Raw genomic sequence first — 285,617 nt, forward strand, 5'->3', positions numbered from 1 at the left:
TGTTGGGCGAATGACGTTCCGGGCAGAAGGGGTCACTGGCAGCTCTGCAGCCCAGCAGCGTCAGACCTGCTGGGTGACTTGGACAAGCTGCTTGTCTTCTTCGGACTTCAGATGCCTCAACTGCACAACGAGGCCTAAATAAGGGACTCGACAATCTAGAAGATTCTTCTTACGTTCAAAGAGCCCATGATCCTAAGCTCCTTAGGCTCCCCCAATTCTACCTGCAAGCTTGTCCTATGGCTTGGCGAGCTGGCCCTCCAGAGGAGCGTTAGATCTTGGGCTCACCAAGGGACCACTTAGGAAGGAGGATGGAGTCTAAGCTGGGGCCACTGGGGCAGGGACGGAAAGGGCAAGGGGACAGTTTTGCGGAACGCGGGCCTCTTGGAAGTGGTTCCATTGGCTTGGATTCATTTCAGACACTCAAACCAGGGTCCCCTGGGCCTTGTTTCTGTTCTTTCTATGCACTAAGGGGCCCCTCCCGGTCTTTCTTGCTTGGTGGCGGGCGCGGTGGCCTCTCTCCTCCTGGGCTGGCAAAGTCTAGCCCCGCCACTTCGTTTTCTTGCTCCCCAAGCAGTATTTCCTTAGGATTCTTGGGCTCCATGAATCTGGGGAGGCCTGACCCGACCATTTCTTCCTCCCCTTCACCAGGAAGCTCTTCTCCCCACCTCCCCTCGGACCCCAAATTGCACAGCCCCCCTCCTCCTCCTGTTTCTCAAGGACACAGGCGTTGGGGAGCCAAGGCCCCCTCCTTCCATCCCTTCCCTCCTCGTCTCCAAGCCCCAGAAGGGGCTGCCTGATGCTTAGCTATTTTTATCCCAGGAGCTTTCTCAAGGAGAAAGCAGCGTGGTCCTCGAGCCAAAGCACGCGGCTGTGTCCCTATGGAAAACCTCCCCTCATGGGGAAAGAATCCAGGGGATTTTTTTGGGTCCTGGCTGGAAGCCTCTGATTTTTGTTTGTCCCTTGCTCATTTATCAAGGTTTCAGTTTGTTGGTGTGTTGTTTTCTTACAGGAATAAAGGCAACACCACATCGTGAATCAGGTCTGGATATCGACCCTTGTGCAACTGTGATCAGCCTGGGGTTTGGGATTTTCAAAAAAGTGCTTATCTCATTTGTGTCAATAGCAGAATGGAAATAGTGTGGTGTAATGGAAAACCGGCTGGCCTAGAGGCGGGGGTGTGGGTGTAGGGGCAGAACTAATATGTATTGAACACCCACTAGCTCCAGACTCCATTCGTTATACTTACAGGGTCTCTAGGAAAAAGGGATAATTAGTGTCCAAGTTTGGGGAAACTGTGACTCAGAGAGGTTAGGTAACTGGCTCAAGGTCTTCCTGGAACACATGAAAGAGCAGGGATTCACACCCAGGATTTGGGAAGCACCTGACCATTCAGCTTCCCTCCACCTGGATTTAAGTCTCAGCCCTGCCACGTGGTAGCTGTGTGACTTGAGGCAAGTGGCTTCACCTCTCTGGGCCTCATGTCTTCACTTGTAAAGTTAGGGTTGTAATACTGGCTTTATGGGCATTGGAGAGGGTGCAGTGAGATGCTGTGTGTAAAGGGCTTGGGCAGAGACGAGAATAAATGCTACCTTGTCACCCCAGCCCTCCTCCCTGTCGCCATCATTCCTTCTGTGGAAGCTCCCGGGTCACGTCAGTTCCTGAAGAGCCAGGTGTCTGTCTGCCTCCCCGAGGCACGTCTGTGGCGGTTCCTGCACCTTGTTTTCCTTATCCTTGGAGTTTCCCTCTTCTGTGGCCTTAGAGCTTCTGAGGTCTGGAGGGTGGCGATCTTTGAAGATGCCTTTTCCTCCTGAGAGGAAAAGCGTCTGGACAGAAACAAAAGGAGGCATCGGGACGAGTTCCCATGCATTCGAATCTCAACTTTCCAACATGTTAATTTATGTCCTCCGAGAAGCAGACACCAAAATGGGATTCGAAACGCAATGAATTAATTGGAGGAAACACCTGTGAAGGATAAACGGGAGGGAACAGGAGCGGCTGGGAGAGCCTTGAGGCTGTGGTCCTGGTAGAGAAGAAAGAAGGAAGGGGGCCCGAGGCAGGAAGAGTCTTAGATCGCAACACGGTTCCCAAAAAAGCTCAGCCCCGTGATGGGGAGTCCTGGAGCTAAAGTAGGCTGAGGGGGGAAGTCCGCACCTCCTAGGAGCAGGCCTGTGCCAGTCCCCCTGCCACGGCCCATCACAGGCTGGGCGCGGCCTGCGGGGAACAGGAAGCCTGCCTCAGTGAGGGTGCGACGGTGGGCCCTCAGCGGGAGATCCACGTGGCTCGCTTTTACCACATTTGCTCACTCAGTAGGCAGACTTGGGAAACGCACTCATGCTCTCCGAGGCTCAGATTCACCATCTGTAAAATGCGGATGATAATAATAGCTTAAAACATCACTGATTTATTCTCTCTCACAAGTCTGTGGTCAGTGGGGCTCAGTCGGGGGGCCGGAATGTGCAAGATGGCATCTCACCCTCCAGGTGCTCCCTCCACAAGGCTCGTCATCACTCCACAGCCCGGCCTGAACTTCTGTGCAGCATGGCGGCTGGCTTCAAAGGGCAAAGCGGTCCAAGAGGACAAGCCCCAGGGGCCAAGCACTTGTCAAGCCTCTGTTTGCATCATGTGGGCTAATGTCCCACTGGCTGACTCGTGACACGTGGCCAAGCCCAGAGTCGGCACGGTGGGGGAGGGGGCACTACACAAGGGCATTCATTGTGGTCACCAGTGTTACAGGCTGCCACAGGGCTACGGGGGTGGGGGTGGGGTGTGTGTGTGACAGGATGAGGTTGCTAAGCGCTCAGCACAGCGTCTGGTCTGCCTCTATATATGCGCCCAGGACACAGTGACTGACAGGATGAAACCTCCCTCTGAAAGGCTCTGGGGTGAAGGTGTCCGCTCTGGCTCTGAGGAGAACTTAGCAGAGTGGGCTGATGGGAGAGGGGACACCTGGGTCTTGTCCCTGCCCAAGGATTCCTAGGAAGAAGGGAAGTGCTGGAGCCCAACTTTGTAGATTCTGGGTTTGGGGGAAGACGCAGGTCAACAGAAGCCCAGTAGGTCAGAGCAGGCCTCCCGGGGGACGAGGAGAAGACTTCCTGCCAAGAAGATTCCCAGTGGGAAGGAACTCACAACTGTGGAGTAACTGGGAGAAAATGTCCTGTGGAAACTCTCAACCCATCATCTCTAGGTCTCCCGGGGGAGAGTGAGAGGAGTCAGCTCCTTCCAGAACATTCCGTATAATGACTTCAGTCTTGGGAGACTGGCGGGCGCACAGTAGGCCTCAATAAACATGGACTGAAAGAATGAAAGTTGAGATGATCGGGGGAGGAATGGTGTGGTGGACGGCTGGGCAGAATTTGGCAGGGAGAGGCTCAGATTTATATTCATTATTTCACAAAATGCTATCCATCCCTCTTCCCTCACCTCTCTTCACAGATGAGGAATTGCTGCCCAGAGATGCTTAATAACTTACTCACAGCCACACAGTTTCTAAGTGGCTGAGCTGGGATTCGAACTTGTGACTTGACACCCAGACTTTGACAACCACTCCATATAGGTCACACCGCACCGCACCATACCTCACTCAGAGAAAGGGACATTTCAGGGGATCACAGCAAACAACAAGGTCCAGACAACAAGCGGATGAGTTCAGAGCCTGCCAAGGCCAGACAGCACCTTCCCCCCGGGGAGCAAGGCCACCCAGTCACCCCATGGTTGCCATTTCCTGCCTGCTCTCCCCCAGCACCCCCAGGGCCGAGGACACTCAGTCTCCCTCCCAGGACCAGGGCTCCTGAAGGGGGCCCCTTGGCTTTGAAGTGTGGGTGACAGGAGTAGATAGTGTCCATGGATAATGTAACAAAACCCCTTTCTTTGTGCCCTGAGCAGTATCCTGGGTCTTGGGCAGAGGGAGAGGGGGGTGGCTGGAACAAACTCCTCTTTGACAGCTGAAGCAGAAAGACGCTGGGGAAAAGCAAACAGAAAGAGCCCAGAAAAGACTGACTTAACTGAGCCAGAGCTCTGGTAAGGAGAACAGCTTATTCATATTTGAAGAGGTATTGAATGCTGGCAGCATACTAAGTACTGGAAGGAAGGGAGATGCTGCCATCGAAATAGATCAAGGCAAAGTAATGAGATGGAGAAGCCAGAGGAAAAGGCATTGGCAGGAGGGGTAGCGGGGGCAGGAGGCTGGGGAGGGAACGAATGGGGGGGTGAAGGGGGCAGTGGGCCGTAATCGTGCTTTCCCTCACAGACTGACTTTGTTGGCCTTAGAATATGATTCATCTTTGGGGGATTCTGCTGAAAGCCTGGTCCTTATCATTCCTATGACACCAAATGTACTTGCAGAGAAAATTCGGAGTGGGATGAGAGGTCCCCTGGGGCCCATCCACAGCCCCTCTAAGACAGTGTTGTTGTTTTTCTCGGCCACGGCACACCTGCGGGGTCTCAGTTCCCAGACCAGGGATCGAACCCACACCCTCTTCGGTGGAAGCGTGGAGTCTTAACCACTGGACCACCAGGGAAGTCCCAGACAGTGGGTTCTTTTTTTTTTTTTTTTTCGATATACCAAAATGAAATTAAGAAAACAATTCCACTCGCAATAGCATCCAAAAGAATAAAATACATAAGAACAAAGTCAACAAAAGAAATGCAAAATGTATCTCTGAAAGCTATAAAACATTGCTGAAGTAAACTAAAGATCTCAATAAGTGGAAAAACATCATGTATTCATGGGTAGACAACGGGCTCTTAACGAGTGGCATTCATCCCCATGGTCCACCCCAGAGTCTCTGGGTCAGCGAGGCAGAGGTGGAACTTGGCACTGGTTTGGGGAAAAGCTTCCCAGGGGACTCCGACGTGGACCCTGGTTGAGAATATTGTCCTGAGGCTCCATGAATCCCAGATGAAGACCTCAGGCTTTCAGGGAGCAAAAGTGTTCTACTCTAGCATTGAGAACAAGTGAATCCAAGCCAGGAGTGGACCTCACACAGCCCCAGGTGTCCTGACTGGTTTGGGAACCTCCAGTCAGCCCCACAAGGCAGTTAGTCACTCAGATACGAGCTCAAGAAGATCTGTACTGTCTTCCCATGTGCTCAGAATAAAAGCCTAAATCCTTATCAAGGTTCACAAAACCTTGTGAGATCCTTTCCTCAAAGTCAGCAAATACAAGTTCTCACCTCAGGGCCTCTGCACTTGCTGTTCCCTTTGCCTGGAGCTATTCCCCCAGAGATCCACGTGGACTCTCTTTCAGTTCCTGAGGGTCTTTGCCTAACTACCCTGTCCAAATAGCATTCCTTCTTGCTCTTAATCCCCTGCCCAACTTGCATTTTCTTTATAGCACTTATCCAACTCTGTTGGTTTATATACGTTGTTCATTTCCTGTCACCTGTTTTAGAAGGTAAATTACAAAAGGTCTGCCCCTTTTTGTTGCCTTTTGTGACACCAGTGCCTAGAACAGTGTCTAGCGCATGGCAGCGGCTCATTAAGTGTTTGTTGAATGAATGAATAGTGATAATTCTTTCCTCTCTGTTATTCCACAGGACACAGATGTCATTTTCGAATTCGGTTAAAAACTCCCTGGAAACATAGAGCTGCTTTTTAGAGCTGTTCTCCCATGTAATCAGCAAATAAGTAAACAAAAAGCAGCTCCTTGACACCTACTGTATGCTCAGCCCCCATAGGCTAAAGGGAGGTACAAGCAGAGTTAGTCTCTCTTCAAGGTCTTTACAATCCAGTTGGGGATGAGTGCTCGGGTCATAGAATGCCTAAGCAGACAACTGCTCAGAACCTTGAAGGATAGTCGTTGGAGCTCTGAGGGGCTGGAGTGGTCGGAGAGGCTTTCTGGAGGAGGGAACACCTGCAGTGCCCTTTGAAGAATAGCGCCTGCTGGGTAACTGGTTGGAAGAAGAATGTTCCCCAGAGGGCAACCAAGTGGCAACCTTCTTCAGGTCCTGATGGAGGAAGATGGGCTGAACGGGTCACAGCCACCATATCCTGACATTATGGCATTCCTGCTCCTCAGGCTGTCCACCCCAGGTCACCTCATACAACCTGGAGACCAGGCCAGACCTAATGGAATCGTTAGGGTACTATTGCTGTGGCCCAGGAATCCAGGAAGAGAACACATGAGATTCAGACACACCTGGAGTCAGGCCAATGCAAGCAGCGTGAACTTGCACAAGGCTGAGGAAAACTTGCTGGGCCTCAGTTTCCCCATCTATAAAATGGAACCAAGGGCACTTTCCTCATTGGATTGTTGGGAGGCCCAGTATGTGAAACTCTGGATCCATGTCCTCAAAGAGAGCCCATCACTATGGACTCTCAGGTTCTGGCCACAAGTGTGCATGGGCCAGGGTTTTCTCAGGTCACCTCCTCTCTGGGCCTCAGTTTCACTGCTGTCTATCTCTGAGATGGGTCAGGGAACCCTTTGCAGTTTCCTCCCCTCTTGTCTCCACCTCTGTGCTTGCCAGGCTCCTCTTTCCCAAGTGAATTTGCCTGTGGCCGGGTGGCTATTTAAAAGTCCAGGGAACTGGACTTTTAAATCAAGGGAGCAAGGGTGATACAAACCAGGGTGGGAGTGAGGGAGGGCAGGTGCTGAGGGCAGCTGGGTCCGCATCCTTGGGGGAGGAACTAGGTTTTTTCCCCACCAGGAAAGAGGACTCAAGGGCCTTCTAGATGGGGCCAAGCCAGACACTGGACTTGGAATCTTGCTTTGCTTTAGCCCGAAAGCGCTGGGGAGGAGTGGGGAGTGGAGCGAGGGAACAACAGCGTTCAGCACATTTGGATTCTAATCCTATCCCTGAGGTTTTCTAGTTGTGCGACATTGGCGAAGGCACCCAGCCTCTCTGAGCCTGGGGTCCTATCTGAAAAACAGATCCTAGGAGACCCTAAGAGCGTAGGGGTCGTGCTGAGTTAGGTTGGGATTGTATTGCCGGGCTCGTCCGGGCCCCCGCAGTCGGCGCGAGCTCGGTCCCAGCCTTCCGTGCGCGCGCGCCACGCGGCCGGGGCGCTGGCTGCTCTCGGAGGGGGTCGGGGCCTTCGCCCACCTTTCCTCCTGTCCGCGCTTTCTCTGCGTCTGCAGAGGCCCCTGCCCTGAGTTTTCCGCGCCAGGAAGGAAAATAAGGGTTTAGCGACCCCTCTTGGCGAATGCATGTTACAGCTGTTGTGGTCGCAGGCGTCCCACAGGCAGTGGTGGGAAACGCGGGAGGTTGGGGGAAATGAGGGTTTTCCCTCTGGGCAGGTCTTCATTCCACCGTCAGCAGTCACCTGGTGACTGCAGTGACTGGTTCCTTCATTCCCGTCCTCAGTCACTCATCAAATAGCTACTAATAGTCGTCAACACTAACCGAGAACCACCTCTGTGCCTTGGAACCTAAGAAACTACTGCCCAGAATGGACTCAGACCTTAGATAATTGCATTATGGTATCCATTCGTTCGTTCATTCGTTCGTTCCTTCCTTCATTAATTCACCCACTCGCTCATTCATTCATAAATGTGGTTGAACTCCCCTATGGGCCAAGCACCGTTCTTTACATTTGAGAAACAGTAAACAAACAAGCAAAGACCCTTGCTCTCATGAGCTTTATGTTTTAGAAGGGGGCACTGAAAATAGGGCACATAATAAACAAGTATCGAGTACATTTGAAGCAGAAAAGTGCTATAAAACATGTAAAGTGGGGCTTCCCTGGTGGCGCAGTGGTTGAGAGTCCGCCTGCCGATGCAGGGGACGCGGGTTCGTGCCCCGGTCCGGGAAGATCCCACATGCCGCGGAGCGGCTGGGCCCGTGAGCCATGGCCGCTGAGCCTGCGCGTCCGGAGCCTGTGCTCTGCAACGGGAGAGGCCACGACAGTGAGAGGTCCGCGTAGTGCAAAAAAAAAAAAACCATGAAAAGTGGAATGGGGGGCACTGCAGTGTGGCAGGGGTGGAAGCAGGTTGCAGAAGGAGGTAAGTGGTCATAATAGGCCTCCGAGAGAAGGTGCTATTTATGCAAAGAGTCGTAGGAGATGAGGAAGTGAGCCGAGCAGGTATCTGGGGGCAGAGCAGTCCAGGCATTGGAACCCAGCTAGAGCAAAGGCTTTGAGGCACTGCTGTGCTTTATACTGTAGGCATGAGCAAAGAGCCTGGGGATATGGGTTGGGGCCCCTAAACCTGCCTAAGGAGTCAGGGAGGAAGTTTCCTTGGAGGAGGTGACATGCAGGCACAGACCTGAAGGAGAAGCAGGAGTCTGCCAAGTGGGTAGGTTTGTGAAAGTGCTCTCTGAGTGGAGGCAACGGCACATGCAAAGGCCTGGAGGAATGAGAGGTGATGGTGTGCTGGGAACGATATAGGAGGTTCAGTGTTTTGGGGGTGTTGGTGGTGGGGGAAGAGATGTGCAAAGAATGAGACTAGGCAGAAACTTGTGATTGATTATTCTAGAGGTCTGGTATGCCACATGAAAGAATTTGGATTCAGAGGTTGCAAATTGATGGCTGAGGGCTGAAATCAACTGGTAAAACCATTTTGCTTGGCAGTGCTTGCCTTTTTTTTTTTTTTTTTAACTTGAAGGTATAGAGGAGGGATATGCAGGCTTCTGTTAGCCAACAGTCTCCCCAGTCCTCCCCTTTGCCTTAAGCCAGCTTTGCACATTTGTTACCATTGTGTCCTTGAAGGTATTTGGGTTTATAACCCCTGTAAGATGAAGGGGAGCCACTGAAGGATCTTGAGCAAAGATCAGACTTTTCCATTGGAAAATGTATTCTGGGACTCCTTGAAATCGGGGAATTTTTCCTTCATTTTGATAGTCTCACGGTCTAACACAGTACTTGGTACATGATAGGTGCCCAGTGAATTGTTTTCTTGAGTGGGGAATGAACAAGTAAATGAGAGAGGAGATGGGTCGTCAGTGCAGGACAGGCTGTGGAATATGTGAGGTCCCAACGCTCTCGGTAAAGTGCCTGCCCACTGCTCATGCGTCCTCTCAGTGTGGAGTCCACGAGGACAGCATCTCTCCAAGAGGAATCCAGAATCACCTGCCATGTTTGTTTTAAAATGCAGACTCCTGAGCCCAATTATAGACCTACTGGATCAAAATCCCTTAGTGGAGCCCAGGCACCTGCATTTTAAACAAGCACCCACTGAAGTTGGAGGACAGTCACAAGACAGGGTATTCTTGAACCACAAGCTGCTTTTGGCCTTGCTTCTGTTTGTTGACCCTCAGGGAAGGCAGACCAGGAAGCTCATTCACCTAAGCCATTCCCATCACCCTTTGTGAGGTAGTTTTCATGACCTCCCCCTTTAACAAAGAGAAACTGAAGACCCCGAAAGGCTGAGTGGGTTTGCCAAGGACACACAGTCAGGTAGGGCTAGGGGGATTGGGATCAGCCCTCCTGGCAATCACTCCAGTGCCTTCTCATCAAGCTGCCCTTCCTGCCTGAGGTTAACCCACTGCAGCCTGCTCTCAACTGTGACCTCCCCAGAAATGGGAAAGGTTAGTAGCTCATTTGTGCTTTAATTGAGGTTCCCTTGCTCCAGTGGTTCTCAGACATTGCTAAGTATCCGAATCACCTGGTGGTCTCAAGATACTACTCAGGCCCAGGCCCTCGCCCACTTCCAAGAGCCTCCTGCCCTTTATGAGCCCTCCAGGTGATGCCAAGACCTTCAAAGTTTGAGAACCACGGCTCCAAACTGTGGTTCTCCCAGGTGTGGGCATTGCTGAGCCTCTCTCTGTAATGGTGCAAAGAAGAGTCCATTTTATTCTGAATTTTTTAATCTCCATACTGTTTTCCATAATGGCTGCACTAAGTTACATTCCACTTCTGGGTATTTATCTAAAGAATACCAAGACACTAATTTGAAAAGATACATGCACCCTTATGTTCATCACAGGATTATTTACAATAGTCAAGATATGGAAACAACCTAAGTCCCATCCAGTGGATGAATGGATAAAGAAGATCTGGTATATGTATACTATGGGATACTACTCGGCCATAAAAAAATGAAATCTTGCCATTTGTGATAACATGGATGGACCTTGAGGGTATTATGCAAAGTGAGATAAGTCAGATGGAGAAAGACAAATACCGTATGATTTCACTCATAGGTGGAATATAAAAAAAAAACGAAAATAAATGAACAAACCAAACTAAACAAACACAGAGAACAGAGTAATGGTTATTAGAGGGGAAGGGTGGAGGTGGGGTATGAGTAAAGGGGATCAACGGTGTGATGACAGACGGAAACTAAACTTTTGGTGGTGAGCACGCCGTAGTGCATGCAGACGTTGAAATGTAATGTTGTACCCGTGAAACATATAATGTTATAAACCAATGTTACCTCAGTTAAAAGTAAAGCAATAAATTACAGAAATTTTTTTTAAAAAGAAAGGCCATTTTAGGTAATTGAGAGCAGCTGGGGGAGATCCCCTTGGAAAGGGCAAGGTGGATCTTGTTGCCCTTGAAATCATCTGTGCTTAAAAGCAGAGCATGCAGGCCCAAAGCAGTAAGCAAGCCTAGTGAGAGGAGGAGGTGGTGGAGAGGTCTCTGAGCCCCAGAGATCACGAACAATTTCATCAGACATAAGGATTTTATTTGTTTTTGTTTTTGTTTTTTGCAGTACGCGGGCCTCTCACTGCTGTGGCCTCTCCCGCTAGCGGAGCACAGGCTCCGGACGCGCAGGCTCAGTGGCCATGGCTCACGGGCCCAGCCGCTCTGCGGCGTGCGGGATCCTCCCGGACCGGGGCACGAACCCGTGTCCCCTGCATCGGCAGGCAGACTCTCAACCACTGCGCCACCAGGGAAGCCCAGACATAAGGATTTTAGACCAGAGAAGAAATGAGTAAAAACAGGGACAGAGGTAAATGCAGGGTGGCTCGGTCGGGAGCCGCGGCTGTGGAGTGAGAGGGGGCTTTAGGCCAAACATTGCCGGACTTTACCTGGGCCCCTGGATCCCCCGTGGGGTGGGGCAACGATGGACTTAGGGGGCCTGTGGATCCCTGAAAGTGAAAGCCAAGCTTTGAGGGGATATGCACCCTTCCAGCAAAAGCCTCAGGGAGGGATAGTTAAGAGGGCAGTGGGGCCTGGGGTTCAAGCCTCCCTTTCCCATCCTATTTGTGGGAGCTTGTGTGATTCACCTCCTGCTTTTGAGCCTCTGTTTTCTCATCTGTAAAGTAAGGCTAATGGTGGTACCCTCCTAATAGAGTCACTCTGAGGATTAAATCACGTGGTGCATACAAAGAATCCAGACCAGAGCCCGGCTCGAGGCAGTACCCAATCAGTGTAAGTTGTTGTTGATAATGTTGCGGTTTCAGAGGGTCTGTGCCCCCCAGAATAGCTTACACTGTTCATACTCATTCTGGGTATGTAGGGGGGCTGCATTAAATTCAACAGACTATTATTAATTATGTCCTCATTCACCCCATCTGAAAGTTGGGGATAACACCTCTAGGATTAAAGGAAAATGAAGCCGCATGTGGTTGGGGGTTCCAGGCAGTGCTAGGCTCACTCATTAAGTGAGTGCCCCCGGTTGAAAGTGCTGGTCTAGTGTTCACTACCAAAGTCTGGTCAGCATATATATGCAACATGGGTGTAGCTGCATCAAAAGATCTTCATCAAAAGATGAATTGGGGCCCTAGCCTATAACTATACTCAATTCTCTTGTAGAACGTCTGTTAATTCTTTTGCGTCTTCCAGGTAGACAGTAGGAATCTGTAGATAGCAATAATCCAAATTCCCTATTTTTAACTCTAATTTCTTTCCTTGCTTAATACTTTTGGCTGAGACCTCTGGTACAATGTTAGATATTTCAGTGATCATGGGCAGCCTTATCTCTCATTCATGAATTCAAACCCTTCAGTTTCTAGATTGAGTAGGAGGCTGGCTTTGTGGCTGAGAGGTGTCTTAGTTAAAGAGGTAGCCATTCATGGCATCGAGTTGTCTAACTCAAGAATGGGTATCTAATTCTGTCAGATGTCTCCATAGCATCTATAGACCAAGTGACTTTTATCCCCTTAGGACCTATTCATGAAAAGTTACTATAAATCATAGAATTGAACTGTCCTTCCATTCTCAGTATGACCCCACGTGGTGGTAAGGTTATTTTGTTATGCTGATGGATTCTGCTTGTTAGGTGCTATTTGTCTTTTAAGTATTAATAACCTAATCATAGGTGAGATTTGTCCATAGTTCTTCATATAAACATCATCAAATCTCTGTTTATTTGATTATGAAATGTGGATGCTTTTCCTTTCTTCTAGAACAGTTTAATAGCACTGGAATAATATTCTCCTTTAAGTACATGGTAGAATTTCCTTATGAGACCCTCTGGGCCAGATACTTTTTTTTTTTTTTTTCCCGGTACGCGGGCCTCTCACTGTTGCGGCCTCTTCCGTTGCGGAGCACAGACTCCGGACGCGCAGGCTCAGGGGCCATGGCTCACGGGCCCAGCCGCTCCGTGGCATGTGGAATATTCCCGGACCGGGGCACGAACCCGCGTTCCCTGCATCGCCAGGCGGACCCTCAACCACTGCGCCACCAGGGAAGCCCTGGGCCAGATACTTTTTAAGGGAGCTAGCTCTTTGATAACTTCTATGGAAACTGATTTGTTTAAATTTTATTTCTTATCTGGAATTAGGAATAATAAGCTATAATACATTTTAAACGGAATTATCCATTTCTTCCGGACTTAGGCATATCCATTAGAATAGTTCAAAGTACTCTTTAGTTCATCTTATTTCCATGCATGTGCTTTCTCCTATTTTTCTTGACTAAGTTAGCTTCTGCTTGCATTCTCTCTCTCTCTCTCAAGAACTGTCTTTTCATTTTTTTCTACTGTAAATTAATTATGCAAATATCCCTCTATACTTGGGGCCTGTTCCCATACTGGTCTTTGCACTTGAAGGGCTAGCATTGGAAATAAACTCATTTAGCTATTTATAGTCTAATAGAGCCTTAAATTAGCTACAGCTGCATTTTAAAAACCTACTTAAATATAGTAAAATTCATAAGTGTACACTTTGAGCTTTGACAAATGGCTATAGCCGTGTAACCATCACCCTATCAAGATATAGGTCATGTCATCTCCCCAGAAAGTTCCCTGCACCCCATTACAGTCAGTTTCCCAACCTCCTGTCCAGGGAGCCACTGTTCTGATTTCTATCACTACCGATTACTTTTGCCTGTTCTATGAGTAGAACTGTACCGCATGTACCTTGTCTGCTCTCTATCACTCAGTTGGTTTTCGCTTTTAAAGGCAAACCTACTTGCTCTGATTAGTAGTGTCCTCTGCAGTAGATCCAGCCCCTCTAGGGGGAGAAATTGGTGCTACCTATTGAAATGTTGATCTTGTGATGGCTACAAGATTCTAGGTTGGGAGTTATTACCTTTCAGTATATTGCAAATAGCATTTCACTATCTTCAGGTGTCTGCTGTTGCTAACATCAGCTTTTGATCTGCTATTCCTTTTAAGATAACTTTTTCTTTTTTTCCTTGGCTGCTTTCGAAGTGTTTGTCTTGTTTTTTTGTAGCTTCACCGTGATATATATATATATAGGTATAGATTTATTTATCCTAATTTGCACTTGTTGGGCTTCTTGAAGCCATGCTTTGGTGTCTGGTTATTTCGCACTGATAAAACATCTTATTCAAATTGCTTCTCTTCTGCCCCATTTTCTCTTCCTTTGGGACTCCAAGCGAATGTGTATATGTGTATGTATATTTTAGATTTTATATCTTTTGTCTTTCTTTTGTGTCTTCATGCCACACTCTAGAAAGTTTCTTCAGCCTCTTTTTCCAGGTCACTAATTTTCTCTTTAGTGGTATCTAATATGCCATTAAACCCTTCCACTGAGGTTTAAAATTTTTGATCATTGTAGTTTAACAACAGGAGATCTAGAATCTCCTGTTTTCTTTAAATCTGTCATTTAAGTAACTTCTAATTTTTGTCAACTTTCAGGCTTGGGTTTTATCTCCTTGAACAGAAAAGCAATTATTTTACAATCTACTCCTAGTACCTCAAGTCCAGTTGGTCTTTGTTGTCTGTGCTGGTTTTAGCTCATGCTGTTTATTCATGTGTCTGGATTTTCTGTGTGCTGGACGCCATATTTGAAGAATTATCCTTTTTGAGAAATCTAAAACCTAAGGTATACTGCTTCCAGAGTATTTGTTTGCTTCTGCCCAGGGACTTTGAGTCACCAACAGTACAGGATGACAATATTGTTAGATGAAGTTAATCCAACGTCAAAACTCGAGACTTCTGGGGCATCATGTGATGTGAAGTCAGGCTGTAGTCTGTGTAGGTGCTGGTTTTCTGCCAGTTCACTCTTTTTCTAGGAGTTCTGGGCTGAAGTCAGAGGGCTTAGGTTTAAATCCTGGTTCTACTATGGGACACTAGAAGTTCCTTGTCTTCACTGAGCTCCAATTTTACCTCCAACTGAGGTAAGTACCTTCTCATCTTACATGAGTAACTGATGCCCAGGGGAGATAATTCTTCCAACATCCTACAGTTGTTGAGTTGCAACTACAGAATAGAATCTGGGCTTCTCCAGGCTGCTTTTACCTGAGTTTTCAGTTTTGCAACTTGTGTTTAGGCATCTGTATCCCCAAACACCTTGCTTCCCATGCACATAAAGAAGACTCGACAATCTTTATCATAATTACTACATTGAAAAGGAAGAATCTTAATTAGGTTAGAGTACTGAGTCTCCAGGGGAGGCTGGTGCATAGCAAGGGGAAGGAAGGCCAAAGGGCAAGATAGAGCTAGAAGGGCTTGTAGGGCACTAAAAAAAGAGACAGAAGTATCCTGGTATAAATGGTATGCCCAGGTACTGGCATCCCAAATGAACAGGAGACAAGCTTGTTCCTAGTTCACTTCCCATGTTCTTCCCCCATTCCCAGTTTCTACTGTTTAAGATCTTTCAGCTCTTATCAGAGGGCACCAGCTGGGCTGGTTCTGAGATGCTGCTTCTATAGAAGGGCCCTGAGTGTGGTTTGGGAGGTAGATGGTTTAAGGATGAGAAATACTGAAACCAAGGATGTAGCCAGACAACTTAGGGCTGAGATTTAAGGACATTATGGCCTTTGTGGAACAACATCATTGCAATAGACTTTTTCTGTGGAAAAGACAAGTTTTAGCAGAGGTCCATCTTCTAGGTTTTCCCCCGGCCTTGCAACATACTCAGTTCCTTATCAGAAAAAACATTTACCAGGAAAATACACTTTTTGCAGTTCCTTGCCTTGGCCTCATTTTCTGCTCCACAAGCCCGCCTGGAGAGGTTCTCATTCCACCTTCTTTAAACAGCCTCCCTCCTCCAATGGCTTGTTGGGCCACCTGGCCTCCAGCTTCCCTGCCCCATCCTGATCCCTGTTTCCTGTGAACCTGGAGTCCCTGGCTGAGGGCTGGGTGGATGGGACAGAGTAGTGGGACCTTGGTAACAGCAAGGACTTCCAGGATAAGAAGTCCAAGAGACTCCCTAATCCAGCTTGACCTGGAATAACTTAAATCCTGGGCCCATGTGCTGCTCTATGGAGCTGTCACATCTTTGATTTCATTATTAAGGTAAAACAGAACAAACACACTCCATATGTGACAGCCCAGGCCTGGGAGAAAGCAGAAGTGCCCTGGTGACAGCTTCTTGCCCATAGAAGGGAGGTCATCTCCACCATCTTGGCCCTTCCCACAGGCACTGATCAAGACCAATAAGGATGATGGGTACCACCTTTTGGAAGGCAAAAACAAAGGAACCTACTCACCTCCAGAGTTGAGAGCCCCGTTGAAATGACCCTCTTACTTCTAGGGGATGGAGCTTGGGCCAGAGCAAAGCTTTTGCTTGTGAAACAAAGGGTGAGTCTGGGAATAAGAGCTCATATTTGTTCAATTTCTTTCTAAGTATGTTTCTAAAAGTGGTAAGTAAAGTTCTTTGTATCACTGTTGATGAAATGTTGACATCCTAAGTCAAAACTTGGTACCCCTTTGTCCTATGGCTTCATCTGGCTGTTGCTCTGTCTTCCATAGCTTAAAGTCTTCAGTCGTGGTTCATCTCTTTACTGACTCGGCCACATCCTTGTGGTTGTGCCTCTCCCGATAGTTACTTATGTGCCAAGCACTGTGCTAAGGATATGATGACGAAGTCTGACCTGTGCAGATACTGAACAAGTAACACAATTAAGTGTCATTACATAGAAGTATAGGTTGCGATGGGAACATCGCAGGCAGACCAAGGATGGTTTGGAGAGGTTGGGCAGAGTGTCCAGTACTTTGAAGTGCTGGTGCCACAAACCTGTAAAAGAAGTAACAAGGTTTTGTATATGTGGGGGGAATGTAAGGGATGTAATATAGAAAAAGAACTTAGAAGATGGCATTTGATGGGAGATGTGTAAGTCTAGATTCTTAGAAAAAAGAGGTCTCAGTGACTGGGGATATGAGGATTGTCTTATAATGAAGTAGAGGCAGCTGTCAGCCTCAAATTTTCTTACCTCATGCCTTCTTAACATCTGATTTTTTTTTTTTTTACTCTTTGAGGCTTTATAAAGGTGTTTCTCAAGTCTTATCCAGCATTTTGACTTCTTTTCAGACAGAAGGTTGTTCTGAATAGTTAGAGGTTCGGAAAGTATAGTCCTAGGAACTTCGTTAGAACTGCAAATTCTTAGGCCCCACCCCAGACCTCCTGAAACAAAGTACAGTGATGAGGACTAGCCATTTGTGTCCTCACAAACCTTCTAAGTGATTCTGGTGGACTTTAAAGTTCGAGAACCATGTATGTCGACCATGGTTACTGGTGATGGAAGTCCAAGGCAGCTGTCACTGTGAGCAGGTTGAAGGCATTTAGAGGAAGTAACACAAAGTAGGAGCTTTGAACATCTGGTACGGCCAACTTGGGAAAAATGGCAAAAAGAAGGGCTGACGTTCTAGAACAAGAGCTGGAAAATGTTTTCTGTAACAGGCCAGATAGTAAATATATTAGTCCTTGTGAGCCATGTGGTCTGTGTCACAACTATTCAACTCTGCCATTAAAGTACAAAAGCAGCTATAGATAATATATAAACAAGCAAACACAACTGTGTTCCAATAAAACTTTATTTACAAAAACAAATGGAAGGCTGGTTTGGCCCTTGGGCAGTAGTTTACTTACCCCTATTCCAGCAGAATGACTTATTCAGCGTTTTGGTTTGGTGTTTTCGTTTTTAGCAGCAGAATCCCTTTTCTTACTTAGAACTCTACAGAACAGGAATTGCTCTGGTTGAAGAATCCACAGCCTACCTGTTCAGTTTCCCCTCTTTCTCTAAGTGGGCCCTAAGGCTCTTCCCCAGAACATATGTTAATGACAGCGCTCCAATATCTGGGGTTGGGGCCACTTAGGCATTGTCCTTGAATGAGCAGGTAACTCTTCCTGAATTCATCTGGGCCTACAACCAAGGTGTGGAGGTAGGAGGAACTAGTGACCAGCCTGAGATCAGGCCCAGACCTTTGCTGCAGCGCATGGACTCTCTTTCTCTGCAGGTTCCAGCCAGCCTGCTGAGGCCAATAGGAATAGCCAGAGTATGAGTGGCCCATCAGACATGCCCTCCATGCCCTATGGCCAGATGAGGGACCAGGCCCTCGGAAACCGTAGCATCCACACCCAGCTGATGCAGATGGTGCTGTCCTTGCGGCAGACGGTGGAGGATAACATCACGCAGCTGATGACCAGGCACCAGCAGCAGGACCTGGCGCTGGAGAAGCAGAGGCACAATCAGGCCGTCAGGGACCAGGAGGCCTTCCTGGGTCACTTAATGTTCCAGATGCTCCACTACCTGCAGTCTGGGGCCACAGGTGACCGGAGCTTCCAACCGCCTGACGCTTCCATGGACTCTAGGGTCGATGTTGGAGGTGGGCAGCAGGCCCAATCATCCAGGCAGATTTGCCAGATGTTTTACCAACGGAGTGATTTTGAAGATACACTTATCAGCTATGACCTGTCCAACCGTGGGATTGACATCTCTGCCTTATACCACTCCAGCTTCCAGGACTACACCTACCAAGGAAACAAATACCACAAGGACGAGAACACCCTGGTGAGGATGGGGGGACATACTCTAGGGGCCCCATCACTAGGATTTACTGAGTCCCGTGTCACGTACTGTGCACTCTCACTGACTCTTCCAGCCCCATGAAGTAGGCACTCTTTTCTTCTATAGGTAAGGGGATGGGCACGGAAGTAAGGTGATGTGGCCAAGAAAGTTGACAAGCTGGGTCTGGTTTCCCCTCCTGTCCCAGCTCTTACCCACTAGGAGTCACTCTGGTTACTGTGGTAAGTGAACCTACCCTCAGGGAACTCAGTCTGGTGATGGATATCGTCGGCCATTGGGGAAATGAATGTGAATAATGTTTGCAAGAGCGCTAAGGGGATGCCTGCTTTGGGTGGTCAGGGAGGATGTTTTAAAGGTTGAATAAGCCAGCCATGTGGTGGGAGTCAGGGTGGGGGTCCTCCAGGCAAGAGGAACAGCATGTGTGAAAGCTTTAAGGTGGGAAGGACTTGGAGTGATTGGACAAGGAGACCCATGTGGCTTGAGAAGGGACAGTGAGTGCTGTGACAGAGGTATGGCTGGGATTAGGCCATTGTGAGATGTTAGGATATTATCCTAATGGTGGTGGGAGCAGGAAGAGGCTCCCAGCAAGGGAGGTTCACAGCAGCTCTCCAGCCAGAGGGCGGAGGACCACACGAGCCACACCTTCCCTTCTATTCCCATCTAAGTGACGTGTGGTTGGTGGCTGTCTGCTTTTCTGGGGGCCAAGAGAGTCAGGTATCCCCACTGGCCTCTGAGGGGTCATACCTCTTCCAGTAACTTGAAGGGTCCATCCATGGAAGTGGAAATAGCAGAGATGGATACACGCAGGGCCTGTGCTGGCTAAGGATCCAGGCTCTGGAGCCAGTCAGGTGGAATTCTGCCCATCACCAAGGTCACATGGCTAGTAGTTTATTCAACATTTCTGGGCTTCACGCTCTTTAAGTCGAGATCAGAATAGAGCTTTATTCTAGGAGTTGTGAGAATGAAGGCAATTCACAGGAAGCACTTAGTCTAGTGTCTAGAACATAGGAGCTCAATGAATGATAGCTGGTACATAATACCACTATTATTATCTATTGGGCTGGCCAAAAAGCTCATTTGGTTTTAAGTAAAAATAAAAGACATCTTTCATTTTCACCAAGAACTTTATTGAACAACATATTCATTAACCAAACAAACTTTTTGGCCAACCCAATAAATGGCTCAAAAGAGGGAAACTTGCTAGCTGTGAGATCTTTAGGGTTTGTAGAATTTTATCTAATATTAAAGTTGTCAAACATGGATTGCATTGCCTCATGGAGCAGGGAGACCCCCATCTGGGCTCGTCCAGCATAAGTACTTGTGACCTGGTTAAAGGCGTCCATGTAGGGCAGGGCAAGAGGACTGACCTTAGATTCCTTCCATCTCCAGGGCTACATCAACCTTGGTACCAGTGAGAGAAGATCTGTATTGATCTGCTGGCTGAAAGGGTAAGCCATGTTCCAGCGTGTGCTGGGACCCACCTTCAGGCCCAGGCCCCCTAGAATGTTCTTTGGCATGTTGTAGATACAGGAATAAGATTTAGAAGTTTGGGGAAGGGAGTGGGGAAATAGCTTCTAGAATAGCGCATCCAACCTCCTGGTTGGGCTGTGTTGGGAGGTGTTCTCTGGATGGATATATGATGGGTAAGCTGCTAAGGGAGGCTCTGGATCAAATGTAGGGTTGGGGAAGTTCTCAGACACTTCCCAGTGGATAGCTATTTGTATAATCTTTGACAAGAAGATTGAAGCCTCCGTTCACCAGGGAACATGAAGCATATATGCCCATTTCCTTCTGGGAGGCCCTGTGTTGCAGGGCAAACACCCATATACGTCCTAGGAGCAGGCTGAAACTTCTTGGGCATCCCTGGTCTAGCTGGGCTCATGCTCTATTTGTCAACAGTTGACTCGGACTGACATGCTGTACATTGATGAAGACCTACTGCAGTATCCTGATTGGAGAGGGCAACCATTGTAAGTAGCCCCTTACAGAGCTGGGGTCTTCTGGTCCACAGGCACCTGTCCTCATCCAGGGAAGGACTCAAGGTGCCAGATTCTCTGCTGGGTGCCTACCTATTTTGGGGGACAATGACTTCTAGAAAATGCCTAGCCCAGAATATCATAGGAGGCAGGCTGGTATCATAGAGATAGCACTGCCCTACAATTCAAAAGGCCCAAGTTCTTGTCCAAACTCTTACAGTTAATATCTGTGTCGCCTGGGGAGTTGAGAGCCTCAGTCCCCTGTTAACCCTGTAAGGACCCTGAGGTTGGATGCTTTGCTTTTTCAAAAAGACCCAAGTCTAGACTATGGGGAAAGCCCACGGGCAGGCCTGGGAAGCACAGGTCTCTCTGGGTCTGTCCACCGCCTGCGGAAAGAAGCGGCCCGGTTCCTGACCTCCGACTGCAAGGCACGTGCCCACCTTGACCCAGAAAATGTGAGTCTCTTTCCAGCCTTCCTGCCACCCTGGGGGAAGACCATATTCTTGGGGGCCTCTCTGCCTTTCCAGCACAGCCCCTCAGAGCCGGGGCAGAGTGAAGGCCAATGGGTCCTAGCTGAGGAGACTCCTCATGTCTGTCCTCCCAGGGGGAGGGAGACGGGGGAACTATCCCTCTTACGTGAGGATTGGTTTTCGACTTCTGCCTTCTGTGTAGCTTCTTCAGGTGGTTGTTCTAAATGGCTGCTCCTCTGTCTTTTCCGCACTAGCCATGGTTCTGTGTGACCCAGGTGGTAAGTCAGTGGGCTCTGCGTTCCCTCAGGGAAATAGCAGCATGTGGGCATGAGTGCATGGGCACTGGGCCTTGGGGGAGAAGAGCAGCTTGACTGAAGGCCTTTCCCCTAAAGTACTGGGGTGCTTCCTGCACTGGTTAGAACGTCTTCCTACTATTTGTGCTGGAGTGAGGGATTTGGGTTCCCATTTAATATGGACATGTGACAGTCCTCAAGGAGGTCTGCCCCAGGGATGGTGACAACAGGAGCCAACTCATTACAGTATTAGTTGGACTTTTGGTCTCAGCTCCAATCCAGACAGCCCTAGTAAACTAGACAATATAGATGCTTTATCTCCTCAAAAAACAAACAAAAACACCAAAATCAAAAACTGAGTTCTAGACCAAATAAAGCTTGAGAGATTTGTTCTCAGTCTTCTTCTCAACTATGCCTCTTAACAATCTGAAACAAGAATCTCAGATTTCTTGATGAACCTACTGTATGGGAGACTCGTTACCAAGACGACCATTTCACTTAAAGGAGTGGGTCCTTGATTAGCCCATCAATGAGGCTGAATGGACGGGAAGAAAAGAACACATGAGATCACCAGGGTCACATGACCTGAGCCATGTAGAGAGATGAGAGCCCTCCCTGTGCGTGGACCTCAGCGTCCAGTGTTGGTCCGGAGCTGACAAGACTTGCTGATGGCCTGTGTTCTACCTGCTAGCAAGCCTGGCTTGAGTCCCTGGATTCCAAGTCACTTAGAGCAGTATTCTTCCCTTTCTCCTCTAGTGTACCTGCAAAGAAGAGACTTGAGTTTTGTTTCTCCAAATAATGTTTAGAAGAGTGGGTTACTTTTATAGAGGCTGTGCCCCAAAGCATTCATCCCTAAGTAGGAGGGATTACCCAACTAACCTTCTCTGAGTGTAGTGTTGCTGCTGGTCTGAGGGTCCTGGCACGTTCTGACTGGGAGACCCTGGACTAACAGCTCTGTCTCTCTGCTTCCAGAGGCCTTTCTGGTCCCCATCCCCTCCTATGGTGGCTTTATCTTTAGTACCCACCTGTATGCGAAAGTTGAACTGGTTCCTGTCCACCTGGAGAGCCAGGTCAGTGTGGGGCCCCTTCCCCTGCTCAGCCCACCCAGGCAATGGAATGATCTTGGGGCATTTCCAAGGTGTAGGGGGTTCTTGCTTTTCTCCCATATAAGTTATGGGAGAAGGATGGAGAAATCGGGCAAAGAGGGCATGTGGGACTAGTGCCCTGGGTATGAAGGTAAAGGATTGTTCACGGTTTATAGGGGTGAGGAATCAAGGCTTGGAAGCTTCCAAACAGGTGGTTCTCAGGCCGTGTTTGTCTTCCAGGTCACTGAGGCGAGCGCCTATCCATTCCAGCTCACTGTGGACAAGCTGGAGCAAGCCCTGCTCGGGGCTAAGATTGAGGTCAGGAGAGAACAAGGTCTTCAGGGTGGGCACTGCCACCCCAGAAAGGGACTGAGTATGGACACTCTGGTATAACTTGTTCACCGAGACGCTGTGGACACCTTCTTCAAAAGAGATAGTGTCCCAGGGCACGTCCCCCGAGGAGCCCTGGCTATGGCGGCCCCCAGAGCTCCTTCCTGATCCCCTCTGTGGGCAAAAATATGATAGTTGCTCCTCCGAGAGCCCACTGAGGTCTTGATTAGGTGCTCGATACTCGGTGCCCTAACCTGATCTTTGGCTGGACTTGATGTAGATGTGAAGGACTTGTGTTCACTTGGTTACGTTTGGTTCTTTTTAGGGGAAAAAGGTCAGAGGCCTTGTGCTAAGCAACCATCCGAATCCTCTGGGAGACATCTACTCCCGAGACTCAGTGATGGAATATCAGGAATTTGCCAAGAAGTATGAGTTCCACCCCCTCGAGACTAGATGAAGTCCATAAGAAGGGTTCTAATCACTCATAGTCAAGGAGTCAGAACCAGAAATAATAGACCCTAAATATTCTTACTGCGTGGTATACTTTGTGAAGTTACGGACAACTAACTGAAATTGAAATGAAGGAAAATGCACCCACCCGCTCACTACTTCAAACTGTGCCATCTCCTTTCTAGCCTTTGTCCATGTGCACGTACCTACGTAACAGTCATCATATAGCATGTTAACATGTTATCTCTGAAGTCCGGAAATAGCCCTCTTAGGGTAGATAATCTTCTTCTATCTAGAAGAAACCCTTATTCAAACTTCGTAACGTATCCAGACCAATTAATGGCAGAGCAAGGGACAAGAGGAAGAATGCTGGGGGAGGTCTACATTCCAGCTCTAGCATCTGCTAGCTGAGGGAATTAACTTTCTGTCTCAGAAACTTACTTTCTTTCTGTGAAATAGAGGTAACAGTACTGCTTCAAAGGGCTGTTGGGAGAATAAATGAGAAGAAGCACATGAGCACTTAGCCTGCTTTATAAACCTATTTGATTCAGATCTTGGGTGGCAGCTCCTGACTGTACCAGAAGAGACCTCTCTGGGATGCCCAGTCCCTTCCCACTAGTCTCTGCTTGATGGTTGAAGCGTGAGGTCGAATGTTCTCATGCATGTCTTTTGGGTTCTCTTCCTTCCTAGTACCCCCAAGTCAGGGTGAAAGGTCCTCTCTGGTGAAGGAGAGACCCTCTTCTACGTTGCCACACCTCCTGGAAGGGTTGGATGGGCTTCTGGGGCAGTAGGAGTGTCTGATCTGTGTCTAGAGAGGACCATCAAACGAAGCGAGCTAACAATTGGGGAGAACCTGGATATCGTCCTCCCTCTTTCACCCAACCTACAGGTACAACGTACATGTGATTATAGATGAGTTTTACACGCTGTCTGTGTTTGATGAAGCCATCCCATTCCATAGTGTTCTGAGCCTGGAGAGGTGAGTTGGTCTTGGCTAGAATTGGGAATGAGAACCATGAAGTGCCTACTTTGCAGGGTGAGTCCATGGGCCATCAGCTTAATTGGCTGCATGCCAGGAACTGAGCTCAGAGCCACTGGGAGTGTGAAAGTGAGCAAAGCATCATCTTTCCTCCCAAGTGTCTTCTCTAAATGCCATTTTGTACATGAGATAACTTGAGGGAAAGGTAGCATATGCGTTGTCAAAAGTGAAGTTGAAGCCCTCCAGAAGGTCAGGGTAGGAACTTCTTGAGAAGTAGGGCACGGGGAAAGAATAGACATAGAGCAGAACTTTCTTGAGGGTAGTATTCGGCCCTAGGATAGGATGAAGCAGGCAAAGCAAGAGAAGAGCGTGCCTGGAGGAAGGAAGAGCTTCGCCAAATGCGGGGCAGTAAGAAATAGGTGAACACGTTTTAGAAATAGGGGGTGGCCCACTTGTGTAGGAGCCAACTGAAGGTGGCTTCGGACCAGCTGGGGGAAGACCACGAGCCAGGCTGCGGGCCCTGGACTTCCTTCAGTGGGCACTTGAGAGCTGTCCCATCTGGTTCCACGAGGATACCTTTTGTTGACTTCCTGGCTTAACTGGGGCAGCTGTTTCTTGACTTTGGGTCCCATAGGCCCTTCTGTCTAGGAAGGCCCTCAATGCCACTTTCACCTTCCCTTCATAGACCTCAAGTCTTCATCCTTCAAATATTTCTCCATAATCTTGACTGTACTCTCTCCTCTCCAGTTTGCCTGACCCCAACAAGACCCATGTGATCTGGGGCACCAGTAAGGTGAGTCCCAGCTGCCTGTCCTTGGGTAGGGAAGGAAGTCGATCCAGGAGCAGAAGGCAGACCAACTGGGTATTTCCTTCCCTACTTCTCTTCCTCTAGGATTTTGGCATCTCTGGCTTCCGCTTTGGCACTCTGTACACCCGCAACAGGGAGGTGGCCTCTGCCGTGAGCTCCTTTGGCTACCTCCACAGCATCTCTGGTGTCATCCAGTACAAGCTGTGTCAGCTGCTCCAGGACAGAGGTACTGAGCCATGTTCAGGGCCAGACCTCGTGGCCACGGGGAATTCCTGGGTCTGCTTGGGCCTCTGACATGCCTTCAACACAGTGAGACCCTGTTCACTGTCTTGGGTTTAACAGTGGCAGGACAGGAAGTTTACAGGAGGGCAGGCTGTAGCTCATATGATGCAGCCGGGTGTAGACAGACGATGGAGGTGCTGGTCTAAAACACTGGCCATCCGGTAGCTCGTGCTCTGCTTGGAAAGGGGATCATCAATTGTACTCTAGGACTTAAAGGTGGGAACTTCAGAAATGAGTCTTTGTGTGAAGGTCAATTTTCCCTCCCCCAAAGCTGGCTTGCTTCAGGCAAAGATTACAAAGGAACACCCTGATTCCTCGAATATGATTTAACTTTATCTTCCAGTGTGGCCAAAGGAGAGCTGCCATTTGGGCAAGTTGGTGTGGCTACATCTATGGCACCTGAATTCACCTTCCCCTTGGATCTTAAGTGAATGCTGGCTTCAGAGGGAATTTCCCCCCTTTTATGCCATGGTATAAGGGCTCCTTTTTAAAATTCCCTGTAACAGAGCAGATGCCAGGCCTGAGGATTTAAATTAAAAGCGGAGATATAATGAAACAAACTAATGTAATCAGATGATCTGGTTTAGAAAACAATGTGCTTTCAGCTTTGGGTGGAGAAAGGGGTAGGTAGGAGAAATCCAGCTGGATGCCGCCCTGCATGGTGCCAGGCCCTCTAATAGTTTGGTAGAAACCAGATTCCTAGCTCCTTGAACGCTGGTTCTCAGTCTTGGACGCACATGGGAATTACCTGGGAAGTGTAAATACTGATGTGTAGGCTGTATCCGTGAAGATTTTGATTTCGATGTCTGGGGGTATAACCTGGGCCACCAGGCCTTTTTTTAAAAGCTTCCCAAGTGGTTCTAAAGTGCTCCAATGCTAAGGATAGTTGGGCTAAGATCATCCCCAAGCACGACAACGAGGTTCTTCAACGTCCATTTGTTAGGGTCTAAGGCAGGAAGTAAGGGAGCTATGAGTACCTGCTACTTGCCCAGGTGACAACAGAAGCATCAACCCCGTTTAGAGGACACCTCAACTTCTTGCCTCAAGGGTGTAAACTCAAACAGAACTTTCCTACACAATTATTGAGAAGCCCAATGTCTCCGCCTACCTAGTGGAAATGGGTGCGTTGGGTATAAGTCAGCTCAAATATAATACAGTCAGGCTTGGATAGAATCAGCAGGCATGGAGCCCAGGTAGGGAGCATTTTGTCAGGAAGCCTCTGGCAGATCTTAGCCCTGAGATGTGTGACAGCCCTTTTGCTCCACCCATCCGGAATGGGTTGACAATGTGTACCTGCCCATTTATCGCTTCCGGCTGCAGGAGGATCAACTTAAAACAGGTGAGTTCTGGGAATGAAGACAGGTGTCAAAGGGCAGATCTACCTGATGGCTTTTGAGCTCAGCTTTGTCCCTCTGTCCTCCCCAGTACCTGGACCCATGCACATTTGAGGAAGAGCTGCTCCTGCATTGCCGCTTCCTGGACAAGAAGCTGATTTGTCCCGTGGCAAGACCTTCATGTGTAAGGAGCCTGGCTGGTTCTGCCTCATCTTTGCAGCTAGGCCCCTCCTGCTAAGAAGCGGTGAGTGGGGCTGACCTCCCAAGCCTGGCATCCTTCAAAGATGCCCCAGCCACTCCTGTATGATGCAATAGCGGAGTCGTCCTTTTTTTTGCCTTTAGTAGCCTATAGCTCCAGCCCTTCTAGGCCCTCTGTCTCCACTTTCATACCTTTAAGCTCCTCTGTAAACAGGAACTGACAGGCACTTGAGGTATATTATACCTTTTGGGTGTCTGGTCTGTGTCTGCCATTGAGCAGGTCATTGGGACTGTAAGCTCTCAAGAAATGGAGCTCTGCCCATGTGGGACTTGCTGGCTACTAGGTGAGATAGACAGGGAGATGACCTAGAAGTCCCTGTGTGCTATACCCTGGAGTTTAGATTCTCCTCTGAAGGTTATGGAAACATGACATTCATTTTATCTATTGTATCTCGACACATGCAGGTCACTGTTCTACCTGCTGGGAACATAGCAATGAATAAGAGAACATTTATGTTACACAAATATCTTTCTAGCTAATGTGGAAAATAGACTGAGTGAAGGGCCACTAGAGGCAGAGAGAAAATGATGAGGCCAAGGCCATCAGCTAGGTGACAAGATTTGATCTGAGTCATGAAGGTAACTGGCAGGCAGGGGCTGTGATGATGAAGCCAAAAAGAGCCATGGGGGATGTGGCAGGTCAACTTGGAAATCTATCCCAAAGAGGGGAAGGCTCAAGTTCAGCATCCCTGAACGAGAGGCTCTGTGGTGGCCTACTAGGACCCGGCTATATCTGGGGACTACATGAAACCCACTAAGTATTTTTCTCTGTCCCCATTTGGACCCTCTAGCCATTCAGCAGTTCCACCAGGTGCTAGTGGAGCAGGGGCAAGATTGGGGAGTGAAGCAACTGGAGGTTGCAAAGAAGGAGGAAGTGTCTACCTCCCAGCCAGCGGCTCCAGCCAGTCTCACTCTCAGGAAGTCCTGACGTCAGCCTCGGATCTGGAAGGCTGGTATACTGACCTGGAGCTGTGACCTGGGCTTCTCCAGGCATGAGCTCGTTTGACCCCACCATCAGCCCCCCTAAGCTGAGCATCTGTCATTTCTGGAAGCTTTACATCTTTTTAGTCTTCTAGCCAGTGTGTGTGTGCAAAATGCTTTTATGGCGATTCCGGTGGGAAAGCCTAGAGAGGAATAAAGGGAGCTCTCTGGATCCCTATTTAGATGGGTTTACTTTTATATTTGATATCAAATAACTTCCATATTCTTGTAAATTCCAGGCCTGTTTTGTTTCTTACTCACATGCTTCATATCACCTTTTGAGAGCTAGATGATTTTTAAATTTTTGATTACACCTAATTAAAATTTAATTAAAAATTAAATTTAGGACTTCCTTTGTGGGGCAGTGGTTAAGAATCCGCCTGCCAATGCAGGGGACACGGGTTCAAGCCCTGGTCTGGGAATATCCCACATGCCGCGGAGCAACTAAGCCCGTGCACCACAACTACTGAGCCTGCGCTCTAGAGCCCAGGAGCCACAACTACTGAGCCCATGTGCCACAACTACTGAAGCCCACGTGCCTACAGCCCATGCTCTGCAACAAGAGAAGCCACCGCACTGAGAAGCCCGTGCACTGCAACGAAGACCCAACGCAGCCAAAAATAAATAATTTATTTTTATTTATTTATTTATTTATTTTTATTTATTTATTTTTTTTTGCAGTGTGGGCCTCTCACTGTTGTGGCCTCTCCCGTTGCGGAGCACAGGCTCCGGACGCGCAGGCTCAGCGGCCATGGCTCACGGGCCCAGCCGCTCCGCGGCATGTGGGATCCTCCCAGACCGGGGCACGAACCCGCGTCCCCTGCATCGGCAGGCGGACTCTCAACCACTGCGCCACCAGGGAAGCCCCAATAATTTATTTTTAAAAATTAAATTTAGTTTTTAAATTCTAAAGCAGGTTATATGTGAAGAACACTTCTGGGGCAGATCAGAAAGGAAGGGAAACCGTGATGCCTAATTGGCGGAGCATTTTCTAGGTGTTGGGTGCAATGTCCCACAGGATCCTTTCACAATCACGCCCACCTTATACACAAGTGGCTAAGTGGCAGGATGGGGGCATAACTCCAAGTATGAGTTCTTTCCATTCTTGCCTTTTCGAAAGGCTTGTAAAGTGAATCTCTGGTGATAAGCCTGAGGTCTTCCATTTCCATCTCTAGTGTTTCCAGCTGTTCAAATCATACCTCCTGTGCATTTCTCTGCAAAGCCGTTGTACATCTGAGCTTCAGTCTGAGCACCAATGCTGTGAAATAGGCAGAGTGGGGACTACCACCATTTTACAGATGATGGAAGAGCTGTTAGCACCCACCAATGGCTTTGGTCAGTCACTTGGGTTTGCAAGACAGGCAGAAACATGAGAGACCTGGGGAGAACCACCTCCTGACAGTATCTTGAGACCTTGCTAAATTCACTTATTAGTCCTAGTTGTTTTGGAGGGGGATTTCATTGAATGTTCAATGTACACAATCATGTTGCCTGCGAATAAAGATGATTTTCCTTCTTTCCTTTCAATATTTATGTCTCTCATTTTTCTGTTCTAATTGCATGGCCTAGAACCTCAAGTATAAAATTGAATAAAAGAAGTAAGAGAGGATATTCTTGCCTTGTTCTCAATCTTAGCAGGACTGAGTTCTGTCTCTCATTCTTAAGTACTGCACGTATTTTTCATACTGCCTTTACCAGATAGAAGAATTTCCTTCAATTCCTAGTTTGCTGAGAGATCTACCATGAATGAGTGTTCAGTTTTTGTCAGTTTTTTTTTTTTTTTTGCAGTACGCGGGCCTCTCACTGTTGTGGCCCCTCCCGTTGCGGAGCACAGGCTCCGGACGCGCAAGCTCAGCGGCCATGGCTCACAGGCCCAGCTACTCCGCAGCATGTGGGATCTTCCCGGACCGGGGCACGAACCCGCGTCCCCTGCATCGGTAGGTGGACTCCCAACCACTGCGCCACCAGGGAAGCCGAAACATCATATTCTTAATCTTACCATTTTATCCAGTCTGATGATCTTTTAACTGGTCTTTGGTCATTAATTTAATGTAATCATTGATATGGCTGTACTTAAGTCAATTATCTTGCTATTTGTCTTCTATTTGTGCCGTATGCTCTTTGTTCATTTTTTCCTTCCCGTATGCCTTTTGAATTAATCACGCATTATTTGGTATCCCATCTATTCTTAATTATACCTTTTGACTTTTTTTAAAAAAGTGTTTGCTCTAGAGATTACAATATATATCCATTGCCCTCAGTGAGAAGTTCACAGTCCTTAACAGGGTTTATTAAGATTCATGACCTGATCCCTGATCGTATCTCCAACCTTTCTCCTGAACCCTGCAAGCTCCGGGGGTCGGTATTAGGCTTGTCAAAGGCTTTCTTCTGCTTCCAACACCCCACACTCCAGCTAGCTAACTAGGACTCAAGCATCACTTCCTAAGTGTTTAGGGTGAATGAATGTGTGTGTAAGGCTTCCTGTATGGGGCCAATGCATGTGTGTGTGTGTCAGGGAAGGGGGCAGCGGTGTTAAATCTCCCTGCCGCATGCTTCCCAGGCACCCAGTAATCTTTCTTATTAGTTAGCACATTTGTATGTCTGCCTTCCCAGTCAACCATGCAGGCCCGCTGTTTGTTTTGCCATCACTGTATCCCAGTACTTTGCAGAGATCTTGCATGACACAGGCATTCAATAAGACTACTTACCTGAATTAAACAGAATGATATGACTTAAATGGAGAGAACTGGCTTATTTTACATAGAGGAACAAAAAGTCTTGAGAGCTGCTCAAGGTCACAATGTTAGTGGCAAGGCCAAAGCGAAGACAAGAAGTGGAGTGATCCGGAGACAGCCAAGTCTTCCCAGCCAGATCTGTACTGATGGATCCTGCTCATTGCTTTTCATGGAGAAAAGGAAACTTTTCCTACTCAAAGGCTCGGCGCGGGCCTGGGACCTTGGTGGTCTAACTCATTGCCAAAGTGCAGGGTCCCAGGCAGAGTTCACCAGGTGTTCTGTAGAACGAAAAGAGGAGAAATTACAAACTCAGGTCAGAAGCTTTCATAGGGGAAGGATGTTTTCAGGATGCCCTTAATCGAATTAATGTAAGTCCGGAAAGCCTTTTCCATGGGCCGCAACCAGGCATACATTTGTCCAGTAACCTCGGTGACTCTGCCTGTAAATGGGGACACTAAGGCCGGGAGGCAGAGGGAGGGGCCCCCATGTGCCAGGGGCGGGGAGACCGGGGCGGGAAGGCCGCCAGGGCGCTGAGGCCGCAGAGAGCGGAGGTGGCAGCGGGCAGCCCGTCCCTTCCAGGCGGAGCTCTGGCCCTGGGCCCCCTCCCCTTCCGCGGCTTCCCCTCCCCGCCCCACGGTGCTGCAGCGTGTGCGCTCCCTGCGCTCAGGCCACACCCGGGCGTCCTGCGGCCTCGGGCGCGAGTTGACGAACTGTTCCCGAACCTTCTGGGAAGCCCGACCCGGCGTGGACGGTCCCGAGTGCGAGTGCCTGGGCCCGGGTGCCCTGCGCACAGCGGCGGAGAGCGAGTCCGGGCGAGGATTCGGACACAGACTGCGCGTGCCTGAGTGCCGGCGGCGGCTCCTCCAGCTCCGCAAGTAGGTGCAATCCACGCTTTGCAGAACAGGGGGCCCGCGGGGTCTCCCTTGCCCGGGCTCGAGGCCTCGCTGCAGAAGTCCCGGCCCTTCCGTCTCGAAGCCCTCGGCCAGACTTAGACTTCCTCCTCCCGGAGACCGGGAGCCGGCGCCCGCGAGGTGCCCGCCGCTCTGCAGGGGCCTTGCGCTCTGCCTTCCGCCCTGTCCTCCCTCTCGTGGATTTCCGAGGCCCCGCCGCACGGGTTTCGGGCTCTGGACTCGCCGCCGCCCCGCTGGACGCCCCGAGCCCGCCCTTCGCTCCCGCACGGCGCGCGCGGAGCCGGGGCCCGGCCGGCGCCCACCTCCACCCCGCCTCAGCCCCTCTGACCTGCCGAGGGCCCAGGCATAGGATGAGGGGGGGCGAGGTGAGGCTGGGGAGAGCCCAGTCAGTTGGGGGAGACCCCAGAAAAGACTTAGTGGAGCAAAATTTAACCGAGGAGCCCCCTGGGTTTCTGGGCCGCTGGTTGGTCCCCCATCATTTGGTGTTTGGGGCTTGTGCATCAGGACTGGGGAAAGAGGCGAGGAGTTATAATAACATATTTTACTGAAGTTTGTCCATGAGCCAGGATTTGTTCTAAGGCATTTACACTAACATATTTATGTCCTCACTGCTACCCTATGCGGTAGTTACGGCTACACCCACTGTGCCCACGAGGACGCTGGCTTAGAAAGTGGAGGAGTTCACATCTGAACGCAGGATGAGACCAGCCCCTCCCAGCGGCCACGCCTCCCCCACTTCGGGAGGGAGCGGGGGTGGGGCCTTGGGCTCTGCTCAGGGTCGTGCACTTGCACTTGTGGGAACCCCACTTGCTTCTTCTCAGGCCCCACCCATCATCGCCTCGAAACAACCAGATAATCTCATTTTATCCTTTACTTCTATTCGCAACAGTCACCACAAGACCTCTGGACTCCAGGCTCTTTCTACTTTAAGTCAGAGAATTTTAACTTGGCTTTTTGAAACTGACGTCGGCAAGAATGGAAAAAGAAGCTGGTGACTCTTTAGGCTGCAGAATGCAAAACTTCCACAAAAGTAAAACAAGCTGAAGCAGCCGTTTATTAAAGTTGTAGAAAAGTAGCAAGTACAGCCCCTGTCTGTAGATCCTTAGCAGAGTCGATGCCTTGAAGTGATTGCGCACATGGTTACAACTAGTAAGGGACACAGGAAGTGATGAGTATATAAACTTGAAGGAAGGGGCAGATAGAGAAGGGGGAGGGCCCCGTGACTCCCAGTTCATTTTTGTTGCTTGGTGCTAGGAAAGCCCTTGATCAGATCAGGCACTGAGTGCTTTTGTCTTTCTGCAGATGTTCATACTCCCTCAGAAGGACTCCGGGACACCTACCACCTCTCCGGGTTCAGTCTCCACACAGGGCCTGCACAGTAACCATGGGGATGGTCTGGAAAGAGAAGGCTCCGGAAAACCAGACCAGAAGCCGCTGAAGCTCTATGGAGTGGGTGATCCCACTGCCATGTTCTCCTCCGACAGCCCCTACCTGTCCTCTAGAGGAAGCATCATTAAATGGTTCTGGGATTCAGCAGAGGAGGGCTACAGGACCTACCACATGGATGAGTACGATGAGGATGAGAACCCCAGTGTGAGTGAAGGCCCCCTTCCCACTGGGACACAAGAGAGCACGGGGGGTGGGGGGGCGGTTACCCCACTTTGACCAACAGGGCAGCACACAGCTTGCTATTGTCATGTTGGAGTTATGCCCCTTTGACTCCCTAGGGGGTGTCTTATGTTGCTCAGAGAGGCCCCTGTATATTACCTGAATCAGAAGATGGCCCATTTATAATTAAGGGAACCTCGATTTGTGAAGGAGGAATTCAAGAACCATGGAGTGTGCTCTTATATGGATTCTGATCCACAGCCCATCAACTATCCAATTTTAGATCTGGGACAGAACTAGGTTTCAGGTTGCAACTGTTTCACTTTTGGGTTGTGTATTCTTGAGCTAGTTACTTAATGTCTTTGAACCTCAGTTCATCTCTATAATGGGATAGTAATACCTCCTCTATAGAACTGTCACAGTTAAATGAGATCAGGTACGTAAGTTACTAGCACGGTGCTTCCACATAGAGCATTCAATAAATGGTAGTTGCTATTATTATTAATGTTACCTGCCCCAATTATTATAACTTATTACCAGTAATACCTTCAGAGGGTAGAGAGCTGTCACGAATAACCCTTTAATAATCTTTATTTGTTGAGCATGTACCAGGTGCTGGCACTGTTCTATATACCAGGGTTACAGCCGTGAACAAAAATAAAGTTCCTGCCCTCATGGAGTTTATAGTCTAGTATGGGAGACAGACATATATATATATAATATGTTGGGATAAGTCTTGTAGGGAAAAATAAAGCAGGGTAATAGGATAGAGACTGGTGGGGTGGGCTGGGGATATTACTATTTTATGTGAGGTGGTCATAGAAGGTCACTTTAATATGGTGACATTGAAGCAGAGACCTGAAAAAAGTGAGGGATTGTATTAGTTATCTCTTGCTGTGTAACAAAGGACTTCAGGTCTTAGCAGCTTAAAACAAACAGCTCACAGATTCTGGAATTCAGGAATCCGGGTGGTGCTTCAGGCTAAAGATCTCCTGGGAAGTTGCAGTGAAGCTGGGGCTGTAGTCTCATTTGAAAGTTTGGTGGGGTGGGGAGATGATCCACTTCCAAGCTCACTCACATGGTTGTTGGCAGGCCTTGGTTCCTCACCACGTGGTCTTCTCCATGGAGCTGACAGGGCCTCTTCTTGCGGTACAATGACCCTTGTTCCTGTTCCTGCCAGAGCACCAGTTTACTGTGTACATTCTTTCATCCTGTAAACTGAGGCTCTTGAGAGATACAGCGGTGTCTCGGGCATGTATCCAGCCTTCAGGGACTTCCCATCTAGTGGGTGAGATAAAGCCTATACATCAGTCCCTGTGACCTGGGACAGAAACTGACTAGTGCCGTAAAGGGGGACAGATAAAGTGCTTTGGGATCCAGAAGAAGAAAAGATCCCTTGCAGGTGGAATTTTGAGGAAGGCTTCCTGGAGGAGATGGCATTTGCACAGAGCTTTAGAAATGGGAATATAGGATCAGGGAGCCATGTGGAGGGCATGGCTTGAGCAAAGGCCAGGAGGGGTGGTGGGAAAGGCGAGATTGCAGAGAGCTTCGCTTTGCTGCCTTGGTGCGCCCCCCCGGGGCCTTCTGATGGCACACTCTGCTGTGCTCACATGGCTCTGTACCTCTCACCTCCAGGGCATCATTAACTTGGGCACCAGTGAGAACAAACTCTGCTTTGACCTGCTGTCCAGGCGGGTAAGTCCCGGTGCACCTCTGGGTGGCATCCCCAGCTGCAAGGGGCTGTCTTCTCTGGGATTCCTTGGAACACTTCCCCCAGAAAGCCTGCTGCTTGCTTCAGCGGCCTTGGGGACCACTTTCCCTCCATCTTGGGAGAGTCACCTCCCCACTGTGATCCTCCTTCTTCACTTCTTCTGGCTCTTTCCCTCCTCAGTTCCTCCTGCTGGCTGGGTCCCTGCTCTCAGGGGGAGATACTCGGTGTTGTGTGGTCAGTATTTAACAACTGGCCCTGGGAGAAAGGGGCCCCTGATCGGTAGCTTTTCTGATTCCCATAGTGTAAATGCCCCCACTGTGGCCGATATCAGGCTATTGCCGTGACATCACTGCATGCAGAGCTGGGAAGAGAGGTGCAGGGGCACCATCACGTGGTAGTCCCACCATGCAGACACGTGGACGGAAAGAACCTCCAGAGCACAGATGAGAGCAAAGTGGAGCAACATAGACAGGAGCAATATTGTTTGAGCACTTTTTACCTTTATTTTTATTGTAACTGACTTACATAATTTATATGTATAGTTTATATAATGTAAGTTTTGAAAATGGTACAGTTTGCAAAATTCCTGAAATCAGATTTCTTTCATTTATTTTTTTAAATTGAAGTATAATTGCTGTACAGTATTATACAAGTTACAGGTATACAGTAGAGTGATTCACAATTTTTAAAGGTTATACTCCATTTATAGTTACTATCAAATATTGGCTATATTCCCCGTGTTGTACAGTCTATCCTTGTAGCTTATTTTATACCCAGTAGTTTGGACCTCCTAATCCCCTACCCTTATATTGCCCCTCCCCCTTCCCTCTGCCTGCCAACTCACAGATAGAGAAAATAATCAGATTTCTTGAGCTGGTGCGAGCCATCTCTAGTAAACTGCTGGAACTATCTGATGAATGTGTCTCTCGAGGCCTAAGAGTTAGAGTTTGGAACTGTGGAGAGAGTGATACTTAACCCAAAGGAACATATTTCCAAAGGGAAACATCTAAGCTGCAAGGGGAGAGGGGTGTAGGGAGTGGGCTTGAAAAGCCTGTTCTACCCAAAGCCAGCTCCCCACTCTAAGGCAGCTCAGTGCCATCCAGTAGAAATAAACTGTGAGCCACGTATATAATTAAAAGTTTCCTATTAAATAAGTACAAAGAAACTGGTAAAATTCATTTGCATCATGTATTTTATTTAGCCCATTGTATCTAAAATATGGCTATTTCAACATGTAATCAATATAAAAAATTATTAATGAGATAGTTTACATACTTCTTTCATATAAGTCTTCAGAATCCAGTATCTCAATTCAGGAGAGTCACACATAAGAGCCACATGTGGCCAGAGGCCTCTGTATCGGTCAGTGCAGTGCTCAAGGACGAAGGAGAAATGGAAGAGGCTGGGGTTATAGACACGTGGCTCATTCCCTCTCTTCCTTTTGGTCCTGCCGCCCAAGGCTTCTGCCTTTCCTCGACTTTGTGGGTGTGATGCCCTGGGAGTCACTAACCCAGCACCCAGGCAGGGTGGGGATGGTCTGGAAATGGCCGCATTTTCCAAAGTGTAAGGTTGAGCTGAGCCTGCGGGAAGACAGTGGCCTGAGTCCCTCCATGACTTAGAGCCAAGACCGAGGTAGGGCACCTAGTTCTGGGACCTCTTCTGTCACCCCGTTGGAGGAACTGAGGTGTGCGGTCTCCTATCGCTGCCTCTGCAAATCCGCCCCTCTGGTTTTGTTGGGCGGCGGTGTTGTCTAAAGAGCACTGGACTAGGAGTCAAAAATTCTGGTTTGTCTTAGCTTCACCACTTGCCGGTGCTGTGATGTTGGCTGAGCCCCCTGACTTTTTTTTTTTTTTTGGTCGTGCCGGGCGGATCATAGTTCCCTGACAAGGGATTGAACCTGGGCCCGCTGCAGTGGAAGCGCACAGTCTTAACCACTGGACCGCCGGGGAAGTCCCACACCTGACATTTTTAAGCCTCAGTTTCCTCATCTGCAAAATGGGCTTGAGAATGCTGTCCCTCAGCTGCCCCTGTGTCGGTTTCTCTGATAAGCAGACCAAGCCCTTGGCTTTAGAAGCCCTGGTGCTGCGTGGATGCAGGTGGCAGGGCTGGCCCTCACTATGAGTGTGTGCGTTCCTCAGCCCTGCTCTCCCCTGTCTGTCCCCAGCTGAGTCAGAGCGACATGTGGCGGGTGGAGCCGTCCCTGCTGCAGTACCCTGACTGGAGGGGACATCTGTTGTAAGTAGCACCTGTAGGCCAGTGGTTCTCAACCCCAGGGCGGTTTCCTTCCCCAGGAGACATGTGGCAATGTCTGGAGACATTTTTGGTTGTCGTAACTGGGAGGGGGTTTGCTCCTGGCTTTTCTTGGGTAGAGGCAAGGGAAGCTGCTAAACCTCCTACAGTGCCCAGGACAGGCCCCTCCACAGGAAAGAATGATCCGGCCCGAAACATCAATAGTGGCGGGTTGAGAAAGCCTGCCCTAGGCTGAGGGCCTAGTCCTGGAGAGCTGGCAGTCATGGGGTCTCCTGGAGTATCTGCAGGGAACTAGTGCCTCCTGCCCATCGCACCCCCACTCAGCGGCTCCCTGGCTTGGTTTCTCTTGAGTCTGAGGAGTGGAGAGGGCCTTCAGGCCAGGAGCCTTGTCTCCAATTTCTCAGTAGCTTTAGAGGAGCCAGAATCAGCTTAGGAGGAGATGGTTGGGGCCTTCTGCTGGTAAGATGGGAAATAGTAAGTAAAACTAATAAGAGTTTATATTTATTGAGCACTTGCTAGGGCCCAGATGCTGTCCTAAGGATTTAGTGCTGGAGCTGGACTTGATTCCAAGAGTAATTCCAAGCATATGCTCTTATAATAATTAGGATGGTGGCCCTAGAGTCTGACCACTGGGCTTGAGTGTGGACTCTGCCACTAACCAGCACGTAACCTAACTCCTTCAAGCCTCAGTTTTTTTGTCTGTAAAATGGGGATAATAATAATAGTAGTTGTGTCAGAGGGGTTTTATGAAGAGTAAATGAGGAATATTCTCTAAATAATACCTGCATAAGGTAAATGCTTATAAATATTAGCAATAAGTATGATAATATAATAATTATGTTATCCTTCATTATATTATATATTTTACTATATTAATGTGCTATTATTACTATTACCATTAGCTAGATCTGTATGGAGAGTGTTACTTTTTGATATTCCTGCAGTCTGCTGCTTAGGTGGGGTCAGGTGTCCTAGAAGTATTGGAATGGAAGTTTCGACGCATGCGGGTAGTGTTGGGACCGAGGAGGGAGGTGGGTACCAAGGAGTGGAGACAAATACTGATCGTATTCCCATTGTGGGAAGCAGAGAAGGGTAATGGCAGCTGCCTGAAGATTCACCAGAGGAGCTTTGGGATGGACTTGGGGTCGGAGCCCCTCTGATGAGCACTGCCCATCTGTCTGTCTGATCTCCAGCCTCCGGGAGGAAGTGGCCAGGTTCCTGTCTTTCTACTGCAGGAGCCCCGCACCCCTTAAACCAGAGAATGTGAGTAGCCCCCTCCCCTGCTCCTTCCTGATCTTCTGCCCCCTCCCCAACTTTTGGCTGGCCAGGGGTAAGTAGGGTCACTTAGTTTTGATTTGGAATTAGGAAGACCCCCTCCCTTCTTGCCCCTCATCCTAGATATTCAGAGTTTGGGTATAATTTCTGCCCCGCTTTGTTCTGTGGCCCCTCTTTGCCGCCACACCTTCGGGCAGGACTCTGAGTGACCAGCTCCCTCTTCCTTGCTCAGTTGATCTAGAACAGGGTCCCCACGAATAGGCCACACAAATGGACTTGGCTGTTAGTCAGGAGGGGCCTGCGGGTATGACCTGGCCCTCCCTCTGTGACCTGGCCCTCCCTCTGTGCCCTCCTGGGTTAGAGGCTGCAGGCCCTTGCACCCTCCTGGGACAGATTCATCTTTGTCCCATGGATGTGTCACCCTCAGGTCGTGGTTCTGAATGGCTGTGCCTCTCTCTTCTCCGCTCTGGCCACAGTACTGTGTGAGGTGGGGGGTAAGTAGACTACAGCCCATTCAGTACCAGGGGCTGCCCTGTGCCTGCAGTGTCCCTAGCTGCCTGTCCTCGAGGCCTGCATCAGGGTGCTTTTGCCATAATAGACTGTTAGACCACAGGGGGCTTAACTAAGGGGCCTGACAAGACGCCAGGGGTTGGCAGTTCCAGGGGAAGTCAAGGTGATGCCAGGGTTCTGGGCCATTTCTCTGTGACGACCTCACGTGACAGCATGTCCTAAAGCAGGAAGAGAGGGAGACTGTGCTGTGCCTGTCCCTTTTTCCTGGGAGGGAGGAAATGGGGCTACTCTTTCCTGGAAGAGTCCCCGCAGGGCTCCCCTTGCATCCTTCTGGCCAGGACGGACTCACAAACCCATTCCCAAAGCAGTCCCTGGCGAAGGGGAAGAGAACCCTGGTTGGCTTAAACCAAACTTGCTTCATCCCCCAGGGCTGGGGGAAGGTGCACCTTCCTTGGACTTATTGCTGGTCATAGCTGAAAAGTCTGGTGCTCTCTTAGCAAGGAAGAAAATTGGAATGGCTGTTGAGTATCTAGCCAGCAGTGCTTGCTGCAAGAGCCATGGCCAAATCAAGGACATACTGACCATAGTCATGGTCAGGGGCTGTTGGTTGCCAGGAACAGAGACCCACTCATATTAGCTTAATTAATAATCATAATTTAGTAACATTTATTGACCCCATACTACGTTTCAGGCGCTGGCCTAAGGCTAGGCATAGTCTGTCATTTAATCCTCACTCTAACCCCGATGAGGTAGGTTCTGTGCTTATTCCCATTTAACAGATGAGGAGATTAAGGCCCAAGGGTTAAGTTACTTGTTAAAATAACACAGAGAGATGTAATAACCAAGTTTTGAACCCTGAAAGGAAGATTCATCACAAGGATGTAATAGGCAATTTCCTACCCGTTCTAGAACCATCAAGAGTAGAATTAGCGTCACACTCTCTGTCTCTCACTGGCGTGTGCAGTCCCCCTCCCCCGCTTCTTATGCAGGCCTCTCTCTGGACCTTGCTCAGCTCTGTTTGGCCCAGGTTGTTGGCTCAGCTCTGACTCCACAGGACCCTCGCATTCAAGTGCATGTTCTCGTCTCACAAGGATCTGTGCTGCTTGGAGCAAAGTCCTGAGACAGAGAGAACGTGATGGGTGTCTGGCCAGCCAGTGCATTGGCTCCTGGGGTCATTTGTCTACCTCTGGCCCAATCCCTGCGGCCGGGGGAGGGAACATGTAGGGCAAAGTCTGCCCCTTCCAGAGATGCAAGGCGGGGGTGGGGTTGTGCTGAAGGGAAAGCTGGGAAGGGAGCAGCTTGACTGATGCACCTCCTTCAGAGCTGGAGGAGCACCTTTACCTCTGCCTTAGAGCGGACCTTGGGCGTCATCTCATCAACCCCTGTGTCCACAGCGGGAGTCTTCTGCATGACACCCCCTCCCCACCGAGCGGTGTCAGCCTTTGGCTTCAGTGCCCCCAGCGGGGGAGCATTCACTCCTCCAGAAGCGGCACATTCTGTCTCTGGGCAGTTCTGTGTCTTGTCAGGTTTTCCCATTTGTCACACCCAGATCATCACCCTGCAGCTTCGACTCCTGTTCCAAGTCTGTGCTTGCAGTAACCCAGCATGTCGTGTGCTTCCGAGGGATCTAAGCTTCAGTTTCCTCATCGGTAAAGTGAGGATAATAACAGAGTGATTGTGAGGATCAAACGAGATTAAAAAAATAAATATTTAGCACAGATCCCCATACATATTAAGTGCCCGATAAATGGCAGCTACTAATTATTAGAAAAGGGACTCAGTGGATCCCAGCTTTAGAAAGGGTTTTGGGAATTGAGAGAGGGAGCGTGTTCCCCAGATGTTCCCCAAGCACACTGAAGGCTTGGAGAGGCGTGGGGTCAGTGGACGGGGGTCTGGGTGTTCCGGCCAGAGGGTGACGGGCCCTGGCCCACTCCTGCCCCCAGAGGCTTTCCTGATCCCTGCCCCTTACTACGGAGCCATCACGCAGCATGTGTATCTCTATGGCAACGTCCGACTGGCCTATGTCTATCTGGACAGTGAGGTAAGAGTTCCTGGGACCCCAGGTTGGACCTGGGCCTTCCTGTAGGCCGAGATGTTCCTCTGTCTGAATTTGAGGGTAGAAATGAGAGGAAGTCCATGCCAAGGCCTCTGGGGTTATGGCTGAAAGGAGGGTGGAGCCTTCTGTTGGCCATGGCTGCCCTTGCCTAGGTGCCCTGGGGACACCCGATCTTCCACTTCTGAGATCCCTGGGGTCGATGCAAAAGCCAAGGGCAGCCCAGGGAGACCACACCGGAATGGTGGGGTGAGAACGGGGCAGAGCAGACCTCAACATGGAAGCCCACGGACCCCAATCAGTGGACCTCAGGGAGCTCTTCCCCAATCCTAGGAGCCGTGAGGGTGTCCCTGATGTGATGGGGTGGGTGGCAGTGAGAGAGGAGTGACCCCCCTGTGTTTTTCTGAGATTGTTCTAAGAGGAGGCTGGAGATGACAGGGGTAGGAGAGGCGCCAGCGTCCAGGTCTGGAGGGGGGGGTCACTGAATTTGGCTGGTGGCCCCAGAGTCCAGGTCTGGGGGGAGGGTCACTGAATTTGGCTGGTGGCCCCAGAGTCCAGGTCTGGGGGGTAGGGTCACTGAATTTGGCTGCTGGCCCCAGTGTCCAGGTCTGGGGAAGAGGGTCCCTGAATTTGGCTGCTGGCTTTTGTGGATCTTCTTCCAGGTCACTGGGCTGGAGACACGCCCCTTCCAGCTCACAGTGGAGAAGCTCGAGATGGCGCTGGAAGGAGCTAATTCTGAGGTCTGGGGATCAAATTAAACCCAAGGCTGGAAGGCAGGGGGGCCTGAGCAGGGCATGGACCCCCTTCCTGTGGCTGATCTCCTGGGAGTAGTGGTGGCACTCTGTGATGGGTACGGGGTGTAGGGTGGTAGCATGGAACCGTTCTGGGGGTCAAGCGGGAGCCTGCCCATGGAGGGCTTCCTGCTAGAGAAAGACTCTGAGACTCTCAGTGTACAGAGAATCAACTAGAGAGCTTGATTAAAAATACTACCCGCCCCCCCGGGCTTCCCTGGTGGTGCAGTGGTTGCGTGTCCGCCTGCCCATGCAGGGGACACGGGTTTGTGCCCCGGTCCGGGAAGATCCCACATGCCGCGGAGCGGCTGGGCCCATGAGCCATGGCTGCTGAGCCTGCGCGTCCGAAGCCTTGCTCCGCAACGGGAGGGGCCACAACAGTGAGAGGCCCGCGTACCGCAAAAAAAAAAAAAACAACTACCCCTCACTTCTCCCGATTCTGACTCAGCAGGCCAAGCATGGAGCTTAGAAGTCTGGTTCAGCAGTCTCTCTGGTGATTTGGGGAGGTGGTCCCCCTCACTCTGAGGGGATCTGAGGCCTCCCGAAGAAAGGCATAGACCAGCAGCCCTCCAGTGGTTCCTGTCCAGTCCACTTTTCAGAAATCTGTCAAGCTGTTGTTTTTTTTTTAACCTTGGTCATAAGATCCATATATGCCCACTGTGGGAATTTTAAAAGCACAAACCACCACCCATAATTCTACCAACAAAGGCAACTTCTACTGGCGTTTGGGCATATTTCTCTCTGAGCTTTGTTCTCTGCATTTGTTCTCTTTTATAGCTGATATGATGCTGCAGATATAATTCTTTGCCCTTATTCGTTTCGTGTTGGGTGGTGAACACGTTTCCCTGGGATCCGGCCCAGTGGGACCGTGTGGCCTTGGGGAGGAGCTGAGGGTCTCCTGTCCCACTGATGGTTTCAGGGTGTGAAGGTCAAAGGCCTCATCCTCATCAACCCCCAGAACCCTCTGGGTGATGTCTATTCCCCAGGAGAGCTGCAGGAGTACCTGAAGTTTGCCAAGAGGTGAGGCACCCCACGCTCACCCCGTAAAGCGTGTGACGGATCAGGGTTCCGATGTGAGCTTTGTTGCAGGTCCTGTTACCCCCTTTACCCCACTGTGGGTTTCTACCTGCTTTGGCCCTTCCTGGCAGTGGAGTCAGGGGGTAGGGCTTGGTGGGATGCTACTTCTCTCTTCCTTTTTATAACAGCAGCTGCCGTTATTGCCCGCTCTAGGGGCCAGGCCCCCCGCTAAGCACCCTACATGCTCCAGCTCCTATAATCCTCCCAACGACCCTATTAGGTACAGATACTGTCATTATCCCATTGACTGAGGCTTAGAGTCAGGGGTGGAGCCAGCCGTGAATCTGGGTCCGCCTGTACTTAACTGTGGCTGGAGGTGCCCGAGGGCTCCGCCTCCCCCGTCCCCCCACATTGCTTCAGAATCCCCACTGTCATCTGCCTTGTGTGTGCGCGGCTTCTTGTTTGTTTGAAAGAAATAGACAAAAGAAGGGTGTTCCTGGAAAAAACAAGTTTGGTAACCCTGGGCTAGACCGCGGTCCTTCTGGATTTCTGATTCACTGCCATCCCACCCTGGGGGATGCATTTGGCCTACCAGCCAAGCTCTCTCCTCCCCACGACCTGCCCTCCAGGCATGAGCTGCATGTGATGGTGGATGAGGTCTACATGCTGTCCGTGTTTGAGGAGTCGGTTGGGTACCACAGTGTCCTGAGCCTGGAAAGGTGAGCTGACTCTGCCAGTCCCGCGCCCCTCCGCCCACCCAGGACAGTTCCTCTTCCTCCCAGCTAGTCCTACTGTCCTCAGGTCCCCTAATGAGAAGAAGGGAGGCTGGGCCAATCAGTGGTTTTCAGATTGTTCTGTGGTGGTTCTGAAAGCTCCAAGGAGTGGTCTTAGGATTCCTTGAGGGAAGGCTGGGAGGGTGGGAAATGGGCCTCCTCTGCTGTTTCCCTCATCTCCAGAGTGGCTCCATTTTCATTCATTCACTCATTCATTCAGCAGATACTTCTGGGGCCCCCTGCATGTGCCAAGCCCTTCCAGCTATCGGAGCTTTTTCATTAGATTTAGTTTGAGTCAAGAATGTGTGGCCAGAACGCCTTTGGAAACAGTTGGATCGGATCATCTGTAAGATCTGCACATCTGGCGTTTAGGGATTCTGACAGTTCCTGATACTCGCTGAGATCTTTCAGCCCTGCTGAGTCCTTTTGTTACCGGAAGGGGGACCCCTTCCAGGGCCCGAGAGTGGGCTCTTGTCTAACACTCCGAAATGAATTGTCTGAGGAGACACACGTACTGACAAAGCAAGAGACTTTATTGGGAAGGGGCACCTGGGTGGAGAGCAGGAGGGTAAGGGAACCCTGGGGGACTGCTCTGCCACGTGGCTCGTAGTCTCAGGTTTTAAGGCAATGGGGTTAGCTTTCCAGGTTGTCTCTGGTCCATCATCTTGCTTGTGCCCATACTTGGTCCAATTCAAGGCCCTTCCTGGCGGTATGCGCGTCTCTCAGTCAAGATGGTTTCCCGTGCGAGGGTTTCTGGGAGGTTGGAAGAACATATTATGGGCCGGCGTTTCCTCCCTCCCTTTGGCCCCTTCTAAAGTCTTCGGGCTGGCGGTAGCTTGTCAGCTCCATATTCCTTAGCAGGACCTCTTGTTGTGAGATAAGTCGTGCAAGTGGTGATTATCCTGCCTGGCCAGGGTGGGTGGTTTCAGTCAGTGGTTCCCAAACACTTTCCTTTGCTCTGCTCAGCCAGTCCTCGCAAAGCTCTGCCAGGTGGATGGCACGTAGGTTGTTCCTCCCCTTTGCTTATGGATTAGGAGAGTGAGACTCAGAGAAATAGGGATTTGTCACTTCCTGTGGGCCAGACACTATGCTGTGCTGGAGATACGTCAGTGAACAAGAAAGATATAGACCCTTCTTATGTGGAACTTGTCTTTCTAGCTGGAAAAAAAAACCATCAAAAAAACCCCCCAACACTTTTAGCAACTAGATACACAGCTAATCATTTGATTATTGAAAAGCAGACGTCTGGAGAGCCAACAGAGGATCTGCTTGGGGTACCCAATTGGCCTGGTCTACTGGGAGGGGGTCAGAGAAGGTCCGCTTGAGGAAGTGATGCTTGAACTATGCTCTACATCAGGGGCTGGCAAATATTTTGGATCAGATGGCAAATATGTTAAGCTTTACAGGTCATATGGTCACTCACTCAGCTCTGCCATTGTAGCATAAAATCAGCCATGGGGGCTTCCCTGGTGGCGCAGTGGTTGAGAGTCCGCCTGCCGATGCAGGGGACACGGGTTCGTGCCCCGGTCCGGGAAGATCCCACATGCCGCGGAGCGGCTGTGCCCGTGAGCCATGGCCGCTGAGCCGGCGCGTCCGGAGCCTGTTGCTCCGCAACGGGAGAGGCCACAACAGTGAGAGGCCCGCGTACCGCAAAAAAAAAAAAAAAAAAAAAAATCAGCCATGGGCAGTACACAGGTGGGAGAGCATGGGTGTGCCCCCTTAGAGGTTCGTTTACAAGAACAGGCAGCAGGCTGTAGCTGGCTGACCCCTGCTCTAAAGGATGTGTAGGAATTGGTGATTCAAGAGATGAAACCAGACTCATCTGTCTCCTCATTTGTGCAACCAAACATGTGAACTCCGACGGGTCTGCGTTGCCTCTGTTCCCACCCTGTGCTCTCCGCAGGCTGCCTGACCCCCAGAGGACCCACGTGATGTGGGCGACCAGCAAGGTGGGTTCCTGGCTGGCCTTGGGGGTGTCAGGGGGAGGTGAGAGGTGGGTGGAACCAGCTTCCTCTGGGAGGGATGGCTACCTCCCACAGTGCCTTTCTCCTTCAGGACTTCGGGATGTCCGGGCTCCGCTTTGGCACGCTGTACACAGAAAACCAGGACGTGGCCACTGCGGTATCCTCCCTCTGCCGCTATCACGGCCTCAGTGGCTTGGTCCAGTATCAGATGGCACAGCTGCTCCGGGACCGTGGTGACTGCCTGGGCCTGGCCACCTGAGGATGGGGGAGGGTTGTAGTTAGACTGGGGCTGGCCAGGGGTCATGGGTGCTTCTCCCATGAGATGAATTTAGGGTGGTGTTTGAGAGTGCCAGCTCTGAGCCCAAACTACGTTCATATCCTACTCGGTCACGTCCCGGCTATGTGGTCTATTCCTTCACCTCCCTGAGCCTCATTTTCCTCTTCTGCAAAACAGGAATCATAACGGTACCTGTCTTGTAGGGTTGGTGTAATTTGTCATTCAATTAGAATAGCACCGGGCATACAATAGGCACTTAATATGAACTCATTATTATTAGCTGTGAGCACTTGAAAAAGAGCAGAAGCTACTAAAGGAAGATTGTTATAACGGAAGTGTCTCTTTCTGTGCAGGTCTATTCTGTTCCTGGGTTCAGATAGTGAGTTTAGATAGCAAAGGTTACCCGTACTTGCCACCATTCATTGAGTCCCGCAAGATGCTCTCAATCTCATTTGTCCCTCCCCAGAATCCTAGGAAGCAGGTGTTTCTGCATATTTCCCCATTATTTTATAGATGAAGAAAATCAGGACCGGGTACTACACACCTGCTATAATAGCTAAATTTTAAAAGATCGCGATAGTATCATGTGTTCCTGAGGATGTGGAGCAGCTGGAACTCTCACACTGCCAGTGGGAATGTTAAGATGGAACAGCCACTTTGGAAAACAACTGAGCAGTTGCTTATAAACTTCAACACACACTTACCAAATGGCCCAGAAATCCTACTCCTAGATATTTGCCCTTATGGTCACACAAAAACCTCTCCATGAATGTTTATAGCTGCTTTACTCATAATCACCCCAAACTGGAAACAACCCAAATGTCCTTCCACAAATGAATGGAGAAACAGACTGTGGTTCACCCACACACTGCAATAGAAGCCATGAGGACACAGACCCATCTCAGAGGCATTGTGTCGAGTGAAGGAAACCAGTCTCAAAAGATTACGCTACTGTATGATTCTCCTTACGTGACGTTCTGGCAAAGGCAAAACTACAGTGATGGAGAACAGACCAGCGATTGCAGGGAAGGGGGTGTTGTGACTTCAAACAGATAGCACAAGGGTGTTCTTCGGGGTGAGGGGACCATTCAGTATCCTGCCTGTCATGGGGGCTACACAAATCTATGCATGTGTTAAAATTCATCGAACTGGACGCTGAAAACAAAGGTCAGTTAAAACAATGGGGCTCAAGGAGGTGACGTTGCCCAAGGCCTCACGCCTAGTCAGTGTTGTGATCTGAGCTTCCACCCGGGTGACTCAGAAGTGTCACTATGTAAGTGGGTACACCTCTGGGGAGGGTCTGAGTCCTGAGGGACTTTGTGTCTGGGCTCCTGAGAACGTCACGCAGGCCCTGGAGCCCTCAGGGCCAAGGATCTGGATTTAAGGTGCTTTTCGCTGAATATTCCCATTGCCCCCAACCAGCTACAGGAGGGGCTCACCCAGCTTCGGCAGCTCATGGCCTTTTTCTTTTCAGCATTTAGACTCTCAGGCCAGAGCGGAGGGTTGATGGTGAGGTTTATCTTCTGGCTTCTCTTTCACCCAAACAGACTGGATCAACCAAGTGTACCTGCCGGAAAACCACGCCCGGCTCAAGGCTGCTCACACCTATGTCTCGGGAGAGCTCCGGGCCCTGGGGATCCCCTTTGTGAGCCGTGGGGCCGGCTTCTTCATCTGGGTCGACTTGAGGAAGGTAATGCAGGTGGAAATGCAGGTGGTGGGGGCAGTGTTAAAGCTCCCTCCAGCAGGCAAGGGCAGGGGCTCTCATTCTGCATCCTGAGCGCCTTTCACCCTCCCAGTACCTGCCCGCGGCCACCTTTGATGAGGAGATGCTGCTCTGGCGCCGCTTTTTGGATAACAAGGTGCTGCTGTCCCTTGGCCAAGCCTTCGAGTGCAAAGAGCCTGGCTGGTTCCGCTTGGTTTTCTCTGACAAGACCCACCGGCTTCGCCTGGGTAAGCGGTCCACCTCCTAACTGCGTCCTTCATTCTGCCCTCCCTCTTCTGGCCTCACCTGTGGCCCCAGCAGCCAGAGCTTGCTTGTCCCCACCCACCCAGCATCCGTGCTGACCCTCACTTCTCCTTCTTACATCCCAGGGATGCAGAGGGTCCGGAGGGTGCTTGAGGGCAAATCCCAGGTGGCAGAAGACGCCCCTTCCTGCTAGACCTAGGAGCCGAGGGGTCCGCACAGGTGAGCTGGTCGCTGTCTTGTGGCCACAGGGCCTGGCAGCCCCTGTGAAGACTGATGGTGGATGAGCCATTTGGCAGGCAGATACCCTTCTTGGCCTTGCCCTTGAAGAAGAACTGCTCCTTGCTCTCCCGGTGGCAGCGAGACACGCCTTAAGTCGTGGTCCATTCCCCTCCCTGGCTATTAAACAAAACCGGGAAAAAAACTAGAAGCCTCTGCTGTGAGTCATTTACGGAACAGGGGGAGTCGTGACTGCTCCTCCCCACAGCCCTCAGCCCCCCAGGACATGAAAACAAACTACCTGTACCCGCTTTTGTTGCTGCCTGCATTCTTCTGTCTTTGTTGCCAGGGAAACAAGTCAAAGGAGCAACACACGTTAAGAGAGAGAGCGTTTGCCCCCAAAAGAAAAAAGAGTGATGATTTCTACAAGGAGAAAGGAATTAATTCTGTATGTTCAGATTACCCTCCCTGCACATAGGATGTGTGGGCCTACAGCACACCTGGGATCTGGGACATGGGACCAGCCCCCGCGTGGGCCGAGGTGAACGGGTCCCCGGTGGGAGTCAGGAGGGGCGACTCTATCTCCAGGATACTCTTCTTCCTGGGAAGGAGCTGCCTTTACTGCTGGTCTTGAACCAGAGCGACCTAGCCGCGACTGTGCTGGGAGATGATGGGGCCCTGAACGGAGGCTGCAATGGGGACAAGCTCTGACCCAGGCTGGCCTTTCCACCTTAAGCATCAAAGGGCCGCTCACCCCTTCCCCAGGGGTGCTTTAGTTCAGAGCTCCAAGGAGCTTTCTGAACCAGCCTTAAAGCTGTGGGCTGAGGACCCTTCTCAGGTGCCGACACTCCTGTTTGGAAAAGCTATCTTCCTCTGTTCTTCTGTTTAGAGCATGTTGGTGAAATCAGCGTTTACTTTCTATAAACCATGCTCTATGGCTTAGGATTTGTCTTCCTCTTTCTGCCTTTCATTCATTCCTCCTTCCTCCCTGTCTTTTCTTGAATACCTTGTACGTGCCGGACACTGTGCTAGGTAATTTACATGCATCGTTTCTAACTCTAACCACTGTGGGAAGCTGGCAATATTAGCCCTCATTTTAGAGATGAGGAAACTGAGTCTCAAACAGATGAAATGATGTTTCTGAAGTTACATAGCTAAAAAGTGTCAGGGCCAGGATTCAAGTTCAGGTTGGCTTGGTTCACAATCTTTCCACTCCGCCAAACCACAGTCCCGAAGGATTCTTTGACTTTTCCAGTCCTGAGAACCAGGCTTCATGCTGTCATTGTTTCACCTTTCATTATTTTTCAACATCATTGGCTAAGTAGCACTCGTTTCTACTCCCACTTCCAGGATACGTTGATGCCAGGATTTGCTGTACTGGGATGCCTGCCGCTTTTCAGGAGGTCAGAACAGAATGGCCACGTTGACGGCCCTACACGTCCTCTCCAGAGACCTCTGTTGTGACGCTGCCACTGTTGTTGAGGGTCCCCTGTGAAGGACCCACGTGATGAATTCCATTTAGAATTTTCAGAAGGATGACTCCTAGCTCTCCCTTAGAGGGCATCCAAGCAGGTTTCCTAGCAGAGGCTGACTAAACTAGGAATCTGGATCTGAACTGAGCTCATTGGTTTGAGTAGAGCTGGCTTGTGCTCTGCTGAATGGCTGTGTTCCATATGTCTCCCTTTCTGGAGCATGGACTGGACATATCCTACACCCACCTCTGATCTTCTCTGCTCACCTTTTTGCTCTGCCAGTTACTACAGCCATCAGATTTTGTGTTCTCTCCTTCTCTTTTCCTCTGTGTGGCTTCATTTTCAGACATGCTCCATTCAGATGGTGGCAAGATGGCTTCCAGGCAGCTCCAGGTTACATGGTCCTTGTAGCAGACACCTACAGGGTATTAGCAGGATAGACACCCTTTCTTCCTCAGCATTCATTTCTCTCCTGCCATAGGAGGCCAGCAGGCCTTACCTCAATCATCTGCCCATCCAGGGGAACCCAGGTTCTATTCATCTGTCCACTCTGCCATCCTTAGTGGGTTGGCTTTTCCCCTTCAAGCTTATTTCCTCATTGTCTCAATATGGCTACAGAAGCTCCAAACATCACCTCCTCACCAACCACTTCCAGACACAGAAAAGAGAGTATGTTTTTCTGTTGCCTCCTTTTCATTTTATTTCATTCATTTAAAAAATATTTGTTTAAGCCTCAGATTTGTAGTAGTTCTTTGTATGTCTGGAAATGAGTATTTATTTTGCCAGATACTCTTCATTTATTAACATTCACTTTATCATTTTCTTTATTCTCCTCCTGAACATGGAAATGACCTTAGAACACTTAACTCTCACTCCTTTATTTTCATCTCCTGCCATATTGTTGACTAGTATTTTAGTTAATGCCTCTTTGTTGTAGTTGTTTTTTTCTTCCTCTGGAAACTGTGCTTTGAAAAGTCATGACAACCCCAGTTTGGTCGAAGACCTGGTCAAATAGAACCTCCAGTTCTGATGTGAATATTTCTAACAACAGTTCTAAGGCTTCAAGACTCTCAACAGGATGTTTAATGTTTGACACCATGTTTTCTCAGACTCCATCACCCTAAGTCAAAATTTAGGGCATTGTTTTCCCATAAAGAGTCTGAAAAAGAGTTCAAAAGAAACTGAGAATAGTAGTTGCCTATGGGGTAGGGAAACTGGGAGGATGGGAAACAAGGACAGGAGTGAGAATTTTTACTCTTTCTTTCACTTTTTTGGTTCTCCTGGGTTTGTTTTAATGCTTTTTGTTTTTAAAACCACATGAAAGCTGTATACAGTAAAAAAAGAAATAAACTTAAAAATTCTATTTAGGAAAAAAAAAAAAATTCTATTTAGGGAAAGTACCTAGGAGAGTTACAGATACCATCTAGGTCTAGTACTGGTCTCAGATGTCTTTTGAGCTTCTGCTAAAACACTGCATTCAATTAATTTTTAAAAACTGAAGTAAAGTTTACCTACAGTGAATTGGGCAGATCTTAACTGTAAGATTCAATGTCCTTGACATATATATATACATCTGTGTAACTAATATCCTATCCCCGTCATGATGTGGAACTGTTCTATTCCTGCAGAAAGTTCCTTCAAGCTCTTATGTAACTCTCCCAATCTCCTACAGGCAGCCACCACTCTGATTTCTAGCTCCATGCATAAAGTTTCCCAAAGGAATCATATAGCTGTTCACTTTTGTGTCTGGGTTATTTTGCTCAGCTTCATGTTTTAGGGTTCATTTACATTTACATTTACAATCAGTACTACATTCTTTTCTATGTAGTAATATCCCCTTTTCACTCCTAATAGTGGTAACTTTTGCTCTCTCTACTTTTGTTTTTGTCATGAACAGTCTTGTATTGGTTTTATCAATTTTACTAGTTTTTCACAATGAACTATTACTTTTGTTAATTCTATTGTATGTTTGTTTTCTAATTTGTTAATTTCTTTTCTTTAGGTGTTTATATGAGTACATGGGACCTATAATTTTTGTATAAAGGGAGAATCATTATTTTTTGCTCCTTTCTTCTGCCATTACTTTTCCCCCCTCACCTGCCAAAGCTACTGTTATTCCCTAATTTAAAGAAAAAGTACAAAATATGTGCATCTTATTGTACATAAATTTTATCTCATAAGAAAAAAGGAACTGCAAAGTATTGATCTCCAGTTAATGATATGCATTCAATAAAATATTCAGATGTAACTGCTGATATCTGCAACTTATTTTGAAATGTAGCAAAAAAAATGATGGATCAGCAAATGGATAGACAGACATGTGAAAATACTGTAAAATATTAATTGCATAATATAGACAGTAGATATATGGGTATTTGCTGCAAAATTCTTTCCATTATTTTTTTTCTTTTTACCTTTCACCCCCTTCACCCATTTCTTCCACCTCTGGCAACTACCATTCTCTTCTCTGTGTCTATAAGCCAGGTTTTTTGTGTGTTTGTTTTGTTTTTTAGATTCCACATATAAGAAAGATCATATGGTATTTGTATTTCTCTTATTTCACTTAGCAGAATGCCCTCGAGCTCCACCCATGTTGTCACAAATGGCAGGATTCCCTTCTTTTCATGGCTGAATAATATTCCATTCATCTGTCTATAGATACTTAGGTTGTTTCCATATCTTGACTAGTGTGAATAATGCCGCAGTGAACATGGGGGTGATGGCTAGTTTTTGATCTCCAAATTTGTTGTTTTTATTTTTATAGTTTTATACAGCCAGTATTTGTTTTTTTTTTTTTTTTGCGGTACGTGGGCCTCTCACTGTTGTGGCCTCTCCCGCTGCGGAGCAACAGGCTCCGGACGCGCAGGCTCAGCGGCCATGGCCCACGGGCCCAGCCGCTCCGCGGCATGCGGGATCCTCCCACACCGGGGCACGAACCCGCGTCCCCTGCATCGGCAGGCGGACTCCCAACCACTGCGCCACCAGGGAAGCCCCAGTATTTGTTTTGATTTACCTATGAGTTTATCCATTTCATTACTTCTTTACTTCATCTCAGTACTTTCTTCTGGTTTTAATATTCTTTTTCCTGAAATACATCTCTTAAGAAATTCTGTTAGGGTTTACTGATGGTAAATTCTTTCTATCAGTGTTTGTCTGAAAATGTGCTTCTTTCGTATTCTTGAAGGATGGTTCCCCTAGGTATACAATTGAAATTGACTGCTAGCTTCTTTTGGCACTTTTACCAGTATCTTATGACTTCTGTTTTTTGTTTTTGTTGAGAAGCCCACTGTTAGTCTTATTGTCCATCCATTACAGGTGAACATCTCTGTCCAACAATGGAAGATTCTTAGCGACTGTATCCTTGGAAACTGCTTCTACTGCATTTTCTCTGTTCCCTGTTTCTGGATACATCCTGGGTTTTCCTCCTTTATTCTCCCTCTCTTTCAACCTCCCTGTCCTATATTCCATCTCCTTGTTTTTGCTTGAATCTGCATTCTGGGTAATTTATTCAGATCTATATCTCAGTGTATTAATTGTATCTAATCTGTGGTTTAACTTAGGCATTGAATTTTTAATCTCAATTTTTATATTTAGTACTTTTTCAGTCTCTTCTGTCTTTGGGGAAAAACCCCATCTTGTTTCTTTCTAATATTTACAGTTCCATCTTGTAAGTCTTGGAGCACCATAAACTTTCTTATTTTATATCTATTTCTCATTATCCGGTTATCTGTAGTTTCTGCAGGTTAAATTTCTGCTGTTTGTAGTTTCTGCTGACTGGTTTATTCTTCATGCGCTTTGTAATTCCAGATTGTGAGTTTATGTTTGTCAGAATCCTGGGCAGCTTGCCTTGAGGGCATGACCCTCCAGAGGGGATTTATGTTTCCTTTGCTTCAAGTTACTCTTTAGGTGGGGAACTTCCTGGACCATGCTGGCAGTATCCATTCAAATCCCACCTTGTTGTGAAGCTTGAAATTAAAGCTTCTCAGCAGAGACTCTTCTTTTCCCATTCTCTGGACAAGACAGACAAGTTTTTTTTTTGGTTTGTTACTGATGTTGAGCAAGTTTTTCCAGTCGTCCATCTCAATAGCCTAGCTTTACATGGTTTTCTCCACATCTTCCCATCTTGTATGCCCAAACTGTACCTTCAACACTCAATTTTCTCACTTCACCTTCATTTTTGGCTCCTTGTATATTTTCTTTACTTCTTTTGTGAGCTCAGTATCCATTTGAGAGAGTGTTCATTATATTTGCTCTGGTGTTGATAGGTGTTTTCTGGTCCACCCAGGCTGCCTGCCAGTGTTGTATAAGCTGACCCAATGTGAAATACCACAGAACAATTCTTTCACGGAGTCTTTTTTCTTGGGGAATGTACCTTTCTCCATACTTACAGACTGCTATCGTGTAAAGGAAGTGGTAAAGCTGGCATTCATCTCCACACTAGCAATTGCTCTTCATTGTAAACTCTCTTTCAAAAAAGTGGCTGATGGGGCTTCCCTGGTGGCGCAGTGGTTGAGAGTCTGTCTGCTGATGCAGGGGACACGGGTTCGTGCCCCAGTCCGGGAGGATCCCACGTGCCGCGGAGTGGCTGGGCCCATGAACCATGGCCGCTGAGCCTGCGCGTCCGGAGCCTGTGCTCCGCAAGGGGAGAGGCCACAACAGTGAGAGGCCCGCGTACCGCAAAACAAACAAACAAACAAAAAAACAAAAAGTGGCTGATGATGCCACTTTCCTTGAAAACCACACGCTTTTTAACGCTCACTTGCACTTCTCCTGGCCACTGGATATGCGGGACTCTGCATGGCCTTTGCTTTCTCCTGTACCTTCAGAGCAAGTGATGAAATGTCTTTCTACAGTCTCTCTTCTAACCACCGACCACAAGTACTCTTCTACCTTCTGAGACTTCAGGTCCTGGCCCACAGTTTTCTTTCTCATTCTTCTCTGCAGTCGCTCTCAGCTGCTTTAGCATCACGTAACTTCTAATATCACAGCTTCTATACTTCTCACCTCCAATTCCTTGCATGGTTTCTACCCCTAGAAATGTAGCCCCACCATTTGAACCATGCTGGTTTAAAAGACACTTGCTCTTTCTGACTGCTTCTCCTTCTTTCTCACATCTGTGCCTTTGCTCATGCTTTTTTTTCTCTGAGGGAATGCCCTCTTCGTCCTCTATTTGTCAAAATCCTAACTGTCCTCCAGGACCAGCAAAAGTGTCAACTCTTGTGTGAGGTCTTCCTACATCTTTCCAGTTGGATGTGATCGCTTTCTCTCTTGAACCCTGTAGCACAGTGGTCCCCAACCTTTTTGGCACCAGGGACCAGTTTTGTGGAAGACAGTTTTTCTACCGACTGGTGGCAACCAGTACCAGCCCGGGGGTTGGGGACCCCTGCTGTAGCATTTTGTGTACATTTTCCTATGCCACTCTCCATCCTCTGCTTTGGTGAATCTTACTTGTGCATTTGTTTTCTTTCTATTGAGCTCCTCCCAGCGTCTGGGCACCCTTTATTCATTCAAAAACTACTCATTGAGCACTTCCTATGTGCCAGGCACTATGCATGTTTAGGGTTATAAAAAGTGAATAAGATAGGCAGGTTCTTCAAAGGCTATGCCTAACACGGGTCTTTAACACAGAAAGTCCTCATTTAATGAAAAAATAATTCATTTAAAATGTTTACAGAGAAAGACAAAGAAGAAAGTGAAAATGCTTTCCACTTATCCGTTTCTCAAATGTGGTGTATGTGTGCTAAAATTTCTTATCATTTTTTTTTTGGGGGGGGGTGTGGATTTGAAGAGCAGAGCAAATGCTCTCTTAGATGTGGGGAAGCAGAATGTGTTTTCCTGTCTCCAGAATATTCTCATCCCAATCTCTCTGGATCTTTGTTAAGCAGGCATTAACTCACAAGAATATTCTTGGAATCACTGTTGCTGCTGGAAGCCCCAGTGGGTCTCTAGACTCAGAATCATCCCTATGAATATTTAAGTTCTAAGTGACAACTTCCACCAGATGGTGCTGAGGTACAGCTGAGACCAGATGGATTTGGATTCTGCAGCCGTTGTCTGTAAACTGCATAGGCTCAGTGGGGTCATTTCATTAACTTCTCAATAATATCACTGTGCATTTTGATTGAATTTTTTAGACTCCACTTACTGTCTTATGACAGGGGTTTTGCTGTGCATGTAGGAGGCTAGATCATGTAAATAATACAGAAACAAAATGAAAATGAAAGTTTTTCTCCCCCATTTCTACCTCCACAATTAATCCCTCTAAAACTGTTTATTGCTTCTTGAATTATTTCCAGAAAAAATGTTATATATAAGTGCCTGAATCTAAGCATCTACATATATATTTTGTCTTGTTTCTGCATACATATATATGTATATTTTATTACATAAAAAGGATCATACTCGTCTACTGTTTTAAACCATGTTTTCATATTAACATGTCTTTGAGATTTTTCAATACCAACATACATATTCATTCTCTCATTATTACATTCTAATAATTTATTTTGATTAATATCAAATTTTCCATAGTTTATTTTGGTTGTGTCCGGGTTTTCGCTATTATTAGAAACAGTACTGTAATGAATACTTTTGATAAACGTCGTTGAGAGTATCCATAGGGTAAACTCCATACAGAGGGATTGTTGGGGAAAGTCACCTGCATTTTACGTTTAATGGATAACTGCCAAATTCCCTTTCACGAATGTTGCACGCACATGAATACCGATTATACTAAAACGTTTACATTTTTGTCAGTTTTATAAACAGTTTTGTAAGTTAAGCATGGGGCTTAACTTTAATTAATTTCTTTAATTAATTTCTTTAATTACGAACGAGGCTGCGTGTCTATGGATTTCACTGTGGAGCCTGAGTTTCGCCCGCCTACCTGGAAGAAACCCTAAGCGGTGCCTTGACTCCTCCTGTCCAGCAGGGGGCGCGGGCAGGGGCCGCTCGCGCATGCGCAGTGAGCTGGGTGTCAGGCCGCCGAGCCCAGCCGGCCCAGTGCTCCCCGGTAGCTACCGCAGACCCGGCGCAGGCGGTGGCGACCAGCAGCTTCGAGCGATCCCACCCACGCGGCTGTGGCCAGTGCCCCGCGGCATGAGCCGGTGACCGAGCGCGGGCCCGAGCAGGAGGCAACCGTGGCCGAGGTAAGCGCGGCGCGGAAGGGCCGGGCGGGCCCCCGGTGAGGGCTCGGGCCTCCCCGGGCCGCGGCGGAGTCGGGGCCGTATCGCCGGGGAAGCGCGGACCGCGGGGGAGGTCCGAGGGCTGCAAGAGGCCGGCGCCACTCCCGGTGAATTCCCGCTTTGGGTGCGCTTTGATTTCCTCCCCGCCTTCTCCTTCGTCACCCGACCCGCCTAGCACTTTGGTTTCCCACCTGTTTCCTTGCCCACTTCTATTCCCCGTCCGCACCTTTCCTTTTTCCCGGGATCCTGTGGCTTCCTTTTCCGAAGGCCCCACCCTCTGCCGTGACCTCTCTCTGCTGCTAGCTCCTTCCCGCGAGCCACAGGGATCTGCTTTCTCCCGCTGGGATTTTTCAGCTCTGGGTTCTGCCTTGGCCAGTGGCGTCCCGTGCGGTACCAGATGCCCTGGGCAGGACCGGATGCTCTGGTGAAGAGGGTGGCCAGCGGTGTCCGGGCTCTAGGCATCTACTTGAAGCTCAGAGGCACTTGGAGTTTTACTTACTGGCGGCGGGAACCAGATCTATGTATACAGTTTTGAGGTTAAAATTACTTGGTGTAACTTATTGGGAAGTGCTAATCTAGAAGGGTCCTTGATTTATCTGTCTGAAGATGTCTTGAAATAGAAATACGTCCATTTAAATTCTTCTTCTAAGTCAATTGAGTGCCCTGAGGACTTAAACGGGACTTAGTTTGTAAATTTCAGAGCTCAAAGGCTATTTACAGTAATAAAATACATGACTCAATTTCTATCACTCCTCACTGCCGCTGACTTCAGCCATCTGGTTGCAAATGCTGGTGTAAATGGATAGATTTGCGTCTGTCAAATTATGCTGGTTAATTGAGGACTGAAAAAGGTGTATCTAATTCAGGCTTTTAAGGGTAATTAGGGGAGGCAGCTTCACATGGGGGTTAGAGAGTGCAGGCTCTGGAGCCAGGCTGCCATTCTCCAGATCCTAGCATTGGCATTTTCTAGTTGTGTGACATTGGGCAAATTGCTTCGCCTTCCTTGTTACTTTCCCTGTCTGTAAAATGGGGGTAATCATAGATTGTCACAGGGCACTGTTAGGAAGATTAGGTTAACGCAGAGTGCTTAAAACAGATCCTGGCATGTAGTGGGTCTGCAGTAAAGTTTAGTTATTGTCAGTAGTTCCTTAGTTATATGCGTTGTGTTAATTATAGTATAATTCGCACAAAGGGGCACAGGTTTTTGTTTTTTAAATTTGGAATCATCTTTAGGGGTGGTTCGCTATAACATAACTTTAATTGTAAAGGATCCTATCAGGTAAGGCAGTGAATTGCAGATTTTCCTGCTTCGGTTAATATTTGGTTCCTTTGTTTTCAGGAACAGGTGAGTTAAGTTCCAGGGTAGCAGCGGCCCCAAGAGTTCATCTGTGAGGGCTTCTGTAAAAAGGTTAAGAAGATGAGAGTTTGGGACTGAAAACCTTGGACTAAGTGGATTGGACAGCCTGAAGCACTAAGGAAAGGTTATTCAGGCAAGATTTAGGAATAACTAATTCCAGGAACAGAAAATGCATCTCATCTTGACAGTAGAGTGAGGGTGAAAGATTTTTCCAGTGATTCAGTGCCTGACATCTAGCCGGATGATTCCAGTGTTTTGCAGGGACAGATTTGATGTGCTTTGAGGAGGCTAAAGTTTGTAGGGCTTGTTGTGAAATTCTTATTTTGACCCAGGTTGTGGTATTATATGGAAAAACATTCATTAATAGAAGATTCCTTTTGGTTTGTCCTCTTGGGGAAGCTCAGTGTTGGGGAGAAGAGGGTGGTCAAGGGTAGGTACAGAAGATTCCATCTGTGAAATTACCTGTCTATTTCCGCCCCCCCCCCTTGGAAACTCTAATTCAAGAAAGAAACTGATCAGAGTTCATCACCATATAATAACTCAAAACTTGGGCCTTGAACAGTGTGTATGCTGACGGAACTGGGAAGTATAGAGACACTCCTTCATTCAACAAACATTTATGTTTACATGGAATGTGTTCTAGACATGATATTAGATGCTGGGAATACTGAGCAGAGATGAAAAACTGATTACAAGAAAATGACGACCAGTAGAAGAGAGACTTGCAATTACATAACCAATTACTACAATCTGGCAAGTGCTGTAATGAAGCCTGTAAAAGGTACAAGGATGTTCACCGAGAGTTCTCAGTCTCTAAAGCTCGACTTAGTTGGGGGCTGGTTTCTTTTTCACTTAGGGCTTTTCCCCTCATTTCTTTTTTTATTAAGAGTTTTTATTCCGCCTCAAGTGCTCGCCATCTCTCTCAGCTGTTCGGCACAGACTTGTGGACGCTCACTTAGCCACTGTAGGCAAACCTCAGAAATGTGAGTTTATATCCCTGGGAACAGCCCTCAGGTGGGGGGTGGGGGTGGGGGAGGCGCGGGATGGATAGGCTTCGGTGGATAAATGTCCTTGGAAAGCGACAGTTCTCAGGTGCGTTTTTCGGAGGGACCCTAGAAGGGTTGAGCCCCATCTGCCCAGCTCAGTATGGCAGCCAGCACGGTAATGTACCCTCATGGCTTTCCGTTCTTCAGCTCCTCTCCTTACTCCCTCCCTCTGGCTTTCTGGATTCGTCTTCTGCAAGCTACTTGCACCCAAGCCATTTTTAGTTTGGCAGAACATAAACTAAGGCGGTTGGTACTGGAAGTGGCTCTAGAAAGCAGGTCCTGAGAATAGCGTTGTGAGACTGGACTCGCTCACCCTCAGGTGGCAACCAGGACCCCTTTGCTGGGGGTAGGTGAGGCGTTGATAACCCCTGGTGCCCTCTAGCGTCACTGAGTAGTCAGGCTGACCAGTGGAGGGTTGGGATGAGGTTCGGGTAGAAAGGAAAGCATTGGCTGGCACAGGAACTCTAGCGCTCGAGCAGTGTGTGGACCGTGGTCATGATGACGCTGGTGGAATTGGTTGGCTCTTGTTATCCCCTTAGAGGCCTTAGGTGCGATCAGGCTCAGATCAGCCAGATGTCAACTCGGGACGCGTTGTGAAAGATAGAACTCCATGGCAGCGTTTCCTGCAGCTGGAAGGCAGACCGTGTTGAAAATCAGGCCCAGAATTTAATCGTACTTATGGCTGAACTGCAAAGGAAGCTGAGTGCACGGCCTTGACAGGCTGCTTCTGCTGAAGTCAGGGCCATGATAGGGAAGAAGTGGGACCGTGAGTCTTAGGATGGAGATTTTGGGTGGAGGCGCTGAGGACTGAACTCCCAGATTTCCTAGATCCTCTGGGCCAGCAGAAGTCTCTCTCTCCATTGCTGAGAAGAAGCACTCCTCACCTGACACTATGCAGAGCCTTCCCTGGAGGTGGACACTTTGCAAGGTAGTGCTTCTCCTCGTCAACATTGCCCGTCCCCTGCCCTCAGATCTCAGCACTGCCTAAGTGGGGAAGTACAGCCCCTGCTGCTGGGGTGATAGCTGTTGTCCTGGAAGAGCTGCAGGACCTGGCTCGTGTGGACCAGCAGGAACTGGAGGGACACACGGGAATGAATCTTGAGGGTGTCAGACCAAAAGTGGGGTAGCGGTGGACTGTGAAGCCAAGTGGGAGTGACTCTTGGGAGGATTCTCTCCTGATTCAGGAAGAGACAAGCTGGTCCTGATGTGCTGCTGGGCAGGCTCCTGGAACCTTGGATATGACTGTCATAGCATTGGTTCTCAACTGAGGGCCAGTTTGCCTCTCCAGGGGGTATTTGGCAATGTCTGGATGTATTTTTAGTTGTCACAACTAGGGGTTGCTTCTGGCTTCTCTTGATTAGAGACCAGGGATGCTACTAAACGTTCTGCATTGTACAGAACAGCTCCCCACAGAAAAGAATCGTTTGGCCCAAAATGTCACTGGTTCTGAGCTTGAGAAACCCTAGTCTGGAGTAAATGAGGTAAAGGTGCCAGAGCTGTGTTGGCAGAATATTAAGGTGGGGGTCAGAAGGTTCAGGGAGGTGGAGATTTGAAATAGATTTATTACTTGAGGCCAGAGGTGCATTTCCTGCCCATGTTCCCAGGAGGGCGTTCTCCCTTCCCTCTGGTAATGTGGAACTGCAGGGAGGGGACCAGCACGTTTGAGAAGCTCAGCATTGATTCTCCTCCATAGGCCAGGATTGACCTTATGAGATTTGACCATGGAGCTGGGTTCCCAAGTATCAATGAGGATGATAGGATTCTGAAGGGGCAGAAGCCAGGTGGTGGCACTAACCATCAGAGGCAAGGCAGACACAATATCCATAACAGGCGGTGAGGCTTGACTCGAAACCAGTGTGTCTGGACCCACTGTGATGCTAAGAGAGCCTGGCATTCCTATAGAGGGTATAGATGGGCAGCCAACTAGGGTATTGTTTCACGGTATAACCAGAAAAAAACAAAATTAACAGGTGACAAGTAGAAGGCTGAGGCCAGCTGCTGCAGTGGAAGGATCACTATCCCCAGTTTTCGGATGTGAGCCAGCTCTCAGACCCGTGTCCCGTGGATTGAGGGGGAGGCTGGATCTCTTTGAAGAAGAACTTTGCAATATCCCTGAAAGTATAGACAGATGTTTCCCGAGTCCTTCCTCAAGGGAACTGTAGGTCTTTATCAGACTTGTGGTACATCAAGGAAAGGAGAATATCCAGACCTTCTGAGGGCTGTTAAGTACAGGGTCAGAGCTGATAATAATACCAGGCAACCTGCAAGCAATGGTGGATAGGAGTTTGCAGATAAATGACCTGGCCTCTCCTCCTTCTGAGGGACATGGTGTAGTTTGCATGGTTCTTCAGAGGGTTCCTAAAGAGCCCCTGTTACCCAGCTTAATAACACACTCCTACTGGCTTTCCCTGGTTCCCTGTCTCTCTTCTTGCTCTGTTCTCTAGCTCCCAAGTAAAACTGCCTGCACCCCCATCCTCATCTCTGGTTCTTTTTGGGGGGTTAATTATGGGGGGACTCAAACTGTGACAGGTACGAAGCAAAATGTGATGCCTAGGACTCTAACATAGTGGGTGTCAGCCTCTCTTCTTTCCAGCCCTCCTGATGCCCCCTTGGGACTGTGGAGCCAGGTCATGCTCCTACTCTTGGAGTTCCTGTGGCTCCAGGTCACCACCAGCATTTGGTGGTGTTTGATGCTGACATTCTGCCATGCTGGTGGGTAGAAGATGTCTTGCTGTTTTATTGCCATACTTTTCCTGTCCATTAATTAGACTAAACATCTTTTCAGATGTTTATGTGCCATTTTGTGACCTCTTCTGTGACATTCTTGTTAAAGTCTTTAGTTTTCTGTTGTTTGTTTGTTTTGGCTTTTCTGTTTTTTTCTTATTACTTTGTAGGAGCTCTTTATTCTGGTTGCTAGTTAGTCCTTATTGGTTACCTGTATTGCAAATATCTTCTAGTTTATAGCCTGTCTTTTTACTTCCTTACGATGCCTTTTGATGAATAGAAATTCCTAATTGTAACACTGAATTTATTATTTTATCTTTTTGTGATTTGCGTTTCATTTTGGAAATCGTCCTCTGCCTGGAGTTCACAGGTATTCTCTCTTGTGTTCTAAATATCTTACAGTTTTGCCTGTTACGTATAGCTCTTTAATCTGCTTGAATAGATTTCCTCCCCTCTGGCTGCTTTTAATATTTTTCCTTGGCTTTCTTTTTAATGGTTTTACTTTGGCATATCTCGTTGGTTTTTGTCTTGTTTTTGGTTTTTTTTGTATATATTGTACTTGGAGTTGAGCATCTTGAATCTGTGGGTTGATATATTTCATTATGTTTGGAAGAGCTTGACAGCTGGATTTTTGTGTCTACTTCTGCCTTCAGTCTTTGCGTTATCACACATCACGTAGCTTCTGGCAAATGGAAGGTGAAAAAATAATGTCAGCGTTATTATAAAAATAGTTCAGATCCTTTGAAAGGGTCTTGGGGACCCCCTGGAGCCCCCAGACTGTATTTTGAGAATCACTGGTCTAAGATTTTTGGTATTAGTGTTATACTAGCCTCCTAAAGTAGGTCAGGAAATGTTTCTTCTTTTTACCGAACTTTGTGTAAAATTGGAATTATTGTTTCTTGACTGTTTGGTAGAACTTGGAAAATCTTTTGGATCTGGAATTTTCTTTATAGGAAGATTTTTTAAACTTTTGATTCAGTTTCTTTAATGTTCTAGAGCTTTCCAGGTTTGCTGTTTCTCCTTGAGACTGTTTTAATGAGGTATATTTTTTTAAATTTCTCCATTTCATTTAAATTTTCAAATATTTTGATATAAGTTCATTGATACCATCTCATCTTTTAAATACATGCAGTATTTAGAGTTATGGGCCCCTTTTCATTCTAGTATTTATTTGTGCTTTATTTTCTCTTTAACTTGATTACTCTTACCAGAATTATGTCAAATGTCAATTTCTTTTTTTTTAAGAAGATATTGGGGGTAGGAGTTTATTTATTTATTTATGGCTGCGTTGGGTCTTCGTTTCTGTGTGAGGGCTTTCTCTAGTTGCGGCAAGTGGGGGCCACTCTTCATCGCGGTGCGCGGGCCTCTCACTATCGTGGCCTCTCTTGTTGCGGAGCACAGGCTCCAGACGCGTAGGCTCAGTAGTTGTGGCTCACGGGCCTAGTTGCTCCGCGGCATGTGGGATCCTCCCAGACCAGGGCTCGAACCCGTGTCCCCTGCATTAGCAGGCAGATTCTCAACCACTGTGCCACCAGGGAAGCCCAAATGTCAATTTCTTTAGTCTTTTTTAAAAAAAGTTTAGCTTTGTTGATCCTATTTGGGTTTCAATTAATTAATTTCTGTGCTTTTATTTATTACTTAATTCCTTCTATTATCTTTGGATTTATTTTGTTGTGGTAATGTCTTTTTTTATAATCTGGAGCTCATGAAAATTGTAAAGGTCATATGTGGATACTACCTTTGTGGATTATTGCTCTAGTAGGTTATGGCCAGTATTTTTAAGAAGCAATAGGATAATAGAAGAACACAGTGTTCATCACATGTTCTGTGGCTAATACTATGTACTAAGGTTAAACATTGTTTTGTGAAAATAGTGTTTTGTGAAATATTTGTTTTATTTCAGATATTATACATACACATCTATGTCTGTATTGGGTCATAATATAAAATGTTGTCTTATAGGTTTTAGTTTAAAAAAAGTTTTAAAAGCTACTGTGTCCTGGTGGCGCAGTGGTTAAGAATCCGCCTGCCAGTGCAGGGGACACAGGTTCGAGCCCTGGTCTGGGAAGATGGCACATGCTGTGGAACAACTAATCCCGTGTGCCACAACTACTGAGCCTGTGTGCCACACTAGTGAAGCCCACACGCCTAGAGCCCGTGCTCCGCAACAAGAGAAGCCACCGCACTGCAACGAAGAGTAGCCACTGCTCGCCGCAACTGGATAAAGTCCACGTGCAGCAACAAAGACCCAACACAGCCAAAAATAAATAAATAAAATAAATTTAAAAAGAAAAAAGCTACTATGTTAAATGGTAGTTTGTCTAACATTAGTGAAGATTTCAAACCTAGCTGCATAAAATAAACATGCAAGGGGCTTGCTAAATCGGTAGATTCTTTGACCTTATTTTAGACCTACTAATACAACCCTCCAGTGCTGGGGCCAAGGACTCTGTGTTTTAACAAGCTCTCCCTGTGTGATTCTTAGCATTTGGGTGTTTGCGAACCACTGATTCAGGATATAGATACACCTTGAGAGCCTGTTGGGCAGTTCTGGCATGTGGTATATGGAGAGTGCAGCTCCTTGCGTGCATTTGTCCCAAGACCTCTTTTCTAGCTCCAGGAGAGATACATGGAGAGAAGGAAAACGATAGGGTGGGCCTGGTGGTAAGTAGGGGTTGGGGGCAGGCTAGGAACATCCTGTTCATCATTAGAATGACAGAAAAAGTGAAATAGCTCTTGTGCCTGCATTTCTGTCATGGAATCCATTAGTATATATTGAATGGCTAATGTATATACCCCAAAGATGATCATCTTTAAGCTTAAAATGTATGAACTTTCATATATTAGTCCATGACAAGCACATTTCTTTTTTTGTTTTTTTTTTGGTGGTACGCGGGCCTCTCACCGTTGTGGCCTCTCCCGTTGCGGAGCACGGGCTCTGGACGCTCAGGCTCAGCGGCCATGGCTCACGGGCCCAGCCGCTCCGCGGCATGTGGGATCTTCCTGGACCGGGGCACGAACCCGTGTCCCCTGCATCGGCAGGCGGACTCTCAACCAGTGCGCCACCAGGGAAGCCCACAAGCACATTTCTTGATATGTTCCAGATCATGGTCTCAGAGAGATACAAGTTGAAATCATTCATGACCATTCAGCACATTTTACCCAAAAAGCTGATAATGATTGCAACATTCAAGGCTTGACGAGACCCTGCTGGCTAGGAAGGAAGCAGTCTTACAGTGTGGGCATGATTGGGGAGAACTCCGTTTAGCTATAGTGCAAATGGTTGATAAACCTTAAGATAGACCTCTATGAGCTTTTCAGTTATTTCCCTTTATATTAATAGCTTTTCCGAATGAGGCCATTTTGAAGATCTGGATTTTGACATGTGGAATGCTGAAGTCCTAAAGTCTCTTGTTGCAGTAACATGTCTGTGCCAGATGATGCAATCACACTCAAGGCTTTACGCTCCCCACACGGTAGCTAGGCATCAGGTGTCGGGCTTGTTCGGTAAGGATCTTAATTTGTGCTCTACAGGGGGACTCTGCATTTTCAGCTGAGGACTAAGGATTTTCTTTGTATCTGTCAATGATGCTTATTGGCTCTTTATCTATTGCTACGTAACAAACCACCTCAAAACTTACAGACAGCCACAGCAACAGCCATCATGTATTTGCTCAGGATTCTGCCATCTCTACAGAGCTTGGCGGGGCTGGTTCATGTTTGCTTCACATAGTTTCCCCTGGGGTCTTCCTGAGGTTGCCCTAAGCTGGGAGCTCAGCTTCCTTATAACGTGGCGGCTGGCTTCCATCGGCTACAGGGTCTCTTAAGTCTTGGACTCAGAAGCCCCAGAATCTCACTTTGGCCACGTTGTTTTGGTCAAACAGGTCACAAGGCTAGCCCGAATTCAGGGGGAAGGGAAAGAGATTCCACCTTTTGGTTGGACGAGTGGCGTGCACCTTCACCAGTGGGAAGAATTGTTGGCATCAATCTTTAGAAGTGGATCTACCTCATTGGCCTTTCTTTTCCTCCCTCCACCTCTCCTTTCCTCCTTCCCTGTTTCTTCATTTCTCCCTTCCATCTAAATGTGTCAACTATCCCTTTATTATAAAACATCAGTATATATTTTATTTAAAGATTAATCTTCTCTAATACCCCTTGGCCTCTTCTTGATATTTTCTTAGTGGTGTTTTTACATTCCGCATTTTGTTACGGTTTTGTGTCTCATTAGCATATAAATTCCTCTAAGGTAGGTTTTCACTTTCTTCTTTGTTTAGGTCCTCTATGAGGGTTGAATGAATGAATGAAAACAGGCTTTAGTACAATGAACGAGACCTCAGTTTGTCCAGATGAAGCATCAGTTTATGTTAGGCAAGTATTTGAAAGCAAAGTAAAACAACTGTCTTCAGCTGTTGCACTTTTGACTTTTCTTCCTTGGTCAGTACCCCTCTTCCTAGGTCCCACGCATTTACCAGCGTATGCTTTCAGAGAATATATATCTATAGAATATAGTAATATTTTTACATTAAGTTAACAGTATGTATATTAAGTATGTAATATTAAATACATCATATTCTCATATGTACACATTTATTTATTTATAAGACAGGTCAAAAATCCCTTTTCATTATTTCATCAGACCACTTAAGGAAAAGAGGTAGATTCAAAGTTGAACAGTCCTTTCAGGTGTCATCTGCCACCCTAAAAACTTCACTCTTCTCTCTTCTCCCCTGGTAACCAGGAGTGTGAGGAAGAGGCTCTCTGGGTCATTATGTGTGCCTCGGTCAAGTACAACATCCGGGGTCCTGCCCTCATCCCGAGAATGAAGACCAAGCACCGCATCTACTACATCACCCTCTTCTCCATCGTCCTGTTGGGTCTCATCGCCACGGGCATGTTTCAGTTCTGGCCGCACTCCATCGAGTCCTCGAGCGACTGGAGCGTGCAGAAGCGCAGCATCCGCGACGTGCCGGTGGTCAGGCTGCCGGCCGACAGCCCCGTCCCCGAGCGTGGCGACCTCAGCTGCAGAATGCACACATGTTTCGACGTCTACCGCTGTGGCTTCAACCCCAAGAACAAGATCAAGGTGTACATTTACTCTCTGAAAAAGTATGTGGATGATGCGGGTGTCCCAGTGAGCAGCACCATCTCCCAGGAGTACAACGAGCTGCTCACGGCCGTCGCAGACAGCGACTACTACACCGAGGACATCTCCCGGGCCTGCCTGTTCATCCCGTCCATCGACCTGCTCAACCAGAATGCGCTCCGCGTGAAGGAGACGGCGCAGGCGCTGGCCCAGCTCTCCAGGTATCACGGCAGGTCTTCCAGGAACTAGAGGGAAGGAGGGACAGAGCCAGTGGTTCTCTTGAGCTGGGGTCCGGCTGCCTGCTTGTCTCTTATCTCATATGGGGGTGAGTGGATGAGCGACTGACTTGTAGGAGGACCGGTGCTTTGGGCACCTGGCCTCTGTACCACCCTCCTGTGCCACTGCTGTGGGTTCCCAGCCTCTTAACGTTTAGAAGCTAAGGATGCTTCCCATGCTTTTCCTTTTAAATTTAAGCACTTTTTTCCCTTCTTTATAACTCACATAATGTACATTCACTATAAAAAGTCTGAAAATACAGGTAAGCAAAAAGAAGAAAGTAAGGTTCATTCCATAAGCCTGCCTCTAAGAGATAATCATTAATATTTTGCTGTTACTTTTCAGTCATTTTTGTATAAAACATAGGCATGTATGTATACGTTTTTGTATAAAGTATATATGCATATGCATGTGTATATAACATTTTTGTTCAGAATGGGATCACACAGCAAAACACGTTCTCTTACTGCCTTTTTCCCTTCATTTATCATGAATGTATTTCCAGATAATTTCATCTTCATCTGTCGGTTCTACATGACTTTAAGGGCTGTATAGTATTCCATTTTGTACATGTTCCCTAATGTATTTAACCGGCCTTCTGTTTATTTATTTTTTGTTTCTGTAACCAAATGGTGAACACTCAGGTAGCGTTCAGGTTTTCATTAGCATAAGCAGAGCTGTAGTGGACAAGCTTGGAGTGCACATCCCCCAGCTTTACTTTCAAGGAGCCAGGCCAGTGCCTGATGCACTGTTGGGATCTCCAGGCACTCCTGAGAAGAGGCCCTATTATGGGTTGGGGAGACTACTTGTCATCCAGAAGCTGACTTGTCTTTGTTTCTTCATAGTTGATGTGTGAATTCTCCTACATGTTTAATTTCTTAACAGGTGGGATCGAGGAACCAATCACCTCTTGTTCAACATGTTGCCTGGAGGTCCCCCAGATTATAACACGGCCCTGGATGTCCCCAGAGACAGGTAGGTGTATTTGGGGCTGTCCCCATGTTAGGGTTCTGAGGATTAAGTAAATGCAAGACCCTTTCGTTCATGAGAAATCGTATTTCTCAACCCACTGGGACGTACTTTGTAACCAGAATTGTTTGTTAAAGTGGAGAATTGTCCTAGCCCTTTTCCTCCTCAAGACCTAGAAGCATCAGACCTGCCTAAGTCTGTTGGAAACCAGTTGGAGCTTAGGTTCCAGCGGGGCATCTTAAAAGTTTGTCTTGTCTTCCTAGTCTGGGTTGTGCTCTCCCGAGCGTAACCTCTCCTCCAGCCCCCACAGGGCCTGGTTCCTCACTGGCTTGTGTCAGCTTCCTCTGCATTTGGGAGCATTTTCCAGAAGTAGAGTCACAGCTACTGAGGGGAGAGAGCGTGGCTGTGTAATTGGAGCCTGTAACATCCAGGGAATGAGGGTACTCTGAGTACCATTTAGTCTCTGTTGTTTCAGTCAGTGGGCTTCTTTCCTTCCTTCCTAATAACACTTCCGAACAGCCAGATCCCGTGTGGGGCGGCCATGACGTCACGCCTGCAGTTGGAGCTCGCTTACTGTGTATTGGCCCTTTTGTGCATTGACTGCACCACTTCCTGGAAAACTCAGGAGGGAGGTGCCGCTTAAGGTTCCTCTCCTGTCACTGGGTTCAAGGCTCTGAAGAGAGCAGAAAGTATGGGCCCAACATGTGGGTCCGGGGCAATACTCAAGGTAGAGGATTATTGTAAGTTCATATATGAACTCATTTATAACTAACTTTATTACAGTTGATGTTTAACTCTTAAAAAATCATTGTTACTGAAAAAGGTGAGGCCAGCTGTGGGAGGCCAGCATTGTCATTTATGAAAGTCTACACTTAGTACTGCTTTTCCCCAGAAGATTAAATCTAAGCCCTCTTTGCTTTAAGTGATTATCTAGAGTCAGTATTGAGTTTCTATCTGGAAATACAATTATCGCTGGAAAAGACACACCCCAGGACCATTCCTCAACTTTGGTGTAGAAACCATTTTGGACGATAGAGGGCAGTCAGGCCACACAAATTCTGTAGAAACCATCTAAACACAAGGTGATCCCTGATTTGGCTCTCAGCCCCAGTGTTCCTGAGTGGGCTGCTGTTTTATGTGTTTGGTTATTCTGGGAAAATGAAATACTTTAGAGGATAGAGAAGGGAAGGGAAAGAGCTGTTAGGAATGCAATGTCTTCACCTGCGGTTCTGTTTTTTTTTTTTTTTTTTTTCCGGTACGCGGGCCTCTCACTGCTGTGGCCTCTCCTGTTGCGGAGCACAGGCTCCGGACACACAGGCTCAGTGGCCATGGCTCACGGGCCCAGCCGCTCTGCGGCATGTGGGATCTTCCCTGACCGGGGCACGAACCCGTGTCCCCTGCATCGGCAGGCGGACTCTCAACCACTGCGCCACCAGGGAAGCCCCTCTGGGTTTGTTTTGAGAAGGGCTTATTTCTGTTTGGGACATTTCACTTTTGCTGACATTTTGGTATATGTATCTGTATGGGAGAAGTATTTTATTTTTATCAAGTGCACACGTTTAAAAGGGGTTTCATTTCTCTGCAGGTAAGTGTCAAGTAATCAGAGAGTGTAAGTCCTTGCTGGTACTTAGGTGTTAAGGGTCAGGAAGGTTAAATCGTTTTCCCTGTGCATGTGTTTTTTGTAAGTGATTATAGGCAATCCTGTAGCAAGTAATGAATCATCATATAGTCCTCTTTTCTCTTTCCATGGGAGAAATATCGTTTTGAAGCCTAGGTAGTCTTCTGGGTGGGGTAAGGATAGTAGATTTGTTTGTTAATTTTTCTTATCCTTTGTCCTTGCTTCTGGATTCAGAGGAGGCAAGAACCATGAGTGTAGAATGGTTTTAGCAGGAGCTGCACATCTGATTATTCAGAAATTAGAAAACAGGCTAGATTAGACTGTTTCTAAGATTCCCCTGAAATCTAAAGTCCTAGGTGTGATTAGTTAAGAATTACTTGACTCAGGGAAATGCAAGGACCAGGACTGAAGCAAATGTCAGCTCAGAAAATACATCTTTTATGCTGTTTGAATCTGTTTTTCTCTCTCAGATTTTAAAAATCTTATGCATGATACACATATACCTTCTTGGTACAAGATTGGAACAATATGCAAGGGTACGAAGAGTAAAATGTAAAAGTGTGCTTTCAAATCCTCCTCTTTTTACTCTCTTACTGAGAGGTAATCACTGTCATCAAACACTGTGTATTTTTCGAGTCTTTATTTGATGGATTTATAGTCAAACACACACATGTATATATTCACATACCCATTTTATTTTAAGTCAAATGACAGCAAATTGTACCTCTTCAATGTCTGACTTTACTGATCTTTGTTTTCTCAGACACATTCTGTAATTTTATTACTACCTTAGATTTTTGTTATCCTTTCTTTGCACGTATCGCTCACAAATTTCTACTTTCGTATGGGTGTATATTTATTTAAACTTCTTACGGAAACTTTTCAACTTGTATAAAAGAAGAGAAACCAGTACAGTGAGCCCCACATACCCACTGTCCAGCTGTGATGTCGTCAACTTGATTTATCTGTATTCCTACCTACCCCTCACTAGATTATCTAGAAGCAAATCCCAGATGTTATATCATTACATCTGTAAACATTTCATTTGAGGCTCTGCATAAGAGCTTTTTAAAAAATGTAACTACAGGGACTTCCCTGATGGCGCAGTGGTTAAGAATCCGCTTGCCAATGCAGGGGACATGGGTTTGAGCCCTGGTCCGGGAAGATCCCACATGCCGCGGAGCAACTAAGTCCGTGCGCCACAACTACTGAGCCTGTGCTCTAGAGCCCGCGAGCCACAACTGCTGAGCCCACGTGCCACAACTACTGAAGCCAGCGCTCCTAGAGCCCGTGCTCCGCAACAAGAGAAGCCACCGCAATGAGAAGCCCGTGCACCGCAGCGAAGAGTAGCGCCGCAACTAGAGTAAGCCCACGCACAGCAACGAAGACCCAATGCGGCCAAAAAATATATATATATATAACTACAATACTATTATCATACCTAAAAAAATTAACAGTAGTTCTTTAATACCACCAGATATTCACCAAATATCTAGCCATTGCTCAAATGTACTTGTCTCATAATTTTTTTTTTTTTAGTTTGAGTCAGTAAACAAACAAGGATAATCAATAGAATTGGTCAGTTTCACTTTTTGCAAACCCTAAAACGTGAAGCTTTATATATGAGGAACTTGCAGGCCTGATTAAAAGGAAGCAAAAGATACACTTGCGGACGAACTGTGTTCAGGCTCTGTGAATACTCACATGGGAGGAGGCGAGCTGTGAGAGTGTCTGGGAAAGACCCAGCGTAGGGGTGCTGAGTCCGCGAGGCCAGGCTGAGAGGAGGAGGGTCGGTGATGTCCCCGAGTCAGGAAGTCCCGGAAAATGCTGAAGGTTCTGGTGACACTTCCAGTGATAGAGCGCCTGGTGTGAGTGTGGTCATCATAGTGATGCTTTCTTAGCTGCAAGGTTTTGTTCAGTCTCTTGCGGCTTTGGAACGGATCTCTGATTTGGGGATACATAATGGGAAAACAGAATGTGCTTCTCAGAAATTGACTTTTCAGTCAATGTAAAACACGTGTTCTGTAAAACAAGGGAGGCTTACAATTTTTTCTCCATTATAATGTTAGGGAAAGCTTGGCAGAAGAAGATACAGTGACTTCGAGTTGAAGTCTTAGCAGCAGGGCCGGTGTGCGGCTTGTTTGACTAATTGCAGTGGTGACTCTTCCTGAGATCACACACCAGATTGCACATGTGTGATCTGTGGCAGGAGACATGCTTCGGGTTGCATGCTTTCCTCCTACCAGTGCTTAACCCCCTCCCTTACCCTCGGGGCTCCAGGGACAGAGTAACAGTAAAAGTTGGCATCATGTACACCTGCTTCCTTTCTCACTACATACACATGCTCCTGTCCTCTGGGGTGTGGGTGTAATTACCTCATCACCCACTACCCTGGCTTACCTGGACTGCTTGGTGCCTGTATATCGGATCAGTGTTTGCTTCTCTGCACATAGGTTGTGGGGACCCATGCAGTCTGCTTGCCATCATGGTCATGGAACCCACCCAGATTCATGTTGGACGGATTCATTGCTGAATGCCACTCAAGAAAAATAAGACCGTATGTTGATACGAAGGCTAGTTACTGAGTCTTACGTAGAGGACTGGCAGCTGGAGAGGTTTTTAGCCTGCATGTTACCTCCCTGACCAATTCTTGGTTTCCTAAAGCTTAAACAAACACATTGGGATTTCCAGGGGTGGTTTGAAAATCTTTGAACTTAAACTGGTCATGTTAGAAGGGAATGTAGGCTGTCATCAGGGCAGGGAGGGGATTGGTAGCAATCAAGATGGCACAGAATGTGGCTTTTCAGTTCATACACTTTGGCTCAGACTGTGCAGTGCATGGAACTGGCATCACTCTGCCCCAGTAAGTGATTTGATGGGTTTGCAGCCCCAGGGGCAGAATAGCTGTAAAAGTTGGTGTGATGTACACCTGCTTCCTTTCTGATGAAGTGTCATTGTACTACTTGCTGGATCCAATTAAAACAGAGTCTTCTTGGCTTTCTAACCAAGGAGAATAAAAGCTCATGCATACAGACTGCAAGAGAAGCACTAAAGGTCCAGTTCTGGATTCTGCTTCCTGTAGACAGAATTGGGTTAATAGGACTGAGTAGCTGGAATGGATGGTGAGAGCTGGTAGAGGTTACGTGATGCACACGTAGCTCTGGGATGACAGTGGAAAGGATTGCTCGGGGCGGGAATTGGAGAGAGGCTGGGGCGTAGGCAGCATGAGATGTGATACTTTGCTGTCACCACTGCTTTCTTTGTCCATTGTCCCCTGAGATTCCAGTCAGTGGGGTTGGTAAGTGACTTCCCCAGCCAGTTGTCCTGTACAGACCTATTATTATTGCTGTTATTGTAAGTGTGTTTAAGAGTTGGGTATGACTTTTGGGAGAGGTGAATGGGATCTGAATGAGGTGACAGAGGGGCTGTTCAAAGGGAGTCCTCCTGGCTCTGATGTATTTTAAAACATGGAAAGTAGGGAAAGACTACTTAGGACCCCAGAGGAAGGGTGGTGACTCAGGAATAGGGTGCAGCTGATGTCCAGGAGGTGTGATTGTACAACATTGAGCACAGTGTCTTTGTAGAAAACGGACTTGGTAAACATTAGCTGTGGTCGATATTGTTATGAATATTCAATTACCCCTTTCCACAGAGCTTATCAGAATGAAGACCTTCTCTCTTTCTCATCATTTGACAAAATCCTTTGCTTTCAGGGCTCTGTTGGCTGGTGGTGGCTTTTCTACATGGACTTACCGGCAAGGCTACGATGTCAGCATTCCTGTCTATAGTCCGCTGTCAGCCGAGGTGGACCTTCCAGAGAAAGGACCAGGGTGAGGAGCATTCGGCGCAACAGGGTGTGCTGGGAGATGCCGGCGAGAGCCAAAGCATCGATTACAGGCCAGGGTCTTTGAGGCTACCATTTCCCTGCCTCACCCCAACCTTATTGATCCTTCAGTTCTCTCTATCGCTCAGTCAGTTTTGAGTGCTGTCTACCAGGCTTCCCAAATCAGAAATCTATGTGGTGTCATCAACTCTTTCCTCTCCCTTACTTCCTGTATCAGAATAAGATGTAATTCTACATCCTACGTATTCAATATTTTCTAGCTCTCTCTCTGCACCCACCCTGCGCCAGGCGACTGTCGTCCTTCCTTTGGATTGCTGAAACGGCTCCCTCTGTGGTCTTCTGCCTCTGGTCTCGCGGTTCTCCAGCTTGACGATTGGCATCACGTTGTTCTTGGGAAGCCCAGACTCCTTAAAATGTCTCTCAAGACCCTCGACTACATGACCACTGTCTCCATCTCTAGCCTTTTTTTTTAGTTCTTAGAATAAGCTTTGCTCTCTCAGTTTTTCTGGGCTGTAAACACTCTCCATTGTCTGGAAATCCTTTTCCTCATTTTCATCAGACTAATGACCTGCTTGTCCTGTAGGTTTCAACTTGAATACCGCTTAGTCAGGAGACACTTTCTGGCCCCTGGAATGGCACTCCTAGTTACCCTCATTACGTCCTTGTAACGACTTGCTTAAACCTTCTCTGTTTTGCATCTTTGATTTTGTAAGCTTCAGCCAGGTCTTGTTTTGAACTGCCACGTCCCCCGTGCCTGGCACATAATTAGGTCATGTTTCTGATATGTGAGCAAGGAAATGAGGAGGGCTGATGGTATGGATGTGCAGGGTATTTTATCTAATTTCTTTCTTTTTATTTTTTTTTTTTTGCTGTAGCCTGTTTAAAAATTGTGCTAATTCATGATGAGCGTATCAGCAGTGAGCTTTAAACAAACATGATGATAATAGTATCCTTTGTTTTTGTGACAAGTGCTCATGTATAATATGAAGATGACTGATTTGTATATTGCCACACCAGCAATGTTATATGTGCTGGATGAGATCTACAAACCCACACATAGCATTTGGTGTCAGAATTGAGTCTCAAGGAAGTGGTTTGCTCACAGAACATTAGAATCATTATTGAAGCATCCCAAACTTCCCCTTAGAAGCCTTTATGGGTTCTTTGAGAAGTAAGGGAACTTTCCCAAAGAGAAGACATTTCACTCCTGTATATGTGTTCCCGTGTGGCCCAGAACCAAATTCTGGAACTTCCTTTAGGCATAGCAACTTTTTATAGACAATGTATAAAGCCCAGGAGAGCTTGAAATATTTTTTTCTCTACCATTAGGCAAGTGCAAAAAAAAAGACTGGTTCATGAACTTGCTGCTTAGATCATCTTTGTGGATTTTCCTCTGTTAGTGGACTCCTAGAGTTGACTTAATTTATTTTATTATTTTTCAATTGAGATATAATTCATATTCCACAAAAGTCACTCAAAGTGTACAGTTCAGTGTTTTTTGGTATATTCACAAAATTGTACAACTATCGTCTAATCACTATTGTCTAATTCCAGAATGTTTACAGCATCCCCCAAATAAACCCACTGCCTTCTAGCAGTCACTCTCTATCCCTGCCCCCAAACTTCACGCCCCCTGTTCCTAGCAACAACTACCAGTTTGCCTTCTGTCTCTATGGATTTGCCTGTTCTGGACATTTTATATAAATGTGGTCATTCACTATGTGACTTATTGTGTCTGCTTTCTTTCACTTAGCATAGTGGTTTCAAGGTTTATCCATTTTGTAGAATAGAGCCAATACTTCTTTCGTTTTTTGACTTAATATTTCATCATATGGATATACCACATTTTGTTTATCCATTCTTCAGTTGATGGACATTTGGGTTATTTCCATTTTTTAGCCTTTGTGAATAATACTGCTATGAACATTCACGTACAAGCTTTTATGTAAACATATGTTTTCACTTCTCTTGGGTATATACTGAGGAGTGGAATTGCCGGGTCATATGTTCACTCTATGTTTAACTTTTTGAGGAGCTGCCAGAATGTTTTCTGAAGCAGCTGTACCATTTTACATTCCCGCCAGCAAGGTATGAGGGAGGGTTCCAATATCTTCACAACCTTGCCAAGACTTGTTATTACCTGTCTTTTATTCTAGCCATCCCAGCAGATGTGAAGAGGTATCATTGTGGTTTTGATCTGCATTTCTGTAATTAATAATGCTGAGTACCTTTCCATGTTCTTATTGGCTATGAAAATTTATATACTGTGTTTGGAGAAATGTCTATTCAAATCATTTGCCCATTTTCAAATTGGGTTGTGTTTTTATTGGTGAGTTGTAAGAATTCTTGTACATTTTGGATACTAGATCCTTATTAGATACATGATTTGCAGATGTTTTCTCCTGTAGGTTGTCTTTTCACTTTTTTGATTTTTTTTTTGGCGGTACGCGGGCCTCTCACCGTTATGGCCTCTCCCGTTGCGGAGCACAGGCTCCGGACGTGCGGGCTCAGCGGCCATGGCTCACGGGCCCAGCCATTCCACAGCATGTGGCGTCTTCCCGGACCAGGGCACAAACCCGTGTCCCCTGCATCGGCAGGCGGACTCTCAACCACTGTGCGACCGGGAAAGCCCCGATAGCGTCCTTTGATACACAAAAGCATCTAATTTGGATGAAGCTTCTATTTTTCCTTTGGTTGCTTGCATTTTTGGTGACATGCCTGAGAAACCATTGTCTAATCAAGGCCACAAAGATTTGCACCTGTGTTTTCTACTAAGCATTTTATAGTTTTAGCTCTTACATTTTGGTTTTTGATCTATTTTGAGTTAATTTTTGTATATGGTATGAGGTGGGGGTCCACCCTCATTCTTTTCCTTGTGGATATCCAGTTGTCTTATCCGTACTTGTTGAAAAGACTGTTCTTTTCCCATTGAATGACCTTGGCACCCTTGTTGAAAATCAACTGGCTGTAGGTATATGGGTTTATTTCTGAAGTCTCAATTCTATTCCATTGGTCTATATGTCTGTCCTAATGCCACTACCACCCTGTCTTGATTGCTGCAGTTTTGTAGTAAGTGGTAAATGTAAGTCCACCAACTTTGTTCTTCTTTTTTAGGGGCTTTATTTTTATTTGTTTTTGGCTATTCAAGATCCCTTGCATTTTAATTGCTTTTTTAAATAGGGCAACTTGAATAAGTACAAATAGGAAACAATCTAAGCTGCTTTGTACTTAGACAACTACAAAACTAAAACAAATTTACAAGTTAAATACAGACAAATCTACAAAACTAATAACAGTCAGATTAACATAATGTCACAGCTGAGGCTTTTTCTTTAAAACTGAATTGCATCTTTCAAGGTGAATATGGCGTTAATTATGGGACTTCTGCATTTAGCGTGCCTGTACTTCGCACGCTGGGTGATGATGTATTTCTTCCTGTCACTCTTTCTGTTTGAGCCACTAGGAAGCTTCCCTTTATGTAGTATATTGTTATAATTTACTGACATTATTATCTTCATCTGGTACAGATGCGTGATTTGTATTTTTTCCCCAACATTTTAATGAAAATCTTCAAGCAGACAGCAAAGTTAAAAGAATTTTATGATGAACACCTGTATACCCATCACTTAGATTTTACCCTTGTATACTTGCTTTGCATTATTTACATTTTAAGTCTTCCTTCTCTCATTAGCCCATCAAATACAAGCTTGGACATTGAAAACTTTTTAGTAGTATACATCATTAAATACGAGCAGAGATTTGCCTATACGAATTTTTTTGATCACCATCAAGATGAAAGCCCCAAAATAAATCTATAGAGAATTTGTAGACTGGAGGAACTGATACAGTTCAATGCCGTGTTTTGAGGCTGGAGTTCCATAAGTTGAGAAAGGGTGATCTGTGTGAGCCCAGCTGGTACCCTTTGGGGCAGTACAAGTTTCTCTCATGTACTTAGGATCTGAATTTGGCATATTTATGTAGCACTAGCTTTGAATAACTAATGAGCAGAGAAAAGTCACTTGAAATTGAAGGAAGGTTTAGTCCTCTGCTTGCTGCTTCTGTGAGCATCTACTTGAAATCAATTGTGTGATTTTAAACTTTTTTTTTTTTTTAAACCTTGTTTCTTTTCCCTTTACTTTTCCTGTTGTTCTGGAGATTATTTAATTCAATTTAGTTCTGTTCACTTCAGTTCAAATCAAACTTTTATTGCAGGCCTATTTGGGCCAAGTGTGCCCAGGCTGGTGGTTCTCAGCAGGGGAGGGAAGTTGATTTTGCCCCCCCAGGGGGACATGTGGCAATCTGTGGAGCCATTTTTGACCGTCGTGACTGAGGGAGTGTGTCAGTGGTCCCCAAGACCACCTCCAATTTTGATGATTTGCAGGAGGACCCACAGGACTCAGTGTGTAGTCATACTCGTGGCTATGTTTTATTACAGCAAAAGGATGTAAATCACAGTCCCCAGAGAGCAAAGGCACATAGGGTGAAGTCCAGGGAAACCAGGGGCAAGCTTCCAAGGGTGCTCTCCCTCTGGCATCGCACAGGAGGGGCTTACTTCCCCCAGCACCAAGTTGTGACAACCATGTGAAATGCTGCCCACCAGCTAAGCTCGTTAGAGATTCAGCACCCAGGGTTTTTTTGGGAATGAATCACATGGGCAGTCTCTGCGTGGCACGTGCTGTGCATAATTCCAGGCTCCCAGAAGGAAAGCAGGTGTTTTCCTGCAGTTTGGGCCCAGTGAGCCATTCTTACAGTTCTCCCCCCAGATCGAAGTTCCATGCACCAGCCAAGGGCCAGCCTTTCAAAAAAGAGAGCTATCAGGCTGTGTTAACTCTGTTCTGCACAGGGTGCCGCAGGCATCTGGTGGGTGGAGGCCGGTGATGCCGCTAAATCTCTATGATGCCCAGGGCAGCCCTCACTACAAAGAATCATTGGGTCCAAGTGTCGGCAGTGCTGCGGCCGAGAAAGCCTGGGCAAGACAGGGTGTGAGCAGGTGAGGAGCGAGTCTGGCAGGCTGGCTCAGCCGCCTCTCGGCCTCTTTCTTAAGACTGCTCGGCTGAAACTCTCTTTATTGTGTTATCTCTTGAGTATACTCTAGCTCTCTCTCTTTTTTAAAAATAAATTTCTTTCTTTCTTTATTTATTTTTGGCTGTGTTGGGTCTTCATTGCTGCACACGGGCTTTCTCTAGTTGCGGTGAGCGGGGGCTACTCTTTGTTGCGGTGCGCGGGCTTCTCGTTGCGGTGGCTTCTCTCGTTGCGGAGCACGGGCTCTAGGTGCGCGGGCTTCAGTAGTTGTGGCATGCGGGCTCAGTAGTTGAAGCTGGCGGGCTCTAGAGCGCAGGCTCAGTAGTTGTGGCGCACAGGCTTAGTTGCTCCGCGGCACGTGGGATCTTCCCGGACCAGGCCTCGAACCCGTGCCCCCTGCATTGGCAGGCGGATTCTTAACCACTGCGCTACCAGGGACGTCCCTAGCTCTCTTACATTGGTTTAGGACTGTCACTTCCCTTTAGACTTAATCCAGGGAAAAAGCATACCGAAAGGAAAAGATTCAGTGAAGATGAAACAAAGGAGAGCAAACCACTCCGAACAGTAATTACCTTCAAAGAATAGTTTCAAAGATTTACAGGCTGTTTTCTTGGTGGTGTTTTCTTGGTAACGTAATCTCTAATTTTTATGTATAACTAGGCTGAAATTAAGATCTTTAGATGGCTTAAGGCTGCAGTTGATTTCTAAACTTCTGATGTTCAGTAACTAGATAGAGTAGCGCTCTACCTTCAAGGGCAGCAGAAGGACACTGAAGGCTGCGATGGGCGTGGTCCTCCCCCTGCTGGCCAAGGGGTGGATTTCTACAGCCCGACCTAGACCTGCCCTCTCCATTTCCCCACCGGTTTTGCAGTCTGGCCCTGCAGTTGTGTTTCTTTTACAAACAACACTCCTCTCCCTCTGAAAAAAAGGGGGAAAAAAGCAAAGCAAAGCAAAGACAGGCTCCAGACTCATCACACTTTCTAGGGACTTGGGAGGAGGCAGTGTGGGTGACCTCGCGGCAACATTTGGGATCTGTTGCTCTTTGTGAGAGTTGCTTTTTAAGGGAATTCCCACATCTCTTGAGGGCTACATAGAGTAGTAAGAGCCTTGTTTTTATTTTAAATCTCTCTCAATATTTTTCAATGGGAAGCTGAAGACTGCTGCTATTGATAGCTTCTTCTCACAGCTGTGTTGGCCTCAGCTGGAATTCTTGTCATTTTCTCTCTAAAAGGAACTAAACTGGGAGTTTACAACTGTTACTATTGAGGGAGACTTCGAGTTCTCAGCATGATTTTACTTAAGCTTCGATATCAGCACTGCTGGGAGGAAACATGAAAGTCATAGCTGGTAATTTTAGTCCTTGAAAGAAAAACAAATCCACCTTAAGATTTTGTTTGCTTAAAACTAAAACGGGCCTACTCCATCGACCAGCCATCTGCCGGGTCAGGGAGAGCCAGCATGCAGGCAGGGGGAACATTTTTAGACTCTTGTTCACATCTGCACATTTATGTAGAAAATGGTAGTGGTAGGTGGGGACCCAGGGAGCCTGGTGGCTGAGTGTCTAAAAATAGAACTGTGTTCTTAACAGTGAAATCCAACCCAGAGCCTTTCTTTACTCAAGAGTTTCTTTGAGCACCACATGTTAGCATCTGTATTTATTTCTCTGTCTATATAGATGGATCTCTCTCTCTCTCTCTGTCTACATGTATTGAAAACCATGCGTTCATATTGGTATCTTCAGTTCCATCCAACATTGCAGGGGCATTCTGGTTTTTCTCTCTTTCCATATATATATATATATATTTTTTTTTTTTTTTTTTTTTTTTTCACTGCGCCTCTTGCGGGATCCTAGTTCCCCAACCAGGTATCGAACCTGGTCCGTCGGCAGTGAAAGCGTGGAGTCCTAACCACTGGACCGCCAGGGAATTCCCTCTCTTTACGTATTTGTGATTCCCTTCTCTGACAGTGAGAAATCTGCCTCCCCTTATCCTCAGTATCTTATCTGATCAGCCCTCTTGTATGGGACCAGAGTTCTGTCGCGTTGTTGCCGCTGCCCCCTCACTGCACAGATACCCTCTCCACGCCCACTCAGACTCTGACCCTCATGTAGCGCTCCTGCTCTCCCCATCACCCCAGGACAGATAGCCTCCTCACCCTTCTTGAGTCTGACCGCACCGCCCCCTCCCCGCTCCCCCCCCACCCCCTCCCCCCCCCAGTACTGGAGTGATGCTACTCTTGCCATCACCCCCCCCACCCCCCCCCCACCCCCCCCCCCCCCCACCCCCCCCCCCGCTTTCAGCCTGCCCGGCCTCTAACACTCTCCTGGGCTGCCCGGATGCCCTCCTAACCTCACCTGGTCTCAGCATCCCATGCTGGGGGGCCATAACTACCTCTACCCCTTCCCCTGTCACTCTTTTAGGGATCTCGTACTCTGTGCCAGGCCACCTCCCTGCTCTTCCCCCAAGTAGAAGCTCTCCCCCCACTAAGACTTCAGCATTCCCTGTGGGCGGGCCACCCCGCTGTGCAGAAGCACCCTCTTCCCTCCAGGACTCCAGTACTTTACCTCCTCCTGCATGGACACCCCCTTGCATACCAGCATGTCTATTCTTGTTCTTGGCAGCCCGGAGCACCAGTTTTATGTTACTTAAATAGAAAATCTCCAGAAATATCCAGCGAGTCCCAGGGCTCCAGGACATCCACCGTAGAACCAGTGTCTTGGGGATTGGAAAGACCTTTAGAGGCCGTTCAGCTCTAAGTTAATGTATACCTTTTGCTATTGCTTCTTAATGAAAAGTTTGCTGATTTGTAATAAAAAGGACTCAGCACCTCACAAGACAGTTCATTTCATTTTCAAATGGCTTTAATTGTTAAGGTGGTTTCCATGCTTGTCTTGAGAGTTTGACTGTAAATCTTCCTCCTGTTTAAACAGACAAGTTTGATTACAGGAATACTTTGAATGGAGGCGGTCTTCACTTTGAGATGATCTGAGAGTGCTCCCTGTATGTGATCTTCCCATCATAAGTCATCCCTCTGAAAATTAAAATTGCTTTTACAAAAGAAAAATAATTGAGGCTCAGGGCTGGGGGTGGAATTCAAGAGTCTGTTTCAGTGGCTAGAAGGAATACTTTTGGCTGTAAATATACAGTGTATTGTTCAATAAAACGTGATTTAGGGGGAAGTTGCCCAGGATGAGAGAAACCAGTCGCTACAGCTGATCCACACTATCTCCCCGATGGGCTGCTGTTCCACGTCTCTCTTACCTCTGCTTGCCTCTACCCCGGGCTCTGGGTCTGCACTACCGTCCAGGGCAGCTTTCTCAAATAGATCTTTCAGCGAGGAGATGATCTGTATTCGTGCTGTCAGGTGTCACTGGCCACGTATGGCTGTTGAGCAGTTGAAATGTGGCTAATGTGACTGCGGAACTGGATTTTAAATTTTAATAGATTTAAATGGTCTCACGTGGCTAACTGCTGTTGGGCAGTGAAGTTCTAGGGAATCTGCTTGTCCCTTTCTTTCCTCCCTGTGGTGTGGGCAATACCCTTTGCTTTTAGTTCAGCTGTAGAAAGAAATGACCAGAAGAAATGGCTCTGAGGATTTGAGAGCCATGCACAGCTATGGTGGCTGCTGCTCTGTTGAACTGAATTGCTGGCAGGGAGAGTGTTCACCTTCTCAGTCACTGCTCTGGGTCTTGTGGGCATGAAGCTTAATGCTTGGGAAGGTGCCACCTTCTCCGTTAGAGAATGATTATTCTTTGGTCATGGGTGGATGCATACGGTGTTCTCCATCTGGACCCTCCAGATAAGCCTGAGAAACCGTGGAAAACCAAAACAATTACCCTTTCTTTCTCCCAAAGCAAGAAGGAAAGCGGTGGGGTGGGGAGTAGGGTTCAGACTGTGGCCTTTGGGTTGTTCCTTATGCATTGCTTCCTGTTATCTTCCCTGGTGGCTCTACCTAGAGAGGTGTATGTTCAGTGTTTTCCCCGGTCTGTACCAGTTTGAGGTAGATTTGAGTGAGTCCTGCTTCTAGGTCTGATGGGGGTTTCATTTCCTCTGGAACCTGCTTTATATTCTTCCTTTCTTCTACAGTGATCCCTGCTGGTCCCTCAGCCCATGTCGTGTTTATGCTCTGTAACCTGTCTGCCTGCGGGAGGGAATGACTTACCATCTGGTCTCCCCAGAGTCTTCCCCCAACTCCTGGCTTACTCACTTTGTGCTCACGTTTTGTCTCTCGTGGAGATTTAAATGGCGCTAGCTTCTTCTAAGTCCTCCTTTCACTCCATTTTCTTGTAAGCATCCCTGCTATCCAGATGTTAAGACTGGTTCTATCCCTTGGTGAAGATGGTTTTTTCCACTTGTTCTCAGTGCCCAGTCTGGTCTTTCCGAGTCCCTGTGGCCTTGAGGATGGGGATGTTGAGTGGCATAGAGTGCCACCCAACAGCCGGAAGCAGTCTTTCACTTATTCTTCTTTCACAGCCACTGCTGTCCATTAAGACCCCTTGTTTTCCTGTTTGAAGGATGCAGCCCGCTCCCAGTTCCTTTTCAGAGCAGAGAGCTCATATAGAACTAATGGTAACATTTGATGTTCTTCCAAATAATCAACCAGTCAGTCCGTGTCTGTCTTTACAGGTATACATTCACACACACGTAAAGCATGTTCCCTTAGCTCGGCATATTATAAGCATTTCCTCAAAACATTAAGAACTTTTCCCAAATGAAATCTTTAATGACGGCATGACGCTTTAGCATGTGAATGAGACATAGATTGCTTTCTTAGATTGTGTAATATTTTAGATATTCAGCAATGCCGCAGAGTATAATTTCCCAAAAAGTCAAGGATGTGAATAAAGAAGGGTGAGAAAATGCTTGTTGCCATTAAGTTTAATATCAAAGTTGGTCTCACCGTGACTCGCACAGCGGCTGCAAGGTCCCAGTCCCTCGTTTTGTCCTTCGTAGGCCACGGCGGTACTTCCTCCTGTCGTCCCAGATGGCTCTGCATCCCGAGTACAGAGAGGAGCTGGCCGCCCTCCAGGCCAGACACGGAGAAGCGGTGTTAGTCCTGGACAAGTGCACCAACCTCTCCGAGGGCATCCCCGCCGCCCGAAAGCGTTGCCACAAGCACCAGGTCTTCGATTACCCACAGGTGCTGCAGGTGAGTGCCACCCGGCACCTCTCTCGGGGCTCGGCACAGGTTACATCCGCAAGGTGAAACTGACCCCAACAGACAGGTGTTTCCCACGTTCAGCTAGCAGAGCTCCCCAAGGGGAGAGGAAGACAGACTGCTCTTCACTGCAGCCATGGACCTCCAGGAGCTTTGGCATCTGTGTACTGTTTGTGCAAAGCTGCTTGGCCTATGAGCGTTCCTGCTCCTTTCAGATATTCATCTTACTGCAAAAGCACAAATCCCATAGATTTACAAAAAAGCCACATAGACAAAGCAGGCATATGTATTTTGCTTTTATCACTGTGTTCATAATCCAGGCCAGAGAAACTTCCTTCTCTATGGTGCAGCTTGTATCCCCTGACTGTGCCAACCCGCAAGGCCATGGTCAGCTTTTCCTGAGTGGGAGGTTTTTATTTTTTGTTACCGTTTTTGTCTCTTGGTGTTTTTGCCGCCCTTAGCATGTCCTACTGGTATTGTGGAAGTGGCAGGGCTTCCATAACCAGAAGCAGAGTAGTCCTTTTGGGGATGTTTTATAAGCAGGATATTTCACACTGCAAGGGCCTGGAGGCTAGGAAAGGAGAAATTGAGTTTTGTTCACTTAAATATTTAAAATACAGACAGGTTAGTTCAAGGAGAAATATCAAGGAGCTGGTGTGATTTTTTTTTTTAACCTCCAAAGAGTACTGGCCCATGCTGAGATTGTTAAAATCCTTTCTTTCAAAAAGTGCTGCATCTCCTCTGGAATGTCTGACTGATAACAGTGGTGATGTGAGCAGGAGTATTTATAGTAACCTTTGTCTAGACAGGAAAAATGGTTATCAGCACGTGTGTGCACATCTGGACACCGACTCTTTGGGGCCAGCTGAGCTGTCCACCTGCACCTCCACCATGACTGATGCCCTTTTTCCACTCTTGCTGTTTTCTGGTTTATCCCCGGAGGAATTTGGCATGTTGAGTTTCTTCATATTTTTTCTGAACTTTCCTTTTCTCTAGCTTTAAAGATTAAGCAGTGTTTTGTTTTTTAACTTTTTTTCCTCCTGAAGAGGCAAAAACTGGGAGAAACTGAGTATTAGAGATGGGGTCTTTTCTTATTTTGGCTGACTTATTGCAGCTGTTTCTTCTCGTGTACATCTCTCACTTTCCCAAACGTGTCCCACATCGAGTACAAGTTTGAGGCAGTGAACGAGAAAGAAATTGTTTGAGATTTTGCTTTTTGTTCGATGGATTGTTTCTAAATAGAACATATCTGTCTTACTAGGTTTTCTAAGGCATTGCATTCATGAAATGAATGTCTTCTAGATGCAAAGCACACTGCTGGATGCCATGGGGAGTAGAAAGATAAAAGGAGATTTGATACTTTCTGTATAGTGGGTCCTCTAGGGAGACTGATAGGCCCAGATCAAATAATTCTGTAACAAGGTAGGCGGAGGTAAGTGTCCTGAGTACTGTGCAGCCACTGTGCCACAGTGTGTGTACACAGCACACTAGGACTGAAAGAATCCAGCCCTTGCAGAGTCACGTTGTTGAGTGTCCAGAGGAAGACCTAGACGTGGGTCGTGAACATTTTCAGGATGCCAGCAGTGGAGGCATTGCGCTGACACTGAAGAGTGGAAAACCAGAACATTGCAGCCACTTAAGCTTTTCAGTCTTACTGGTGTGACCTGTTACCTTTCAGCATTTTTGGTGTTGCTTGGCTTCAGCCCTTGAGAGAACTTCATCGTCTGCCGGGATCAGAGTAAGTGGATCAGTGAAACTGGTATGTAATCCCTCCCTCTGCCTGTATTCCTGCAGGAGGCTACTTTTTGTGTGGTCCTTCGAGGAGCTCGGCTGGGCCAGGCGGTGTTGAGTGACGTGTTGCGGGCCGGCTGTATCCCAGTTATCATTGCAGACTCCTACATTTTGCCTTTCTCTGAAGTTCTTGACTGGAAGAGGTGGGTGTTACCTTCTGATAAACTTTACACCAGGAGTCCTGCATGGATTAGATTTTAAAAGTCCCCCCAGCAATTGTAACGCATAGCTAAGTTGGAGAACTACTCCTTCAGACTGTTTTTGCTATATTTTCCATAAGGAGAGTTAGTCCGTTGGCCTGGAGCCAAGGTTGGCCAACAGGCCTTTGGGCCAAATATGGCAGGCTGCCAGTGTTTGTAAATAAAGTTTTATTGAATCACAGCATACCCATTCATTTACACATGATCTTCGGCTGTTTTTGAGTGACAGTGGCAGAGTTGAGTACTGTAGTTTAAAATGACAGAGATTACGTGGCCCGCAAAACCTAAAATATTTACCATCTGGCCGTTTACCCTTGACCTAGAGCAGTGGTTCTCAGCTGTGACTGTAGAGTGTACTCAACTGAAGAATTTTTAAACACATACCTGGGCCTTGTCCTCAGGACTTTTGAAGCTCCATGGGCAATTCTGATTTGTAGCCACCGCTGAGAACCAGTGCTCTAGAGTCTGTTGAATTTGCATGAAGTGCTGGCTGGAGGCAGAGCGCCTGCACACGGGTGGAAGCTTAGAAACACTCCCAGTGGATGGATGGACACGCGTGGGTCCTGCCTGGACGTGACTGTCAGTGCTGTGCTTCATGGAGTAGTCTGCTCGTCTCTTGTTGTTTCATTTCCCCAGGACTTTGGAGGTTAAAGGTTTTTGAAAACGAGTTCCTTTTGTACATACCTCTCAGGCTTGTCTTTGCCTCAAATGCTTAATTGCTTTCTCCTCTCCCACCTTATTTTATTTATTTATTTTTTTGGGGTACGCGGGCCTCTCACTGTTGTGGCCTCTCCCGTTGCGGAGCACAGGCTGCAGACGTGCAGGCTCAGCGGCCATGGCTCACGGGCCCAGCCGCTCTGTGGCATGTGGGATCTTCCCGGACCGGGGCACGAACCCGTGTCCCCTGCATCGGCAGGCGGACTCTCAACCACTGCGCCACCAGGGAAGCCCCTCCCACCTTTTTTGATACCGTGTTCAAGCCTGGTCACCACAGGTATTTGAACAATTTAAGTAGCATTCGTTCATGTGTACATTCATTTATCTCACATTTACTGGAAAGCCCTCTGTGAATAATACAGGCTCTGCTCTTAAGGAGGTGAGAATCCAGTGGGGAAGACAAACCAACAATTATAATATTGTATGATAAACGCTGTAACAGATGCATGCAGGGGGTGCTATGGAAACCCAGAACAGGGAGGGAGCCCAGTTCAGCCTGGAGGATGAGGGTGTGTGATTCTCTGTGTCCTGGAGAAGTGATGAGCCACTTCCAGTCACTTATTCGTCTGTGGAAATATGTATTGAGCACCCTCTCTTTGCCAGGTACTGTGTTGCCTATGGGGATACAAAGATGATCAAGGTCAGGTCTTGCCTCTGAGAAGCTCTTAGTCCGGTGGTGGGAGATAGACAAGTAAGCCAGTGATTACCAGATGCAGAGCTGAGATGCAGCCCTGGCTGGATGGGCTGCTTGGAGGGGGAGGAAGAGACGCATACCCTTGCTGGCTGTGGGGTCGGGTAGGGCTTCTCAGAGGCAGTGACCCTGGGCTGAGTCTCAGAAGATATTCATTCCTACGAGGATCTAGATGTGCTTGGGTAGTTGTAATTAGGGATAAGTGGTGGAAGGGCTCTGGATTTGAAGACAAAAGGCTGGGGTTCAGATAACCAGCTCTATTACTGGCTAGCTTTGTGATCTTGCCAATCATTTAACCTTTTTGAGCCTCAGTTTTCCCATCTGTATGGTAGAAATCATTTACTTATTTAACAAGTATTTATTAAGCGCAGTTGTGCTAGGCAATATGCCAGGTGCTCGGGTATGCTGGTGATTGGGACCAGACGTGGTTCCATCCTAATGGACTAGGCTAGTGGGCGGAGGGGGTCTCAGGTTTTAATAAATTAACCTAGACGAATATAATGACCAACTCTGCTGAATGAAGGGTAAGTCGTCATCGAGCCCTCTCTCCCTTACCCAGCATCTCTAATCTGGTGGCACGTCCTGCTGGCTCTGCTCCCTCGTCACTTTCATCACTTCCTCCCTCTTAGCATCCCTTGCCTGGACCGTGCAGTGGGCCCCAGCTGTTCTCCCTGCTTCCGCTCCTGCTTTCTGTAGTTTGTTCTAACTCTTCAGGCAGAATGATCCTGTTGGAACATAACCAGATCATGCCGTGCTTTCCTGACCCCTTCTGTGGTTTTCTATCTCAGTGAAAGCGTAAGTCCTTAAGTGGCCAGGGAGGCCGCAGAGGCTTTGCTGTGACCCTCCCTCCCCTGTTTCTCTTCATTGCCTGGTATTCTCCACCGTCTTTACTGTGCTCCTGCCACACTGGCCTCCTTGCTGTTGCTGGAACGTTCCCGACACCCTGCTTCCTCGGGGCCTTTTGCTTATTATTCCTTCTGGAATGGTCTCCCTCGGGTATTCCCCTGGTCGTCTCACTCCCTGGCCTTCCTTCCACGTCTCATTTGTTCACTGTTGTATTGCCAGGACCTAGCACATAGTAGGGGCTCCATAAATACATGCTGAGTAAATGAATGGATTGGGGAATGTAGCTAAAGGAGAAGAGTCATTGTTAATTCAGAGCGTGCAGTGAAGAGTGAAGAAGAGTACCAGGTAGGCAGAATTGGACACGCAAAGCCCTTGTGGTTAGGCAGAGTGTGGTATGTTCAGGAGACTGAGAGGGTACCTGTGTGGCTGAAGCACAGTGGGGAGTGGACAGAGGATGGGAGATGAATGGAGTGGTGCTGGGGAGCTGAGAGATGGAGCTGGTGGGAGCTCCTTTGAGCAGGTCAGCCCTGAGAAAGGGGCAAGGAAGAGGGACTACTCACTGCAAGGACTGTGGGGCTGAGGGTAGTTTGGGGTGTTGTTGCTTCTGCTTGTGAGAATTAAACAAGAAATGTACGTAGCAGTGCTTTGTGTACAGGGCTGCGCATCCATCAGTTGTTTTGCTCTTGTCTCTAGGGCATCTGTGGCTGTGCCAGAAGAAAAGATGTCAGATGTGCACAGTATTCTGCAGAGCATCCCCCAAAGACAGATTGAAGAAATGCAGAGACAGGTAAGGGGCCAGGCAGCCCTGTTGGGGAGGGGGCGTGGGTGATGTGAAGGGGTAGCCCTGGCTGCTTGGGTGCAGAGCGATGGCTGCTGGGCGTGGGAGTGGGATTTATTTCCTCCACTACGTTGACCAGCCAAACTTAAAAGAGGAAAGCAGTGTTAGGGAGTTGCATCAGGTAAGGTTTGGAATAATCACTATCAGAGATTCAGAAATGCTCCTGAGGTAAGCCTGCTGTGACGCTAGGGTCACACCTCAGTGATATGCTCAGGACGCAGAGCTGCCCCTCTCTGGAAGGTGGTTTACATGGCAGGTGAGGGTTCTGGTGACTGAGGTGGCTGTGGAAGCCAGCACGTTTCAGGGTGATGCTTCTGAGGAGCCTTGACCTCGAGAGTGTCTTGGTGTCAGCTGGCCTGGATCCCCCCTTCAGCGGCCCTCGTGATTAAGAGGTGCCCTCCTCTCCCCAGAACACATACACCCTCCCTCTTCCCCTCCCAGGTCTCTCGTCTACCTTCTGATGCCCCTTCCCCTGGGCTGCTCTCCACTGTCTAACGCATCCACCACGTGTCCTGTTTAGTCCTGCTGGAGTGTCTCGCTCCCAAAAGAAGTTTAGTTGGGCTTAGATGTGAAACAAGTTAAAAACTGAAAAAAGGCTGTCCCAGTATTGATACTGTGCATGTTGTCTCTATTTCTTTTTCTCCTTTCTTTTTTTAAAAATTTTTATTGGCGCATAGTTGATTTACAATGTTGTGTTAGTTTCTGCTGTACAGTGAATCAGTTACACACATACACATATCCACTCTATTTATTTATTTTTTTGGCCGCGCCGTGTGGCACGCAGTGCAGCACGTGGGATCTTAGTTCCCTAACCAGGGACCGAACGCCCCCTGCATTGGAAGCGCAGGGTCTTAACCACTGGACCGCCAGCGAAGTCCCTCCGTTTCTGTTTTGTAAATAAGTTCATTTGTACCATTTTTTTTAGATTCCACATATAAGTGATATCATATGATATTTGTCTTTCTCTGTCTGACATACTTCACTTAGTATGATAATCTCTGGGTCCATCCATGTTGCTGCAAATGGCATTACTTCATTCTTTTTTTATGGCTGAGTAATATTCCATTGTATATATGCACCACATCTTCTTTATCCGTTCATCTGTTGATGGACATTTAGGTTACTTCCATGTCTTGACTATTGTAAACAGAGCCGCAGTGAATACTGGGATATATATATCCTTTCAGATTATGGTTTTCTCTAGTTCTTTTTTTTTTTTTAATGGATTTTAGCAAGTTTTTATTTCTATCAAAATTATCTATGTAGGTGCTGAGCTGGAGAAGAGGTTTGGAGGGCTCTCAGCGTTGAGGATGTAACTGCCCCATGCACCCCTGTGTCTAACCTTGTCCCAGGAATGAGCCTCAAGCCTCTGTCTGGGCTAGGGCAGGGCAGTCACCCAGCTGTGTGTGGAATGGGGAGGAATTCTGGGCTTCTAACTGCTTCTTAAATACATTTTCCATCTGTCCTCCTGCCCTGAGCACTGCCTTTTCCCCTGAGTTTCTGCAGCGGAACCCAGATTTTTCTCAGCTGATCTAGGATGTGCTCTCTTGGGCCTATAGCGTCAGCTACCACCTTTCCTTCTGCTTTTCCGCTTCCACATTTTGTTGCTGTTATCTCCTCCCCCGTTCTCTTTATCTTTCAGTGATTGTGCCTTAATTTTAAAAAATTCCCCTTAATTGTCATTTTAGGGTTTTAGGAGGGAGTTAGTGAATGTGGTCAGTCCACCTCTTTATTTTGGTACCGAGCTTCTTAAACCAAAGAGATGGCACATCACACAGTAATTAAGCCTGTAGGTTCTTACCCCAGACTGCCTGTGTTGAATGCCAGCTTGCCCAGTTACTAACTCTGTGCCCTTGGCCAAGCGTCTGCCTTCTCTGGGCCTCAGTAGCCTCAGCTGTGAAACATTTTGGTGTTCTGATTTGAAAACAAATCACAGGTTGAGTTCAGCCTCCCTGAAGTTTTTTCATAGCACACCCATGTTCGTTTTAAGTTTCTGGGCTTCCCCGTGTGTTACTTAATTCCTGACCTCATCTGAGTTTTAGTGAATTAGAAAGTCAGTCTAGAGATCTCTATGTTCTTGATCTAAACCTGTGCTTCTTACAACTCATGTAGAAGAAAATGCTCCTTGAAGGGCGCTGGTATTTATGCTCTTTGTGTTTCTTTTTATGGCATCTTGATTTGTTAACATAATTAAATAGAAAATCATCTGCTAAATCAGATATCATCTTTTTCTAGATTTAGTCTAAAAGGCTAAGAAAACACTGGGTAGGTAAAAATGAGCAAGTTCTGTCCAGTTACCTTCTCCCCCCGGCCACCTTCGTGTTGGAAAGAGAATCACTTAGTTCCCAAGCAGAGCTCCCACTGTCAGCTCACAGAATGCCCTTGTTTTCCGGGAGCTTGGTTTGGGAACCATAGGTCTGAGACGAGCCTGGCCGGCCTTTTCGGTGACAGGCTCGGAATCATAGAACCGTTGAGATGGAATGACTAAAGGTTACTTAAAACGGTGCACTTTTAGGTTTTTTTGGTTCAAAGAGACACACTTGGAGTCAAAAGGCTCGAGTTTGAGCCCTGGGTCTGTCCCTGTTAATTATACAACCATGACAAGTTACCAAAGCTCCTTGGACTTCCCTTTCCTCATTTATGAAATCAAGCCGTTGGCTAGAACATCTCTCATGTTCCATTCAGCTATTAAAAAACGCTGTGAAACTCTTGTCCTTGACAACATTAGTAATTAAGTGGTCATCTCTTTCCCATGACCGCCTCGTGTCATGAGGGCCAGTTACTGTCTCTGGTGGTGAATAACCTACATTATGTCAACTTGGAGGATAAAGGCAGTCTTGGTACTTTCCTGCCTCCCGTTTCTCAATCTCCCTCTGCTTGCTGATGCCCCTTTTCTCTGTGCTGTTTTCCGACCTTCTGGCGCTCTGCTGCCATGCCCCGTTTAGTCCTGTTCCCCTTTCTCTGGATATTCTACATCTCCAAAACGACCTCTTTTCTTCTCCCAACCTCACATTTCTAGACTGGACTGATCTCAACTAAAGGTGAGATTATCTGGTTGAAGCAATTCCCAGATAGTTATAAAGGATGAATAAGTTCAGTGGCCAGATGCCAGCAGTACACCTGTCTCCCAAGTTGTGACAACTGGCAATGTCTCTAGACGTTACCAAATGCCCCCCATGGAGCAAAATTTCTGTGATTGGGAACCACTTTTCTATTGGTAGATCATCATCTCTCTCTTTTGTCCTTTCCTGAATATGCTTGTCATTTTGCCTTCTGTATACCCTCCATTGATTTAATCTGACCTTGGCAGGAGTAACTGAAAAAATAGCACACACTTGGTTCTGGAAAGTTTTTACACCTTAGTGAATTCTCTTTAGGGAGGTCAAATTTGAGTCTTTTTGTAAGACAGGCATAGACTTTTAGGGGAAAACCTGTTGCATCGGTAGCTGATACCTTGGAACCCCTGGTTGATGATGTTAGAAGGAGCTGAGACCGAGGAACAGAGGGTCTGATTTTCTTGCTCAGCAACTCAGAACCGGCTCAAGGGCCTGCGTGGACACTTGTAGCCAGCAGAGGGCTCCATCCACTTTTAAGTGACTGATTTTCCTTTTGAGTATTTGTTTCCAAGAAGTCCTAAGTGCTGTGAGCTACGTTGACATTGTCCTCAGAGCCGCTCTCTCGAGACCCGCTCCTTCCTGCACTTAGCACGGGATTCTGCTCTCCTGTGATGGAATAGAGCCAGTTTCTGAATTGACCCCAGAGATGTGGGGTGGGATCTTGGTGACGAAGGTATTGCAGTAACTTTTTGCAGCTTAGAGTTCAGGGGCTATAATCTGATCGATGAATACATGGTGAAAATCCTTAACATGACTCGGGAGTTAGGATGTACCAAGAGAGAAGGATATTCTGCCTGACAAGGAATCCTAATTAAGTTTTCCACCTGACCTTAGATGCGCTAGTGAAGCGGCCATAACGTTAAATGCAGGGCTAGACCCTGAAGTAAGAGCTGGGGTCAAGCTAAGGTTTTTGAAGTGCAACCTGCATCTGTGTTATCTACCCCTAAAGGCGAACAGCCAGCAGTACTGGCATATATGGCATTGAAAGAGCTGGGGTGGCTTATGGGGTTTTTTGTGGTTAAGTTAAAAACCAGTTCCTTCAATGAGAGGTTAATAGTTACAGCGGTATAAAGCCAACTTACCAGTCAGCCTTTAATTGTCCTATGAGCTAAATTAACCAGTTAATTCATTCAGTGCAGCCCTAATTATGTTTTTCCCCCAAGGGGAGATGATGGGAGATGATAAGCAACCTGTGATCCCCACCCACAGAGGCCTAACAGCCACCTTGGGGATATGTGGGAATAAGCCTGAAGGAAGCTGAGAAGATGGAACAAGTTTTCCAAAGAATGTCAGGGGTCTGACATGGGAGGAAGTACGGGTTAAAGCTGTTAGGGACAGCTTTATTGGGGAGGTAGCATTTGATGTAAGCCTGAAAGATGGGGAGTCCCGTCAACCATCTTTCTCACACTGGAAACCAGGAAGAAGTATGCAACCAAGTATTTTTCTATAGTCATATGGAACATTCACATCCCCGGTCTCCCTTTGAATCACAATGGAAAAGAAAGCAATCTGGGATATTGGAGGGCTGAATAGACACTGGACTGTATAGTTAGAAGTGTTTGTGTGGATAGCGGGGAAGGCGTAAACGGATCCCCAGTTTATCTGTTGAGCGGAGTTTCCAAACATTCTTTTATTGGTCAGTGGCTCCACCAGCAGTGACCTCTAACCTCAGCCACACTAGGAGGTGGAAGTCAGGAGCCTGCCTTGCCTTTGAACTCTTCTTTGTACTCAATTGACTAGGAGCCTTTGAGGTGGCAGAAACATTCAGCATTTTCTTTGCTCTATCTCTCCTTTAATGCTCGGCTAAGTTAAAATATCCGTTTCTTTTCAGTCTATTACACTGACCCATCTCAGTCTGCCTTCATATTTTCCTACTAAGCCTACCAAATATGTGTGCCATGGAGGAGTACTTGAAGGTATAATGTGGGCTGATTAGGAAAAAGAACACTTCCATTGAAGAAACTGTGGTACCTTCACCTAGCAGGACTGTAGTTAGGTGTAGCTGTGCCGGAGGAGAGAGCAGAAGAGACCACAGAACAGTAAGTGCGTGTGTGTCCACCAGAGCTCATGCATTTTATTCAGGGGAGAGCCCCGACAGGAGGCTGCGATTTCAGCACATTGAATTATCCGCTTTCCATAGCCATAGTAGTCTAAAAGTGACAAATTTGAAAGAGAGAAAGACTACACCTGAGGGTCTGTGAGATGGGTCATCTGCCAGTCAGGCATGAATAGAGAAGACGGAAAAGCTATTTTAGGAATAGAACTCTCAGCACTTTGGATGTGTGCAGACCGCTGTGTGCGCTTCACGATGTGGGCGTGTCATTGTAAGATGGCGGAATTCCTCGGTTCAAAGAAGTATGCGTGTGTTTGTTTGTTTTTCATCTTTTGGATTTCTGGCATCCAAATGAGTCTTCCCATCACTTTGAACATTGAATATAGTTTCTATTTCATCCCCTTGAAGATGTTATTGATGGGGCATCTTCAAACTGAGGAGATACAGAAATGGCTCTTCTTGGTGATGCCCTGCAGTCTTTAAGCGAGGGTTTAAATTTTGTTTAGCATATATATTTTTAAAAAATATTGGCTTTCATGTAAAATATTTTATAAAGTTTTCTATCTAAAATATTTGTTTTTATTTTTTAAAAAGGTTTTGTGATTCACTTAAAGGTGTAAACCCTCGGATATCTAGAAGGCTCATCAGTCCAGAGGGATGTGTTCTCTGAGGGTTCCCTATGCTGGTGGCTTGACTGTTGTGTCCATTGATGGCTACCTAGCAGTCTGTGTCCATTTCTCCCTCCCTCCCTCCCTCCCTCCTCCTGCTCCCCCCCCCAACACACACACAGTTTACAAAGCAAACTCTGTATACAGAGTAGTGAGATAGGCAGCGAGAGGAGTAATCCGAATTTTTTAATGTGAGGAAACTGAAGAGAAGAGATGTAAAGTGATCCTCCCGAGACCACACAATATGTAAGGGACAGACAGGGAACATACTCTTTTGCTGCCCACAACTTTATTCAAATTATAGAGCTTTGTGGCCTGGATCGAGGCTGAAAATCAGGATGCCCTTCCCAGTAATTCAGGCTAACTGCTTATGGGATAGTCTTCCCCAAAACGTGGTTGCTTGGGACTGGACACATCCCTGGAAATATGTTATGAAGAATGTGGAAAAGATTTCACTTCTCATTTCCAGGATCAATATTATAATGTCTGTCACTCTTATCCCCCCCCCACTGTGAAACTGAAAAATTTTTAATATATATAAACTGAACTCTCAGGGCTTTTAAAAAACGCCAAGTGTTCCCTGCTTCCCTTCCTCTCCCCCCACCCCCCCCCCCACCCCCACCCCCGCTCTCCAGTCCCAACATGCCACTCCAAGCTCTATTTCCCCATCCCTGCTTTTGTACTTGCCCTACAAAAAGCTACTGGATCACTTACCCTTCAACAAACACACTGACCTGATCCCTGGAGTTCTCCCTGTGAAACAGACAACCATGGTCTGATACAAAGGCAGACTCTTTGGCCAGTGGGAGAGCCTTGGGGCAGAGTGCGATTCCGGGATATTTTGAGTTTCATAATTTTGTTTCAGTAGCACTATATACTCTGTTGGAGTTTTCCTGAATGTATAAATCCATGTTGTGAAGGAGACCGGTCAATGTATGTTTAAAGTAGGATAAAACAAGGACTCATTTAATCGAAACTCTTAAGGAAGAGCATTTTTATGTGTTTAACTTACCTTTTTTTCAACTTCAGTATTAAGAACCTTATTGGAAAAAGACTCTTGCCAAGTATCTGATGGGAAGCCAAGAAAAGCATTTTAATAGAACTGTCTCAAATTTATAGTGCACTAGGGCCTGTAAATAAATTTCCCTGTCTTTAAGGTATGGGCTGATTTGCAGTTATTTTGTATAGCTTCTGAGATTTAAATCCTTACAGTCCAGATGGAGAGACCATAAAGCTGCTTTCCTTGGCGACCTGGGCATACCTTGTCCATGGCGAGCATCATGGGTAGTAGATGGAGCTCTGTCTGTAAATGCTTGCTTATTGTGTCGTGATGCCAATTTTAATTGGTTTGGTGACTTTTCCTAGAGCAGCCCACCTAAATATTCTCTAAATCTAGGAGAATTAGAGTCCTTGATTTCATAATGCAAACCTGTCAAATAAATATGTATTGAGCACCTGCTTTGTTCCTAGAATTGTATAGGCACACTGAGGGAGATTTTTGAAAAGGGAGGGAGGGACACAGATCCTGTCTATAAGAAAGGCCATCAGGGTGCTGGGGAGAGTACTTTCAGTAGTATATAAATGAAGAGGCCAGAAGTGCTGTCACTCAGTCGTACTGTGGAGAGTCAGGAACGGATCAGGAGGTGAAGGGGGCTTCACGACTGGCTGGCCTCGAATAGGGAGAGAGGATGCTCTGAGAGGTACTGACCTTCTCCCAGAGGTTGGCTTCTGTGGGAAAGACTCGGTAGGTCAAATGGAGCAGGGAGCAGCCCGAGGCGGGGAATTGGAATCCCAGTAGCAGAGAACTTTGTAGGGAGTTAGAAGGAAGGGAAGGTCAGTGACAAGTGGAGAGTAATGAAAGGATGTGTGATGAGAGGGGAAAGCAGTATCAATTAAGGAGATTGAGGGGAAAAAAATCAAAGAGCTGGAAGGGACCTTAGAAATTATTCAACCCCTTTCTCATGTTTTATAAATGATGTATAAACCCTAGAGTTCAAGTGATCTTGAGAATGAATTGCTAGGGTCAGAGCTGAGCCTACCCTTGAACCCAGGTTTTCTGATCCCAGCCGATGATGTTTTGGGGGCAAGGGGGACACTGGGTTCTGCAGTATTTTCCAGACTGAGGGTCTCATGATTCATTAGTGGATCATGAAGTCAGTTCAGTGGGTCTTGACTGGCATTTTATTTTTTAAAAATGAAAGATAATAGAAAGCTACTAAATTATGACATAGCAAGGGTAAATATTTCCTGAAACCTTTGTTTCTTTTGTATGAATGCGCATGGTGAGTTGCAGTATAAAACGTATTTGTATGTTTCTTAATGTGGGTCCCAGTCCAGAAAGTTTGAGAAATGTTGGTAGTGGAAACCACGTGGGCTTTTGACTCGGAAAGACCTGAATTTGCGTCCCAAGCTGTGGTGTCTTGTCTGTCAACTTCGTGAGTGTGGGCGAATTACCTAGCTTTGCCAAGCATCAATTTTCTCATCTCAGACCTGGGGATAATAATACGATAGAGGAACTGTGTTGATTAAATGAAATCATTGACTTAAAGCATCTAGATTTTGGTCTGCCTGCTGGCCATCATCTGGGAGCGCTCCGCCTGGGTCTGTGTTTGAGGCTGGCGGGAGCCTCCTGGTATGGAGCTTGGTCTTCAGGAACCACAGTGAGTTACCAACGTGGATGTATTATGCATTTGCTTCTGGGCTTGGAAACTTGAAACAGAACTTTTTCCTGTGGGTCTGGTGTACTTTCTCCATCTTGGCATGGAGGGAGGGTCACCTCTCTGTTTTTCTGTTAGGATCAGGATGGCTTATGAAAATCAGTGGTTCTCTACCTGGCCTTAAAGAAAAAAAATTCATTGGCACATTTGGATAAAGTACTATTACTTTTTCCCCTTTCCAATGAGAAAAGTTTTCGTACTGAGTCTCTGCTCACCCTACTACCCCCCCTTTTAGCATGTTCTCTGCTGGATCATTTATTCATTTTTTGAACTAGAAGATTAAAAAATAAGCTTAAAGAGAAAAGTCAAAATCAGAATTGACATTTGGGTGGTGAACAGTTGAAGAACTAGAGTTTTACTAGGTACGTACTAAAAATAAAGAAAGTTTTATGTGAATTTAAGAGGACCGGTCAGATACCTCTTAGCAATAGCTGTTGTTCACCTCCTACTGAAAGGAGAATGAAAGAATATGGTTTTCCTTGTTCTCTGCTGCTTCCCTTCCCCTCTCCTCTCCTCCTCCTCCTCCTGCTGCCTATGCCGCCCTTCCCCCATCCCTTTCCAGTCAGCTCCATCCCATATTTGAAATCCCGCTGGAGAGCGGAGACGAGCGCTTCATCCCCAGATGACTTGGGCCAGGGGCTAAAACACTGCCATAAATCTGCAGCTCATTTTAATGCCACGTTAAAACAGTGTGAGCGGCTGGTTTCCGTGGCCCCTGCCCTCTTTCTTTATGGGCTTCTTTGGCTCTTCTTTATAAAGAGGCCCTGCGGAGTCATTTTAAAGTTCTTATCAGTTTGCTGACAGGTATATGGGCCCTTTTGCCGAGTCCAGGAGCTCTGGCAGGCGTGTGAAACTTCTGATATTAAAATTGAAGAAAAATGCCAGGCAGAAGGGATTGGGTAGCACAGCGGTGATCTGGAGGTAAAAGTCTAGCAAGATAATTAACCTCTGCAGGTCCGGAACTTCGCCCTTGGCCGGATACCTGGCTCCTGGTTGGTGGGGGCAGGGCAGCCAGGATTAGGCAAGGGAGGGTTTTCCAAGCGCTTTTATTTTTATCCCCTGATTAGAAATGCCGTTCCGCTGGTAGTTTGTGCTTTCAGGCTTCAGCAAGCGAGCTGGGCAGCCCTGAAGGGCTAAGGGAGCAAGCTTTACAATGTAGCTTTTTTCCTAAAGGCCATCTGACTGGCTAGACCTCAGCTCACGCATCTCTGCCAGCTCCAGCTCGCTGTCTCTGTGCCCACAGCATCACTGTTAGCGAATTCAAAGGGACTTTCATCAGTCTGCTTCACTGCCCCTTTCAGACCAGGTTGCTAACCCCCAGTAATCCTCCCAGACTGCTTTGTGGAAGCGCCAGGCCCTCTATAAATGTCAGCCTGCAGTGCTTGGCCCTTCTTACCCTCTCGGTTACAGAGATGTGGACTGGAAGCTGCTCCTCCCTCTCTTCCACCACTTTTCCTTTCTCTCTTTGCTGGAAAACTCTAGCAGCAGACAGCTGAGGGCAAGGAAAAACCATTACCTGGATCCAGGCCAGTGGCTTGATGGAGCCTCAAAATCTCTGGCATCTCCTGACCAGAATGTTTTTCCAGGCGTTTCAGAAAGTACATCCTCACCCTCCTTCTGCTTTCAGCTTTCCAGCCTTGATTCCAGACGGCTGGCTGGGTGCATTATGCCTCCAGAATCTACTTTATATCTGTCTGCTCTTCTCCTCCTAACTAAAGCTTTTAGGAAGAGTGTAGTAGAGATAAGCAAAATCCAGTGGACATATATTTTTAACCGCTCGGCACCCTTTTGGCACAAACACGTTATTTTTCCTTTTTCGAATAGTTTTGGACATGAGTACTTCTGCAAGTGTGTTCAAGTTAAAATAGTCATTTAACTTGAGGTTGAGGCAAAAGCAAGGAATTTTTGTAGTAAGTTAGTCAAATGATATAGCTGTTGATCTAGGATTGATGATTTTCATTGAGCAAACAATAAAAAATACTGGTTTGTTTTATTACTCACGTAGCTCCTGTGGGGAGAGTAATTAGGTATAAAAACCAAACGAGCAATAAAACAAAATAAAATGCCCCAAACTCCAAAGCAACAGAACTACTTTTTTGTACATTTCTGACGAATTGATATCCTAGAATTAGTTAAGAAGTTTACCGGACTGGATGTTATCGCTTATGGTACAGTTTTAGTAAGCTTACGAAAAATATCTAACAAGTAATATATTGGAAATTCTCAGTAAATATATGACGATGAACAGTCTTCGTCATACAGCCTTTGCAAGGGCTGTGGGTATGTGGAATGGTCAGTTTCCTCTTTGGACACCAGTTGGAGAACTGTCTCTGGAGTTAACCATGGGTTGGTTAATCCCTTGTAACGAGTCCACGATATGGGGCATTGCTTCCGGAAATGGCCTCGCTAATAAAAGTGTTAAATATTAATTTGCAGCCTATATAAGGATTGTCTGACTCTTTGGGGCTGGTTTCCTACAGCGTGGGACTATTTGTGAAGCACTTCTGAGAAATAATTGCTCATTACAGGAAACATAGTGCAGGTTTGAATTCATTATATACCTACTTAGAAAAATATCTAGGTTTGTTTACAAAACAGTAACTTGTAAATTATCAAGTGTTGATACATTTGGTAAAGAATTCACTACTGTCAAGTCTTCAGTAAGGGTCACACTGATCCATTAGATTTCTGTCTATATTTATAAATCTTAATATAGATTATTATATATTTTTCTATCTCCCTCAGCATTGAAGAGGTTGAGAGAGTTTGGAGTTGCATGATTACTTTACAATAAAACAATTAACCTTGTAATTCCATGCTACTGTTCTTCGGAATGTAAGACAACAATCATGTATATTTATTACATTCAATTTGACTTAAAGACCTTTAATACTGGATCAGACCAGGATTGGTACAGAAGTAGCTCCATATAAACCATTTCTGGCAATACAGTTATCTCTCTCCTTGTAACTTAAAGGCTAATTTGTTGTATTTAAATGTGCACTTATTTCCCATTTTGATAAGGCTTTAATAGGAGGTGAGCAGGTCACTTATTATCTTTCAGAATCCAATACTTTTTATTAAACAGAGCAAGTGGTTTGTCTTCAAGTATTTGAAGTCCATATATGTATTGAAGTATTTTTAATTTTCATGTTAATTTGGCCAGGTTTTGATGATCTTATATCATTTGTATTTTAGAGGGATCTTTGAGTTTTTGTTTGAAGCTGCAGACTGAGGGTTCTCTCAACCCTCTTGCTCCCACTCAGATTCTTAAATGTTTTCTGGGGTGGGGAATGGGGACATGAATTTCTCTTGAGAGTCCTTGCCATGATGAACCTCAGTTATTCTTACTCATAGGTGTATGTCATCGTCCAGGTAAGAAAGAGCAGGGGAAACAAAAGTGAGAACCACTGACACAGCTACACTGGTGTAGCTATTTCAAACTTCTCCCTCTGTTCAGAGTCCCAGTTTACGGAACGTGCATTGGAGTTTCCACTCAGGATCAACAGGAGAGCTTGTCTTAATAACACATGATCAGAAGAAGGAGGTTCCCAGACGCAAGCGGCTTATAGGGGCCCACGTGCCTCTGGTCAGCTGGCACAGTGATACGAGGCACTGGGCCCACAGTCTTCTCAACTCCTCTTCCTCTGGGAACGTGTGGGGACAGTGGAAGGGCTCCCATGGGACCTGACTGCTGAGTGAGTTAGCATCCACAGCCAGAAAAAAAGAACCTGCCAAAAACTAGCTCCTCGGCCGTCTCTGGAACTGTTACTACATGGGAAGCAGATGGAAGAGGGAACATGGCCCTAATGTGGCATGACATGGGATGAAACGAGCCCTCAAGTGCCGTCCTCAGTCCCTTCACACATTGTATTTGTGTGTGTGTCTTAATTAAAAGGGGTAGAGGCCTTTCAAGTGTGTCTGTTGCAGTGAGACTTGCTTTATATTTACCTTCTCTGATCAAACAAACTTATGCTTTCTCCTGATTTTAGCATAGCAAACACGGGAAATCTCACCCCAGGCAGATTCCTTTACAACTAGTTGACCCAAGTCCTGCTCTTATTTATTTATTTTTGATGACAGATCCTGATTAAAGGTTTCCAATCCACCTTTTAGCTAGTCCATGGACCCAACCAGGAGGCAGGGCTTGTCAGCTGCTAATCACTAAAGAAGCTCCCTGATCTGACCTAGGGAACAGTGGGATTCAGAGGCATGGATAACTCTGAAACGGGGCACGGGAGAAATGAATCTCTAGTCTCTTTGCTGAGAAGGTTTGACCAAACACAGTTTTATTGGTCGGTGGCTCCTGCTTTAGTAACCTTTCACCCCCACGGCTCTTGGAGGTACAAGCCATTGGCCGGCCTTGCCTTTGAACTCCTCATGGCTCCTGCCACCTCAAAGGCTCCCAGTCAGAGGCTTGTGTTTTGCTTGGGATCTCTCCTCACAGCAGGATGTCAGCAGTTGGGAAAACTGATCCACCCTTAGAACCCTGACATATTTGAAGGTGATACCCCTGAGACTTGAAACCTATGGCTTTCTATTTCAGGAGCTGCCTGTCACACGTCAAGAAACACAGCTCAGGCTGCCCCCTTTTCCTCCTCTGTCCCTTCTTGCTTCCCATAGGGCAGGAGATCGTAACATTTGAGCACACCCCACAACTATTCGCGGAGTCCTTCCCTACTTTCAAGCTCTTTTCCCCCTTTCTCTTCCCGGCTTGCCCCAAGTAGCATCTATTTTTGAAAGAATTTTTCTTTCGGATAAGGCTAAAACACGCAAATTAAGCCATCTTTGGTGTCTGGGAGCTGAATCAATGGGGAAGACGGTCTAGGGAAAGTATCACAGGGCTTACGTGTTCAGCTCCAGTGCGTCCAGGTTGGATGAGCCCTACTTTTAAGATAGCCCAGCTGCACTCTTCCCTGTCTTCTTGATCCGTTCTATCTTCTGGAAGAAGCAGATCTTGCAAGAAGAGATAGAAGTGGCATGGATTGCTCTCCCACATCTGCTTGGCTTCCAGACTAAGGAACAAGAGTGAAAGCTTTAGTGTTGAGAGGCAAATCCAGGGACCTGTGAATATTAGATGACTTCAATATAGCTTCTTCGGCAAGAAATCAAACCACTCATTCTAATAAGAATATTGAGTAGAAAATGCCTTCTACTTACGATGCCTTTAGCTTAGAAAAGGAGCAAATGATCTCTGTTGAGTTCCTCTGCTTTTCTAGAATTCAAATAGGACGTTACTGATAATCCTTAGCAGAAAGGACACTCTGGCAGGGTCTTTTTCTGCTTCAGAGTAAAGGTTGAGTTTTTAGCAGGTACCCAGGTATCAGAAGAGACGGGCCTGGTTTTACTACTGTCTAGTTCTTTCTTTGGTCGTGAGTATGGTCATGAGCTTACACTTTCCAGTTGACAAAGGGAAGGGGAGAGTTAATATTTATGTTAACTGCTGTGTCTGGTACTGTGTTAGGAACTTCCTCATGAGAACCCGATGAGGTAGTTGTTATTCTCATTTTATGAAGGGGGACAGTGAACCATAGAGGCTGGTAGATGGCCTGTAGTCGCAAAGCTTTAGTGGCAGGCTTGGGACTGGGAAGAATTTGTGGCATATGATTAAGAAGTTCACTTTTCTCACCTTTTTTCCAGGGGCATTTCCCTTTTACACTGAGATAAGTATGTCTTTTGGGACATTCCTGTATTGGTGATGGTTTATAGGTTGCTTCTCTTTGCCTTTATTTTCTGTTTTCCACCTAATTGCAAATTTACTTCTCCCATTCTAAATCCTATTGCATGACTTCGAGAGAGGAAGGAATTTGAAATCCCCATTCTTCACTTGCCTCTCTTTGCCCCATGTTCTAATTCTTTCTCTGTATCCTTCCTCTGATGGCAGCTCAGGTTTTTAAACTCTTTATAGGAATCAACCATATTACATGATGCCATGTGAGCTTATAAAGAACCTGTAAATATGTATTAGTCTTTGGAAAAAAACACCTTGTCTAATTAAAGACTGTTGTGAACTTAACTGAGCGCACTGTCTTGCCATCAGATGTCTTGGGCCTCATCGTTCAGACCGCCTCCTTACATTTTCTTGATTCTTAAGGATCAAAAATGGCCGGAGCCATTTTCTCTGGTAACTACACGTGGAACCGACTGCATGTTAATTCTTTAATCACTCCCCATAAATATAAATACTGAGGATGGAGATCAATAGAAGGAAATCTTTGCTTCGAAATGGATGACATGGGCTTACATATGAGCTTTTGGGAATTTTCCGGCCAGCTCTGTTTTAGAATAGGATCTGAGTACTGGTCCATGTACTTGCTTGCTTCCTAAGCTTTGAGTGACTCGTGGTTTTAGATGTAAGAATAAGGTCTAGAACTCCTAGAAATCAGCTGCACAAATGGAAGTTGTTATGTATTCAACAACTATTCCTACGGGGCTGGGGCTGCTGCTGGTGTTGAGAGGTCTTCAGCAGTTCTTGGGAGCGTGCTGGGGGGACGTGGCCTGGAAGACTGTGTAAAGACCACTTCACCTCAGCGCCAGGAAAATGGGATTAAATTGGGGGAAGTTGAGGGATGGTTAACAAAAATGCTAGGAGTGGAGAAAGCTAGATTTAAAGGAGCAAGTACTCTACAGCCAGCCTAGGGCAAAGGCTGTGAGCAAGTTCTCAAAGTCCCGAGAACGGTGAGAAGGAGAAGAAAGGGCCCATTTTGTGTGGCAGAGTTTTATAACCACAGTCGCTAGTATTAAGGTGATTTTATTTTTCTTTTCACCACCTATGTGCCAGCTGGGTAGAGACTGTTTTAAACAAGACAAAACAACAACAAACCTACTGTGGATTCCGAATTCTAATGTATTTTTAGAAGGCTGGGAATAGGGGATAAGGTAAAAATAAAATTGAGATTAAATCCTAGGAGAGATGAATTCCTAGCAAGAATTATCGGGCTCTATGTGAGATCCTAGGAGAAGAGCAAAAATGTGTTCAGTAGGTGTGACACATTAGATCTTGCACTGGGCAGTGGTTGCACTGAACGTTCAAAATGCTCTCGGCTGTTCCCCTGCAGCCACACAGCTGAGAGTAGAGACCCTGCTGGTTAAGCCGAGTCTAGCCCTGCTTTGTTGCTGCTGTTGGGTAAAATGAAACATTGAGGATGGTGATCTGTCGCCTTAGTCTGTTCCAGTTTCCCAAGATAGTTGGGTCTTACGCTAGAGGAACTGCAGGATACCAGTGGAAAGAGGCGGTGAGAACCCGCAGAAACGCACTGCCCTAAATCTGTAGTATTTAGGGGCTGAGTTTTTGAATCCTTGCCCTTGAGTGGGGCCTGGTAAGTTTTGCTTTGTACTGTGGGCCATCAGAGAGTTTTTAATCTAGCTGGGAAGATGGGTTTTTTGCCCCCATGAGATAACAGTGGGGCAGAGAATAGATGCTAACTCTTGTGTAAAAATTGTCAGATGAATTTTAAAAAGGGCCTCAAGTGTAATTTTGAGATTAAATGAAGTACAGGTATGATTTTTTTTTAATTACTAAATTTTATTTTTCAGAGCAGTTTTAGGTTCACAGCAAAATTAAGCAAAATGTAGAGAGAGTTCCCCATACCCCCTGTTCCCACAGCCTCCCCCATAACAATGCACCACAGTGGTTCATTTGTTACGGTTGAACCTGCACTGACACGTCCTTATCTCTCAAAGTCCATAGTCTACATTAGGGTTCCCTCTTGATGTTGTACATTCTATGAGTTTTAACAAATGTATAATGATTTATTTCCTCCATGTCACTATTTCTTTCTTTTTTTTTTTTTTTATTTATTTTTGGCTGCATTGGGTCTTCGTTGCTACACGCGGCTTTCTTTAGTTACGTTGAGCAGAGGCTGCTCTTCCTTGCGGTGCACGGGCTTCTCATTGCAGTGGCTTCTCTTGTGGCAGAGCACGGGCTCTAGGCGCGTGGGCTTCAGTAGTTGTGGTGTGCAGGCTCAGTAGTTGTGGCTTGTGGGCTCTAGAGCACAGGCTCAGTAGTTGTGGCTCATGGGCTTAGTTGCTCCACGGCATGTGGGATCTTCCCAGACCAGGGCTCAAACCCGTGTCCCCTGCATTGGCAGGCGGGTTCTTTTTTTTTTTTTTTTTGCGGTACACGGACCTCTCACTGTTGTGGCCTCTCCCGTTGCAGAGCACGGGCTCTGGACGCACAGGCTCAGCAGCCATGGCTCACAGGCCCAGCCGCTCCGCAGCATGTGGGATCCTCCCAGACCGGGGCACGAACCCGTGTACCCTGCATCGGCAGGCGGACTCTCAACCACTGCGCCACCAGGGAAGCCCGGCAGGCGGGTTCTTAACCACTGCTCCACCAGGGAAGCCCCATGTCACTGTTTCTAATTTAATTCCATTGTGGTCTGAGTGCATACATCATATGATTTCTGTTCTTTCACGTTTGTTCAAGTATGTTTTATGGCCCAGAATGAGGTCTGTCTTGGTGAATGTTACTTGTGAGCTTGAGAAGAATGTATAATCTGCTATTGTTGGATGAAATAGTCTATAGATGTCGATTATTTGGTGCTGTTAATAAGTTCAACTATGTCCTTACTGATTTTCTGCCTGCTGGATCTGTCCACTTCTGATAGATGGATGTTGAAATCTCCAGATCTAGTAGTGGATTCATTTCTTTCTCATTGAGGTTCTGTCAGTTTTTGCCTCATGTATTTTGATGCTCTTTTGTTGGTTGCGTACACATTGAGGATTGTTATGTCTTCTTGGAGTGTTGGCCTTTTTATCGTTATGTAATGCCACTCTTGATGTCTTGTAATTTTCCTTGTTCTGAAGTCTGCTCCGTCTGAAATTAATATAGCTACTCCCACTGTCTTTGGATTAGTGTTAGCATGCTATACCTTTCTCCATCCCTTTACTTTTAGTTTATATGTGTCTTTGTATTTAAAGTGGGTTTCTTATAGACAACGTATAGTTGGGTCTTGTTTTTTGATCCACTCTGACAAGCTTTTAATTGATGTACTTAGACCATTAAAAATGATGAAAAGAGCATGGACTTCAGAGCTAGACAAAATGGCTTCGTGTTCTGGATCTTCAGTTATCGGCTTCGGGACCATGAGCAAGTTACTGTTAACCTTTCTGAGCCTTGTTTTCTTGTCTGTAGGATTATCTCTTTTCATATAGGATTGTTGTGAGGGTCAAGTGAAAAAGTATATACCATGTTTAATTGATTCTCAGACCCTTATTTTTTCATACTTCAAAATCTTTGATGTCAGATTGTGTTAAAAGTGATATTGTTTTAGCATTGTATCATATCTTAATTGGAAGCTTTTTCTTTCTTAGTGTTATGTAAAATAATGGTGAATCTTACAATCATTTGTGTCAGGCAGCTATCCCACATTAATGTGACCGCGTAAATCCTAAACAAAAAAATATAAATCGAACCTAGCAGTATATAAAAAGAGATATCTATCATAACTAGATGAGGTCAGGAATATAAGATTGGTTTAACATTAAAAATTTAATTAATGTACCTTCTCACATTAACAAAATGAAGGAGGAAAAACCTACCCGATCATCTTAAAAAGGTAGGAAAAAAATCATTTGATAAAATTCCGCAATCATTCTTGAGAAGAACTCTCAGCTAAATGAGGAATAGAAAGGAACTCCTGTAACATGATAAAGGATATTTATGAAAAACTTAGAGCTAACATTATACTTACTGGTTCAGTACTGAACGCCTTCTCCTAAAATTGGGATCATGTCAAGGATGTCTACTCTCTCCACTTGTGCCCAGCATTGTACTGAAGGTCCTAGACAGTGCAAAAGAAAAATAAATAAAAGGCATAAAAATTGGAAAAGAAAAAGGAAAACTGTCTTCATTTGGAGATGACATGATTGTGTATTCAGAAAAGCCAAAGGAATCTACAAACTACTAAACTAATAAGAGATGTTATAGCAAGGTTAGAATACAAACTCTTTGGATCTAAAGAAAATTTGAATTTTGGCTGAAACACTTTGTCTCGTTTTCTTGTCATGAGACACGTGGTGGTCTGGTGGTCTTTTGCGACCTTCTGTAACATAACTAGAGATGGAATTAAACTAATTTTATTATGTGTATTTTGCAATTATCCACCTTCCTGGATTCTGTAATTAGTTCGCATATTTCTAGATGATTCTCTTGAGTCTTCCAGATATAAAATCCTATCATCTGCAAATAATGATTGCTTTTGTGTTTAGGGAAATGAAGGCTATATTATGGTCTTCACATAAGAGAACAGTATCAGGAGGATATGTAACTAAATATAGAAGAAAACTCCACTAACCATAGCTAAAGAAGTCAGGGTTTGTATGTCTCACATTAAAAGAAATCTGGAAGTAGGCAGTCCATCCAGGGCAAGTGTAGTGATTCAGTGATGCCATCAGAGAAGCAGGCTTCTTTCTCTGTTTCTGCTCCATCACCATCAGCATGCTGGCTTTGTCTTTTCATTTACAATACGTCTGCTTCAATTCCAGCCAATCATGTCTGCATTCCGGGCAAGCAGAGGGAGAAGACGAAGGGAGAAAACCAAAAGGCTTATTACCCTTAAAAGACTTCATCTTTTTAGTTAGGAAAACTCACATACCCAGGGGCTGTACCAGTACTGTGTCACACGGTCATCCATTGCTGCACAAGAGGGTGGAAAATTTAGTATTTTAAGCTGGTTTTGTTAGTAAAGGTAAGGAAGGTAATGGATGCTCCGGAGGCAACTAACATCTGTCAGGACTAATAGTAATCTGGACTGTGAGAAGTTGGGGTAGTGGGATGAACTTTGCCATTAATTGTGTGTGTGTGTGTGTGTGGGTGTGTGTGTGCGCGCGCGTGTGTGTGTGTACACAATCTCACTGGGTATTGCTGGGATACAAGAGTTTTGGTTTTTTGTTTTATTTATTTTAAACACTATTTTGTAGCTGGCCACTTAACTGAACTTCCTTATTTGCTCTGATAGGTTTTTAGTTGATTCTCTAGGATTTTCTTAATAGCCAATCAATGGAAAGCTCTTGAATTTCTTTTCAAATTCCTTTCTTTTTCTGTTTTCTTATTGCTTCTACTAGTTTCCTTATGTTTCCTTCATTCTTTTCCAAATTATCAAATTGGGTGCTTACTTTATTTTTGGATGGTAATTCTGTGTATATATCAGAGTAAAGTTAAAATATGAGACTAGAAGCAATTGAAATTTGGAAATATTTGAGGTCTCAGTAGATTTCATCTCTTAAGATTTTTTTAATTGTTGTTTTTTTATTAATTTTTTATTAATTTTATTATTTTTTTGGCTGCATTTGGTCTTCGTTGCTGCGGTGGGCTTTCTCTAGTTGTCGCGAGGGGGGCTACTCTTCGTTGCGGTGCGCGGGCTTCTCATTGTGGTGGCTTCTCGTTGTGGAGCACGGGCTCTAGGCGTGCGGGCTTCAGTAGTTGTGACACGCATGCTCTAGAGCGCAGGCTCTGTAGTTGTGGCGCACGGGCTTAGTTGCTCCGCGGCATGTGGGATCTTCCTGGACCAGGGCTCGAACCCGTGTCCTGTGCATTGGCAGGTGGATTCTTAACCACTGCGCCACGAGAGAAGCCCAATCTCTTAAGATTTTTAGTAAAAACTGGCTATATGCTTTTCTCTTTTCAATAGATGAGATGTGTTATCAGTCTTCAACTTAACATTTAAGGCAAATGTCAGATTTTTTATTTAGTGAAGTTATTGAGGAAAGAAAAGTTTTAATATTTCCATAAGCCACAAAACCCCGTAGGCTTAAGGATTTTAATAAAATCTTATACTGTGTATACATAGAGTAGCTAACATATATATAATACTCAGTGAATAGAATTTCATAGTTTTTAATCCTTTTAAACAACACTAAAAATGGTGTGCTAAATTCTTTGATGCTCCCTCCTCCAGGAGGTGGAGCTTAATTATCCTCCCTTTGAATACAGTCCGAATATAGTGACTTGCTTCTAACGCATAGATTATGAAATGGGGATGGTAGCTTTACAGTGGAGAAACCTGGCAAACCCCACCTTAACCAGGGGATCAAGGTGAACTTCCCCTGTAATAAGTCACGGTGATACCACGTGTCCCCCGATATGAAGTAAAGAGAAAAGCACATCAGCTCTGTAGTATTCTCCAAAATCCATAACCCCAGTCTAATAAACCAACCCAGATTGAGGGACATTCTGCAAAATTCCTGACCACACTAGGCAAAAGTGTCAAGGTCATGAACTACAAGGAAAGATGGAGAAACTGTCACAGATGGGAGGAAACTAAGGAAGCATGACAACCAAATGCAATGCAGTGTCCTAGATTAGATCTTGGAACAGAAAAGTGACCCTAGAAGAAAACTGGGAAAATCCAAAAAGAAAACAGAAGTCTGTAGCTGAGTTAATAGAATTAACTAAATGTTAATGTCTTAGTTTTGATTGTTGTACCGTGGTGATACAGGATGTTAACATTGGGAGAAGCTGGGTGAGGGTATTCGGGAACTCTCTGTACTACCATTGCAACTGTTCTCTAAAATTATTTCAAAATGAAAAGTTAAAAAGAAAGCAATTGCAAGTTTGCATGGTAAAGAAATAAAAAAAATTTACACCTACCAAAAAATTGTGGAATGAACTCTGCTACTGTTACGTGAACAGATGTCTCTGGCTTTGAGGAAAGTTCAGTGAGTGGTATATGTGGCTTCCTCAGGTGCTGTGATCAAGTAATTGAGATGGTGGGCCTGGGAACACTGCGCTAGATGATGGAAAAGTGCCTCCAGGGGCATCAGGGACTTTTAGGTGGAAGATGCGCGTGGAGAGGGCGAGTAAAGTAGCTTCATGAGTACGGGAATGAAAAAAAGCACTCTCAGGTTTTATGGAGTAAGGTATTTTAAATGTAATTAACAAAATAAATATTTTAAGTAAAGAAAAAACTGGAGTGCTGATAAATTCCTGATATATTAACCTTTTCTGCTTCAGAAATCTCTATTTTAAAGGCGGTAAATCCTTTTTATTAATGTTTGTTGAATCATTGAGTAAAGGTATCAAATGTTAGTGAACTTCCTCTTCTCCTCTAGAAAAACTGACAACACAGGCCTAGTACATTTTTATAAAACCTTCAGTCCGTGAGAAGTGCCCCTGGGGGGTTTTGTTGATATTTTTTTCCCCTAATTTTAAGTACGTTGTCTTGTAACTGTTACGTTTATAAAAATGGGATAAGCAAAAGAATAAACAAAAAGCCAGTCTTGCAGTAGTTCTCAACTAGGAATCAGGATGCTCGTATTATCATTTGACCTCACCAGTGTGTGACTTTGGCTGCCAGGTGGAGGTTGTTCGAGCCTGTCTCTGCTGCCTCCGGGCTGGTGTGAGGTTAGGCAAGAAGGGCACTGGGCTCCCTGCTCTTGCCCTCTCATCTGTACGGGAAGGTAGCGAGGAAGAGAGCCAGTGTAACCCTGCAGAGTTTGCTGCATAGGAGGCTTTGGAGCAATAGTAGGAATGCTCATTGTTTCCATTTGTCACAGCAAACAAATGAAAAGGAACTCATGAGCCTGTGGTGCACTGGTGCTTGGAAAGGCTTAGAATCCCTTTGGAAGTTTTCAGATTCATCTTCAGACACAGCTTTGAAAAATTAATCCATGAGGCGTGGAAATATTTTCCAGCCTTCACCTGAGATATATGGTTGTGTCAGTGTAGTAAGCTGAGAGAAAATCTCCTGTACTCAGATCCCTTGAATCTCCCAGGTTGCTCAGAGGCAGAAGTGCTTTTGCATCTTTAACGATGCAGCTGTTTCTTAAACTTCCTGAGGGAGTAGGCGAATGCTTCATTTACTCTCTTGGTTCTCTGCCCTTATTCAGTCTGTTTTATTGTTTTTCATTAATTTTGGAAAATTCTTAGCCATTATTTCTTTAGATATATCTGTTGCCTTGTTTCCTACCCCTCTTCTGGAACTCCAATTACAGCTACTGTAAGAACATTAGATATGGTTCTACAGTTCTTGAGTGCTCTGTTCTGTTTCTTACACTCTTTCTCTTTGCATTTTGGTTTGGATAATTTCTTTTTTATTTTCAAGTTCACTACAGTATTTCTTTCCTTTGCCATATCTACTGTGCTGATAAACCAATTGAAGAAATTCTATGATACTATGTTTTTTACTTCTAGCATTTTCATTTGGCTCTTTTTCTTATAGTTTTCATCTCTCTACTGAATACTCCCCTCTGCCATCTGTTCATGTAAGTGGTCTGCCTTTTTTACTAGTTCCTTCAACATATTAATTATAGTTAGTTTAAGGCCCCCATCTAGTAGTTGCAACATCATGGTCATCTTTGGGTCTGGTTCTGCTGGTGGCTTTATGTTTTGACGGTAGATTGTTTTCTTTCGCATTTTGTTTCCGATAAATGTTGACTGAATGATGGACATCGTGTGTTAGAAAAACAAGAGACCTAAAGTAAATGTCATGTCCAGAAATGGGCAGACCTCTTCTTCTGTGAGCTGTTAGCATGGGAGGTTGACTCAGTCTAGTGTGTAATCAGGTGGGTTTGGGTTTGTCCATTGCTAGACTTACCTCCAGCACCACACACTTCAGATGCTGCTGGTGGTCACCTTGTTCCTGTGTGGGGCACAAGGTACCAAGGTTTTTCTCAGAGTTCCAGCCTCACCCTCCACTTTCAGCAGGCCCTGCCCGCCTGTGCCACACAGGAGGCCTTGCTCCCGTCCGTGGGTAGACGTCCCTTGCTTGTGTGTGGTGCCGGGCTCGTGGTGGAGCAGCAGGGTTCTGTTCCCCTGGTCCAGCCGCAGTCTGGCAGGCTTGCTTGCCGGGGCCTTGGAGGTGGGCCTTTCCCAGCATTCTTGCTCCTCCCCCTGGGCAGCTAGAGTCTGCCCTCTGTTTGTGGGCGTCTGAGGTTGGAGGGAGTTTCCTGCCCCTCCCTTGGTGGTGGCTGACCTGTGCGCTGTATCCGTGTAGGAGCCTGATCTGAGCGAGTTTACCTGGTTGTCCTTCAGGGGCAGATGGCTTTTGCGTCTGCCCCTGCTACCAGGGCAGCGTCCCTCTGAGTTGCTTGTGGGGGGGTGTCCTGCTTATGTCTAGAACTTCCAAACTGCCCTACTAGCCCACACTCAGTTTGAGGAATCGGTTAATACTTTAGCTGTATTTTGAGGCTGCTTTTACAGTAGCCACCCCTACCTTCTGTGCTTTTCCAAAGCTGAAATAGTTTGAGCGTCCCATTGCTCCTGGATGTCACTCTTTGGAGTTTGGTTTCCCTGATTGCCTTATGACCATAGCTCTCCGATCGGCCCAAGACACGTTATGGTGTTAGTGGGGTATCTGGTGCCGTTTTCTCATTGTTATGGTGGATTCCATGTTCCCTTGTGGCTTTCTGCGTCCTAAGCAGAAACAGATCCTTTATGTTGTGACCAACCAGTGGGTGGGGGGTGGGGAAACAGAGCAGAATTGGGGCCCCTGCTGATCCACGGCTACATGTCGTTGTCGGGTGTTTGGACGGTGCTACCTCTTGGGATTTGGGACAGAGGCTTAGCTGGCTGGTTTATCATTTTATTTTGTGGTTTTCATTAGGAAAGTCCTTTAATGCACTAAAATGAAGCCTGTCGACCTGGGTCACATTCAGGAGGTTCTGATGGGAAGGGCATATTGCACAGTTGGCTGCTGACTGAAGGGCACTGGAAAGCCGTCACTGCTTTGGGAGGCAGATGCTCTTGGACCGCTAGGGATCCTGGGGTTCCTGTCCTTCTGTGTAGTCTTTGAATGGTTGGATAGCCTGTCCACTAGGAACAGACTTGCATGGCATAGTTTTAACAACCGTTTCTCTCTCTCGTGGTCTTTACGTGAGTAATATAAGGGCAACTTATAATCCCATTGCTGCCTTGCTGTTTCACCTGGAAACAAATTTTCCTTTTTTCCCCCTCAAATCCATTTCCTCCATCTTTTACCTTTTAAAATTCTGCATACAAGATGCGGTCATTATTATTAAATGATGGCCTTCCCCCTTTAAGGTCATGGGCTGGTACTTAGAAGATTTGGAAAGTCCCGTGAGATGCATGTGATGCCTGTGAGGGAGATGGATTTGTTCTTTCAACAAACGTTTGACTGCCCACTCCTTGACAGGCACTGTGCTAGGGGCTGCAAGACCAGTCGTGAGCAAAACCAGATGTGTTCCCACCCTCACAGTTTCCAGAGGAGTGCTGGCCTCTTCCTTGGAAGCTTAGAGATTCAGGTAGAAGGGGCATGTCATTGGTTGCTGTACTTTTCAGTATAAAGGTCTGTCACACTCGTACTTGATTTATTTTTATTATATCTAACTCTGTTCTGTGACCAGTTGGATTTCTTTACTGGCTTCAAGAATTGAGATGAATGGAGTGTAATGTTGAGATCCCATTCTGTCTCTCCTCTACCCCTTCCTCCCTTCCCACCCCAAAACAGTGCTGAGTGTATTCTGACATAAGTGGCAAAGACCCTGAGGGGACAGGATGGATGCAGGCGTTCAGCAGTGAGCTAACATGTTCTGTTTATCTCTTCTGCACTGGCACCGGGCAGGGAGCTTTACAACCCTCATCGCACTGGATCTTCAGCTCCACGGGAAAGGTGGTGTGGTCTCCATCTCATCGATTCAAAAAACAGAGGGGTTAGGTCACTTAAAATTGTGCAAGGTACTCATCGCCGTGGTTCTTTCTACCATACTGTGCGGACTTCCTTTAAACACTTGTTATTGCTAATCCTGTTGGCTTTATGTTACTGAAAATCAAAGAAATTAAACCAAAGTAGCAGTTTCAATTTGAAGTATTTATTTGCTTAAGTTAGTTTTAAGTTGGCCCAGTCCTTGCCCTTTGCTTTATGATTCTAATATTTGAAAGCATCATAGGAACTTTGTAGTTCTTATGCTTTGAAATATGCACGTTTTACAAAATTACCATGGTATCTGTTTAATGAAGAAAAGCCAAATGCTTTGTCGAACGTTATTGTTATGACCATTTCATATGTGACTTACCTTTCAGTTGTGTAGATCCACAGTGTAGAGTGCCTAGGGAATTTGCAGAGCTGTGGAAGAGTCCCTCATTTAAACTTTTCAGATAGGGAGAAGTGTGGCCCCTGTTTTAGGGGGGAAAAAACCCTCAAAACATAATAAGCATTTGCATTTGCTCACTGGATGGGAACACTGGTGCTTTCATGTATTGCCAGCATAGCTGAAAACTCCTTCCTCTCTGCCGAAAAGTGGCTGATGCTGAGTCCTGGAGGGGCTGTAAATTATGCCTTCTAAACACTTCAAGGTGTTAAAGAGGTCCTGCAGAAATAATTAAGCCTGCAAAGTTCACTTATCCTCAGGCTGAGACACTTGAACTATGATTATTGGCAAAGCTTGCTTCCTTTCTGAGAGAAATTGTAATTTGGTGGACAGGGCTAGATGATTTGAGACACCTTAAATCAGAAGCTCTGTCCTACACTTGTGCAGTTGGCTGGTATTCTAGGTGGATTTGTTACCAATCATTGTTTCCTATAAATCCCAAATGCTGCTGTCTCTGCTGTGATTCAATGTGAACGTAAAGCTTTGGAATGCTTAAGTTTGAGTGTGGTGTGATTTAAAATGAAAGAACCTACGAAGATGGACCCATTTGGGTAAAAAAGGAGGTAAATATTTAAGCTATGTGTGTTTATGTGTGGGGCTCACGCTTCTCAGTGAATTTTTACTCCTTTCAGTTCCTTGATAGAGGACCGTTTCCTGAAACTTACTGTGTGCTGGTACTCTTAATACTCTAGAATGGGGTAGGGAAAGGTCTGACTTTAGAGTTAGGATTCATGAGTGGTGACACTGCCACTTAACAGCTTTGTGTCTCAGTTTCCTCACATATAAAATGAGATTTGCATCTGCCCCAAATAAGTGACAAACTGGTAATAAAGAGCAAATGAGACCATGGGTACAAAAGTGCTTTGCAACAGGGAAAACATTCTAACATTTGCAAGGATACTAATAAAAGAATGCCAGTTTCCACACCAAAGGAATTCAGTCTAGCTGGAGAGAGAAATGCGAGCATCCGAAATAACAGCGAAACAGTGATAGAACAGAATATAAGACACCTGACCTATAAGATAAAGGCTGTAAATGCTGTGGTGTTTCACAGTAAGAGAAGAGTGTTGATGTTGGGGGTGCTCAACCTCAGTAAAGGTCTCACAGAGAAGATGGATTCTTTTAGGTCTCATGAACTGTAGATATTTTGGCTGAATGATGGGAGGGAAAGCAGCAAGATGACTGAGAAGGAAGGAGATTGGAGTGAGTGGAGTGTATCTAAGAAGCAGCAGCAGGCAACCAGCAGGCCCCCAGGCTGTACCCAGATGGCCGACCACAGGATAGCTTAAGTCAGATGCCCTTGGAAGCTAAATCTGTTTCTGATTTTCTTTGAGTAGGAGAAATTCTCATTGGGATGCTTTGCCTTCTTCTTAATGTTAGTGGAAACAACAGTCGTCATATAACTCAGAAGTTATCCTTGGCTTTAACTAATGAATAGAGGACTTGCCCAGGAAACAGAACCAAAGTCAGTAAGTCTGGACTAGAAAGTGTCTTTTTCCTCCACCTATTTCGGTTACGCTTCCAATTTCTCATGCTAAACTTGGAAATGTTCGCCCCCTTGCGTAAGTCCTAACAGTCTCTGATTTTGAGTGGACTCGTAGGCTGAACGAAGCTGGCAAGGTCGTCTACACCAGCATCCTGCTTTCATTAGGAACTGAGTTTAAACTCTGCTTGGATAAGAAACTGTCTTCTTTCAGAAGGCTCTGACACAGTAGCTGGTTTGGGAGTAACCCTCCTGTCAATAAAAGAAAAAGAAGTATAAGAGCTTATTAAAGTAGGTGAAACAACAGTTCAGAGAGCAGCCCATGCAGTCAGGACTTGAGAGACAATTCCTGAGAGACAGGAGCACACCGAGGGGAGCTACTTGTTCACTCTGGCTCCTTCCCCGAGGGTGCTTCCTAATTCACAGCCCAGGGTATGGAGGCTTTGCAGAAAGCAGCAGTCCCACAGGGCTGACAGGTTGGAGTTAGGGGCTTCCAAAGTATCTGGGATTTGAAGAACAAAATCCCAGGAGAAAGGGAACCACGGGGATATAGCAAAAAATGGGCGTGCAATCTTCCCTTAAGGTGTTTGCCAACTTCTGAGGTGCACACAATCAGAACAAAACTCTGAGAATCCCTGCAGAAAGAAACAGCTGGGAGCCTAACAAGCTCTGTAGCTATTTCAGCAACCGTGTATAGTACTGATGAGATAAAGATCAGTGTTCAAGGCTGGCCAAGATGGAGGGGTCCTGGTAAATACCCCAGGCTTTAATTGAAGGCCCAGAGGCCACACCTTCAGAGTAAGGGCAAGCTGAAAAAAGGTGGCCCTGACAAAACTTGAAACCAACCCCTGACAGGATTATAGTGGTCTGACTGCATTCTCTGTACCTGCCAGAAGAATATGTTACATTCTTAGGAGGAAGATAATCTGGATCATCCAGAACCTCTACAGCTTTTTAATACAGAATGTTGGCATCCAATAAAAAATTAAGATGCACGCTAGAAGTTGAAACCAAATGACCAAAATGAAGAGTAAAAAGATGATAGAAAGAGACTTACAGGTTATTCAGATATTGGGGTTATCAGTCGGGAACGAACAATGTTCAATAATATAGAAGAAGAGAAGGAGGATTTCCACAAAGTTCTGAAATCTTCTTTTAAAAAGTCAAATGGAAATTCTGCAACTGAAAAATATAAGAAGGGAAAGTAAGAATTTAGTACAGTGGTTTAATAGCAGTTTAGACACACACACACAAAAAAGGATAAAGGATTATTGGACCGGAAGAAAAAGTAGTAGAAAATACCCAGATTGAAGCACAGAGAGGAAAAATACAGAGAAGAGAATAAGAGACATATGGGACATGGTGAAAACATTTTACGTACATGTGTATTTGGAGTCCTAGAAGCAGAGGAGTGTGACAGAAGCAATATTTTAAAAAATATTGACTGAGAGTTTTCTAAAAACAGGGAGAGACATCAAATCATAGATTGGAGAAGCTCTCCAATCCTAGGTGGGATAAACACAAAGGGCCACACTGAGGTATATCTGTGAACCTCGATGAAACAAATAGAATGAGCATACACTTAAACTCAGCCGTTTCGGAAATTACATTAAGCGTAAATGGACTATATGTACAATTGGAAGCCAAAGATTTTTGAATCGGATAAAATATTAAAAGCCACTTATATCCTTTTTATAAGAGACAGTCCTGAGACAAGCTTTGAGGGCACAAATTTGAAAGTAAAAGTTTTGGAAGTAAACACACGCACACACATGTACATGCACACGCGCACAGGCAGAGAAGAATCAATAAAGATAAAGAATATTGAAACAGTACTTAAAATCAACTTATTGTACTTGACAGTGGTAAAACATTACACTCATCAACGGCAAAATTCTCTTTTTTTAAAGCGCACATAGGTCATTTACAAAAATAAGCTATGTACTGGGCCATAAATCAAGTTTAAATAAATTGCCAAGTTTTGAAATAACGTGTGTTTTCTGACTACAGTGCAAAGTAGAAATCAGTAACAGAAAGATAAATAGAAAATCCCAAAATGTTTGGAAATTAAACAGCATACTTCTAAATGACCCATGGGTTAAAGAAAGTATCACAAAGGAAATTAAAAACATTTTTCACCTAAATTATAATGAAAATGATATATAAATGTGTGGGATGCATTTAAAATAGTGCATAGAAGTAAATTTATAGCTTTACATGTATGTATTAAAAAAGAAGAAAGATTGAAATATCTGAACTTCAACCTCAAAAAGCTAAATGCAGGATGAATTAAAATCCCCCAAAACAGAAGAAAGTAAAAATAAGAGCAGAAAGGAACAAGATAGAAAAACAATGTAAGATAAAGAAAATCAGCAAAACCAAACACTGGATTTTTGAAAAGATAATAAAATTGATAAACATCCAGTAAGACTGATCAAGTACAAAGAGAAAACACAGATTATCAATATCAGGAATGAAAAGAGCTGTATCACTACAGGTTCTATAGGCATTAAATAGGCATTGACGCACATTTAGTCCAATAAATGTAACAATTTAGGTAAAGTGAACACATTCCTTGAAAAATACTACCTGCGAAACTGACACGAAAATGTGCGTAATCTTATGGGTATGAAAGAAAATTAATCCATGATTTAAAACCTTTACACACCAAAAGAACACCCAGCCCAGATGGTTTTTTTGATGAATTCTCAGTCTTTCAAGGAAGAAATAGTGCCAACCTTGCGTAAAATTTGTCAAGGAATAGAACTTTTTCAACTCCTTCTGTGAGGCCAGCATAACTTGACACCAAAGCCTGAGTTTAGTGTTACAGTGTTGAGCAAAAGAGTAAATACTGGTTGATGCCATTCATACGGACTTCAGTAGTGTGCTAATAGAAATCAGAATAATGATTACTTCTGGAGGGGTGAGGTTCTGACTGGGGTGCTGGAATGTTCTATATCTTTATCTGGGAAGTAGTTATAAGAGTACTGAAGGTAGAAATTCATTGAGTTGTACCCTTAAGATCTGTGCACTTTATGTATGTTATATCAAAAAAGACTCTAAACTTGCTCTGGTTAAACACACTGATATTTCGTCTTAAGTATCATGTAGTTTCTCTTAAACCTAAATTGAATCCAGTGTGCGTTTCATGTGCTCACGTGCTATTTTGACTGCCTTGGTTAAATGCCCACTCTGATGGAGCTGGCCTTGAACAGCAGGGAGGCTTTGCCTTGGTCTCCCTCTTCTTCGGGAATAAGGCAATTACCCAGACCCAGAGTTGGCTGTGACGGAGCATCTAGTTCTTCACTCTCTTTGCTCACTTCACACAGTGTGGTTTTCTTCACAGGCACGGTGGTTCTGGGAAGCGTACTTCCAGTCAATCAAAGCCATTGCCCTGGCCACCCTGCAGATCATCAATGACCGGATCTATCCATACGCTGCCATCTCCTATGAAGACTGGAATGACCCTCCCTCCGTGGTAAATGAATTCCGGGGCGAGCCACATCAGGCCTGGGCCGGCTATCAGGATGGGATGATGGGAAATGTACTGAATTTGTAAAGGTTATTCAAATTCGAGCTTTCTAAGATGAGAGTTTGCTATCAGACTTGGGGCCGATAGGACCAGCTTAATTTTGAAATGATGACAAAAGTAAGAAATACCGAAGCAGCAGCTTCCAGTTTATTTTAAATGTGCTTAGGAAGACAGTATGTTTATTTATTATGGAAATAAATGGGGAGGCCTGGGTCTTGTTGGAAATGGAAGACTTCTGATGACTTTTGCAGTTGTGGTGCTTTGAACTCTTGAAAGGATTCTGTAAGCAACTTAATAACAGCTTATATTTTGAGCACTTCCCCTTGTGCTTTATGCTAAGTGCTTTCCATGGATTATGTCAGTTAACATTCAGACCCCTTGTGAGGAACATCCTCAGCAAACGTGATTGAGAGGCATTAGGGATCGCTCAGGACTTTGGCTGAGGCCCCTGGGTATTCTCAGCAGCGAGATGGTGTGGTCAGAAGCTGCTCACAGGGCTTCGTCCTTGCTTGCAGGAGTCACGAGGCACTTGTGGCCTTGCAGGGAGTGTGTCAGCGGCCACGGCTTTTTTCTCACTGAGAGTGCCTGAAGCTGGAGAACACCTGCCGTCTGGCTCACAGACCCTGAGGCCTCCACCTGAGAGCACTAGGGTCTTCTCCATGTCAGACTGAATCGTTACTCTCTTTCCGGCCGGCTGGCCGGCCTTGTCTCCTGACTCTACCTTCTCTAGATAGTCCTGTGTGCTGCCACCTGGTTAATCTTCATGTAGGACCCTCCTTCCCTCCCTCCTTCCTTTCTGCCTTCCTTCCTCTTGCCTTTATTAAGTGGTTCCTATGTGCCAGGCACTGTGCCATGTGCTGAGAAAGCAGAAAAGGAAAGCAGGCCCTGCCCTCAAAGGAGCTCTCCACTAACTTGGGAAGCCAGCGAGGAAGGGTATTGTATGAGTAGTCCTGTACACCCTAGTGTATGGGGTGGGGCAGGCAGCACTCCTGGATGGGGGTGGGCAGGACACTTCCTGAAGCGAGGGTGCCTGAGAGGAAGTAAAACTGTAACATCAAGCGAAACAACAGCAGACACCTTTCTGTCTTGCTTGAGGTAAAGTTTCCTTCTGTCTGTCTCTTCCCTTGAATCTGTTGCCAAAGGGAACCTTCCAGAAGGTTTCTATTCCTATATAAACCTAACTGTATAATCTTAGAACACAAATGGGATCATACTATACATAGTATTCTGTGCCTTGCCTTTTTTACTTTACTAATAGATCACGGGCTTACTTCCATTTCATTCTGTATAGGTATACTTCAGGTTTAAGGATGGCTGTATACTATTCCATTGTTCAGGTGTATCTTACGTGCAAATCTATTTTCTAACAGTAATACAAGGGACATCCTTTCATATGTGTTTGCACATAAATGTGTGAGTGTATCTACAGAATTAATTCCAGCTGAGAAATTGCTGAAGGAATAAACACATTTTGAATGTTGATAGATATTAACAAATGGCCCTTTCAGAAGACTGTACCAGTTTATAGTTCCACCAGAAGCATTTTGGTTATTCTGGTTCTCCATGCCTTCAGTAACCCTGAGTACTTGAATTTTTGCTCAAGTGGAGGTTGACATCTCTGTCAGTTTCTCCCAGAATACCCATATAAATCCTATTTGTATTTCGATTGGTCACATTGAATTTTTAGATAGTTTTAGGCATTTATTCATTCAGTGGGTACTTACTGAGTGCCTGATATGTTCCAGGCAGTGTTCTTGGTACTTGAAATATGTTAGTCAACAAAGCAGAGGAAAATCCATGCCTTGGGGATTTACATTGCAGTAGATCTTGCTATCTGCAAGCAAGATTTGTCTTTCTGGTAGAATTTTAAAGTTTTCTTTATATAGGTCCTTCACAAGTCCTGAAAATCTTTGTCTTAGGTATTTTATCTTTCTTATACTCTGATAAAGGAATATGTACTCTCTGACATTGTAGTTTCTAACTTTTGTGTGAAGACATATTACTGGCTTTTGAACATAAATTTTGAAATACTCTTTTACTGAATTCTGTAATTGTTTCACTTTTTAAACCTTGATTCTCTTGTGTCTTCTAGATATGCAATCATATTTACAAATGCTAATTTTGCTTCCTTTTTTCAATATTTGAACCTTTTATTTTCTTTGATCTAATTACCTTGGCTAGTAGTTCCAGAACAATGGTAAATGATGATCTGAGTGTTAAAAGGAGAAGGGCAGGTGTTTCTAGTCAGGGAAAGGGGGGAAGTTAGGTTCCATCCAGAAGGACCGGCAAATTCAGAAGTCAGAGGGACAAGAGAGCATGGCGGCTTCAGGAACTTCGAGGGGGTCAGTGTGGCAGGAATGAAGGGGGCTTGTGAGGGAGAAGCAGAAGGTGGAGCCTGCAGAGGGCCCAGGACGCCAAACACCTGGCATCTTTTTTTTTTTTTTTTTTTGGCTGCGTTGGGTCTTCGTTGCTGCATGTGAGCTTTCTCTAGTTGTGGCAAGCGGGTGCTACTCTGTCGTGGCGCGTGGGCTTCTCATTGCGGTGGCTTGTTGCGGAGCACGGGCTCTAGGCGTGCGGGCTTCAGTAGTTGTGTCACGTGGGCTCAGTAGTTGTGGCTCGTGAGCTCTAGAGTGCAGGCTCATTAGTTGTGACGTGCGGGCTTAGTTGCTCCGCGGCATGTGGGATCTTCCCGGACCAGGGCTCCAACCCGCGTCCCCTGCATTGGCAGGCAGATTCTTTAACCACTGTGCCACCAGGGAAGCCCACACCTGGCATCTTATGGAAGGTTCTGGAATGTTATCTGTGGGTGATGGGAGATCACTGAAGTATTTACACAGGAATCACGTGGTGAGATTGTGTTTTGGGTCAGTCTGCCATCAGTGTGGAGGATGGATCCGTTGTAGGAGGTTGAGCCTAGAGGCAGGAGGCTGTTGCAGGAACCCAGGTGAGAATTAACGCAGGACAAGTGTGAGTGATATTAGCTGGCTGGGGGGAGTTCAGGAAGAGTGAGGAACATGGTGTCGTTTATCCAGACATGGAGTGCGGGTGCACGGGCGTCGTGGGCAAGGGCGGTGTTGGCATCCAAGCGCATTCTGGCTGCAGGGCCTGCCACAGTCTAGCTCCAGGCTGCTTTCTAGCTTTCCTTCCTTCTGTTGCCTTTCAGGGAGCGCTAGACCTCTGGCAGCACGACTTTGTCCTTTCTGTGTTTACTCCATGCTTTTCCTTCCCCGTGCCCTTGTGACTGTTAGTCCTTTCACTGAGATGCCTCTCTTCACCATTGTCTCTGGTCATCCACATTTTATCTGGATATCAGGGGCCTGCTTACATACCCCTTCCTCCATGAGGTTTTCCTATACCCCTAACTAAGCACGAAGTAATCTTTCCTTCTTGTAACTCTCAAAGCATATTATCTGTTTCTTTCCTATCACTTCACATGCATAGAAGTATAATTTCCTGTAAAGTTTTAAGCTTCTTAAGGGAATTTCTGAGTTATCTTGGTATTCCTCATAATACCTAGGACAGTTTAATTCAGACAGGAAGCCCTTGATACATGAAGGAAGGAGGAAGGGAGGAAGGAAGATCGGGACCCTGGGGCTTGAGCCATCCAAGGCTCACTCACATGCTGTTGTGACAGCCATTATTTTATTTGACCTTCACCCTGTTGGGAAGGTGGGGAAAGTGATAGATTCTTGCTCATCTCTAAAGCAGACACAATGAGGTTCACAGAGCCTGATGACTTGTCCAAGGTCATATAATGGGCAAGTTGTGTAAACAAGCAAGAACCCAGGTCTTCTACCTGCAGAGTTTTATGGGAGCCATTAAGCCTCCTCTGGGCTGAAACATTTCCACTCTTGTGAGTATATGGTACAAGCTTGAGACAAAGAATATCACATCTGTTCCTCTGTAGGAGAATTCATACAGGTGGGATGGTCATGGCGCAGCCAGAAAATGTGGAAACAGTAGGACTTTATTCTGTACTTTGAGCTAAAGCTCTAAGAAAAGTGTATAAGAATAAATGGCTGGGATTTTGGTCTCTGTCTTTCATAAGAATATAGACCAGGAGAAAATAGTATATGAAATTTTATAGTTTTGAAATAGGTGTATTTTAATTTAGGACAGAACGATCAAAGTGCTGGACTCTAATTTGGGAAAGAACAGAAGTATAAAAAGCATAGATCTGGATATGCAACTGGAAAATATATTCTTAATTTTTTCCTTTAACTCTTAATCCTTTTTAGGGAAATTTAGTGTTTACCACATTTCTAGGAGCTCAGGTGATGAAAGCCCTGATTTAAAGCTGTGGGTTGTACATTTCTGCATCTTTAGTGAAAGCAACTGACAGGCAGCCTGAGTAACGTTGATTTATTTACAGTTAACTTCCCCCTCCCTTTCAGAAATACTTAACCTACCCTAGATGTGATTGCTATGAGCCCAACCTTCAGGGAAGTCTCCCCTCTAGATTCCATCAAATTACGATATCAGACACCCCAAGGTGGGAGTAGGTGTGGATCTTGGTCAGTAAATCAAGGGATGGTCTGGTTCTTTCAAAGATCTGCTGTCAGGGCCTCCAGCCATGTGCCGAGCTTGCTCAGCTGGAGAGGAGGGGTGAGAGTCGAGAGCCCTGTTTTGGCCTGATGCCGCTGCCTTAGTTTAATGTTTAAAAAAAAAAAAAAAGGGCCTATGTGTGTGAATGATGGAGACAGCGAGGGGTTGCTGGTGTTGGCAGATGCTTTGCCATTTTCTGTAACCAGAGAGGGGACAAATTACGTTATCCGCGTTGCGCTACACTCTCAGAACTTGAACAAGTTTGAGAAAGTAACTCTGGAGCACAACTTTAAAGTTGCATGGCTGTCAGGTCTGGAGAGATTAGCCCTTTGTTTTGAATCTTCTCTTTGGAAGGAATTTCTCACCAAATTAAGGTTCTTTATGAGGGATGACATGTTTGTTTTTATCGTTAATTTTCTTAGCTCCTCCTGTCAAGGATGCCTGCATTTTACTATCTTTTTAGTCTCTCCATGCTTTCATTTTTCTCCCTTTTTTTGCAAATATCAGCAAAACTTTATCATCCCCCCAAATACTCCACACCTATATTGCTTCTGAATGTCTGTGTCATTTCTGGTCTTGCCCCTTGGCAGGCCTGGTCCCTACATCTGGGCCTAGCCTGTGTGGCTGGGGATCTCCTCGGGCACCCTCCCCCACCTTACCTCTGGTTCTCTGCCAGATGTGAGCATGTCTGGAGGACAGAGACTGAAGCAAGTGAGCGTTAAATGTGATGCGGGGATGGAGTGGGCCGAGAGCTGTGAAGTTTTGGATTTCTGGCGTGTGCCAACAAAACCGTATCCTCTCAGTGTCATGGTACGCGGGCCTCTCACTGTTGTGGCCTCTCCCATTGCGGAGCACAGGCTCCGGACACGCAGGCTCAGTGGCCATGGCTCACGGGCCCAGCCGCTCCGCGGCACGTGGGATCTTCCCAGACCGGGGCAAGAACCCGCGTCCCCTGCATTGGCAGGCGGACTCTCAACCACTGCGCCACCAGGGAAGCCCTCAGTGTCAATTTTTTAAAAAACTAAACGTAATGTAGTCCTAAAATCATGTTGTAGAGTGAAGTAGTTTCCCATGTTATTTTTCTACAGTGTGATTAGAGAGATTATACTCCACCTTATCAGTATGTCCTAATTTTATTTACCCAGTCCCTTTTGACAGACAGTTTTGTTCACATTTGCTCTCATAGATAACACTAGTAAAGATACCGCAGATTTTTTTTCTTTTCGGCATTGGCCATACCAGACCTAGAACGGGGAGGAGAGACAGCTGGGGTCCCGTGGCTGTTGACAAAAATTGATGAGAAAAATGGAGAAGTAACTTAAAATGGATTGTCGAACCTAGCATAAGAATAAGGTTGAAAATAAGAGTTTGTTCCTATGAAATGTAGCCAGAACGGTGGCTTAGCTGCAAGCAGGGCCTCAGACGAGGATTATATACTTACCTAGACGTCCTGTCAGCATCAGTCCGAGTCCAGCTTTTGGAGGCTGGCAGGGAAGGCTTGGTAAGTGGGAGGGTTGTGTGCGAGCACTTACCTGACGGGCACTCAGCACCCATGAGGAGCAGCTCCCATGAGGAGAGCTGTGGGCACAGTGGAGCAGAGCTTGCTGCAGCCCCTGGTTCTCGGGGAAGTGGTTCTCCAGTATCGGTATGCATCAGAAGCTCCTGAAGGGCTCACGAAAACACAGGTGGCTGCCACTCCACACCTAGTTTCTGGGTGAGTCTCGGTGAGGTCCTAGAATGTGCGTTTCTAGCAAGTTCCCAAGCGGTGTTCATGCTGCTGGTCCAGGGAACCATACATTGATGTGGGGTTGATTCACAGTGTGTGTCCTGACTCACTGCCTGGAGAAAGCTCTCCCTCTCTCCCCATCCAGTTCCTCTTCTGTACCCCTGGGGCTTGGATTAGAAGCATCCAGGGCCGGGTCAGCCCACATCTGTCTCAGCTACATGAAGAACTCAGGGCTACCGGTACTTAGAAGTTCAGACGGCGGCCCTCATTCACAAAGGTTGTGGTTGTACAAGCTGCTGAAAGTATCACTCAGCTGTAAATACTAACAAGCTATAAATCACTCTGCAGGCCGAAGAAGTGCCAGGTCAGATGCACGAAACAGAGCTCTGAGTTGAAAAGATACCCGGTTAGCAGTCTGTTTAACTCAACTCCATGCCCTTTAACTTCCAGGTTGTGGAATGTTTCTCTGGAATTTGAATGCCTCTCCTGCCCCCCAGGAGGCCCTCTTGGCCTATTCTCCCCTTCTTCCTCCCACTGCCCAGATATGACTAAAGTATGTATGGAATTTAGAAATCTTAGTTTGAATTTTAAGTAAGTTTAAGCTTTCGGAGTCTTTTGTTTTTAGAGGCACCACATTTACAGGATCACAGTCGCACAAGCGGTCCACTCTACTGCCCTCAACTCCAAGCCTTTCCTTGAGCAGCCTTTGCCATTGAATTGTTTTGTATCTGTAGTTGCTTCTCTGGAAACAAGCTAGGAAGTCTCAGGTCATGGAGTAAAGAAAGCTGAGTTGGGTCTGTGAATGGGGGGATGCAGGAAGATCCCAAGAGCTGGACCGGGGACCCCAAGCCAAGAACTTGGCCAGTTCTGATGGTCAGATAGAAAATGGAGAAGATGAGGTCGCAAGTCAGATCCAGGTGGGGGAGGATAAGTAAGGCACATGAAGAGACAAACGCGGGGGTGTTACAGAGAGGATCGTGTCAGTCAGAGCGTCCTTCCTCGTAGAGCGAGAGTAGTATACCTGAGCAGCACACACCTGCACGGCGACTCCAGTCGTGGCAGTGGGTGAGCCACACGCACGGTTTCCCTGGATGCGGGCCTACATCTGTGGTTTTTGTAGAGTTCACTTTTATGACTCTGGCTTTCGTGAGTCAGCAACTGACTGCTTCCTTATGTCACATGTAGGAGGGCAGCGAGTGGAGTAGTTTCTCGAAGTCTGTGGGAGCTTGATGAGGACATATTGAGTGTTTCGGCCACGTCATCCTTCATGCACCAGCTATCGCTTAGTAGCACACCAGATTCCCTTTCCCGTTGTTTCAGGGGCCACTTCCATTCTCCTGTGAATCTGCTTAAGAGGTTACCAGGGAAATGAGTTGTTGTGTATCACAACATCAGGATAATGAATTCTGTTCGCGTTTCTAATATCCTATACTGTTTACATACCTATCAATTAATATTTGAGTGTAGTTTTCTAATAAATGGGTCATTGTAGCTGCAGAGTAGAAAAATTTCCACACTGCTCCAGCTGGAGGTTGATTCTTGATTTTTGGTTCTCTTTTGTATCTCAGCTGTATCACTTAATTTTGTAAATACTTAAAAAAAATAGTACGGCTTAACACATGTATGGTTTAAAAATTCAGATAGTAACATAAAACGTAACTAAAATTAAGGCCTGTTCCCAAGGGGCAACTTCTTTCAGCTCTGTCGCTTGCCTCTGATATTTCTTTTCCTATCTCCTCATAAAATGCTAAGTGTCAGTTTTGATTTCTCAATCACAGACATTATCTTTTCACTTCCTTAGAGTTAGTGCTTTGTTTCCTGTTCTTGCCTCTTCCTCTGCACATTTCTTTTCTTTCTCATCTTACCAGTGGGGTGGTATCATCATTTTTCATTAAAGCAGTGTTTATTGTTGCATTATTAGGACTCTATAAATGTTGCTGTCAACGGAACCAAGTAGTAAAACATGATTATGTATAACTTTTTATTTTCCGGGAAGTAAATACACAACTGCCTTTTTTCCCCCCCTCTTAGTTTTACACGTTCCTATCACTGGTTGTTACTGAATTTTCCACCAAAAGAGTGAAATGATCAAGCACAAGTAAACTATAGGATTTCTTCCCTCCTTCCCATTTTTTCCCCTCCCTGCCTCCCTCCACCCTTTTCTCCCATAGCCCTGCACCTTCAGCTGCAGAGTGGATTGATTGCTCTCTAGGTCTCCTATGCAGAGGTCAGCCTAAATTCTCTGTTCACCATGGTGCTCGGAATTCCCTTCTTTTCTCTTCTTTGTTGGATTCTTGGTTTCCAAGTTCTAACATCTTTCTCTTTTTTGGGTTATTTTTTCCAGTAGCTTCCCCAGAAAGGACTGTTGGGGGATAAATTTGCTGTCACCTTGCGTGTCTGAAAGTGCATTTATTCTATTTCACATTGATTAATAGTTGGGCTAGTGTAAAATTCTGGTTGTGGTAGCTTTTCTTCAGAATTTTGAAGACATTGCTTCATTGTTCTCTAAGCTTCCCGTTTTAATCTCAAAAAACCGAGGTGTCATTCTAATTCCTGATCCTTTTATGTGAAATGTTTTATCTTCTTGGGAAGTCCTGTGTTCTGAAACTTTATGATGGTGTGCCTTGGTATGAGTGTTTTTTTGTTCATTGGATACTGGTTTGGGCCCTTTATGAGGAAATTTTCATGTTTAATATCTTTGATTCTTTTTTTCCTCTGTTTTCTTTTTCTTCTTTATGGAACTTGGGTACCTAGATGATGAATATGCTAGACTGATACTTATTTTTCTTATCTTTGCTTTCCTGTTTATCATTTCTTTCTGTCTTAATTGACCTTTGTTTTAATTCCTTAGGTATTTTCTCAATTTTATCTTCTAACCTTTCTTTTGATTTTTAAAGTTTTGTTCACTTTTAATTTCTTAGAGTTTTTTCTTGACTTCTAATTAATCTTTTTTTTATATCCTCCTATTCTTGTTTTAAGGATACTGTACTTTCTCTCTCTGAAGATATTTGTGGTTTTGTTTCTATTTGTCTTTAGCTCCCTGTATTGTTTGTTTCCTTTGAACTCCTTTTTCAGGTCTTTATTTTCTATCTTTCATATTGGAAACTTTCTTCAAGTACCTGATGGTTTTCAGCAGTCTACTCTTACTTAAGATAGAGGCTCTGAAAGCTGATTGGAAGCTCTGCGTACATGGATAGGTTTGTCGCCTTATGGGCTTTACTGAGGTTATGAGGATGGGGACCTGATTGTTGGTATTCATGGATTATTTCTGTTGGATTGGTTCACTGATCCAGAGAATAATCTTTCTGCCCTTGGGAGTAGGGAGAGGATGCATAAGTCTGGGCTGCATGCATGTGGGGAGCTGAGTGGGGGAAGGAGAAGGGAGGGTTCTCATCCTTCATTTGATAGGTGATCACTTAATCTGCTGTATTCAGTGTGATGCCTTACCCTGCCATCCGTGCCTCATGTTGCTGAGTATGGAATCTCTCTAATTCATTTTCCCCAGAGAATAAACATCCTTCTCCTGCTAAAGTGGCAGAGGGTAGGGAGGACAGGTAGGGGGTTGGTCTGCCTGTGCATATAAGTTTAAGGGATCGTGGAACCAACTGTTTCTTATTCTTGTTTTTAGAGTCCGTCCTTCCTGGACACCTAGTACCTCCAATTTCTGAATCTTCTTATCATCATCCTTGGAAGGTTTAGCTTCTTATGTTTTGCTAGGTAGCTTATGTTCCCCTGTCTGCCTTTTGTTTGCTTAAACAGACCTAAAATTCTCTGTTTTTTTTTTTTAACTTTTAATTGTGACATAATTTCAGACTTAAAATTCCCAAAATAGTACAGAGTTTCTGTGCACCCTTCACCCATATTCCTCAGATGTTAATATTTTACCACATTTCCTTTATTCTTTTCTCTGTGTGTGTGTATTCACATTTATATATGTCTTTTCCTGAACCATTTGGAAGGTGCAGGTATGATGTCCCTTTACCTCTAAATATTTCTCATGGAATCACAGTACAGTTAACCAAAATCATTTGGAAATAAACAGTGATACAACATTATTATTTAATTTATAGACCTTATGTAGAGTTTTGCTAGTTATTCTCATAACGTCCGTTATAGCAAAGGAAGATTCCAGACCATGCATTGCATTCAGTTGTCATGTCTCTGGCCTCCTTTGGAACAGTTTCTCAAGTCTTTTCTTTGTCTTGCATGGCATTGGCCTTTTCAAAGAGAACGTGTCAGTTATTTTAGAATATGTCCCTTGATTTGAGTTTGTCTGATGCTTTTGTGTCAAATTACGCATCATGTTCCAAATTATAGAAATTTAAGCTATGCATTTTTGACAGGAATATCACAAAAGTAACGTTGGTTCTCAGTGTATCACATTGGAGGACACATGATGTCAATTTGTCCTGTCAGTAGTGATGATAACTTTGCTCACAGGTTTCTCCAATGGGAAGTTACCCCTTTCTTTTAACGTGTCTTGTGGGGGAATACTTTGAGACTGTGTAAATATCCTGTTACTCCTCAAACTTTCACCTACTAGTTTTAGCATCCACTGATGATTTCTTGCCTGAATCTGTTGGTATAATGGTTGCCAAATGGTGATTTTCTATTCCCATTCTCTGTCTGCTTTTGAGGGTGATTTTTCTTCTTTAACCTGGAGTTCATGTCTTTAATCAGTGTTGGAAAATTGAGTCATTTTCTCTTTGAATATTACATATCTGTCATTCTCGCCAGTCCTTCCTCTTGGAATCCTGTTAAATGTATGTTAGACCTCTTTCATTCTGTTGTTGTGTCTCTCAGGTTTGTTTGTTTTTTCCCCTCATGTTTTACACATTTTAACTCTGTGCTACATGCTGGATAATTTTTTCACATCTATTTTGCTCTTTTCTTTAGCTGTGTCCGATGTGGTTTTTTTACCCATCCATTGAGATTTAAATTTCAATAGTTATTTCTAGAAGCTGTAATTATTTTTGAAATCTGTCTGATCTTTTTTTCATAGTGTCTCTTTTTTTCCACATATGTTTTCAGTTCACTCTTTTATACCTTAATTATTTGAGATACTTTATATTCTCCCATAATCCAATTTTAAAATTTCTTGTAAAGTCTAATCCTGTCATTTGTCTGTTGCTCTTGTTGCATTGTTTTCTTATATGTTTTATAATTTTGGAATGTGAGTTCATCTCTGGTAAGATTTTCTGTGGAAATCTTTGCCACCCGGGGTAAGGGGGTATTTCTCCAGAGAGTTTGTTTGTTCTTGGGTTTTTTTTTTTGCTTCTGCCAGGTGTTCCAGAAGTATTGCAGAGATAAATCACTTTTTAACATTAATTTCTTGGTAAGAGGTTTCCATACTACACAGGGAGAGTCCATTTAGACCCTAAACCTGCATGAGGGCTAGGCTCTATGGAAATCACCCAAACTCATGTTGAAAAGGATAAATGTTTTTCTGTTGTCTCCACATGCTAGGGGTGACTTTCTGGACTACCTTCTCACTGACTGTGCAGGCCTTGAAGGATTCTGGCTTGATGTGTAAGTCTCATTGCTAGTTTCCTTCCTTCCTATGCCCAAAGCCATGTCCCTCTTCCGGTACGGGTGTGAAAACCCGCACCCCTGCATTACCAAGCACAGCAACAGCCTCTGCCCTCCCCAGGGCACCACGGTGTCAACAAGCCCCTGGGCCTTCAGCTCTCATTCGTAGTTTTTCTTCATTTTTGCTTCCTGGCGATTTCCCATTTCCTGAATATTGAAGAAGACTTTTGTTATATTTTATTCTACATTTCTGTGTGTCGTCTAGCAAGAGGCTCCATCTGTTTCACCTCCCCAAATGTATTGAACTCCTGTCCACCGGTGTCTCCTTGCCTATTCTTTTTGCCCTGTGGGTTCATATGCCCTCCCCCAACCCTGGCCCAGGAGGAAGCAGAGATAAAACATAGTAGACAAAACATGTACCTTATTGGAGTTGCAGAGAAGTTAAGAATTAAGAAATGACTGCATTTTAGAGGTTGCTCTTCCCACTTTGTATCAACTTTAATGGTGGCGTTACACTCCCGTCAGCTCAAAACTGTATGAAAGCTTTGGTTTCCTTGGTCTTAAGTGTGTGGGTGCTTTGTGCTCAGATGCCACAGCTGTAACTTAACCTTTCCCAAGAGTTTCTGTTTACCAAGCTAGTGAAGTCTTCCTCCATACCATAGCTGACCGCTAAAATATAGTCAGTGGGCCGCCAGCAAACATTTTTATGCCCAGGCCAGGGAACGGGCCTCTCTTTCAAACTGTGAATGTTTCAGGTATGGGATAGTCAGATGAAACCGTAAATCTGTTTCACCTCTCATGAGAAGTAGGAGTTTGAGCCACCATTAGCATTCTTGAACACTTTGGATTATAGATTAGCCTTGCTGGCTTGAATCAGATAAGTTTCTAGTTTTTTCATTGAAGTGTTTCTTTTAAGTGTTTTCAGTGTACTTATTAAGTAACAGACCCAGGGATGAGGAGTGTGTGTTTGAAGACTGTGTCTAAGAATAATCCACATTTTTTGCTATCAAACAGCTGAACCGTTATTTTTAACATATAAAATTATGAACCAGTAAAATCAATGATGTGTTACATTTGCGCCTACTTTATTATATTCACCCATTTAATTGATTTGACAGTATCTTAAACCATCTTACCATAGATATGTTAGTGAAATTTATTACTTGCAGACTGATATAACTCATGAATTATTAAAAGCGTCAACATATGGAATCCACTCATTCCTCATTCCAGCTCCTTTCAATATGGCTTAGGCTGAGCCATTTAACTGGCTTCTGTCCATCCCACTGATGGAAGCCACAGCCAGACGAGGGTTCTTATAAATGATTGGCTTCCTTTCCAAGCAAGAGGAGGATGAAATGTCAACTTTTCCTCTACCACCTGAAAAGCAATCAGGGGCAACCCTTCCTGCTCTTCTTGACAGTAGTTTGGCTTTATAGAAGAAGGGTGGGCACCGGGCCAAATGTGAATTTCAGTGCTATATAAAGAAAAAAGTTAAGAAGCTAAAACTCAGATAGTAACTGGAATTTTCAGAGAGGCATTCAGATGGGTTTAACCTGTGAGCCTTCAGAAAACTAAACTGTAGCTCAGAAATTCCTGAACTGCAAGTTTTAATCCCTTCTTTCCTGGTGATGATCCGAGTAAATTGAGGTTACTTACTGAATCTCTCTTTGCAGCAATTTGCTCCTCTGTAGCACTGGGTTTAGGGATATTAATAGCTTCAAAAGAATAGTATAGCAGTTAGTGGCTGATTACCAGTTGCTAATCAGGGTCATTGAAAAGGACATTTTGGAATCAACCTGAGTTCAAGACCGTTTATTAGCTTAACACTGTGCTCTCTTATCTCTTTGAAATTTGTTATCCTTATCTGTAAAATGGGATATTACATATTTCACAGGATTATTATGAGATATTAATGAAATAATATATGTGGAAGCATTTTGTAAGTGACATTAATGTAATGCTGCTAGTGTAATGCTTTATCACGTGGAAACGTACATTCTAGAATTGGATGGGACTTTGGAGGGGAAAATTGAAATTTACAGAGGGTGATTTTTTAGATAGATAGATAGGCTCTATTGTGTGTTTTCTGTCGTTTAATCCTTACAACCCAAAAGCAGCATTTTGTTGGCTCCATTCTTACCGATGAAGAAAGCGAGTCTTATTTATTTTTAAGATCTATGTCCCCATCATCCCATTTTATAGATGAGGAAATGGAGGTCTGAAGAAGTGTGGTGCCTTGCCTGATGCAGAGATTCTCAGTCCACCATTCCACCTATTATAATACACTGCCATGTTTTCACAATAATTATTTTTATCTTGCACGCAGACTTGGCCCTCAAATTAAACAGGAAACACAATAGCACCTAATTAGATTATTAGTATAAATATAGAAAGACTTCTGTCACTGGTTTCATGGTGGATTAGATATGCTAAATGACCTTCCCAACTGAACAGCGAAAATACTGCATGAAGTATGATAGAGCCTGTTGCTAAGCTGGTATAAAAGTAAGATATTTGTGGACCCTAAACAAAGTGAAACTAGGTATCCTGGAAGGTGAGTGGGGGCCAAAGCTGGCTTTTGCTGCAGAGATTTTGCAGAGTTTGATGACCTGGAGCTCCCTGCCTGGTAACTGTCTGAAATAGGGGATAAAGGAGCAGGATTGAAAGCCTGTGGCCTGTGCAAGTTGGAGAATCTGTCAGGAGCTTCCTGGATGAAGCCAGGAAACTAAAAGAGCCTCTTCAATGTAAGGGTAAAGAAGAATAAGTCTGTATTGACCCTGGTGTTGAGCACTGAATTCATAAGCCACCTTCACGTGGTTTGTGGTCCAAGTTCGTACTACAAGTGTGGTCTGAATAAACCTTAAGAGGAGAATTTCGTTGAAGGTGGCCCTGAGTTGATAGGGACCAGCAGAAGTAGACACGCATCCTCTCTGGAGGAGCTCATCTTCAATCCAGGTCTCAAATAATTCTTGAAAATAAAGTGTCTACGGAAAATGAACAGCTCACAGTAAAAAACCATAGTTTTTTACTACATCAGAGTGAGAACCAGCAGAAACACAGCTGCAAGAACTTCAGATTATTAGATTAGATTAGATTATTAGATTCAAAGCAATTGTTCAGAATGCAGCCCAAAGAGGTGGAAAATATGAAAGAGTAGTGACATGGAGAACAGAGGAACAAGGTACAACATACGTCTAATCAGAGTTCCAGAAGGAGGAGAGAGAGTGAATGGAAACAGGCCCTTCTGAAAGAATAAGAGCTAAGACTTTTCCAGAACTGTTAAGTGATACCAGTCCTCAGATCGAAGAAGACCAACACACCACAAGCAGGAAAGTCATAATGAAACTGCAGTGCAGCAAAAGAAAAGGAGATCCTAAACACATCTGGAGGAAAAAGAGAGTAACAGCAAGAAAAGATTTGGCTTGCTTCTGTGACCCTGAGTTAGTCTCTGTGGCTCAGTTTCTTTGGGTGTTAGAGAGTCACCATACCTGTTACTCCAGTCCACCCAGATGTGGCTAGACGCGTTCCAGTGCCACCATGTAGAAAACTTATTGACCAGTACCTTACTGTAAATAAACTGTAGGAATTCTAAGTTTTTAATTTACTGTCTTCCTTGGTTGTGTCTACAGCACTAAGGAGATTGCTAGCCTTCGATTTTCTTCATCTTTCCTTTGTCTGTTTAATGTAAAGTCAGTGGGATTTAGCCATCAGTGTTCTTCTTGTTTTTTGGAACAATCAGTTATTTTTTATGGGTGGGATGAATCAAAGACACAACGCAGCAAGTAGACTTCAGGCTCGTCCCCAGATCGTTTCTCTCGCAATGTAAGAGAGCCTGCCGGAAGACATCCTTAGGTCTCTGTATTTCTCCAGGTTCCCAAGTCAGCGCACGCCCAGTCGAGTGCTGTGCTGCGGAGTGGAGCTGGAGAGGTTTAATGGTTAAGGCAACTTGGGCCACGTTACTGATTGCCCCTTTCAGATCTCCCAGCACCCATTAACATAAATAGCATCTCCCCGTTCTGGACAGGGGACACCACCCTCGTGCATGTTAGCACTGTGATGCTAATGCTTAACCCTTTCATTGCTCTCTCTGCTTCAAAGGCCTGGCCCTAATCCATTGATAGGGAGTCTGTTTGAACCTAGAGGAGAAACGAAAGGGTTAACTCCTTTTGGTTTTGCCCTTTGACCACTTCAGGATGAGAGGCATGATGAAATACTTTTCAGAGTCTTCAGTGGAAACACATCATGCATAATTGGAGCAAAAAAGAATAAATCAAAGCCTCTCCCCCCCCTTTTAGTCTGGTAATTCATAACTGAAACCACATTGAGGTAAGAGTCGATAACTTCAAAACAACCAAGAAAACTGCCCTTTCTATCAAGGTAGGGATAGGTAAGGCTACTCATAACCAGGGGCTCGAGAGCTTCTGTGTAACAAGCCTGTCCTCTCCTCTTTTCCTTTCTCCTCTGACTTCTCACTTTTCTGCCCTGGCATTATACCTTCATTTAAATCAAATGTGGATTGACTCAAATATCTGCTTAATTCTCTTCTTGTCACATGAAGTTATACATAGTGACATTTTAAAAATGTCTGCTATGGTGAGTAATAGGGATTGTGCTGCTTTGAGCTTGATTCCTCCTGTCTGGAATTTGGTTGGTCTAGGTTGAAAGAGTCCTTTCGCTGGTGTTAGAATGTGGTCTTCCTCACTCTTGATTTTATCATCTTCCAGTAGTTCCAGCAAGAACATTTCAGAATGGTTAGCAATGTGCTCACCAGCTTCCTCCACTTTCTGTTTGGTAGGTAACCTTGACTGGAATGGTTTTGGTTAGGCTCATATATGACTCCCATGGCCTTTCTACTAAGGAAGCAAAACAGGATTGCAGGAAGGGCCCAGAGAGATTGCCAAAGGCACTCCTAGTTAGTTGAGTTTGAATCCCTTTCTTGAAGGAGAAGACCCCTTCGAACTGGTAGTTGACTTTAAGCCTGGTTTCCCAAGGCTTCTCTTTCAGGGGGTCCTGACACCTGAACCCACATCTCCGTCTTGCTGGTTTGTTTGTTCACTACTAGTTCATTCACCAGGGCTTTCCAGAATAAGTGATGTGATAGGAGAGAACTTCTGGAAAGCGGGCATGGTGGCGTGACAGTTGTCGTGGCTCTCGTGGATTACGTTAACAGTCTGGATCACTCAGCTTCCGTGATGAGTACTTGTTTTAAGAGTCAGGAGTGAAGCGAGGAAGGGGGGGAGCGAGATGACGGAGGTGTTTGGGCTCAATGCCGGCGCTCTGTCAGAATGACACACACTTCTCCTCTTGGTATCTCCTCTCACCTTGGAGTGAACAGTTTCACTGAGCGTATCTGAGAACCAGCGTTCCGAGGTACAGCTGCGGTAGCTGGGCTTTGCCTTTTCCTCTGGTCTCTGTTGCCGGGTGCCTGGTTTCATGCCCCATCTTGCCATGATGGAGATTTAATCAGGCAACAGAGTTAATTGCCAACATCGTTTGCTTTTTCCCTGGCAGAAGTCAGAGTCTTGAGTAAATTATGGAGGTTTAAATGTGCTTGATTTCCTGCAGAAAGTGGGGTCAGAAGGTCCCAGACTGTAGACACTCTCTTTGGTCAGCCAGCAGGGGGTGAGTTCTTAAAGGTATTTCAGAGGTGACTAAATGCTGTTTTTGAAATGTCCTTCTCCAGTATGTTTTTTTTTTTTTTTTTCCCCCTGGGGGTTGGTTTGTTGACCTTACCCCAGCGGAGTGGAGTGTCTGCATGAAGGCGTGCACCCCAATTAAAGCTGCCTTTCTCCACGCTGTCCCTGGGCTCCAAAGGCAAACGGGATTATGTTTGCAGAGGGAGAAGCACCCGGCACAGAAGCCCAGCTGCAGATCAGCGTCTCCTATTTCTGACCTTCTGAGATAGAACATGAAGGTAGCTGTGTTAATTTATCAGTAAAACAATACTCAGGAAAACGAAAGTTTCAAAAGAAATCAACAGAAGGCCAATCATGAGACTTAAAAAGAAACTTCTGTCATATGGTCTTTCCATGCTGTGGCTTTAGCCTGCCTGACTCTGAGGTCCCTCGTCTCTGCTCTCCTTCCTTCCTCCTCCCAGCCCTGGCCCTGGTGGAATCTGTCCCGGTCTCGGAAGCAGGTCTTAGGACGTGCTGCTCAGTTTGCCCTTCGGCTTCTTTGGCCAGCACTCTCCTACTTGGTCTCCTCCTCACCTCCTCCAGGGAGATGGAGGTGACAGTATGGACCTTCGTGTGCCCACGGGACTTTAGGACCTTGTTTTAGTACTTGTTATTTGCGTTACAATTTGTCTTTTTACCTAGCTGTCTTCCCTACCAGATGATGAACTTTTTGAGGGGAAGGAGTTTGTTCATCTATAGTTTGTGCTCAGGAAATGTCGACTGAATGAATGAGCACCAGAAACCATATTGGTGGGAACGATTGCTGAGCTGCTAATACCATTGTTTTAGCAGACAAGAATATGAATTGGAGCGAGCTAGAAGTTTTTTGTGTTTGCTTTCGACTACCATTCATGGATTTCTGCGTTGAGCCCTCCGCTGAGTGCTTATGTGCATTATCTCATTGAATCGTCATCACCTTAAGAGGCAGGTACTGTCATGCTCTCCATTTTACGGGGGAGGAAACTAATACAGAAGAGGCTTTACACACCACAGTAAATGGCGGCATCCAGATTCCAACCCTCTATTAAAGATCCTAATCCTACACTTCTTCAGAATACTTAGCACAATAAGATGGTTGGTGAGTATTTTTAAATGAACGAACTAAGTTGGAAATGATTTCAGAGCTCATGACGTCACTCATTTGAATGTACATTAACTGTTCACACCCATACACAAAGAGGACAGAAAGAACACGACCCGGATCATTTGGGCTTAACTGAATCATTTTTAAACACGTTTTTCTTCAGTCGCACCAAGCACCGTGCTAGATGCTGGGTGTTAATAACAGTTATGGCTCCTTTTTTCATGGAGCTTTCAAGATAGTTAAAATATAATGAATAGGAAGGAAAAGAGAAAATTGTGAAAATGAAAACAGTATATTTGGAAAGGAAGAAGCAGAGGTAGAGAATCCAGGTAAACCAGGACCCCAGAGCATGGTAAGGTAAAAGTAGAGAGGAAGAAGGGTTTCATTTAAAATCTTGGCGCTGGAAGACACCTCATGATCACTTAGCCTACCCCCACCCCTCTTTTGAGACCTGCAAAAAATAAATCCCAGAGAAATTGCTATTCCCACAAGATCATCTGTTGGCTACCTTTATCAAATGTTTGTATGTGTCAGGTACTTTACATTTATTACCTATTTACTTTCATTAACAACCTTTAGATTGTTAAGAAATAATAAAGACACGTTAATAAGTAATTATTGTGTTAAGTAATACTACCTAGAAAAGTAGTATTATTATCATGATCTTATAGATTCGGAAACTGAGGTGCAAGAGAGGTTAAGTAATTTACCCAGGTCACACAGCTGGTAAGTGAAAGAACCTGGGTTCAGATTAAGGACATGTGACTCTGAAACTGACCCCAAATGTGCTGATTCGCTTTTGAAGTCTTTTGCATCCACCTTGGTGGCATATCCTACAGTAAAGTGTCAAGCTTGTAACGTAGTAAATGTATGCTCAGCAGCTTCTGTGTTGCCTCCATGTTCATCTCAAAGCCTGTTTTTTATGGGAAAGTGTTGGCAAGATTTCAGAACTTGTTATGTTCCTTTACATGCCCTGTCTCCCCAGTATGCTGCCTTTTCTGCTTCTCCAGTCTTCAAGCCCTGTTTGGTATGCAAGTGAGTGGTGTGGAAAAATTGAGCACCGAAGACGAGTTACTATCTATTTCCCACCCACCCGTTCCTTTGTCTCCTCCCCCCAACCCATAACCATCCATTTCCCGAAGGGAGCTGGCATAAGGGATGAGACCAGATCTGTTGTCTTGCCAGAGACTCTGTTCCTTCTCCCTGGCAGCGCCGTGAAACCAGAGCTGTGATGCCTTTCAGCGGGGGTGCCTCAGTTTAAATTCCAAGGGATTCATTTTCTGAAACCAAGCTTTGCATCTCTCAGGGAATTTTCCTCTCCTTTTAATGTCATAGAGTCATGCAAGTGTGCTGGCATTCCCCACTTCTCCCAAAGAACAGACTTCATTTTGTTGGAGGTTTAATAGTTTTTCCTTCTGTGTAAGAGGTGTATTTGCCATTTTAAATTTATGTGTTCCCTTTGTGTCAGTGTTATATATTTGGTGTGTTTTTTTATTCCATGTACCCTGTGAAATCATAGTGTTTGGGTGGGCCCTTACATATTGGCCCAGATTTGATTATCAAGGATGAAGAAAACCTCCAGCATTTTTGTCTCAGAGAGAGCTGGAAGTAATAAACTCTGGAGTTTCCCACAGTTCCAGTTTCCAGAGTCTATAAATGGTGATGCTTACCCCGGACTCAGAGTTGGAGGAAGGGCCGAGAACCACCACATCCTGGTGTTCTGGAGTCAGATGGCCTGGGCTCTTTCCCACTTCTGTCACTAGCAGGTTATGTAACCTGGAGCGTCATTCACTATTTCTTCCTTCCTTTTTGGACTGGTAAAGCACATGATTAGACATCATTCACTGTTTCTAGTCCTACAGTTTCATCATCTGTAAAATGAGAATACTAGCTATCTATCTTGGGATGTTGTGAGGCTCAAGTGAGATAATTTATGTAAAGCACAGTGCCTAACAGTTCAGTACTCAGTAAATCTTGACTGTTTCGACATCACACATTAAATTATTTTACACGCTTCTTTAAAAAATCTTTTTTTTTCTTTTCCATTTACAATGGTGATTTTTCAAGCATACGAGTATTATGTCGGGAGGAGTAGATGAGTGGGCTGGGATGGTGACAGCAGAGAGACCATGAACCTTAGGGAGTAATTGTGACTTAAGCACAGGGCTACTTCCTGACCTCAGTTTCCATGCAAGTCAGGAAGCTATGAAGAATAAGATAGGAGTATAAAATGAAAAGGTGTTCCTACAAAGGTAATTAGATGCAGGCTACAAACACTAAAATCCAGGCACCTTCCTAAGACTACAGCTTAATGCCAAAGCATGATGTCATGGAAACAAAAAGTCAGCATTAAGAAGATAGCCTTTCCTATTGTGTCTCTTGGTTGTGAAATCTAATTATGGCCTGTTGTGGACATTTTGGCTTTAATATCCTGATTACATTAGGACTCCAGGAATCCCGTTCAGTCTCCTTGAGTTCCCATCCATGTGTATTCCATGTGTTTGTGTACATTTCCTGTCCCACACTGTTACATCTGGCACACAGCTGTTGTCATATACGTGGTGATGGGTGTCCATCAGTGATATGGATGAGGTTAGTGGGGGGACCTTGGGAATCCCAGAGTATGAAGGACTCTAGGGAGTGTAAGCAGCCAGAATAACAGATAGGTCATTTCATATTCAGCCTCCTCTTGGGGACGACGAAGTTAGGTCCTGGGCTTTTCACATATTAACATATGAATGTGAATGTAATTAATGCCACCGAATTGTACACTTAGAGATGGTTAAAATGGCAAATTTCATATTATATTTTACCAGTTTTTTAAATTTAACAGTGTAATATACCAAAAACCATTGTATACTTAATTATACCTCAATAAAGCAGACTGAAAATATAAGAGTGCTTTAACAGTCATTCCCTATTATCAATACACAAATACTTTGTTTACACTGCTGCATTAAAGATGACAATACTTTAATGGTAGCAAAAAAATTGAATTTTATTCATTTTATTCATTACTTTTTAAACCTTATTTTGAAAAAAATTTAGACTTACAGATAAGTTGTGAGAATTGTACAGTGAACTCACATGCTCATCACCTAGATTCACATATTTCATTGACTCTTTATTCCCAGTGTTCAGAAGTGATGTGCTTTGATATGGTTTTTGTTTCATTGGTTTTTTTAGTTGGTGGTGTTTTATCTTTTTATGTTTTTAAAATTCAGTGTACTCATTACTTATTTGGTCCTTTCAATCTGAAAATTTGCATCTCATATCTTCTGTTCTTAGAACTTAATTTCTTTGATAGTTTTGTTTCTTCCATATTCTGTGTTTTCTTTTTCAGGAGCCTCCTATTAGATGGATGTTGGACCTCCTGGATTTTCTCATCTTTTCTGTCCTGTTTTTCATCTCTTTTTGTTCACCAGACTGCAATACGTCATCATCTTTATCTTTCAATACTGCCTTAAAAGAAAAATTAAGCTATCATATTTTTTTAAATAAATTTGTTTATTCATTTATTTATTTTTGGCTGTGTTGGGTCTTCGTTTCTGTGCGAGGGCTTTCTCTAGTTGTGGCAAGCGGGGGCCACTCTTCATCGCGGTGCGCGGGCCTCTCACTGTCGCGGCCCCTCTTGCTGCGGAGCACAGGCTCCAGACGCGCAGAGCTCAGTATTTGTAGCTCACGGGCCCAGCTGCTCCGTGGCACGTGGGATCTTCCCAGACCAGGGCTTGAACCCGTGTCCCCTGCATTGGCAGGCAGACTCTCAACCACGGCGCCACCAGGGAAGCCCAAGCTATCATATTTTTAATGTTCAAGGGTTCTTTCCTATCTTTGATAGATCTTTTAAAATAAAAATAGCAATTTATTCTTATTTCATGGGTGAAAAAGTCTCAGAGGATAGGATGTGTTGTTGATGTTGTTTAAATTTCCTTCTGCTTCTTCTGTTGTCTCTGTTTCCTCCAAGTTCCTGTTTTTCTCTTTGTTCATTTGGTTTCTGTTGTTCATGCTGAAGATATTCTTGAAGTGTCTGATTCTAGGATCTGTTTGTGATTAAGAGGGAAGCACTAAAAACCTGATCAGAAGTTTTTGTTTGTTTGTTTTTCACAGTTCATCCATTTAATAAACGTGTAACAAGAACAAAGCTAGGTGTCAGAAATCTAAAGACGAGTAATCTAGGGGTCTCTTTTCCCAAAGAGGCCAACTATCTGATTGTAACAAAAAAATCTAAGCAGGGGAAGGGCAAACTGAATGGTCAGGTACTATTGTCGTTCACACTCAAGTCTCACTGAGAGGGTATTGCCATGTTCTCTTCTCCTATGGGATCCGAGGTGGTTTCTAGGTCAGACCGAGGCCTTCTAGGGTGCAAGGGACAGGGTGGGGAAGGCCCAGGGTGACAGTGCACATCAGGGTGTGTCAGACGGAGAAGGCGAGCATGTGCACTGGCACAGCAGTTCACCTGGACACATGATCAGAAGTTTTTTGTTTAAGGGAAGCTTGTTGCCCGAGGGCTTCGCTGTAAGGTGATGGAGCTTTGCTGTAAGATGGTGGAGCTTCACTGTAAGGTGATGGAGCTTCGCTGTAAGATGGTGGAGCTTCGCTGTAAGGTGATGGAGCTTCGCTGTAAGATGGTGGAGCTTCGCTGTAAGGTGATGGAGCTTCGCTGTAAGATGGTGGAGCTTCGCTGTAAGGTGATGGAGCTTCGCTGTAAGATGGTGGAGCTTCGCTGTAAGGTGATGGAGCTTCGCTGTAAGATGGTGGAGCTTCGCTGTAAGGTGATGGAGCTTCGCTGTAAGGTGATGGAGCTTCGCTGTAAGGTGATGGAGCTTCGCTGTAAGATGGTGGAGCTTCGCTGTAAGGTGATGGAGCTTCGCTGTAAGATGGTGGAGCTTCGCTGTAAGGTGATGGAGCTTCGCTGTAAGGTGATGGAGCTTCACTGTAAGATGGTGGAGCTTCGCTGTGAGATGGTGGAGCTTTGCTGTAAGGTGATGGAGCTTCGCTGTAAGATGGTGGAGCTTCGCTGTAAGGTGATGGAGCTTCGCTGTAAGGTGATGGAGCTTCGCTGTAAGATGGTGGAGCTTCGCTGTGAGATGGTGGAGCTTCGCTGTAAGGTGGTGGAACTTCACTGTAAGATCACGGAGTGACAAGTAAACCACATGACTGCCGATGTTTTGGGATCTGGAGGAAGGCAGAAGGCCATAGAGCTCATCATTCAAAATATAGGCTTTAATTGCATTTTCCTCTCATCTGTGCTTGTGTTTCCATGTCTAGAGCTTCAGTTTCCTCAGAGGATAAATCTCCCTTCTGTAGCTCGGGCAGGGAAGAAGAGTAGTTTTCTGGCTTAGTGGGTAGGTGATGGGGAGGCCTATGCCCTGGGTCTGTCGCTGCTCCTTACACATATTTTAACTAGTCCTCCTGTTTTTAACCCCCTCCTCTTACTCACAAGGGCCCACTGAGCATAAGCCCTGAGCCTTTGTGGGGCTACAGTTGGGGCTTGCTTGCCTTGTTGCTCCCCCTACCCTCCGCCCACCTTTTGGTACTTGGGTTTCAGCTCTCCCTCTCCTGTGCTGTCATCACTTCTCCAGCCCCTTTCGGTCTTTCAGAAACATGTTCACGCTGCTCATCAGCTGCCATCTCTGCTCCCGTTTCGTCGTCTGGGTAGATTTAATCTATTACCTGCACTTTTATATGTGTGTCTATATATATCTATTAACCCACTTTAGTGGGTTTGGGGAGGGAATGAAGATAAATGCATGTGTTTAATCTGCCATGTTTGACTAGAAATCTCTTCTCAGCTGCAAAACTTCTCTGCCCCTTGTTCAGGGGTATCAGAGCCAAACTTAATTAAAGAGCATCAGCACAGATTTTGAGGGAAAGACTTTGAACAGTTGCTTGGCCCTTGGATTAGTCATGGGAAAGGCCATCAGATCTCCCAAGTTCAGGTTTATTGGTGACGCTGGGAAAGAGATCAGCCTCATTGTTACTAGATCCCTCTCTGACCCACATTCATGTGCTCTCTTGCAGAAGTGGGGCAGTGTGAGCAACCCGCTCTTCCTGCCACTGATCCCGCCACAGTCTCAAGGTTTCACAGCCATCGTCCTCACCTACGACCGAGTGGAGAGCCTCTTCCGGGTCATCACTGAAGTGTCCAAGGTGCCCAGTTTATCCAAGCTGCTGGTCGTCTGGAATAATCAGAATAAAAACCCCCCAGAAGGTAAGAAGGGAGGGGAGACAGTGCATTCAGGAAAGGCCTGGTTTGGCCATTAGCGAACCCCTCAGCTGGGTCGATATTTGGATGGCCAAATGATTTGCATCCTTTGGTTTAAAATGAATTTTCCTGCTCTGTCAACAGTAATGCCATTTCTGAGACAGCATGACCCCGGTTTTCTCAATCATCCCATCCTTGTTCTAGGGTGGCCCGTTTAACTCTAAGCCCATGGCATGCTCTGTAGCCACAAGTGTTTGAGGGCTTAGGAATCAATAGGATCAAAGGCCATCAGCCTTGGGAAAACAGATCTCAGCTTCCCTCAGCCATCTCAGCTGATTTGTTTACATGAAAACTCAGTTTAAAAGGCATTAGTTTTCTCCTTCCTTATCTCTGCTCTGATACTGTGCTCTTCTTCAAAAAGAACAGCCTCACCTCCGATGGGGAAAGTTAGCAAGGCACGCCCTCCCAGGCTTGAATCAGTTCCTTAAAGTGAGCCCTCTCTGGAAGTTCCCACCGTCTCATGCTTAATGGCTCTGTTGCTTGCCTTGGCCACCCCCGTAATCTGGAAGCTAGGGTTGAGGGCTGTCTGATTCACTGGATTTGTTTTTAATTCAGGACGCATAGAGTACGTTCCACCTGCGTTTTGTTTCTCATTCAGTCCGTCTATTACTGATCCTAATCCCAGGGACTTCAAAGCTCCTGCCCTTTATAGCCTATTAAAGCCAGGAAGTTTCTGATGGATTAGAGCAAGGAATGAGTTTGAAGTTTGTAATGTGCACCACTATCACCGATAAGGTCTAGTTTATTGCGTGACAGTAGTATCTGCGCTTTTTATGGCTGTTCTTGTTTAATTGGTTATACTGAAGTCAGGATAGTCAACCCTGGAAACTCCCGGTAGCAGATCCACAGTCTAGGCTGGGAGAAGAACGTACTTCTGTCTGTGAGGCAAATCAGGATTTAAATGTCCTCCTGAGACATTTAAAAATTTTTACGTGGTGGGACTTTTGTTCTCTGAGAGAATCAATACTTACTTTTTATATTCAGAGAACCACAGTTTAGTAAACAAAGTAGCCATTTTAAATGAACAGTATGCCCTGAAGCACACCGCCGTTTGCATTATTATTATTAACTATCTTTTATGCCGAGTTTTTTTCCTCCCAACATTTCTGATTTTTTTTTTTTTTTGACTCTCAATAAAGGAGGAGGAAAGGGGTAGAAGAAAACGGAAGGTGTTGGCACCAGGTGCCATCTAAGAGGGAGAAAGGGAGGAGGACGGGACAAAAGGAGCAGCGCAGGGATGGTCGTGGGAGACCCTGGTCCACCAGAGTGAGGGGGATCGGAGGTACCGCGTTGCTCATTTATCTCTTCATTTATAAAGGAGAGGTCGTGTTTTCAGAAGCAAGGCTGCGTGTCCCGTGTCCCTCGTGGGACGCGGAACAACTCTGTGTCATGCTGCAGTCACGCTCCTCCAAGCGGAGGCCACCAGCTTTCAGAGAGCCTCCACCCTCACCCCGCCCTCCTGCCCAGATAGGCAGTTCTGTCCTTAGAAAACTTCATTAGCCACTTCGGGCTTAAGGTGAATCATTTATTGTAAATTTGAGTCACTTCTTTGGGGCAGGTATCATTACAAACTACGAGAAAGGAGAAATCTTTTTCTTCCTTCTTGGTCTAAGCCCCTACATTAGCATCACTAAAAGCAAGAGCACAAACCTAGGTTTTGGAGCTGGGTGTTCAGTTTTACTTTTTGGTACACCTTAGTAAAGTGTAGTGGTTAATTCTATGACCAAGAGTTTAGTTTATTTTTGAATATTTTGGCTCTAGAGAGGAAAGACAGCCCTCAACTGATGAGGCCCTAATCTTGACACGGTTAGGGACTGGACCAGCTTTTTTCTAACAGTGGTTTTTAGGTCAGGGCTCCAGCTCTGGTGACGTGGTTGTCAAGGGAGAACATGAACCATGTTTAATCTTCTCTGGGGTGTTGGTTCAGTTGGTGAATGCGGCTGTCAGCTCTGGCCCTCGTGCCAGCAGAGGCATCTGATTTTTCATGTACGGCATTAGTAACGTATATATTTTTTAAAAAGCAAGTCCAAGGCTTTGAAATATTAGAGGCAAAAGTGATGTTTTCCGCTCTCTCTACATTTACTAGAATAAATATTGTGGCTAACATGCCTGCTGCTGGGAGGGTTAGTGTAGGCAGAAATTGCCCCCTCCCCCCCTCACCTTTTTTTTTTTCACTCTGCAACCCAACCAAATACTTTTTTCTTTTTGGTTACATTTAAGTCTAAATTGCTGGATTTGAAGTTTAAGTAAATACTTAGACTAGGCAATAGAAATTTCCAGCGAGCTTTCGTCACGTTGGTTTTGAGCTCTGTCAGAAGAAAAGGCAAGCCACTGCCTTCCTTCTCCCCGGCTCTCTAGTTTCCAGGCTTGATGGATATAAAGGTTGTTAGCCTTGGCCCCTGGCCCCAGTCTGAAGGAAGCTGTTACATTGTACATTTCAGATAGGTTTAACTCAGCCTTCTGTTTTAACTGATTTCAGTTTTAAATTTGAGTTGATCTCAAGGAACCCCCCCATCCTGACCCCAGCTTCAGATTGGGACTCTCATAGTTCTTAATAGGCAGGATGGGATTGGCTGAGCATTTCAGGATGGTCACGTCGGAAGAGGCAAGCGAGAAGTAGAAGCAGCAGCTGTCTTCCTTCGAGCTGAATTCTGGGACCTGGGGAGTGAGGGGCATGGGAACCAGCTGTACACCAGGCAGCTCTAGCACTCCTCGAGGGGGCTCAAGATTTGTATGGAGATAATCTGATCCTTTAGTTCGTGGATCTGTGGTTGTGTTTGTGACAGTGATCGCCCGGATGGGCTTTGGGTCATCGTCAGGCAACCTGAACATTGTGTAGTACCTTTGCAAAGTTGGAGAATTCTTGCTCACGTGGCTCTTGGCATCCAACTTGGAGAAAACTGTTAATCGGTACACATTTTAAAAAAATCCTTAACACGAGGAGTTCTTTTTCTCCTTCAAGCTGGACTAAAGCTCAGAACTGTAAAGTTATCAGGTCAGCTGGCTCAGCTGTTTGCTTTTCATAAATTTGGCCATGTGTTTGAGAAATCTTATTTTTCAGACTACTTTGTGTGAATGGAAGGTGACATTTCTGTTTGCCAGCTACAGATTCACAGGATGAGACACAAGCTATAAGTCATGTGGTTCCATTTAGAATTTCAAGAAGTAAAGAAAAAGAGCCCATCTGGGATAAGCAGTGTAGCGAGAGGCTGAAGGTTTCTAGCTGTGACACTGCTTCTGCACCCTAAGGAGTCACCCCATATTCTTCTGTCTACACCTCTTCAAGTTGTCAGAGGGGAGGTGAAGCTCCTAGACTTCACAAGAATCCATCTGTGAAGATGAGAATGATGTAGCGTTATCACAACCATGCACTGAGTACCTTTTACATCCAAGGAATAGGAACGGTGCTAAGTGCTTTACACGTATTATCTGTACTCCTTATGACAGACCTGCAAGGAAGCTGTTATTCTTCCCATTTTACAAAAGTGAAGCTCAGATTAGTTGAGTAATTTGCCTCAGTCACAGAGCTGCAAAATGGCAGAGCCAGACGTGAACACAGGTCTCTCTGGATCCAAAGCTCATGTGCTGTGCACTAGGCCACACTGTATCTGTTCAGATTGCCAGTCAGCGCTCAGAAAATCCTCGTGCTTTGCCAGTTCTCTAATTTGGGATTATGCAGGTGAACCAGGTCCTTATCAGGGGCTCAAGGAGAGGCAGAGGAGTAAATCTATTCTTTTGAAAATACTTAATGGAAAGAAAGAAAGAAAGAAAGAAAAAACCTCTATTCTTTCTCACCTATATTTTTCTGTGCTACCTCATGCTCCTGTCCTATTTTTAAATTAATTAATTAATTAATTAATTGTCTGCATGGGGTCTTCGTTGCGATGTGCAGGCTTTCTCTAGTTGTGGTGAGCGGGAGCTACTCTTTGTTGCGGTGCACGGGCTTCTCATTTCGGTAGCTTCTCTTGTTGCGGAGCATGGACTCTAGGCGCACGGGCTTCATGGGGCACGGGGGCTCAGTAGTTGTGGTTCGCGGACTCAAGAGCGCAGGCTCAGTAGTTGTGGTGCACGGGCTTAGTTGCTCTGCGGCATGTGGGATCTTCCTGGACCAGGGCTCGACCCCATGTCCCCTGCATTGGCAGGCGGATTCTTAGCCACTGCGCCACCAGGGAAGTCCCCCTATTTTTTTAAACAGAATCAAAATCCCATATCAACATTATCTGCTTTAGGGCAGGGAGTAATTATAATGCTTATTCTTTGATTGCTGCCCTCTTATCTCTGTATTCCACGGAAGGGATGCTAAAGCCCGAGAGAAAGGTAGTTCCCTTTCTTAGAGGCCTATTTTATTTGAAAATGTGAAAACAAGGGCTTCCTTGGTGGCGCAGTGGTTGAGAATCCGCCTGCTGATGCAGGGGACACGGGTTTGTGTCCTGGTCCGGGAGGGTCCCACATGCCGCGGAGCAGCTGGGCCCATGAGCCGTGGCCGCTGAGCCTGCGCGTCCGGAGCCTGTGCTCCGCAACGGGAGAGGCCACAACAGTGAGAGGCCCGCGTACCACAAAAAAAAAAAAAAAAAGTGAAAACAAGAAACTGGGAATTCTACTTGAAGTCCTGTCTTATAGTAACGATGGTTCATAGACAGCTGGACCATTGAGATGGAGACTCCTTTTGCCAAAGCTGCCTTTGGCTCTCCAGGCCCAACCCAGAACAGAAAGAGGTAATCGCATTTCCAAAAAAGCCATGATTCATTCTGCATTCCCATCTGCACCCTGTATCATCCTCTTTGGCCTTCATCACCTTCTAAAACTTCCCCATCAAAGACTTTCTAGAGGCAGGTTAGTTCTTTATGGACATTGTCTCAAGTAATATGAGGATCTATGCAGGCGAAGAATGTGGAAAGCTGTCGAACATGCTGTGCACACTCCCCGAGTGCAAGTCCCGATCTCATCCAGGGTGGAGGCACGTCTACACTTGACCCAAGCAGCTAGCCTGTTTTCTATACGTACTGCAGAAAGAGGGGCTGTTTGTTGCCTTGTGAAATTAACATGGCAAAAGTTCCATGCTCTTTTGTTCTGCTAATGTGTTAGGTTTTCTCAGTTCCAGAGGATTAATGGCAGAGATTCTGTTCCTCTCAAAGTAGACATTGAAGATACATGCTGAGGACACGCCCCTGGCTTGTCAGAGTAATATACCAGATCTGACATGTACCACTTTGCCACCGCTACCTAAGGCTCAGAAATATCCTTTGGTCTGTAAATAGACTCAGACTTTCAAGGGAAAGCACAGCTGACACTTAGTGGATGTCTGCTAGGTGCCGGGCACCATGCTGCTAAATGTGTTACCGTTCATCCTCACACCTTCTCACATGTGAAGGTGGTGTTCCTCTTCCATCTTCACAGTCAAAGAAACAGGTAGAAAGCGATTGACTTGTTCAGGATCACATAGCTGGTAATGGATACACCTGAGATTTGAAGCTCTTTCCAGAGACTGTTCTTTCTGTGCAGTGTTACTGTCCATACAGTCCTAGGACCTCAGAGGCATCTTGTTTGGTCTCTAAAGTTAGTGCATTTCAAATAGAAGTGCACATTGTGTGGCCGAAGGCATTTCATTGCATCAGAAAATTCTTACCTATTTAGAGTTTAAATCAATTTCCCTGTAACTTCCACCCAGCCATTGGTCATGGTTCTAACTTCAGAGGCCATAGAAAACAATTCCCCTTTCATCTGATAATCCTTCTGATATCCCTAGTGTGTTAGTCAAGGTCCAGGTGGAAGACAGAAACCACACAGTAACTTGAACAGGAAAAGTTTAATATAAAGAATTACTAACTAGGAATAGGAGATTGGTGACTAAATGGTAAAAAAGAGCTCTCTAAGGATTACAGAAAATAAACTTGGGAGAGCCTCTTCCCCAGCTAGGTCTGAGATTCAGACCTGGCTGGAGACAGGGTGGCTGCAGCCCACTGCATGGTGAAGGTTCTCAGGTGCCACAGGCCAAGACTGGCAAACAAGAAACCAGCAGCTGCCTTGGATACCCACGGAATTAAGCAGGAAGTTGTCCAGGGGGTGTTATCAGGCCAGCCGGGGTACTGTCGAGGGCTTCAGTTCACTGAGTTGCTGTTGAAGGTATCTGTAGAACCTGCTGGGAAGCTGCCCTTGGGGGTGCCTCCTCTAAGACCCTTGGAGCACCCCAACGTGTTACATGGATGTATTGTAAATTATGCGTAGGAGATTTTATCTGCAGTCAGTTAAGACAGGTTTTTTTCCCTCCTGATTTTCCCTCTGTCACACTTCTCCTTCAGTATGGTGACTCTGGAGTGGCCACAGGCATTTTGGGGCTTCAAGAATCACAAAAACTAGACCTTCCCACAATTACGTGTTGGGTTTTTGGAAGCAGTATGATACCTTTTCTATTCTCGTTTGACAAATGTTGCGTGAAGAACAAACTGCCCTCTGTAGAGAACACTGAGGTCTGTGGACGTGGGTCCTGTATTGAAACAAGTATTAATTTCATGCTATGCTAAACACAGCACTTTAAAATAAGGAACCTGAGGTTAAATGGCTTCGGTCATTTCAAAGTAGAATGGGAAAAATGTAAGGCAAGTCATGAGTTTGTGTTTCTTCAGTATGCCAGAAAATCCCATGTAATTGGACCTAGATATTCGATATTTACTCTGTAAATTGATCATAATGAGAAGCCAAGCCCAGTGAGTCAGGAGAGCAGGACTGTTGAGGTGGTAAGGTGCTAAGTTAGGAAAGCTGACCTCCTTCAGGGCCACAGTTCTGTGAGGGTGGATTTGGCAGCCTTGGGAGCTGTGGGTGATGGCGTGATGGGGGCAGGCGCTTCTGTCCTCAGCACGTGTATTTCCCAGCACAGCTGCAGGCGGGTTTTGAGCTAGGGTGTACCTACCTGGAAGGATTGTGCAGAGGTGGTAGAGTCCTGGTGTTCAAACCACGGGCCTGAGCGTGAGGCGGTCCGGAGCCCATTCGTCCTCTCATCACCGTGACCTTCATCAAGTCGTTTTGCTCCTCTCTCAATTGTGAGTTGAAGCCACTTTGTGGATTCTGGTTAAGACAACATTGAGAATCAGTAGTGTTGTAAGGATGTAGAGAGGATGGAAGTATTTACAATGTAGGATATTATAAAAACGCACCTATAAGTGTTTCTCCTTGCACAGCTGGGTGTGTGGATTTCATGAGAGTCATGGATGTGAGTTGATTCTTCCATCTCACTTGTGATGCGATGCTTTCACCAGTTTATCTCCTCACAGAAGTTAGGAGAGTAATAAATACCTTGGTTTTTCTTTTTCCAGATTCTCTGTGGCCCAAAATCCGGGTTCCTTTAAAAGTTGTAAGAACTGCTGAAAACAAGTTGAGTAACCGTTTCTTCCCTTACGATGAAATCGAGACGGAGGCCGTTCTGGCCATTGACGACGATATCATTATGCTGACCTCTGATGAGCTGCAGTTCGGTTATGAGGTAAGGAGGTTCCAAACGGTGCATTTACATTTTTGATAGTTATTGCCCATTATTGCTTGTCTTTCCTACTAAAGAGTGTTATATTTCATTCTGTAAAGTCGTAATTTCTAAATTCTAGTAGCGTCCAAAAGCTGTGCGTAGGAGTGTAGGTTATGAAGCTGTTCTTTAGAACTTTGGGGAAACCCTATTCCAAAATGACAACTGTGCCATCCACCAGTTTTGGGAACTCCCAGGGAGAGTCCCAGGGGACATTTTCAAAAGAGCATCTATGACGTTTAACAAGCACTTTAATTGATGTCTCCTTGAATACCACTTCCCCGACTCAAGCAGCTGGGCACAGCAACAATAAAAACATCAATAAGCGAAGAAGCTGGCGACACTGACAAACAGAAAGCAGACCCTGTTGATGGCTTTCTTTCTGAGTTTTAAGTGGAGAGGCTGGCTGCCTGTCTTTGGGGAGAAACATTCTCTATCACCATTCATTCGATGTGGCTGATGGATTAGACTGGGTTCAGGGGTTAAGTATGGAGACCAGTAAAGGTCTCCCCAGGGGAAAGTGCCAGAGCTGAGGCCTGGTGAAAAGCAGTAGGAATTGATGAGTCCTGTCAGGGAGGATGTACACGAGATGCATGATGGCGACAGGCTGAGGCCTGCGGCTGCGGGGGTGTAGTGGTGGTATCAGGCCCAAGCAAAACAGAGTGTACAAATCAATTAGCTACAGCTGGCACAGGGAAGAGTGGGGGGGAAGTGTATCCCCCGTAGTCATCCTGTCTTTGGGAGAGGGGTAACCATTTTTAGGATTTGTTAAATTTGAGGTTCTAAGAAATCATGAAGTTTTATCTAATGAAGCAATATGTGATACATATATTTATTATAGAAATTTACTTTCTAAGCCTTAAATTAGAAGTGGATTTTAAGGGGAAGAAATAGGAATCCCCCTACCACTGCCACCACCAAAAATTAAAAGCTCAAGTTTTCCCAGGTTTTTACTATATTTATAAAATATATTTATATATCCATTGCGTATAAAAGAAATTGTGAAATAGACTGATGTGTGATACCTTGGTCGATGTCGTTACTGGCCAGTGAAAGGCATGAGACTAGCTAGGAAAACATGCACTCATCTTTCTGGATTTATTTCTATTCATATTGGTGTCTTCCTTTCGTATCGTCACGTCTAAGGTGTTGGATGATGTTTCATACACTATCGTTCCCATTTTTTCAAAAAGCAAATTACCTACTTATTCTTCTAAGTAATAAGTAGGCAACTCATGGCAAAACCAGTTTTTCTGCCAGTGTTTTCTCTCCATTGCATGTAATGGCTTCAAACTAAACCCATGTGTTTATTTTTGTGGTAAAAGGAAGGTTGAAAAAGGGAACATTCCAAATGGTATAGCCAAGATGGACAGAGTGCTACCTCTTTGATATTTCAGTTGGTCTAAATGAAGTCTAATAAAAGGAAGTTAGACTAGATGAATTCCTTTCAACCTTGAGTTGAAATCTTGGGGTCTCATGAATATTGAAACCTGGGATCTCTTTCAACCTTGAGTTCGTTTCAAGCAGCAAAAAATGTGTTGATGAGAGGAAGTGCAAAACCCTGAGGGACTGAGCTTGAATCTTCACCTCTTCCCTCTGATGCCCTGTGTTTACTCCACATTACCTCTAAAGAGGTAATGTGTATCAGAAGAGTAGGGGGCAGGGAAACCCCTCATCTCCAGTAATTGGGACCTTCTCCAGATGCTATGAAAGGAACAACTTTCCTAACTACTATCTATATCCAACTTACTATGTTCCTATCAATTTACTGGGTGTTTACACACATTAATGATCTTTTCCCAAACCTGCAAGGCAGTTATTGTTTTTCACCTTCTTTACTGAGACCAAGCAAGGTTAGATACCTTGCTGCAGTCACACAGCTAAATAAGTGGAAGAGTTGGGGTTTAAATTCAAGTTTGTGTGACACTGTACTGTCTTCCCTGAGGATTTTTACCATGTCAGAGACTACTGGTCCTCAAAAGTAGTCCTCAGAGCCATCAGCATATCCCTTGTCCATCACTAACTTACCTTGCTGCTAAGGAAAACTGTTTTTCAGGCATCCCCCCCACTAGTGCTTTAGGGTAACTTTGTAAAGTTATTTCTTGTATAGTAATTAATATAATGAACAAAGTTAGGACAGTACTGGGCCCAAGTTTCTACTCTGTCACCATGGACAACTTATGTAATCTCTCTGGGTTGTAGTTTATTCTTATATAAAATGGCACTAACAGCATCTGCCTCATTGGGTTGTCATGTACATTAGATAAGATTGTGTAGCACCACCACATGGACAGCGCTCAGGAAGTACCGGTTCTGGGTGGTGGGCAGTGTGCTCTTCTGCTCTTTACGAGATACCACATTAGCAGCTGCTACCACGACTGCTGCTGTCATTCTCATGATTCCGCTGATTCATGAGGAAGGTTGATGGTTGTTTCCATCATTCAGAAGGGACAGTTCTCTTCTGGAGAGGGTACCCAGTTTTGTGTTGAATCGGAAGACAGAAGACGGTGCTCCTAAATCCTGTTTTTTATGCCAAAGGCTAGGATGATTCTCATGCAAGCTTGACGGATTAAGTGAATAAACAAATCAGTTAACAAAAATTTATGTCCTAGGAGAGTTATGTTGGAGCCCAGAACTACTTCTTCGTCACAGTTATCACAGTGTGTTAGGATTGTATCTATCTTGTTGACTGCTCTTCATCCTTCAGCACTCAGATCAAAAGAAGCTTTCAGAAAGTCTCCAGACTAGAGCACGCTACCTCTTTGTGAGCAAATAATTGTGAAGTGTGTTGTTCAGTGTCTGCTTTTCTTCTAGAATGTAAGCCCCATAGGGACAGAACCACGGCCGTCTTGTTCATTGCTGTATCCTCTTTGCCTAACCCAATTCAGTCCGTTCATCAGATACTCAGTAATATTTGATGAATGAATAAATCTTCATTACCAGCATGCATATGAAAGATAGGAGAGAGATTATTCTGGCCTGCATGCCTTTCCACTTCACTGTGATCCATAATCCGGATACAGCCATTTTAGAAAGCAGTTTGGAGTTTACAATGTTAAACATGTATCTACCATGTGACCCCGCCATTCTCCTCACAGAGATTCACCCTAGAGAAATAAGAGCATAAGTATACACGAATACTTGTACGCTAATACAAGTATTAGTATTTGTACTTGCAGCTTTTATTTGTAAAAGCCAAAATCTGGAGGGGAAAAAAAGAAGTCTTATCAAAAGTTGAATGAATAAACTAATTGTGGTATATCCATACAATAGAATACTACTCAGTAATAAATTGATGAGCTACTGATGCGTACGACAACATGGTTGTATTTAAAAATAATTATGCCGAGTGAGTGAAGTGAGATAAAAAAGAGAACATATTTTATGATTTCATTTATAGAAAACGCAAGCTAATCTTTAGTGATCAGGAGATCGGTGGCTGCCTGGAGAAGGGGTAGGGAGGGTCAGCTTGAAAAATGTATTAAAAGGGGGGCCGTATGGGTTCATTGCAAACCACAAAACATTGCTGAGAGAAATTGAACAACTTCATAAATGGAAAGATGTATCATACGTCTGAATCCAAAGACTCACTATTATTAAGGTGTAAGTTCTCCCCAAACTGATTTATAGATTCAAAGCAAGCCCAGTCAAAATCCCAGAAGGCTTTTTAAAAAGTTAAAATTGACAAGCTAGTTCTAAAATTGAAATGGAAACACAATGGGCCTGGAAAAGCCAAAGCAATTTTAAGAAAGAAGGACAAAATTGCGGGACTACCTTATTTTAAGACTTCTATAAAGCTACAGTAATCAGGACTCTGTGGTACTGGTATAGACTCAGGCGTGTAGATCAGTGAAATAGAATAGAGTCCAGAAATAGACCACACGTGTCATCAATCAGTTTTCAGCAAAAGACCCAAGTCAGTTCAATAGCGGTGGGACAGGCTTTTCACTAAATGGTGCTGGAGTAATTTGATATCCATATGTCAGTTCAGAATGGATCCTAGCCCTAAATGCAGGAACTAAAATTATAAAGCTTCTTAAAGAAAACAGTGGAAAAAGTTCTAGTGTACCTGAGCTAAGCAATGTTTGTTTTTTTCCTTTAAGTAAGAGACAAATAGCACAGTATATAAAAGAAACCAAATTGGACTTCATCAAAATTAACACTTTTTAAAAAGACACTTCTAAGAAAATAAAAAGGCAAGTCATAGACTGGGAAAAATATTTTCAAAATATATGAAGAACTCTCATACCTCTGTAATAAGAAAACAAGTCAGTTAAAAGTGGGCAGAAGATTTGAACAGTTACTTCATAAAAGAAGATATAGAGATGTAAACTAACGTATGAAAAAACTCTCCACCTCATAGTCATTAGGGCAATTCTAAAGTAAAAGCACGATGAGTTACCACTATATACCCACTAGAATGATGAAATAAAATTTAAAATACTGGTAGTGCCACATGTTGGTTAGACTGTGGAGCTACTTAGAAGTCTCATACATATTGGTAAAAATGCTTAATGGTACAACCAGGTTTGGAAAATGTTTGGCAGGTTCTCATAAAGTTAAAAAAAGTTATACTTTTCATATGACCCAGCTTCCAAAAGAAATAAAAACATATGTGTATGGAATTACATATACTACCAAATGTAAAATAGATAGCTAGTGGGAAGCAGCCACATAGCCCAGGGAGATCAGCTGGGTGCTTTGTGACCACCTAGAGGGGTGGGATAGAGAGGGTGGCAGGGAGATGCAAGAGGGAGGAGATATGGGGATGTATGTATATGTATAGCTGATTCACTTTGTTATAAAGCAGAAACTAACACACCACTGTAAAGCAATTATACTCCAATAAAGATGTTAAAATGAAAAAAAAACAAAAAAAAGAACAAAATAACCCCCACAAATTATCACTATCAGGAATGAAAAGGAATTAAGGAAGTGTTGTCACTATAGATCCTACAGGCATTAAAAGAATATTATGAAAATTTATATGAAATGTAAAAATTCTTTGAAAATTACAACTTACGTAAAATTAAACAGAATATGTACCCTCTATTAAAGAAATTGTTGTTATCAAAATTTTCCTACAAGGAAAAATCCAGGCCCAGATGGTTTTACTGGTGATTTCTTAAAAATAAAGTGAGTTTCAGGTTGGCGATAAACTTAGAGATCATCTAGCTTGCTCACTTTTAATTATAGGTAAGGCCCATCCATAAACTATATGAAGCCCATAAATGACTTATCCAATATCACCCAGTTAGTAAGTGGCACTTAATAAGGGCATACAACTCATTTTGTTGCTATTTTCCCCATACCATGCCACCTGGGAAGATTTCATCATGTAACTGTCCTATTTCTGCCTCTGTGCCGTTCAAACCCATTTGTTTGAAACCTCTCTTTGGTGAAGGTAAAAACACCTGAACATTTTGTTTCCTATTCCAGTATTAACAAATAAGAATCCGTATCAGTCAGGAAAACAGAATCTATACTAATTGTTTCAATAGAATGGATTTAGTATATGAAATTTTCTAATAGAGGTATTAGAGAGCTGAGAGGGCAAACAGGGGCTACTGAAAGTATAAAGAGAGAATAACTCCAGGGAGCGTCCACTACCCCTAGGGTGGGAGGAACAAAGGAAGAGAGGGAAGAGGCTGGGTTCGTCAGAACCTAGAAGCTTGGAAGAGACCCCCCACCCCACCCCCTCACCCCCGGGGCTGGGCCTTAAACCTCTGAGGAGGGGCCACCGGCTGGCTATTGCTAGTACCTCTGAGGGGTCAGGGTAAGGCTGGCTCTGCCGGAAGAGGCTAGAACCACATTCTGCTGCTGGGGTGAAATGCCACACTGTCGGGAAAAGCAGGCAAAACAGGAAGTAATTCCCTTCTCCTTTTCTCTAGTTTCCCAGTCTCTCTCTAGTGCACCCTGTTGGTAGACCACCTAGCAAAGGTGAGATGTTTGCAGAGTCTCAGCCCTAGCATCACAAGGCAGAATTTAGAAGCAGGGCTTGGGGCTACAAGGGAGTAGCTTTATAACCAGTGCAGTCTACCCCTTTGGCTACTCCAGAGCACCCATACAGACCCTTCTACACATATTTGAACTTCCATGCAGCAACAGTAACAAGTGTATTCTTTTCACTAAGAAGGATGCAGCAGCTGTCCTTTATACATATACAGGCCTTGCATTCCCTCCCCTAGAAGGTGAGACACAGAGTCCCAATAGTCATAATATCAGTCTCTGGTTAATTATTTATTCTTTCTTTAATTTTGTCACAATTCTACTTAGTATTCTGTAACTTAATGAATAAATTATAGGCTTCCAATTCTGGACAAGATTGAGCAAGCACATTCCACCCTATTCCTAGAAAAAGAAGACAGACTGGCTAGGGTCCTCAGGACCTAAGGGATACTCCAGCAGTGAGTTCCCTTGGATTTTTTTTTTCCTTCCTTCCTCCCTCCTTCCCTCCCTCCTGTATACCCCAGCCTCAGTGCTGCAGAAGGCCATGACACTCATAGGCACAGATAACGAGCATACAAACGCAGAAAAAGAAAAAGAAAAACCCACTTTCTCTTGTAAGGACTGGGAAGAGGGCAGCCCTGCTGATGGAACGCTTTTGACTGTACCTACTCTACACCAGGCAGACACCATGAAAGAAGCCATATGTACCCCTGCCAACTAGATGCTGTGACTGGGGGGATTGTCATTCAGAGCCCTGCTGACCATTCCCACCCTGCACTACCAGGAGGCAGGAGCAGAGACGGCACTCCTCCCCTGTCCCCTCTCCACTCTGGAGACTGTGGGGTGGAACCCAGTTGACCTTCCATGTCCTCCATGAAGTGAATGTTAGCGAAGACACAGCTGCAGAGACTGGGGGCTGGGGGGCGGTGTCCTGTCCACCATCCCCAGCCTGCACCAAGCAACAGACAGCAAAGAGCACCTCATCCGTTCCCAACTCGAGAGTGGAGGGAAGGTTATGGAAAGGAGGGATTCCTCCTGGGCACACTGTCACCCCTCTCCCTTCAGATCAGTCCATGCCTGAAACTGACTAGAATCAACAGAGCAAAGGCTTTGAGAAAGAAACTGTAGTGTAGAATACTGCCCAGGTTTCAAATTAGCCTCTGGGGAGCACTCAAATTAGGCAGACCAGAATAGCACGATATAGTCTTTGAAAATTCAATTGATATTCAATCCAGAGCCCACAAAGTGGATCCGGACATGCACTCTGAACCTAAGCTCCCTGCTAAAACAGAAAGTGTGAAAGGCAGCACCATCTCACAGTAACAGTCAGCATGTTCAGGAAACAATCCAAAATTACTCATCATACCAAGAACCAGGAAAATTACAACTTTAATGAGAAAAGATAATCAACAGTTGCCAACACCAAAATGACACAGATGTCGGAATTATCAACCAGGATATTAAAACTGCTATCATAAAAAATCCTCTAATAAGTAATTATGAGCACTGTTGAAACAAATGGAAAAATAGAAAGTCTCAGCAAAGAAACAGAAGCTATAAAGAAGAGCCAGATGGAAATTTTAGTACTGAAAACTGCAGTAACCAAAATTTAAAACTCACTGGGTGGGCTCAATAGGTGAATGGAGATAACAGGAAAGAACTGGTGAACTTGAGGATAAATCAATAGGAATTATCCAATCTAAACAGCACGGAGAAAATAGGGGGAAAAAAAATGAACAGAGCCTCAGGGACCTGTGGGACAGTCACAAAAGATATAACATTCGTGTCATCAGAGTCCCAGAAGGAGAAGAGAAAGAATGTGGGGCAGCAAAAATTTTTTAAAGAAATAGCTGAAAGCTTCCAAACTTTGCCAGAGGTCATTAAACTTATAGACTCAAGAGGCTGAGGAAACTACAGACATCTGAAGAATAAGTTATATAGACTATATACATTGTATATATGGAATATATCATAGCTATAATTCTTATATCAAATTGGAAAAGAAGAGACAAATAAATTGGTGTGTATATGGTAAGGAATCGAGCAAACTGCATGGCTGCTACATTCTTCTGCAGGTTGCTCGTGAGCCATAGTTGATATTTATGACTTTCTTACACTACTCATCCTACATCCTTTTATCCTCAGCCAGCACTCTAGTATGTTTATTACAGACCCAGTTTCTTTAATGGCTCTAGTACTATTCAAGCTTTCTATCTCTTCCTGTGTTAGTTTTGATAAGCTGTGTTTTTCAAGGACTCTGTTCGTTTAATTTAAACTGTGAAATGCATTGCTATAAAATCATCCACACTATTATCTTGTTATTGTTTAAAGTCCATAAGATTTGGATCGCTGTGCTCTTTTTCATTCCTGATATTGACAACTTTTGTTTTCTCTCCTTTTCTTTAGCCTTGTTAGAGGTATATCAGTGTCATATTCTTTGCAAAGAATCAACTTTTGATTTTGTTGATTTTTCTTTAGTGTGTATTTGTTTTGTATTTCATTAACTACTCTTTTCTTGATTAATCTCTTCCTCTAATTTCATGAGTTTAAGTTGCTGTTATTTTTCTAACCTTTTGACTTGATAGCTTAGATCAGTGATTTCAGTATTTATTTTTCTAATATATGCATTTAAAGCTGTAAATTTCTCCTTAATTACTGCTTTAGGTACCTTCCCAAGTTTTGATTTGTCATATTTTCATTATCCTTAAGTTTAAAATATTTTCTAATTTCTTCTTTGACCCATAGTTATATAAAAGTATATTGCTTACTTTTGTCAGTTTTTAAAGTTACCTTTTTCTTATTGAGTTCTGATTTGATTCCACTGTGGTCGGAAAATATACTCCATGTGATCTCATCATTTTGAAATGTGTTGAGACGATATGGCTTAGTAAAAGGTCTATTTTGGTTAATGTTCTGTGTGCCCCTAAAAAGAGTCTACATTCTGCAGTTGTAGATTTAATGATCTTACTAGGTCAATTAGGTAACGTTAGGTACATTGGCACTTTTAGTACAACCAAAATATTCCCCTGCTTATTCTTCTCTGAAATAAGCATCTTCGTTTCTTCTGGTTTGGCTGTGTGTGTCTATAGCCTTTATTAGTTTTGTAGTAGTTAAATTCATTATCCTAGATTAAATAAAAAATGGTTTAAACACAGTATTTAATATGTGAGAATCAAAGAGAAACCATGCAGCAGACCTTTCTCACTGTGGCTCCAAAGCATTTTTAGAGAAATCTGGAGAGACAGAGGCGTCTCCCCATTTGGGAATTTTTCAGGAAGGGGCAGCCAGCAGTCCTCCGGTATCTAAGGTGGTTTTACTAGTCCTTCCTGGAGCTGAAGAATAGACCAGATGACTTCCTAAAATCCCTCAGGTGTCATGAATCTAAGGGATCAGAAGTACAGGCAAATGTATAAGGTATGGGTTCATGTGAAAAAGAATCCAACTTATATGCGTAAAAAGTGTCAAACTCCTTTGCTTTCCTGTGAAACCCAGAGAGATTGTTTGTGTGAGGATCCAGGGGTATTTGGAGGCAATGCCAACAGCTTTTTAGGAGTGAAAGGGAGAGCACAGCCGTTGCCTTAGCGGAGGAGAGCGTGGTGACCCGGGGTCTGTTCTGATGGTGTTTCTGCTGATGCCTCTTCTGAGGCCTGACGTGTGTTTCTCACAACGAGAGGGCATTGTAAAGCAGAGCTTTAGTTAGAGGGTTGGAAGCATCACTTTACAGAAACCATTTTAGAGCAGCAGGCTCCACAGCTTGCTTAAGGGACACAGAGCAGAGTCTGAAGGCAGCTTGCAGATGGCACCCTCCCCGAGCTATGAGAAAGAAAGGTGGCCTCCCGTCAGAGCCCAGAGATGAAAGAGGAGTGAAGGGGGAAGGTCTACCTGGGCTGTAAGCTTGAAACCCGTCACGACCTCCGGAATCCCTTTCCCGGAGGAAGTTGCTGGAGCCACAGCAGTGCTCGGCCAGCCTCTGCAAAGCCATAGCACACGTCGGGAATGTTAACACTGTACTGGGGACCGCGGACAAGGCAGAAGGCTCTGTTTTAAAGAAACCCGGCATCAGAACGGGAAGGGACCTTGGAGACCATCCTGGCACTTCATGCTTTATTTCTGAGAAAACTGAGGTGCGAGGAGGTTAAGTTACTTCTGTAAGGTGTTAAATGTACGTTGAATATAACCCTTTAAGGGACGCCCTAGCAAGTTCTTGGGAATGAAAGGCCAGACCCTGTAGGAAAGGCCTTTTTTCTTCCAGTGTCTGTGACTTGAGGACACAGACATGTGGATTCAAGACCTAATGCCTGGGTATCATTATTTATTTAATTGGAAGAAAACATAGGGGTCATTTGCCTGTTTAAATGGGTCATATTCCCTGTTGGAAGGCAAAGAGCTTTGGGAAATGTTACATTCCCTTGCCAGCCCCGAAATCAGGAGCGAAAGAATGATCTTCTCTGGCCCTGCGTGTTTCTGACTTGTTTGACAAGCTCTAGTGAGCTACCAGATGTGGAGATTCTTTTCAGCCTGGGATAATTTATTTATCTGTTTATGTATTTTACCAGGAAAGTATCTATTGAGTTCTTGATACTCATTTGCAAGGAGCTCCTGGGGGAACAGTAGCAGTGTATAGTGTTACTCGAATGTTTGATTTTTTTTTCCCCCCAAGTCTGTCTGCTTTTATTTCAGAGCTAAAGAGCTGGGAAATAAAATGCAACTTGTTCCTCCTCCCCTCCCCCGCCTTTAAGAGAGGCCGTTTAAAACATGTGGCAGAAAATGAGCCATGCAGACTTGGCTGGATGTATGAACCCGGGAATTTATTTTTCCTCTCGTACTTTGATCCTCATTTCCAACCATAAAAAATTATTAGTAGCCCTTAAGTGTTGAACATTTTTCACCTGAGAGATGTGAAACACTCTTGGCTAATAATACTGGTTATAAAATCAGTCCTTCATGTGGGGATGGGGATTGACTAAGAGCAACTGTATGTTGTTAGGTGCACACAATGCTGATGCCTTGCGTTTACTGCCTGTGCGTCCCCTAGGTGGTAGCGGCTGCTGAAACCTCTTGGGTGCTAATCAATTATGATAATTTATTTGTTTTATTTTGTTCACAACTCCCCAAGGTAATGGCAAGTAAAGGATCATGAAAAGACAGCAAAATAGCATGGAATGCCCTACTTTTTCTCATGAGAACGTGAAACCACCTCTGAGTGCGTTCTCCTGCTATAGGAAGCACCAAGATGAAAGGCAACCCAAGTTAGAACGAGCTTGGGTGTACGTGTGGTCGCACAGGGGAGTCACAGGCCAGTTGATGTGATGGAGGCGGAACTTGTGTTTGGGTTGACGTTGGAAGCTAGGTCGGTTCAGCCATATAGGGCCAGCTGATGGACAGGCTAAGAGGTCAGCTGAAAAGTCAAAGGCGGTGAAGAGGTGTCATAGGTTTGCAAAGAGGTATATGGTCCAGGCAGATCACGGGATGAATTAGAGATGACAGACTGAAGACAGGGAAAGCCAGTTAGATATTGGTAGTGGAAAACCTATAAGCTTAATGTTCATCTGGATTGAAGAACCAAGAAGGGAAAGGTGGGCTCCGTCATAGCTCAGATTTGATTGTAACGAGGGAGCTTGGCTAAGTGGAGAATTCCAGAGCTGAGACTATATAACAGTTAACTTTTAAACAGAATTAGTAAAATTTAGAGCTAAATGTATTCATCCAGGGGGAGGGGGAGAGATGATGTATTCTGTGATTCTAAATAAACTATTCCACTTTCTCTCTTCTCACTAGAAGAGCAGAAAGTTGGAAACACCTATCTTAGAATTAGACTTAATAATAACCTTTTTTAAAAAGCTAGTGGGTAACTTTTAAAAAAGAAAATAGGTTGTCTCTGTCCTTCTGTTTGTCCCTCTCTGAGCCATCTCCCAGTGAAAGTGCCACAGATACCAGGTCTTGGACTGGGTCTCAAGACTGTTTCTTACAGACTTGTGGTTGTGATCTTTCTGATAGGGAATTGGCTGCTTTTCTCTCTAGATTTAAGTCCCAGAGTCCTAGATCTGAAATTGTGCTCAGGGTTGTTGGGAATCCAGGGCGGGTTTTCTTTACGGTACATGGAACCACCTGTCTCATCCTGCCATGGGCCCTACGACAGGCTTACACTCTTTGGTTTCACCTAGAGCACCGAGAAACTGGGTTCTCATAGCCGACACTGATAAAAATGAAACGTCCCTAAAGGAGGGCCCAAATGCAAGGGACATCCCTGCAGCAGATAACCTAACTATTGGAAGTGCCTTGGCCTTCAGTGGGAACCAGTGCCATAGATTTCCGTTCCTTGGCCTCTCAGCTGACTCAGATCCTTGAGCCTTCACATGGCCTGACCCAGTGGCTGCCTGGAAAGACTGGGAATTCGGGTGTTTCCTTCTCCTCTCTGGATGATGGACTGTAGCAGCAGTGTACCATGGAGCCAGCACAGGTGTCGGTCCCCATGAGTGCAGGCACTGGCTGTCCCAAGGAGCCGGGCCTGTCTTGGGCGTGCGCAAAATCAAACCTTGTCAGAGCTGTTCGGGATCAGCATTTGTGCTGGGTCTGCGCTAGGGCTTTACGGTAGCTATAGAACCATTTTGTCAAAGCTGAGCTTTTTGAACACTAAAAATTGTCTAGGACTTGCGGTGACTACTTCTTTTAGGATCTGAAGAAGCTGATGGCTGGAAGCTCTCTTTGAGCCTTGTGTATTACATCTGAGTGAGTGACAGTTCCCCTCTGAGTCTCCTTCCTGGGCCTGGCCATCATACAGATCAATGGTGTGGACCATTGTAAGGACATCTGTCTCTCTTTACTTCCATTTTTCTCCCTTTTCTTAAGTACATGAAGAGTTGCCTTTATAGAGACTGATGTTCTGAGAAGAGGGAGCAGGCCGGACGGCTTATTCTGTGAGTGTCCTTGCCCACGAGGTACAGTCAGAACTCCCCTCACAGGAGGCATGAGGAAGACCGAGGTCAGAGGGGAGTCATTCTTCCTAGAGAATGACCTCCCTGGGGTCTTCACATCACTTCGGGCTCCCTGTTTCCAGCCTGTGGGAGACCTGAACCCTCTGATAGGTCTGTCCTATCACCAGCTTGCACTGATTTACACCGCCCAGACTCGAGGGGCCTGGAGGGAGAATAGTTCACGTGTGCCGCTCTGAGCACGATCTGCTGAAAGCGGACCCCGAGTGGCAGGCCGGGGCCCACGGAGGCGCTGAGAGAAGCTGCAGTGAGGTTTGACCTCTCGGAGCTTTTCTAAAGCACCCAGTCCCCCTCGGAGGGTAAGTCAAACAAATATTAAGGAAAGGAAATCGAATATGTCTGCTGAACATTGAAATAACATCTGATGGTTTAAAAAAGCACCCAGTTGGGAATTACAATAGAGTGACACTTTTTCCTTCCCCACTGAGCAAATTAAAACAGCGAGCTCAGAATTTGTTTGCCTAGCCATTAATGAAACATCAAATGTAGGACTCGGGGCTCCTCATCCCAAGGAGGGAGCCTGCTGCCCGCTGGTACATCAGGTGTCTCCGTTGAAGGGTGTCTCCTCCTCGCAGACTCCCATCCCACGGAAGTCAGGTGAGTTAGATTTGCAGTTTTCCATAAGCGCTTATTTTGTCAGGCAGTGCCGGTGAGGAAAGAGCTCTCCTGACCTTCCCACTCCCCGCCCTACGTGCCCCCCACCCCAGCCACACCTCGCCATCTTTCTTGTCTGCAGCACCGGCAAGCCCACCTGGCCCCGGAGTTCTGTGCCTCAAGAATGAATGTTTGTAATGTGGGATAGTTATTTTAAAGAGGTGTTGGTACACTTGATGGTTTAAAGAATGCATACTTTCCCTCCCCCATTCAAAAGGAGATAACTGCCGTGATATTCCAGCCCTGAGAGGATCCATATGTTTACGGGTTATTGTTCCAAAACCTGCCTGTTGTCTCTTTGGGATTGATTACAGGCTTTGGCAGCTCCAGGAATCCAGAGCTTCAGGATTTGGTTTATGATTTGGGAATAGCGGGAATTTGTCTTGCATAGGCTGCTTATCTGCCTTGATTTTCATAGGGGTGCTTAAAGGAGGTGTGTGGGCAGGACTTGGCATGGGACCAGGGGAAATGAAAGCCATCCTGGCCGTATCCAGGCCCTGAACTGCCCCCGCAGCTCTCTCAGGAGGGCAGAGCCTGCACCTGTTGGAGCAGAATTCTGTGGTGTGCTGCCCAAGTGTGAAGCCGCACCGTTCATTGCCACTTGTAAAATTGCTTGCAAAATCGTGAGTTTAAGACAGTGGTTGGTGATTGCTATTGCATTAGACATAGCAATTCCCTGTTTTGGAAGAATAGAAAGAAAGAAAATTTTAAAGGAACGGAGTAGTCCCCAAACCTTAAAAATGTCACACCTGGGAGAATGAATCTCAAGAAAACAAGGTGAGCTAATCAGTGTGATAAAATTACAACTCACCTCTTAGGTCAGATTTATTTCTTGCTGCTCCAAAATTGGTGCGTAGGGTTAATCGTGATTGCAGTATATTTGCTACTATCTGTTGGCTGCTTTAGATCAAAACTTGTCAACCTTTAAAAGCAAAATTTCTGGGTTCCCATCCAGCCTCTGGAGTTTGGGCTGAAGACTTGAGGGGTGGGGCAGAGGTCCTGATCACATGTTGACACTCTGCTCCTGGAAGGGGCAGGAAAGGGCTAACTTCTTATAACCGAGGCCACTAATTCACATCGGTGGCGTAGATCTGGGGCTGGATTGACAAACCCCCCTCTTTAGCTCGGTCCATTCAGACAGGATTGTGTTTGCCTGGTCTACTGCTCTGTGCCTAGTGCTTGACACATAGTGGGTGCTCAGTCAATATTTACTGATTGAGTGCACGTAATGTGATTGGATATGGAATTTTTTTATATATAATTTCTATGAGTGAAATTAGGAGGAGTTTTTCAAAGTTTAAATGATTCTGTATTTTGTTTGCGGTAAGTGGGCCTCTCACTGTTGTGGCCTCTCCCGTTGCGGAGCACAGGCTCCGGACACACAGGCTCAGTGGCCATGGCTCACGGGCCTAGCTGCTCCACGGCATGTGGGATCTTCCCGGACCGGGGCACGAACCGGTGTCCCCTGCATTTGCGGGTGGACTCTTAACCACTGTGCCACCAGGGAAGCCCTGATTCTGTATTTTGTATTCAGAGGGAGAACTCTGGTTTTCTCCTTGCTGGCCTGCTTAAACAGAGAACAAAGAGTAAACTTTTGTACTGATAATTTACCTGGTTGGGGGCAATAGGGATCTCAGCCCTAACTTTGTAATTTAACTTCCTTTTCCTTTATCCTCTTAAAATGAAATCCATGAAGCTTTTTCCTTATTCCCTGCTTTCCCATCCCCGACTTAACTCTTTTTTTGTACTTTTTCCTGCATCCTTGCTTTCTTTCATCTCTAGCTTTCTATGCATATGTCATTAGATTTTCTCAGTGGTAAGCTCCTTAGTAACAAGATATATCCTTTATTTTTGTATTCACTCTTTGAAGTATAAGACAGTCCCTAGAAAATAGTTGGGGGCAACTGATTTTTGACCAGAGGTGCAAACGCAATACAGTGGAGGAAAGACAGCTCTGTTAATGAATGGTTCTAGACAAATTGGACATCCAGAGGCAAAAATCTAACCTTGACCTAAACCTCACACCTTACAGAAAAATTAACTGGAAGTGAATCATGGGCTTGAACATATGAAACGTAAAATTATGAAACTTTCAGGAAAAAAACTTAAGGAGAAAACTCTTCAGGATCTAGGGCTAGACAAAGAGAAGCATGATTCATAAAAGGAAAAGTTGATAAATTGGACCTCATCAACATTTAAAACTTATGCTCTGGGGCTTCCCTGGTGGCGCAGTGGTTGAGAGTCCGCCTGCTGATGCAGGGGACGTGGGTTCGTGCCCCGGTCCGGGAGGATCCCACATGCCGCAGAGCGGCTGGGCCCGTGAGCCATGGCCGCTGAGCCTGCGCGTCCAGAGCCTGTGGTCCTCAACAGGAGAGACCACAACATACTGCATACTGCAAAAAAAAATTATGCTCTGTGAAAGGCCTTGTGAAGAGTATTAAAAGACAAGCTGCAGACTGAGGGAAACTATTTGCAAACAACATATCCAACAAAGGAGTAGCACCTAGGATATATAACTCTCAAAACTCAACAGCAAAAGACAAACAATCCAATTAGAAAACGCGCAAAGGACAGGAGCAGTTATTTCACCGAAGAGTATATACAGATGGCGAAAAGCACGTGAAAAGATGTTTGACATCATTAACCATTAAAGATTAAAACTGGGGGCTTCCCTGGTGGCGCAGTGGTTGAGAATCTGCCTGCTAATGCAGGGGACATGGGTTCGAGCCCTGGTCTGGGAGGATCCCACATGCCGCGGAGCAACTAGGCCCGCGAGCCACAACTACTGAGCCTGCGTGTCTGGAGCCTGTGCTCCGCAACAAGAGAGGCCGCAATAGTGAGAGGCCCGCGCACCGCGATGAAGAGTGGCCCCCGCTTGCTACAACTAGAGAAAGCCCTCGCACGGAAACGAAGACCCAACACAGCAAAAATAAATAAATAAATTAATGTCCAAAAAAAAAAAAAAGATTAAAACTGGAATTATATACACCTATCAGAATGGCTAAAATTTAAAAAAAAATTGTCACAACACCAAACGCTGGTGAAGATGCAGAGAAACTGGATCTCTCATACATTACTGGTAGGAATGTAAAATGGTACAGCCACTCTGGAAAAACAGTTTGGGCCATTTCTTATAAAACTAAGTACGCAACTACCACACGACACAGCAGTTGCACTGGGGCATTTATTCCAGAGGCAGTAAAATTTCTGCCCACACAAAAACCTGTATGCGAACGTTTGTAGCAGCTTTGTTTGTAGTGCCAAAAAATGAATTAGCCCAGATATCCTTTAGGGGGTGAATGGTTAAACAAACTGGTCCATCCACACCGTGGAATATTAGTCAACAACGAAAAGGACCAAACTATTGATATACAGAGCAATTTAGATGAATCTCTGGGGGATTATGCCGTGTGAAAAAAAGCTAATCCCGAAAGGTTACGTATTGTATGATTCCATTGATACATAGCCTTCTTGACATTACGAAATTGTAGAAATAGAGAACAGATTAGCAGTTGTCAGAAGGTACCTGGATGGGGAGGGTCTATAAAAGGTCAGCAGGTGGGACCCTAACGCTGATGGAAATGCTCTGAATCTTGACTGTGTCAGTGTGAATATCACGTTGTTACGTCACACTGTAGTTTTGTAAGATGTTACCATTGGGAGGAACTGGGTAAAGAGTACACGGGCTCCCTCCGCATTCTTTCTTACAACTACTTTTGAATCTACAGTTATCTCAAAGTAAAATGTTTAGTTAAAAAATAGTGGGAGCTCAGAAAGTATCTAAGAGTTGAATGTGTAAATGAATTAATAAATAGAAACACCCAAATCTCTCCATCCCTAGACTGTGACTTAAGCTTGCTGTTGGGTTGCCTTTCTAGAACTTGATAGCAGGATTAATATTTTTTTAATAAATTTATTTATTTATTTATGGCTGCGTTGGGTCTTCATTGCTGCGTGCGGGCCTTCTCTAGTTGCGGCGAGCGGGGGCTACTCTTCCTTGCAGTGCATGGGCTTCTCGTTGTGGTGGCTTCTCTTGTTGCGGAACACAGGCTCTAGGCACGCGGGCTTCAGTAGTTGTGGCCCCCCGGCTCTAGAGCGCAGGCTCAGCAGTTGTGGCGCACGGGCTTAGTTGCTCCGTGGCATGTGGGATCTTCCCGGACCAGGGCTCGAACCCATGTCCCCTGCATTGGCAGGTGGATTCTTAACCACTGTGCCACCAGGGAAGTCCAGGGTTAATATTTTTAAGATAGGTGGAATCTCTGGATATTTAAAGAAATGTTATTGAGGGCATCATCTGTTTTCTGTTTTTTGTCTCTTTTTGCATCATCTGTTTTGATAGTTTGGACTTTATTCTAGTGTTTGCCTTCTGTTGTAGGCCATCCCAAATCTTTTTTTTGAAGTAGATGGGATACAAATAAATAAGTGATTTAAAAAGAGTTCCTCTGCTTCTTGATTTTCCACCAAGAGATTATGGAGTTTAAGCACACATATAGGGCGCTCCGATTAATTAACTCATTAAAGAATCGTCTTGGAACCACATTTATGCTTCAGAGTCAGCCAGGATTGCAGTTTGTGGTCAATGCCATTTCCTCCCTTTGCACAGTAAGAAAACAAACCTGGCCAGTTCTGCGGTAGCATCTGTGAGTGATAGGGCAGAACAGTGACATGAAGTAAGAAGAGTTACTTCCTCCCTGCTGGGCAGAGCTGATATCTTTGGTCTCCAGTCAGTCAAATCAAGGCTCACCAAGATCAAGTTGAAATTTCGAAGGCTCAGTAATGGTTGTTTATAAAAGCTGAAGTCTCTGTTTCTACCTCATGCAGGATTTAAAGGGAATAGCCATTTGCCTTATGATCACTATTCTCCTTTTAACTTCATTAAACAATCCCCTGGGACCAGACTTAGAAACAGTATCACCCCCACTGGAGTTGAGGTTATGGAAATAAAAATGATTTCACGTTTAGTGGGTCTTAAGGAGCACGAAATTAGAAGGCCCGTGACCTGATCCTGACCCATCTCTGCCTCCTCCCATCCCCTCAAACGCGCGTCTCTCCTTCCCTTCTTTATTATCTCTCAGGAGATTCATTGCCTCATGAAAAATAGTAGTTGAGTTTAATCTTTTGTTCAGCTGCTTTTTGCTTGTCCTTCCTTCCCTGCCCCAGAGCCTCCCGGATTACAAGGCTCCAGTAGGCCCTCGGTGTCCTAAGTGGCGTCTCACTCGTTTGCCACACAGCTGATGGGACTTCCTTCTTTTAACGGTGGGAGCACGTGGCTTTCTCTGCTAAATGGAAACCACGTTCATGAAGAGCCTTCGGCTTTCAGAAGATGGGTGCTGAGGGGAGCAAAGGGTTTTGTCGTTTTCCCCGCTGCCTCTCGCTTCCCCATTCTGTTCCCCACCTCGGTCATTCGCGTGTGTGTAGGACCCTTAACCGTCTCTGCCAGCGACTGCACACAGCTGAGAACACTGACACTGAGTGTGACTTTAAACCCCGTCATCTGACCTCTTTGTTTGACGAGTGAGGGCCTGAGTGTGGGGAGAGGAAGTGCTGTTTAGAATCAGGAGAGCGGGAAATCGCAGGACCTCGTGAGCAGAGGCTGGACGGGGAGTTAGGCCTGACCCAGCAGTGTGACCTCTGGACAGCGCTTCTTGTCCAGCCTTCAGTTTTCCCATCTGTCCAGTGAGGGGACTCGACCAAATGATCTCCGCCTTCCAAGTGACCCCTGAGTCAGCGTGGGCGGCGGTCCGCAGCTCACACTGCCGGAGTGTGAGTCTCTTCTTAACCATCCACCGAAGGCCTGTGGTTCTGCCGTCTGGTGAGATGGCAGATGTCTTAGAGCCACCTCTTCAGTGGTGTCTCCCTAACAGTGGTACCCGTGAAAGGTTTAACGCACATGCTCCTCTACCAGCTGTGGCCAATCCTGGTCTGTCTCCCTACCTTCATCACAGGCCCAGGCCTGAAGAGAGGACTTGAGAGGAGTGGCGATCATGTGCCCCAGCGCCAGGGCACTAACCTCCAGCCAGACTGGGGCAAATAGGATCGCTGCCAAAACCCCAGGAGCCTTCCCACGATGGGGCTTTTCCTGTTTGGCTAATTTTAAGCAGAACCCCACCTTGGGTTGGAAAGGTCTCTGGGGCAGACTGAAGTGATGTAACAGGTAACTCTTAATACATAATGCAGCGTGTACATGTATTTGTCAAAACCAGTCAGCATCAGGGCACTCCAGATGACAACGTTGGGCTCCCTTGCTCTAGATGCCCAGCGTTAGCATTTAATAGTGTCCCAGGCATGGGTAAAAGCTCTTTGGCTTTTTGCAAAGCACCCCCTTGACAAAAACTACCAACCACCATTGTAATTAAAAGCATGAGCTGAAAATGGAGCCAATCAGTCCCTCCATTCCACTTCATTTCAGGAAATTCCAAATATAAAAGGTGAGCTTTGTTCCCAGAGGGCTGAGAGTGAATCCGAGAACTGGCTTCTCTGTGGAAACCAGCTAGAAATTGGACCTCAGCCAGCTCCCCCTTTCCCATCTGGGCAGCACGCAAGACAGTCCTGATGGAAAGGACGGCCACTAATCCAAAGGTGTCTGCGAACTGGGTTCCTTGCAGCTCTGCCACGACTGACCCTCGCATGTGGCCACAGGGCTTGGGCTGGGTCATAGCGTTCTGTTCTGCTTTGATGGTTAGGGATCAACAAAACCTAGGGGGCATGTGCAAGGAGAGAAATGAACCCTGGCCCAGTCTGGGTACCTTGCGTCCATGTTCTGCCCCCTCTCCACCACCACCCCCACCCCCTTTTCCCCCACCACTTCTTGGTCCATCTCTTGATTCATGAATCCTGATACATGTGGCATCCCTCTCACCCAGTAGCAATATCCCTGTGGGAACTATGCCTTTGAAAGTGTGATGACTGTAGCAGCCACTTCAGAGAGTTCCTTTCCTCCTGGAGCTAGCCCATGATCTCCTAATCGGATATCCCAGATGGGCGCCACCTGTTGTTTCACCTTCTCCCTCCCCCACCCCACCCCCAGTCTGTTTCCTGAATCTGACTGTGGTTAGCACACACCCTGAGTTTAATATGCGCTCTCTAAGCTGGCTTAGAATATAGTGCATTCTCTTTTCAGGAACATTTATTGGGTACCCGTATGGGTGCGGCATTTTAAACAAAGTGAAATAATGCAGGCCAGCAACTGATCACAGTTGCTGAATTAGTTTCCTTGGAAATAGGTCAGTGAGGAAGAAGATATCAGAATTTAGGCCTAAAAGTTCATTAGAGGTCATTTAATCCAGCCCCTCCTTTTGCAGAGGGCAGAATGGAAGCAGGGCACCTTGAGTAGGTCTGGGGCACAACTCATCAGTGGCAGAGCCAGGCCTGGATATACGTTAACCTTGTCCCCAGTGTACTTTCTATAAGCAGTAATCAAGGCTGGCTGCTGTGCCTTTTAAAAAAAGGTAGAAGCTCTTAGTTTCATCCTCTAGTAATGGGAAGCCGCAAAAGACCGCAGGAAGCTTAAAAAAGAAAAAAAAAAAAAAAAGGGTAGATAGAAAACTGAAAATAGAGAAGTGAGCACAGCTGGGAGTCCAGAGAGGAGGATATTTCCATAATCCAGGTAAGAGGTGGTTGGGACCAAGATTATAAAAATTAGAAGGGAAGGAAATAGTTAGGATGGTATTAGGTTATTACAATTTCTGTTTGAATAGTGATGTAGAATAGGCCCCAAATGTAAGGACTATTCAAATGATTGCTAAGCCCCTAACCGAGGCGTGGAGTTTGTTATGACAGACGTAGGCCTCTGTCTTAAAAGATGACACTACACATGGGGGACTTCAGTAGTATAGGCAAACAACTGAATGATGGCGTTGTGACTTGAACATAGCTCTGGGAGCACTGTTACTAGAACTATAGGGATATAATGTGAAGTTTCAAATTCCTGCACTACAGTATATAAAGGCATCTGTTAGTAATGACCACAGGCTGACCCCGGAGCATTTCCCTGAAGTAAAAAGAAAAAAGTTGAATTAGAGTGGGAGATGGGTAGCGAAGAGGGAAGGGGAGGGGTCGAAGTCGAGTTCTTGCTCTTCTGGCTGGGAAAATGCTTTACTATATACATAATCGACTTCGTACTACACCGGGGCTTGGCTAGAGAAGGCCCATCCCCTTCTGTTCCACTCCGTTTTGATCCTGCAGTCAGCTGCAGAGTTATAGATGAAGTGACAAGGATGGTATCTTGATTGCATCCAGCTGCCTGGAGTAAGTCAAGGGCAGAGAGGCCCCGCCTGAGGAACAGCTCTCACTGAAGGCTCCAAAGGCATCTGAGATTCGGGACACCTCTGATGCTTTCAGAGCAGCGTAGTTCAGCGTTCTGTGACCCAGTGTTACCAAATTAAGTGTCTCTGGAGAGGAGTCTGGTAAGTGGCTTCAGCTAACAGGAAGAGGACTGAAATCTCAACAGCCTTTGACCCTAAAACTGATCCAGTGTTATTATTATTGCTGCAGATGGGGGCTTGAAAAGAACCCCTTGGGAAAGTGATTTGACCTTCCTTTGCGCGGATTAGAGAGCTGTGTTGACTCAAATACAGGGAGGGGGAATGCAGCTTCCATCCAGCAGAGGTGCCAACTGAATGGATGCCCCCACCCGCCCCCCCTCTCCTCCACCTTGCCCATCACTGGTGTTGAGTGCAGTTACTTGCGCTTGGAGCCCTTCAGAAATCTCTTTAATTCCATTGAGATGGATTGGTGATTGTGGTCCTGGTGTGACTTGAACAGGCAGGTGCTTGGTGGGGTGTGTTCAGGCCCACAGGCCAGACAGAAGTTACGGCCCACAGCCTATGTTGTTGCTCTGGGCTCTATAAAGCTGTAATAGTATCATATTATTTTAATCTGCTGAAATACAAACCCCAGAGTAGAGAACACAGCAGCAGCATTAAACATCTGAGGAAATGTTTGACGTGGATTCATTTGTCTCCGGCTATTATGATGTTGCCTGTGGCCGATTAACTCTGTTGGTTACAACATGGGGTTAACGAGGCCAAGGTTGTGGGTTGGAGAGGCCTGTTAGGTGAGCTGGTTCCGCACGAAGGAAACCTCTTCACAGCTCCAGACCACGTTCGAGACCCTGGTCAGTCAGCCCAGGAAAGCACGTAGATGTTCACAAGGCCTGGGCAAGAGAGTGTAATGACTCAGCAAATGTCCCTTTACCCGCTGCTGGAAAAGCAATTTAAAACATGTGCTTTAGTGATGGTGAGCTACTACTGTGATCTTCTCACACAAAGGCTATCACATTATTATGAATGGTAACGGGTGATCAGTACTGTTGCAGACTTCCTTTCTGAATTAAGAAGTATACTAGCTCTGGCTGTGAAGAAGAGAGGAAGTATCTTTGGTTCCCTTCTTTCACGCTCAGCTCTCTGCCTGCAGAGATTTTGTACCCCCCCACCCCCCGTGCATTCAACAAGTGTGCACGGAATGCTCTCATGTGCCGACCCCGTGCTTTGTGCTTGGGAGGCCGCAGTGAGTAAGACAGAGTCTCTGCCTCATGGAGCTTAAACTCTATGGGAGGAAAAGGGATAGTGAGGAGACAGGAAATAACCAGTGCAACTTCAAGTAATGGAAGTTTGGTGAAGAAGAGCATGGGGTGAGGGGGCGTGATGAAGAATGGCTGATTGGGGGACGGCATTTACCTTGGATGGGGAGGTCTGGAAAGACCTCTCAGGGTAGGTGACATTTAAGCAGAGACCTGACTGATGAGCACGAACCAGCCTTTTGAAGAGCTGGGGGAACATTCCATCGAAGAAATAGCAGGTGCAGAGGGCTTGAGGTCTAGTCTACTCACAGTTAAAGAACAGGGAAGCCAGTGAATTGTGGGAGAATGCGGTACGAGAGAGATCGGAGAGTAGGAAGGCCGTTTAGAACATGCTAAGGAGTTTCGTTATTATTCTTAGTCAATAGGAAGCCATTTTTTGTTTTTTAAAGATTTTGTGGGGGGGGGATGTTATGGATTGAACGTATCTAAAACAGGTATGTCGAAATCCTAACCCTTAGTAACCTTATTTGGAAATAGGGTCTTTTCAGAGGTAATTAAGTTAAAATGAGATCATTAGGGTAGGCCCTAACTCAGTTTGACTGGAATCTTTATAAAAAGGTGAAATTTGGGCGCAGAGACACAGAGAGGAAAGAAGACGATGTGAAGACAGAGGTTTGGAGCAACGCATCTACAGGCCAAGGAATGCCAGAGATTGACAGCCAACCCCCAGGTGCTGGGAAGAGGCAAGGAAGGCTCCTTCCCCTGGGTGCGATGGCCCTGCCAGCACCTTGATTTTGGATTTCTAGATTTCTAGCCACTCAGTTTGTGTTACTTTTTACAGTAGCCCTAGCCAACTAAAAAAGGGGGAGTGTTAGTATACTGGCTCTGCCTTTGGGAAAGCAATGAAGCATCCTTCCTGGACTCAGTGACACTGGGGTGTTGGGTAAATATATAATGAAAAAATACATAATGAAAAAATATATAAATTAATAGGATGGAGCCCACTGATTGAATTACCCTGTATAGAATACCCTACTGTTCTTTTAAGAATGGTCCTTTTAGTGATGCTCTGTAGATGATGGTTTGGAGGGGTGAGAGTGGAAGCCAAGAAATAAGTTGGAAGTCTGTTACAGTAATCCAGTAACCTGCATTAATCTGCTAATGAGTAATGTAGTTGGTAGTTTCAGAGATGTTCCGCGCCAGACATACATTTAGAGGGCATCAGAGTAGAGACAGTATTTAGTGATTGAAACTAGATGTTACTTAGAGGGGAGAGTTGAAAGAAGAGAATAGGGGCCAGGAGTAGGCCCTCTGGAACTCTGCTGTTTAGAGGCCTGGTCAAGGATGAGGATTCGTGGTGCTGAGAAGCGGCGCCAGGACAGCTGGTAGATTGTCAGTATTCACTAATGGTTAATGGTTTAAAGGTTAAACTAAATTATACGGAAATACATGGGGAGAGGTATTGGAAGTACCTCACCCCTCATATACCAAATTCTGTTTAACAAAGCTATATCTAAGAACCTTTCCAAATCTAAGAACCTTTCCAAATGCGGAAATCAAGTTTTTGTTTTCAGTTTGTTACAGATTATAGAATCAGACAAATTTTGTATACTTGAGGCTTCCAAAAGGTCATTAAAATGTCTTTGTGCTCCAGATAGATTTCTTTTTGTTTTTTAGAAACAGAGACTTTGTAAGTTTTCACAATGATCAAAATTTGTTACAAATCAGGGTTCCATTTAGTCTTCACTTGTGTGTTCATTAAGAGTGGAACCTGTTTCATTAATCACATGTTAAGAGATTACCTACCTTGGCCCAATTCAGGAAGCTATTATTCTACATTACTCGAAATTTCCAAGCAAGCACGGGGAAGTTTTGGAGGAAATTAGAATCACATCTATCTTTGAATATTGGCAGAAGAAGTAGCATCTGTTGGATCAGATATCTTCAGAAGCCTATTCTGCTCTTAGTATGTGAAGATTTGAACGTGGGGACTCTGTCGATACTGTTTAAAGAACTGAGCACTGTGCTCGGTTGTTGTCTGAACTGGGAGTTGATTGCTGATGTGTTTCTGTCCTCAGGTCTGGCGAGAATTTCCTGACCGGTTGGTGGGTTACCCGGGTCGCCTGCATCTCTGGGACCATGAGATGAGTAAGTGGAAGTATGAGTCTGAGTGGACCAATGAGGTGTCCATGGTGCTCACAGGGGCAGCTTTTTATCACAAGGTAAGTCGGGGGCAGACTTGGGGCAAGTGGGGCTGAGTTGTCAAGCCAAGAGTATGATACTTGTTTTATTTGGCCCAACTTAATTCTCACGAGTTTTGGAAAAATGTTCTACTTTAGATGTTTTTTTCCAGTTTGCCTCTTTGATATACTAATTCACATGTACAGACAGTTGTAAATATTCTCATTAGTTTGCTTTTTGCATGCATTATATTGTGAGTTTTTTTCTTATATCATTAACATTTCTTCATAAACAACTTCTTAACATAATTGCTAATATACCATTATATTAATATTCCATAAATCATGTATAACTGTTTGTCTGTCATTTAGGTTGTATCTAAGTTTTGTATCTAATATGTTATTTTGTATCTAATATATTTAGGTTGTATCTAATTTTTTTGCTAGATAATGCTTTATATCAAATGCTTAAACAATGATCAGTATCCATTTTCATACCCGTTTGTACTTAGGATCATTATGATAGATTCCTAGAAGTATTATGAACATTCGGGGGAGGTTTTGATATATATATTTGTTGGTTGTTTTCAATATAGTTTGTGCCAATTTACATTCTTCCCAGCAAAATACAAAAGTATCTTACCATACCCTCCCTTGCATGAAAAACATTTTTAAAAAATCAAACTTAGCTGTTTTGATAGGTGAAAGTGGATCTTATTGATTTCACTGTGATTTGATAACTATTGAGGTTGAAATTCCTTTTGTGTATATTTTAGCCTCTTGTATTTCTTCTCTTAGAATTGTCACTATGTTTTTGACTCTTTTTTTTTTATTAAAGGGAGAGATTGAAGGGTATGCATTGGACTTTAGAATATTCTGTTTGATGGTGGAGTGCTCCCTGGGAGTGTGTGGCTTAACTAAACAGTAATAACTTGTCAATTGTCAGCAGTGGCATAAGGAACTGATGTCAGGAAAAAGATCTGTGCAACTCAGCACAGTTAATTTGACTTCGCTGTATTTATATTGATCGCGTGTTGTTGTCTCAGCACTGCTGCCCTCGTATTTTTCAGGGCTCTAGATCCAGAAGTGAGTTTTTGTTCTTAGCAAAGAATAAATAAATAAATAAGGTTTATAATTCTTGGGGTTTGTGGTAGACTGATAAATACCTTTTTTTAGCCCACAAATTTCTGTACTATTTCATACATATAGGTTATGTAGTTTCAGAATTGCCTCATTTTGTTTCACTTTAAAAAGGACATGTCTGCAAAGTCAATCCACCATTAATACATCTGTTTCTATCTGCAGTCTATAGAAAGAATATGGAAAACAGGGTCGAACATTGTGACTCGGGGGAAGGATTTAGTGAAGATCAGTATGTAGTGTGTTTCTGAACAATACTTATTAAACATATGATATATTAATCAGTCCAGAGGGCCTACATCTTACAAGGGCTTCACACCATACGGTACCCACCTCTGTTTACTATAAGTGATTTTTTAAAGAATGACAGTGTTAAAGACACTTGGTCACCTGACCAAAAACCATTCTAATACTTCCTTTGCCCTTTCTATTGATCCAGGCTTGTGACTAATCTTACGAGAGAAAGCTTGTCCCCCTGCCATGGCTCAGTTGCCCTTTGTGTATCAACCACAGGGAACTGCTATTTGAATGTGTCTCCTTTTCTGTCTCACCTGGCAGTATTTTAATTACCTGTATACCTACAAGATGCCTGGGGACATCAAGAACTGGGTGGATGCTCATATGAACTGTGAAGATATTGCCATGAATTTCCTGGTGGCTAACGTCACGGGGAAAGCTGTTATCAAGGTAGGAGGCACCCTTGGCCGGCTCTGCCCCTAACTTACTTTGCGATCTGGGGCATGCTTCTGGTTCTCTGAGTCTCAGAAGTTTTCATAACTGTAAATGAAGCCTTGGAAAAGATGAACTTTAAGCTCCCTTTTAGCTTTAAGATTCTATGATTGATGCTGTCATATTGTGAAACTGAAGCTAGGCTTTGATGATTTAAACATATGTTTTATACGTTTTTTTTTCTTTTCACATCTTTATTGAAGTATAATTGCTTTACAATGTTGTGTTAGTTTCTGCTGTACAACAAAGTGAATCAGCTATATGTATACATATATCCCCATATCTCCTCCCTCTTGAGCCTCCCTCCCTCCCTCCCTATCCCACCCCTCTAGGTGGTCACAAAGCATCGAGTTGATCTCCCTGTGCTATGCAGCAGCTTCCCACTAGCTATCTAGTTTACATTTGGTAGTGTATATATGTCAGTGCTACTCTCTCACTTCATCCCAGCTTCGCCTTCCCCCCTGGTGTCCTCAGGTCCGTTCTATACGTCTGTGTCTTTATTCCTGCCCTGCTACTAGGTTCATCCGTATCATTTCTTTTAGATTCCATATATATGCATTAGCATCCGGTATTTGTTTTTCTCTTTCTGACTTACTTCACTATGTATGACAGACTGTAGGTCCATCCACCTCACTACAAATAACTCAATTTCATTCCTTTCTATGGCTAAGTAATATTCCATTGTATATATGTGCCACATCATCTTTATCCATTCATCTGTCAGTGAACATTTAGGTTGCTTCCATGCCCTGGCTATTGAAAATAGAGCTGCAATGAACATTGTGGTACCTGTACCTTTTTGAATTATGATTTTCTCAGGGTATATGCCCAGTAGTGGGATTGCTGGGTCATATGGTAGTTCTGTTTTCGGTTTTTTAAGGAGCCTCCATACTGTTTTCCATAGTGGCTGTATCAATTTACATTCCCACCAACAGTGCAGGAGGGTCCCCTTTTCTCCACACCCTCTCCAGCATTTACTGTTTCTAGATCTTTTGTTGATGGCCATTCTGACTGGCATGAGGTGATACCTCATTGTGGTTTTGATTTGCATTTCACTGATGATTAGTGATGTTGAGCGTCTTTTCATGTGTTTGTTGGCTGTCTGTATGTCTTCTTTGGAGGAATGTCTATTTGGTCTTCTGCCCATTTTTGGCTTGGGTTGTTTGTTTTTTTGATATTGAGCTGCATGAACTGCTTGTATATTTTGGAGATTAATCCTTTGTCCGTTGCTTTGTTTGCAAATATTTTCTTCCATTCTGAGGGATGTCTTTTCATCTTGTTTATGGTTCCCTTTGCTTTGCAAAAGCTTTTAAGTTTCATTAGGTCCTATTTGTTTATTTTTATTTCCATTTCTCTAGGAGGTGGGTCAAAAAGGATCTTGCTGTGATTTATGTCATAGAGTGTTCTGCCTATGTTTTCCTCTAGGAGTTTTATAGTGTCTGGCTTTACATTTAGGTCTTTAATCCATTTTGAGTTTTTTTTTTTTTTTTTTGGTTGTGATGGGTCCTCGCCTCTGTGCGATGACTTTCTCTAGTTGTGGCAAGCAGGGGCCACTCTTCATCGCAGTGCGCGGGCCTCCCGCTATCGCGGCCTCTCCTGTTGCGGAACACAGGCTCCAGACGCGCAGGCCCAGCAGTTGTGGCTCACGAGCCTAGTTGCTCCGTGGCATGTGGGATCTTCTCAGACTAGGGCTCGAACCCGTGTCCCCTGCACTAGCAGGCAGACTCTCAACCACTGTGCCACCAGGGAAGGCCCATTTTGAGTTTATTTTTGTGTATGGTGTTAGGGAGTGTTCTGATTTCATTCTTTTACATGTAGCTGTCCAGTTTTCCCAGCACCACTTATTGAAGAGAATGTCTTTTCTCCATTGTATATTCTTGCCCCCTTTGTCAAAGATAATGTGACCATATGTGCGTGGGTTTGTCTCTGGGCTTTCTATCCTGTTCCATTGATCTATATTTCTGTTTTTGTGCCAGTACCATACTGTCTTGATTACTGTAGCTTTGTAGTATAGTCTGAATATACAGTTTTTTGTTTGTTTGTTTGTTTGTTTTTAGTCATAGTTTTTAACCTCCAGTATCAGAGATAAAGGCTGTGGCGGTTAATCTACAAATCATGTTTTTTAAAAAATATAATTTTATTCTCAAACGTGACTTGGAATCTAGTTCTTTTCGTTAAAGAATGCAGTTTACATCTTTCTTAAGGTAGCTGATTTTTTTTAATAGACGCTGAGAAGATAGCACATTTTGTACAATTATAACTCTGGTTGTCCTAAACATTATTTTAAGATAGCGATTACCAGTTTGTAACAGTACCTTTCCTGTAACATATTAAAAGCTGAGATTACATGGGGATCTTTGTATGTGTAATAGATGTCTGTTCCTGAAATGCAGATCTTGCTCAAATCAGATCCCTAGAAATGCAGGGAGAGTACACTTCTGTGTAACAGTGGAGTCGTCTTGACCTTTCTTTCCTTCTGGATTAGAATTCCATGTGTGAAAATGGGCAGTGCTTCTAGGCCAGATTCCTGTACTGGAAGCTTATGTTGGACGCATGGTATGGCATCCCCAAATGATTCCTCATGCTATTAATTGATGAGACAAACTAGATTAAACCAAAGCGACTAAGGAAAGAGGAAAAGTCACTATGTGTTCAGACTTGACCCAATCTTACCCCACCCCCCAGCTCTCTAAATTACTCAGTGAACAGCTCACTGCAGGGAAAATTAAAGAATGTAAATTGCAAAACTAGTTTTAAAGGAACTCCCCTTATTTCCAAATTTGCTGGGTTTTTTTTTTGCGGTACGTGGGCCTCTCACTGTTGTGGCCTCTCCTGTTGTGGAGCACAGGCTCCGGATGCGCAGACTCAGTGGCCATGGCTCACGGGCCCAGCCACTCCGCGGCATGTGGGATCCTCCCGGACCGGGGCACGAACCCTTGTCCCCTGCATCGGCAGGCGGACTCCCAACCACTGCGCCACCAGGGAAGCCCCAAATTTGCTTTTTGACATGCTTCAAGATGTTCTTAGCTGTGCCTGCTTACTCTGGACAGTAATTCCTCGGGTCTGTATGCTTCTTAGCCTGGTCTTAGTTATCTAGCTTTCTTCCCCTCCCATCCCTCTACTGGTTACTTATCTTCACTAGGTTAGGATAGCAGCCTCCCCTGAGTTTGCTAAAAAAAAATTAGAAGTTTAACGTATGGGAGAGTGGTGGGGAGAGTCAGGGAAAACGATTCAGAGGGCAAAGGACCGTTGGATTTTTTTCCCTGACTCAACGGGATTGCAGAATAACCTGGCATTTTCAAGAGCATGGTGCTGCTCATAGCATTTGCCATTAGCTGGAAGAAGGAGAACGAGTGCCTATTGGAACTAAGGTTACTGTGAAAGTTATGGGAAGCTGTATTTCATCGCCCTTATGGCTGCAAGAACAAATGGTGTTTATACAAGGACCTTGGCAGTGAGAAAACAGTCATTAAACAGGAATTAAGGAGCTTGTCATCACCACTTCTTTCCAGTTACAGAAGGCAAGAGCCCTCCAAGCCTTTTTTATTGGGCCCTTGTGAGTTCTGCTGTTGGCCGAGCCAGACAGAACTGAATGGAGGAATAGTGAGGCATGTGTGTGTGCATGTGTGCCTGCAGTGGGAGTGGGCATCTCAGCTTATAGAACAGAAGTGTGCAGAGAGTGGTGTCACGAGCGTGATTTTATTGTCCTTGGCACTGACAGCCAAGTATATTTTTGTGCTCTTCTGGCAGGTAACACCACGAAAGAAATTCAAGTGTCCTGAGTGCACGGCCATCGATGGGCTTTCGCTAGACCAGACACACATGGTGGAGAGGTGAGTGAGCCTCTAACCAAAAGTCTGCCCTAGTCTCTGATCCCCATTTCCTGCCTTGGGCCTGGTTATGGGACTTCGTTGCAGATATAAGGACAGCAGCTGGTAGCCATAGTCACCTCCTTTTGCACGTGGGAATTGGGTTAGTTCAAGCCCAGGTCACCCAAAGAATTAATTTGGAATGCTACTCACTCAATTTGTAATGGTTGGAAGGGTCTTAAAAATATAGCCGGCCTTAAGCTCCGGAAGCCAGATTCTCCGTGTGGACTAGGCAGTTAACTATCCACAGTCATTCGAGTGGAAGCGAGTTAATTCCAAAGAAATACTGGATTGTTTTCCAGGGTAATATCTCCATGTTACAGTGAAAGTTTGATTGGAAAGAATTAAACTAAACCCACTAGAGACAAATTACCTTTGCTGACACAACTGAAACACCTACCAAGAACAGAATTGAAAGCACAGCTCTTTACGTTACAGAGAGAGAAGCAAGGCAGCTCTGAGATACTCCCTTTATATTGATTCAGTCAGTCAGTAAGCACACCTTTGTGTGGATGTGATACAGGGCCTTGCAGGTGTGTATAAAAGAAGTGGGAGAGGTCTGTCTTCCCTTAAGACCTTTATAATCTTAGAGTAGACCTAATAGTTCTCACTTGTATCCCAGAGGTCCCCAAGCTTCCAATCTCCTGAATCAAACCGAATTCTTCCAAAGGGCAGCCCCTTACACAAGACAGCAAGCTCTGACAGCCAGTAACACTATTGTCAAGGGACCAGCATGCATTCAGAGAATGTCATGAGAAAGACCTTAGAATGAGATGTCTAGTTCAAGTTTCCACAGGTCTCACATGCATCTGCTTGCGGCATTCATTTCTGAAATCTATCAGCCATATCAAAGTCCTTCGAGCCTGGAGGATTTTTTTGTACAGCGAGTTGTTTCACTTGGCCTGGATTCTTCTATAATGCTTTACTCCTTCTTACTCTTACTTCTTACTCTCTAAATAATCTCTTTATCTCTTTCATATATAAATGTCTTACCCAAATGACATGACTTTTACCAACCATCAGTATGAAATAACATATTATTGTGATCTTGGAAATATCTGTCACTGGTATCAAGTATTACCCAGTCAAGGACAGTGACATCAACTGTCATAGCTCATTTGGAAGAGACCCCAGTTATAGTTCTATTAGAGCACATGAACTTGTTACCTAAACCTACCCCCCTTCTGTGTTGGGAAGAATTTCATAGCATTAAGCAATTAGTTATTGATTGGACTGAGTTAAAATGGTGGGGTTATAGGGTCCAAGAAAGGAATTGTATGGAGAAAAGTTGACCTAATAATGGCCCTTAAAGTTCATGCTAAAGCTAAACAACTCCTCTGTAACACCACTGAGATCATAACAAACGCAGTGGGAAAGATTTAAGTTAGATATAATTATTATTATTAAACACTGAAGAAAGTAACTATGGGAAATGTGGAAGCTTCCTCGTGGGAAGAGGCTTTTGAAAATAGAATAGGCAACTGCCCAGATGTTGGTAGGCTCGATTTTATCAGAGTTTATAATTAACAATAACGGGTACACACACGTGTGTGTATATATATTTAGTACGTGTGTGTGTGTGTGTGTGTGTGTGTGTGTGTGTAAAACTTAATCCAAAGCTATATGTGGTAAGTGTCATAAGGAAGGCTCAAAATGTCATACCTGATCGCAGGAAAGAGAAGTGACTTCTTGCTAGGTCAGTTATTAGGGATAATTTTGTAAGAGGTGGCACTTGAAGTGAGCCTTCAAAGGTCACTAGGATTCCAACCGATGCAACTCTGGGCAAGAAGAGGAGATCCTCGGCAGGGAAACTGGATGGTCCAAGGTACATTTGGCAAGAAGTCAAGATATCCAGTTTGGCAAGAACGTAGCATTGTGGCCCATTAGTGCCAAACTACAGAGAGCCCTGGATGCCCAATTAAGGAGCTGAGCTTTTTTCTCCAGGCTCTGGTAAGCCATAGAAAGTTTTTGAATAGGAAGTAGCTTGATCAAAGTGTTGTTTTGAGGCTGATTTGGAAGTGGTGCATAGAATGGAATGAAGGTGAAGAGACAGAAGAAAGAAGAACAGTTAGAAGGCTCAAACTAAGTTGAGTGTGGAGAAGAAGGGATGAATTAAATTACAAGGGATTTTTTTCCCCCCCAAAGGAGAAGAGCTGGCTCTTGGTTTCCAGCTGAATAGGTATGGGGAGGTTATGGAGAAGCAGTTGATCAAGACAGTCAGGAAGAATGGTAGTACCTTTAACAGTGTAAATAATATAATTAGGAGGGACGCCAGTTAGGGGAGGCAAGGGGATGAATGTTGGACCTCACAGTATAACTAATGAGGCCAGGAGATTTAATCGTGTGTGAAGTTGGAGAGCAATCAGGCGGGTGAGTCTTGGGTCTTGCCCTCTGTCTATGCAGGTGTAGATACAGGGCAAGCAGTTGGAAATATGGAACTAGAACTTTAGAAAAAAGATTAAAACAAAGGTGGAGATCTGGAAGACATCTGTCAAGAGATGGCAGCTGACTGAAGAAAAGCCAAGGGCAGAATCTTGAGAAATTCGGACACTTAGGAGACAGAAAGAGTAACTGAAAAGAGAGAAGCAGCCGCTGGCGAGGCCAGGAGAGAGCCAGCGTCTGCAGTGCTCGGCAGCAGGGAGGAGCAAGGAACATGCAGACTAGGAAGTGGTCTTGGAATTAAAATGGTCATTGGTGACTTTGGGAAAAATGATGTCGTAGGTTGATGGGGCTAAAGAGTGTGAGCTAGTAGTGAGGAAGTAGAGTCAGGGAATGTAGGCTCCCCTTTTGAGAAATGTGATAGGGAACAGAAGGAAATCAATCTTGAAATTAATTAGGAACTGAGAGCAAAACTATTCGGATGAATGACTGAATTACTAAATAAGGCACTTAGATGGGGAGGGAGGAAGACGTGATTCCAGCCCTGCTGGGTAGACCAAGAGATGGAGTTACAACTGCAGAACTGTTCATTTGTTTTCTTTTTTCAAATAGTTGCCTTTGCAGAATCCGCATTTTTGCACAAAACAGTGAAAGGAGTTAACCACTCTGCGTGTTATGACGTTGTGTTGAGATTTGTAGTTCAGTAAGCTTGTTTATCCTCAGAAACCTCAGTAGTGGAGGAGAATGGCTCTTACTACCCAGCATCCATTTCCAGGGCCTGCCGTTAGTTCTTTAAGAAGCAGAAGAATTCGTGACTGTTCATTTTGGCCAGTAGCTTTACCCAGGTCAAGACGGTACAGCAGACAGACGGTGTTGATTTAAGAAACAAACATTGTATTTTGATTCAGGCCAGTCTTTGTTCAGATTATGGATTAGCCACTTATTAGCTGTCCAACTTAAGGAAATTGACTTACCTTATCCTGAATTTCCAACCTTTTCATTTCTTAAAATAGATATATTAACTATCTATCATGTTGCATTCAGGGGTTCAACAAATATTTACTGAGCATCTTTGTACCAAACAGTGTGTTATATGCTGGAGATGAAAGGAGTAATAATACATGAAAGCCTGTAGCACGGGGCCTGGCGAGGTTAGTTCGCTTTCCAATTTCCCCAACACTGATCCTGAAGGCTCCTGGTTACTTTAGGTAATTGTATGTGTTTGAAAGGAAAACTGAAAACTGTTAGTCCTTTCTCCCCCAGATACTTCCAGCGCTTTGGAGATAGACATTGGCAGTTCTTAGCCTGTCTGTACTTGATTAGAAAACCATCCCAGGGGAACAGTTACTGACATGGTAGCTGGACCCCTGACAGAGCAACTCAGGTGGGCCACCAGCAATCAGCCAAACTCTTAATCTACCCTAACCTGTTGCCCAACCCAGATCCCCTGCATGAAAAGAAAGTAAGAAACACAGTCAACACCTGTCAGGAGAGTTAAGGACCTTTACCGTTCAGCGTGAGCAGCCATTTCTCCAGGGCAGCTGTGTGGAGAGAAAGAAGGACTCGCTAACCTGGGTTAGCCGGGGCAGCTGCCAACAAGTCAAGCTGGCCTGAGCCCCAGTGGCCTCTTGCCTGTGACCCGGCCCTGTTGGCAGTTCTAGTTACAGAGGAGACATTGTCCTCAGTGCTCTCCAGGGGGCCCTAGAGCCCCTATCCTCTGCCAAGAACCGTGATTCTTCTTTAATACATGCTTGCTGGCACCTCTGCTGGGCATGGCTGGGCTTTGCTGGCCAGCGTCTACAAGCAGAATAACTGGAAACTAGAAGGATCGGTACGTGTTTATAGGCCAAACAACTGTCAGAAGGAAGACCCTGGGGCAATTTGACTTAGTCTGCCACTGCCTTGACCTCACGATTCAAGGAGAGAAGAGCTGTTGTCCAGTGCTTGCTTCATACCATTTTGTTAAAACCCCTCGGTCTTTTCCCCAGTCTCCTGTCAATTTGGTACCTGGGACTATGACCTCCTGAGTCTCAAAAGACTGCCAACAGGAGGGAAACTCAGTGACCTGTGGGTTATTGTAGAGTCTGATAGAAAGAGCAAGGGCTCTATTGCCAGCACAAGACTGGGTTTGAAACCCAGCTCCGCCACTCTCCAGCTCGGGGTCCTTGGGCAGTCCCTTAGCCTCTCTTAGCCTGAATTTCTCAAACCATAACAGGAAGCTACTATACACCAATCCTTGGGCATACGGACGGGGATATTTAAAGGAATCATTGGGATCATGTATGTAAGTTAGCTGGCACATCATAGGTGCTCAACAGTTGTTAATTTCCAGCTCCTCCCTTTAGACCCTAGAATTATGTTAATAAATAAATGTGTATCATCTCATAATGAAGACTTTAGCCTCAGCAGCCAGAATGCCTGGGTTTGGTTCTGCCTCTTACTAGTTATTTGGCCTGTGGTCCTGTCTCTTAGCCTCTCTGTGATGTGTCTCTGTCTTCCCAGTGTACAGTGGGAAGGATAGTAGACCTGCCTCACAGGCTTGCTGTGAGGGCGAAGTGAGTTACTAATACATGTCAAGCACTTGTAACACAGCCTGGAGCATAGAATAAATGTTAATTGCTGTTGATTTGTGGTCATGGACACAGTGATCTGATTAGCTGGAAGAGCTCAAAATGAAGTAGTAACACGTTTTAACCAAGAGAAGAAGCAAGAGAAAAGAATTGATAGTAACTGGCTTCTTTATTTATTGGTTTCTTGCTAAAGCTCAAAGGACTCAAGTAAAAGCTATTGATTCAAATAAGTTGAAACAAGGCTTACAGTATCTCTGAGGACAAAAGAGCCTTCTGGTCTGTGTCTTGAAATTCAGCCCCTACCTGGTAACCCGTTCTCAGGTGCCGTGGGCCTGACTGAGGAGAGAGAATACTGACCTCTCTGAAATCCATCCTTGAGGGCCCCTTAGCTTCGAAAGTGGTTTTTACGGGCTTGTTTTCCCCCTCGGGTCTGATGCTGAAGTGTCCTCATTAGCCAGCTGTCACACTCAGCTGGGCTGATTGACCAGAACCATTTCCCGCCAGCATGTCTGACCTGCTCCCCTCTGAGGAGGCTGCTCACCAGGCTGGGGGCGGTGTTGGGGGGGTGGGGGGGGGGGCGAGGTGCTGAACTGCCTCCTCCCCCAGCAGTGCTAAGTGGCTTGTTGCTTTGTTGCTGCTGATTCTAACACAGGAGTGGCTAAAATTGTGAAAGCTGTCCTGTGTGAACTTCAGCTTTCATGGAAGAGCTTATGGAAGTTGACCCATAATTCCCAGAGATTTCCACTCACAGGCCCGCAGTAGATGTGGGTTGACTGACTGAAGTGTTTGTCCTTTGCAGTTGAGGTTCAGTGCCCCATTGCCTCCTTCTGCCTTCCATCGCTCCATGTGTACGATCTTCCCTTCTCCCTTTTAAACTTGAGTGGGCTGAAGCTCAGATCCAGGTGCCTTTTGCCTTTCCACCCTTCGTCTTCTCTTCAGCTGGCAGGGATGGGGTTAAGGATTGTTGGCAGCTAATCCACCTTGGTTTGAGGCCCGCTTCTACGGAGCTGGAAGAATGACTGGAATTTGAGGGGGAGGGGAAAAGATATTCTGACCTCTGCAGGCCCCTGGCCTCCAAACAGCATCCCTGGTTCCCTTTCTCCCGCCGAACTAGTAGTTGAAGTACCCCCAGATCACTTCCTTTATCCACACCCTCCCAACCATGTTAAGAACCTGGGAGCATGCTGGGGATCCTTGCATTTCTCTTGTAGATGTTGAAGACTATGTATTGATATTTTGCTCTCATCTCTCAGCCTCTCGAACGGTTTCTCTTTTCCCCACCCCCTGTCCCTCTCATCTGCTCCACTGCCCTCCCCAAACCCCACAGGTCTGAGTGCATCAACAAGTTTGCTTCTGTCTTTGGGACGATGCCTCTTAAGGTGGTGGAGCACCGAGCCGACCCCGTCCTGTACAAGGACGACTTTCCTGAGAAACTGAAGAGCTTCCCCAACATCGGCAGCTTATGAAATGTGCTGCTGGTGGAGGTCTGAACACTAATCCCGGGCGGAGGAAGAGAACACGTCCCCCCAGCACTCTGATGCCCAGATTTCAGAGTGGGAGATTGGCACATCCCTGCCCAGCCTGCTTACCTGAGAGCAAGAGCCCAGGGAGGACATCTGAGTACCTCGTGCAACCTCTGGTGCTCTCGATGGGTTCTCTCTGAAAACTCCAGATGGAAGCCTTGGGCAGGCTCCAGGGGTAAGGCCAGCTCAGGCGTCCTTTGTTTGTAGCTCAATACAAGGTCTAAGAGGAAACTTCACTGGCTGTAAGACAGCTGAGAAACCTCCAGCCCATTTCAGATTTGGGGAATCAGGTAAGAGCTACCTGTTTCTCACTTTTCGTTATTTCAGATCAGTGAGTTCTTCAGAGGAAAAGCCATGCCCAGAATTTGGTGCAAAATCCAAACATCTTAGTGGCTTTTGATGCCTTGGGACAATGGGGCACTGGCCTCGTCCAGAGAAGAGCACCGGCTGCCGAGATGGGACCTATAAGTTCCATGAACTATCTCTCTTTGGTTTGGCTTTTTGATATGATTAAAATTATTTTTTATTCCATTTCCTACTATGTCTTAAATATTGGTTATGGAACTCTGTTTCTTTTTGTGTGTATTTAACTCTATCTTCTGGCCTCAACTCCAGTCTCCTCCTCATGTCTGGGAAGATACGTAGCCAGCAGGAGTATCCGGTGCCATGTACATCCAGCAGAGGAAGAGCCCCAGACTACAAACACTCTTAGAGAAGATGTGTCCCCAAACCTCCAAAGGAATCTGTATGCTTCCTGATTAGATCTAGATATTCTCCAGGAAAAACAGAAGGCCTCTCATAGCCATACACTGGGCCGCTCTGCTGGTACCATGTTGTAAAAGTTGAGGCAGTTGTGACCCTCACCCCAAGGGGGTGCCACAATTTCCCTCATTCTCTTGGTATAAACCTAACATTAGCCAGAGAGGTTCTGGCTAACGTTAAATGCTGCTATAACAACTGTTCTGCAATAGTTGCTGGTGTATTTAAATCATTACATTTCAGCATTTAGTAATACTGCACATGTGTGAATTATACCTCTTTAAGCCCAGTTGATGGACAAATCTACCCTGGCAAATGTTAGACGTTATGGATTCGAAACAGATTTATCTGTGGCTCTAATATTAAAATTCGCCACAGTTTGGGCTTTAGCCATAACATATGTCCCCAGAACACAAAATACATAATAATTTGCTTGGAATATGGGTATAATTGCTGAAACCTAGTTGTGTGCCAGTCCAAGTCACTAAACCACCACGCGTCGTTCTGTCAAGTGACATGAAGGTGAGCTGTGCTCCTGCTGTAGTTTTCAAACTTGCAGTTTTAACGAGTCACTTCAGATGTGCTCTCATAGACTTTGAGAGGCCAAAGAAAACTTTCAGAAGTAGCAAAATTGAGAGTGGAACTCTTGAGAGTCTCATCTTTCATATTAAGGAGCGGTAGAATCACGGACTGTTATAGGTGGAAGGGATGAGATAGCATCTCCAGGTCATTCATTTTGCAGGTGCAAACACTGGAGTTGTGATTTATTCGTGTATTGCAGCTGCAAACACAGGTGCTTAAATCAATACTAATGATTTGAATAATTAGATACTAGTCAGCAGGGGATATGGGAAGGCATTTTGGCCTCCTATTCACAGTACTGGGGCTGGTATGATAGAAACCAAGAGGAAGGGTTTTCTCTTGTACACCCAGATACTGGTAGCTGACACAGTGAGTACCTCTGACCTTTCTAGGGGTTCTCTAGCCTGTTTTCCAAGATTTGGGGCAGGTGGAAGGGGAGGAGGGCCTCACATTTAAATCCCAGCTAAAAGCCAAGAACCGTGCTGACGTCGCACATGTGTTATCTCACCCTCGGTGTAGAGCACTCTGCTCTTTTCACACCACCGACTGCACTACCTTAGTGGCTGGTTTCTAATCCAGTTCTCACTCTCAAAGGGTAAATTAATCCTCCCTCCCTCCCTCTTTATTTGCCCTTTGATTATGGAAGAGAAATGCTTCAATCTGAAGTCGTTGGGAGCCCCAGGGGACTGAGTTATTGGGCCTTTTTCACCTTCTTAGGAGCTATTGGACTTCTCAGGGCGTTAAAACTCTATTGCAAGTACCTTACTACCCCCAGGAATATGGGGGGCTAGATCTTGCAACATAGCAGAAAAGACTTTTTATTATAGCATGAGTATTACATCCTAGGCACTGGAAGCAAACCTCAAAGCTTCTATTCCTAGGAACAGACGGGGTGCAGGCCACCAGGAGAAATTCAGGACAGGAACATAGGAAGTGATCGTGATTCATGGATTCAGAGACTAGGGACTCAACCCCTGTGTTGGTGAATTTCTGAGCTGCTCACCAGCAAGCCTCACCTATGAGCCTGGGCGGGGACCATCTGTCCTTGGGATGCCATAGGGCCTGGTTTTAGAAGTGGAACAATAATGCTAATTAAAATGTCATGTTCTGGCCTACAACAGACAACAGCTGGTTTGAGATTTAAGAAATCTTTTTTAAGGAATTGCATCCTACTGGCCTGTACAGACGATGAACCTGAGTCGGCCCTGGCCTTTGTCCAAATGTGTGCTCTAAGTCACTTGCCTTTGCCCCCAGGGATCTAATTAGGATGAGCTGGCCCACTTGGAACGCCAAGGTTGGAAACACTTTTGTTGGTTAACATTAGAGAGCTGTTAATATTCTTATCTCGTGTATTTTATCAAGCCTCACACATGTTTAGGCAAAAACCTCCTTTTCTGGGAAAATTAAGGAGGACGATATCAACTTTTGTTCTCAGAATCTCTGGTTCTTTCCTGCAAATGATGCTATCCTGTCTCCTCTTCTTACTCAGTGTCATGAAGGTCAGAACTCTGGCTTCTCTGCTGAAGCCTTATGTGCTTCCAGCTTGTGGTTTTTAGGAGTTTCTCTGCTGCCTCTGGAAAAAGTGACCATCATCCTGGCCTGTGCTGACCAGGACTGGGAGCTGGAAGAGGCCAGCAGCCTCCGTGCTGTCACTTGCTGAAGAGGTTGCTAATAGCTCTGTGATCCCGGCTTCCTCCTGGGACAGTCCTGACTGGAGGATCCTTGCCACTGAAAGGTAGCAGGCTTCTAGCCACGGAGTTCTAAAGGTCTGATTGCTGGGTTCAAGTCCAAGACCCTTTGATGGTAGAATTAAGAAGTAGATGAAGCAGGGACTTCCCTGGTGGTCCAGTGGTAAAGAATCCGCCTTACAGTGCAGAGGACGCGGGTTCGATCCCTGGTCAGGGAACTAAGATCCCACATGCCGTGGGGCAACTGAACCTGCACGCCACAACTACTGAGGTTGCACGCCTCAACTAGAGAGCCTGCGCGCCACAACTAGAGAAGAGAAAACCTGCACGTCACAACGAGAGAGAAGCCCACGCCGCAATGAAAGATCCCGCGTGCCACAACTAAGACCCAAAGCAGCCAAAAATAAATAAAATAAAATAAATAAATAATAAATCTTTAAAAAAAAAAAAAAAAGAAGAAGAAGTAGATGAAGCAGAGACGTGTTGGGAAGTGGTTCAGTTTTGGGGGGATTCTTCCTGGCTCTGCAGTCCCAGGATCCCGGGGGAACCCAGCCGAGAGGGTGGAGGTTTTGGGTGTTGGAGGTTCCCCATCATCCAGCCACCCTGAGCCTGGTGGGTTTCCTTTGCTTTGGGGACAGTAGCATCTCTGGGGGTAGGCTGCTTTTCCCATTTCTCTTGGTCATCTTCTATGCAGCAGCAGAAGCCACAGCAGGTCATTTCCTGAGCCGCCCTGGCTCAGAGAGGCAGAGGCAGAGAATGCCCACTGGCCCCTCACCCCTTCAGCCACTTCCTGAGGAGCAGTCCTGGCAGGAGCGCCAGCCATGTTGGTAGGCGGCTGCCGTCCAGGAAGGCTTTGGAAGTGACTTGAGCTTTCCACTCAGGGCCCGGAGGCATATGAACCCTGGGGTCTGGCTGCTCGTCTCACCCGAGGGTTCTGTCCCAAGCCCTGGGGCTCCTGTCCTAGGCTAGTGTTTGCTTCTGAGTAAAACTGGGGGCGGCTTTTGGCTCCAATTTGCCAAGTAGGCCTGGTGTGATGATCTGAACAGGCCTCATTGAGCTGCTCCTGGCAGAGGAAAGGTAGGCAGGTGGACTCTGCTCTCACTTGTAAGGTTTTCCTCCTCTGTAGGGTGGGAACGTCCTAAGCTAAACTCACAGCCTCTCTTGCACCTCTGTTAAATGGACTGTCAAGGGTCCCCCGCATCAGGCTTTGTGACGTCCAGGTTCCCAGGGAGGGGTTGTGTGGTCTGTCCAGGCAATGTTGTGCCTCGGCTTTTCAATGTCAGGCTCACCATTGCTGGCAACACAGGGAAGGTGGCTGGGCAGTTTGGCCCCCTCTCCCAGCTTTCCAGGCTTCTCTCCTTTTCAAGAAATTGTTGAGTCACCAGCATGTGTGTCTGGCATTTGGTTTCCTCAAATTTACAGCCTTTTCAGGGTAGAGTTTTTTCCTTTCTTCAGCTCCCAACTGGTTGGGCCCCTGGTTGCATTTCTTCCCAGTCCTCCTGACTGGCGCAGAGCTGTCAGGCCAAGACGAAGAAAGGGCAGGATGTCTGGGTCACTCTTGAGAGGTACCAGGCAGCTGTGTCTGCTAGAGGTTTCCTCAGCAAAGCACCAGCTCATCTCCAGCGTCTCAGGAGCTGCACATAGAGTGACAGCTGCCAACAGAGCAGGGACCGGAATCCGTGGGTCTTGGACCCAAGCCTCCAGCCACTCCACCCACTCTGCAGAGCCTTCCCCTCACAGTGTATCTATTTGAGCTTTTATTTACAGCTGCCAGCTTCTGTCATTAACTACTATGCCTAAGAAGAAGCTCAAGGACTGTCTGGTTTTCTGGTAATCACAGCTGAAGAACAACCAACTAGTTACTGACCCAGGTAAGGTAGTATTCAGTCATTCAGTTTTCTAATTGTTTCATCAATTAGAAATTGATGAATCACTGATTCATCAAAATGTACTTTTTGCCAGACCCTATGCTGGGTCCAGGAGATAGAATGGAATAAGGCACAATCTTGATCTCCAGGAGCTCCAGTTCCAGTAGGAGTTCTTAGCTCTGTGAGATGGTGCGAGTCCATCAGTGGCCTAGGACTCCACAACATACATTTTAGTCCCAACTGTAAATGAGGATTCCATTTACACCATCTTCTGCAGTGCCTGGAGGATGTGAGCATTGTTTTATTTCCTCGTCTCATAGCACCTTACTCTGAGTTGAACCCTGGGCCTTCCTTGGCCTTGAGGGAGTCCACTCCTATGCTTTAGTTTCCTCAACCAGAAATTGGAGATGGCAAGAGCACTTAGACGTGGGTGGGTGAGATGCAATGATGGATCTCTTCCTCTCTCCTTACCCAGCGTCCTTGCCAGGTTGTACCTAGTGATGCTGGCAGCCAGCCTTTTTCCGGCCCCTATTTCTGCTCACCCTGTTGCCAGAGAGCTTGGGGGTCTGGATCCTATCTGGCCCCGTCAGGATGGATTACTGAATGAGTGGTTCTTTTGCCCCAGTCCCTTTCCTGTGCTATAAATAAGCCCCATGTTTATTTTCTTATGTTATTGAAATGAGCACTTGGGATTTGGGCCTCTTGACAAGTCCGGAGTGCGTCCATCCGGTGCCTGGTGAGGGCCCTGCATGGCTGGCTGCTGTCTGAAGTTATTTGGAGTCCTCCCGCTGTGTTTTGGACGTGGCTTAATTTCAATAGTAAGGGCTGTATGCAACCCTGTATCTGCTGATTTTCAGGTTTCAGCTTTCTGCCAGCCTTACTGCCTGCTTAGAAGTAAAGCCGTGTTTCTTATTCAGGGGATAAGAGCCACAATTGAGGTAATTAACGAAAATGGTGTATTGGTGGCAGCAGCTCCTATAGGATTTCCTATAGAGTCTTTCTCTAGTAGATCCTGAGGGGCTTACCTGCATCTCCTCCATTCTGCCTACCCTGTGCCCAATCTCTGTTCTTGTTTTCTGGATATAGGCCTAAGAGTCCTAATAATTTCTCTCCTTACAGCCTTGTTCTTGTCACCAGATTGGTTTGATATATTGACAACTTGACCAAATGAAGATTCCATTGACTCCATCTTCTCCAAAGCATGGAAGATGCAAGGATTTTTTTCCTCTTCCCATAGTATCTCCCATTTGCCAGTTGTACCTTGGCCCTTCTTTAAAAGTTATAAGATGAATATCCATTAATAACAGATAGATGCTCCCTTTAGTACCATGGCTGCACCATCTCAATGGAGAGGGTGACCTGGGACAATGGTGGGATAGAAAGGAAACATCTGGCAGCCCAGTGCAGCGTATTATATGCTATGTGGACGTCTGGGAAATAGGAAGTGTTCCGAGTTAGGATTTCCTAAGGAGTGATTTCTGGCTCCTTCAGGCTTTGACAGTTCATCAAAAGTATCCAATGAGACTGAGCAGCACACAGCATTGTCTATGAGAACTTGGGCTAAAGATCATTACCTACTTCTCAGGATGGATTAGCCTGGTAAGTCACTCAGTAGAGGAATCTTTCTGTGGACAAACCAGAACCTGTAGTCTATTAATGAAAAGAGTTATATCTAACAAACAGTTTTCAGACAAGGAACCAAGAGAAAGTAAATTTTCACTCATATGTTTTTAGTCTCTTGACTCCTAAAGATTCTTCTCTTTTAAAAAATAAAAAGCCTATTGTGATGGATTCATATTTATTGAGCACTTACTGTGTGCCAGATACTGTTCTTAATATGAAGATGTTGCACTGAACAAAGTGCCTACTCTTGCCAAAGGTACATTCTAAGAAGGAAGACAACCAAAATGAGTAAATGAATAGAATTTCAAATGGTAAAAAATGCTGTGAAGAAAACAAAGCAGAGTAAAGGGGAGATGGATAGTGACTTGGGCATGAGGAGATATTTAAGATGGGTCGGTCAGAAGTGGCATTTAAACACAGATCTTAATGTTGAGAAGGAGTGGACCATGAAGATACCAGGCAGAGGGAAGAGCTAGCATAAAGTCCCTCAGGCAGGAAAAAGCTCAGCTTGTTTTTAAGAACAGCAAGAACTCCTGTGTGACTGCAGTTTATTGTGTGTGGAGAGCATGGTAGAGATGATGCCAGAAAAGTAGGCCAGCACCAAATTTTGTTGGGATCATGTTGGACAAAAGAGTTCTGGATTTTTATTGTGAGTGTGATGGGAAGACACTGGTAGGTTTTAAGCAGAGGAGTGGAGTGGGGATGGGATTTTTGTTCAAAGATCATTTCAGCTACTGTGTGGAGAAAAGGCAGTAGGGAACAATAATGGAAGAAAGGAAATCAGGAAGCTATTTTAGGAGTGCAAGTGAGAGATGGTAGTGGCTTAGACTAGGATGGTAGCAACAGAGATGGTGAGGAGTTATACTGGGAGCAGAATCCATTGGACTTACTAATGAATTGGATATAGGAGATGAAAACAATAGAGGATTCACAGCTAACTACTAGGTTTTTGTTATAACTGAGTGATACTATTAAGTGAAATATGGCAGACCAGGCAGGGGTAAGGACAGAGAAGTATGAGAGGGAAAATCAAGAGCTCCACTTTAGATGTGTTAAGTTTGAGATGTCTTTTGGACATCTAGGGGTAGTGTTACTCAAGCAGTTAGATATCTAGAGCTCAAGGGAAAAGTTAAGACTGAATATATAGCTGGGATTTAAAACCATAGGACTAGATGAGATTACCCAGAGAGTCAGAATAGGTAGAGAAGAGAAAAGGACTGTGGCCTGATTTACAGGTACAGAAGATAAGGAAGAACCAGAAAAGGAGACTGAGGAGTTGCCAGTGAGTTAGGAAGAAAACCAGGAAGATGTCTGTAAGATAGACTGTGATAAATTAGAGATACACATTGTAAACCCTGGAGCAACAGCTAAAAACATTTTAAAAAGAGGCATAGCTAATAAGGCAATATTGGAGATGGAATACCATAAAAATATTCAATCAAAAAGGATTGAATTGATTGAGAAAAGAGTAAACAAAGAACAGATAGGAAACACACAAAAAGCAAGACAGTAGACATAAACCCCAACATGTCAATAATTACATTAAATGTAAATGGTCTAAACATTCTACTTAAAGGACAGAGATTATCATTCCAAATGCTATCTATGAGGAAAACACTGTAAAATACAGTTGAGATAAAAGAATAGAAAAAATTATACTAGAGAAATATGAATCACAAGAAACTGGAAGTGATTTTATCAATAAAGGACAAAATAAACTTCAAAACAGGAACATTTCCAGGGAGAAAGAGGGATAATATATAATGATAAAGGAGTCAATTCATAAAGAAGACAAGCAATCCTAAGTATGCAGGAACTAAATAACAGTGCTGCAAAATGTATAAAGCAAAAACTGACAACTGAAAGTGAAATAGAAAATCCACAATTATATTTGGATATTTCAGCACTCCTCTCTTAGTAATTGATAGAACAAGTTGATAGAAAAATCAGAAAGCTATAGATGACCTGAATAACACTATCAACCACTTTGGCTTAATTGACAGTCATGGAACACTTCATCCACCAATAACTGAATACACATTCTTCTCAGGTGCACATACAATATTCATCCACCAATGTGTTGCACCATAAAATAAATCTCGATAATTTTAGAGGAAATGAAAACATTAAAAATGTATGTTCTCTAACCATAATTCAAAAAGACACATACACCCTGTTGTTCATTGCAGCACTATTTACAATAGCCAGGTCATGGAAGCAACCTAAATGCCCATCAACAGACAAATGGATAAAGAAGATGTGGTACCTATGTACAATGAAATATTACTCAGCCATAAAAAGGAATGAAACTGGGTCATTTGTAGAGACGTGGATGGACCTAGAGACTGTCATACAGAGTGAAGTAAGTCAGAGAAAAACAAATATTGTCTATTAATGCATATATGTGGAATCTAGAAAAGTGGTACAGATGAACTGGTTTGCAAGGCAGAAATAGAGACACAGGTGTAGAGAACAAATGTATGGACAACAAGGGGGGAAAGCAGAGGTGGGGGGTGGGGGGATGAATTGTGAGATTGGGATTGACATATATACACTAATATGTATAAAAGATAACTAATAACCTGCTGTATAAAAATAAATGAATAAAATTAAATTTAAAATATATATATACGTATACAATAAAAATGGAAATTAAAAAAAAGTTCAGGTTGAGAGGAATGTGTGTGGAATTCCAACGAGTCCTAGGTTAGAATAAAAGATTCCTTGATGAATATGCTGAGATAAAATGAGACTTTGAGAAGGTTTCCTGACAGGACAATGTTTAAAGCAAACAATAAGTTTGGATGAAGTATAAACAGATGTATAATTCACGAACACTTGATGCTGGTTTGAAGATGGTGTGGTATACTAGAAAGAGGTCTGGCCTCAGAGGTTAGAGGCTTGTGCCTTTCACTGTAAGACCTGAGGCAAGTGACTTAATCAGTGGTATTTGTTTTTCTCATCTAAATAATTTTAAGAATGAAGGAGTTTGATTAGTCTATCTTCGTAAGCTTTAATCTTTCATCAACAAAATTCCAATATACTCACACACACAAAAAGTATGTTCTCTGGTCACAGTGGAATTAAGTCAATAACAGATATCTGTGGAAATCCCTAATAGTTAGAAATGAAATAGCATATTTCTAACTGCATGGGTTAATAAAGAAAAAGAAATAAATTAGAAAATATTTTTAGCTGAATGAAAATGAAAGCAATGTATTTAAATGTGTCAGGTGGAGTACTTGGAGATCTATACTTGAAGTGCTAATATTAGAAAAGAAGAGGGACTTCCCTGGTGGTCCAGGGGTTAAGAATCTGCCTTCCAACACAGGGGACATGAGTTAGATCCCTGGTCGGGGAACTAAGATCCCCCATGCCACGGGGCAACTTAGCCCATGTGCTCTAGAGCCCGTGTGCCACAACTAGAGAGCCTTGTGCCACAACTATTGAGCCCACGTGCTCTGGAGCCCGTATACCACAACTAGAGCGCCCCTGCGCTACAACGAAAAATCCCACGTGCTGCAACTAAGATCCCGTGTGCCACAACTAAGACCCAACGCAGCCAAATAAATATTTTTTTAAAGAAAGAACTAAAACCAATTAAGCAACTACCTTAAGAAAATTGAAAAGAGCAAATTAAATACAAAGTGAGTAGAAGAAAGAATAAAGATAAGCGTGGAAATAAAAGAGAAATGGATGAACAATGGAGAAAAATCAATTAAACAAAAGCTGGTTTTTAAAAAAGATCAATAACTAGACTGTTCAAGGAAAAAAAGAATAAATTACCAGTATCACAAATCAAACGGGGGCATTGGTACAGATTCTAAAAATATTAAAAGGGAAATACATATGAAAACTTTATACTGTTAAATTCTACAATATAGATGAAATGGACACAAACTTCAAAAGACACAAAGTGATAAAAACTACCTCAAGAAGAAATAGAAAATCTAAATAGCCACATATCTGTTAAAGTAATCAAATTTGTAGTTTAAAACTTTCCACAAAGAAAAATCTAAGTCCACATAGTTTTACTGGCAAATTCTATCAGATGTTAAGAAATAATACCAATCTTACACAAGCCCTTTTCAGAAAATAGAAAAGATAGAAATATGTGGCAACTCATTTTGTGTGGCCATTATTACCCTGATACCGAAGCCAGACAAAAACATTGCAAGAAAAGAAGACTGCAGACCTATAGCCCTCCTGAGCATAGACACAAAATTCTTTTTTAAAAAATTAGCAAGCCAAATCAACATACAGAAAGGGCGATACAACATGACTAAAGAATATAAGGTTGGTCTAATATTTGAAAATCAATATAATTTACAACAGCAATAGAATAAAGGAGAATAACCATATGATTAATAGATACAGAAAAGATAATTTGACAAAATTCAACACTCATTCATCAATGTCTTTAAAAAAAACAAAAAAGAATCTTCTGTATAGCCCAGGGAACGCTACTCAATGCTCCGTAATGACATATATGGGAATAGAATCTAGAAAAGTGGACATATGTATGTGTGCAGCAGAAACTATCACGACAGTGTAAAGCGACTAGACGCCAATAAAAATTAAATATTTTAAGAATTCAGAGGAAGCCTTTGTGTGAAAAATAAACATAGAAGACCCTTGTGTTAAAAAAAAAAAAGGGCTTCCCTGGTGGCGCAGTGGTTGAGAGTCCGCTTGCCGACGCAGGGGACGCGGGTTCGTGCCCCGGTCCGGGAGGATCCCACGTGCCGCGGCGGCTGGGCCCGTGAGCCACGGCCGCTGAGCCTGCGCGTCCGGAGCCTGTGCTCCGCAACGGGAGAGGCCACAGCAGTGAGAGGCCCGCGTACCGCAAAAAAAAAAAAAAAAAAAACATAGAAAATATATATCCACACAAAGACTTGTACACAGATGTTCATGGCAGGTTTATTCATAATAGCCAAAACCTGGGAAAAACTCAAATGTTAAACAACAGATGAATGCAAGGGCAAATTGTGGTATATCCATAAATGGACTACATCTAAGCGATAAAAATAATGAACTGAGACACGACATGGATGCTTTTCCAAAAGAGGTGAGCAAATAAGCCAGACACAAAAATGTACATACTGTACATACATACTATACATACATACAAACGTACTCTTATGAATAAAAATACAATCCACTTATTAGAAGTTTTACAACAGGCAAAACTAATCTAGAGTGACAGAAAGTAGATCAACATTATCTGTTGCTGGGGATTGGCTGGGATGAGGCACAAGGGAACTTTTTGGGGTGAGGAGAATGTTCTGTATTTTGATTGTAGCGATGGTCACATGTCCAAACTCATCCAACTCTACATGTAAAATTGGTGCGTTTTATATAAGTAATACCTCAATAAAGATGATTAGTTTTTCAATGGTCGTTAAAAACTGTCAACTTTCACAGTTCCTTGGCTTTCTCCTTTACCTGGACATTTGCTTAGGCCTCAGGTCTAGGCTACCTCCAGTTCCATTGCCTCCGTTTAGTGTTTTCTGTTGTGTTCTTGTATAGACGGCAGATTTGCCAGGCATCTAGCTGATGTTTATTAAATGCTTGCTATAGTACTGTACCAGGTGTTACAGGTAAGTAGGTGAAGAAGATAGCTTTTCCGCCTTCGAGGAGCTTATAATCAAGTTAATACAGGAGGTAAGACCCTTATAGTCCTGTCTACTGTACACAACTGAACGATTAAGGGTGAGTTGCACACACTCTCTGCTGTGGTCACTTCTGACTTGGTGGAGAGGGCGAGACTTGAGGTAGGCTTTGGAGAATTAATAGGTGGAGATGGGCACTATATGGATAGGGGTGTGCTGGGAGGTCAGGCAGGCACTTTGACCTGGGGGGAGTGAAAGGAAACAAGAAGATGAGGAAGTATACTGGATATCCTAGATTTGTAGGAGCACTGACTCCAGGTTGGGACATTAGAAATGATGAGGCTGGAGAATGGTTTAGGGCTAAACAGAAGAGCTGAAATGTCTGTGGGCAGCGTGAAGGCCTTTCAAATGACTGTTCTGCTTGGGGACGTGATCAGAGCTAGTCTTTGACACCATCGTGTTGACACACGTGATGGAGTGGAGCAGGGAGGGATCAGAAATGGGATGTAACTACTTAAGCAGTAGCCTAGGTAGTAAGTGACAAGGCACTGAGCTGAGTGGTTGCTGGACTCACTGGGGAACTTGCTGGGAAATGTTGAAATCCTTTGGGATATGGGATTGAGAAGAACAGCCGCTTCACCCATATAACACAGACCAGCCACACTGCTTGTTACGGATCAAATCGTATCTCCCCGCCCCACACTAAAATTCATATAGTGAAGCCCTGACCCCCCAGTGTGACTGGATTAGGAGATAGGGCCTATAAGGAGGTAGCAAAGTTTAAGTGAGGTCATGGGGTGGGGTCTTAATTCATTAGGACTGATATCCTCATAAGAAAAGGAAGAAACACCAGATCTTTCTTTCTGTGTGAGCAAAGACCATGTGAGGACACAGTGAGAAGGTGGCTGTCCACAAGCCAGGAAGAGAGGCCTCACCAGAGGACAGATCTGCAGGCACATTGATCATGGACTTCTGGCTTCTGAGAACTGTGAGAAAATAAACATCTACGGTCTAAGCCACCCAGTGGGTGCTATTTTGTTATGGCAGCCCAAGCAGACCAATACACCACTCACCACGAGATCGCTTACCACCCACGTTCCCCATCCCATAAATATAATATCGAGGATCTCAGGGCTTTATCTTTTGGTGACACACCTTTGTGAAACAGTACCTTAGCCTTTGGCATCCTGCCCTTAGCCACTTGGATAGAAGTCAACCCTCTTAGCCCTTCCCAGCCATCAGAGTGCGTGATTCCTCCTGTCTCTACAGCTCTTCACTATTTTCAAGTATTTTGACTCTTTTGGACTTCATAACCACTTATCTCACTTCCTATGAGATAAGCAGGAGTTGGTTTTCCCCATTTTACAGATGAAGAAATGGAAAATCAGAGGGTTTTAATGGCTTGTCTAAGATAACCAAGCTAATAAGTTGAAAAGTCAGTTTTCAAATCCAGCTCTCCTGTCTCTCACTCACCACACAGCTTCCTGGCCCGTGCTTTGCTATGCCCTCCTCTGAACAGAGCTTTCTGTTCAAACCTATCTCAGACAGGAGATGTGGGCTGCCTTTGGGCATTCTTCTCTTCCTTCCCTTGTTCTCCCGACACACACACATACTCACTCACACACTCATTTATTCATTCTTTCTCTCTCCATAATGTAGCTTGGCCTTAGTGTCATAACAACAGGGAGCTCTTCCTTTTCCCCCAGAGCCTAAAAACGGCAGAGCTCCATTGTGGGTAGAGGACAGAGCAGGGATGGGGTGGGGGGCTTGTGAGGCAACCAAAAGAGAAATCTCAGGAGGTGTGGCGAGAACGCTGCAGCCCCTGGATTATCCGAACTGCACCTCGACCAAGGCTCTGGGGGCATCTCACGTGGGCCCCACCATGGGTTTATTCCCGGCTAGTTAAGGCAACACCTAACACATGGTGTGCACAGGGTCATCGACTGAAGCTTCTTTTGGAAGTTTGCCCTTCCTAAAGCCTGTTGGTCTGTGTGGAGCTAAAAAAAGAAAATCTGTTTGGAATCACAGAATTCCTGGGAAAGTGTCGACTCTCACACCCCACTGTCTGTGGAACTGGCACACATCTTCTCACTTCTGAGCCCTACTTTGAGGGATGGGTTGTTTGTGGAGGGCCTCTTGTTCCTGAGCAGCTGAGCATGCAAGTCTGAGCCTGTGTGAGGAGAAAGACCCCCACTGCTGCATCACCCCGACTGGCCGAATCAAGGGTTTCTGCTGAATCATGGACCAGCCAGCTTGTGGTGCCCTGAGGTTGGCGGTTGTTCTTGTAGCGAGACCTGGGACAATGGGATTGGTGAGAAGCCGACAGCAAGAGCGATTTCTCTGGAGGTTGGAAAGAAGCTATCTACAGACTGCCCCTGAGGTAGAGCGGAGGTGTGGAAGGCTTAGGGGCATGAGGATCGTGGAGGGATGACTGGGGAGAGGAAGGGTTTGAGCCCAAGGGTAAGTGGAAAAGCTCTGAGATGAGCGCTCTCAGACACAAGACCTCTCGGGCCATTTTAGGGAGCTGGCCTTGTGCCGGCCCAACCCCGGGGACACGAAACAAAGAGGTTGGCCTTCCAGTCCTGGGCTTGGCTCGTCAGGGATGCACATGACCCCTTGAGGAGCAGGGTGGGCAGGGTCCACGGCCAAGCAGAGGCTCTGAGTTCACTCCAGGCCCATCTCTAGCCTTCCTCTTCCCATTCAAAACCCAAACAGAGCCTCCCCTCGGCCCCGCCTTCCCATTCGTTCTCTCACTTCCTCATTGTACTATTTTCTGAGGCATTCAGACGCGAACGGAATTGGCTGTCTTTCGGAGCTTTGTAGACGTGTGGGCTGGTCAGGCAGATACATGGGTAAGTCACACGGTGTTCTGTGCTGAGATACTATTACAAACAGTTCTGTGGGAGCACAGAAGGAGCAACCACTGGCCTGGGGGTGGAAGCTGGGGTGAGGCGTGCTGTTAAGAAAGATCTTCACAGAGGACATTATCATTTGGAGGCCACAGAGCATGAACAGGAGTTCTCCCGGCAGAGAGGGCTGGCGACGGGGCACAGGCGTCCGAAGGAGACAGATGGCAAGTCCACTACTGTGGCCAAGTGAAAGGCCCCAGACGGTTTGGGGAGCAATGAGTGGTCCTGGCGGCCAGACAGGGAACGGCTGAGCTATAGTAGATACTCAAGGAAGCCCTGCTGGCCTGGTCCTCCCCAGGGACACTCCTTGGAGGCACAAGTCCCAGGGATGGGTTACGTGAGTCACCAGGGAGGCCCAAATGACCCTGTCGAGCCATCCTGCCCTTTGTCAGTAGCACTCATCTGGACTCCAGGTTACTGGGGTTGCTAAGCAGGGGTGCAAGGCAGGCGGCTTCCCATACACAAGGCGTTTCTCCCTCTGCTTCTGTTCCCGCCCTGGGACTTGGCAGGGACTTGGTGTGGAGAGTCCAAGAGCTGCCATGACCCTAACAGATGAAAAGGGTCATTTTTAAAAACAAGTTCCCAGCTCAAGCCAACCTGAAACCATCTAGGTCCATATTGAACGAGAACTTACCCTACAGGTGCTGAATCTGAGATGTGGCTCCAAGAAAGCAGCATTTAAACCGTTGGGAAAAGATGAAAAGGAGTCTCCGGCCGCACTCAGAGCTGGTAGCCGGAGGGAGATGTTTTCCCCCGGGAGCAATCGTGGTCCTTCATGTCACCGTTGCCACATCAGCTTACCAAGTCCATGCATGTGTCATCTCCATTTAATGCTCCCCCCGCATTGGTGAACTGGGCAGGGACAGGCTTCTTCCCCTCCTTCAGATGTGAGAGCTGAGGGTCAGTCAGGTCATTTGGCGAGCGAAGGTGTCTCCCCCTCGGCACGGGGAGCGGGGCGGGGGGCTCCCTTGGAGAGTAACTGCCTATTCCTTGAGTCACCTTCATGCTGGAAAGCAAGGAAGCATCTATTCCATGGCAGAACCTGGGCCCCCCCACCCCTGCTTCATAATTTGTATTTAGAGCTTTGCTTTAAAAATCCCCCAAACAAACCTCCTGCAAGTTCTCTCAGCCACTAAGTATAGAGCCAGGACGGGGACCTGCCTCTTCTGGAAGCCTGTCCTGCACTCTTTGTGCCAAGCAGCCAGGTCTCCCCGCCCTGGACTTCCATGCCCTGGCTCACCTCTTGCTTTCGGAACAGACCCTGGAAACACAGATGGTACCAGTGACATGGAGGGGCCATGATGAGCGCACTGGAGATGCAGGGGCAGCCCCTGTTTCCCCCCTTCCCCCCTCTGCTGCTTGCCTGCTGGGCAAGGAGGTCCTCTGGGATGAGGGGGGTGGCGCTCCAGCCCCTCGCAGGCCACGCACCCCTCTTTGTGCAGGAGCCCTAGCCAGCCACCTGTTGTTAATCTAGCCCTGGTAATCCATTCTGTACTGTGTCAGCAGTTCAAAAGGGCACTGTTAGTATTTTTTGCCGACTTCAATTAACGTGAGATTTCAGAGGCCCCTCCGATCACATTTCATCTGTCACAAGTCAGGAACAAAATAGACAGGTTCCAGTTGAGAGGAGGAAGGAGAAGGAGTTTATTGCAAACAACAACCAAACAGACAGTTTGGGCTGTGCCCAGCCAAGGGTGCGCTGGGCACACGCAGCGGCATCAGTGCTCCATTTGGCCCCGTGCCTGGGCCCCTACGTCCTCTTCTCATCAACAGTCCTCCCCTCCCCCAAAGATGTAAGTGCAATAACTTACTTTAAAAGGCAAGAACGTTTCTTTTAATATTTTTGCTATAATGTAGTTACATGGTGGTATAGGCAGTAAAACTTTATGGAACCGACCTCATTTTTTTATACATTTTTCTGAAGTTTTAATGTCTTTTTCATATATATTTTTAATATTCCACCCCAGGCCATCAAGCTAAAAGAAAAGTTGCATTTATACAGGGTTACGGTATCTTACAAGGAGAACAGTCAGTATTGATTGAGGTTCATGTTCCTTCCAGCACTCAGCTCTCTTTTCAACCACTGCACACCAAACAGACTATTAGACATTGAAAACTGTCCTTCAAAATCAGTAGTATAAAGGCCTAGCTCTATGTATGTACGTGAAGGGGAAGAAGGGGCGGGGCAAGGGCAGGTAATGTTTTGTTCACTGGAACACCTTCCCCTCCCTCCAGCATCCTCAGGGAAGTCACGTGGGCTCCCAGTGACTTGGAGAAGTTGGGTGTTTGTTGTCTTCCCGTTTTTCTCTTTCATGATCACGCATTATTACCCTGGGGGCCTGTTTGCCAGCCATCCTCACTCCCGCTAGGCCTGTTTGCTTTTGCACCTGACAGGCCATCACGCAGACCCAAAGCCCCAGAGCGTCCAGCCCTGAGAGGGAATGGCTGCGGAAGCGGGATTTGTGGTGGTTTCTCCTGGAAGAGTTCCTCTTGTCCACCCAGCGGGAATGAGGGCGGAGGGGACACTGTCACTGGGCCCAGCGTGGCTGCAGCCATGGGCGCTGGGAACCCACCTCACGATTGCTACCCCACCCCCTTGCAGTGTCTTTGAACTAACTTGGCCACCACGCTTCCCCAAGCTGGAGGCATGGTGGTGAGAGCTGAGAATCAAGTATAGTTGAACAAATTCAAGGAAAGTTCCAAAGCCCATGTCTTCCAACTGCCGTTGAAGACTTGGGGACAAGCCTCTCTGTGTGTCCCCAGAGCCCTCTCCTCCCACGCCCTGGGAGCAATGAGGGCATCTGAGGGTGGTAGCAGCAGCTCAGCAGTGTCAAGCCTTGGCTGCCGAGACTGGTTCCCAGCAGGGATCAGAGGCTGGCAGTGTGGGAAGGCTGCCCATGGGCCTGCCAGCCACCCATCACTTCCGGCTTGCGTGGCCGTCTCTGTTGAGATCTTAGGCAAATAGCAAAGAAAACCCCACCTCTTTTAGCTTACTGGCTTAGCAGTGACCCCCAGAGAGGGTCCACTCTCCCCTGCACCTGCCTTCACGAAACCTCACTCCTGAGGAGCCGCCCAAGCTTGCCTAGTCATCACGGGAGAGGCTGCAGGGGCACCTCCCACCCCAGCAGCTGACAAGGCAGAAGGCCTGGGCCCAGCCTCCTGACCGGGGGAGCTCTGCGCAGCACCGGCCATCAGAGCCCCTCGCTCAGCTCTGCCTCAGGTGAAACACGGCTCAGGGTGGTCACGTCCCCCCCTGGGGGCCAGGGTCATCTCCACTGTGAAGGGATTGGGCTAACTAGAGGGTTTCTAATCCCTCCCCGCTGGGCGATTCTGGGATTCTCGGAGTGTCAGGCAGGCCCTTGAGGGCTGGGACAGGGTGAGGACAGGCCTGGGGCTGGGAAGCTACCTGTGGGGAGATGCATAGGGACATTTTACACCAACATTTTAATCCTAGATACTTGACTGTGTTGGTGGGACAGCCAGCCAGAGACACACAGCCGCCTTCTATCGGAAGCTTTTTCTTCTCAAGCTTTGGGTTGCCTGACTTAGGTCTGGCCCAGGCGGAAAGCAGACACATAGAGGAATTGATGGCCTGGGGTCCCTTCCAGAAGACTCCACTTAGGGCCCTCCTTCTCCCTTCCCTCCTCCTCTGCGGCTATCCTAGCTCCTTCTCTCTGTCTGATTCTCTCCCAGGGGAGAACATACCCCTGGTGAAAGTTCCTCTCATGTCCTTCCCAGCCAGCAGGGCATTTAAGGTGGAGCTGGGGGACTGTCTCCAGCCCAAGGCCATTTCTTCCTTCCTCTTTCTAGATTCTGGGAGTTTGAGTTGTTTCCGCCAACCTCAGAACTGGAAAAGGCTTCCTAAGAGTCAGTCTAAGATCCTCAAATGTAGGAAACACTAAGCCAAGCCTCCAAGAACATTTAATTCAATATCCAAGACCCTTTTCACTTCTAGAAGGTCGACTTTAGAGCTACGGTTCACGAAGAGGTCTGACTCTTGTTAAGGGAAGTCAAAGCCAGTTCCTTCCCCAGTCTTGTTTCTGGAGCACATGAGAACGTGAGACAGAGGTGGAGACCACGATGTCCCCGAAAACCTACGCAGCTCAAGGGGGAGGGTCTCACTCCTCCCTGCCCACCACCCAAGAGGCTGTCCTGTGTCCAGGCCTCTGGGCCTGGTGGACCTGGCCCTCCTCACTGACAGAATCGGGGTAGAAAGGAGAAAAAGGCAGGCCCTTCTCCCCAGGGGCTACCTGCCGGGGGGATTCCCAGGGCTCTGAAAGGCCTGCTTTGGAGGACAGGTACCCTGTGCCCCGAGCTTAGGTGACGGCTGGGCCCTGGAGCCTAAACTCAAGCCGCAGGCCTCATATCAGGCAGAGGTGGCACCCCTGCAGAAGGAGGCCCCTCCCTGCAGGCAGGGAAATCTGCTTCCAGAGAGCATCCTGACCTCTGTGTCTGGAACAGAGCAAGTGACCCAGAGGAGCTCAGCCCCGCGAGCCCTTCCGGAGGCCAGGGCGAGGCGCTGGGGTCTCCCATCCCCTAGGGCAGAAGTGCAAGGGCAGGCGCTCTCTGCCCTATGCCCAGAGGAACACAGAGCCTCCGCCTGAGAGGAAGGCTCTGGGCAGGGGTGGCGCTGGAGACTGCCGAGGGCCACCTGAGGCCGCGTAGGGGCTGGCCTGCCGCTTGGAGCCTGAGTGAGCGTGCACTCATCCTCTGGCAGACCCTGCAGCTCTTGGTCCTCTGCCACCGTGCCCGCCGGCTTAGCTGGTGTGTCTGAGGTGTAAGTCCTTCCACACCAGGACACTGCTCAGCAGCCCCAGTGAGTGACCAGAATGGGACATGGGGAGGGACAGGCACCTCCAGATCCTCCTGGAGGGGCTTGAATGGATGGAGAAAAAGCTACCCGGACCTGCCCACTGTCGCCGTCATTCTGCCTGCAGCGGGATGTCAGGTGGCCGGAGAGCGGACCTGTGTGCATGAGCCCCTGACCCCCACTCCCCTGGACATCTCCCCGCAGCCCTCCCTGCTCCTAGAAGCTTTCTTCCAGCTTCATGGGTACCGTGGGTGGTCTGCATCCTCCCTTGCACTGTTCACCCATATCCAGGGTCTCGGGGTGCGAGGGCGGCTGTGCATCCTCCGGGGCCAGGGTTGCTGGGTGGCAGCAGGATCCTTCGGCTCCAGCTCGTCTCTCTCTCTGCCCAATCCCACCGGGTGTGCCCAGCACAGGGGACAGCAGGACGGGGACTCCTCGCCATCCAGGGTGAAGGCAAGGCGGGTGCCTTGGGTCCAGGAGGTGGGATTCCGTGGGCTTTTAGGGAGAGAAAAGGAGATGGGAAGGCCGAGGCCGACTCTGCAGGGCAGCCTGTTCTTCAGACACAGTCATTGGCCTGGTGACCAAGGGACCACACAGCAGAGGGAAGGACGGACATGACTGCACTGTGGCCACTGCGGGGTCTGCATGGGAGTCTATCCTCGACTCAACGGTCAAACCGGGCAGGGCAGAGGAGCAGGAGTGGGGAGAAAGGGTCTTCAGCTTATAATGGATGCAAAGCTGCAAAACTCGGCCGCCTGGCTTCCTCCACTGCCTCTGGCCGGGAGCAGGGGGCTCGGCCTCAGTGTCTGCTGCCCCCTCCCTCCCAACAGTCCATGGGGCCTCAGACTTGGAGTGGCGGAAAGTGCTGAGGGTCAGGCCCCCGGCCCCGGGCCAGGCTCCTAAGAGGAAAGTCGAATGGGGGGTTGGGGGCCTGGGAAGCATGGGCGTGGCCTGTGCCCCGAGATGGGGGAGGGCATGGGGATGGGACGGGGGTGCTCTGTCATGTGGCCCAGGAGATGGCCGCGCTGTGCTCCTTGGCCTTCATGCGGAGGGCCGCGATGCTTGACGTCTTGCGGTCTGGCTCACCGTTGAGCTCGTAGCCGTTGAGGCCCGGGTTGAGGCCCGCGGCTCCAAACAGGCTGCCCATGTGCGTCTGGCCCACGTGGCTGCCAGCCCCAGAGACACCCAGGAAGTCGGTGACGCCGCTGGCCCCAGAGCCGGGGGGGTGAGCGTGAGGGGACATGCAGGCGGGCACAGGGTCACAGGGGACCACGCACGCTGGCACTGGTGAGGCAGCCCCGTTGTTGCTGATCCAGGACGGGTTCTGAATCTGGGGAGAGGGGAGGCAGAGATGTCACAGGCTGTCGGGGGCTGGGGTGCGGGGAGTACATCGGGGCTTTCCCCTCCCCCACGGATGACCTCTTCTCACTTACGAGCCCACCCTGATGATGAAACCATTCTGGAGCGTTTACTTGGGAGCCTCTCAAAACCTTTATGGCCATCTAGCCCCTTAGGAGCCTTTGGCTTTTAGGCTCTGGCTCCTCTGTTCCCAGGGCCAGGCGAGCGAGCGGCAGATAGAGGTTCCGTTTTAAAGACTGAACTTGAGATTTCATCAAGCGTCTAGTGAAAGGGCTGTCCTGGGGACACAGCTCACCAGCTGAGGGCAGCCCGCAACTCTAGAGGCAGATGCAGACTTTGTCTCTGCATCCGTGGACCGCTAGGGTCAGCAAGTGTCTCACTCGTCTCTGGCTCTTCCCCAGGCCTGGCAGGCCCTTGAGACTTGATGGACGGGAGCTGACGTGAACCCAGAGAGTTCTGGCACTGGGAACATGGGCTGTGGGCTTGCAGGCTGTGGTGTGGAGGGGATGGGGTGGACAGCGGGGGCCTAAATTCTCTCAGAAGTTAAGGGTAGTGGTGGAGCTTCCAGGGGCTCAAGCCCTTGAGGCTTCAGAAGTAACTTCCGGGACTGAAAGGGCTGCCTCAGGAGGTGGTGAGGGGAGGGATGGAGCCGGGCTGGAGGTGGGGTGAGGTGGGGGGGACGCATGGAAGGTGTTCAGGCAGTGGGTGGGGTTGACCTGGACATGTTGTCTTCTATCTGTGTAGCTGTAATCCCTTCCCTCCCCAGCTTCCACCTCTGGACCCATTTTCCTCTCAGCGTTTATGGGGAGATAGAACTGGGCACTCAGCCAAAATTACATCCCTCCAAGTGTCCAGGTTGCCTGACTTTACTCATACTACTTCTCGTCCCTTTGCATCCCACTGAGGACTCAAATGCCCCAGGATGAGGGAATGACTGACAGCCATGGAGGAATATGTTCTGGTGGGGATGGGAGAAGATGGGACAGACTCCTGGGAGAGCCGTGAACACGCAAAACAACCTTTCTGAAACTGGATAAGTCACAAAGCACTTTTGCACAATCTAATTTAGACCTTCGAACAACCTCGTAAAAGAGTTGAGGCAGATGCTTTTATAAAGCCCAATTCACAGGTGAAGAAACCAAGGCTCAGAGAGCTTGTGACTTGCCTGTAGTGAGAAAGCTCTGGAGCTGGGAAGACGAAGGATTCCATGTTCATTCCCCTATCCTAGGAAACACTCTGAGTGGCTCCCAGGGGCCTGGAGGACCCCCCGGCCTTCAGCAAAGCTTCCTCGGTTCTGATGCTCATAGCGCAAGTGGCCAAAGTGGCAGAAGAAAAAGCCACTCTCACCACCCTGGCCTTCCTTCCCTAAAGTCCAGCCAAGGCTGGGTCAACACTTACGTCGGACAGAAGGAGCTCTGGGCCTCCCACATTCTGGAGAAACGCACACGCCCGGAATGGGCCCCGAGTCCTCTTTCCGGGGAAGGTGCCCCTTCTCAGAGCATGAGGGGCTGGGGGGCTGGGGGCCAGAGCCGGCGGCTGGAGGCAGGCACTTACCTGGGCATAGTTCTCCGCTCGGGTGAGGAGGGGCAGCTCATAGGCCGTGGAGAAGTGGGTTCGAACCTGCTGCATCTGCCCAAAACGCTCCCTCTTCCTCCACTTGGCCCTCCGGTTCTGGAACCAGACCTGCAGGACAGAGCAGTTGTCACCCGGGTCAGGCCAGGAGCTGGAGGCCCCGCCTTCGGGCAGTGCCAGCCTTTCCCTTGAGTCTCACCAGCTGCAGTGTAGGGTCGAGGCCATGGGGCTACAGGTAATGTGACCGCCTCGGCCTTTATCCTCAAGAGTTTACAATCTAGAATGATAGACGTTGAGAGCCTGGAAGGCACTTTACTCCAGTTTATCATGTGGGCCTGATCTGGGCCCAGTAGCTTCATTTTTCTAAGCTTCACAACCTAGAGCAGGCAAGTGTCACACACACAAGACACACGCCACTAGTCATCTTAGCGGTCATCTAACCCACCCCAGCATGGGGGGCGGCCTGATCCACTGGGGCCACCGACTCCTGGGGAGAATCTGATAAGAGCTGTGAGCGCTCACCCAGAAAATCATTCTCTTGGACGATCGCACACATGTATTTTGCCATCATTTTCCAAAAGGTCTGGGCTTCCTGGGACCTCTCCGCCCAGGTTCAGGATTCCCACTTCAGACGTTTGTCGGAAAGAGTCTCCCAGCTCAGAACACCCTGGGTTAAAGATTCTCTGGGGGACAGGGGTTCCGTCGGGCTCCAGAGGCAGTCAGGAACGGCTTTGCGGAGGGAAGGCTGGGGCTGGGCTCTGAGTGCTGGCTGGAGGGACGGAAGTCCAGGCCGAGTTTAGAAACAGCAGGGCACACTCAGGAGACCTCGGGAGGCCACGCTGCCAGCTGGGGGAGTGATGGGAGGGAAAGGACCATGGAGGTGGGAGCCAGATTGTGGGGGGCCTCAAATGCCAGGTGGAGGGGGTCGCCACGGTGCCTCGAAGAGAGGCAGCTGCTGCAAAATCTCAGGCTGAAGAGTAGCCTGGTGCCGAGGAGGAGAGGAGGCCCACCTGTCACTGAGCATGGGGGTGGGGTGTTGGCGTGAGCTGACCAGGTACTGGATGGGGAGGGCGGGCTCTGAGCCCGGTGTGTGAGCCAGGGTCTCTGGCCATGGGGGTGGAGGTGGGGTGGGTCCTTTTCCTTTTGCAGGAGCAAAGTTTCTGGCAGGCTGAGAACTTTCCTAAGGCTCACGGGCAGGAGCTCGCCTTGGGATCTGTCACTCCTGCCAGTGACTTGGGATCTGGGGAGGGGGGGCGACGGGGACAGGGGAGGGTGGGAGAGGGGGAGTGAGCAGGGCTCAGCTTCCAAGCCAGGAAGGGCTTCAAGCTGAGTCGAGGGCAGGACTCAGAGCTCCCTGGAGGGAGATTCCTGGCGGCTTGATGTGCACCTGCCCGCTGCTGACTGAGGTGCACGTGGGCGCACCTCAAACAGCACACCGCCCCGCCCCCCCAACCCGCAGTCTTGCTGAGAGCATGGAGCTTCCTCGGACGAGGGGGAGGGAGCTGGGCCTGAGGCCTGGATGGATTCACCATGCGGCAGCATAGAGGCTGCTCGGCCCACGGGTGCCCACTGGGGTGCCTGGCATAACCACTGGCCTCAGTTTCTGCATCTGGAAAATGGGGCCAATATCTGTGCTGACCTCTTCCCAGGGGTGGTGCCTCCGAGAGCAGCAGGTGAGCTAGATGGGAAATGCTGTCACAGAGTTTTTAGAGTACTTCACACTTGTTTATCTTATAGCTCCTGACCTTCCTTGCTGTCTTTTGCTAGAAGAAAGAGGTCAGAAAAGAAAGGGGGTGTGTGTGGCCCATGTTAGTGTGCGGAGGGTGGGGGTGAGGAGGGAGGGTGAGGCTGCAGCTCGTCCCAGTACACAAGCATGAGTGTCACACACACACACAGAGCGCTGCTGGCAGCTCTTTCAGCGTCACTCTGTTTCCTGTCTTGACTCTGGTGTAGGAGAGGCGCTCTCCTGGGTCCCCCACCCCCACCCCCGGAGCCCGGCCCTCTCTTGGGCTGGAGTCTCAGCCGCTGCCCCACAGCCTCCTGGGGCTTCCTGTCCTCCTGGGGCTCCTGGGGTCCGGGCCCAGGCCGTCCACTGGGAGCCAAGGGCAGATCGGGTCTCCTCTGTGCACCGCTGAAACGGGATCCCCCTTTATCGGTGGTCTGGAATGGGGGACTGGGGGCAGGATGAGAGAATGAATCAGAGGCGCTTGTTTTCATTTCATGTTTAATTTCCTGCAGGCTTAGCTCAGTCTTTCCGCTCCTTCCTCAGCCCCCCAGGGTTCTCTGAGGGGGAGGCCAGCGGGAGGGGAGAAGCCCACGGGAGGCATCTAGATATATGACTGCTTTCTTTCTTTGAGGCCGGGGAGAAGGCTAGAAAAAGGTGACGTGTCCGCCACTGGGGGGTTGCTGTTGAGTCTCTGTGGACTCGGTCCCGTGGTGGGATCCAGAGGTGCTGGTGGAGGCGACACGCAGGCGCGGCCTGGGCTGGGAGGGACACGGATGGGGAAGGAGGCAGCCCAGTGTCCTGCACGGGGGCCTGGGGTTGAGGGGAGGAGCAGCGTTGGGGGAGACGGAGTGCGTGGTGGTGGCTGGAGGTGAGCGCGGGGGAAGAGGCGGGGGAGAGGGGAGACCTGGGTTCTCTGGGAAGATAGATGAGCCCGGGGGAGAGGCAGCTGAGAGAGCACTGTCTTGGGGAGGGAGTGGAAGAGGGTCAGGCTGAGGGATTTATTTGAGGGCTAAAGATGGAGATCGTGGGAGGCGGCACAGCTGCGTGGAGCAGACCGATGGGAGAAGAGCTGCCCACCTCCACTCCCTCCTCTGGGTCTTTCCTCCCTGGGCCTTACCCTGTGTACAAGGCTGGAGGTTTTCTGTCCAGATGAGGCTTAAGCTAAGTCAGCCTCCTGGTCTTCGGCCTCCTCACACCTAAATTGGGTGGTGGCAGGGGTATCCTGGTGGGCCCCTTCTGTGCTCACATCCAAGGGTCCTGAGACTCAGAGCATCCTTCCATTTCTGACCCTTGGAGCCTGGGGCTCTGACAGCTGCCCCCTTAGGTGCTCTGTGCCTCAGGCTCTGTGGCCCTAGGCCTGTCTCCACTGTGCAACCCCAGAAGGAAGGGGGACTGCAAGGTCCCAGCCTTCCGTTCTTCGTGTCTCGGCCCAGGACCACCCTGCTCCCGGCCCACCCCAGCCCGGGCCCGCTCAGCACAGGCCTCTCCCCGAGGAACCAACCATCTTGGCAGGGTCCTTGCTAACCGCAGCCCATGTTGGGCCAGGGCGGGGTGGCCCGGTGCAGGGAGGCCTCTGTCTTATTTTCTTCAGACACCAGCTGCGGAGACTGGAGTCCCAGACAGCAGGGAGAGGCCCCTGCAGCCCCCTGGAGTGGGGCCAAGCCCCGGGCTTCTTCCCAGGAAAGGTCCATCTCAGGGGCCCCATCACCCCCTCCCTGTCCCCACTGCCACTCTACGCCAGGCACCTGGCTTCCCACCAGCTGAGTACGGGCCCTAAACAAACTCAGCAGAGGCAAGCAGGGAGATCCATCCCCACATCCCCCATGCTTGGGGCACTGCCAGGCTCAACCCAGAGGTCTGACATACATGACAGTCCCACCCACCCCGCTGCCTTTATACAAAGAAAAGTCTCAGAACAACCTGGCATGTGTCCTGCTACGGCAAACTAAAGTAAAAGAAGCACTGGGCTGGAACTCAGGGTCCCACATTCTATTCTCAGCACTGCCACTGAATCACCTTTCCTGAGTCACCTGATCACAGGTGATCTCTTCCTGCCTCTGGGCCTCTTCTTCCTTGATATCAAATGAGGGGACCAGGTGATCCTTTCCAGCACTAGCATTCTATACTTCTATGGCCCTTCCCTTAGATGATAAGATATGCACACATTAGAGTTTCCCTTTCTGCCTTGGCTGCCAGGAAGCTCAGGGTTGAAATTTGTGCTCAGTGGCAAATATGATCCTTAGTCTAGATCTTTGACATAAATACCTTCCCATTTTATGACTTTGTTCTTGTTCTTAGGTGAAAATAATAAACCTTTAGTTGTAAGCTGCCCCAGCTCCTTTTTGGAAGTAGGCATAAATGTGTGTGAGTGTGTGTCTGTGTGTGTGTGTATGCAGGGAGAGCGCTCCATTTTAGCACTCCATTGTGGTGCCTGAAAAATGTAAAACGTACCCCAGCGTCATTTCCGTGTGTTGTACTAGAAGGACCATCCTTCTTTTGATACTAAGTGAATTTTACTTCTTGGCACTCCTGTCCATTTGTTAGGGACACACACGTGCGCACACATGTGTACTGCACAGAAAATGAACCGTTTGCTTCACACAAACACAGCATCTACAGGAATGCCCCATAACAGCCACCCCCTCTCCACCTACTCCTTTAGCTCCTCCCAAATCCATTGGCTGAGCTGAGGCCAGATGCTGTGGTTCCTGTCCAGACTCTTGAGGCACCAGGAAGTCGCATGACTCAGGTGGGACAATGGGTGTGAGAAGGTTTCTGGAATCACAGTGAGGCCTCAGCTGCCCTGCCTTTCTTCCCCAAACACTTACTGCGAACTGGAGAGGAATAAACCGGGAAGCTTGTTTCTGGGAATTTACAGATAAACGACCTGAGTGTTCAGCATCCCCTCGGGTTCCTGCTGTTTCTGGATGGCTGTGTATTCACTAACAACTACCAGTCCCTTTTCACATTAGCCGTCTTATATTATTTTACTCTATTTTATTATTATTATTTTTAAGTTTTGGCTGCGCCGCATGGCACGTGGGATCTTAGTTCCGCAACCAGGGATCTAACCCGAGCCCCCTGCAGTGGAAGCGTGGAGTCTTAACCACTGGACCAGCAGGGAAGTCCCCCACGTTAGCCATCTTAGATGAAAACGTTTCTGGACCATATTACAAATGCCTCTGCCTTTTTAAACAGAGCATGGTTGAGACTGATGAACCTTTTATTGGTGCCTTAGAAACACTGCTGAAGATTCTCTAGTGAACAAATGCAACAGAAGGCGCCCTTGGGGTCTGCGAAGTAACAGGGCTTTTTGTCCTGGTGCTGAAAAGACCTGAGCAGAGCTGTGCTGATCTGATCTGAACGGTGCTGCTTGTTTTAAAAAAACTCCTCTTTGCTCTGAAGCTGTTGATTTCCACAGCCCACAGGAGGGGGAAAATAGCTATCTGCCAACACCTGATTTGCTGTTTCTAACATGCTCTGGGTTGGGAAGGCAGGCTGAACATGACGTTTATTCTGTGTTATGCTGAAGCTCAAGCTTTAATGCACGGATCTTGTCGCCTGTGTCTGGGGTACTTAGAGGACTTTGATTCCTTTCTGGTTCTTTCTCTGCTGTAATTTCATGCAGGGAGGGAAGACACACCTCTCTGGTCAAAGGAGGTCAGTTGGTCCACGTCTGTTTATTTTTTGCCTTTGTTGCTCTGAGTTCGGCCTTCTCTAATTGGTAGGAATACAGGGTTGAACAACAGACAGTACCTGTCCTCAAGGAGCTCATATTCCAGTGAGAGGAGACAAACAGATAAAATATTTTAAGCCGTCATAAATTCTATAAAAAAGATAAAATAGGACAATGTGGTAGAAGTTGACCTGGTTTGCTTGTGTTGTTTTGTGTTCATTTGGATTGAGTTGTGTTGGGTTGGGTTGAGCTGTATTGGGTTCTACTACTGTGTTATGTTGGGTTGGGTTGAGCTGTGTTAGGTTTTGTTGTGTTGTGTTGGTTCTGGTGGGTTCTGTTACTGTGTTGAGCTGTGTCATGTTGTGTTGAGTTGTGTTGAGCTGTGTTGGGTTAGGTTATGTTGTGCTGTGTCGGCCTCTGTTGGGTTGCGTTGAGCTCTGTGGGGCTGTGTTGGGTTGAGCTGTGTTGGTTTAGGTTGTGCTGTGTTGTGTTGTGCTGGGCTCTGCTGGCCTGTGTTGAGCTCTGTCGGGTCGTGCTGGGTTGAGTGTTTTGGTGGTCGGGTGATGGTGGGGGCCCCTTCTTTAGCCATGGTGGTCGGGAAGACTTCTCAGAGGAGGCATACTGAGTTGGAACCTGAAAGATGGAGGACGAGGCAGCCATCCTGGGCAAAAAGAAGATCTGGGTTGTCTCTGTTTCTGCCCACTGGGCTGCTATGGATGTATTTAAATTCGTCCTGTTTCCTTTCTAAGAGATAGGCCTTCCAGAGCAGAGACCAGTCACCATCTCCTTCATGAAAGGGCCTGGACTCCCACACCACGTAGAACTCAGAAGTACAGCTTACAGGCTTCCTTCCTGTCCACTGGGAGCTTCTCCCCAGCTCCAACCAGAGCAAGAGGCCAGTGAAGTGAGTAAAAGCCGACTTGCTCTGGTTGGAGGCGGGGCGTGAGGGGTGGGATCCTTGCACCGAGGTGAAGAAAGCCCTGGCGTGACCGGGGACAGTCAGGTGGTCCCAGCTCCGGCCACCATCCCAAGGGCAGGCCCTGCTCTCCCGCGCCCTCCCAGGCGCCTTCACTGACCTGCACGCGGGCCTCGGTGAGGTCGGTCCTCATGGCCAGCTGCTCCCGTGCGTACACGTCGGGGTAGTGGGTCTTCTGGAAGACTTTCTCCAGCTCCTCCAGCTGGTAGCTGGTGAAGGTCGTTCGGTTCCGCCGCTTCTTGCCCTTGTTGCTCTCGGAGTCCGCCTTCTCCAGTGGGCTGGGGAGGTCGGCGCTGGCCCGGTCCTGGGGCCCCTTCACCCCAGCCTCCTTCACGCTGAGGTAGCTGCTGTCCATCCCCACGGTGTCAGAGTCGGGTGGCAACTCTGGCTCACCCAGGGAGCTCTCTTTGGCTGAGGGGGGAGAAAAGAAGGTCAAAAACCAGTGGCTGAACTAAGCATGAGAGGAGGGAGGGACCGGGGAGCCATCCCTTGCCTTTGCCCTCTCAGGGAAGTATTGGGTGCGAGGTCAGGAGGCCCAGGTTCTAACCCTGGCTTGCCATTAACATGCTGTGTGACCTTGGGCGAGTCTCTGAGCCTCTCTGTCCTCATCTCAGCATGGGCTCCTTTCCACACCAATGTCCTGTGACTCTGGGTCAGCCAATCTGACCTCTATAACATTTAATCTCCACCCCACTGACCCTGGGCTCCTCCCTCTAGAAGGACTCCCTTTGCCAGCACTTCTTCGGGCGTCGAGGTTGCTGACTCAGTGCCTCGGACTCCCAGAGTGGGAAGGAAAACTCAGTCAGCAGCCATATCTGGCCCAACTGAGCTTGGAGTGAGGAGGAGAGGCCCCACCTTTCCTGGCCTGGTCCTGTTTGGGGTTCAGCAGGGGCTCTGGAGACTCTGCCCAAGAATCCAGCGCTGAGGGGTCCTGTCCCGGCGCCCTCCACACTGGTCTCACCTATTGTCCAAGTGGTGACCTGCCCCTCCAGGTGGGGGACATCTTTACTAAGGAAGTGGGGCACCTCCCCCTGACACGCCCAGGATGCTGACACGGGGGACCCAGCAGACTTACACAAAGCTCACGGCCCAGGCCCACAGCCACTGCTGTCTAACAGAACGGGGCTCTGCCCGCTGATTCCTGGATGCTCAGAGCTGCAAAGGACCAGTCAGCCCACAAGGGTCAAGGGTGGAGCGGGAAGTAGCTTGTCCAAGTCCAAAGAGCCCAGTTAGCACCCTGGGCACACACTCATCTCAGGGCAGGGGTCAGAGCACAGGCTCTGGAACTGGCACCAGGGGTGTGAGTCCCAGCTGGGTGCTTTGGACAGTTCACCTAACCTCTTTATGCCTCAGTTTCCCCCTCTATAAAATGGGGATGCAGAATCCCGTAGGATCTTCCTCACAGGGTAGTTGTGGGATTAAAAAGGCTGACACATAAAGCACTCAGCGTGGTGCCGGCTAGGCAGCCTCCTGCCCGTATCATTATTTCCCCAGTTCTGGTCTAGACCTGTGAGCAGCAGAAGATTCTGGCCCTGGAGAAGTCCTCCAAGTGGGCAGGCCCTCCCTGGAGGCCCCAAGCGCAGGAGCGTGTGCGCATGCTGTGGGGAGGGCGCTGGACTGGTGTCTGGAGACAGGGGTGTGAGCACCTCTCTGAGCCAAATTCCATTGACTGTGACTCTTGTAGAGTGAAATAACATACCGGATTAATAAGACATGTGTGGGGAGCATTTGACAAAACCTTTCACACGCGCAAGCTCTGATTATGACAAGGATTTGTGGTCGGTGTAAGCACCAACCACTCTGACCCTCGGTCTCCTCTTCTAGGAAGAGATCTGAGCAGCGGGCATCTGAGCATCTGAGCAGCAGTCAGGACGATGCCTCTGGCCTGGGTCTCTTAACCCTGTCCAGGTCCTAGGGCCGAAGCTTCAGGTTCAGTCTCGCCCCTGGCTTTCTGTGTACACTGGGGGCTCCCTTACTGCTGGGGAAGCTGAGAGGGACGTTTTGCTCTCTGTCATTCTCACCTCCCTCTTCAAGGCACTGAGGAAATCGGGGTGGAGGTGAATGCCCAGAGTGGGCCTGGAAGCAGCTTTGGGAGGCTGTTCCTGAGGGCCACTGGCAGTGTCGATACCAGCAGGGTGGGGGCTGACCCTCAGGCATCACATATGACACCCACGTAAGCCCAGACACAGGCAGACCGCCACGGCTTTGGTGACGGCATCATGCAAGCTGCAGCTGGCAGCCGGGCCAAGAGCTTTCAGCAAAGATATTTATCTTCCTGGCAGACAAATAAGTTTTATGTTTTGGGTTTTTTTTTTTAAGGAGAAGAAATCCCACCCAGCCTCACCAAAAATAAACATCTCTGTTATGCAACTTCCTGGAGGCTAGACTGGGGAGGGGGGGCAGCCCCTGCCCCTTCTGCCCTAGCACTGCTCCCCAGGCCCCATCCCATGACCCCGTAGACCCTTGCCGTATCCTCTGGCCTTCAGCCTGGGATCGGGACCACCCCATACAACAGTAGGGGCTGGGCCATGCAGGGAAACTCCATGCTATAAAAAGCAATTGTTGGTAGGGACCAAACTCCTCATGTCAAGTCAGGGGAAACTGGGGCCAGAGAGAGCGGGAAATGTGCCCTAATTAGCGACAGAGTGCAGCCTCTCAGCCCTTGGTTGGTCCTTTACTCCTACCCATGGTCTCACGGCCTTTCCTGGGGAGAGAGGTAGGACCAGAAGGAATCCAGGGGCCTCACATAACCAAGAGGCTTGGTCTACGCATCCTGGGGTCAGAAGGACCAGCCCCAGAGGAGGAGAGAGTGCGGATGTGGACTCTGGGAGAAGCTCCCCAGCGTGGGCTGGTTCTAGGCTCAGCTCGGGGGGAGGCGGCAGAATGTCCAGTCTTCCAAGAAGAGGAGTAAGAATCCAGTTTCCCCCCCTCCAGCCACCCACTGAGAGGGAGTGAGTGGGTCAGGAGTGGGGAGACAGCATGGCATGTGCAAAGACCACCAGACCGAGAGATGGGAGATGTGTTTGCGGTCCCGGCTCTCCCAAAATCTGCCTGAGACTCCAGAGGATGCCTTTTATGTCCCAGAGCCTCATCTGCACACGGGAGCAGGCACGCCCTGTCTGGTGTCACAGCTTTGGCCCGGTGGAGTGATAGCCCTCCCGCCTTAGGGACCAGTGGGACCTTCCCCTTGGGATCTGGAGTGAGGAGAAGAGGGGAGAGGATGGGGCCATGTCTGTCCAGGCAAATGTCAGCTCACTGGAAAGGCTTAGAGATGAAGGAATTCTGGCAAAACTGAGGTTTCTCTGGTCCTTGAAGAGGGAAGGAATCTTCCAAATCTCCATCTTGATTACTGATCACCTTGCTTTAAATTCTGAGGTTGGGTCCCTCATTTAGACAACAAAGGAAAATTCCCCAAGGTTCTGACCCAACTGGTCAGGACGACAAGCCAAGGAAGTCCCTCTCAGGTGCTCAGTGCATCAGTTTCCACCTCCTGCCACCCTACAGCATCTCTACAAAGCGCTATCATCCAAGCTTTGGTGACAGAGAGCTCACTGCCCCCGGGACAGCTGGACCATCTGTCCTTAGGTCCAGCCCGTGTCTGTCTCCTGTAGGGTCTGGCTCATTGGTCCTGGTTCAAAACCTCCCGGGGCCTTTCCCAAGCCAGCCCTGCGGACATCTGGAGAGGGCTGCGCGCCTCTTGTCTTCCATCCTCCTGAGTAAATAACTGCAGTTCCCACCGCTCTTCTGCAGGAGGTCCTGAGTTTAACAGGCCTGCCTGAGGCAGGTGGGTGCCAGGGATGGGACGGGTGATGGTGTTGGGCTCTGGGCAAAGCCAGCAGATCGCTCTGCAACTAGATGATCCAGAGGGGCCGGGTGGAGACTTGGTACCGTGGCCTGAGGGCTGGTGCTGGTCAGGGTCCAGCTCGCTCTGTGACTCCCTCCTCAAGACGGCCACTGAAAACGGGGCCTGAGACTCAGGCTGAATTACTCCTGAACAAAGGAAAGCACTGACCTCCTTGGTCTCCCTCACCCCCACCTCTGTCCACCTGCCTGGAATGTCCCTTTTTTTCCAGCTGACCTCCAAGGTCCAATCAAGCACCAGCTCCTCCAGGAAGCCCTCTCAGACTGGGGCAGTCATACAGACCCCGCCATCCAATTACTGACTGTGTTTTCGGACTAGTATATAATCAAACCCCAAATGTCCAGCTCCTCCTAGAGAATCAGTTCCCTGAGGGTTGGGACCTCATGCCATTTGTCCTTTCTCAGCCCAGGATGGGACAGGCAGCAGACAGGCAGGAAGAGGTTACTGAAGAATCAACGAACAATTTCTAACAAACATTACTGAGCTCTCACTCTGTCCAGCTACCTCTGTGCACCTACTGCGTGCCAGTACCTATAGGGTACGTGCAGAGATGTTTGTTGAATGAATACATCCCCGTAAACACCGAGGAGAAAGGTGGCGAGGATACATGAGAAAAATGCACATAGTGACGAATGCCTCCATCAGAGGCTGACAGCTGCAACAGAAGGAGGTGAGATCACTGAGGGAGAGAGGAAAAGATGGAGGACGGAAGGAGGGAGGGAAGAAGGAAGGAGAGGAGAAAGACCAGGCAGACATAGAAGGATGTCTCCAAGTAGCAAGCAAGAGGGTCAGGGAGGCAGAAGGAGAAGCACAGAGATGGGCTTCACGGAACCGGGCTCCGGAATTGAAATGTCCAGGAAACCCAGCCCAGCATCTGCCAGGAACCAGCTCTGCATCCATCGCGCTGCTATACTGGGAGAGAGAAAACGGCACTGGGATCTCCCAGCTTGCCCCGCTGCTGGGCCCACCTTCTCGAGGCCCAACAGCATCCGGCACTGGCATGAAGCTGAGCAGCGACAGAGCCCCTTTGGGTCCAGGCCACCTGCCTCCCTGGCTGGCTTCCCCCCATCCTCCCTGGGGCAACCCCCTGTGGACTCTGGCCTGGTGCTATGCTGACACCCCGCCCAGAGTGGGAAGGGATCCCTGGACGGGCTTTGTCCCAGGCTGTGTGGCCCAAGACAACGTAATTGCAAGCTGCAGCTTCCCCGAGAATGTCTTGATCTGGAAATAGATCCCAGACTACTCAGAGGAGTCAAGTAATGTGCACGGAACACCGAGAGTCATCCTTGCCTGCCCCGAGGCAGGGACGCTGGCCCTTCAAACAACCCAGGCAAAGACTCCCATCGACCACTTCTGATGAAGTGGGAAGCATTCTTCGGTTCGAGGTTATATTCTCCATCAGGAGCCACAGAAGGCCCTTGGGCCTCTGCCTGAACTCCCCTGGGGAGGAGGCCTGGCCTCTTCTGGGAGCCACCTGGTCTGCTGCCGGACAGCCCTGGCTGTTGGATTTCAAGAAATCCAACGAGAAACGGGAAACCTTTCTTCATTCCCTTAACCTCTAGCCACTCGTCCCGGTTCAACCCTAGGGTGTCACTCTACTCTAGACTAACTTTTTTTTGACATGAAAGGCCTTGAAAGATTTCCAAAGGTGACGGTGATTTTTTTTTTCATTACTGTGATTTCAAGAGAATTTTTTTTATGGCTGTGATTTAAAGAGAATGAACTTCTGAAGCCACTTGGGGACAGGGTGCTGCAGGCCTGTGTGTGTGTACCCCTTCCGCGTGCACGGATGTGCGCCCTCGGGCATGGGGCAGAAGCCTGCATTTGCACATGGGTGCGGGGAACACATGTAGTGGCCTGCGGGTAGGTCTGTGTACCGTGCAGGCTCGTGTGGTCAAGGGCATGCACACAAGTGGCACGTGTGTGCCTGCGGACGTGTGCTGTTGCGTGTGGGTGTGGGTGTGAACGTGACCCTGTAGATACACGCGGGTGGGTATGGACATGGGTGGTGCGTGCGTGTGTGTGTGCGTGTGTGTGCACCCTTGCACATGGAGGGTCTGTCTAAGGGGTTTGAGTAATTTTATCCTCCGTGCTTTTGATTACATCTATTTTTCCTCCAAACATCTGCTTTGTGGGGGACATGCCGCTTACTCTGTTCTCGGGTGAGCCGGCCGCATGCCCTGTGGCAGTGTGCACACCGCCGATGCAACCTCCTTAAACAAAACAGGCCAGCGTGAGGCCCTTTCATGCTATTTAAAGGGCACTGACTAAGCCCACCGCTGTCCAAACAGTCGTGCGGGGGTGGGGGCAGAGGTTAAAGGTGAGCCACGGATTATAACCCCAGCCTACCTCATCTGCCGCTGGACTCTGTCCAGAGTTCAGCTTAGACATCCCTAGTTTTAGCTCCAGGTCCAAGAAATAACACCAAAGGGGTAGCAGTAACTGGGGCAGCGTTTCAGCAAACATGCACGGAGCCTATCAGCGTGTACCCAGTAGAGACGGACGGTGTTCCTGCCCTGGAGGAACTGCCAGTTTGTCGAGAGGAAGCACAAGGGCTCAGGCCAGCCACCCACGAGGTGACTTAGGCACTCCTGTCACCAACATGCACCCACCCAAGCCCTAAATGTGCCTCTCAAAACAAGGAAAGTCCGAGAAACTGTCACAGATCACAGAAGGCTAAGGAGACATGAGGACTAAATGTGATGTGGTATCCAGGATGGGGTCTTGAAACAGTAAAAGGACATTAGGGAGAAACTAGTGAAATCTGATTAAAATGTGGCGCTTAGTTAGCAGGAACGTTAAAACTAAAAAAAGATGGGTAAAATATTTGAATGGACATTTCACCCAAGAAGATATACATGGAAATCAGCACGATGACCCCCTCAGTGTATTATCCACGAGGAATATTCAAACTAAAACCCCCTTGAGATATGGCTACACACCTATTGCAACGGAAATCAAAAATCTGATGCTACCAAGTGATAGCGAGGATATGAAGCACCTGGAACTCTCATTCATCGCTGGTGGGAAAACACCGTGGCATTGTCTCGTCTAATTAAATATACTTGCATGGCTAGACCCAGAAATCCCACTGCTAGACATTTGCCCTAAAGAAACAAAGACTTATTTTCATTGCACACGTGTATGCAAATGTGTATAGCAGCTTTGCCCATAATCACGCCAAACTGGAAACAACCCAAATGTCCTTTAACAGGTGAATGAATAAACAAGCTGCGGAACAGCCATGCAGTGGGATGCTACAGAGGTAAAAGGAGCAAGCTAGAGATACAAACAATGGCATGGATGACTCTCAAAGACAGAATGATGGTCTGTCAAAGAAGCCAGTCTCAAAATGTATATAGTGCGTGACTCTACTTATTTATTGCATGGTATTCTGGGGAAGGTAACAGTACCAGGACGGAGAACAGATCACTGATTGCCAGGGGCTGGGGAGGGGGCAGGTTTGACCACAAAGGGCTGGTGTGCAGAACTATGCTATCCCGTATCCCAGTTGTGATGGTGAGTACGTGGGTCTGTACAGGAATGTGTTCAAATTCATAAAATAATACCCCCCCCGTTTTAACTTTACACCATGCTGTTTTAAAAATAAAAAAATATGTAAACTATAGAGAAAATTAAAAATTGGGTTTAAATATAGTAAAGAAAAACTTAGTAAGTAAAAAGTTTGTATGTCTTCACCCAGAAATCTCACTTCTAGGGATTTAACCTAAAGACAGAATTAGGGATGGGCACAAAGAATTAACTAGAGAGAAAGTTCATCATGGCATTATTATATGGAAAAACTGAAAGTAACCAAAATATTCAATAATCGGAGACTGGTTAAATAAAGGACGATATTTCCATAACTGGAAGATCCTTCCTGATTTTCTTTATTCTACAGACTGTTTCTCTCTTGGCATTTAATACACATTATTTTGTATCTATTTGCTTTTCCTTTATTTATTGTCTCTCTCTCTCCCTTCCATAAAACAGGGGATATATCTGCATATACTTGTTTTGTTTAGCCCTTTTGTTTAATGCCTGGTATTGTGGCTGGTATGCAGAAGGGGTTCAATAAACATTTGATGAAAAAGGAGTGAAACCGATGTGAAAGAACAGCATTTTAGTAACTGAAAGATGTTTGTGTTATAGTAAGTAAATCTCATTTTGAAAAAAAGGGGAGGTAGGGGTGGGGTACCTGTCCTTAGAAAATACTAGAGGTTTCCCGAGGTAAGAATACTGGTATCTGGGTTTTGTTCCTTTTTTTTTTCCTCATCTGACTTAATTTTCTATTTGTCTTACCATGACCAGAAATGGCTTTTATCATTTTAAAATGCTATGTGGAAGCAGCGATTAGAATCCTGAGGGATGTCTGCTCTGGCAGGTGTTGGATTCAGCTGTGTGATGTGGGAGGTGGGTGTGAGCGCCACGGGGGAGCCGGGTGGAGGAAGGGTAGGGATGCTTCAGCGAAAGGCCCCTTTCGCGGTGGGGATCGGCCACTGTCCTCACAAACTGGGCGGCCCCCTAACCCCATGACTCTGAGGCCTCTTGGATACTGGAGATTCCCAGAGCTCTGGCTTAAGCGTAGACCTCATTGGTTTCTCTGCCCTCAGACTCACCGCCCTCAGCTACAACCAGAGAGAGTGTCTAAAGCACACATCCCATCTAGTGGGAGCCTGTCTAGAGGCCCTCCACTGGTGCCCAGAGCCCTCATTAGGATGGTCAGATAGAATACAGGGTGCTCAGTTAAATTAGAATTTCAGAGAAACAGTTATTTTTTAAGTGTATGTCCCGAATATTGGATGGGGCACACTAATACTAAAACTTATTCATTTATTTGAAATTCAAATTAAATGGAGCACCCTGGTTTTGTTGTTAGTTTTTTGCTAAATCTGCCAGCTCTGCAAGTCAGGCTGACTGTGGCATTCAGGATTCCCCAGGCGGGACTGACACTGGTTCTCCTCACAGACTTACATCTTTCCACACCCCACCTCTGCACCTCGCTTCCGGTCCCACAGACCTGCCCTCATGCCTCCAGTACACTGCTCGAGCGGCTTCAGGCTACCCCATTCCTGCATATGTGCTCTTCCTTCTAACCGGAATGCCCTTCTGCCCCTCATGCATCTGGCTAACTCCTCCTCTCCCTGCGTATCTTCCTCTGTAAATTTTGTGGCTTTTCTCCCCCTCGTTACATATAATTATCTATGTTCTATATGGAAATTAAAAAAAAAAAATCAAGACAGACCAAAAGAAGAAAACTGTAACACACAAACACAAAAGGGAAACATCATTTTTTTTGGGTACAAGTCTTTTTTCTTTTTAACCTAACACTATCCTGTATATCTTTCCATCCTATTCTATATTCTTCTACTACATCGTTTTTAGTGGCTGCACAGTATTTCACCACCTGGACAAACTATTTTATTTCATCAGTCCTTTACTGTTGGGCACGTGGATCGCTGATTGTTTGAAATGATAACAGGCCTGGGATGAATATCCTTGCAGTTAAATCCCTTGATACTTTCACGGTAATTACCTTAGAAGAAGCTCCAGGAACTAGAAATACCGAGTTAGATCACAGTCACACCTTAAGAGCTCTGATAAACGTGTCTTCTAGAAATCTGCCTATTTCCTCCGTGTGCCCACCTGCTTCAGGGCCAATACCAGTCATTATACTGTTTTTTAAAATCTTTGCCAGTGTGAAGGATAAAAGTGAAATCTTGTTTGAATTTACATTTTTTTATTACTAGTAAAGTTAACCTTTTATTTGTTGTATTTCTTCTTTGCTGAATTGTTTCTACTGGGCTTCCAAGGTTCAGTGCAAGGCCGACCCCTTCTTCCTCCCTGACCCCGGGGGGCTGGGCTTATCTCTTAAACACTGGATTCTCTGCTCTAAAGCACTGGTGTGTGGTCCTGCTTCCCACTCCACTGTGAGCGGTTCAGACCAGGGCCTCCCTGATGCACAGCTGGGTCCTGAGATGGGCCCGGGCTCCTTCTGCCTTTGGTAGCGCCGGGGCAGCTCTGCACGCCCTGCTGAGGTGATGGGGCGCCCATAGGAAAGGGACCCAAGGCCACGGGGCTGGACTCCGGAGCCGGGGGGCCTCGGTCCCTCAGCACACACTGCTGTGTGTGGGCCTTGCGGGATGATGGGGCTCAGAGAAACCAGCCACGGGGCTGGGCATGAAGGGCCAAAGGTGGCCCCGCTGCTGCTAGGGCCCTGGGCAAACCTTTTAGCTTCTCTGCTTCCTCATGTCAACAAGTATTGCCGGATTTCCTGCCAGCGAGAGGAGAGAAGGGGTTATGGAGAAGGCGCAGCCCCTACAGGAAGTCGAGACCGAGGAGGAGTCGCGGGGCCCTGGGACGCCATGCGCACCCACAGGGCAGGTTCCCGGGTCCCTGCATAAAGGCTCTAGGCAGCACCCCCAATCCAGCATGATCAAGGCTGCAGTGGCTCAAACTGGCCACCAGGAGGCACTGCAGTCCCAATTAAGTTCCTCGGGGCCAGAGGTGATGCCCCAGGGTCCCGGCTTCAGATGAAGTTTCTCCAAGTTTGGTTAAAGGCACAGGCCCTCCCTGGGAGGGTTGGCCAAACAAGCAGTTACTCAGTCTTACTATGTGTCTGCCGCTGTCTCAACCCTACAAGGGACACAGGGGTGGATGAGGTGGGTCCCTGCCCTTCCCCAAAGAGCCCTTTTCTCCTCTGGTTCTGAGGGTTTTCACATTCTTGACTTCAGAATTCCCACATGGTGGCTTTCTTCAGCACCCTCGTTTTACAGATGGACAAACTGAGGCTCAGAGAGAAGGAACCCATTGAATGTCACCACCACTGGGTGCCAGGCCTGACCTGAGCTCCTGATTCCCCAGAGTCACCTCCCTTCGTGGAGACCCTGGGGAATCCTCAGTCTTCTAGCTACTTATAAGTGAGCCATGCAAATGCTACCCACACCCAGGTTTTGCCCAGGTGGCTGTCCATGCAGCTGGCGGATTTGTTGCCAGCTCTTCTGTGGGCTCTTCCCCAGGGAAGCATCAGCAGAGGCGGGGGCTGCAGCCCCCTCCTCCATCGGTCCACTCTCACACAGCTCTCTTGGTTCTTCCCACACACTGAGGTGGGGAGGTTTCCTGTGGTCCAGAGGATGGAGGGCGCTTCCCAGAACCAAGGAAGGAAAAGGAATTAGCACTGGGATGCTTCATGCTTTACCCAGTACTAGCACACCTGTCATGCCACCACTGCTGCTCTTCACAACAGCCATGTGAAATATGCCCATTTGACAGCCCCAGAGACTGAGGCCAGAGGGAGTAAAATACTTGTCTAAGAATACACAACTGGTGAGAGGCAGAGCTGAGGTCTGACCCCTAAGCCTGCGGCACTTCCTCTGGGCCCTCCTGAAGTGGATACCCTGTGTGGGGCTGGGACGGGACAGCCAGAAGACAGGGTCAGGGAGGAAGGGAAAAAGTGGGAGTCACAGGAGGATGGCTCCTCTCTGACGCCTCTACATCTGCCCCATCACATCCGACCTTCAGTGCTGGCCCTGATGAAACTGTCCTGATAGAATTTCATCGACCTGGGACCTCAAATGTGGACCCATGCCTTTTCCTGGGACCTTGTTTTCAGGGTCCCCTCCATCCCCCAGCTTACACCCAGCTAATTCTTTCTTGTTTTCTTTCGGACACCGGGTCTCAATTTGCATTTGTTCTCCACTGAATACCAAAGTATTTCGAGGTAAAGAGGCATATGTCTGCAACTTACTCTTAAACGGTTCAGAAAGAAAGAATACGTATCTGTGTATAGGTATGTATATTGATACATACATATATACAAGAGAGATTGAGAGTGATAACACAAATACAGTAAAACATTAAGATTTGGGGAATTGGTGTCAAGGGGATCTGGGAATTCTTTGTATTCTACGTTTAACTTTTTTGATGTCTGAAAATATGTCAAAACAAAAAGCTTTTAAAAAGAAGAAGTATGCAGACAAATGGGAAGAAACCACTTTATCCAGGAATCCCAGTTCTGAAGCCGGCATTTGTCATAATTTGAACAGGACCCAGACCAGGGTTTAGTTAGCAACCTCCCCTCCTCCCCGTCACCAGCACTGTCCACGGCCTCTGCAAATGAGCTCGCACACTGGAATCAAAATCACAAGGCAGAAGCCAACTCTAGGAACAAACCTTGCTTCCCCAGCCCTAGGGAAACCCACATTTCCACCCACGTAAGTAACTGGTGACCCCCTTAAAGCACGTGGTTCTTCTAAATGCTCTTCCAAGGCCCGAAGGAAGCAGTATTTTGTTAGCTGAGATCAAATTACTCTCGGACCTTAAAAGTAATAAAAGTACTTTTTATTGTTTGAGCCTATTATAATTTCAGTCCTCCTACAATTAGTCTGAGTGAGGTTTCCTTGTATCCAAAGAGAAGGGCTTAAAAAGAAAGCCCACTGACAATAACTGGACCGTGGAAGTGACCTAAGTGTCCATCGGCAGATGAATGGAGAAGCAAACTGGTCCATCCACACGGTGGAGTATTATTCAGCCTCAAAAAGGAAGGAAATTCTGACACCTGCTACAACACAGATGAGCCCTGAGGACACTACATTGAGTGACACAAGCCAGTCACAAAAAGGCAAATACTGTGTGATAGCACTTATATGAGTCCCTCGAGTAGTCAAGTTTATAGAAACAGGAAGTAGAACGATGGTTGCCAGGGGCTGGAGCCCGGGGGTGTGGAGTTAGTGTTTAATGGGGACAGAGTTTCAGTTTTACAAGATGAAAAGAGGATGGACGGTGGTGACAGTTGCACAACGTTCCGGATATATTTCATACCACAGGGCTGTACACTCAAAAATGGTTAAGAGGCGGCTTCCCTGGTGGCGCCGATGCAGGGGACACAGGTTCGTGCCCCGGTCCGGGAAGATCCCACATGCCGCGGAGCGGCCAGGCCCGTGAGCCATGGCCGCTGAGCCTGCGCGTCCAGAGCCTGTGCTCCGCAACGGGAGAGACCGCAACAGTGAGAGGCCCACCTACCCCCCCCCCACCAAAAAAAAGGTTAAGATGGTAAATTTTATTATTACTTGTATGTTACTACAATAAAAAAAATTGGAAAAAAAGAAAAGAAAGCCCACTAGCCTGTGTCCCTCAGGGCCTTCACTGCCTTTAGCCTCCGAGGTCCCCTCCGTCCCCCAGCTTACGCCCCAAATTCCTTTTTTTCTGTCTTTTCCCTGATGATGTGACTTGGTTTGCATCTATTCATTGTGCTCCTTCCTTGGTTTACTTGTTTGTTCATTCACCGATAACCTCCCCAGAGCCTCCCCTTAGTCATGGCCTCGTGGAAGGGACAGACGTGTAACAGTGTGGTCAAGTGTTATGGCCCGTCATGGCCTCGTGGAAGGGACAGACGTGTAACAGTGTGGTCAAGTGTTATGGGCCCCAGTGGCAAGAGCCCTGCATCCTGGGTGCAGCGTGTCCACAGGAAGGAGCAGTCGCTTCTTGTTGAAAAGGCCGGGGAGGCCTCAGCAAGAGCGTGACCTTGAACTGAGTATTGGAAACTACAGAGGTCCTGGCAAGGCATGCTACATTTTACGGCAAAACAGGACATCCCAACTGCCAGCTGAGCTGGTCCTAAATTACTAAGTGAGAAGCCTTAGGGGCCTCCCCACAGGACTGGTGCCACTAATAAGGACGATCACATAATCACTCGTGTTTGAGTAGTTCTGACCCATCCACTATCTTATTTGATCCTCCCCAGATCCCTAGGAGGTCTGTGTTTTTACCCCCATTTTACTGATGAGGAAACTGAGGTCCAGAGAAGCTTAACTTGCTCAAGGTCACATAGCTAGGAGGGGCAGAGCTGGGATTTGAACCCAGATGGTCCAGCTCCAAGCCCAGTGTCCTGTCTATGGCCTCTCACACAACGATGTGTTGTCTCTCTTCCGTAGACAGGCAATCTTGAAAGGATTGCAGGCAGACTTAGTCTTGTCATTGGGAGACACAACTGAGCCACTGGAGATGTTTCCATCACAGAGGACTAATCTAAACAGAACTTTCGGGTGACCATGAGAAGCCCCATGTATGATCTAACACTTGAACATCACCTCCTGATACTTACTGGGGTGAGCTGGGTCGTGACCTCAGTCAGGGACTCTAACCAGCCCTGTGAGCTGCTATCCTCATGGAGACTGAGGTTCCCCGGCTCCTTCCTTCCTGGTCCAGCCTAGGTCTCATCCCCAAGCCCTGCCTCATGAGGCTGGAGGAGATCCTAGCACCCTGCAGGGGAAGGGGCGCTGGCCCAGGCTGGGTCCACTGTCACAGAAGCAGAAGGAGCCTCCATACTCTCCCTTAACCCCAACAAGAAGTCCCAGAGCTCAGGGGTCACCCTGGGCCACTACTCACCTTCCAGGCAGGATACGGAGACCCCGAGCGACCACAAGGCCTGTCAGTGGAAGGACTGTGTCTGCCGGTTTCAAATCAGCTTGGTGGTCTGTCTGCCCCTTGTCTCTCTCTACCTTCACCTAACCAAGTGGCTTTGGGTATGTCCCTAAATATCTCCCACCTAATCCCTCAGAGCAGGGAGAAAACGTGCATTCCCAACCATCCCCATGGAGGCACACCATAATAGTGCCATTGGATCCAAGGGAGGCAAGATGGAGAGGCTTAAATCCTGCTCTAGGTGAAATGAATGAGAAGTCTTTGGAGCAGGACAGGCGTGGGTTGGACTCCTGATTCTGCCACTTATTTGGTGCATTCATTCATTCGGCAACATTTCTGGAGCGCCAGCTGTGTGCTGGGCAAAGTTCCCGGTGATGGAAATAGGAAGTCTAATAAAGCATGGCCCCTTCCTTCCCAAAGTCCCCCTGCATGAGGGAGGCAGTGATTATGGTGCGGGGAGGTGGACAGAGCAGAGGCATCTAGGCCAGCCTGGCGGGGGAAGCAGTATTTCCAGGACCACTCCAGATCTCTGTATGGGAGAGGCTTCAAGGCAGCGATCTCCTGGGAGGGGTCTGTTAAAGCTGAGTATAGCTAGCTCTTTACGCGTGATAAGGAAGTGTCAGTTTTCCCCATTAAAGAAATGGGGAAATTTCTAAAGGAGATTGTTGAGGAGGCTTCCAAGCCACGCATGCTTTGGCAAAGTGGCTTGGCCTCTGTGCGCCTCGGTTTTCTCATCTGTAAAGTGAGGTGGATGATACATCCCAGCGTGTTTGTGAGGTCTCAATGAAGTCAAGCGCAAGAACGCACATCTCTGCCTGATACACAGCACGCTCTCTATCAACGGGAATCCCCCACGATAGCTTAATACCCTTATTATTTGGAGGCAAGGTAGGCCAGGGCAGCTGCAAGAGCAAAGCAAAGTCAGTCACTCAGGCTGCAGCGTTTCATCCCGCCCCCGCCCCCGCCCCCGCCCCAGGTGTACTCTTTTTAGCTCAAGTTTCCCCAGCTCCAGCTGCCCAGAACATGCCACAAACCCCTGTCCCAAGTAGCCCCCCACCCAGTCCCCTTCCAATCAGGGCCCATTTTACAATACATATAACAAAGACGATAAATGGGGTGAAACATTTGACACAATTTTGTTTATCATTTGTTACATACATATTTAAAACTGCTAGTTGATGTTAAAGAAAGGCCCTTCCATAAATACTTTTTAACCTAAGTTAGGTTGCAACTTGAAGCTATAGCCACGGAATGAGAATTGTAATTTTTTTTTTTTTTTTTTTTTTTGGCGGTACACGGGCCTCTCACTGTTGTGGCCTCTCCCGTTGCGGAGCACAGGCTCCGGACGCCCAGGCTCAGCGGCCATGGCTCACGGGCCCAGCCGCTCCGTGGCACGCGGGACCCTCCCGGACTGGGGCACGAACCCGCGTCCCCTGCATCGGCAGGCGGACTCTCGACCACTGCGCCACCAGGGAAGCCCGAGAATTGTAATTTTAATCACTGCATTGAAGACAGTGTGGCTTACAAACCAGTTGACAAAGGTCAGAGCAGTCGTGAGCTCCTTATAAAAACCCCACTCCCACTCACACTCTTGGAGCATCTGGACAACTTTCCTATGGAGGCACACCAATATTTAATGGCTCCGGAAGAATTTTCTCTGTGGGAGCATCTGCTGCCCTCTAACCATCATACCACCTGAAAGCTCTCTGGGGGTGGGGAGTGGAGAGACGGACTGTTCTAGAAAGGTAACCGATGCCACCACCACTGCTACTGTCATTTAGAAATCAACTTTGGTGATTCAGTACTATGTTGGGGGCCCTTCTGCCCAGGGAACCCCAGGTCACCTTTCCAGGCCCTAGTCTATTATCACTTCCTTTTTATGGATTTCCTGCCATGCCCTCCTCGGAACTCCCCTAATGGCCCCTAATTATTAGATTACTTTTCACAAAGCATTGCAAGTGTGGATGCATGGCAGCCTCCACCATTAGACAGTATCTTCATCATGGACAGGGAAAACATCTTATCAAGCTCTGGTCCCCACATCTGGCACCCAACAAATACCCTCTGAATTAGATGAATCTCGTTGAACAACTAAAGGTCTCAGCCTGCAGAATGACCACATCGGCCTAGAGAGAATTTTTTTTCCACCAAAATCAAGTGTTTTCTTCCTCCAGATGCGTTCATGCTGTGTTCATAACCTAAAGAATCATTTACAAGCCAAAAAAGCAAGAAGATGTTTCTCTCCTTGGACAAGAAGGGGAAAATAAGGGCTGAATTAATTGTGAAACTGCTAGTTAAAGTTTTCTGAGGTTGATAAGGCTGGATAAGATTATTCAATCTCGGCTTAACAAAATTCCATCTTTAAAATTACAAAACGGTTACAAATTCAAAATCTCTAGAACAAAATTATACCTAAGCTGTTAGAGCTTCCATCTAAATGGTTGGGATTTGGAGGAGGTGGGGTCCAAGTGTTTTGCCCATCACGTGTAATAAGTATAAACAATGTTCAATATTCCAATATTTGCAACAAACGTGTTGCTGAAGAATGATTCTTTCATTGCCTTCTGCTCATCTGGACTGAACAAAATGTCAAATGTGTCTCTGCTTTAAAGTATACGGTGTGTACCTTCTACCAAGAAAACAGCAGTGGATATGTGATGAGTACATCTCTTTTCAGTACTCCTCAGGGAAATGAATCATCCCATGAAACAGTGAGAATGTACTTTGTGTAGCACAAAAATGGCTTCGTGTAATCTCCTCTGAGGGGCTAAGTCCTGCACAGTTTATTAGGTAAAGCCCGGCCCTGGCTGTCCACCTGCCTTGGCTCGGGCAGTGTTTCTCCAAGGCGGCCCCTGATCCCTGGTGCACAGCTGATGCTGAGCAAACAAGGAGGCTGGTCCACGAGCGGTCAGTTACCGTGAGTTTAGGGAAGGGGAGTCTAAACTCCCCAGCAGCCTGGAGAGATGTGGCCTGAAGGGTCTGAGGGGCCCGGGGACACCCTTCTCCCGTCCTCGATCCCTCCTGACCCCACGCTAGGCAGACAGCCAGCCTACACCCCTTTCATCACTCATCCGTATTTTAAAACATTTTGTCAACCACACAGTGTGGACTCAGTAATAAATTGCTCATTTTCCAATTTTATGCTTTCAAGTCAACCGTAACTCTTTGTCAAAGTTTCCGGCTTCACCTACTCGAAGTTCCAGGAAAATCCTATCAAAAATAACAGCTAATATTTATTGAGTACTTGCTCTGTTCCAGGAACTGTTTTAAGCTCTTTACCTATATCATCTTATTTAATCCTCACGATATTATTCATATACCCACTCTACAGATAAGGAAATTGAGGCAAAGAGGTCAACTAATTCGCCCAAGGTCACTCAGCTAGACAGGCTGAAATCTGTTCCCAGGTCCTGGCTACACTGGCCTCACCGAATCCAAGGCATCGGAAGCTTCAGGCAGCCCATGCAGCTGAATTGTAGGATGAACCCAGTTTCTACAAGATTCCAAGAACGTTACACACTGTGCCTGTTACTTGCCTTTGGGCACCTGGCTTGGAGTCTAGGCCTCTGTTTATTCAACTGGGCTGGGGGATTCCAAGGCAGGAAGCACCGGCCTCACAAGAGCCCCCTTTGGGGCTCCCACAGCTCCACCGGCAGTGACAGTGGGGGGCAGAGCCCCCCTTGCCTTTGGTCACCTACCAGGGGTGTAGAATACTATCTAGTCCCTGGCTGAGCCACTCACTGGACAGCACTTGGGATGGAGGGCAGAGGACAGGGGGCAGCAAATGCCTCTTATGAGAATCAAATAGAAAATCTTCAAGATATTCACAGGGCCAACAGTGCAGAGCCAGGGGGGCATGCACAGGGGACCTCCCTCCTAGAGCTCCTCCCAGCTCCATGGGGAAAGCGCTCTGGGATCACCTTACCAAAAAGAGTAGTCTCAGATTTGGTCCTCTCAGGAGGCGGTGTACGGACACTGAGAGCACAGGAGAATTTCCCCCAAGGCCATGTCCTCACAGGAGGGTCAGCTGGAGGACATGGGGGCTCCCAAACAGCAAGGGGCCTGCTCAGAGGCCGAGGTCGTGGCGCTGGCACCCTCACCACTAGCTCTGCCCACCACCCCTTCTCACCAGCTCTGCTTCCTAGAAAACAAGTGTGTCCCAGAGCTGAATCTCTTTGGCTGGTCAGGCTCTGGCCTGGAGGCGAGGGACTGAACGGGATGAGGTTCCCCATATTCTGCAACTCTGGACCTTCATCTCAGAAGGCCATGCCGGGGACAGACCAATTGTACAGAATAGAAAGCCTAGAAGTAAACTCTCAAACATATGGTCAATTGATTTTCCACAAAGCTGCCAAGACCATTCAATGGGGAAAGGACAGTCTTTTCAACAAATGATACTAAGAAAACCGGATATCCACATGCAAAAGAATAAAGTTTGACCCTTATCTTACACCATCTACAAAAATTAACAATGTGGATCAAAGACCTAAACTTAAGAGCTAAAACTATAAAGCTCTTAGAAGAAAACATAAGGGAAATTCTTTCTGGCATTGGAGTTAACGATGATTTCTTGGATATGACAATGAACGCACAGGCAACAAAAGAAAAAATGGATAAATTGGATTTCATCAAAACTAAAAATTTTTGTGCATCCAAAGGACACCATCTAGAAAGTGAAAAGACAAGAATAGAGAAAATATTTGCAAATCACATATCTGATAAAGGATTACTATCCAGAATATACATAGAACTCCTACAACTCAACAACGAAAGCCAAACAACTCAATTCAAAAATGGGCATATGAATAGACATTTCTCCAAAGAAGAAAGACAAATGGCCAATAAGACATACAAATGGGGGCTTCCCTGGTGGCGCAGTGGTTGAGAGTCCGCCTGCCGATGCAGGGGACGCGGGTTTGTGCCCCGGTCCGGGAAGATCCCACATGTTGCGGAGCGGCTGGGCCCACGAGCCATGGCCGCTGAGCCTGGGCGTCTGGAGCCTGTGCTCCACAACGGGAGAGGCCACAACAGTGAGAGGCCCGCGTACCGCAAAAAAAAAAAAAAAAAAAAAAAAAAATAGATATACAAGTGGCCAAACACAAAAGGACAAATATTGTATAATTCAATTTCTATGAGGTGCCTGGAGTAGGAAAATTCAGAGGCAGAAAGTAGAACAGAGGTTTCCAGGGGCTGGGAAGAGAGGGAGATGGGGAGTTATTGCTTAATGGGCCCATCTGGGATGATGAAAAGGTTCTGGGAATAGTGGTGATGGTTACACAACACTACGAATGTACTTGATGCCAGTGAATTGTTCGTTTAAAATCCTCGAAGTGGTAAATTTTATGTTATGTATATTTTACCACAATAAAAATTATCCCTAACTAAAATAAAGATTTGAATTTTAAAAGAGGCTACACTAAGCTTGGGGTCTCAGCCTCTCACTGCACTGCTCAGAGGCCTCCAGGGGCTTCCCTGAAGTCTGAGTACCTCACCAGAAAGTAAATGGCCCTCTCGGTTTTGCCCCTGTCATTCCTCAGGCAGATTCTTGCCTGTGTCCATCATGCCCCCAGCAAGCCACACACTTGCTCTTTCCCAAACACTCCGTGTACTTCCCTGACCCAAGTGCTATCTGCTGAGTCTAGAGTGCTGTTCCCAGCTCGTTTAGTTGGTGAGCTCCTATTCAACCTCCAAGGCCCATCTCAAATGCCCGTACTCACTAAGTTACAGTCCATTCGCACTCTTCCTGAGGACTCCCATGTCTTCACATTCCCGTGGGCGGGAATCAACTCATTCACTGCCAAGTGCTCCACGCCTGATGACACAGAGGCACAACCCGGCAGGAACTGTTGGATGGGAGGGGCAGCCTTTGGCAGGGCACCTCTCACAGCTTTGTTTATGCCCAATACCCTCTCTAAAGAGGCAGGAGGAACTCCATCAGACTCCATCAGAGTCTCCTCCACCTCTCTGATCCACCTCCCAGAGTGCCTGGCTCACTGCATAGTGGTGGCCGCCACCTGCTGAGTGCTGACTCCACCCCAGGCTCAGGTCTAAATGTTTCTTCTCACCTGGGCTGTAAGCTCCGGACGGCACCCTGGCCGGAACACAGCGCTGCATCCCTTGAGGGTGTGGAATCTCAGAATCCTGGGGTGGGGCGGGGCTGAGTGGATGGGATACCCAGGGAGGAACATCTGTCGCCCTGGGGCAGGAAGAACCAGGAGCCCAGAACTCACTGCAGGGAAGGGGGGAGACCTGAGAGGAGTGCGTGTGGTGGAAGCAGCAAGACCCTAGCTGCGGCCTTGGAGGTGACAGCAAAGGAGAACAGTGGGGGGGAAAAGGTGCTCCTCTAACTGCCAGAGGCTGAGAGGACTCCAGGCTTGTGCAAAACGGGGCGACCCAACACTTCCCTACTCCCACTCCCCAGAGGGATCCCTGAGAGAAATAAATTATTTTCCACCAGGGTACAAGAGAACTACAAGTCGGGTTCTCATCCAGGCTCAGATTCAAAAGAAGGAGGAAGGAAGAGAAGATAGAAAGATTTTTAGAGTTCCTAGCATTTCACATCCTGATTCCTCCCTCCCTCCCTCCCTCCCTCCCTCCCTCCCTCCCTCCCTTCCTTCCTTCCCTCCCAAATGTTCATTGAGCACCTGCCACGTAGAGCAAGCCCTTCTCCAGGCTCTGGGAAAAGTTTGAAACAAAACAGACAGAAGCCTCACGGCAGTCTCTCATCCTCCCCAGGAGGAAGGTATTTCCCCATTGTTTGCTCCCACACAGGGTCCTTAGCTCCACCCTGCCCTGACCAGAGGTTCTGGCACGTTCCTGGGGCCTCCGGGAACTCAAGGAGTAATCCCTCAAAACAGTTATGAGGTCCCGACGCAGTGCCTGGCCCCGTGTTCTCACCGCAGCGCAGCAGGACACTTGAACAGGGAAGAAGCTGGGCCCAAGGGCAAAGGTCAGGTCTAGACTCCAACCTGCCAGGCACCAAGCCCATCCTTGACCTCCCATCTGCCACTGCATCCGCAGATGGGAAGATGAGAGAAACTCTTTGGGGGCCATATTTGTAAAACCCAGTCTTTCAATCCCATATCATCTGGGATAGAATGAGAGTGACCTCAAATCTAATTAGGGTCGTCGCACAAAAGGATGCCCTCTGGGTTCTCAGAGCCCTTGGGCGTCAAGTACTTACCTTTGCGCCTCCGAGCTGTCCCACCTTGGGCAAGTTACTCATCTTCTATGAGTCTGCTTTCATCCTTGAAATAGGGATGATAATAGGATCTCTCTCTCAGGGCTGAGATGGGGATTCCGTGAAATCACACCCAGGAAGCGCACTGGCACAGGCAGGAGTGCTCAAGAAGCATGAGCTGTCACACGGGGTCCTCAGCAGCAGAGGCCTTACTTGCCAACTCTAACCTCCTTTTGCCTCACACCCCATCAGCCTCACTTCCTCGCTGTCCCTGTCCTGAGGCAGGGCGTCAGGCAAGACCGCCAGACTCTTCCTGTTTGGCACGCTGGACCGAGGAACCTCTTGGTACAACGAGGCCTGGAAGAGCGCAGAACCCCAGGGCCTCAGAAATCAACTAGTCCCAGGCAGGGGGGTTCAGATGGGAGAGCGAGGCCCTGAAAGGAGATCTGTGCATAGAACCGTGGGCATCCTTGTCTACTCTGCCCTTCGATGAGCTCCCTCCTTGAAGGGGGGCCGCGGAGCCATCCCAGCTCAGTGCTGGGGTGTGAGCCAGACGTCAATGTGGCTGAGTGGTGGGGCTGCAGACAAGGCCAGGGAGACCCCTGGATATCAGGGAGGCCCACATATCTAGGAGGCACCAAAGTTCTGAAACCTGATCGGAACCTTGCCCCCCCCCCATTCAAAATACCTTAGTACGCGCAAGATGACTAAGGGGGTGGGGCCCTTAGTCCTCCCAGGTGGAGAACGTGACCTTGCAGGATATACCTGCAGGCACACTACCTCTCTGCATCCTCACACTCCCTTCCCACGTAGGCAGGGCAGGCCCAAACAGATCCCCTTTTGCAAATGAAGAAACTGAGTGGAACGGGAGATAAGGGGGCTGTTCCAAAGGCACAGGGCCATTTCCAGGGAAAAGCCAATACTTGAAGCCAGATCTCTTGACCTACAGAGAAGGCATGGAGGGGGAAAAGGAGAGAAGAGAGAAGTTGCCAGCTATTCAGCCAGCAGAGGAGATCCAGCTGGTCTGAGGCAACCCCCAACTTCCCTCAACCTCTCTGAGCCCTCACCTTCCTGGGCGAGGTTCCGCCCACCAGGGGGAGTGAGGTGAGCCAAGCTGCCCGTCTCTGCCCAGCCTGAATCTGGGCTTCCCCCTCCCAGCACCGCCCCGTGAACTGCAAACAGCCAAGTCACTAGTCTGTCTTCTGAAGGCAGGGGCTGCGTCCAGGGCTTCACAGAATCCCCCGTGAGGCCTGGCACAGGGACAGGCAAAGTTTGGTGAGCAACTGGAATTAGGCATTTCAGTCCCCTTCCCTGTGAAACAGGGCATTTGGGACCGGGTGGGGCACCCACCCTGACACCATGACCCATCACGTTGGAGGGCTGAGTACCAGGCTTCTAGACCCAACCGATGTCCGCAGTCTGGCAGATGGTCAACCTCAGAGGAGGAAGTCGGTCATGTGGCCTCAGCTAACCCCACTTGGGCTCTCATTGCATGGTTTCCATGCACTTAGGAAAGAAAACCTGGTTTAGGGAGCCCAGCAGAGAGCAGGAGTCCTTGCCCCACTGGGTCACATTCGGGATGAGTTCCTGCAATCCCACCGGGTGCCCTTCTGTTGCCCCGGCAACCCCAGGAGCTCATGGTGGAGCCCACCTTATTTCTGAAGGAGGAGGAGACTGCAAACATCTACCCTGTTTGATGCACAGACTGTGCGGCTTACTGGATGGGTTACAGCGAAGGGAGACAGTGGGCGGGGCCGGGGGGGGCGGACACTCTCCAACTCCTTCTTCCCCTGCCCCCAGCAGTGGTTCCCCCCTTCCCACTGGTCTGTGGGGATCCACTTCTTTTTAGGCCTCAGTTTGCTCATCTGTTAAATGAGATCTGCAATGTGCATAAAGATGGTGCGGACTCTTCCACAGCCAGCCCCACAGGACCGCGGGCACATTCAAGAGGTGGAGGTAGGAGGAGGCCCCGCTGCAGTGTGGGTGGGCTGGGTGAGGGCCCCAGGAAGACGCTTGGGCTCGCCCCAGCCCCAGCTGGCCACAGGGGGACTCTGCCTGCCACTCGGTGAGTCAGCCTCCCTGAGAAGCCGCGACCAGCGAAGGAGAAGGCCACAGGCCGTGACACACAGGCTCTTCGTCACCGCCTCCTGGCCCGAGACTCTGGTGGCAGAGCCTACAACACGCGCAGTCGCTGGGGCGGGCGTAGGGGGGTGGGGTGTCCGGGATCGTGTACAGGTGCTCACCCTCGCCCGCACACGGCTCACCTACACTGGCTGCACCCTCGGAAACTCTGGGGAACGCACGCCTTCCATATAGGAGCGCACACAAATTAGTATGCATGGTCCCCTGCATCCCCCTGGGAGCAGGACCGGACCGATGAGTATGGGCGGGGCACACCGCTCCACGTTCACGATGGACATGCGCTCACACAAACCCCCAGGCCTCCACCCACACCAGCCAAGGTACTGGGAAATGCTCACAGGGGCACTTAACCACACTCTGGCAACACTCCAAATGAGACACCAATTCTTCATTCATCCTTCCAGCCAGGAAACATTTCCTATGCCCAAATGTATACACCTGGAAGGACAGAAGGTATAGGATAGCAGGGAGCCGCTCGCTGGGTGTGTTCTAGGAGAAGGTCTGGCACGTGGTAGGTGATCAGTAAATGCCAAGATAGGGGAGATGGGTGCAGACAGGGGACAGGAGTAGTGGAGGGGCCAGGAACCCCTGAGCCCCCGACTTGAGCCTGGTCACTCGTGAGCAAAAAGACACCCGCCCCTCTCTCCTCTCCATAGTGAAGCCCCAGCTTGGATGGAATCTAGAGCCTGCATTCAACTTCCGATGCTCTAGGGCCGCCTGCCCACTTGACCTAGAACTGCTGCCTACTTGGTGCCTGCGCCCCTTAGCACACCCCAGGAAACCCTCAGGACATGTTTCCACTTCCAGGAAAGCCTTTCCCGGCACACTCTACCCCGATTTCTCCTGTACAAAAAAAAAAAAAAAATGTAGGTAAGGGTGACGAGGGCAGGGAAACAGGGTGAGGGGGGTCCAAACTGGTACCAGCACAGTAACCCCTAGAGGGCCTTTGGAAATCATCCAGACTCCTGCATTTCACAGAACTAAAATTCGGACCTAAAAGGGAAAGAGAAAGGGGAGGGATTTTCCCAAGGCCATGCAGGGAGTAGAGAACACCGTGGTGGAGACCTGCCGCCATCTCAACCCAGAATGTGTGCCCTGCCTCGCACGGGTGCCAAGCTGGACCTTCGTGCCCGGCCCAGACCCTCCACAGCCTCTCAGTCTTCTCCGCCATGGCCCTTGGAGAGCTCGGAGAACCTGCTGCTCTGCCCCGACCTGGGTCCCTGGCAGTCCATCTGCGAGGTGCTTGGGGCTGACGCCCAGGTTTCGGGACCCCCAGTTTGGAAGGAGAATCCGCTCTGAGACAATCTGCTTTAAGAATCCGATGAAACGCGCGCCGGCTCCCTCTCTTTCTCCAAAGCGCAGTGTCGCCCGCGCCCAGCAGCCCCGACCCTGTGGTCCCCAGTACACGCGGCGTGGTCCTCGGGAAAGACAGGCAGTGGCACCCCTTTCAGCGCCCCATCTACCCGCCGGTATCTCCCAGTAACCCTCCTCTCCTCACGCGCGTTGTCCCTTCTAGCTGCCCGAAACTGCCCGCTGCTCAGAATCGCCACCCATTCCCCAGCCTTTTGCTGCTCTGAGCATCCTCTTTGCGTATCTCTTTTCCTCTCTACTGAGCCTCAACTCCCCTTCCACCGCTCCCTCTCTTCCTTGGTGCTGCCGGTCTGGGGTGGGATGGGGTAGAGAAGAGGGTCAGTGGCAGAATGCACTGGAGATGGGCGGGTGCACAGGTCCGGTGCGTTTGGAGCTCCCGCGACACCTCCCTGGACACACTGGAAGCTTCTGTCGCACCACTGAGCCCAGCCTTTGTAGGGAGACCAGCTTCCAGGCAGCATGGCATTAGCTGCCCCGGGCTACCCCGCACCCCTGTACTGGGTGAAGAAGGAGCATCTTGAATGGAGTCGGGGGTGTTGCTGCCCACCTGCACGTGTGTAGGCTAGGGAAGATGGCACAGGGCTGCACCTCTGGATGGAAGGTCCCTGGGGGCCACCAGTAACTCTGATCTCAGAAGCACCAGCCTACAGCTGGGAGGCCTTGGTGGCCGCACAGAAGTGCCTCCTCTTTCTCCAGAAAAGCCCTGTTTTGAAAAAAGGGCCTCTTCTCACTGTCCAGTCTGAACAGAAGGCTGGCCTGTGGCACCCACAGCTCCGGAGCAAAGGGCGAGGGTGGGGCAGTGTCCTTCACTCTAAACTTGCTGGGTGATAATCAGCCCATAGCTGAGTCCCCCCCCCCCCCCGTCTTGGTTTTCGAATCTGACGACCTGCCTTGCCACCTCAACAACGCCTGACGAGCCCCGTAGCTGCGGGAGCACGTGACCAGGTGGCACCTGGCAGGCGAGGTCCCGATGCAGAGCCTCGATCTCACCGCCTCACCCAAAACAGTGCCTGTGCCCAGGTCCTTCGGTTTCCTGGGGGTGGGGGGAGCTGAGAGTTCTCTCCAGCCAAGCGTTCTCTCGCATCCGGCCCCCAACTCCCCTCTCCTTGCAGTGAAAGGTACACCCACTCCAGCGCAGCCTCCCCATTCTCCATCCCAGGCCCTCGGAGCCTCGCGGGCGCCCGACAGTTTTCACATTCTTTCCCTGCCTGCTGCTCCGGGCACCCTGGTCCAGGGGTCGGCGGAGAAGCCCGAACCCCACACAGACGCCGGGACTCCAACCTCCTTTCACACCAACATGCAAAGGCCCTTACGTTTCCATTTCATATTTCAGTTTGCCACCAAAACAAAGCCGAGGGCAGACTGGCGGGAAGAGAGAAAGGAGCTGAGGGCAAGGTGAAAAGGTATACCCACGGAAAAGAGCGCCCAGCTGCTTTCTGAAACGAAGGTTCTCGGGACTACGGCAAAAATTTATGTATGGTACTTTTAACTTGTTTTCCTGCTGTGGCCCCTCTTTGCAGCGGGCAAAACTCGGGGCTTCGGCGACTTCATGAGAGCCTTGCGCGGCGAGGTTCCCGGCGCAGCCCCTAGTTCCCTCGAAGAGTAGGGACCGCGCAAATCCGGGAGTACAAGGTCAGCCCACTCAAGAAACGCCGCTATCGCGAACAGGGGGCGCGCGGGGGGGGGGGGGCAGGCTCTCTGGCTTCCCTGAAGTCTCTTCTGAAATTTCCTTACATCAACTTAAAAAAAAAATCCCCCCACCCAAAGTTTTCGTTTACAGATACAGTACGTAAATGATCTGTGTCTTGATCCAAGTGGTCGTTATACAGCAAACACGTACATAACAATTCTTCAAACTTTCCACTTAACTGTGTACTTCACTGTATATAAATTATAATAAAGAAAACTTTGTGGCCATCGACTGATTTAAAATAATACTACACCTTTAATCCAGGCCTTCTGTTTTCCTATATAAGATTGTATGTGTTTAGGCTGGACTGTTAGAGCAGACTGGAGGTTATAGAAATGAACAAAGTAAAAAATTAAAAGCATCTTTCTTCCTCTCCTCCCCCACCCCTAAAATTGACCGGGGGTCGACGTCACAGCTCCCAGGCTTGAGTTTTCCCTCCATCATCCCACAATCACCCACGGGCTCTTACGGCTAATGGGCAAGCCTCGGTTTCTCGCTGTCTTTTTTTTGCGGGGGGTCTCTCTTACACAAAACACACCCCGGTTCTTTGAGTAAATTGGAATATGACCCAGGAGGAGTTTACACATTTTGTGGTGTGTGGATTGTGCTGGTGGGAGAAAATAAATATCTCTAGCATTCAAACTCTGCGTCTAATTCGCCAAATCAAGACCAGCCCCTCGGCGGTGCCCCAGGGGTCTCCGGCCCTACCCTCGTCTCCCAAGACCTCTGCGCTAAGAGCGCTGCCTTCGCGGACGGCTGGATGGGAAGGTAGCAGTGGGCTAGCAACGAAAACCTGCGTGCACCGAATCGAAAGCGAAAGAGAAGGAGGTAGCAGGGCCGTTCTCGGTAGCGTTCCGGGGCGCAAGGCCAAGGCCTGGCGGGCCGCGCAAGCGGCGGCTTGGAGAGTCGTCCGCGTTGGGAGCGAGGTGCCGGGGTCCCTGCTCCCGCGGCGAGGAGGCTCTTCGCCCGGCTGAGAAACATCGGTCTCCAGCCTGGCGTGTCTCCTGGGGCCCATGCGGCCTAGGATGGGCCAGCGGGCAGGGACTTCGGAAGGCCGAAGTGCGAACCCGGAGCCTGACGGGGTCGGGACTGCAACACGCGAGGACACAGAGGGGCTCTATAGTAAAAGCGCGAATGTCTCTGCACAGGGGGGACTGTGGAGTTACATTGTTGGTCGCCCTTTTAGTACCGATGGGGAAACGGAGTCGCAGTTAGGGAACGTCTGCGGCCGGGGAAGGCTTCTCATCTCCTCTTTCCCCATCTCCGAGAAGCCCCGCCACTGGAGACCTGAGGCGGCTGTCCTGCCCCAGGCTCTCTCGCCGTGGCCCCAGCACAGCCCCCAAACCCGCACCTTTCCAAGGACCGCTTGGACCCAAGGACTGGCTCCCTGGGCTGACGTCCCAAAGGAGACCTCGGACCCTCTCCTCCGCTCGGTGCAGTTGCCCAGACGGAGGAACTGGCTTCCTGCCCGGGGTGGGGGGGTGGGGGGGTGGGGGGCTGGGGACCAACAGAGCCGGGAAGGAGGTTGCCAGGTCAAAGCTCCCTTGGGTGGGGGCTGAGATCAACCGCTGCAAGCCTAGCACCAAAGCCATGTCTGCCTCTGCCTTTCCCCAAGCTCCTGGGGACATCCGAGGTTTTTGCCTTAGACCCATTTCCCCCCCTCTGGAGTACATGCTCTCACAAGTGTGGAAGAGAACCATGTCAACGTGTGTCTCAGTCTCCCTGCTTGCTGGCCATCTAGAGAGCCCGCTCCAGAGGCCCTCCTCCCAGCTGCCTCTATAGAGATCAGAACCTCACCTCTTGGTGCCTCGGTTTCCTCCTCTTGGACCTAATGTGCCTAGCTTTTTTTCTACAGGAGCCAGAAATCTCCTTTTGGCCAGAGAAACAGCAGCTGCTAAGAGAAGGGAGAGAACAAGCAGAGCTGTTTGTTGTTTGTGGCTTTGCCCTGAGCAGTGCCTCCATCTTGGGCATCAGGGAAGTGGGGTCCTGTTGGTGTTTCCAGCTGCCTTTTGTCTCAACCTGTAGCTTTTGGCTTTGCCTAGCACAAGGTCGGGGGCCTGCCCTGTCCTCACAATTGGGTGCTTACAGGTTCCAACGGCACAGAGGCCGACGGTAGAAACGTGGAGCGGGGAGGCTAGACTCTTGCTCTGTGGGGGAACGTTTACTACCCCATGAGGCCTCACTGTTATCTCCTCGTGATGCAGATGAGGAAACAGGGCTTTAGAGGGATTTCTTACTCTCAGGTCACAGTGTGGGCTGCCCCAGTGGCTACTGCCTGTAGAGGATACATTATGCAGGCTGGCAGTGGGGGCCCAGCAGGGCTCAGAGGCAGTGCTGGGAGGGGTCTAGCTCTTTCCCTTTTCCCTCTGAACCCGAAGACATTTCCAAATGAGAGGTTGAAAGCAGCTCAGGATCTCTCCTTGCTTAATTAACTCAGCCTCCTCAGAAGCCTCACTGGTGAATTTCTCTAACACATGAAAAATCAGTGCGGTGGGAGAGAAAACATGCGAGTCCCCTGGCTCCGCACAGCAAACCTCCACGGGTCCCTCAGTCCTCGGCTGGCTCACACCTAACATTCCCAAAGGACAGGGACCAGGAGGGGCCTGGGTGAGGCCAGGAGGAGGGAGCCTGATCCCCGGGGCTGGCAGGCTGGTGCGTGTGGACAGGGCGAGAGCCCCTCTCCACCTGAGTGTGGAAGGAGCACCTGTGTAGAGCTGTGAGTGTCTGTGATCCGAGTGCCTGATCTCATTCCAACAGGAAGGTGGAGAGGAAAGGTGGAGGAGGTGGGGACAGCCGCCGGGTCTCTCTAAATCTGCTCCGTCTGTCCTGTGGATTTGACAGTGTGTGGCCCTGTGCGAAGCCACATGAGCGTACTTGGCGTGTGTGTGAGCGCGCTGCTCATGAGGAAGTGGTCGTGTGTGTATGTGTAGAGTCCAAGTGTAGTCCAGTGTATGTGTGAATGTTTGTGCGTGTCAACGACCACTTAGTGGACTGATTCTGAGCCTGTGGGGAGCCAGGTAGAGGCTGAGTGTAAGAAAGCGTTTCCCATGCGTTGCTTCCTAAGGTTATCCCAGTCGCCAAGGCCTCCACCATGTCCCACCTCTGTCCCCAGGCCTGGTGTCTCTCCATCGGGCCTGGATCAGTGCAGCCAAAGCCATTGTCCTGTCAGAACCAGCTCATTTCCGGGGCCCTGCCTGAAGGCCAAGGCCGCAGGGGGAGAGTGTGTACCCGGGGCTCCTAGCCCAGGCGTTTTCCCCTCCCTTCTCAGTTTCTCTCCCTGCCAGCTTGGGGCTCACCAATGCCGATTCTGTGGGAGAAAATGCCCAGGCTCCTCAGCTGCTCTGGCCTCAGGCCACCCTTGAGAGGTTCTCTCCCCTCCACTACGGTCGCGGCGCTTCAGGGCCCAGGCCTGCGTCCTGAGGCCGCCTTCAAGGGGGCTTGGAGGTCATTTAGGCCTCAGGTTCCCCGTGGGCCCAAATCAGGACCCAGAGCCTTCCCTCTTGCCCAGCACTGCGCCGCCTGGAACTCTGTTCCAGCCGGTCGGTCCTAAACCATTGTTCCGAGGCCGCCGCCTCTGGGGATCGCCGAAGGAGAAACGCTCGGGAACTCTGGTCGGCCCGCCTGCCCGCCGCGAACCACCTCGACTCAGGTCTTCCGCGGCCTCAGGCGTCTCTGGACCCGCACGCGCGTGGCGCCCCGGTTCCACGGCATCCCGGGCGCGCTCCGCCGACTGCGCTCCAGGCTCCCGGCCGGGCTCCGCACCTGCGACGCTCCCACCTGCGGCGCCGCCCGAGGAGCCCCGTAGCCGGCGAGGAGCGAGGCCTCGGCAGCCCCGGAGCCTAGCGCCCGAGCGCTGCGCTGCGACTGTTTCCCGCCGCACGCCTTGAGCGGGTGCGAAGCATCCGCTTCAAAGTCGGCCCGGCGGGCAGCGCAAAGCAAGTGGTTTGGGGGAACGGCGAAGAGGGGAGAAACAGACTCCACGTTGAGTTTAATAGCCGACGCTCCGCACCCTCCGCCGAGCGATCTGAAGGGAGCAGGAGGTATCCCTTGGTCTCCTCGGAGCGGTCGATCCCCGTTTTCCTACCCGAAGTCACACGCAGCTCGGCCCCGCACCTCCCAACCCGCCAACTCCTGCCTCCCGCAAGCCGAACGGGTTTTGAAGGTGCCGAAGCCCTGGGTCCTGGGGACCCCAGCCCGAGGGATCCGCACGTGCACTCACCGTAGCAGGGGACCTGCAAGGCCGCGTTGTGGCCGCCGCCGCCTTCCTGGAGTTTGAGGCTGCCGTCCGGGGGCGTCTTGCAGGCGCCTCGCTGCAAGTAGAGATGCGGTTGCTGCGCGGGTGGCTGCGGCGGCGGCTGCGGCTGCGGCGGCGGCGGCTGCGGGGCCGGCGACTGGGGCTGGAACTTGTTAAAGGAGCCCCGCGCTCCGGCGCCACTCTCCAGGGGTGCCGCCAGGTCCTGCTGCCCCGCGCCGTAGCGGGCGCGGCTCTTGGCGTCCCCGAATCCCTGCCCTTTGGCGGCAGCCGACAGGAAAGTTGTGCTGAACTTATCACCGCCGGGGTATGCCCTAAAAGGCGACGAGCCCTCCCGGCTCTGCGACACCGGGCTGTAGTAGGCGTCCATGGCAGCAGCCGGCGACTCGCAGTAAGAGACGCAAGTCTCAGCATTCATGCCTGGCTTGGGCGGGCGACGGGCGGGGGCGCGAGCGAGAGTGCGAGGACGCCACCGCGCGCCTTGGCTGGGAGTTTGGAGAGGCAAGGAGGCGGTGGCTGTGCGCTCCGCGCCGGCCTGCTCGCTCTCCCCCCTCCTCCGCTCCACGCCTCTCTCTCTCTCTCTCTCTCTCTCTCTCTCTCTCTCTCTCTCTCTGCTCTCACCCCCTCCTCTCTCTCCCTTCTCCCTCCCCACAGCTGGCCCAGGGAAAGAACCGAGGACTGTAAAAAGATTCAGATGTTTCGGAAAGTTGACCAGCTCTCCCAAACCCTCTTAAGATTTTGAAGCGGAAAAATAGAGTGAATTTTTTTTTCTTGACTTTTTTTCCCCCTCCTCTCCCTCTTCTCCTCTCTCCCTACTCTCCTTTCACCACTAACCCCTCCCCCCCCCTTAAGGAGATGCTACTAGCTCGCTCGCCGCTCTGAGGGGATTCGACCAAGAGCCGCCCAAAGGCCTTTTCGATTCAAGGCGGGGCCAGGGAGGTGTCTGGACTCCCCGGGCTCCCGAGCCTAGGCTGAGAATTGGTGGATCCAAGCTTTGGCCTAGGGGAGGGGGGTATGCAAAACTTTAGTGACAGATTAAAAAATATATAAAAAAACAAAACCAAAAACCTAACAGGTTTCGACATTCGGAGTCTGATGGGCCGCTAGCGTCCGGGTGCAGGCAAGTCGTTTGCACACTTGCGTGCGAATTTGGCGGTGCAGCTGCGAGTCTTCCCATTGGTGCCTTTTCCTCTGTTTCCAACCCCTTTTCCCTATTCTCGGTTCCTCCATGAAATTAACACACACACACACACGCAGCAGTCATCCTGTGCTCGGCCACTTTCACGTCTCGTTAACTATTTCCCTTTCCTGTAAGGGCACTGGGTAGGGATGAGGAGGGGCCCGTGTTCACTCAGACACTGGAGAACCCCCAGGCTGGGACAGTTTCCGAAGCTTTAGAACGCGGCCCCCTCCCCCCACCTCTCTCCTCCTGGGAAGGAGCCGCGTGTGCCTCAGGTTGGTCTCCGCCCGGCCGAGGGGATTTTCTGCCTGGCACACCTGAGAATGTAGAGTTGGGAGACCAGCTGGCCGCGCCTCGTCACGCTGTCACCTGCTCACTGCTCGGGTGGGGGTGAGGCAGCCTCTAATCTCTGGCCTCTCTGTCCCCGACTGTAAACCGAATGGCTAGGATTTGATGGGTTGTGTGCGCCCCAGGGAAAAGAACGTTTACAGCGCGTCGAGTCCTTTCCACATGGCTAATCATCAACTGCACCTCACAACAACCGTGAGTGGTGGAAATCGGGGTCCCCAAATTTTCCAATGAGCAAACCGAGGCTCAGAGAGGTGCGGTCACCTGGCTGAGGTCACACAGCCGGGAAGTAGCAGCGCCTGCCTTGAAACCCAGGCTGAGGTTAGTCCCTCCGCAGACCTGGGATGGTGTTGCTGACAGCGAAAACGCACAGAACAGAAGAAACGGATCTCTGACTGCGGAATGACTCAGTTTGAAGGAGACCAGTAAGAGCAGCCCTCGATAAACTGCAGGGAAAAATCCGTGGATAGAGGACATATCTCAAGGGAGGCTGGGAGTGGGGTGAAAGGTGAAGGGGCAGAGTAAAATGAGAGAGGGCCCGAGCGCCCTGAACCCGGGAATGTGGGTCAGAAGTCAATCTTCTGCACCTAAAAGGTCTCCCTAAGAAAAAATATCTGGGGGGGGTCGTGCTTCTACCCCCAACCTCATCTTAGCTAATCCTCACCCCCACCCCTCTCCCTTGGTATCTCTGCTCCTTGCTCTGCCGCCGACTGCGCGATCCCACATCTGGTTTCCATCGCGGCTTACCTTGAAGTGCTCGTTAATAAAGATATTCTGCAAACCGCGGCCAGGGGTGCGCAGGCCCGAACCCTTCCCCCGCCGCCCATGGGGACCCGCGCCTCTCTGGCTCACAGACCTAAGCCAAATGAGGATCTTATAGATATTGAGTGCCTGTTGTGCCAAAAGCCATCCACAGGTCATTCCCTTGGGCCACCCCAACTATCTGGTGACGCTGGCCTCGTCCGTCATACCCATTTTCCAGATGGGTAGACTGAAACTCAAAGAAACGAACTAATTTTCCAACCTCGGAGAGCAAACAGTGAGTGAGCCTGCCATCATCCCAAATGCTCCTGTTCAGCCCAAGTTTGTCTTAGTTCTCAGAATCTGCCAAGTTCTGGAATCCCCCAATCTCATCCCTGCGCTTTTGTCTTGCCAATAACTTGGTGTCCAGCGCAGAGTCTCTTCCTCCAGAAAGACTTCCCATTTCTCCCAGCTGGGGCCGCATCTCCATCCTGGACTTCATGGTCGTCTGGTGGCCCGCTCGGTGTTCGTCTCCACCTCAGTAGTCCGAGGTTTCGAGAGGGAAGTCTCTGCCCCGCCTGGCACCCCACAAATATTTATGGAATAAAATAGTAACGCCTGGGTTCCTTCCACTGCTCAGTGAGGCAGTTCCCAGCGTCTTTGGTTTCCTCTAGCCAAGGACAACCGGCTGCTCTCCCTCCCCCTCTTCATGAATCAAGAGACAAAATTAAGAGCATGCTGGCCTCTCCCGGGCCGCACAAGAACAGTGAGTTCTCTCAGAGTAGGGGCCAGGCCTGCCTTGTTCACCGCAGGGCTTGGCACATCCTAGGCACTCATAAAATGTGCACTGAACGAATGAATGAAAATGCCACGTGGTCCAGTCCGGGGTCTTAGAGGCGCATTTTTGCTAAGCTGTTCCAAGCTAGCAGGCTACTCTGGTCCCCTGCACCCTGAAGCTGCCTGCTAGCACCCAGAGGGTGTCTGCAATCCTTTTACTTCTCCCCCCATCCTCCCATTCCAGGCTTAGACACAAGGAGGAAACTAAGAGAAGCAAAATGCATGGGGCTGGGGGTCAACACCAAGGCAGGTACAATGGCAATTACAATATTCTCCAGTAACTTCTGAGCTGCTCTCAATGTAAATTGCTGTTCTCAGTGCAAAAAGACAAAACAAAAAACAACCCTGCCGTGTTCCAGAAAGCTTTCTTTGAGCGTTGCTTCTTGCCATCTACCCACCCCATGCTTTTATGACCTGTTTAATTATGACCTCATTATTTAACCTTTTCCTGGCCACCCCGGGGAGGATTTCAAAACCCGAGCCCTCAGGCGCAGACTTTGGCTTCCTCAGCCGGAATCCCTCCTGGTGCACCGAGGTCCTGGCCCTTGGAACCAGCAGGGGGTCCTTCTACCTTCCTACGAGGTACCTTAGAGATGAACTCAGAAAGAGTGACCGTGTGCCTGCAGGTGAGAAAGTGCATGTGGGTTTGCCTGTGACTGCGTGGGAACATTCTGGGTGCGTTGTTTTCCTCACAAAAATCACTCCGGATCCCCCTCCTAAGTCCCTTCAAGCATGTCTTTCCCCAGAGACGCTAAGTGTAGCTGGTTATTTCTCTGTGTGTTCAACCATTTGCTGATCCATCGGCCCATCCATCCCACCATCCATCCATCCCTCTGCCATAGCTGAAAGCTGACCCACTCTCACCCAGCTCCCCTGCAAGGGTGCAGGGCACCCTTTCAGCCAGAAGTGACATGGATGCCCCTCAAGCCCAGTTCTGGCCCCGCCTTTGCTCTCCCAGTGCATCATTTCTCTCTCAGCTAAGGTTCTCCCTGGCTCGCTGTTTGTCCCTCCACCATTGAAGCGCCAGGCAGTATCTCTACACTTCCGGTCACTTCACCGTACCAGAACAGTTGGGGGTGGCAGGCCCCTCTGCTTCAAGTCCTGCATCCCTACCCCCTGGCAGACACACCCCTGGCTGCCCCTTCTCTCTTGCTTTCGCATTGGCCCGCTGAAAGCAGATTCCCCCTTCTGTGGGCTCTGCACACAGCCTGGGAAGGGGGAAGGGGGATAGAAAGTCTTTCTTTGCCAAGGCCAAACGCCCAGTATCACCTCCTCTGGGAATCCTTCCTTCACCCCCTAGCTACTGCTCTGTCACATCTGCCTGGTTACTTCCTCCATAGCGTCTGTTCTTAGCTGACATTTTCTCCCACATTTGTTGACTTACTGGTTTTATTGTCTGTCTTCCTATGGGAATGCGAGTCCGTGGCTACTCTCTCCTCGGTAGGAAATACAGTGCTCAGCACATAGCACTACTCGGTAAATATCTACCGAGCAAGTGACTAAATAAGTGAATGAACGAATGGCTATCGGAGGAGCACTGCCCTAGGCTTGCAGAGTAACTGCTCAGTCCCTGTGGCTCAGGGCTGGAGCTCTTGAGGCTAAGGGTGTAGGACTGTGTTGGTTAGAAGGTCCCTGATGGAGAAGGGAGAGGCACAACAGACACTCCTTTATTTCAAAGGGAAGGACAGATTCGGAGCCACCCCCTTTGGTCTGAGCTCCCTCCAGCCCATCCCCCACTGCACTTTCTCTGTCTTGTACAAACAGTGGAGCTGCGGGGGGAGCGCAGACCCCCTTATCTGTTATGTGACTTCCTCTGACTGCCCCAAGTCTTGACTTCCAGTGTGAGTAAAACAGGGACCATACCTCAGTGAGTCGTGTACACTACTTGGTTTGCAGTTGCCACTCTGTAAATGCCAGGAGGCAACAAAGACTGCTCAGACTTTCGGGGCTGCTGAATGGGCATTTTGAACACCTGTAGAGGGGGCGGGAAGAGTCAAGAGATGAAGGGGGAAGGCTAGGGATCTTATACATCTTGGGCGGGAACGTTCCTGCTCTGCAGACCCCAGGACACAAACCTCACACTCCCGACACAACATAAACAAGCAATCATGTTTCGGACAACTGTTACAAGTCAGCTCTTGCACATTGAGATCTTTGCAGTCCTCGCAACAGCCCTATGGTGGTACTATTATCCTCATTTTACAATGATTAAAAAATCGAAGCACAGAGAAGTGAAGCAATTGCTTACGGTCACACAGCAAAGCAGACGACTTGGAATTCGAACTCAGGTGATATGACGTCAGAACCCACGCTCCTCACCGCTGCGCGTTCTCAGACATCTCTGGGGCCCCGCGGGTCGAAAGGTTCCTGATTCCTCTCGGCCTGCAGGGCTCTCAGAGGAGCTCCCACTTCTCCAGTGCCGCAGTCGCGGGCGCGAGGGATTCGGGGCGCTCGCCAGCCTCGGCTGCGTACGCTGACCCACAGTGCCCTCCTGGGGCGGAGGACCACGGTGTAGCCCCGAGGTCCGCGCCAGCGTTCACCACCGGCATCCAGCCTTCAAGACTCTGCCCCGATCTCCCCGGAATGCGGACACCCAGGCACCTTCCCGAGTTTGGCTCCAGCACCCGCGGAGCTCCCGGGGCGGCCGCGCCCCTCGTGGGATGGAGCCCGGGAGGGAGGCACTCCCCGCCCAGGTTCTCCGAAGGCTCCGAGGCCGCGGCGAGTGCGGACGCACCACCCGGCAGGTCCGCTCCCAAGTGCTGCCCGCGGAAGGAGCGCGGCTCGCTTAGGCGTTTTGAGCCTAGGGAGGACCTCGCAGGGGAACAGCAGGTCCCGGGAGCGCCGAGTCGTCCGCCTTTCCTCCTTGCCCACGGCCCCCACCTCTCATTCGGACCAGTACCCCGAGTTATGTGCTTAGCGTTCGCGGAGTCTGGCCCCCGGTCGGCTCCGGGCTGGCGCACGCGGAGAGGCCTGAGAGGGACAGCGCCCACTCCACTCCGCCATTCTGTGCTTTATAAGGCCGCGGAGAAAGGGGGCCAAAAGGAAGTCTGCATGCAGGGGCATGTCTTCATTCATATGGGAAAAGCACGAACTCCCGAGATGCGGCTAAACGAGGCGTTCTAATGAGTTCTAGTCGCTCGCACGCTGTTCGGTCTTGAGGGTCAATGAAATACAAAGCCGGAGGGATGAAGGTTTTGAAAATGACCAACCCCGACGCTCCCGCCCGCCGGAACGCATACCTCCACCCCCCTTCCCCCGCTCCACGATGCCCTGCCGGGATCTGCCTCCCCGAGCTCCGGGCACCGCGGGCACCGGGTACCTTTCGGAGCAGGGCTGGGGGTCCGGTCCGAAGGCGCGGTCCAGGCGCGCGACGGAGCGTAGTTCCCTGTTCCCCACTTAACCCAAGGGCAAGGCAAAGCGCTCAGGGCGGGGAGAGAGAACTCAGAGGCCACAGCAGGCGAAACTGGGGTCGGGCGAGCCCCCTGGAAAACCCGGCTTGGCTGGAAAGCTCGTGAGGGGAGGCCTCCACATAGCCGGGGCGACCGCCTTAATCCTTGATCCGGAGAGGAAGTTGGAACCGGAAGTCCTCCTCTGGGGTCCGAGCCTGTGCACCCTTTGCATATCGGTTACAGCCCAGGAGAACACAGATAATTTACATCCACAGATAATTTACATCCACAGATAATTCCCAAACATCACTAGCCAAAAACCCAGCCAGGTGCTTGTATCGAAGCCCCCTGTCCCATCTTGTCTTCTGCCCTGTCCCTTCTCTCTTGGAAGCCGGCCCTCTAGGATTTCAGAAAGATCAGCCGTGGGAAGGTGGAGGCCAAAACACACCACCTCACGTATACAGGAGTCCTGAGGCACCTCGTGGGCAGAAATGCAGCTTCAGTTTCTTGGGGTGCTTGCTGGGTGGAGAGGATGTGTCCTTGCTCAGCCTTAGTTCTAAGGAAACATATAGAAACTTTCTATCCATTTCTCGGCTGGGGAGATGGAGGCTTCAGTGATGGAGGGAAAGGAGTGTTGATGGCCAGCGGGATCTGAGGACTCCCTCACACTGTGTGTCTGCATGTGCCGGTTTCTGGGGAGTGCGTTCAAAACTTTCAACAGTCTCAAAGGGGATCCTGACCGCAGAGGGTTAAACTTCACTCATTTGGGCAGAGCTGATCCCTTGGTACAAAACAGGGCTCTTTCCAAAGCCCTCTCTGTTCCCTCAGACCTGGACTTTACCCCCTTCCTCTCCACATACCCTTTCCCTCTGCAACAGAGAGGCTTAAATGTCCAGGCTGGGACTGCCCAACTGACAGCTTAGAGCAGGGGTCCCCAACCCCCAGGCTGCAGACCGGGTACTGGTCCACAGACAGCAGTAGGCGAGGGAGCGAAGCTTCGTCTGCTGCTCTCCATTGCTCCCCATCACTCCATTACTGCCTGGACCATCCCCTTCCACCCGCCCCCCCGCGTCCACGGAAAAATTGTCTTCCACGAAACCGGTCCCTGGTGCTAAAAAAGTTGGGAACCTCTGGCCTAGAGGGTCTCTTCCAGGTCTAGTAAGGGGTGGTCTTCCCAACCTGCCACTCAGAAGACCAAGATGGAGCCAGGGAGAGGGAGAGGTGAATGGGGCAGGCTTCTGTGGCGGCAGGAAAGGTTTCTTGATTCTCCTTCTCCGGGGATCCTTGGGATCAGCCCGGAGCCCTTCCCCTCTGCCCCTCCTTTCCCCACTCCTCTGCTCTCCACCAATCCCCAGAGCCTGTTGGCATACCCGCACCCCCCTCAGCGCCCTGAGCGTACTCTGCTGCTGTCACTGGGAGCAGAGTGGGGCCCCTAGTTCCCTTCTCTCTTCTCCCACAGCCCTGAGAGTCCCCCTCCTCTTAGGTTTCATTTGTCCACTTGTCCCCTCCCCCAGCCCCAAGAGTTCGTGGGCAGCCAGTGGCAGCTGTGTTGACTCCAATTCTAGCACTCCCCCCAGTGCTGTTCTCATGGATGGTGGGAGGGGGCTTCCGGATTCTCTCTAGGACGGAGCTGGGCTCAGGAGTCTGTCTGTGGCAGTGGCGAGGCCTCTGGGGCTGGAAAAGGTGGGAGGAGGGAGGAGGCCACAAGGGGTCCCGATAGTCATTCCATGAGTGGTCAAGAGCCCAGCTTTAGAGTCAAGTTGGAATCCCACTTCTGCCACTTTTTGGCTGTGTAACATGGGCTCTGTGACTTCTTTCATGGGCCTCAGTTTCCTCTCCTGTAAAATGGGGATAATAATAGTACCTGCTTCATAGAATAGCTGCATACATTAAATGAGATCGTGCTCACTTTAGGTGTTTTCTGGCATCAGCAATAATGACTTCCTTTCCATATGGGACACTCTGCTATTTTAAACATTATAGCCCAGCCTTAAAGAACCAGAAATGACCAGTTGGGGTTCCTGCCCTTCAACCATTGCGAAGATGGGTCATGTTCATCCTCCAGACCACAGCTTCTCCCTGGTCAGGGTCTTTTAAGGCACCAGGAGTGAAAAGGCCAAAGGAATTTTCAGGCCCCATGGTCCAGCCCCTCCTGTTAGTTGGTACAGGCGAGGTAGAGGCTGTGTGTTGTGTTTTGGGGGGAGGCTACAGGGGAGAAGGGTGGCTGCTGACCTCCAGCTCCAGCTCTGTCCCACCTCAGTACTTTCAGCAGCAGTGCCTTCACAGACCTCGATTCTCTGTAAACTCACCACTGTCATGTGGAGGAGGGTTTATGTCCCTGCTTTACAGGCAGGGAAATGGACGCCCCTTGCCCAAAGCACACTGTAGCAAGAGGTCAGGATGACCCTCGAGCTCGGGTCTCATGGTTCCCAGGCCTGGTATCTTTATCCCGGCGTCCACAGTTCACTGGGGCCTCAAGGACCACTTGGGGTCTGGCATCAGCATCCCCTGCCTGTACCTCCTCCCCCGCGTGCCCCACCACCTGCCTCCAGAGAGAGAGGTCCCCGCCCCAGCACCTGTCATAGGAGGCAGCCGGAGCACACATTGTGATCCACATAATCCCGAAGTTTGTGATTGGCAGGGAGGAGGGCTGGGAGGAGGGGAGGGGGAAGGGGAAGGCGGGAGAGATATACTTCTTGAGTAACCTTAGATGCCCGAGACAGAAGGAGAGACTGCTACAAATGGCGCTTGACTCAGTGCCTGGCACATAGTAGGTGCTCAGTAAATGGTGGTGGTGATTATATTTCTATTGCCTCCTGCTCTCACTAGCAGTCTCCCAGCCACCGCAACCCCCTCCATCTGAGGATGCCTGTGGCTTAACCTCCACCCTCTCTCGTCCACCTCGCCTGGGGTCTTTCTCTCCTCGGGACCTGTGGGCGCACAGCTGGCCTCGCCGCCGCGCTCCGGGCTTGCCCGGAGCCCGGCCCAGAGCGCACAGCTGCGGGCAGACTGTGGTCACTTCTGGAATCGACCTTTCCTCCCCGAGCCGAAGGGTGGGGGTCGGGGGAGGGGCCTTGACTGCCAAGCTAAGGGCAGAAAAGCAGTGCAACCGTGTGCTTCCCCAACCCGGAGCCTTCGTGGGAACCTACGGCGAGCGCTCGCGGCTCGCGGTTCGCCCCCGGAGCGGAGAGAATCGACTTGGAAAATCAAAAAGGCAGCTGATGAGTTAAAAGAAAACCAAATCTGTAGTCTCCTTCCAGACTCGGGCTGCCACCAGGGGACAGAGACGAGGCCCCAGGAACCGGGCTGTGGACATCCCTGGCAACTGGCGCTTTCGCTGCGTATATTGGGTGCCGTTTCAGGGCCCCCAGTACCTCTGCTGATCCGCGCAACGCGCACCCCGCCTCGATCCTCACCCAAGGGCTAGGAGAATGAAAGAGACAGGGCCAGGCCACGAAGACGAGCTGCCCACCGGAAACACACAGGGAAATGCAACCCTTCCAGAGGTGGCGGTGGAAGGAACATATGGCTGGAGAGCCGGGAGACCCTGCACTCCTGCCGCAACTGCGCAGTGACCCGCTGTTGGGCCTTGGACACCGGGATTCCTCTCAGACAATTATCCCCATCTGCTCTGCCATCTTCAGGAGCGCGGAAACTCCTAGCCGCTTTCTCCAACTTGAATTCGTTTTCAGGTTGCAGAGGAGTTTTTCAACGGGTAGTTGAAAACGGGCTAGCTTTAGAGGCAGGCAGATCTGGGTGCTAATCCCCAACTGCGGTTGTGAGAGCTTGGGCAAGTCATTCTCCTCCTGTGTCTCAGCGTACTTATCTGTGAAATGGCAATGATTATTCCGATCTCCTGCGAAAGTTGTGAGGATTAGAACTCACGTGGGTAGGCGCTCCCTTAGGTTCAGGTCTTATTCTTTTGGGGGACAGTTGCAGATCTTCAGGGGTGTGGAGGAACAAGCAGTTCTTGTGGCCACACTGACCTCGAGTCCAGTCGCGTTCAGATTACCCCTCATCAGGTTTCCGGAGCTCCTAACGGGGGTGGGGGGTGGGGGGGGGGCACGTGACTCGCTCTTTGATGGCCAATCTAGTCCTTTCAGGATCCGTCTCCTTTAAAAAAAATTCACCGGTCTTGTCCTTACCCTTGCCAAGCTAACTGGACTCACTTTCAATTTCTTGGTGATGAAGGTAGGGGGCAAAATGAGCATTGCTGACTTTTGTGCCGAAAATAGCCATCGATGCCTTTTTTCTTTTCTTTTTTTTAAAGCTGAAGTCCTTAAAAATTAACCATTTTAAAGTGAACGATTCAGCGGCATTTAGCACATTTGCAGTGTTGTACAACCACCACCTCTGTCTAGTTCCAGAACATTTCCATCTCCCCAAAAGGACCTATTTTTCTTATTCAGCGCTTTCTCCAGAACTGAGTTGTGTGCAGGCAGACAAGCAAGACAGCAGCACTTCATGCCCTTTCAACTCATCTTTTCAATGCCTTTAAAAAAGAGCTCTGTTTCCCAAACGATTTGCAAAGTTGATCTCAGAGGACCAGGGAGCCAAGGAGATGGGAGTAGGGTGTTTATTCAGAACCCATGGGGATCAGGGTGTGCGTGAGAGCATGGGGTAAGGGTGGGGGATTATGGGACAGGGAACTGGAGAACCAGGTCCAGGTAGAGGGTTTATGATGGCCCTGCCCATTCAAAAACTATACACACAATTCTCATCCTGCAGGAGTGAGGACTCTCTATTTAATTTCACACAAGAATTTTACATCAGTGGCTTTTAATCATTTTAGGGGAGCCACTTCTTTGATCATCTGATGAAAGACGAGGACCCTCTTCCTGGAAAGATGCAGATAGATGCTGTATTATTTTCTAAGGGTTATAACAAATGACCACAAACTTGGTGGTTTACAAGAACAGACATGTCTTCTCTCCCAGCTCTGGAGGCCAGAAGACTGAAATCAAGGGATCAGCGGGGCCAGGTTCCAGGGAGGGTACTTCCTTGCATTGCCCAGCTTCTGGTGGCTCCAGGCTTTCCCTGTGGCTTTCCTCCTCCCATCTCCACCTTTATCTTCATGAACTTTCTGTGTCTTCTCTTTTGTCTCTTGTAAGGACACTCGTCATTCGAATTGGGACTACCTGGAGAACCCAGGATTAGCTCTTCTTGAGGTCCTTTACTTAATTTAGCTGCAAATATCCTTTATGCAAATAAGCTCATAATCACAGGTACTGGGATCCAGGACCTGGAGGTATCTTTTGGGGGCTATGGTTTAATCCCGGTACAGGTGCATACACCCAATTTCATGTACAACTTCAGGGGCTCCCAGACTCCTGTCAAATCAGAAATCTCTGATTGAATGTCACAAAGGAATCCTTTGATGTCACTGTCAGAAAGGTGGAGAGAAAAGAGATCACCCCTGTTTCCATGGTTCTTTTTAAGGAAAGACATGCTCATATGCGGTTAAAAGGAGAAAACGAACCGGCCATTCTGCCCCAGTGATATCATCTACCCTCTTGAGGAAGGACATTCCAGAACATTCTAGAGACAGAAACTGGTTTCCTTTTTTACAAAGAAGGCCTTGAAAAATGCGGCATCAGCCAGAATCTAAATTTGTGAAAATGGACCAACAGGAAATTTCGCCCCGTCAGGCAAACCTCATAAAGGCCCTGTAGGGGCCTTACCGCTCAGAGAGGTCTTTTAAGAAAATTGCAACTTTTAGTCAGACCCTGAGGGAAGTCTCACAAAGATCTTCGCACCCCTTTGTGGCTTCTCTTTCTGAGGTGGTGAGGGAGGAGCAAGCTTTTCTCCAGGGAAGGAGGCAGGTGTGGAGGTGGAGGTGAGGGATCTGGGCTGGGGAGAGGATATTCCCCGAGCCAGGGAACAGGGTGGCTCCAAAGATAGAAGTGACAGCTTCCTCAGCTGAGTCCCTGGGTCGCCACCTGTGTCCTTCCTTCAGACTGGATTTATAGAGTGCAACATTTTAATAAAGCACACACACACCTTCCCATTTTGGCGAATTAAGAGATTTCTAACAAAACACCGTCATGTTGCTATAAACTTTTCTCCCAGCGCCCTCACGAGTAATAACTCAGCTCTGGCATTTTGCATTTAATGTTTATTTTGTCGGCTACATTCCAGTCGGAGTTGGGGCTCAGGGTGGGGAGGGAGAAGGCCAAAAAAAAATGCCTCCTCTTTCCTAGCCATCAGCTGTGTGTTTTTAATAAAAAGTCCCCACAAATTGGGGAGCCAACACTTGAAAAGGAAGGAGGGAAATCATGACACCTTATCAGGAAGTGCCAGTGGCCTCAGCTCTAGGAAGTAGCTGGGGTGAAGCCCTGGCTGGGTCCTGCCGGTGTGGGTCCCCAGAGGATTTCTGGAATGTCTCCTTTGCTCGTGCCATGCATTCAGCCTGGGGTGCCCTTTTCTCTTCTCCCGCAGCTTCTGAAGCACAGCGTTCTCATCTTCTGGAATTTCCCCCACATCCTTTCTCCACCACTTATGGGCCCCCTCCCTTGAAGAGTATTCATTTTGTCCTCTTAGCACCTGTAGTGGAATCTTTGGCTGGAATGGGCTCAGGCAAAAGAGTATTGAAGGAATGAATGAATGAATGAACGAACAAGTGAACTTAAGTAGGTTGGAGAATCCTGTTTCACTACATCTGAGTTACCTCCATGAAGGCAGCTCTTTGGGGAATTGTTAATTATTTTCTCCCTTAAAAAGGAATCTGAATAGTTCAAAGTCATGTGGAAATGAGGTCACAACCCGTTTTCCTTCAAAGGTGCTGTATTCCAGTCATCTTACACCTAAGTTCAGAAGGGAGGCTTCTAGTTTATTCTTTTGCCTCCAGATAGAAACAAAAGATAGGAGGCTGGTCCAAACTGTCACAGATGTGGGAACTGCTTCCTGGAGGCTGAGGCTAAGGGTCCCATTAAATGATAGCTGATTAAGGCTCACCTTCCCTGTGCCTTGGCTGTGGGACTTCCCCAATACGCTTCTACCAGCAGCCTCTCCTTCTGAGGACCTCCCAGCCCCCCTGCTTGTCTTCCCATGGGGCCACTGATCAAAGCCTGGCTATTCCCGAGGCTTGCTCAAATTGTCGGTGGAGATAATGAATGGAAAAAAAAAATGCTTGTAAACTGCAGAGTGCCTGGGACATGGAGAGTGGCACCTAACATGTGTATGTTTCAGTGATTGTGAGTCATACAGGTGGTGGGTGGATCAGACCCCGGAGTCAGATGATTTGCACTTATTGGCATGAGACCTCAGTTTTCTCATCTGTAAACTGGGAATAACCTTAGAAATTGGGTCCTGGCAAGTGAGAGGGGGTACGATTATTTGAGAAAGTTCATGGGAAGTGCTTTACTCTCACTGTCCAGATTGGAGAGGACCTGGCTATATATCTGTCACTCCCTGAACTCTGGGCTGGGGTCCCCTTCCTTCCCCAACCTCCACCCCACAGCCCTCCCCGGAAGGGAGGAACAGCCTCTTCCAAGCTGCTTTACTTTGCCTTCTCGATGGAGGAAAACTGTTCTTCCTTCAAGAGTTCAAATGCTGCCTCTGCCACTTATTTGCTGGTTGACTTCGGGTGAATTACTTAACATCTCTGAGGCTGTTTTCTTATTTGATCAATGAGGATGATAATACTGGCCTGGGTGGATTGCTCTGAGGATTGAAGGAGATGATGGGAAGGCCTGATACATAGCAGGCACTTGATAAATGTTTTTCCTTTCCTTCCTTTCCCCAAGTAGATGACAAGCAGATACAGTACCTGGTGCTCTGGGTGCCTCTTTTAGGGCCCACACACAAACAGATGGACTGGCAGGAAGCTGCATTGCCCATAATGGGGAGCTCTCAGGAAGATCACCTCACTCATCCTGGCTTCGTGAGGACCACATGCATTTTTCCCTTTTACAAACCCTCAGCCTGGCCCACAGCATTTTAAAGCTGAGATAAACAGCTCCAGGGCAAAGCCAGGCATCAGGGCTGATCTTGGCTCTTTCCAAAGTATTTCTGAGCCTTTCAGCAGGATCCCAGCCCTGACCCTGCAACCCCTCTAGCTTTAATGGGTGCTGATCACTTTACACCTGTGAAACCCTCGGCAAATGGTCTTGGTCTCTGATGTGCCATCCAGGCTGGCAGCAGGGCGCTGGCACTCAGCCTCTGCCTGAGGAAATAAAAGCCTGATGGGGCTCAAGGGGGAGGTGGTGAAGGAGCTTCCAGAAACATCATGGCAGCTGGAGTAAACTTTCCCCTATAGCTGGCCCATCCCGCAAACATCTCTCCCGTCCCAAATAGGGCAGTGAGACCTGCTGCATCTGGGGACTCCTGTCAACTCCCAGAGGCCCTTCCTGATCAAGCTGTGTTTCTGACCTACAGTAGTAGTAATCGACAGTTAGTACCATTTATTGAGCACCTATTATGAGTCAGACCCAATTCTCAGCTTGTTCCGTTGATTTCCCTCTCCCGGGCCACCAATCAAAGTTAGTTCCCTCCCCAGGGACTCACTGTCCCTTACCTGCTTTAATTCTTCAGAACACTTATCACTAGCTGTAATGATCTGGTTCATTTATTTGTTTCCTTTGTCTACTGTCTGTCTCCCCTATTATAATGTCAGGAACTTTGTCTGTTTGTTCATATACCAGGGCCTGGAGAAGCGCTTGGCACAGTACAGGTGTTCAGAAAATGTTTTGGTTTTTGTCTGAATGAATGGATAATCTTCAGAGCAATCTTATGGGAGGGAACTATGATTATCCGCATTTTACAGATAAGAAAACTGAGGCAGAGAAGAGGCCAGGAGCTTTGACAAAAGGCACACATAGTCAAGAAGGGCAGAGCTGGGATTCCAACCCTGGAATGTTTGACTGAAATCGGTGCTGTTCTACCCCACACCACCTCACCCCGCTCACCTGGCTTCCCATAAGGTGAGTACTCTGTTGGGAACAGAAGGCCTTGTCAGAAATGGAAACTTGTGGCCCTTGCGTCTGAAGAAACATTTCCCAAATATTTGTATTCATGATCCTACGATATCTCATTTTCTGTAGTTTTCACAGAAATCAGCCGGGTTGCTATCCTTCTATACCATTTTATAATGAAGATATCAAAGCTCCGAGAGGTTGTGCTCTTGCCTAAAGACACACAGCGAGGAAGTGACGGAGCTGGCATTCGAGTCGGATCTGGCTGGAAAGGACGTGCTCATCTCACCTCTCAGACACATGGCCTCCCGTGGAATCTGAGTGACCCCTCTGGACTCACACAGTCAGGAAGTGACAAAGCAGATACACGGTCAGGTCTTGGGTTGCCATGCTCAGTTCTCCTCCCCCCAACTCAGTATTACAGCCTGGAAACCCAGTGGGCAGAAGGAAGGCATGAAGGTCCTGACTGAGTACATGGTGTGGTTGCCTTGAGGGTTGGGAATTGGCAAAAGGTGATGGAGCCTCTATCAAGGAGACTCATAAGGTCATTTGCGCGCGCGTGCGCGCACGTGTGTGTGTGTGTGTGTGTGTGTGTGTGTAAAATACTAAGGCCTCACTCCACCCTACCCCACTGTGGATCCGAGTATTTGTGGTGGGAAGACAAGGAGCAGAGAAGCTAGAAGACCTGACCGGATTTATATGGGAAAGACTGCAGAGACATAGGAAGTAGGAATATGTACAGAAAGGGTGAAGGTGCAGGCTGCTGTGGCAAGAGTGAGGTTTTGGGGATTTGGAGTCAGAGAACGGAGACTTGGAGGGAAGCTGCCCGGTCTAGGAGCTGCGGGGGAGCAGAGGGGAGAGTGAGAGTCTTTAAGGTGTTTTTCCATGTAATATTTTAGGAATATAATCCCCCATTTCCGGTGGGTCTGCAGTCAACATTTTAATAGAATTTCAAGTTACTTCTGGACGCTGGCCGATGTTTCTTGGATTGAGGCTCTGTGTCTAGAGAGGCTATGAACTAGCCTAGTTTTCATGGGTCCATGTGTCTGTGTGGGTCTCCACATGTGTGCACATGTCTGCACATGTGTGTGTTCACATGTGTGTGGGAGTTTGCTCTAACTGAAGGCATGTGTGCATGTGTATGTGGCAGGGGGTACGAACGGCCTGTCCATCCCCACTGCCCAGTTCCGAATTGTGAGCACAGCTGCCACCCAGGAGTGGCGTCAGATTATGACTGGCGGGGGAAGGTCTCAGTCAGGAGGAGTGCCCCACCTCCATTTTGGGGGAATTGGCACCTGTGGGGGACAGAGCAGCATGTGTGGGGATGGGCTCACAGGGCCAGAGAACACAAAAAAGCCTCCAGGGGGATTTAGCGGAGAGAGAGGCAGAGAGAAGAGAGAGAAGGACCCAGGCAAGGGGGTGGTGGTCCTTGGGTGGGAGTGGGGATGCTCTAGAGGTGGTGAGGTGTGTCCAGCGAGGCCATCCTCATCCTTGCCTTTCTCTGGTCCTCCCACTCACACCAACCAGGAGCAAATGATGCTGGGGCCTCTGGGAAACAGTGGCAACGTGCATGGGGCTCTACAGCCAAGGAGCTGAGCACAGAGTAGCTTTTGTACTTAGAGCCAAGAAACCCGGTTACCATCCTAGCTCTGCTCACACCAACAAGCTGTGCAACCTTGGGCAAATCACCTGGCCTCCTCATCCCAGCTTCCTCACAGTGGCGCCACCTGGGGGCTGGAGGACTGCATGGGCTTGTGGGTGGAACGGCGCTGTGTGAGCTCTGGGGTGCTGGCATTTGGGGTCTGGGTTTCTTACTGTGACCGCCAGTTCTGACCCTACCCTGGGCTCTCTGGAAATTCTGGGTCTGGTGTTCAGGAAGCAGGGCACCTATAGGGTTGTCTCCAAAAGCCTCTCAGCCTTAAATTCGTTGTATTTAATCTTCTTGAATTTGACAAAATCAGTCTCTTTTAGGAGGCCGGTCCGGCTGCCTGTTCGGCTACCTTGTGATCGCTCTCCCAGAGCCAAGGGATGACTGATGCCTATGCCAGCTACTCACTGCTCTTTTTGGTGTTAACTTAAAAGGCTGCCTTCGGTGTCCCTTCAGACCCAGCTTTTGCATTTCACCCTCTCCAAGTGGGAAACCTGCAGGCGGGACTCAGTGCATTTTGTCTCCTGGTCTGGTCTCAGGCCACAGACTGTAATACTATGTGGATGATGAAGTTATTTGTCAATTACCTGACTCTTCGCAGACATAAATCATGCCCTAGTTCACCCCACTGAACATCTTTGTTAAACCTTGTTTTTCTCGCTCTGCTGATGGATGCACAGTGTTCTAAAACCCATCATTTGATGGTCACACATGAGACAAGCCTTGGAGCCAGTGGTTTCCATGACTACTGCCTTGCAGGGGTGTGTATAACGGTACCCCTTTTGCCTTGATCCTTTTCTGCCTTTTTTCTATGTTGTTCCCTCGCCTCTCCTATCACACTTCTCCTCAGACCCTCCCTCTCCCCCCTCATTCCCTCCTTACCGCCCTTTCAACCTGGTCTGCCCCCTTCCCCTCCCTCTTGCCCAGCCCTGTCTCTGGAGCCAGAGCCTTGGCAAGGATGAAAGCCACTGGCCAGGCCCATAAATCAGCCGGCCTGTGCCCCTTAACCTTCCCCATTAACCTCTCACACTGGCAGGCATTAGGTGTTACCCTTGGCTGCCATAAATTACTCGCCAGTGAATTTATGAGCGCTCCCCCCTCTAGAGGGCTGCTTCCCCATCCTCCCCTCACTTGCCCTCAGGGTTTCCAGAGATCAAGCCCCAGGCTTGCAGTCAGTGCCTGGTCCTGGCCCGTGACTCCCAGTTTGATGCTTTGCACCTGATCCCCCCATTACACACACACTAGAAGGCAGACGGGGCGGAGGGGAGGGGCGGATGTGTGTGGCAGTCACCCCTTAACTCTGCTACTCAGAATCCCCCTCCCCAGAGGCCATCACCTGGAGCTTCCACAGCTTTACTTTGGAAGGTGAGCAGACCCTGAATAATAACATTCACCACCACACATTGTGTTTCTGCCATTTGCCAGACACTCATGTTCACTGTTTTTAACTCTTCTAACAACCCTATGGGTGTGTGTGTGTGTGTGTGTGTGTGTGTGTGTGAATTGTTATCCCATTTTGCAGATGAGGAAACAGAGGCTCAGGCAAGAGACCTGGCGTGGGCAGGACCTGGAACCACTGGTGTTGAGAGTTAGTGGATTACATTGTCTCCTACTCTATAAAAATCTGATTCTGCAAAACAATTCCATGTATGGAAACCACGATAAGCCCGTGACCCAGAATCTCTCTGCCTCGTTCCCCCAACCTGCTGCAATTCATTTACAGTAACAAGGACTGTTATATGATAGTAACGACGACACTGATGGTGAGAATTGCTGACAGCTAACGGATGTTACCAAGTACCTGATGTTATGCTAAGTGTTTTACATGCGGAAACTTGCTTAATTTTCATCACTGTATAAGGTTGATACCATTGTTATACCCACTTTATAGGGGAGGACATAGGCAAAGAGAGGTCAACTAACTTGTTGACAGTCACCCAGCTAGTAAGTGCCAGGTCCGGCTGTCAGACCCCAACAGTCAGCCTCCAGAACACCCAGCTCTTCATGGCTAATGGTGATACTAATGACAAATGTGATGACGCCACAAATATTAGAGCAACTGTTGAATAGGCACCCCCAGCGACCAATGGCTGTCGGTCTACTGGCAACTGCAGGGAGCTCCAGGATAGTCCTGTGTGTTACCCAGGGCATGAGTCCTGCTGGCTTTCATTCTTCTGCTTTACATAGGTGGCAGCGGGGGCTGGAGCCCCAGAGGAACCCAGGACCACTTGGGGTGTCTGTCCCTGACTGTTGCTCCAGCTCTGATCCCCTGATTCCCGAAGCTATGGGGCCTCTACCGCAGCTTCCTGACTGTGGTCCTGGGGAGAGGGGAGCAGCTGGAGGGGGATGAGGAAGGATGTGTGGAGAGGAAGCTGTTTTCGTGGGACCTGCAGGGACAGCGGACCGAGGCTGAACATGATGGGAGAATTCTGGGAGGATGCCTCCAGACCAACTGCCACCAGGAGCCCTTCCCTCCCTGTCCCCTCACCTCCCAAGCTTTGGCACATGCAAATGCCCCCCGTGCAGTTTGGCCACAACTCCATGGAAGGGCAGACAGCTGCCTGTGTTCCTCCTGGTTGTGTGTAACCCTGACTTACAGGGAAAAGGAAGGGTCAGCCAGGCGGCACTGCAGCAAATGGAGGACCTGGGCCCCATTATACTGGGAAGGGCAGGAATGCCAGAGTCATAAGACCTGGTTCAAATCCCAGCTGAACTGGGTTGAATAGTGTCCCCTCCAAATTCACCTCCACCCGGAACTCATGAATGTGACCTTATTCGGACAGAGGTGTAACTTTGCAGGTGTAATTAGTTAAGATGAGGTCAGCCTGGATTAGGGTGGGCTCTAATTCCATGCCTGGCATCCTTATGAGAAGAGGGAAATCTGAGCACAGACACAGGGGAGAAGGCCCTGGGAGATGGAGGCAAGGATGGAAGTGATGGGTCTATAAGCCAAAGAATCACAGGGACTGCTGGCGAACACCAGGACCTAGAAGAGGCAAAAAAAGATCGTTTCCTCAGAGTCGTTGAAGAGAGTATGGCCCTGCTGACACCTTGAGTTTGGACTCCGGGCTTCCAGAACTGGAAGAGAGTAAGTTTTTATTGTTGCAAGCCACCCAGTTTGTGGTACTTTGTTACGGCAGCCCTAGGAAGCTAATAAACAGGCTCCATCACTTATGAGCTGGATTGACTTGTGTAGGTCTCTAGCCTCTCCAAGCCTTGCTGAGCATCCTTATAGCGAGTGTGATAAAGCCTAGTTCAGAGGGTGTCACGAGGATTAGAAGAAATGTCTACGAGGCCGAAGCGGTTCAGTAAATGGCAGTGGAATTTGACTCTGGTATGTTTAAGTACAGCGATTCTTCAGAGCTGGGCTCCATAGTTCCTTTTGGAAGGCCCAACAGCCGCATGTTATCCTTTATGGTTAATTTTGGAAATTCCAAGTTAACAATTAGGTTAAAAGTTGATCACATTTATGTAATCTTTATCAGAAGTCTCACAAGTTGTATATTCAACATTTTGAAGAAAAAGGAAAAAAAAAAACCAGCTCTATTTTTCGCTCGGCACACACAGATTACATGTTTGGACCAACTGCATGAACAGTTAGTTTGTACCAGATGCCAGCTGACTGCCTGATGCCAACTGGAAATAAAGTTATGTTTGTATACACACTCATATAAACTTATCTCTAACCTTGTATACAAAACCATATGTGTCTATCTCTTTATGCATGTCGGATGCTTATATATTCATAACAGATGCATATATATATCTCCTCAACAGTTCCACGCAGCAAATATTTATTCAGTGTTCACCCTATGCAGGGTGTGTGTGTGTGTATGTGTGTGTGCAGATATAGAGGAATATGTGTTTGTACCTAAATAATAGATACATGTAGCTGATTATACCAGAAGCCAGCCAGATATCTAGATGCCAGTGTGGGAGCATTGCTGTTGGAAAACAGTGTACCCCAGATTCCCTGGCTGGGAACAGACCAAAGCCGGGAGGTAGACACCAGCACCCAAACGAGGGAGAAGGCAGCGCTGGGCAGACAGCAGGTGTGGGAGGAAGGCCTTGGGTCCCCGTTAACGTAAGTGGAGTGAAGCTTGGGGCTGCCAGCCCCTCTGGTCAGTGTCCCCCAAGCTGTCACTGTGTCCGTCTTGGTGGGGACAGGGAATGAAGCACCTTTGGAGAAGAGTAGCATCTGCGGTGCACGGCCACCTGTTCCTGCCCCCTCCCACTCTGAGCACGTCCTCCTGGATACAGGCGCATGGAATGCTTCCCTGGCACCGGCCACCACTTTGGAGGCCTCCTGTGCGCCCCACCAGCCCCACCTCCTCCTTGATGGCACGTCTCTCCACGATGGTGCCGGGCTAGGTGAGGGGGCCCCTGTGCTGTCATCCTTCCGCTCATAACCGAAGTGGTTCATTCATCCCTTGCCTTCACTAGACTCCAAAGGTGCTGTTGGGTTTTGTCTGCTCTGCCATCAGAGCACAGCACAGAGCCTGCCTCCTAGGAGGCCCTTAAGAAAATGCTGGGAACTCAGGGGTTTAGAAGGGTGAAGGGGTGTGTCCAAGGCAGCCAGGCAGCGGGGTGGGGTTTTTGCACACACGCCCCAACTCAGCAGACTCCCTGCTTTAGAAATGCTGCAGCTTGCCACCAGCCTTGGACCAGGACCCCATGTGCTACAGGCCTTGTGTGACCCCACCCACCGGAACAGGAGATCCAGGGGGGCGGCCCTTGTCTGGCTCGTTCACACCTGAATTCCCAGCAACCAGCACACCAAATGCACACAGTAGGCACTCCGCAGATGTTTCGTGAAAGAATGAATGACTTAACCCCTTTTAAAAAGGGGCCTGGGTACAGAGCCCTGGAGCTTAGGGACTGTGAAGGCACAGAGGAACAGTGTTTTTGTGCTCCTGGACAGGGAATTCTCCTGCTACGACCTTAAAGCCAATGCAGCGTCTTGAGGGAGAGGGAGGGTGGGCAATCAGCAAGGGGCAGAAATCAGCCGCCAGGTTAACTGAAAATGAGCGAGATTTGCCTGTGACAAAGGGGTTTCAGTCAAGGACACTTCCTATAATAACTAAACATTTCTGAAAGGACTAGAGCTTAACCACAGTAAGTGATTTTAGATACAAGAGGGCAGTTCGGGGTGAAGATTATTTCCAGGTGAGGCTGGGAAGGGGAGGGAAGGGAACAATCTTTCTTTAAGCTCCTGTGAATATTGATACTAGGGACTGAACACACCTTATTCCTTTATAAGTAGGTAGCTGGAACGATCTCTGTTTAACAGATGAGGAAACTGAGGTTCAGAGAGGTAAAGAAACTGGCTCAAGGTCACACAGCCAGGATGAGGCAACATTGGTTGGACTCAACTCCCATACTGGTCTTGCTACTGAATCTAGGTAATAGCTACGTATTGCCTGCTTGACCTCGCCTTTTTGTCTTTTTCTGTGAGGATTTAGTTATTCTCCGGAGCAAAAAAGAATACATTTGGGGTATTCAAACTTTGGGAATTTTTTTTTTTTTTTTTTCCCCTCTCGTATACCATTAGGAAGGCTTCTTCCAAGGGCTCCATCAAAGACAACATGAGGACTTCCCCGGTGGTCCAGTGGTTAAGAATCCGCCTGCCAACGCAGGGGACACGGGTTCGATCTCTGGTCCGGGAAGATCACACATGCCACGGGACACTAAGCCCACGCGTCACAACTACTGAGCCTATGCTCTAGAGCCCGCGAGCCGCAACTACTGAAGCCCTCGTGCCTAGAGCCCGTGCTCTGCAACAAGAGAAGCCACTTCAATGAGAAGCCTGCGCACCGCGACGAAGAGTAGCCCCCGCTCGCCACAACTAGAGAAAGGCTGCATGCAGCAACGAAGACCCAGTGCAGCCAAAAAAAAAAAAAAAAAAAATTAAAAAAGGCAACATGGGCTTCCTGCAATGCCCCTCTTCTCCCATAAGCGTACCCTTCCTGGTCCTTCAAGAGAGCTCCCTGGATGCTGTTGTACGTCAGAGGGATGTTTTGTAGAGGTGGCCTCTAGTCCCTATTAGCTGGCACAGAAGCAAATCGTTTGCAAACTTAGGTGCTGGATAAATGAATAAAAGAACTTAAAGTAGGTCCCTCATCACTAACAACATAATCAGTACACACCTGGGGACTGATCCAGACGGGCCTGCATAGGTGGACTGAGCCTGTGCTAGTGGGGTGGCGTGCGAATGTCCCCAGCAGAAGGTCCCTGCAGGTCACACTGGTGTGACCCATCCCTGCCCAAATCCCAGCTAAGTGGCAGAGAGTCTAGGCAGACAAACATGGTCAAAGACGCTTCCTCTAATAACTAAACCAGGCTGTTTGCCTAGATCCTTGGCTATAAACTGGCACTGTGGTGGAGCAGGGCCCTTTGTCATTAAATCCCACTACACTTTGTAGCTTAGTGATGCCCCGTGTAAGTTGCTGGTGCCCCGGAGCAAGTTACTCCAGCTCTCTCTTCCTCAGTTTGCTCACCTGTTAAGTGGGGACAATATCTCTGCCTCTGCCTTGCTGTGGAGCTTTAGATCAAGCATTTAGCGCAGAGCCAGGCGTGCGGTAAAGCTCTGAATACACGTTAGCTACGATGAGTACAGTCAGCATCCACAGAGCAGCTGGAGACGGCGATGGAGGTGCTGGTGAGCAGGGGTGTGTGTCCCTGTGTGAGTGGGGGAGGGTGTGTGTGACCTACGCCTCCGCTTTGGGGACGCTGAGGCCCTGGGGCAGACTCTGGAGGTACAGACACGGTCTCCTGCCTTGCTGAGCCCTCCAGCAAGGAGCCTGTTCCTCCCGCACAGGCTGCCTCCGGCAAGCTCTGTCCTCTGGGCTGGCCGCCTGTCCCTTCCCCGGCAAGGGCAGAGAGGAGGCCCAGCCAGGGGGCCCTGGCCCCGGGCAGCTCGCCCACAGCAGGCCAAGGACTCTCTGTCCCTGGAGGGGACCGGCCCTGGGCTGCAGCTGCTCCTCCTGGGAGGGGCAGCGGGGGACGGCTCTCATCTCTCAGCACAGCCCTCTCCGCCCAGGGGTCAGCACCCCAGAAGGAGCACAACCCCAAAGACCCTCTCGGTCCCCTCAGAGCTGATTCCTCCTCCTGTTCGTTTGTCCCAGAAACCTGAGAAAATGAGCTAAGTTCTGGGGAAATGGGGCTCCAGCTGGGGGCCCAGTCCCCTTGACCCCAATTACTGCTAGTTGGGGGTGGGGTGAGAGGTTGTCGTCCTCTTGAAGATTCTCCCCCTGTCCCACCCTCCCACTCAGGCCACGGGCCGGTTTTCCAGATTTCTCCCTTTCCCACACTCATTCCTGCAGCCTCCTTCACACACCCAGTTCTTCTTAAAGGGGGCTCTAAGAAGAACGAATTTCCTATGAACAGAACAATGCCCTATTAATCTTACGAGGGATTTGAACTTGGCAACATTTCAGCCTTTGATTTAAATATCATTTTGGTAATGAGGAGAAAAAAAGAAGGCTGACTCTTGGACAGCACTGAGTTTCCAATACCTTCCGAGCATGAGACGATTTCAAATATAAAATTAAATCCAACTCCCTCCTGCCTCCGCCGCGCCCCCCCCACCTCATGCTTTCACTCACACAAAAGCTCACTTCCCACATACTTCATGGGGATATTTCAAGTTAAAGTTTTGTTTACCTTATAGAAAAGTTAATTAGTTCCTTTTGATCTCACAGGGAAAACCACACAGGAAATTTTTCTTCAGAAAGTGTACACACGAAGGCATGCTTTACCCTCATAACCAGAGATATTCATTAAAACAATTCGTTTCGATTTTTAATTTAAAGAAAACATTTTACATTTTCCTCATTTATTATTAAGAAAGTAGTCGTCCCTGGGGCAGAGCGTGAAGGGGGTCGGCTGAAGTGTTTTTGCTGTGCTAGCAGCCAGCGTTGGGCAGTTTAGAATCTGTCCCTCGTTTGTTTTTCTACTTTGGATAACAAGAGACTTCTGCGGAGAAGCAAACCTTCAAACGTGCCAGATTTCAGTCGCCAAAATGCTAAAAATCCAGGGTTTGGGAGATTGAGACTGTATGGTTTAAATAAAGATATTTAAGTTCTGAAATATAAATATTCGAGATCCTGAAAAAACATATCATTGCATTAAAATCTGAAACAGGCAGTGGGTGAGTCGAGGGGAGAAAATGTTTACTTTTTTGAGGTTTAGCTAATGAAATATAATAAATAGTACATCATGCTCTTTTTTTAACCCCTAGAGATATTTAAGCAATACCTGGACTTGTACAAAAATCTGCTTAGGAGAAGTCTAGAAAGAGAAACGGTTGGATTTTTGAAATGCGATTTTCAATCTTAAGCACATTTTGCACATCTTGTATTGTTATGGGATAAGGGATGCCGGGGACCCTGCAAATTGTGGAACTCATTTCCAGCCCAGACCAACCGAAGAAAGAAATAGTATGGCTTCCCTGAGGTTGAAAGAACAAATTAAAAGATATTGCCTAAAGCTGTGGTCCCCATTACTGCAAGAAAAAAAATCTTCTATAGATATGGTATGGACAAAAAGCCCGTGGAAGAGATGTTTTTACAAAAGCAAAACCACAAAAGCAAAACAGCTCTAAAGAGTGGTGTTGACATCAGTATATAATTTTGAGGGTAGTTTTGGGTGTGTATCCCTTTCCTGCCCCTGACACAAATATTTGGAGATTGGGACTGTCATTGTTGATAAAAATTAAATTGATTCCGCATACAAAAGATATATAAAAACCATGTTAACATATGGGGCGACTTTGATGATATTCTGTACAGCAAAAGTATAAGAATCTGATGACATTTTATTGTCACCAACTTGAGTTTGAATCTGCCCCAACCACTGCCTTTAAAAACAGAACTCTTAATATAGATTTCTTTATCAAAAGTTTACACCTGGAGATACATTTTCTGATTTAAATTTATCCCACTCTCCTATTTTTTTTTTTTTTTCTTTTTTTTTTTTTTTTTTGGTAAATGGTGAAGGTGTGTGACAGTTCATTTGTGAAGTTAGGGAAGAATGCATATATTTCGAAGCGGGGTTTAAAAATGCTGGCTGTAGGAGCAGATTCTTACAAACGGACAGCCCCGGGGAAGCCGGTTCTTCAGGCAAGTTTCCAAAATCTTTCTGTTCAAATGCAGAGTCCAAAAACCTTTAAAAAAATTGCCCTTCTATAACATAATTATTTTCATTTCCTTCCTAAGACACCTTTGATATTTTCTTCTAAAGAAGTACTTATGCTTTTTATAGAGTCGGAAATACATTCTCTTCTTTTTTCGTTTTCTTTTTTCCTGGAGGAAAACGGTTTAATGTAAAGTTCAAGGGGGGAGAGAGACTCATTTAACAAAATGGATGGTGAACAGAAGCCTCAAATGGCTACGCAATTCCCTCTTTGGATCTGCCAAATAACAACTCAAAAATCAAATACTTCCCATAAGACCATTGATGGGATTCCTCCCCAGTAAATATGCATCTATTCCTATTTTCATCAAAACAAATAATTTTCTCTGCAGACTGGGGCCCCTTGCTTCTCCAGTACCCTTCATTGGGAACCTTGAGATTTGACTAGACATATATATATATATATAATTTTCCTTTCCATGCATTTCTAGAAGGTTGGCATTCTTTCTCTAGGGGGCTGGGGTAGAGTCAGGACCCTGGGTGGACACTTCATTGGCCCGAATGCAAGAGGGGAAGGGGTGACAGAGCTGAGAGAAAGCCACGATCCCAAAAGAGAAAACACTGGCAGATAAAAATAACAAGACTAGTAAATATTTTCCTAGCGCATTTCCAAGTTAAAACCGACCAAGCTACCCGGTTAAAGAAAGGCAAAAGCAAAATTCGTCCCTACCTTTGTCAGATGCAAAGTAATGAGGGACTTGTTTCCAGAGTGGTTATGACCTACACAGAGCTTCTTACCTTAAATCTATACATTTTGAACAAAAACAGCTTGGAGCAATTCTCTCCAAACAACCCCAAATGTTAACCATTCCATCTCAAGATCGGGTTTCTCCTTCAGCCTAGATGGTGGTATCAGTTGGGTTTTCTTTTCTTTTCTTTCCTTTTTTTCTTTCTTATTTTTAAAAATATGTATTCTTATGTTTCCAATCCTCAAACATACTTTTTTCATCTTTGTTAACGCTCCTTCTGGCCGCTGGATGGGATGGGAGTCGTAGGAGTTCTTCTCTTCGGGACAATTAGCCTCTCACTTGATCATCTGAAGACGGAATGATTTGTCGTGGTCACTGAGTGGGGCTCTCTCCCTCTCTCCTCTAATATTGTTGCAGATACGTAAAGTTTACTGCGTGCTGTAAATATGTCAGCTTTTGCCAGGGAGTTTGCTAATAAAGAACCTAGAGGCATTATTGATGGAAAAGATAATGTTTTCAATAAGACTGGTCAGGGCTGAAGTTTGAAACATTCCACACCCAACCAAGCACAGGCATTTGAAACGCCGACCCGCTGGCCGCGGGTGCCGGGCTGGCCTGCCGGCCATAGGCCAGCCGGCTGCTTGGCTCTCCGCGGTCCCCGTCTCTCTTGTTTTTCAGCACAGTTTTAAACGCCCAACTGGTTTTAACAGTTCTGTCTTTTTTAAATGGCTTTCCTGACCACCAGGAATATCTGAGCTTATCAGAGAATCACAAGAGACCGCTTTCCCAGTTTGATCTCTTTGGGGATTTATCAGCTCACCTGTGTTGATAGGCGAGAAAAAAGAAATTCACCCTTTTACGTTTGAATCTCACTCACATTTTCATTTGCAATGGCAACTTCTGAATGTGAACTGGATTCATTTTCCTTGACGTTCGTTTGCGAGGATTCTTCGACTTTTCCCCCTTACAAAGAAAAAGAAAAGAAATTGCAGAAAACTGGGCCTCCGTCTGCCCCACAGCCCTGGTCCCCCGATCTCAGTCCCTTGCTCTCGGTTTTTTGTCACATCACCCACATGACAGCTTCATCTGGTGCTAATGTGGCCGTCACATGGGTTGGCCGTCAGTATCCCATGCTCATTTACCGTTAATCAAATGCATCATTATGAATTGTGCATGCATTTTAGAGCAGACCCAATCCCTGGCTTGATATGGAAGTGGTTTTTTTTTTTTTCACTTACGTTCGGAAACGAAAGTCACATCTGCTGTGGAGATGAATGGCAAGGCCAAAGCGACATTCTTTGTGTTTGCTTAGCCCAGAAATCAACAACCCTAAATTACAGGTTGGTAAGCGATGTCCAGGTAGCATTAGCTTTTCCGGGTGATTACTATTATTACTTATGGGCAGCCACAGTCACGGCCAGCAGACTGAAGCTGGGGAGAGGGAAGACAGACAAGGCACAGTCTCGGCTCCCAAGGGGCCTAAGTGCCTCCTTTTGACTGGGGCGATTTTAGTCTTAAATTGCGTTTTCCTCGAAATAGGGACTGGCCCTTCTGATTTGGAAGAATGTGAAGTATTTGCAGGCCGAGCTCGGAGGGGTGTGTGTGTGTGTGGGGGGGGGGGTTCCTGGGATGGTGTTACCACTGGATGCCTTCGGGACCTGTGGACTCTGCTTCTCCGGAACTCACTTGCCAGCTGGGGCTCTGTGGGAGCATTCTGGAACCTTCCTTGGAGGGCCTGTCTCCTGTCGGTTGGTGGGGAACCTGGTGTCTCCTGGGCCCATAAAGACGGTTTTCATTGGGAGTTTGCAGTGATCAAAGTCCTTCCTGAGGATGGGGACTGTGTTTCAGTCGCTTTCCTGAGCTGTCACAATAGTTCTGGGAGGTGGGGCCTGGTGCCTGAGACTGGAGGGCCCCAGCCTGCCCCTCTCTCCCAGCTAGGATGGGGAGACAGGTCTAACTCAGGGTCAGCTCCCATTCTGATGTCTAGTTGCCAGCATCCCCAGCACAGATCAGGAGCACGGAAAGAAGTGAGCAGCGACAGGAGGTGGGGCGCGAGGGCTGAGGTGCTTATTTTGTGGCACAGTTTTCTTTTTTTCCCTCTAAGCAGACAGTTGGGCCTGGATTCTGGTTTGGTGGCCCCTCCCAGGGAAGTGGGGGCACTCTTGCCCCCATGAAGAGGTCTCTACTGTGAGGTTGTCCTGGGCTACTCGGGCTCATGATATTAGTAAAGCCTGTTAAAAATAAATAGCTTTTCAGAATATGCTTCCCAGGGTCTGCCTTAGCCTGTGGTTGGGGAGGCTCCAGGAGAGGCAGAGGGCCGCCAGCATCTCAGGGGGGCCCGGTGGTGGGGGGCTGGGGTCTCTCATGAGTCCTCCTGGGCATATGCTTTGGGAACTCTCCTCCCTCAAAGGCTCTGCTCCCGTCTGGAAGGTCTGGACCACTTCCCCGTAGGGGAGTTCAGGGCCGCAGAGCACAGATTTCCAGCCCCTCTCCCTTCTTCTCCTGGTCAGCGGGGAGAGACGGGTGCAAACAGAGCTGGGCTGGGTGACAGCTGGAGGGCTCAGCGGTGGGAGGCGGTCCCTCTGCATAGGGTTGGGGACCGGGGAGTGTGTGAGTGTGAGTGAAGGGGAGTGGGGGGGGGCAGCCCCACCCCCAGGCCAAACCCCAGGCTCTGTTTTTGTCATGTTGGACCCTCTTTCCCGGTTGCGAAGTGGCCCTGATGCTGCGTCAGCTAGCCCCAGCCTGGAATCTTGAATGGGCAGCTTGAGGACGGCAGGTGTGACCTCAGGAAGAAGGACAGCTGGGGTCGGCACTGCTTTCCCTCCTGCCCCATGACCTTCAGGGCCTGGAACCAGGCAGCAGCATCTAGGCTCTGAGCCCTGGCTTCTGAATGGCTTTGAAGAGGCCTGTGGGACCTCTTTGGGCGTGCTGTCTTTTGAGGCCTTTGGCTACTCTAGCCAGGTTTGTGGCTTTGTCTCAGAATGACCTGGGGCTTCACCAAGGGCCTGGAGTCCACTCCAAGGCCACAGCATCTTGGGGACCCTCTTCCTAGGACTATTCGTTCCTACAACAGTCACAGGAAGTAGGACTCGAGCCCAGAATTGTTTATAACCCATTCAACGTCACCCCAATCCCAGGCCTTTCTGATTCTGAACCTTGAACCTAAGCTCTGTGAAGGATGCCCCACGCTATCACTGCGCTGATAAAAATGCAGGGCCCTGAGATCCTGAAACAGAACTTCTCAGAAAAAGGTTTGAGGAATGGTCTAATTGAACTGCTTGTGAAAAATATCTGGTGCCGCTCTGAGTGGGCTCACTTGGGGGTTTAGGGAAGTAGCTCTGGTTCCAAGGACATATTATTTTATTTTATTTTTTGGCTTCACAGCTTGTGGGCTCTTAGTTCCCCGACCAGGGATCAAACCCAGGCCCTCAGCAGTGAAAGCACAGAGTCCTAACCACTGGACTGCCAGGGAATTCCCTGACATTTTGGTTTTAAAAAAAAATTAGGATCTGGGTCATTTTGGTTTGAGGTTCAACAAGTCAGCGTGGCTTGTCTGGGTTTTGATCTGCCACCCAGTCTGGTTCAAGGACAGAGAAAATTTCTGTTTATAAAGTAAGTGCAGACACGGCTGCCCAATGCTGGTGTCATTTCTCTCGGTTTCTGCTCCTTTTCAAGGGAGTTGATAAGTCTCATCTTCTCCACCCTGGGCTGGCCATTTACATAGGCTGGGCCCAGGCTGCTGGGCAACGGAAAACTGCAGCCGGCTGGTAGATGTGATCTAGAAATAGATTTTATTTGATGTGGAGAGATGTTCACTACATGCACTAATTTAAACTCTTTTTTTTTTTTTTTTTTTTTGCGGTATGCGGGCCTCTCACTGTTGTGGCCTCTACCATTGCGGAGCACAGGCTCCGGATGCGCAGGCTCAGTGGCCATGGCTCACGGGCCCAGCCGCTCCGCGGCATGTGGGATCCTCCCGGACCGGGGCACGAACCCATGTCCCCTGCATCGGCAGGCAGACCCTCAACCACTGTGCCACCAGGGAAGCCTAAACTCATTTTTTAATTGCAAAAGTAACACGTTCATCTGGTAAGAAACAAAAACTCTACAGAAATACTTTTAAAGCAAATGAAACACATTTATATTTGTACCGTGCTTAGAAGAAAAGTGCCTGGCACATAATAAACACTAGAAGCGCTTATTAAATAAACATATTTGGAATTAGAAGTCACTCGTTCTCCTGCTCTAGATCTGCAGTCTCCCTCTCCAAAAGCAACCAGATTAATATTTCCTTGCATGTTCTTCCAGAAATTTTGTGTGCTAATGTAAGCGTGTGGGTACACACAATAATTTTTACATCGTAAAGTGAAAAGAGTAGGTTAGAAAATAGCTTTGAAGAATATGATCCCATTTTTTAAACAAGCAAACATGCATAGAAAATCATCTGGAATCAGGTAGATCAAAGTGGTAACAGGGATTATCTCCAAAAGGGGGGATGCGTGGAATTTTTTGTCTTTCTGTTCACTCCTTCTATAATTCTAAAAACTGGTTAGAGAGGAGTGCATATAAAGAAATAAATGAGTGGATGAATACATGGACCCCGGTCTTCTCATATAAATGTGTTCTAAGACGGCTGACATCCCTGCTGGGGCCCTAAGATCCCCATCATGGAGTTTGCCCAGACAACCTCCCCTTTGCTCTCTGGGACCTGCCACTCTGTTATTGACACTGAACGCTGATCTGCATTTGGCTCCACCCAGTAGCTTCAGGACTCCCCCCAGGCCCCTGGGCTGATGATCCAATCAGGATAAAGTTTGTGGGGCTGTCCGACACATGCATCCCACTTCTCACTGTTTGCTCTGCTGCTTCCATATGCCTCCACCACTCTAGGGGAAGAAACCCTCTTCCCTCTGCCGGCCTGAGCCTGGGGGGGCCTGCCTGGTTGGGCCTGACCTCTCCATCAGGGAACAAGGGTGAGACCCGTTTGAAGTGAATCTACTTACGTGCCCATCCTGAGCCCCTGAGTCCCATGGCTTGCTTTGGTCCTTTGGACCTGCCGGCAGCCTCCGCTGGGTGTGCCTTTGAGATGTAAACAGGCCGGCCAGCGGCTCTCCAGCTTTCCCTCCTGCCTTACAGGAAGCCCAGTCTGATCCCTGTGGTGACCAGTGGAGCAGGGGTCCTGGGAGAGGGTCCTGAGTGGGCACAGCCGACTGCTCCGAACTCTGTATGCAAGTCTGGAGGAATCAAACAGACCTGGGCCATGAACCAGGCGCTGTTGCTATGGAACCTGGGGCAGGTCAGTTCACCTTTCTGAGCCTCAGTTTCTTTATCTCTGAAATGGGGGCAATAAGGGTACCTACCTCCTGGTGCTAACATATCTTCATTCTTAAGTCATTCCTTCAGTACAGATTTTTCTGAGGGCCTCATGTGCCAAGCTCTTTACTGGACCTCACAAGAGCTCCAGACATATAAGCCTCTACGTAGGACACCAGGTAGAACAGAAGAAATGCTTTCCAGAGGTAAAAGCATGGGAAAGCAGGAAAGGCTTCTTGGAGGATGGATAGGAGCTCTGACATGGTGAGGCTTGCAGCTGGGAAGGAAGATTAGGAGTTTTCACAGCCCTTCCATGTGTATGATTTTGCATATTTCTAACAATAGTCTTAGAATTCAACTTTTGCTGAGGGAAGGTTAGATTGAATTTATTTTTTAGCTAGGTTGAGTTGTAAGCAGAGGCGAATGTGAGGGACAAAACCAAACAATATTGAAGCGTCCAGTCTCCTGCCTCCTCTGCTCTCATCCTGGGGGAACTGGTTGCCTCTTCACCTGCGAAGTAGGGAGAGCTTAAAGCCACTCCAGAGAGAGCCTTCCCCAGGAGACCTCTCTTCCAGTTTTCTATTGCTGCTATTCTCAGGGCTGGAAAGAACAAGATCTTTGGACAGGCCAGCCTCCATCCCTGACTATGTCACATGCATGTTGGAGCTCTCGTGCAAGCCTCAGTTTCCTCATCAGCAAAATGGGTATAATGGCAATGCCCATCTTGCCAAGCTGCTCTGAGGACTCTAGATGGGGCAAGGCACCCACTTAACGCCACTTATGCCGGGACGTCTGAGGCAGGGCTGGCTCCTCTGTCAGCAGGGCCCAGTGTCTGGACTCAAGACATCCTTCTCTTTATTACAAAGCAACACACCAGGTCCAAGCTCATCTGAGGCCCATGTGAACCCCGGGGTTCCAGAGACATTTCATCCCTCCGTTTGGCTTCCATCTTCCCCACCCTGGCTGAATACCCACACTCACTGGCCACGCCTCCAGACCCACACCGGGCAGAGAAATTGGTGACCCATAAGAGCAGAGGGAGAAGGAAGCTGTGAGGTAGAAGCCAAGAGAAGAGATGTGTTTGCAGATGCGAGCCGCACGGCTGATTGGGGCCCTAGATGCCATTTCTGAGTGATGGGGCCTTCTGGGTGACAGGGCCAACCGTGAAACCTGCCCCCAGTGCTTTCCTGCCCCCAACACTTCCCAGATCAAGAAGGCAAAGAAAGTTTGGCTTTTCTTCCCCCTCCCTCTTCTCATCTGTAAAATTGAGACATTACAGTTCCAAAATGGGCTTTGAGCCTGTAGAAATTAATCCGGTCTGGCAGGAGGTCTGCAAATAAACATATTGTTTCGATTGGTGTTGACATTTGGATTGTGAGAAGGTTTGAAAATGTAACTGTAGTGGGGATTTTCCAGCCCATCCAAGTTTTTCCATGGAGGGGCTCAGCGCGTGCAAACTGGGGACTGGGCGACTGCCCTCTTTAAACTGGCCTTGGGCGCTGGGCAAGGCTGGAGATGTCAGGGCTCAGAGCCTGTGCTGAGGAGGCAACCCGCAATCTTTTGGAGGGTTAAGCGTTTCAGGATGCCAAGCCCCTCTGGGCACCTGAGGCAACCAACCACCACAGGAGTGACCTATAAATAAAACGTTTAGAGCACCTGCTATGTACCTGGCACCTTATATGTGCAACCTCATTTAGTCCCCACACCAATGCTCTCATTATCTCCATTTTACAGATGGAGATGTTGAGGAAATGAAAGGTTAAGTAACTCGCCAAAACCACACAGGAGTAAAATGAGGACTTGGACACAGCTCTCTCTGACTCTTGGTGGCCTGCTCTACACCACCTACTTTATGCCAGAACTTTCCAGAAGGTTCTCTCACCAAGAGGGTGGCTCATTGTCCCAGAGAAAGGCCTGAGTCTTGACTGAGGCGGCCTAAGTTGGCAGCGTCCGGTTGTTGAGACCACCAGCCTCATCCCATTTCTGGAACCCTTGAGGATTTAAGCCCCTCCCCCTTATCCTCCTGCTACTATGGTAGGGGATCTTGTCCCTCTACCTCCTTGCCCACCTCCATGCTCTGGAGCTCATCCTTCAGTGGCTTCTGAGCCCCCAGCTCCTGCCCCTCCCACGCGGCTCCAGCAGGAAAGGAAGGGAGGGAGCAGGCTTGAGAAAGCCCCCTACTCAGGGTTGAGGTGCACACAGCTTTCAACCATAAACTCAGGGTGCCGGCCGGGAGGGGCAGGCACCTCATTTTGGGGAAAGGCTTGGTGATTTCCATACCTGGCAACTTCTGTGTGTGCCAGGCCTCACCTCCCAGCCTCCCAGCTCCAGAGATGCAAAGACCCACTTCGGTGTCTTCAATCATCACCTGCTCCCGTCTCCCTTCCACTATTCTGCACCTGTCCCCGCAGAGCTGAACGTGAACGGGAAACACACACAGCACCACGCTGCCTGCTCCCCCTTTCACCTCACCATCGGGAGCCTCCAAGGGGCCCACGTTCCCCCTTTGCCTGAGTCCACGTCCTCTCCCATCTCCCAGATGGCTGTTTCACCTGGTGTCCAAGTTAGACCAGATGTGGCAGCAGTCCTCAAGGGCAGGACCTCCATGACACCTGGGGGAAGGCTCTCTGCACCTGCACCTCTACCTCCGCTCCCTTTGCTGCCTGGGAGGGACAGGAAGCCAGGGGCTGCCAGATGGCGGCCCAGGTCCAGCCCCACGCCCCTGGCTTGGTGGTGAGGTGCCCCCATGCCTGGCCGGAGAGATGCCCTCAGCCGCAGACCCTCCTCACTGCCTCCGCTGCTCCCTCGCTCCCTTCCCAGGGGCTCCGGGGCGTGACTGGTGGCTTCCCAGCGGAAGGACCCACCTCATCTCTTCCACAGACCCCCGAGGCTGAGAGAGGCCTTGTCTTTGCACCCTAACACACCTCATCTTTACTTCCTCCTGTCTGCTCTGCTCCCAGCCCCCGTTTGGTCTGACTCCGCAGCATCCTCCTTCTCATACTCAAAAGCTCGAAACCATGACCAGAAGTTTGGGGGCAATGGGTTTGGCCTGACGTCGTTTCTGGGAGCACATGTTTGGGCTTGGATCCGTCTGCATGTTTTGTGTTTGTTGGCTGGCTTTGCCTGCAGGAGGTGTGAACCTCCGACTGGGTTTGAGGTTCTAGAAATCGGGAAAGTTTGTGTTCATTTCAAGGTTCAGAAAATCACTGTGGTTTTGGGTCATGGTTGGGTTTGACTTGCCTGCTTGATGGCCGGTGGCCTGGGGGCTCTGAGCTAGGCTTCCACAGGGTCCCCGTGGGGTCTGAGTGAGAGATACTTGGGGGTGTCCCTCTGGGTGGGACTGGTCCTGGGCCCAGCGACAGGGTGAGCAGCTGAGGCCCGAGGCAGGGGCATGGCGCTGGTCCTGTTCTCTCTTCAAACTTACCACAAGCACACCTGGACGTGATTTTTCACGGACACATGAGAGTTGATTTGGGGGAAAAGCATGAAGAAAGGGTAGGGCTGGGAGCTGTCGGCCCGACCCCTGTGGGTGACTGGGGGCCCCTCCTAACTTTTCTGAACCCCCATTTCCTCATGCCTCTTCCTAAGGAGGTTCTGAGGATGCAAAAGGGGATAATGTTTGTAGAAACTCCCAGAGAAGGTCAGAATACGTTAGTTTTCGTGAGCTCTGCAAAGACGGGCTATGCCTCATTAATCACGTTCTCCCCAAGTTAGCACAATGCTTTGCCCTGTGCTCACTAGAGTCCTTCTCGAAGCCAGATGGGGACTGGCCTCGCGGTCACTGCTGTCAGTTTTAACGGCAAGTCTGTTTCCCTGATTGGCGATCTGAGCTGGAGTCCTGAACTGCCCTGACTTACGCTGGAAGAAACCCTGATCTCTGAGCACAGCCATCTTCCTGCAATGGACACTAGCCTTTGGTCATCCCCCAAGGGTGTTCCCCATGCCCGCCAAGGCCTGTCACCTCCTGCCTCTGAACTGACTCAATGCATTTCCATCTTCCCAGGGCTGGAGGAGGCTGACTTCCCTCCGCGGTCACAAGGAGTTCCCCCAGCCTTTGGGTTTTCAGTTTTTGGAACAGCGTGCTAGAGCTTGGGTAGAGTGCCTGAATGCTCTGGGTTTCCAGCTACGGTTTAAAATCTTCGGCTTCACTGTCCCTGTGTCAGCCTAGCAGCCTTGAATTTTGGTTTGTAAATAATAACTTTGGCCTCGACTTACTGACTTACTCAACTTTGTGGTCTGGGCACCTAGTTAATCCTCACTGCTGCTCTGGGGGCGTGGCATTATAGCACTATCGCTGTTTTATAGACGAGGAAATGGAGGCTCAGAGAGGTCAGTAATATGCCCAAGGTCACACAGCTTGTAGTGGCAGAGCTGGGACACAAAGCCAGGTCTCTGGCCCCGTGGTGAGCCATCTATCCTGCCCCAAACACAATGCACAGGTTGGAATGAGAGGAAGCTGGTGTCCCGAGGACGCCTCTGCCTCTGACTTGGTCTGTGACCCCGAATCTCCCGGGATCCCTTCCCCATCTGGAACAGGGAAGGGGAGGAACAATCGCAGCCCTGGAAGACATGAATGGTTGGCTGCTTCGCCAGGCTGGTCGTCACAGCCTGCTCGGAAGGTGTGACGCTTGGGAAAGGTGGCCCGCTCTGAGCAT

At 47.5% G+C, this 285,617-nt stretch overlaps 4 protein-coding genes across 5 annotated transcripts in view; 3 read left to right on the plus strand and 1 right to left on the minus strand.

Annotated features, from left to right (window-relative positions):
• LOC136127002 (probable inactive 1-aminocyclopropane-1-carboxylate synthase-like protein 2) overlaps positions 1 to 31,255 on the plus strand; it is a 107,238-nt gene extending 75,983 nt beyond the window's left edge. The window contains 16 exon segments of the mRNA XM_065882429.1: positions 17,468 to 18,021; positions 19,426 to 19,450; positions 19,453 to 19,484; positions 19,936 to 20,006; positions 20,290 to 20,467; positions 20,694 to 20,760; positions 21,748 to 21,845; positions 22,101 to 22,178; positions 22,516 to 22,616; positions 23,530 to 23,619; positions 24,367 to 24,412; positions 24,512 to 24,650; positions 25,980 to 26,198; positions 26,201 to 26,287; positions 30,685 to 30,892; positions 31,027 to 31,255. Of these exon segments, the coding sequence (XP_065738501.1) occupies positions 17,468 to 18,021; positions 19,426 to 19,450; positions 19,453 to 19,484; positions 19,936 to 20,006; positions 20,290 to 20,467; positions 20,694 to 20,760; positions 21,748 to 21,845; positions 22,101 to 22,178; positions 22,516 to 22,616; positions 23,530 to 23,619; positions 24,367 to 24,412; positions 24,512 to 24,650; positions 25,980 to 26,198; positions 26,201 to 26,287; positions 30,685 to 30,892; positions 31,027 to 31,255 (2,222 nt within the window).
• A 975-nt stretch (positions 31,256 to 32,230) lies between these two features.
• On the plus strand, positions 32,231 to 47,316 carry ACCS (1-aminocyclopropane-1-carboxylate synthase homolog (inactive)). 2 transcript variants are annotated; one of them, XM_065881519.1, is made up of 15 exons: positions 32,231 to 32,521; positions 34,172 to 34,384; positions 35,281 to 35,283; positions 36,412 to 36,482; positions 37,691 to 37,760; positions 38,200 to 38,266; positions 40,226 to 40,323; positions 40,998 to 41,075; positions 42,046 to 42,146; positions 42,773 to 42,862; positions 44,820 to 44,865; positions 44,972 to 45,113; positions 46,705 to 46,847; positions 46,954 to 47,107; positions 47,249 to 47,316. In XM_065881519.1, exons 1-15 carry the CDS (start codon positions 32,231 to 32,233, stop codon positions 47,314 to 47,316), a joined length of 1,635 nt encoding a protein of 544 aa, XP_065737591.1. The 2 variants fall into 2 exon arrangements, with proteins under 2 accessions (XP_065737591.1, XP_065737592.1); XM_065881520.1 differs by lacking the exon at positions 35,281 to 35,283 and having other exon boundaries at positions 34,172 to 34,231.
• Positions 47,317 to 65,890: 18,574 nt separating this feature from the next.
• EXT2 (exostosin glycosyltransferase 2) lies at positions 65,891 to 188,580 on the plus strand. Its single transcript, XM_065881915.1, has 13 exons — positions 65,891 to 66,426; positions 67,367 to 67,456; positions 72,782 to 72,898; positions 82,887 to 83,082; positions 84,886 to 85,025; positions 88,030 to 88,123; positions 118,607 to 118,738; positions 143,376 to 143,565; positions 150,930 to 151,096; positions 176,326 to 176,469; positions 178,126 to 178,254; positions 182,047 to 182,129; positions 188,442 to 188,580. Exons 1-13 carry the CDS (start codon positions 65,891 to 65,893, stop codon positions 188,578 to 188,580), a joined length of 2,157 nt encoding a protein of 718 aa, XP_065737987.1.
• A 20,763-nt stretch (positions 188,581 to 209,343) lies between these two features.
• ALX4 (ALX homeobox 4) lies at positions 209,344 to 249,131 on the minus strand. The gene is made up of 4 exons (XM_065882711.1): positions 248,681 to 249,131; positions 217,895 to 218,205; positions 211,399 to 211,527; positions 209,344 to 209,815 (listed from the first exon to the last, which is right to left on the minus strand). The coding sequence occupies exons 1-4, from the start codon at positions 249,129 to 249,131 to the stop codon at positions 209,486 to 209,488; spliced, it is 1,221 nt and encodes a 406-aa protein (XP_065738783.1). The 3' UTR covers positions 209,344 to 209,485.
• Positions 249,132 to 285,617: the final 36,486 nt, after the last annotated feature.

Source organism: Phocoena phocoena, chromosome 8 (assembly GCF_963924675.1).
Source record: "Phocoena phocoena chromosome 8, mPhoPho1.1, whole genome shotgun sequence".
Classification (NCBI taxonomy): Eukaryota; Metazoa; Chordata; class Mammalia; order Artiodactyla; family Phocoenidae; genus Phocoena; species Phocoena phocoena.

Excerpts from the sequence above, each read along its gene's own strand:
- ALX4 (XM_065882711.1), bottom strand. The coding sequence starts at position 249,131 with ATGAATGCTGAGACTTGCGTCTCTTACTGCGAGTCGCCGGCTGCTGCC. Across the intron at positions 218,206-248,680 it reads CTTGCAGGTCCCCTGCTACG|CCAAAGAGAGCTCCCTGGGT; the intron begins GTGAGTGCACGT and ends CTCCCCCCTCAG. Across the intron at positions 211,528-217,894 it reads TCACCGAGGCCCGCGTGCAG|GTCTGGTTCCAGAACCGGAG; the intron begins GTCAGTGAAGGC and ends TCTGTCCTGCAG.
- ACCS (XM_065881519.1), top strand. The coding sequence starts at position 32,231 with ATGTTCATACTCCCTCAGAAGGACTCCGGGACACCTACCACCTCTCCG. Across the intron at positions 42,147-42,772 it reads TACCTGAAGTTTGCCAAGAG|GCATGAGCTGCATGTGATGG; the intron begins GTGAGGCACCCC and ends CCTGCCCTCCAG. Across the intron at positions 45,114-46,704 it reads ACAGCTGCTCCGGGACCGTG|ACTGGATCAACCAAGTGTAC; the intron begins GTGACTGCCTGG and ends TCACCCAAACAG.
- EXT2 (XM_065881915.1), top strand. The coding sequence starts at position 65,891 with ATGTGTGCCTCGGTCAAGTACAACATCCGGGGTCCTGCCCTCATCCCG. Across the intron at positions 66,427-67,366 it reads GCGCTGGCCCAGCTCTCCAG|GTGGGATCGAGGAACCAATC; the intron begins GTATCACGGCAG and ends ATTTCTTAACAG. Across the intron at positions 176,470-178,125 it reads GGGCAGCTTTTTATCACAAG|TATTTTAATTACCTGTATAC; the intron begins GTAAGTCGGGGG and ends CTCACCTGGCAG.